The sequence below is a fragment of the Nuphar pumila genome, chromosome 10, assembly GCF_984573655.1.
Source record: "Nuphar pumila chromosome 10, dmNupPumi1.hap1.1, whole genome shotgun sequence".
Classification (NCBI taxonomy): Eukaryota; Viridiplantae; Streptophyta; class Magnoliopsida; order Nymphaeales; family Nymphaeaceae; genus Nuphar; species Nuphar pumila.
This window is the reverse complement of record NC_143258.1, coordinates 35,482,380-35,770,737: the sequence shown is the minus strand read 5'-3', so window position 1 is coordinate 35,770,737 and position 288,358 is coordinate 35,482,380. Positions and strand designations below refer to the sequence as shown.

Sequence of the window (288,358 nt, the reverse complement as noted above, 5' to 3'; positions counted from 1 at the left end):
ACGTGTTTTCTATGCTGGGAGACGACATGATAGGGGACAGGAGGGGCGCATGTGTTCCCAACATTTCCACGTTCTTTATTCTCAATATCCATATTTCAATGCATGGGATGCCAATATTTTTTGAAATAGTTGGGGTCATATTGTCGTTCTTTATAATCATACGCTATGGCACAAACACCTGCTTTGTTCCAGCTATATAATTGTTCACTGAAGTGATCGTGCCAATTTATGTTTTTGGCGCCACCACTTCTCATCTTCCTTCTCACTTCCACGGGCTGCTTTGGGGTAGATTGTCCCAACCCAGCTTGTAGGAGAACTTGACTGCCATGCTGCAACTTAGCTTCATAATTTTTTAACAGCCAAATATCGCAGGCAAACAGTCTCGCAGCCTGAGGAACAATCTTTTGGTCCTTGTCTTCCCCATCTCCATACGGTCTCCACATAACTTAAACATTGGAGATTATGGTTTAGGTATAGACATAATTATTCATGCTAATGAATGCTAAATATTTAAATAATTTATAATAACGAGTGCTAAATATATCATAATGATTGTTACTAATGAAAGTTTTGTATTAAAATGATTTACACAAATGAATGCTATATATTACAATTATTTACAATAACGAATGTTAAATGCTAAAAAGATAACGCTTTATACTAATGAAGAAATAATTCTGCAATGATCATTACTTAAGAAAGCTAACAATTACAATGATTTACACTCGATAACAATTTATACTAAGGAATACAAAATCCTGCAATAATCATTACTTAAGAATGCTAACGATTACAATGATTTACACTAATGAAAGTTAAATGCTAATGAGATAATGATTTGTACTAAATAATATAAAATCCTGTAACGATCATTACTTAAGAATGCACACAATTACACTGATTTACACTAATAAAAGTTAAACACTAAAGCGATAACGATTTGTACTAAGAAAAACAAAATCTTGCAATGATCATTATTTAAGAATGTTAAACATTAGAACGATTTGTACTAATGAAGTAAAAATCCTGCAGCGATGATTACTTACGAATGCTAAATATTTCAACGATTTGTACTAATGAATGATAAATGTTGAAACGATTGTAAATAATTTTAAACCATTTACCTAATTTAATTGCAGACCATCTAAAATAAACTTAGTATTATCTTGTTTTACGTTTATTCTAACCTACCGGCCGATCTTTAGAAAACCACAAATCGTAGGGCCACACTGAGGATGCAAGGAGACAATATGCTCCCACGACTAGGCCTACAAAATCATATATATTAGTAAGACTATAACCTTCAGCTATCTTAGTCTATAAGTATAAAATATGTAATAAATAATTACCTAGACAAATTTCCAAAACCCTGCAACAATTTTTGTACCATTACTCGCATGGTAAAGTTGATTGTATAAGTGTGCAAGCATAGCAGCACCCATGCATAGTTGTCAACTTTATCTAAGTCTTTCAAGAAATGCAGCCACAGGTAACTTATTCTTGAACCAGACAAATCAGAAAATAAAGTAAGTCCAAAAAAATAAAGAAGAAAGTTGTGCAACTCTTGGTCAGCTCTTTAAGATGTACATTTAGCGGACCGACCTTCCCATTTATTACAGAAAGAATAAACTTTCATCAATGTGGAATTGCTTTCACCAGAAATACATTGCTTTCATTCCTCCAACGACATTCCTAGAATGGCTATGCACTTGTCCGTTGCGGTATAGTTTGAATCTCGTAATAGGATAGCACTTCATTGGCACTTAAGGCCTATAATCCGCGTCACATATTCTAGTGTCAAGGTAATCTCAAAAGAATCAAACTGAAATGTGTTTGTCCTATTATTTCACTTATTTACCAGGTGGGTCATGGTGTTTCAGCTCGTTTCAAAAGAATGTTGGTCTAGAAGGCTACCAAAATGCATATTTCGAAATCGATCCATCTGATATTCACTCAGTTGTTTATTCCACGATAAAACTATAGGCCATTGACACCATCCTCTAAGCTTTTCACTTGGTTTTCTACTTCTCTTGTGACCTCCCTATAACATAAAATAAGATATTATTTGTATCAAATCAAAATTAGTCTCACTTGTACTTTTACATGTCGTTGTACACAGTAATCGCTATAAGTAATAATTGTTGCACACTTGTTATATATAGTAATCATTATCACAGTAATCGCTATACATTATCATACCTATAACAGTAAATTTTTCACAGTAATCGCTATCACAGTAAATCGTTCATAGTAATCCTTATACATAATCATACCTATAATAGTAAATCGTTCACAATAATTGTTATCACAGTAATCACTATACATAGTAATCGATATCACAGTAAATTGTTCATAGTAATTGTTATCACAGTAATCGTTATACATAGTAATCGCTATCACATTAATCGCTATACATAGTAATAACTCTCACAGTAAATCGTGACACACAAGATCGATTTACGTACCTTGGTCCCACTTTCTCCTCTTTATCCCCTCCCTCCATCCTCTGACTTTCTTCTTCCTTCCTTTGCTCATTCGGCTCCCTACTCTGCTTTTCAATTACTTTCTTCATTTCCCTTTTCTTCTCTTCATCCTCCTACTTTTTCCTTTCCCTTTCCTTCTCTTTATCCTTCTGCTTCTTCCTTTCTCTTTACTTTTCTTCCTGCTTTTTCCTTTCCCTTTCTTTCTCTTCCTTCTCCTGTTTTTTCCTTTTCTTTTCCTTCTTTTCCTCCTCCTGCTTCTTCCTTTCTTTTCCCTTATCTTCCTTGTCCTCTTTATATTGCCTTTGCCTTTTCTTCTCTTTCTCATCCTCCTTCTCTTTCTCCTTCCTTCGCCTTTCCTTCTCTTCCTCAGCCGGATGCTTCTTCATTTGCCTTTCCTCTTCCATCTTTATCATTTGCTTTTCCTTCTCTTCCCCCTCCTTCTTCTTCAATTGTCTTTCCTTCTCTTCCTCCTCTTTATTCTTTCTTTGTCTTACCCTCTCCTCCTCCTCCTTCTTACTTTGTCTTTCCCTCTCCTCCTCCTTCTTCCTTTGCCTTTCTCTCCCCCTCTCTTCCTCCTTCTTTATTTGCCTTTGCTTTTCATTCTCCTTTTCCTTCTTCCTTTGCTTTTCCTTCTCTTCATCATCTTCTTCTTCTTCTTCTTCTTCTTCTTCTTCTTCTTCTTCTTCTTCTTCTTCTTCTTCTTCTTCTTCTTCTTCTTCTTCTTCTTCTTCTTCTTCTTCTTCTTCTTCTTCTTCTTCTTCTTCTTCTTCTTCTTCTTCTTCTTCTTGTTTCCTTTGATCTTCAGCCTCAATATCTGATGGATATTGCTCCGCATAATACAATTCCAACGCTTTGTCTCCTTCTTTATCATTCTCAGTCTTTATTATATTTTGGGACCTTTCATAACGCTCATATAGATGGGACTGGAAGATCATTTCAGTAAGTCTCATGAAATTGAATGGTAGAGGATTTCTTGTCTGACGAGCTTTAGACATTGTTAACCTGCACAACACATAAATTTAACCACATGATTATATGTTACAACCCCCTCCCCAAGTATATAATACTACAAATTATCTCATTCGTTAAACAATCACCAAAATTATAAATCATCGCAATATTTGGCTTCATAAGTAAACATCGTTGTAAGATTTAGCAAACTTAAGTATAAATCGAGGTAACTTCAAAAATACACATTGCAACCGCTTTAAATGTATAAATCATTGTTGCTTCAAACTTATAAATTGTTGTAGAAATTGCAACCTTCATAAGTACATATCATTGTAACGTTTGGGCTTCATACGTAGACATTGTTATATGATTTATCAAACTTACAAATCATGGTAATTTCATTAAATCATTACTGCTTCAAACGTATAAATCGTTGTTGCTTTATAAGAACAAATCATGCTAACTATTTTTTTGATGCCCAGAAGGTAGATAGATACAAATTGATTTGTTTCAGTATAAAAATAGATGTTATTTAGCATAAATAGTAAAACCAGTTGTAAGATTTAGCATTTAGATTTACAAATTGATTTGTTTGCATAACAAAACCTTACACGAAACTCACCGAAATGATATGGGTTTTGGTAATCCAACAGTGGAGGACAAACACCCAGAAGGTAGATGCAGCCAATGGCAAAGCATGTTCTGACGGCAGTAGACGATGGCAAAGGGTGCTCCGGTGGCAGCAGACAAAGGCAAAGGTTACTCTGGCGACAGTAGACGACAACAAAGGGTGCTCCAGCGGCAGTAGACGATGGCAAAGGGTACTCCGATGACAGCAAACATAGGCAAAGGTTGCTCTGGCGACAACAGACGATGGCAAAGGGTGCTCCAGCGACAGTAGACGATGGCAAAGGGTGCTTCGGTGGAAGCAGATGACATCAAAATTGGGTTCGGGGGCAGCAGATGATGACAAAGGGTGCATTGTCAAAGGGAGCTCTTGTTATAGTACATGGTGCAAAAATTTACTGCTTAGGGCGAAAACAGAACGTTTTGACTTTAAAGAGTTAACATCATTCTCGAACCGGCGTTTCAATTTTCTAGATGGAGGATCTTGAACCGTCATTTCACTTTTCTAGATGGAGGACATTTTTGTTCTTTTTTTGAACCATCGTTTCTTGGTGGGAATGGCAGAAAAGGGTAGTTAAGTCTTTGCAACCGCACTAGACTTTGATGCTAAGTGATGCTGACATACATGGGGATACGAGCCTCACGAGCTTATATATGTGGCGCTCATTCGAAGAACCAAACACGCACTGTAGCAAAAACTGCATCTTCGAGGGGAACATATAACCTGCTTCGATCAGATACCTGACCTGAGCCTAAATTCCTAGATATGGGCTAGAAAGTGCAGGCCTGAATAATATTCGGGTCGACCTTAACCCAACCCAAGAATTATGTTAGCCGGGGTTGGGGCATAGTTTTGGTCAGGTACCCAACTTGACCCATCTATTTTGTCGGGTATCCGACCCGACCTAAGTATTTTATATATATTTTAATAAAAATAAATTTCTAAAATTACATGGGTCGGTGTTTGGGATTCGATTTTTGTGACCCAACCAAACCCAACCCAGTTATTAGTTATATGGGCAGGTCTTGGTGTGATCGTTGCAAAATTTAATTTGGGGTGTTTACACTTGGTCAACCCTAACCAAGCCTTGACCTAACCAGTTGACAGTCCTAGGTGGAGGGCCTTATGGTATGTTAGGCTGTGAGTTTGTTTGGGCCATATATAGGATCTGAGACCACACTTAATGAATTTGCAGATCACAATCTGTGTAGTGAAGGCTCGAAGAAACAGCAGAGACCTAGGTGGAAGAAAATTGTGACCCTGAGACTTTGATTGGGAACCTTGCATTGACATTGAAAAACCATTTTAATGTGTTGCCAAAATATGGTTTGGTCAAAAAAATGGGGTTTAAGATTGAGTTGCCAAAAACATCCTCTTGTAAATGGTGATGGAATTGCCAACTCCATTCCCAATGTTGTGTTTTGGCAACACACTGCTCCCAAAGAGCAGAGAAAGTTAGCACAGGCAGACATCTCTAACTCAAAGCTCCCAAACATAGTATAAATGAAAACTCTAAGTCAATTGTTCTTTCTTCATTTCTACAACCGTCATGTGAAGTCTACTAAAAGAGACTCTAGGTTGACCCTAACTGTTACTCATGTGAATATAAGAATTCTATTTTCTGCTAAAGATATGTCCTAAAATTCCAAAAAGCATTCACATAGTTGTGTGGTTTACGTTAAATTGGGATTTTTTACCTCCTCTGCATTCTCTCCCCTCGAAGGCTTGCTCTCTAAGACCATCACATCCTCACATTACCCCACAGCGAGCCAACATGCCATGATCAATAAGTGTTGCTTGGCTAACTTATGAATAGAAGTTGTTTCTTGAACATTGTGCTTTCATTCCTTTTGATTGCATTGCTTGTTGGTGTCATAGTACACCTCGTGTTTGCTTGCAGGTTGTTTGTGCCTCGTTGGTGATTGCCTGCCATACTGATCACCTTTGTAGCATCGAGTGTGAATGTCCCTTCCAAGTTATTGCTTGCCCATGAGACTTTCGCCTCGTTTGACCTCCCAAGTGCTATGAGCACTAATTGGGCTCTCCACTCCCACGCGAGGGCATGCAATAGTTGCTTCTGCTCAACGGAACCTGTTCATCGTGCCTCATCTCGCATTGCCACAAGAATGCCCCAACGTGCAACTGCTCCTGAAGGCTTGTCTAGCCTCAATGTGATGCCATTAGTTAAAGTTAGATGGCAGCATCACGACTTTGAAGAGAGCACATGGGAACCCAAGGCCGATATGCGAGAAAGATACCTCTATATTTTTGTTGACCATGTATGACCAAATTTCCAACACCATTTTTTAGTGGGGTAGAATGTAACATCCTGCTTTTCTATATTCATATTTCTATATTTTAATATAATAATAAGAGTTTTTACGTGCAATCCATGATTTAATATTATTGAATTTTAGATTTGGAGATGGATAAACCCTAAAATCATCAAAATTGGGTTTGAATCGGATCCAATTTGATCCAGTGGCAGAATCACAATTTTTTAGCAAGGGACATACCCAAAAATTTTAGAAAAGTGGAGGACTAAATTGTAAAGGGATAGGTTAGATATTTTTTTAAAAGATATAGGTTTTAATGGGTAATGGTTGTTTGGTAAATAAGTTTATAATTAACGGTAATTTTGGTATAGAGAGGATAGGCTGAAAATTAAACCAGCTATAAGGACATTTTAGTAACTTTTGTATGGACAGTTCGACCCCCACCATCTTGGTTGTGTTGGCATATATTAAGAGAGAAATGATTAGGGTTAAAAGGGTTTTATTAAACCTAATCTAATCTCTCTCTTTATTGATCACGCACACCATCTCACTCTCCTTCTCTCTCTCTTCTCACTCTCTCTCATCTCCTCTCATTTTCTTATCTCCCTCACCAAACCACTCTCAGGTTTCCACCTGATTCCCTCACACCCATCACATTTTAGTTGAGGTGTTGTATTTGCACCCCCATAGAATTGGTTTTGAGGACTCTCATGTGGCGAATTTGTCTCATGGGTGTTTGATTCCTCATAGGTGAGGAGTTGTTTTTGGTGGACGTTTCTGTAAAACTTCAATAGATTTGTTGTTCGAACTTGTGTGTCAATAACTCATAGCTTTGTTGATTTTTCTAGTTTTCTTGCAATTATCAAGGTGTGATCCTCTTACTCCATGAAACTCTAGGAGCTTGTAAGCATGTAGATGAAATTTTGTGGGAAAACATGGTAGTCTATTTGAACTTTTGACATGTTTGAGAAATGTTTTAATGTAGGCATCTTGAATGATTTTTGTTGAGAAATTCATGGTATGCTTTCTGATTTTTATAAAGTTGACAAACCATGTCAGATTTAAGTTTTCTCAAAAAATTCACATGCCCACGATTGTTGCATGTTAGAAATTTGTGTTTTTAAAAGTATACTTGCATGTTTTAGTGAGTATGGGGTTAAATGTAATTTTGAATGTGTTTTTTCGTAGAAAGATATGTTATAATTGTGTATCGCATGTTTTATAATGAGAATCCATGAATTTCTGTTGAAAATTGTCGTTTGAAAACTGGTATTTTTGGTTTGGACCTATAAGCAAAGAATCAACTTCTGAAAGCTACGAGTGGACTCCTAAACATAAAGAGTTGACTCCTAAATATAAAGAGTCCACTTCTGAACATAAAAGTCGACCCCTAAGTATCGAGAGTTGACTCTTGAATAGATGAGTCGACCCCTAGGCTTAGGAGAGTTGACTCTTTAGACACCTAAATGTGGTTTTTATGGTGATGACTCTAAAGTTATCTTGTTGCAAGAACATGTTTGGGGTGTTGACTCTAAGTGTGACTTGTGTGGACATTGGCCTATGGTACCAAGAGGGCACTATATAATGTAGAATGAATTAATACTTTAATAACAAGCTACACTGGATGATTGTTTATGTTTGGCAGTTTTCTTGTAGCTTGAGCCAGTTTGTCAGATGTGAACAAGCATGTATCAACCTCGTGAAAAAAAAAATGTGACAGTTGAGTGAGTTCGTCTTTTGTATTTAAGGGATCTATCCCCCACCACGGGCTTAGTGGACATTGGACTCCAATACTCGAAGCGTAGGTAGAGATGTTGCAGTATGCCTAGTAGTGCACTATGTCGACTATAGGGAGAGGAATAAGGTCACAGACTCTAGGTCTCAGGGAGATTGATGCCTTGACGAAGGGTCCCAGATTCTGGTGCAAGCATCATAGTGACTATCTATAAATAAAATGGATGAATGATCAGCCCTTTGAATGGCCTGTGGATGCCCATAGTACTGAAAGAGATGTGACATCTTGGTTGTAAACAGGATTGTAACAATAAATGTATGTGGTAATGCAATAATAATTAAATGAAAAGATTTAATAAAATATCCATGCATGTAAGCATACATCACATGAGTTTATATACTCGGTGCATGGTGCATCTTAGGGTCAACTCCTAAGTTGGGAGAGTCAACTCCTCTTGGGTTTTGGTATTATGCTCTACTATGAGAGTCGACCCTAAGTTGGGTGGGTCAAATCCTCTTGGTTTATGTTTGTTGTTACATTTTGCGTTGAGGGTCGACCCTAGGTTTAGCAAGGTCGACTCCTCCTAAGAGTATTTTCCTATGTGAATTCTCCTGAAGGTCGACACATGATGAGTTAAGGGTCAACTCTTCTTATTTAAGAAATAGATTTTAGAAAAGTCACTTTTCAAACTAAGTTGTTTATGTGCTACTACCTTGTGATGCTCGTATTGAGTAGTTGGATCACACTGAGACATATGTTGTCGTACTCCTTCAATTGTTACTATTTTTAGGTGCCTAGCGGTAGGCGAATATGGTAACGAAGGACACATGGACAACTCATGGACATTCATGGATGTGGGCCTAGGACTAATTTTGTAATTTTGAGAACCTTTTTCAAAGATGTATATAATGATAAACATTTTGTATAAGATATAATTTATGAAATGAAAGTTACTTATGTTTTGCATAAGTATGCAAATTCTCTTATGAATTTGGATCCTGGTTTGAAAACCCACATTTCAAAAGTAGTTTTAAAATAAGTGTTAAGTCCTGATATAGCGAAACACCCAAGAGGGGGCATGAATTAGGTATAAATGCTTTTCTCTTTTCACAGAAAAATATCAAAAAAGCTAAAGGAACATAAAAACCAAGATACACAATTTATAGAGGTTCAGCCAACCCTGGCCTATATCATCCTAGCAGTGATCTCAATCCACTAAACCACTATTTTAACAGTGTTAGATACCAATACAATTGTTTCACACCACTTGTCAAGCATCAACATGAGCTTTTCTGGCTCAACGTAGCTCAGCCCTAGAGCTACCAATACAAATAATGGTTGAAATACATTACACTTTACATAATATAAAATCTAAACATAATGAAAAAGAAGGTTGAGTGAAACCCTATAACGCCCTAAAATCCCAACTTGAAAAATCCTTAGATTCTAGAGAAAAAATAATTCAAAAACTTTATACAAACGGGAAAAGCATAGGGAAAATCAGTTGGAAAATTTTGTGTGAGTTACAAAATGAGCAACAAACAGAAGCATTTCATTTCTCATTTGATTTACAAAATGAGACCGAGGATATACATCAACTCATTACAAAAGGGTCTCTCAAAAACTAAAAAGAAGGATTTCCCAAAATAACTGCCAAGACCGCGTAAGTCCAAAGTGTGGGTCCCAATCCTCTGTCGCGATAGCATGCTATCAGTCATCACCTGTATCCCCATAAAATGGGGCTAGTACTCTTGCGAGTTGGTGAGATAACCATTTAAGATATACCATTTACAGAGAAACATAAGGCATGATAGCAGGTATGGCATGAATCAAAAGTAAACAACAGGACTACGGCTAACATGATAGAACAGTTAACGATATGTAACCAAAGTAAATGTGTGTGCAAGCATATATATGTGCAGCGTGCAACGTGCAACAAGTACGAAGCTAGCAAAAGTAGCAATACAAAGCTAGGTGCATCAAGATGAGACATTAGAAACATACAACTAAAGTAAAGCAACTATAGTACGTACAACGAAGCAAGCAAAGGAAATGAAACACATTACACAGTTCTAAAATAACCAAATAACTAATCAAAGTAAGTCAGCATATGATTGGTTAGTAGTTGTGTTCTTCTTGCTTACTCTTTCGGGTACGCGAAGGAACCTCACATTATTTCATACGTGCACCCGGCGTTTGTTATTCAATTTCTAATGTGATAACCAGGGATGCTACAGACCGAGTAACCTCATGCAGGTAGCCCAAGGCTGAGAGAACCCTCAGATAGGTAATGGATTGCAATCCTCACTACTGCAGTAGTGGAGGTACCTCAACAGGTAACCTCAACCTCCCTAACTCTGAGTGATTGAAGGCCAAAAGGACGCATTTGCTCCTATTAACGTGTCGTAGTAACGACCTATCACTCGAGTTTGTACTATTCACCCTCTCCAAGGTGAACCATTTTGTGAATGGGTAACCGGGCGGTTTATCTTTCTTAAGCTTGGTTTGACGAACACACCTCTTTTCGAGGTGATTTTGCATACATGTCTCGTGGTCCCCACAGGGTCACACAAACGAGGTCATTACCCACCCATTTATGTGCTCGAGCCTTACACGGCCAAAGAAAGAGCACATTGCCGGTGAAGGTGATATAACACCATTTTATTCTTTAGGGTATCACAACACGTGAGCTCTCTCACGAACATGGGACCATTGCCCAACATGACTCTGGTGGAGTCGCCTAACCTCAATTGGCAATTTGTGTCAATACCATATGTGGTGCTAACTTTCCAACCTTTTGTCGGGATACATCAAGTGCGTAGTGTACGATAATGCATCAGTGTACTGCCAAGTGTAAATTGATCTATCATAGCGCATAATACCAAACGTGACACTTGATGTAAACAATAAACAGAGCTAGTTTAGTGTCAAGATGTGCCAAGTGAGAGTGCGAAGCATGCACATATTCAATCTTATAATTTTTTTGCACAAGTCTCGTATGTGAAACAGTAATTATTTTGCATATCACATCAAACCATATTGCAATGTGCCGATATGTGCAAGTGAGAGTTGCCAAACATGAGATACATGACTTAAACATGAAATTTTACCAACTTTCTTGCAATTTTGACACTAACCACATTATAATGAATAATATCCATGCATGTGCTCAATGTGTGAGTGGTGTGCGATAATTAAGCATTCGAATCGCAGAATTTCACATTATGTGACATTCAAAAACTCTTTGCCTTTGCCATACTCTTAATTATCGAAATAACGTGCCACAACGTGCGTACAATATGGATTCATTTCAATTACACATGCCATGGAAAACCCCAAAATATCACTTTTTTTTGCGGCATAAAAGCTGAATTTAAAGAGTTACACTATGCAGCCACGCTTGCAACGCGGATGCACTCAAAAAACAGGGCATCAAAGCTACCCGCTATCGTTGCCCTGAGCCAATATCGCATCAATCCACAGGATTGCGAAGCACAGTAGCACCTATGTTGCTATCATAGCAGGGCTGCTGCCCTGCACACATGCTGGAAATGGCTAGCAGCAAGGCATGGCGTGCTGCCGACACCGAACACAACAAAAAGGGGTCGTGGTTTGCAAGGCAGGCCTGTGGCTGCCTTGCAGGCCACAACAAGCTGCCCGAACTGTGACAGTATGGACGCCCAGGTGCTAAAGTTACCGAAAGTGGGTCTGGTCCATGCGGGACCAGACCCGCACTGATGCACTCACGTCCTAGTCTGAATTAGGGCAGTTTAGACCAGAGGGTGTGCGGTGATTCAACTGCAGGGAGCCCCGGACTAGGACAGTACAGGCACTCTAAGGTTGTCGAACAACGCTCAACATGGTATGGTCCTTGAGGGACAAGACCCTACTGGAACTGAGACATCTCTGGTCTGAACCGGGGCGGTTCGGACCAGGGCTCAATGATGCAGGCTATAGGCCTGCACTAAAAAAAATGCAGCTACCAAAAAAAAGGGAAACCCGGGTGCCACAGGCACCCGGTTCCAGCCTGCTGCCAGGCGACAGCACATGGGCTCTGGTTCGAACCCTGTTCAAACCAGAGCTCATGGCAAGGTCTAAACCAGAGGTTCAGATCAGCCCAGACTGAAGCCAAAAAGGCTCCAGCAATGTCTGTTGCAGCAGTTGCAAGGACGAGAATGGTGCAGTCTGACTGGCCTGCACTGCACCACCAGCAACTCAAGGGAAAACTGAGTGCCAATGGCACTCGGTTGTATGCCTTATGGCAAGGCAGCAGAGCCAAAAAGGCTCTTGTCCGATGTTCACTCAGACGAGACCACACCCTTAACAGGTCTGGACCATCTCGGTCCAGACTGTGTCAAGGTTGCAACTAGAGGAAGAAAAGAAAGGACAACAGAAAATAAAAAAAAAAGAAGAAGAGGCGTCAGGGGTACCAGAACCGCGACCCTTATGAGGGAGGTTCCAGCCACACCACCAGACTCACTCCTTCGGATGGAGCCCCCACATAGCTATGATAGCAGTTGTGGGAACACCGAGCACACAAGGAGAAGACAGAAAAGGCAGCATGCATCCAGAGAAGACTCATGTGTGTGTGTGCTTAAAACGTGAAACAAAACCACATGCATTCCAGAGAAATTCATGTTCTAATCCACCAAATGTCCATGCATGCAACGGATGCACAGGGATCTCTTGGTTTCATGCATAATACCACATGCCATTCCAAGAAAATGGAGAAATGAAAAGATTGCTCACCTTGATCAGTTGGAAGGAAGAAGGAGAATATGCTATGCTTCTTCTTGCTTAGAATGAAGCTCCACCACACACACACACACAAAATTTGGTAGAGGGAGAGGGAGAGAGAAGAGAAGAGAGAGGCCAATCGGATGGGGTTTCTCTCTCTTCTTCCCCTTTCCTGGGCCTTATAAGGCATAAAGGTGAAATGGAGGGCTGGGATAAGAGGGTGAGATGGATGGTTCACCATGCTCCCCCCTCCCCTCCCTCCTCTTGACCTTTGAAAGACCCCTCATAAATGCTACCCACTCTCTTCTTTTTTCTCCTTAAATCCGGGCAGATTTTTGGGCTTTAGACTTTTCATTCTTTTTTTTTGAAACTTTTAAAATTGGCATGGGTTTCACCCTAGAGTGTGCCCATTGTAACGCCCGTGTAAAAAAAATGCATCCAACTTGTGTCAGACACGTGCCCTGCACGTGTCGGGTCTGGACCACTATGTTGGACCTGGCTCCGAGTTGGACCCAGACCCGAGTCCGAACTCGGACCCGGCTTCTCGAACGATCGAGAAGCCTGTGACTTTAAAAAGTCACAGGCGTCTTAGGCGAGGGTTCAAAACCTTCACCCCTTCTCTCTCATCTGCTTCATCTCTCTCGCACGACAGTCGACGACTGGAGACGCCGGCGAGCAGCTCAGTCCGACAGGCCTCCCGGCGATGCAATCACCCTTCTCTCTGTTGTATCTCCCTGCAACTGCCACTGTGAGGCACTTTCCCTTTTTGTCACCGCCGACGGCCCCCGAACGTCGGCGACCACTGCTTTCGTCTTGAGTGCTGCAGTCGCCCCGATCGTGCCTCTGACCACCACTTCTCTGCCTCCCGTCTCTGGCAGCCTTCGATTTCGGCGACCTTGCATTTTTGTCGATCGGCGACTGTCATCGCCGATGACCTCGCCGCCGACCTTCGAGCAGCGCCAACAACTCTCTTGTCTCTAGCCCTTCCCTGCGGTCGTCGGTGATCAGAGTTGCCACCGACATTCGACTGTCAATGACCACCTCCGAGCCTCTTCGCTTCCTCCACTTCCCCTGAGGCCATCAGCGACCAGCGATCCTCCATGCGGTCATCGAGCACCGGCAACTCGTCGTCGGTCACCTACTCGCCTCCTCTCACCTTTCGAGCTGGCGTCGGCGACTCGTCGACAGCCACCTTCTTCTCCCTCTTTTTGCTGTGAGCGGTGACCTCTGATGGCCCCTCCTCTTCCGAGTTGTCGTGGTCTCTAAGGTAAAACCCTCCTCTCTCCTTCTCCTTTGTGTGGGGTAGGTCGACAGGGGGGGTGAGCCTTCTGTCGCCTCTTGTTGGCAGGGGGTTACCCCCCCCTGCCTTTTTGCAGTTGGCCGACAGGGGGGCTGAGCCCCCTGTCGCCTCTTGTCGGCAGGGGGTTACCCCCTGCCTTTTTGCAGTGGGTCGACAGGGGGACTGAGCCCCCTGTTGTTTTCCGTTCACCCCTGCCTTTTTCTTTTGCTTCCCGGCAGGGGGCGAGGCCCCCCTGTCGTTGCTCTTGTTTTTCAGCAGGGGCTTTGCCCCCTGCCTTATGTTGTTGTCCCGGCAAAGGGTGGAGCCCCCCCTGCTCTCTTGTTGTTTCTCGGTAGGGGGCGAGGTCCCCCTGCCCTTGTGTTACTTCTCGGCAGGGGACTTCGCCCCTCTGCCCTCTTTTGTTTGCCGACAGGGGGCAAGGCCCCCCCTGCCTTCAATTGTTTTCCCTACAGGGGGCAGAGCCCCTCTGCACCCTCTGTTGCTCCTCGGCAGTGGGTTATGTCCCCCTGCCTCCTGTGTTTTGTCGGCAGGGCGCGAAGCCCCCCTGCTTTCCTATTTTTTAGCAGGGGCTTGCCCCCTGCATTTCATCGTTCTCCGGCAAGGGGCTTTGCCCCTTGCCTTGTTCTTGTTGCTGCCTGTTTCGTTCCCAACAGGCGGCTGCACCCCTGTCTTGTGTTCTGACAAGGGGTGTCCCCCCCCTGCCTTGTTGCGGCAGTTGTGGCGGGGAGCCTATGCTCCCTCCCCTGCCTTTCTTTGTGCTGACAGACAGGGAGCTCCTGCTCTCTGCATCTGCTGATGTTGACATGCAGGGTTGAGGCCCCCTGCCTCTGGCACCCTTGTCTGCAGGATGCGGAAGTTCTTGCCTCTGGCACCCTTGTCTGCAGGATGCGGAAGTTTCTGCCTCTGCCTCTGCCTCCTGCAGGCAGGAGACCTTGCTACGTTTGTTGCTTCGTATCTATCTTACGACATATACTAACGTTCCAAGCTCTCCAGGTTGAACGGTGGATCTAACTCGCCCTCTGTGGCTCAAGCTCTTGTTTGCCTACGCTGCATGCGTACGAGGACTCGCAACCCCTTAAGGTAGGGGATTCTTGCGTGAAAGGACAATGAACAAATAAATGCTAAAATAAGGAAGATAACTAAAAGAGGATGATATATATATACGTATAATATATATACATATGTCTTTACCTTCAAGGACACGGTTTCGCGATCCTTGTCCTCTTTACTTTCTTGCACTTTTCTTTTTGTCGCCGTCGCGCTATATGTGCCTAGGCTTTTCATTCTTGTCTTTACATTTCATGTCTTTTAACTCAAGGACGCAGTTTCGCGATCCTTGTCCTCTCTACTTTCTCGCACTTTACTTTCCTGATGCCCTGCGCTTTGTGCCTTGGCATTTACTTGCTTATGTCTGCCTTGTTCTCCAGAATGCAATCCTAGTCCTCCTTTACGTTCTTGCACTTTACTTTCTTGCATTTACTTGTTGCCCCGCGCTTTATGCTCCTTGGCCTTGCTACTTGCTTTACTCTTCGTACCTTACTTTCCTATTGTTGTAATGTTGGTTGTCGCACTTACTTTTGTCTGTGTGCGTCTTTATTTTGTCGTCCCTTTTTGTGTATATGTTTTGCTTATGCATGTATTCTTATCTCTGTCGTATGTTTCTTTACTTGCTTACGCTTATCGATCTATCGAGGTGCAACCCCATGCCTCGTGAGTCATCCTTTACACTTGCGTAGTCAGTATAGGATTTCATACCTCACAAGTTGCTTACGTAGATGCCTGCTTGTGTGTTTCGATGATCGAGGTATGATCTCATATCTTGTGTGTAGCTCTAGCATTCTCCTCTCGCGATGCAGCTTTGCCCATCGAGTCTTACCCCTCGATTTGCCATTGTATTAGTATGTGCAGGGGTTTGACCCTTGTCAGCTTGCACTTTCTGAGTGCAGCTTCGAGTGTATAGTGTATATTGTTTCACTTGTCTTAAATGTCACGACACACACTTATGCACTTCGGTTCTCCAAAGGTGATGGTCTTAGGTGCGAGCCTATTTTCAAGGATGTATAGCTTTGTAAAGCAGAGATAGCAGCTGGATCTCTCAAATCGATGTATTTAGGAAAGGTGTGTTACAACCTCAGTTCGCCTATCCAACACAACTCAGATAACCCTGTTTAGGAGATTGTGCATGAGTAGGGCGTGAATCTTAGCGAGGTACTTGCGCCATCGCTAGATTGGCGTTACATCACTTCTAATGCGAGACCTAGTTTCTAGGCTTTTTGGTTCAACCAAGATAGTAGCGCCTTCCTTCCTTCGTGAAGGTATTGTTGGATTTCTTACGAGGGATCCATGTACCTCCTCTTGTAGTTGCACTCTTAGTCATGTGCGATATGTTTGGGCTACGAAGAGCAGGACGAGAGGTCTATAGTAACCTCTAAACGTGTATTGACACATTAAGCTAAATCATGTTATGTTGATTTCGCCTAATAGGCAGAATGCTTGCGATTGTCTAAAGGACCCAAGCACGATAAGTTGGAACTTGAATGAGTTCATTGTAGACTTCTGTAAAGCAGAAGTATTGGGTTTTTCTGCGAGAGATCCATGCCCTTTTCATCGTGGTTGTACTTTTGAACAGGTACATTGCGTACTACGATGAGTAGGATGAGAGGTCTATGTCTGCCTCGAACATGTAATGACATGTGTTTGAGATCACAAGAGTGATGTTTCTACCCTCACTACGGATTGGCCCTTTTCATCGTGGTTGTACATTTGAATAGGTACGTTGTGTACTACGGTGAGTAGGATGAGAAGTGTATGGTTGCCTCGAATGCGCAATGGCGTGTATAATTCACCTAAATAATGGTCATGCGCCTTCACAGGCAAGATGCTCGATTGGGTTGAAAGACCAGAGCATATAGAATGGGACGGCGGTTAAGAAAACCCTCTGTCATGCTCATTCGGGACGGTTCATCAAGAGAGAGGATGGATGGTACAAAACTCCAATGGACAGTCATTAATGGCAATCTTGGGCAAAGATCTGACTTCCCCAGTCATCGGAGGTTAGGGGAAATCCTTCAGGCCACTTCTGCGGAAGTTCGAATGCACATCCATTTGGGCCTTTGTTTGCCTTTAGGGATTTACTCTCTTGGTCACTGGCCGTCTCGTTAGGAAGCGGACTCAGTCAGTCATTCGGAGTATAATAAAATAAATAGCGTAATGGACCCCTGAATTGATCTCGGTTGTTTCTACGTTTTTCCTTGTGCATACCCACAACAGCATGCTCATAATGAGACAAGATATAACTTATACACATTATCATGAGATATGTGTGTTGTGACGTAAACTGATTGCTTGCTTGTTAGCTCGGTAGTTCGGTACGCTACTCGTTGAGCTATGTACGCCTGCCAAGGCGTTACTCTAGTTGGTTAAACTGCTTATGCAGTTCCTTGCTTAGTATTAACTAGCTTCTCATACTAGTTAAATGTTTATCCTGTGTAGCTTATGTATTGCTTGTGATGCAATAGCGTGGGCCTTACGATTAATGTAGCTACTTGCCGATGGATTGAGTCATCCAATGATACTTGTATATGTATTACGAGCGTTGTTATGAATGCTTGCCTTATGCAATTGCTTTGTTTGATTGTTGGATAGAGTTAGTTACTCTTCACCTATAGTATTTGTGGGATTTCTATAGTTGCTTGTTTAGCACTATGATCCTTATTGCTCTTGTACGTAGTTGTTTGCCTTAATAGAGCTTTGCTTACTCCACAACACGTTTTGTCAGATCTGCTAGTCTTGCTTGTTTTTGCTTGAGCTAGCGTTTATCTTGCTTATTGCAACCTTTGTTCTTTCTTGTCCTTTGCACCCCTACTAGTCTGTTGTGAGACTGACCCATTTCATGGGCAGGTGGTGAACAGGTTGAGACAGCTTACGATGGCACGATGACGCAATGCGTTCAAGGTAAGGCCCTTTTCTGACGTTGCGCTCCTGGGGATACTTTTGATAGATGTGGTATAAAGTTTCTTGAAAGCATCTCTTCTGATTAGAACTCTGGATTTCTAAAACTATATTACCAAAATGTTGTTCTTCTTTTCATTTCAATAAAATATATACTTGAGTTGCAAATCGGTTTATAAGGGGTGTTTGCTTTTGTGTTGTAATGCGCCCAAGGTCTAGGGACTTGCTGTTTTGAACCTGATCTTCCGCTGAACTTCTGTTTTAAACTCTGATAAATGATTGATTTCAAAGCTTTCAACCTTTTTCATAAAAGGTTTCAAGTCCACGATTTTGGGTCATTACAGCTTTTGGTATCAGAGCAACAGGGAAAGTGGTAAACCTTGATCATCCGGCATCTGCTTCGCACTGTGAGTACTATTTCTCTTAAATTATTCTGCATTTATTTTTATTAAAGAATGTGTTTTTGCTTAGATGTCGTTAAATGAATTGATCAAATCTATAGACGCATTAACCGGAGCAGTTGAGCATCTCCAAGCGAGGGTCCAGAACTTGGATCATAAGGTTGATGGGTTGGGTTGCGAGATCATCAACCTAGGGCGGAGTGTCAGCCCTCATGTTTTGTCCGGTCCGATATGCCTTCGGGACCCTGATGGTTGTAACTTTTGTGGAAAGGTGGGTCATTCTGCTGAAGTATGCCACTTTAAACAATGTCGCGATAAAAAGTATGCCGAAGATAGTGCTGACAACAAGCGTCGACATGCTAAACGACAGAAACTAAGTGAAGAAAATAAGCCACTTTATCGGTGATTGTCGCATAAAGAAGGTGGATGACCTCCAGCGAGTGGGCAGTACACCTTAACCTCCTCAGCAACTGTAACAAGAACACATAGAAAACATCGAATAGACACTTTTGATAGTCTTAGTTTAAGACTTTTTGTGTGTTTTGTTACGTATTTTTGTTAAGTAAAAGCCTATCAATGGAATTACGTATGACTTTGGTGTCCCTGTGATCTTAATGATTATGATGCTTATATAGGTAAATGACATGTCACGCCTACAACTGATTAGTTTTTGGGCAGTTGACTCGTTACGCCTACAAATGATTAACTTTTAGGTGGTTGACTTATACGCCTACAACTCATTAGTTTAGATCATTTAGATGAATGACACCTCACGACTACAAATGATTAGTTTTTTATGATACATCACGCCTACATAATTGTGTTGCAGGGATCCACATTATGATTGGTTGTGTGATTATATCATCTTTGTATAGCATGATTGACTAATATCATGAATTTTGGACTAAAATTGTCTTGTAGATATGTGTGTGTGTTTCACGCTGAAGTGGTCGAATGCGATGTGCTTCGAGGTAAGAATTGTGAATGCATATGATGGTGCAATGATTTGAATTGTCTTGTTTGCACATATAACTTGAATCCTGCAAATTTATTGAACTACGTATGAGTTACGTAAGTTGAAGTTAAGTTGATTCATAATAAGTTATTTGCATGTGTCTGTGTATAGAATTCATGCTTTGATTGTGCATGCTTTGAGGTCCTATTTGAGGATGTAATGTTCCTTGTGTCAATGTTAGCTTCTTTGTGATGTGGTTGTCATGCCACCTGAATAGAATTGTTGAAAGCATGCGATAAATGTTTATTTTTTATATGTGATTATGGTTCGTGGAACCTTGTTTAAAGAATGTGTGATTATGTGTTTTGTTTTGCCATGTGAAGTGATACGATGCATTTTGCTAGTATATATGCTTGTGCCCATATTGGTGGCTTCTGACTCTGAGTGCAGTCAATTGTCTGAGCAGTCGATTGTATTGATGCATGTATCACTGTGTATGGTACCTGTTGAGGATTTGATCTCCAATGGATTATCTGCGAGGGGGGTGTATGACCAAGATCAGGTGACCCGACTAGAGTGGTAGATTTCTGTGAGGATGTGCATTGTCCAAAATCGGGTAGCCACAAAGACAGTGAACTGTGAGGAAGTGTATAGTCCAAGACCAAGTATACCATCTAGGGCGGTAATTCCTTGTGAGGTCGTACATTTTCCCAGACCAGGTGATCCGGCGTGGATCTTGTTGATTATTAGTGGCTATCGACCCGGTGAGCGGTCATTTGTGTTGATGCGTGTATCGCAATGATTTTCATTGGATATGGTCTTTGTTGAGGTTTGGGTTCCCAAAGGATTCTCTGTGACGGTAAGTATGACCAAGATCTGGTAATCCGGTTAGAGTGGCAGAATCTCTGTGAGGATATACAATGTTCAAGAGCGGGTAGCCGCGGAGATGGTGAACTGTGAGGAAGTGTATTGTCCAAGACCAAGTATACCATCTAGGGCGGTAATTCCTTGTGAGGTCGTACATTTTCCCAGACCATGTGATCCGGCGTGGATCTTCTTGATTATTAGTGGCTATCGTCCCGGTGAGCGGTCATTTGTGTTGATGCGTGTATCGCAATGATTTTCATTGATTATGGCCTTTGTTGAGGATTGGGTTCCCAAAGGTTTTCTGTGAGGGTACGTATGACCAAGATCTGGTAACCTGGCTAGAGTGCTAGAATCTTTGTGAGGATATACATTGTCCAAGAGTGGGTAGCCGCGGAGACGGTGAACCGTGAGGAAGTGTATTGTCCAAGACCAGGTATACCATCTAGGGCGGTGATTCTTTGTGAGGCCGTACACTTCCCAAATCAGGAGGTCCGGCGAGGAACTTGTGGATTTTGATTTCCATGAAAGGTTGTGGTGAGCAGAATTGATCTTCTGATATTGATTGATATAGCCAGTTTTTAATCTACAGATTTGACCTTCTGTTTTAGCGTGATTATATGCCCAACTCAGATGTGCGAATCAGATCTTTATTGATTTTTAGATCTTGATCATGTTTTTGACCTTTTATGAAAGGGTGGGCTTTTATGAGAAAGTATGACGCCTTAAGTGAGTCATGATAGGTGGCAGTTGGCCGCATAAGGCCTTGAGAGATAATAGATTAAGGTTATTCATGATGCAGAGTTTGTTAGAAATTGCGAGTGTGACACACGACATCTTGATAATGATTTAGAGACCTCGTTCAAGGAACGTAAGCAAGCTAGAGCAATGTCTCGTTTTGTCTCTTCATCCTTATCGAGTCAAGTCGAAGATACTGAATAAACCTTTCCTATGGTCTTCTACTAGATCCCTTTTCTTAGATGACTCGTTGTGTCTCTTCATCCTTGGAGAAAACAAATAAACATTCTTATAGCCTTCTGCTAGACTCCCTTTCCTTTTATGGCTCTCCATATGAACTCTTGTGAACTCTTGTGAAGGCAAGTTTATAATGAATTCACACATACATTTTGTTTGACCGAGTTGTCGGTTCTGAACCTTTCTTTGGGACTCATTATGTGTTGTCATGATCCCTTCAGAAGCTTATGTGTCTGGGGGTTCGTGTGCGCACGTGCATCCTGATCTATACCTAGTTCCCTTAGGCTGCGGTCTAGGCAGATCACCTTCCTATGAAATTTCAAGGACGAAATTCTTTTAAGGGAGGTAGGATGTAACACCCGTGTAAAAAAAAAACCACGTCCGACTCGTGTCAGACACGTGCCCTGCACATGTCGGGGTCTGGACCACTGTGTCGGACCCGGCTCCGAGCTGGACCCGAGTCCAAACTCGGACCCGGCTTCTCGAACGATCGAGAAGCTTGTGACTTTAAAAAGTCACAGGCATCTCGGGCGAGGGTTCAAAACCCTCGCCCCTTCTCTCTCATCTACGTTGTCTCTCTCGCATGGCCATCGACGACTAGAGACGCCAGCGAGCAGCTCAGACCGGCAGGCCTTTCGGCGACGCGAGCACCCTCCTCTATGTTGTATCTCCCTGCAACTGCCACTGTGAGGCACTTTCCCCTTCTGCCACCGCTGACGGCCCTCGAGCACCGGAGACTCACCGTCGACCACTGCTTTTGTCTTGGGTGCTGCAGCCGCCTCCGACCACCACTTCTCTGCCTCCCGTCTCCGGCAGCCTTCGAGTTTGGCGACTGTCGTCGTCGCCGACCTTCGAGCAGTGCCAACAACTCTCTTGTCTCTAGCCCTTCCCTATGGTCGTCGGTGATCGGAGCTGCCACCGGCATTCGACTGTCAACGACCACCTCCGAGCCTCTTCGCTTCCTCCACTTCCCCTGGGGCCACCAGCGACCAGCGATCCTCCAAGCGGTCACCGAGCGCCGGTGACTCACCGTCGGTCACCTGCTCGCCTCATCTCACCTTCCGAGCTGGTGTCGGTGACTCATCGACGGCCACCTTCTTCTCCCTCTTTTTGCTGTGAGCGGTGACCTCCGATGACCCATGCAGCATGCATCCGGAGAAGACTCATGTGCGTGTGTGCTCAAAATGTGAAACAAAACCACATGCATTCCATAGAAATTTATGTTCTAATCCACCAAAGATTCGTGCATGCAACGGATGCACAGGGATCTCTTGGTTTCTTGCATAATACCACATTCCATTCCAAGAAAATGGAGAAATGAAAAGATTGCTCACCTTGATCGGTTGGAAGGAAGAAGGAGAAGATGCTATGCTTCTTCTTGCTTAGAATGAAGCTCCACCACACACACACACACACACACACACACACACACAGAAATTTCGGTAGAGGGAGAGGGAGAGAGGCCAATCGGATGGGGTTTCTTTCTCTTCTTTCCCTTTCCTATGCCTTATAAGGCATAAAGGTGAAATGGAGGTCTGGGATAAGAGGGTGAGATGGACGGTTCACCATGCTCCCCCCGCCCCTTCCTCTTGACCTTTGAAAGACTCCTCATAAATGCTACCCACTCTCCTCTTTTTCCTCCTTAAATCCCTGCAGATTTTTGGGCTTTAGACTTTTCATTCCTTTTTTTCTTCTGAAACTTTTTAAATTGGCATGGGTGCACTCTAGAGTGCGCCATGCCTTAGGAAAATGTTGGTTGTGTGCCAACCTTTCCAAGAATTTCAAAATTCACTTTTTAGCTTATTTAAATTTCGTTTTGACTCTTTTCAAAAAATCTCTTATTTTCTCTTTTTTTTTTGAAGTTATGCTTTGATCTTTGAAAGTATCTTTCCTAATTTTTGATAAAACCTAAAAAATTTCATAAACCACATTTGAAGTATAATTTTATAATGAAATGGGTTTTAAGCTCCTTTTCAAAAATCTTGATGGTTCGATTTCAGTGAATATATATATATATATATATATATATATATATATATATATATATATATATATATATATATATATATATATATATATATATATATATATATATACTTTGAAATTTTATCATACATTGAATAATTTTCTCAGAGAAACCGCGGGTCTTACAAACCCAATACAAAAATCCCTAACATGTTCTAACACAATAGAGAAAAATCAAAGAGATTGTTATTGGAGAGCTTTGAAATGCTTGATAGCTTGAATCTTGATGAGCTTGAGGATAGATGTTATTTCAATAGTTCTAATGTTATCCTTCATCGTCATTTCATAGTTGGGGATGAAATAGACTCGTTGGAGAGACGTTGAGGATGAATAACAACTTTTACAACATCTATATGACCATTAAAATCCACCTGTTATACCCTGGAATCAGGGTCTGAACTTTTTAGGGGTCCACACTTTTTTTTACTGAGGGTCGTCTCTTTACTTTGAGGGTTGACTTTTTAATTTAAAGTTAAACTCTTTACATGACTTCAGCTTCCATGAGATTCTACTCTTCAATCTTGAGGGCTGACTCTTTTTTTGAGGGTTGACTGTTCATTTTTTAGGGTTGACTCTTCACTACATAGTCAATATATATGCATTTGGTTTCTTGAGGGCCGACTTTTTTTTTTTAGGCTCGACTCTTCATTTTTGAGGATCGACTCTTTGATGCACAGTAAAAGGGTGTGGATTCGTTTGCCAAAGGGTCAACACTTCCTTTCTGAAGGTCGACTCTTTTTCCTTTGAGATTTGATATTCGTGCTCCTCTAAGGAGTCTACTCTTTGGCTTAAGGGTCGACTCTTCTGTGCTTTTTTTTTTTAGACTTTGAAAGTACACTATGAAGTTCTTCACAGGTCGAATCAACTCTTCTTCATTATAAATGTAAACATGTATATATTTTCAAAAGTCTTTATTGAAATTGAGTGATCTCTTAGCACTTTTAGAGAGAGTTTTATAACTAAATTGTTATTCAGCAGGATCTGGAGGTTAGTGCGGACTCTGACGTCGATTATCGAAGCAACAGAATTCTCTCTCTCTCTCTCTCTCTCTCTCTCTCTCTCTCTCTCTCTCTCTCGTGGTGAATTATTTTTGTAGAAACTAGAAACCACTCTTATTTTTAGATATTCTAGTTTTCCTATAGGGTAACTGAAATACGTAGACCAGCACAATAAGTAAACTTGTATGCACCGAGATTTTCATAGATTTTTTTTATTTTTTTCTAAAATTTCACAGTATGGATTAGATGTTTGGTTTTATAGAAATGTACTCTTAGATCATCCGATTATAATGTATAAGAAGGATTTTTTAAAGCTTCAAAATCAACATAAATCACATTTCTTGATATGATAATGCGATAGTCTATTCCAAGCAAATCAACCACGTCGAATGCATCTAAAGGGTTATATTTGCAAAAAACGCTTTGAAAATCTCAGTTCATACTAGTTTACATATTTTATTGGTTTATATATTAAGTTTTCATATATATATATATATATATATATATATATATATATATATATATATATATATATATATTTTTTTGTGTGTGTGTTTTTTTTTTTTTGGGGGGGGGGGGGGGATATAAGGTGGTTCACTACCATGATATCGTATGGAGGTTCATTTAGCTCTAACCTTACATATGTGTTTAGCATGATTTATTTACTATGTTAGTAGGTTTTATCATATTTAAGACATCATAAGATCTTATTTTCAAGATAGGGAGAATCAATGGTTCACATTTTATGAAAATAAGGGCAGTTTAAAAAATGACAGACAATATCATATTTCAGTCAACTTTAACACATAAAAATAGTAATTAGAACATGTTAGATATGATCCAAATGGCAGATTTTGCATTTGGAGCATACATATATCTAAATCAAGTATGTATGGTACCACCATCTCAGCATTATATATATATATATATATATAAAGAGAGAGAGAGAGAGAGAGAGAAATGGGTAGGTGCTAAATTGATATGTGCTAAATGTGTTTTTCTGCCCTTCCTGTGTTTTTTTCACAGTTCCGAGCATGATTTGCAAGGAATCCACACCTGGATCATGTGTTTTCGATGAAAAAAATGATATTTGGAGCCTCGGAAATTTACAAAGATTTGTTGACCGTTGATTTTTCGAACCTTATAAAAACCCACCCTCTGTCGGAATCAAACACTTCAAGAGCTGATCCCTATACAATCAAGTACACAGATCATATCTATCCGGTCAGAATTTAAAAATAAAATGAAAAAATCCTGAAAAAATCATTTAACACTTATCATTTTGCACCTATATATATATATATATATATATATATATATATATATATATATATATATATATATATATATATATATATATATATATATAGAGAGAGAGAGAGAGAGAGAGAGAGAGATTATATTACCAGTATTTTTTGGATGTACAATAGATTATATGTAGATTCGGTAGAGCATGCTGCTTCACAAGGTTGAAGGTTCAACCCCTCTAATCTGGTGACCTTCACCAAATCTAAGTTGGGGACCTACTGTTTTCAACACTGAGAGGTTTCATGTCTATCATGGCTTTGTACGGTGTTCACAACTTAAAACTCTGTGAGTATTCTCTCCTGCCCACAACCTTGTGGGAAAGGATGGGTCCCCTAGGTATCAAACTCGTGATGGCCTTCAACTGAAGGCCTTAAACCAACTCACCTATCCAGGTGTGTGGAGTCTTATGGGTGATGCTTTTTTTTTCTTACCAGGAGCATATTTCAGCTTTGACAATAAGAGGACAATACAGAGTTCTAAAATTACTCTCTTGATATTAATGGAGCTATTAGCATTTTGCACAGTACCAATGAGAATTAGACCGCCAGCCGTACACGTGTAAGCTGTTCAGCAGCAAACATTGACCACTAGTTGTTTGATGACTACAAGCAGGGCAGGTAAACGAGACAAATGAACCAAACAGGGTATGTTCCGGGTTGACTCATTTACCAGTGGATTGAGCTCGTGTCTCGGCTCGTGTAAAAACATTACATGTTATTTATACATGGAATATATATTACACTTCATATATATAATTAAGATTTGCTACTGTCATTTTGTATGTGCAAACGGCCTAGCAAATGGGGTGAAACCCTCTTTTTGGGTTTTTTTCTCACATCTAACACCATTTTGTTTAGTGAAAACCAGCTTTTGGATTGCTGGAATCCAACCTGTATACTGGTTTTTTCGACCATCCAAAAATCAATAGCTATGAAGGCATCAATTTTTCCTAATATAACCCCCCCCCACACACACACACACACACACAGATATATATATATATATATATATATATATATATATATATATATATATATATATATATATATATATATATATATATATATATATATATATATATATATATATATATATATATATATATATATTACACTTAATACTTCATATTTTATGTATGTATTTTTCATTTACCCTTCTCTTTTTATCTATATGTTATGCCTTCTTTTTTATATATTACACTTAAAATATACATTATACATAAAATATATTGGAGCTCTCACAAGCCGAGCCAAGCTGAATACCCTGTGTTTGGGCTCGATTTGTGTCTCGACTCGCCAGCTATATAAACTGATCATAAATGAGTTTGTGACGAGACAAACCAAGCCGGGTCACGAGCTGCTTTACCAGCCCTAACTGCAGGCCAACAAGCAATGTTACATCCATCTCTGTTCAGCAGTAGAGTATACCAACCACTTATTCTCTATAGTAGGGTGCCCCATATAACTAAACGGTTTTTGTTTCTTTTTTACAATATTAAATATAGCATTTATAGACAGAGAGGTAAGGTTGCTGACTTTGTCGGTCTGATCTGGATATAGCAATGTAAACGTGCTCAGTTGACAGGTTACGGTATTTTGTAGACAAATCAAGAATTAGCTTAAGGTCTGAAATTCCCACATCATAAAGCTAATATTGACCATATTCAAAAATCTCAAAGTCGGGAAAATATTGGCAAGGGAAAATCTCGTGTATTTTATGAGAATCATGGGAAAAACTGTCTAAATATAGAAAATACATAAAGTATATATAAATAAAATAAAATATATAATACAAAAAATCTAGGCAAAAAGCACTAATATCATTGGGTTAAAAACATGATATCTTGAAAATATCGTGTCTTTCTTGGTCTAAAATATTACCCTTTGAAAACGTCGCAATTTTATCACATTGTCAATAAAAAATATTTTCAAAAAGTTGGCAATATTTGTGACTATGATATTAACCATTGGATACATAGGCACCTAGAATCCCAAAATAATAGGAACAATAATAACAAGACAAAACAATTACTCAGTATGCATCGTTTTACATCAAATTTCTGGGAAATACTCTAGGCTCTAGCAGTCTTGATTTTTCAGCGCATAAAATCCACACCATTTTCTTTTTCCTAGTCCCAACCCAAAATTCTGAATTGGTTTTTCAATTTCCTACCACAGAGAAAACAGTGAAAAGATCCATAAAATTGAGGATTTTAGTGGCATGAAAAATTACCCTTGTTTACCGTTGTAAATCCTGAGGTCCCTGAATTTTTGTTGCTCCCACTGGGGTTGTATTTGGTACTATCAGCAGCCCCATTATTTTGTTCTTTTTAAAATCACATTGCATGCTTCATTGATCAGACTTTCTAGATGTGGTCTCTATGGTTTATGCTATTGAAATTTTGATGTTCAGACAAAAATATTTGTAAAATTTGGCTCATATTAACTAACTCTTCACAGAAAAAGGTTTTACATAGCACAAATATGATCCAGAGCATGTAAGTAAACAAGTCATGACAAACGCATTACACCATCTGATTAAGTAAATAACTAATGTAACTATGACTACTAAACAGTACGGTGCTAGCAATAGTACCAATCATATAGCCACTCCCATTAGTACTAGAAATCTCACAAATTCTGGAAGTTACTGATTTCTAGTGGAAACTAGACTTGTGCAAGCCAGCTAACATGCCAAACTAGAGCTGGTGCGGCCAGATCAAGTATGGTCAGGTATTTGATCACGAAACCTGTTGGACTCCTGATGAGACAGATCAACTTGACACTTTTTTTTTGGCTAACCGGATGAGTGGAACCCCCTGGGGTCATATCAGAGCAGAGCTAAACAGCTAATAACATGGTGAATCCCCCAAGCCATTTTACACATTCTTTTAACAGATCAAGGCACCCAAGTGCTTCATAGAAGCTTGTTTCTTAACTGCATCATAACAAGAGCTCTGAAATAATAGCACGAACATCATTTCAACCATGACCACTTCTACAATAATGCCATGAACAGAAATTCGTCCCTTCTTAGGATGGCAGAACCTTGAAGGACTGGCACTGGATAGGTCAAGAAAATTGATGCTTTTGTTGCACTCCAGCCATAATCAGAAATAATTAAGTACATGAGATTAAAGGAAAAGGCATGGCATGTTCATTTACCAATTAAATTTGCTATTAAGAGAGCATTCAATAGGATTGCAACCGTTAGCCACCATATCTGTTAATTTGCTAGAGATGTAAGGCCGAGCCCACCGGCCAGTAACCAGTAAATCAGTGTTCAGCCGTGCATGAATCGGTTGCATTTCTTTTAGCAGAGGGTGTCAACTAACAACTCTGTTAATACAACTATCAATCACATAGAATCCAAAGTTGCACTTTTTCTCCTGTCTCCTGGGTAGCAAGCTACCCTACTAATTTGCTAGACATGTAATGGAACCAATCTAGCTTCTGGTCCCTATCCATTTTATGTGTAATCCCATTGAGAGATTCCAGCCCCAGGCCCCATCACTTGTGCTTAAAAGATCGTTCCAACCCAATAGGAAAGGAGCGGGAGAGAGAGAGGCTTTGCTGAAAATGAATAGAAAATAAATATAGAACATATCAAAATATATAATATATGTACAGTGTGTACTGTATGCATATATGAAACACCCAGAACCAGCATCTTGAAGTACGAGCGTAGACATGGGTACGAAGTATCAATGTTAGACACAGTAACACTGATATACCAATCAAGAAAACATTTTTTTATGGAGGACAAAAGCAGGTAGGCGTTTCAAAATAAACATCAAACACTTCATTAAAGAAGCAAGAGGGTGATGTCTTATATTATTACCGATGATCAGCGAAGAACAAACATTTCCTGGCAATAACAGCACTAGCTTTCACAACAATGGGAATTGTAGGCTCAATTAATGACCTCTCAGCTTGTTTGGCAACAACAAAACTAGGAATATCTAGCTTTTCCACAGAAATCAAGAGTTATGCAGCACTCAATACATCAAAGGTGAATAGACACAACCAACCAATTATAATTCGACCAAAAATGTAGAAACTTATGCAGTTGACATAATGCAGTCAATTGCCTGCTTACAGATCCCAGTCATTGTGGCTTCTGGCCCATAGACCTGTAAAAAATATGGCACCATAATACTGCAATCAGAGGAATAGGATATAGATATTTTTTATGTCTAAACAATTTTACAAAGCTGAAGATCTCAAATATCTGCAAGGATTTTAGCACAAGAAGCCTTACAAAATCTTCACAAATGGATAAAAGAAGGAAAGACAAGGAAATAAAAGGAAGCAGCAGCAGATGAGTTCTGTATGTGTTACCTCAAGAGGAACCCCAAGTTCATCCCCCAAAGACCGCATTTTAGCCAATCCAGTCTGATAATTTGGGCCACCTCTGCGAACGTAAATATGCATTCTTGAAGCTTTTAGTTTGTATTCCTGAACAACCAGAGTATGCACACCATTAGAAAAATGCATCAGCAAAATCCACATTAATCTACTTCAGGATGGAGCCTAACCTTCTCCCTTAGAGCACGAATGATGCCATTAAATGTAGTAGCAACATCGGTAAAGTTAGCAATGCCTCCTCCAATTAGAAGAGCTCTCTTACGCCCATCAGGATCCATAGTAGCACACTGCAATTAGATATAGCTTCTCAGAAAATTGTACCAAGATTGAAATTGCCAAGCCCACAGGGAAGAAATAAGAGTATTTAAATGTAGTAACAACAAGTTTGTAGACTCTCACATCAAGAACAACTCTTGCATATTGCAGCACCTCATCTTCATTAGGAGCACCGCTGTATTCAGCATAGTTGCCAAGTTCAGATGCATAGCCCAAGTCTCCAACCTAAATGCATGGAAAAATCAAAGCCTTAGTGCAGGCATCAGAAAATGAAAATAACAGCCTTCTGCAGAGAAAAGGGAGGATGAATAGAACATAAAACACACTTACAGTGTCAGCATATATAACACTAGCACCACCTCCAGCCACCATAGTCCATATTCGTCCTTTTGGGTTCAGAACTGTGAATTTCAGAGAGGCGCTTGTCTGCCATTATATTGCAATGATAAGCCTTGGATTGAGAGGGAGGGGCTTGAAGCAGTTCTAAACAAGATGTTCTCTATATCTAGCCCCTATCACATATATTCACTGGACGGTTGAAGATTTAAAATTGAAAGTTTCATTACTCATCTAAATGATTCTTCATGAAGAAGTTTAAGATGGATTCAGATATTAGTCCAGTAACTCGTGCTTAACTAGCTAACCCATCACACCAATGATGAGACATAAGTTCCTAAACCAATTAGAGTGGACTATCAAATGCCGATACAATTTTCTGGGAAGCCTTCCAGGACAGAAATGAGAATGATTCCAGTGAAGTGCTGCTGTTAAGAAACCTTTTAGAAGGAGAAGGATGAATCACCACTTTTCCGTATTCAGAATTTAAGCTCCTACAATCATGCATCAATATGTGTAAAGGTGAAAATTATTTTTCCATAGATCTCCTTTACCTTAATTTCAAAAGCACAACTGGCTTTACACACAAAATGTCGAGTTGATTCAAGTCTACCTAAGAATGATATCCTTCTCTATAAGTAGAATGAAAGGAATTACCTTCCAAATGCAGGTCACAGTGCATGACACCAGACCGTACAAATGACCATGGTTATCAGGCTTCATCAAGATAATGTAAAATAGAGGATAGCAATGTTGAAGATGAGTGGGGTTTACCCACTGAATAATGCAACAGCATTTCCATCCCAGTTGACCATTTCAATAGACAGAAGTACATGACTACAGCTAACTTATTTAAAAGTACATTCAAGATCATATATAAGAGAAACTTGTAGCAAACTCCATAAACATTAAGTATGACTCAGATTTGACAGTTTACCTTCTCATCCAAGCCATGGACAAAGCTTTCGGTTGGACTCAAGACTCTACCAAAAGGCAATGGGAACTCTATGTTTCCCCACCTGCACAGATGAATCATGAAATTTTTCATATTGCCAAATGGTTATGGACAGTTTACCTGCAATGGATTCATCATCATCATCATATATATATATATATATAGAGAGAGAGAGAGAGAGAGAGAGAGAGTAAAGCATTCTTTAGGCCCTCTTTTTCGTTAGATCTCGTTAGGCCCCTTCAAAAATCATAATTTTAAGTATTTTTTTCTCACGTCTAACACCATAGATGTGATCTATAGGTTTCATTTAGTGGAAACCGGCTTTTGGATCGCCGGAATCTGACCTGTATACAGGTTTTTTCGGTGATCCAAAATCAATGGCTATAAAGGTACCAGTTTTTCCCGGCTCATAAAAACCTGTTTTTTCAACTAAAAAAGATGATCCAAAAGTCGATTCCCACTAAATCGAGCATGCTAAACACATCTAACAGCTCAGAACTATCATAAAACACTTAAAACCTATGGGGCAGAATGATATGTTCAGTTCTCATATATATATATATATATATATATATATATATATAGATATATATATATATATATATATATATATATAGAGAGAGAGAGAGAGAGAGATAAACTGATAAGCATATGGAGAAATATTATTTACTTATTGAAGTTCTTGAATGCAGCAGTGTCATCCAACTCTCCACGCATATCCAGTGGGTAAGGCTCTCCGTTGACTAAAGTGAAGGGGTTCATCTCTAGGAAAGTGAAGTCAAGATCTGCCATGCAGTCATGGAATGTAATGAAGCATGCAGAAATAGGAGTGGTAAATGATAAACTAAAAAAAATTGACATAGGATATCAGTCATACCCTGAAATACCACAAAAACAGCCCTTATAAAATCTCCAATTTTTCCTCGAATCTGCATAAATAAGAAGATGATAAGAACTTGCACAAGATGTGTTCTAATTGGAAAAAGAAAAACAGAGTATGAGCAATGTATAAGCGTGTATGATCTAATCCGCTAATAGCACAATAATGCATACATTAGGAATTAGGATTTAATAAAATGCAATATATGAACCAATGTTGTCTGTATCGTACGATATGTATCGTTACTATAAAGAAAATCAATACGATATGCACTTGTATCGTGATGCGAGTGCATATCGTATGTATCGTAGGATATAGGTGCGGCGCACGTAAAAAGGGGCCAAAACGTAATTTTTTCATCATTTTTGGGTTTTAAAGACCTCTTGAGGGCCAACTCCCTCATTTGTGTAGATGTCATTAGAGAGGTATCCACGCATCCTAAAACTCGTAAGAGCGATTCGGCGGCCTATTCGTGCGCAAGGGAGAGGGTTTTTGTGATTTCATCAAGAGTGCATTTCCATCATTTTCCACTCAAGGAAGTGAGTTAAAGGTAAAAAAAAATTTATTCTTTGCTTCTTATTGAGTTTTTTTGGGGAAGATGGCATCAAATGATCCAACATGGCAATGGGACACTCGAATGATGAGTGAAAACCGGTTGAAAATCGAGTACAACTATTGTTATATTGTTATTTTGGGTGGTATCCCTCGATTGAAGCATTATTTAGCTGGAACATATCTAAATGTTGAAGCTTGCATGTCAAGGATTTTGTTGAATGCTATGAAATGACAATGCTAACAATTACTTACTGGTCTGAGAGAAAAAAAAATAAGAAAAAGAGATAACTGAGGCATAAATGGGGTATGCGTAGCCTTGGGAGAACGAAAATGATCTCCCTATTTCTAATCCTATAGCCCCTAGCGTAGCATCAAAAGTAAGAAGTTCTATAGCGAAGAAAAAAGGTATGGTTGGTGTTGGTGTTATTAGTAGTGATGCGGGCACAAAAAAAATAGGTAGAGCTGGAGGCTTTATTATGAGTTTTTTCCCTCCTAGGACTGCCCTTAGGATGCAACCCAACATTTGTAGTGCTATGACTCCTCAGCATTTAGTCAAGTAGGTGAATGTTGTAATTATGAGATGGTTTTATGATATCTGCATTCCTTTCAATGCGAGAAATCCATTTCATTTTCAAGGTATGACATATGTCATAACCAATATTGGGCCTAGATACAAGATATCTTCATATCATGCTTTGAGAAGAAAGATTTTAGATGTTAATGCGAACGAAGTGAAGGCTTATTGTGATGAGATGATGCAGTCATGGGGAGAGGTTGGTGTATCATCATGGCAGATGGGTGGACAAATAGAAAGTCGAGAACTTTGATAAATTTTCTTAGCTATTGTCCCAAAGGAACCATGTTTTTTAAATCAATTGATTTATCATATATGCCCAAGAGAGCAGATGTATTGTTGAAGGTTTTTAACCAGGTTGCGAAAGATGTTCAGTCTCAAAACATTATACAGTTCATTACTGATAATGCAACGAATTATAAGGTAGAAGGTAAATAACTCAGAAAATTATGGGTCATTATTTTGGACCCCGTGTGCTACCCATTGCATAGACATCATGTTTGAGGGCATTGGTACCATGGATGAAATACGACATATAGTTGAATGCTGCCAAAAAATTACAAATTTTATTTATAATCATGCATGGTTTCTAAGCTTAAAGAGAAAGTATACTAGTGATGTTGAGTTGATTTGTAGCGCAATTACTAGATTTGCTACAAACTTTTTGGCAGTAAAAAGTCTTATAAAGAACAGAAGTGCACTTAAAAAGATGTTTTGTTCAGATAAGTGGAATGCATATCCCCATTCCCAAAAAAGAAAGCCAAGAGAAATCGTAAATATTGTATTTAGAAGTGAATTTTGGGATTCATGTGTTAAGTTGTTGAGAATAAATATACCTTTGGTGAAGGTGCTTAATTGATTGACAACGAAGACAAACCAGCTATGAGTTATCTTTATGTGGCTATGGATAAGGAAAAAAAAGGTCATTAGAGATAATTTAAATGGAAAGAAAAAATTGTATTTGTATGGAACATCATTGACCATAAGTGAACTAGGCAGCTTCATCAACCTCTTCATGCTACAACGTATTCTTTTAATCTTGCATTTAGATATTCCTCTATATTTAAGATGGACAGGGAAGTCAACAAGGGTCTATTGGATTGCATTAAAAGGTTGAACCCTAATTATGGCATTCAAAATTGGAGTCATAAGAAAATAAAAATTTACGACAATGCATTATACGAAATGCCACCTGCAGCAGTGTGAAACCGTACCACGATGCACTTAGGTAATTTATTTGTCTATTTCAATTTTAATTTCATATTGTTATTTAGTTATGATGTCTTGTATGATTGTATGATTTGTATCAGATATTGTCGTACTTATTTCTTATTTTTTTCAGACATGTGGTGGACTAAGTTTGGAAGTGATGTTCCAAACCTAAGAGCCTTTGCTATTCACATCATAAGTCAAACATGTTATGCAAGTCGATGCGAAAGAAAATGATGCATCTTTGAGCAGATTCATACAAAGCAAAGAAACTAATTAAAGCACAAAAGGCTCAATGACCTCGTCTACATTTTCTACAACCTACAACTGAGGTAAAGGTAATTTTAAAATTATATAGTTTATTTGTCACATTCATGTGTTATTTAATGTTTTTTATGCATACAAAACTCAACTAAATTTAAATTTTCATGTTATCTTTTTAGGAAAATACAAAAGTTGTCATCAAGGAGGCACAAAGAACAGTTTGATCCCATAAGTTTAGAGAACTTCGGTGTATTGGATGAATGGGTTCAAGATGAAGCAAATCTCCTGAATAAAGAGGACATTCCATGAATAAATGTAGAGAGAGCTCAAGACGTAGATGACAAAGACCCGGCATATATTGGAGATGATTTGAATGTCGAAGAAGGAGAAGAAAAAGAAGATAATGATGATAATGATTGATGATATACTTCTTAAAAACTTGGTTATGTATTGTAATTTGTAACTGTTAAGTATTCATAAACTTGATTTTTTTTTTCTTTTTGATGAATCTTGTGGCATGTTCTTACTTAATTGAAGATATTACTATTGTTCTTGTGAGATTTGATGATTGATGATGTTTTATGTAGCTCGTAGAGACATAAATGATTCACATGTGATTTTATAGTTACATTTTGTGCATTTCATCATTGCTTTGTGTGTTGTGATTTTTTAGAATTTTTGCTGTGTTTTTTATTTTTTATGATTGTTTTAGAATTTTTTAAATTTTTTTTTTCAAATTTTATGATTTTTTACAATAAGATACGATACGTATCTTATTTTGGGCCCGAACGATACGGGTTACGATACGATACATACAACCTTGATATGAACAATGTAGAAGTTATAGAAATTGAAGCAAAACTGAAAAAGTTCCTTTAGCCCATAGACAAAAAATGAAACAGATGCAACAAGGATAATGGATTTTCATTCCATAAAGTGGCTAGATGTTCAAGGTCCTCCCCAGATCTTAAATTCTTAATTATGTTTCCAGTTGTTAAAATTTTAGAATGACAGATTGAAAACCAAAAGAATACACCAACCATACCTCCAAAGGAAGGGTGGCAATTAGTGGTGCATATGCCTCGGGGGTGAAAAATTTTTCAGTTGGGAGAAATACGGTCTTTACCTGCATGAACCAAAATACAGAAAACAAAATAAGTCCAATAGACATCAAAATGCTCATAATGTATAACAAAATACCCTTAACCAGAATATAAAAGAAACAAAAATCAGCCCAATTGGCAAGCAAAGAAATAAGAAGCCTTAAACTGATTTATTAAAAGAACATTCAAGTTATGGAACTGTAAACATGTGAAAATTAGAGTTTTCAAGTAGAAGCTCACGTCACAGGCATCACGAAGCAGAAACAAAAAATGGATAACTAGAACAATGCAGGGATAATTCCAATCAATGTTTCCTCTTCTAGGCCGCATATTTCTTCAACTTCACATGTTGACACAATTCAACAAGTAGTCATAACATATATTTCATGCAACCCACACTTCAGGTTAACCCTATATGCATTTAGCCTTGATGCTCTTATGATTCTGGCATGGATACAAGATCCTGGATTCAGATTTTTCACAATCAAATGTTTGAGCTTGCACAGTAGTTATTCATTACAAAAGCGATGGATAATAAATTCAACTTTCTTTGTACCTTGTCCCAGTTCTCTTCAATTTCAATCCCACCACATTCAGAGAAACTAATGGTGCATCCCAATCTCTCTGAGACAATCGACAGATAGAACTCTTGGCTGTGAGGAACAAACGGTTCCACTATGAAGGTAGTAATGGGTGCTTTGCATCCGCCCATCTCAACCTGCAAAATGGTCATGCTCGTTAAATGACACACACACACACACACACACACACACACACACACACACACACACACACACACACACACACACACACACACACACACACACACTGCCAAGAATACAGATATATGGGTATACGCGTAAGTTGAACCAAGAGATCAGCAAAAAAAACACAACACCAATCATGTATCTGTACGAGCATGTAGAAACAGTTGAGTGGTGGTTTCAATGATCTTGGTAAAAAAAAAATACATCTTAATGAAAACAGCCAGTTCATCAATTTATTCAATTGAATATAAACGTCTATTAAAATTTTTGGCTTCTTAAGCTAATGAGACCATGGAATCATTTGTTCCAAACACAAAATTGATCCAGAAGATTAATCACGCCAAACCGAAACAAGATTTACCTCTTTACCAATACGTTCTTTCACAAATGCGGCAACCTGCGCCAGATCAAGGTTCAGAGCTACCAGTCCGCTCTTGCCACGCTTTCCGAACAGCATGTCCGGCTTCACCACCAGCCTGGTCGACGAAAGCCACGGCTCTATGTCTGTTAACTCAGAGAAATCTGTCGACTCCGTTACCTATCAGATTTCAGTATCATCAAAGCAATAAGAACAACCCATCTCATAAATATAAAAGAAATTTCACGATCTCCGCAACAAACCAACAATTTCACTATTTCATGAAAATACCAACAACACATTTCTTCTAATATAGTCATTCCATTGATACATATATGAATTTCCTTCTTCAGTACTAATCAACCCATACAGAAAACGAAAAAAAGTTGGCACCCAACAAGATAAAAGAACCAAGAAATCGATACCCATATCGAATTATTTCACTATTACTGAATTGAGAGCCTAATCTTCCATTAACAACAGTTCTAAACTTCTAAACATTTAGAGAGAGAGAGAGAGAGAGCAAAGAAAACACGATGGGAATAGAGAAAACCTGTGCAGAGCGTATCTCCAAGTCGATTCCAGAGAGCCGTTTCAAGTGTTGCTTCAGCAACCTCTTCGAATCGTACTCTCTGATCTTCTTCCTAGCCATTCTTGCAAATTGAAAAAAATCGAAAAAACAAAATTCGAACTCTCAACGATCCGATCTACTTGATCTAGAACACCAGAAACCCACCAAAAAACCCCAATAAATCAAGAGAGGGAGGGAGAGGGTAGGCCACCAAACCCACTCCCCAATTGATTACTCCACAAGCGATTCAGAAGCATGAGCAAGAAGAGACGAGTAGACTCTAGCTGGTTTTGGTTCTTTTATTGACTAAAGTACCCCTGTACGGTGCAGTAGGTACATGTAAAATTCTGGCCAATTTGGTAAATAATCAAGGGTAGTACTGTAAAAACAAAAATGGCCAACTGCCCAAGTTGGGTGAAGCGTTAGATTGGGGCCATATGGGTTTGGCAGGATCACATGCCTTCATGCGTGCGTCCTCCCCCGAGCAACCAACCAAGCACCAAACTAATAGTATTGACGCTTGGACTCTTTGAGCAGAGGTGACAGCGATCTGGTTTACAATGGGTGGCACCCAACAGTCAAGTTCCTGCAATGTGATTATGCAAAATTAGGGTTGTACTTGTATCTAAATATAACAGAAGAGTTCAAGGAGATGGACTGAAAGCCTGGATGGCTTCAACAGGGAAGCAACTCATGAGGGCTCTCTTTTTTTCTTTTTTCTTTTTTCTTTTTTCTTTTTTCTTTTTTCTTTTTTCTTTTTTTTTTTTTTTTTTAAAGGCAATCTGGGGTTAGGGAGACCCCTACCAGTTAAACGGGCCCCCGTTGGTAACTCATGAAGGTTATATTTTTCATCGAGAACAGGGGCTGTCACTGGTCCAAGGTTGCAACTTTCATCTGCGTTGAGTGTGCTAAGTGTCCCCAACCGATCTTCACGTTGATGTTATGACTCGAACTTGGGTCTAAGTTGATGTTATCCAGAAAATTGGTGATATTATCAAACATCACCTATTTTGAAAATATCACAATTTTGTTGTGATATTAATGCAAAAAAGAAAACTTTTAATGCTTTATATTTTTAAAATCCCTTTATAGCTATATACAATTTTATACAGGTTATATGACCCCCCCCCCCTCAACACACGCAGGTGCAGTGTTCTCGGGTCTGAATGAGTGCCAAGTATGTAAGCATTGTGGGGCTTGTTTTCCCATATGTGTCGGCATCACTTGGCATCGGAGTCCAGTTTGTTTACAAAGACTTAAGTACCCTTTCCCGCCCTTAGCGCCATGAAACGACATTTTGAGTAAAAGACAAAAATGTCCTCTCGTCAGAAGAGAGAAAGGGTTAAAATCATTATTGTTTTCGTCCTAAGGAGTAAACGATTATGCTTTAAAAGGAGTTCCTCGCAATATGTCATCCTAAACGTTCTGGCTCACCTTTTGACGATGCACCATCTGCTGTAACAGGAGCTCCCTTTGACGACGCAGCCTTTGACGTCGTCTATTATCATGGGATCACCCTTTGTCGTCGTTTGCTGCCATCGAAGCACTCCTTTTCGACGTCTACTGCCATCAGAGCGTAGTCGAAGCATCGTTGCCACCATCGCCTGCATCTACCATCTAGATGTTTCTCCTCCATTGTCGGATTAGCAAAACTTGTGTCCTTTCGGTGAGTTTTGTGTAAGGTTTCGTTATGTAAACAAATCAATTTTCGTTATGTAAATCTGAATGTTAAATCTTACAATTGGTTATACTATTCATACTAAATAATACCTATTTTCATAATGAAACAAATTGATTTGTGCCTATCCACCTTCTGGGCGTCGAAAAACAGTTAGCACGATTTATTCTTATGAAGGCCAAACATTACAACGATATGTACTTATGAGGGCTAAATTTCTACAACGATTTGTAAGTTTAAATTTAACAATGATTTATACATTTAATGCAGTAGCAATTTATTCGATACAACAATGATTTATACGTTTCAAGCAATAGCGATTTAGCCGATTTATGATTCGTGATTTATACATTTAAAGCAGTCATGATTTATACATTTAATGCAGTAGCGATTTATGATTTACAACGATATGTACTTATGAAGGGTTTGATTTCTATAACGGTTTGCGGTTAAATTTATGTGTTGTGCAGGTTAGTAATGACTACAATTCATAAGACAAGAAAGCCTTCACCGTTGTAGGGGATGGCTTTTGGAGAAATCATCTGCCAATCCAATATATATGAGGGTTATGTAAAGTACCAAAATATAATGAATATTGAGAATGAAAAAAACATGAACAAATTGTTGGATATTTATTATGCGGAGCCTAATCTATCAGATATTGAAGATGAAAAGCAAACGAAGAAGGATAAGGAAGAACCAAAGATGAAGAAGAAGGATGACGAAGAGAAGGAAAAGCAAAGGAAGAATGAGGAGGAGAATGAAAACTACGTGCACTTATGAGGCAAAAGGATTTCTTCCTGCCGACCATGCAAAATTAAATCTACATGAACATCATTCTTCATGTTATCTTTCATGATCGTCAGTTGCATCGCACTATACTATGCATCGAGTTGCTATTTATCGTGCCAATAAAAGAAACAACTTATCGTATATGTGTGTTGAAGATAGTGATTCACGTGACAACGATTTAATGACAGCTACAACGTTGTGAAGTGATTTTAATTTTAATCGCTAAATGAACAGTGATTCGAATATGCAAATCATCACCGCAATCGCGTAACAATGTAAATGCCATACACACACATTTCAATATCATAATACAAATATCTTACAAATCAACACTATCAAACACATAATATGTTACAAATCGTTACACATATTGCATAATATATTACAAATCGATACAAAAATTCAGCATAATAGCTTACAAATCGATATTAACAAACAAAACAATATCTCGCAAATCGATAGTATGTTACTACAACCACGATTTGCGTTATACTATTCTAATAATTTCTATACAAAGGCAAATCGTTGTGGCCGACATATACGTCATTGCGTAAATCACATAAATCATCAACTGGAATCCAAGTCTCACAAGGCATATCGATTTTTGACAACAAGCGGGATGTGGAACGACGTTTATTGTTGAAGCCCAAACGTTACAATGATATGTACTTATGAAGGGTATGATTTCTACAGCGATTTGTATGTTTAAAGCAGAAACGATTTATATGTTTGATGAAATAGCGATGTATACTTGTTGACGATAGCAATTCACGTGACAACTATTTAATTACAGGTACGAAGCTTTGAAGCGATTTTCATAAAAATCGCTAAATAAGCAACGATTTGAACACGCAAATGGCCACCTCATGTTGCTACAATGTAAATTCCTCACGCACAGTTTTTAATTACATACTACAATATCTAACAAATCAATACTAGAAAGCACTTAATATTTTACAAATCGATACATATATCCCATAATATATCATTATACCTAACCCTATAACCTAAACCCTAAACCCTTAATACCTTACTAAACCCTAACCTTAACCCTAAACCCTAAACCCTAAACCTAAACCCTAAACCTAAACCTAAACCCTAAACCCTTAATATCTTACTAAACCCAAACGCTAAACCCTTAATATATTAATAAACCCTAAACCTTAAGCCCTAAACCATAAACCCTAACCCTAAAACCTAACCCTAAAACCTAAACCTAAACCCTATCCCTAAACCCTTTAATAGTAAACCCTTTAACCCTAAACCCTAAACCCTAAACTATAAACCATAAACCTAAACCCTAAACCGTAAACCCTAATGCCTAAACCCTAACCTTAAACCCTAAACCCTAAACCCTAAACCCTAAAGCCTTAAGATATTGATTTAATTATTAATATCGATTTAAGATATTGTTTTGATTCTAAATATTGAGTTTTAAGATATCAATACGAATTTCCAAATCGATTTAAGATATTGTTCTAAATCTTAATATTGATTTCTATGTTGATTCTTAATATTGATTTAAGATATTGTTTTGATTCTTCATATTGATTTAAGATGTGATTTTGATTCTAAATATCGATTTTTAAGATATCAATAGGAATTTCCATATCGATTTAAGATGTTGTTTTGATTCTTAATACTGATTTAAGATATTGTTTTAATTTTAAATATCAATTTTTAAGATATCAATACAAATTTTCAAATCGATTTAAGATATTGTTCTGAATCTTAATATCGATTTTTATGTTGATTCTTAATATCGATTTAAGGTATTGTTTTGATTCATAATATCGATTTAAGATATTGTTTTGATTCTAAATATCGATTTTTAAGATATCATAGGAATTTTCATATTGATTTAAGATGTTGTTTTGATTCTTATTATCGAGTTATGATATTGTTTTGATTCTAAATATTGATTTTTAAGATATCAATAGGAATTTTCATATCGATTTAAGATGTTTTGATTCTTAATATCGATTTAAGATATTGTTTTGATTCTAAATATCGATTTTTAAGATATCAATACGAATTTCCAAACCGATTTAAGATATTGTTTTGAATCTTAATATCGATTTTTATGTTGATTCTTAATATCGATAAGATATTATTTTGATTCATATTATCGATTTAAGATATTGGTTTGATTCTAAGTATCGATTTTTAAGATATCAATAGGAATTTCCATATCGATTTAAGATGTTTTGATTCTTAATATTGATTTAAGATATTGTTTTGATTCTAAATATCAAATTTTAAGATATCAATACGAATTTCTAATTCGATTTAAGATATTGTTCTGAATCTTAATATCGATTTCTATGTTGATTCTTGATATTGATTTAAGATATTGTTTTTATTCTTAATAACGATTTCTATCCTGGTTCTGTATATCGATTTATAAGCTATCAACAGGAATTTCTATATCGATTTTTATGATATTTGATCATCGATTTGTGTTATACTATGACAATATTTTCATAACAAAGGCAAATCATTTTTGTCGACAAAGACGTCATTGCGTGAACCGCCTAAAACGTGAACCGCTTAAAGGTATATATTATTTTATTATAAAATCTTTGGCGGGTCCCATAAGCATTAAACTCTTTTGCTATAAAATGAGCTCTTCGCAATATTTACCCCTAAATGTTTCATAAAAAATCTAGCGCTTTGTCTTCTTTCGCCGAAAAACCCTTTGTCGTCTTGATGAGTTTTTATGTTGTGCAAGTTACCAATGGATTACATTCATAAGAGAAGAAATACTTCATCGTTAGAGGGGAAATATTTTGACGAAATTGTCGAACAGTATGCTCTGTATGAGAAATTAGAAGCATACTACAGAATAATGACAATTGAGAATGATAAAGAAAGGGAGCAATTACTGGTAAAGTATAGAGCGGAGCCTAATCCGTCAAATATTGAAGATGATAATCCAACGAAGAATGATGAGAAAGAAGTACAAATGAAAAAGAAGAAGAAAGATGATGAAGACAAGCAAAATAAAAGGAAGGAGGAGGATAATGAAAAAAAGCAAAGAAAATCAAGGCAAAAGAAGGAGGAGGTGGAGGACAGGGAAAAGCAAAGAAATAATAAGATGAAGGAGGAAGAGAAGTGAAGGCAAAAGGAGGAGGAGCATTGTGAAAAGCAAAGGAAGAATAAGGAGAAGGAGGAAGAGAAGCAAAGGCAAAAAGAGGAGGAGGAGAAGAGGAAAAAGCAATGGAAGAACAAGGAGGAGGAAGAGAAGCGAAGGCAAAAGAAGGAGGAGGAGGAGGAGAAGAGGTAAAAGCAAATGAAGAATAAGGAGAAGGAAGAAGAAAAGCAAAGGCAATTGAAGAAGAAGAATGAGGAGGAAGAGAAGCAAAGACAATTGAAGAAGAAAGAAGAGAAAAGGCAAAGGAAGCAGATTCAGGATAAGGAAGAGAAGAAAAGGCAAAGGAAGGAGGACGAGGAAGAGAAGAAAAGACAAAAGAAGAAGAAGGAGGACGAGGAAGAGAAGGAAAGGCAAAGGAATAAGGAGGACAAGGAAGAGAAGGAAAGACAAAGGAAGGAGAAGGAGGACAGGGAAGAGAAGAAAAGAGAAAAGAAGAAGCAGGAGTAGGAAGAGAAGAAAAGGGAAAGGAAAAAGCATGAGGAAGAGAAAGAAAGGGAAAGAAAAAAGCAGAGGATGGGTGTGAAAGAGCAAAGGAAGGAAGAAGTACAAAAGCAGAAGAAGGGAGGGGATGAAGAAGAGAAAAGTGTGACCAAGGTACGTTAATCGCTACTGGATGTCGCAATGTACTGTGGTAGATATTATTATGTATAGCGATTACTATGTATAGTGATTACTATGTCGTAAAGTTATGTGTGGCCCAAGAGTCTATCATTGCTGAAGTAGACTTTTCATTTGTAATGACTTGGAGATACATCAGTTCTTTGCTAACCTGCATGTTCTTAACTGTACAACTTCTAGCTGTGTTGATCGATCGCATGGCTTTCATCCTTGGTTGCATGGTCTTAGTATTATTGCATTATGCCTGCACAGCGTTAGCATACCCATCATGCTTTACGAGGCGCTTTGGGCACTGTCTGGCGATATGCCTATCGCCACATAACCAACATGTCACAACAGTACTCTTGTTGTTGTTATACTTTGTATGGTTATGTTTCTTGTCGGATTGGTGTGTCAACACCTCACCTTTGTTGTAGTGTCACTCATCCTTCTTGCCTCTGTAGTCAATTTTCTTACCGACTTTGGTTGATGGGGTGAAGGGTTTACGTTGAGTGTCAACTAAGCGCTCGACCTCCACATATGCATATTCCAAAATATGAGGGTTGCTCCTTTCCACTGCAGACTGTGCTCATGGCTGAAGTCCCATAATGAACCAGTTGAGCTTGTCCTCTTCTGACATGTTAGGCTCCTTCAGCATAAGCTTTTGGAACATTCTGACATAGTCTTGTAACGAACCAGTATGTTTAAGCTCGCCCACCATTCGGTACGCCTATCTTTGTGCATTCCTCGACATAAAGTAGTTGTGCAGTTCCATTTTGAAGTTGTCAAAGGTGTTTATCACACATTGACCCCTCTCTATGTCACTGTGTTTCCGCCTCCACCAAGCGATAGCATATCCATCGAGTAGAGTTGTTGCAGTCTTGATCCTAAGATCTTCAATAATCACATTCTGAATATTCAAGTAGTCTTTTACTTAGAACAAGAAATTCTCAATGACCTTGTTGTCGCGAGAACCATTGAACTTTTCCAGTCTTGGCACATCAATCCTTGATGGCCTCTCACCATTTCCCCCATTTAGGGTCACAGTCCACTGCAATGTGTGGTTCTTCAACTGAAGATCCCCTACTTCAGTCTTTAAGTCAGTTACTGTTGTTGTCAATGAAGTGACCTGGTCCATCAACAAGATCACCTGCACTTGCAGGCTTGCCACCACATCATTCAGTCCACCGAATGATTCAATTGCGTATGAAATTGCTTCTTCATGCGAATTCATATCTTCCACCAGCTTGTTGACAGTTGTAGCCATCTGCTCTTGGCCCCGAGGTGAACTCATCTCCTCAGCTTCGGCCACGGCCTTGCCTTTGGTGTTACGTAAGTTTTAATAGGATGCCACGATGTCTTGCTCACAAATCGTAGTCTTCCGGCGCGTTTGTCGACATCGACTCTAGAATCTCTTCCCCAGCACGAGAATGAGCTCTGGTACCACTTATCATGGGCCTATTTCCTTTAATAGGCTAGCACAGCATGACGATCCTTCCTCACTGTCGCAAGCTTACTTGTCGCTCGCTTGCCAGTCGCGAAATCTTGTAATCAGGTCGCAAGAGAGCAAGAGAGAATAGAGGGAGAAGAATTGCAATCACAACGAGGGTGAACAAAAGAAAGCTCAATGCATTTGATTCATAATTTTGCCCACGGGCTATTACAGTTCAAGTATACGAGCTGCCCCTTCGGAGTATTGATTCACCTGAAGTGGGCAGCTTACATCAGACTCAACAAAAACAAAATAGACTCTAGACGCAACTTTACAATATAAGTCATAAGGAAATAGCTTGATTCTATCTTCAATGTCTTGCTAAGGGCATGTTTAGAAGCAAATAAAAATTCTTAAAAAAAAAATTTGTCTATTAAGTGAAAAATATAAGAAAAAGGCCAAAAAGAAAGAGAGAGTCGACCAACTCTCTCTCAAAAGAAGAGAGGTGAACCCCTATTTATAGTTTTTCTGACGGATACAATTCTCGCATATTTGAGATCTATAGATTCAGATCCGTACAAGGATGAGTTAGTGAGATTCTATTGGCGAAAGTTTAAAAATGCTCTTCTGAATGGCTAAGAGTTTTTGTAGCCTAATATCTAAAAATTAGGTGGGTAGATAGAATTTAGGAATTTATGATTGGGATATATCTTATCTCACAATTTCGTGAGATATGGACAAGGAAATGACATGTTTATCTCCAAAATGATGCATGTTTTTTAATCAAATGAACTACTAACAATACATACTTTTAACGATATATACTACTAATGATACATTATACTAACAAAACTTCAAAATGCTAATGGCACATTAGAATTTACTAATGATAATTCAATATTTTTGGACCTTCCTAATGAGACATGAAAAAAATGCTAATGACACTACAAAATTGCTAATGATAATTCGTGTCATTAGGAATCTAACGACACGTGGATTGTTGTTAACAAAATTGGTCATAACTTCCTACCTGAATGTCATTTTTAGGTAATTTTTTGTGTTTGAAAACTAACATCCTCTACTTTAATTTATATTTTAAATGAAAAACCAAATTCGGTCATTTTGGTGATAAAAAATGCACTCAAAATAGGACTTACCTAAAAAAATAAGATTTTTATTGAATAAGTCACCTTCTTTTAGTCATAACTTTGGACTCCAATGTCAGATTTACCTGATTTTTGGCATATTTGAAAGCTAAAATCCTCTAGTATAATTAATTTAAAAATCTTGAGGTTATCATTTTATAGGCTAAAAATAAAGTTAACATTAGCATGGCTTTAAAATTGATTAAATACACTAAATCTTGGCATATGACTCATGACATAAAATGACTCAATTAAAATTGAGGTACCTACAAATTCCCCTTTGTTGTTGAGTGTGTTAAGCTTGGTCAATAATAAAGAAGTAGACACACTGATTTTTTAAAGAAAAAAGATTGACTCTGACACAGCTTTTCAAAAAAATCTCATGAAAAGACAAATTTATTGACGGTTGACAATAAAAGTGATTGTTAAATGCATGCACATAGCTTAACTCAAAGGTCTCTTTGTGATGATTGTCTATATAGACAAAGAGGCCTTGCCAAACGAGGTTTGACTAAAGACTAAGGTAGTAGTTTGTTTCACACGAGAGATTTTTTTTAAACTCAGTAACTCTCAGTGAAAAGTCTTTGTTGAGCGAGGTTAGACAAAAGACAAAACAAGTGCCTTATAGCTTGAAATCACGCAGAATGTGGTTGACAAGTTTGCAAATGACAAAAACTTCTTTAAAAGAAAAAGGCAGAGACAAGTTTTTTGGGAAAAAACATTGAGATGAGATAAAGACATTTGAAATGACATTATTTGGTCTAAATATGATTATGAAGATAAGATATGGTGAAATGGTTTACCTGCTCATCAAATGGGTTTCAGATTATTCTATCAATTCGTGGGATAACTTATGTAACTAAAGTTCATCTATATATAAGATGATTCTAAGATATGACTGGAAAGTTTTTTCTTAATGGGACAATTGGGTTCTTATGAACTATATCAACTGCAGGAAAAGTGGTTAGTGACATGCAGAAAAATGCATGTCATGACATGATGATGTTTGATGAAATGCCTTGATTTAACATATTTTGATCAAGGTGATTACAAAGCAAATTCTTAAGACAATTTTTTTTACTCATGAAAGATCAAAATTTTGAGAGAACAATGCAAAAGATACTTGACCTTAGCTTAATTTCTTAAAGTTGATATTGTCATCTTTAATGAAAATTGATCTTGTTGACAAAATGCATTTTCAGATGTTCCTCACTCCTCGGCTTAATGATCAGTCATCAAAGGTGAAAGGGTCTTATCAACAATCAATCATCGGTCTCAAGACAAAGTAAGAACCTTGTTTCACATGGGGGTCACTCCAACGTAATGTGTAGTCATTAAAGGTGGGTGGTCTTGCCAACAATCAATCATCGATTTAAAGACGAAACAAGTGAGATGAAATGCAGTAAGACAAAGATATATTTTTAAAAGATTGACTCAAAATGATACTTCTTGCAAAAGCTATGGTAATGATATGTGTATTTTGAAAACTATAATTTGGATAAAATCAACAAAAAATTATAAAAAAAAAATATTCAAAAAAATCCTGATGTAGGATCAACTTGTAGACCTTTGTGGGTCAAATGAGACATCTTGAATGGTTGATTGCAATATAAATGATATTGATGAGACAATTAAACCATGATGCTAAAGAACTTCATGACAAACAAATGACAAGACAAACATGACATTTATGACTAACAAGGGTGCATGACATAATGCTGAGTATCATGATAAAACTTATGAAATGCACTGTAAATGATGACTTAAGTCTAAAAATGATGCTTCATATTTTTTTCAAAAGAAAAAGTAAATGCCTATTGTTAAATTTTTTTAAAGTGAATGCTAAGAATAAAATTTTTTATCACATAACTGGATGCTTGCCTTGGAAAGTGTTGCAGACATAAGAAGAGTGAGTTCAAAAGTGAGTGTGAGCAACTTGCATTACTCAATAACAATCTGATTCTTTGTCAATGTCGATTTGACTTCACTTTTTTGTTTTTGCCCATAATTGAAGTCATCATAAAATAAACAAGCTCACTCTTCTTCACTAGAGTAAATTTGTTGTTTAACCTTTAAACTTCAAGGAAACTAGTCATAAAAGTGCATGCATAAGTTCTTGCTTCAATAGCTACCAATCTAATTTTATAAAGATTGAGACTCTAAAAACTTTCAAATAAGGAAGACTCATTGGCCATCGAGGCCCGAAAATGAGAACTCTATGCACATAAAAGCCTGAGACTTTTCATTCCAATGCACTTTAACCTCCTCACTCCAAGGTTTTTATCAAACATATTCATATTAAATATTTTCAAGCAGCCAACCATTATCTAAAGACTTTGAAAGAAACAAAAAGGACATAGGTTATTGAACTTGGAATAATGAAGATAAATGGTAATAACAATGGTAAGGGATGGAATGATAATGACTTTTTTCCTTCTAAGGTAAATGAACTTTTTTTCTTTAAACTTTGGGTATCACAAGGCCCAAAAAGGATTACAAAGAAGGTTGTACATGACATTCTTGAATGTGAAGCTCAAAGAAAAGCAAATGGGTAAGGGATTATGGGCATTTCTTGCATGAGATATTCAATTGCAGAGAGAGCATTGCAACTTTTGGAACTTTTTTACTTTTTTTTTTCCAGTAATGCCTCTCTTTTTTCAATCTTTTGTCACCACCACCAAGACCAACGTTGGGTGATAGACTTTAAGGGAAACCACTAAGCCTAGGGGATGACATAAGTGATTCTTTTTTGGCATTTTATTTTTTTTGGCATTTTTCACCTTTTTTATGAAAACTTTTTTTCTTTGATGCTCATCTTTATAAAATAATAAAAAAAGTCTTAGGATAAGGCTTGAATGGGTAGGTTTTGCTTTGTACAATGATATAACCAACTTAGTCTTTTTTAGGATTGTTAAAAATAACACTTAAGAGCAAAAGATATAAGTGCCTAAGATGGATAAATCCACATTACTAACCAAATAAGGGGATGAGAAGCAAAGGCAAAGTAGAAAGTAGCCTTGACATCCTTCAACTTTAAGAGTTTTTCTGTTAAGTGGATCATCGTGGTCATAAACCATAGAACATGATACTTAACATGCCCCTTTATGATTCATTCTTTGCTATTTTAAGGCTTCATAAAGAGATTTATCCTTCTATTTAACTACAAGTTCATTTATTTTATATTATTTTCTCATAAAGGGCTTTACTTTCAAGTTTCTTCTTCACAACTATAGAAAGAAACCAACCACTTCTAATTAGGGGTGTAAATGGGTCGGGTTTGGTTTGGACTCAGGTGAAACCAGACTTGGACCAAAATTTTGAGTATGGTATAGGGTCCACTATAAGAAAAACCATATTTAAACCCAATAAGAACTACATGAGCCAAACCCAGACCATACCCAGTAAAACCATATTTTTTATCATTTTTATATTGAAAAATTATGAGTCTTGATCGAAACACAGGTCGGGTCCATGTCTGATATAAAATTTCACAAACTATACCCGAGTCCAAATATTAATTGAAACTTTGGGTCTAGACCCAGGTCTTAATTAGGTCTTATTTGTCACCATACTTGGACCCTATAGGGTTTGGTTCGGGTCGGGTTTGGGTAAACTAGGCTTGTTGATACCCATATTGCTAATAATGTTAATGATGCTGAGAGTGAGATAAAGTGCATGTGAACTAATAAATGCAATGGCTTTTTAACAAAATTCATTCAAATGACAAATTTTTTAGAGGAAATGGCAATCTTTTTCTGAAATTTTTTATTTTTTTATTTTAAAATTTTATATTTTTTGTATTTTTTATATTTTCTATTTTCACCTTTTTTTTAGATTTTTTAAATAGCTATTTAGAAAAGATAATCAGAACAAATCACTCATATTCTCAAAAGATGTGAGAATGATGAATGCATGACTTTGGACTATAAGAGATTGAAAGCAAACCTGATCAAAATGATGCAGTATTACCTCTTGTGACTCTTTGACCCAATGTGGAGAACAATGTATGCTTTGAATCTGCTGAAGCAATAGACTTCAGAAGTTATGAGGATAGGTCTATGACATTTTCATCTTGAAGTATAAGGTGACCTATATTCTTATTGTGTCCTCCTCCTTTCTCATATTGATCTTTTAAAAGATTAAAATTTAAACGGTTGCTCCATTGTTGTCGCATATGTGGCTCTATAAAATGGCATTTGATGTTGATCTTTCATTTACACCTGCGAATTTTGTTTTAACTTTTAAATTCAAGTGAAATTTAAGTTAAATTTGGCTTAAAATTAAGTTAAATTTAGGCAAAATTTAAGAGTTTAAATTGAACTAGGACTCTAGTTAGGTCTGTTATAAGCCGTAGATCTCATAGAATATCAGATTTGGTGATTTCGCTTATGAGTTGATTCAAAAAATATGATTTTTTAAATTGATTGGCCTCTATTTTAGGTTTTCCAACTTGGACAAGGTTTTCTCATAAAGGGCTTTACTTTCAAGTTTCTTCTTCACAACTATAGAAAGAAACCAACCACTTCTAATTATATTTTGGACCCAACCCAATTAGGTTTGATATAATCCATGACATTTGAATCTAATTAGGGATAGATTGGGTTGGATATAACTAAGGATATTTGGATTAGATCCATAGCATCGAATACTTTAAATAATATCATTATTATTTTGATAGAAATTTTGGTTGATTTGTGGCTCACCTATTAAATCGAAGTTAACCTTGACATTCCTTATTTCAAGGGCATCAAAATTGACTATCTATACACCCAAATTAGTGTTGATTTGAGTGTTTTATCATCAATCGAAGTTCATGCCTAATTGTAAGTCAAAAATTAACATCTTTTGGCATCGACTAATTTTCTTATCGATCTGTGTGTGTATGATTAAATCTAATACCACCACAATAATTTATGTTTCGAGGGGTATTAAATCAACTATTTAAATATCAAATTTTGTTGATCCTTTGGGTCTTTAGGCCTCCCAAAAAGTTACCATATCATTGGATACCAAGCCAGGGTAAGAAGTCCCCACGTTTCTTCACTAGCTTAATCAATTTGGAAATTTACTAAGTTAGGACTCATAATTTATTTACTTATTTTATTAATAAAAGAAATTAATAGATATTAACCTCTTATATTAGAGATGAGACTTTTGCCTATGCCTATCTATAAATAGAGGTCCTCATGAGGAGGATTATTAGTTTTCTCTTCCTCTCCCTATTAAAGTGCATATCTTCCTTCTTCTTTCTTATATCTCCCTATTTGTTCAAACCAATAGGAAAGTCTAGACCTCCATTAGAGACTTGCAACTACCTTGGTGAAGGTCTAATCCAACCCCGAATGAGGTGCGAGTAGAGGAAAAAGTGACGGTATCGTTATGGAAAGCGCATTTTTGGTATAAAATCTCTACTTTTATGATGTTAGATTTTGAGATGCATTAGCATACCCACTTTTTAATTCAGGACTTAAATCTACATGTAATCCAGGCCTAGAACATCTATGGCTATTAGATCTATATGAAGAAGATTTTTGAAAACCCAAAACACCAGATCGGTTTTGAAAAAATGATTTAGAAAAGACTAGATTCAAAACTCTAAAAAGCAAAAATTGTGTGAGTCGATAGATTTGTATTTTATTTTATTATTCAACATGAATAATGAATGTAGAATCATATTTTTAAGTGTTTTTCCATAGATCTTAATGTTACAAATATGTCTCTTGCCTAGATCTTGGTTAAAAATATGTGAAATCATTTTGAAGAAGGTTTTTACCAAAAATATTTTAGAGTTTTAATGTTTTATGATAAAGAAAGTTAATCTGATCATATATGATAGATTAGGACATGTATATCATGATTAAACAGCATGTTATTTCATATATAATCCATATTTTTATGTTGTTTTTATGTCTCTTATGATTCTTGCATAGATGAAATCGTATTTGAGATACTCCTTAAAGGTTTTATGCTTTTTGGATTATGTTTGTTAATGTTTTAGCAAGATTAACATAAATATGATTAAAGATGTGTTGTATGATGTTGTAAATGTATTTAGAGCGTCCAAAAATCGTGATTGTATGAGTTTCACCATGATTCTTGTTCTTGCTTAATAGATCTTGCATGAATTTGGATATTGGTTATTTTGTCTTCTTCTTTTTTTACCTATTTCATAAAAAAATCAATATCTTCATAAAAATGATGTTAATAAATAAAAATAAAAATATTGAAGTCTTTTTCCCATCTAGGGCTTGAATTTAAAATCTTTTTTCATTCTGTTTGGTTCATTTTTTAAGCCAAAACGTCCATTCAATAGAATACAAATTGTATGCCCTGTCAGCAGGACTATTTCAACTAAAGATTTTGAAATCTCTAAAACCCTAATCAAAACTGATCAAAATAAATTATGAAAAAATGGAGTGAAAGGTAACATGTATAACACGATTATGTAAAATGGAATTTGTCAAAAGTTTTTTTTGTAAATCTTGAGAAATTCCTCAAGCTCGAATAAATTTTTGCAGTTGACAAGATTTGTCTGATATTTTTTCTGAATAAGGTTCAGTCACAAATTTTTTTGATTTTATTACAATAAATTTTGAAATTATGTTTTTTGCACTGTGTTCCTAAGAGAATGTGGCAATCCTAGTAAAATTTTGAGAGTTAAATTTGGTTCCTGTGATTTTTGTTGGGTTTTTTAAAATCGGGTTAACAGGGATCTTAACTGCACCGTATGGTATGTGTTGATATCGGATTGTATTTTATTTTATGTAGCATATTTATTAATGTTTAAATGGGATATTAGACTGATATACATGTTAACTGAATGCATTTTATTATTGATTATATTGAGCATGCCTAAATATCAATGATTAGCCTACCTTGACTGTGTACATGCATATTGATTGCATCATTGTATTGATTTTATGGCAGAGACTAATTAAATGCATGCATTGAGTGCCATGAATATTGTTACATATGAACTTTGAAGGTGGTTTCATATTTGCATTGACACTATTAATAAAGAAATTAATTAAGAAATAAAAAATAAAATTAATTCTTTTATGGCTTATTGAGAGAATAAGCTTGGTACTCATGGTTTTGTAGAATATTGTCTTAGCACGAAATATTGCTTTTCACCCCAATCCACATGACCCATAATCGAGAGAACTACCATAATTTGTCTGTGGTATGGTAGGTAAGACTCATGAAAAAAAATCTAATATATCGGGTTGTAGGAGTTGGGAACTCTCTCTATAAAATTATATTCTCTCTCTAGAATAGTCACGGTTGGAGCGTCACACAGACTAATTAGACACAATTGCTTGAAAACACAAACCTGTGTCGTACCTCCATCTAGGAGAGTCTGTATTGTACCCACAGACAGATATTGGCAAGTGAAACAAGATTGTGAATTGCATATAGATAGAACATGGCATGCATCATTTAAGCAAGAAAATAATAAGTGAAGATAAAAGTTATTCATGTATGAAGGACTCACAATACTAGAATAGTAAGTTCATGCATATTGTATATGTTTATGCATTTTGTAAATATTCATGCATATGCATAATTTATTGTGTTGATGCAAAACTTAGAATGAATGGATGTGCGTATAACTGATCTGTTATTTTAATTGTTAGCATGAATTTTTATGTTATAGACTACAAAGATGTGTGTTACATGATTGATATATGAGGATGTGTTTGAATATGTTCTGATATCGTACATTATGCAAGTATGTTATATCCTACCAGGCTTTCACGAATCTGACCCATTTTATAGGGTTTCAGGTAAATTACGAGGTTCAATTGTAGAGCAGATGCGAAATGCTTAGTTGGCATCAAGAACTAGTCTTTTTCTTTCCTAGGGATAGTTTTGAAAAAATAATTATTGGTATCAAAATACTCTGATATGTATTTTAAAATATTGAAACTAAGTTAAATATTAATGTTATTCACCTTTTACTTCAGTTATGATGATTGATTGTACTGTAACCCACCCAAAATGTTTAATTCAAATAAAATTGTTGTTTTACTATTTTAAAAAGAAAAAAAATTGAAATTTTAGGTTTAAAATTTTGGGGCATTACATTTCATATTATTGGAAATTTCTACTTACCTTTTGGCTCTCTTGACAGAACATAGATTTCCTTTGTATTGTGTAAATTATAGAAGACTCATTCACCATTTTCAACATCGGAGACAGGTTTAAACTGAATATATGATTACCTTGGTTATTTCATAGTCATTGCTCATGGTACAGGTTGAAATCACAAGATTGAGGAATAACATGTGCATGTGTATGAGGAGGTTTCATCTTCTTTTGGCAAATTTTGAGTTGTCATTTGGAATCTCATCAGTATAACTTTCTTCTTCTTCAAAGGAGATATGAAGAATTTTAACATTTGAATTCTCTGTAACATAATCTAGACAGTTCATCTGAGTATGATCATTTGCATTTGTCGAATTAGATGAGTCAATGTCTTTCACTACATCAACAAATTCAGGATCTTCCTCTTCAATGGGATTCTCAGACACCTTTTCTCCCTTCAGAATGGGAGCACTAGGGTTTGACTCAAATACTATTGAACCTTTTTTTTAAGTCTTCATAGGATTATAATCTTTTAAAGCTTTCACAAGGCCTTCTTTTTTCTCCTTTATAACGACAACCTTGGTGAATGACTTAGGCACAATCTCTTTTTTTGAGACTTGGCCAAAAACATTTTTAGCTTTCCCCTTGACTTGAGTCTTATATCGGTGGACCTGGGTGCAAGCAGACTGTGGTAATTCAGAAAACTGTGAAGCTCATTTCTAATCAACAAAGTCAATATAAACTCTGAGAATTATGACAAGATTCCTCAATATTGGTTCAGTTTTGCTAATCATGTGGACTTTCTCATTTTGAATGCAACTTGGTTCAGCCTGAGCTTCTTTATTTTACAAGATCAGTTTACTTTTATCGATGTGGTCATGAATTATGTACCTAACAGGAATGCACTCTTTAATGTCATGACCAAGAGCCTGATGATATATGCAAAATTTTGTTGGATCATTTTCTTTGATCTGAGGAGGATTTGACACTTTTGGGCAATTTAAAATCTGCATTTTGCAACAAAATATCCAAGACTTGAGATTGAGTCTGTTGGATCTATGTGAACTCTCTATCTTTCAACCATCTATGATTTTGGTTATGCTTGGGAGACAAAATTTTTCTTTTTGAGAAGTAGCTATATTAACTTGGCTCTTCCATGATTCTCCTTTCTTGGATCCATTCTTTTTAGACCCAGTATTAATCAGAAATCTATCATACATGTCTCTTTTAAGGTTTTCTTTCATCCAAGTGGCAACATCAATATGATCCACGAATGTCTCACACATCTGAGTAACCAAGAGACCCTCAAGAGGTTAATTGAAGTTGTTAATAATGAGGGTAATGTCATGAGACTCGGATTGGGTCCTTCATGCAATGATACACTCCAGTTAATAAAATTTTTAGTGTTATCATCCTTCTTTTGCTTAAGATCATAGAGTTGGTTGATCATTGACGAAGTGTCTATCTTAAACCAAAATCGCTCAATGAACAAGTTCATGAGGGTCTAGAATTGTCTTATCTGATGAACGTCTAGGGTAGAGAATCAAGACAAAACATCTCCCTCAAGACTCCTCAAGAACCACTGAATCAGGGCATTGTTATTCTTCAAGCAATCTGAGCATACATCCAAGAATGGAGTTACACAGGTCTTGAGATTTCCTGTCCCGTTAAACTTGACAAACTTTCTAGAGGTATGACTCAAAGGTTTATTGTCTTGACTCAGGACAAAATCCTAGATCTCTATAGAAACTTGTCATATCCTTTATCCTATCTCCCAAAAACCGAATTATCCTAATCTCAATTCCTAAATCCTTTCCTAGCCTATCTTATCCTTATATTTAAGCTAGTAACTCCCTTGACCAATAGGAAAAACCCTTTCAAACTTGGGTCAATAGGATCCTACCATGTCATCTTTGGCTGGATCTGGTTCTAAAAATCCTGGATTTGCGAGAATTGTTCCCTTATCCTAGCATCTGGAGTTCAAGATCTAGTTTTACCTATACTCTGTCAAAATCTCCATGCACCTAGACCTAGTCTCCCTAGACTAGTTAAGCCTACTTAGCCTAGCCTAGAATCCAGATCTCAGATCTCACCTACCTTCGAAGCTCCTGCCTAGTTGGAGTGTTGTCTAAGTTCGATTATGCTCGTCATGATGCAGAAAAGGGCTACCTAAGCTCGATGTGAGATTTAGTTTTATTCATTATTTTTTATTTATTTTATTTATTTAGTAAGTATGGAATTCCCTATCCTTTACATATTATTCATGTTTTTACCTTTTTTTCGAGCCTTGGTGGCTTACACAATCAAACTTGCTTTTCTTCTTAGGACCTTCATATGAGGTACGTGAACCCGCAAGCTAAAGCCCATGTTGATGATTTTGAGCTTCGAGTGTGGTTGATTAACAGAGGAGGAAAGGCACACAATTTAAAGAGTGGACACCCACAAACTCTCAAGTTTAAATATGATTTTATATCCAAACAAAATTTCCTTTTGAAAAACCCTCTTTTAAAAGAAAAGATTGGGGATCCACAAGTTTCTAGGTGGATCTTGGGCTATGGACTTAGGTTGCATATTTGGGTTAGGGTTCTTAGAACCCTTTTCTTGATTAGATAAACTTGGGTTCTTAAGAGGATCCATATGGGTAAACTTCCTTTGAACCATTGGATTGGGATCTATTCACAAATAAGAGTCCACAAAATTCAAACAATACACAAATTAAATTTTTTAAAACCAGGTTTCCTAGGTCTCCTCAAATGTTCCAAAAATCTGTGAGGTCACTTCAATGGGTTCTAATGGGTTGAGGTTTTTTTCTTACTGAACCTTTTGCTATATATCTGAGTTATGACTCCTAGTGCGTATGAGCTGGTTCTTGACCTCTTTGGTCCACCATTGAAATATCTAAGTTGATGGATTTTGGTCCTAGTTAGGAGATTCGAAGATCTAAAACATGATGGGGCTTTTTAAAATCCAAGCAAGAAAACAATGGCACTACAATTAAAATCATAAGAAAAGAGGATAAATAAATAGAGAACAAAGATGATGCTAACAACATCCCCCATAAAATATAAATCTCATTGATAATGCATAATTTTTGCATTTTATTCATATTATTCTATATATGATCCATCTAAAATTGCATTAAAAACTCATTCTTATTAGTGTTTTTGAGAAACTACTTTAAATTCAAAAATAAAGGTAAAATTGCATATTTCAAGCTCTTCCCTACGTTTTTCAGTGTTTTGATTAGTTTAGGACTTTTTAATTGGTATTTTAATTAGTTTAAAATTTGTTATTTAATATTCTAGTTGGTTTAGAAGTTGTTTTTATGAAACACGTTTTAGAGGAGTGTGGTTTTTAGAATTTTTAAAACTTAGTTGGACTTTTTAGAAATTTTAGTTTTGACCTAATATAAATAGTATTTTCCAGCCATAGGTGGCATTTTCTTCTTGGATTTATGCAACTTTATCTCCCTCTCTCTCTCTTCTCTTCTTCTACTATTTTACTCTTGGTCGGTTCCTTCCTTTGTTCTTCTCTCTCCTTGTATCATCTTGCTTTTAATCCTTGCTTTCGCCAGCTTCTTCTTGTCCCCATCGTCGAAGCTACGTGCAGCCCAGAGGAAGACCACATTGTTCTTCTCAACCCCTCCATCGGAGGTGAATCATGAGGCTTCTTCTCCTCCGTCTCTCCATAGTTTATTATTTAGATTAGTTTTTTTTTATTCCGTAGAATACATGCATCATATTATATCATGGCATATAGCATAGTTCAATCTTTGTTCACGGGTTGCATTTAGTTTGATTACTTATTTTTATTCATTGCAAAAGAAAAAAATAAAAAATAAAATAGATTAATTTAGTTTAGTTGATTTTCTTGATTTTTGCATAGATTAATATTATTTTATTCAAATTGATAGATTTAGCATATAGTAATTTTTTGTTTTAGTGATTTTTAATTCAATTCATGTTAGATCTAGGTTAGGTTAGGTTAGATTAAATTTTTGATATTAATTAGATTTAATTTATTTATATTTTTAAAATAGCCGATTTAGGGTTTATGTAGTTTTCGTAATTCTTTTTAATTTTTGGTAATAGTTCCACATATTTCTTGTTAATAGATTAGTTCTTATTTGGTTGAATCATGTTTTGTAATTTTTCAGCATGTTAGAATAGTTTTAATCAATTTTTAATTGTCGATAACATTTTATTTTAATAGAATAGCTTAATCGTAGGTAGATTAATTGATTATTTTAATTCTTTTTATTTCAGCGATTTAGAATAAGTTAATTTCCTGTTTTTAACTAGTTAAATCTCTGTGTTTTCATTTGAGAATTTTGATTTCAGTTCATAGTTAGAAATTAATCATTTTTTTTAGAAATCTTGCATAGTTAGTGTTTCTCATTCAGTTGATTTACTATATTAGTCTACTATCATTTTCTTGAATAATTAATCTTTATTTTGTTGTTTCTAGATTAATCATAATTTTTGTAGTTAATTCAAGTTTAATGCATTAATTAGATTAGTTTTAGTTGATGCACGTTAGTTAATCTGAGTTAGTTCTTGATTCCATTTTGTATAGTGGTTTTGATATTTCTTAAATAGCCGAGTCAAGTTCCTAGTTTAATTTGAATAATTCATTAAATAGTTGTAGGTTAAAATTAATTTTAATTTAAGAGTTAGTTAGTTCATTAGATTCATGTTAAATTGTTAGTTTAGCTTTTAATTTTTTTGACTTGAAAATCGTTAGAATAGAAATAAAATTTATTAGTCGATCCTTGTTTTGTCAGTTAATTCATTCATTTACTTAGATGGATTAGATATAGTTAATTATTATTATCATTGTTCAGATCTTGTTAAGTTAGCTATTCCGTACAGCATAATTGCTTTTGTTAGTTAATTAATTAGTCAAATCTTGAAATTCGGTTAGTGTTCTTTCTTGTTTTTTGTTATTACTTTCTAAGTTAGTTTTTGTTTTATTGTTTCTTGATTTATTTATTAGTTAGTTTGTCATTGCCATACATCTTAGTTGTTAGTTTGTTATTCACTTTTGTCATTTAGTTAGTTGTCCTTTAGCTAATTAGTTAGTTTGTTTCATAATTTGTTAGTAGTTTGTTACATTAGTTAGTTTCTTGATTGTTATTTAGTTAGTTTGTTATTTTGTCATTTAGTGATTTAGTTTATTACATGTTAGTTTATTCTTTACATGATAGTTAGTTTGTTAGATTAGTTCTTGATTTTTCGTGTTTGAAATATTAGATTATGGTATTATTTCTTTGTGTTGTTATGCTCGGTTTGTGTTTTTGTTTTGCAGAAAAATGGTTGAACGTGTGGTAGGCCCTCAAAAATATCTCAAAACAGCCCTTTGAGGTTCCTTAAAGGTCTTCTCAAAAATCCCTTTTGAGCCCTCAAGAGAACCCTTCAGAAGGCCATCAACCAATAAAGTTTAAGAACAATAAGCAAAAGAGGAAAGCAATGAAGATCAAAAGGACTAAAACTCAAGCAACTGAGGACCCTTTTTCTCTTTTCTTTTAGATTAGGGTTATTTAATTCATTAATTTGGGTCTATAATAAAACCATTTATTATTCTTTTTGAGCCCTCTACAAGAGGGTAAAACATTGTAATAGTTAGTTATTTTCATTTATTTTTATTTCAAAGGCAATAAAGTTTGTTCATGTGTGGAATACAAAAAAATTTCCCGTTCATTGAGTTCGACCCGGATCTCACTCTAGTGTGAGCCGGTTTTTATTATTTTGTGTATGGCTTTCACAAAACCATTTTTATTAAAAATATCTTTTAAAAATCTATTAATAAAACTTACACCACTCACTTGTTGAAGGTTATCAAATTCATCCCTATGAAAACTGTATCAAGATATTCTCCAACAAGTGTTTTCTAGTTATATTCCTAAAACTAAAGCAAGTAGGTAAAACATGAAACTCTACCAAGGGTTTCTACCTATAAATCAAGAAATAAACACCCTAAAATAATATATTTTTAAAAAAATTTAGAAACTAAAAAAAAATCAATTTTCATAAGATGCTACTTTCCTAATGGGGTCAGATATCATATCCAAAGAAAACCTGCACCAAAAGATTTTTTTAAGTCAAAAATGCAGCACATCAACTACCAAATGACATAATAGAAGTATAGGGCAATGGAATCGCGAGATTCTGATGCCCAAAAACCAAATCTAATTCAAAGTTGGGAAAGGTATTTCCGAAATCCAAGATATGTATCATATTTTTTACATTGATTTTAGACTCAAAAGATGGCATATTTTGGAACAACTCTCGAAAGAACAAGGAAAGTAGACTCAAATATTTTTTCAACGACACCTTATTCATCAGAAAGAGATCAACGGGTGCTGAGATACAATCTTGATAACGTACATAAAATAGGAGAAAAACAAGTGTTGGAGTACCTTTTCTGGCTGCTCTAATTTACTTCCTGGCCACTAGCAACGAAAATCAAGAAAAATTGTAAAAATAATAGAAATAGATAAGGATGTTAGCTTTCCAACTCTATAAAGATCACCTTGATTGGATGAGAGGTTAGAGAGATTCATCTTTGAAAAGACAGATTGTCTGGCGACTATTATTTGCAGACCAAATTTTTGCCTTAGTTTTGGAACCTAGAAACGAGGACCTTAGAGGGGTTTTAGGTTTTGACTCAAAATAGAAAACTTTTATATTCATGTTTTAGATTTCCAACGGATATTAAACCACTAATTTTTTATGTTAGAGTGTTAAGATATAGTCTAAGAAACATGGATAGGTCTACAAAAACATTCAAAAATATTATTGTTTTCTTGGTTTTCATGCAGTTTTTAAGGCCTTAGAAGCATAATCTGAATCCATGAAAAAAGGAAAATTGAAGATCCATTTTTTTATTTTACAATGAATCCTAGAACACAAAAATATCACTTACAGATAGGGAAATATGGTCCTGCCAACAAAGCAGAGTCAGATAAAAAAAACTTAGATTTTGGATTCAGGGTGGATCCAATATCTGACAATAATATAAAATAAAACATACTAACCTCGCAGCGCTAAAATCCCAGAGATGTTGACTTTGAAGCCTAGACAAGCAGTCCCATCATGTTTGTCATTCTATGGATCCCCAAATTTTAAAAAACTAAAGAGCGAGTTTTTCTAAAAAGAAATTTTTATTTTGGATATAAAACGAGATCCAAACTTGAGATTTTAGTGAGAGTTTTGAGGTCCACTCTTCAAGTTGTGGCTTTCCTCCTCTGTTGAGCATGGATTAATTGCACCATGAGCTCAAAATCTTTAGCATGAGCTTCAACTTGCATGTTCTCGTACCTTGTATACATGTCCTAGGAAAAAGGTGAGTTTGATGGTGCGGGACACCACCAAGGGTCATAAAAAGGCAAGAAATGTGAACAATATATGAAGGTTAGAAAGATCCACACTTATTAAACAAATAAAACAAACATAAAAGAAAAACCAAATCTCACATTGAGCTTAGGTAGCCCTTTTCTATAAGTGACGAGCATGGTGAAACTCATGCAACACTTCGGCTAGGCGCGGGCTCTAAAAGTGGGTGGTGGGTGAGATTGGGGATCTGGGTCCTAGACTAGGCTAGGTGGGCTTAGCTAGGCTACAACATTAAATCTAGTTATATAAGGATTTTGGCATAATATATGCCTCGCTAGATCTCAAACTCCCTTATCTAGAATAGGGGGTGAAGGTGAACTCTTATTTATGATTTTCTTGGTGGATTGGTGTAATTCTCGAATATTCTGGATTCGTAGATCCAGATTTGTCCAAAGATGAGTTGGTAGAGGTTCCTATTGACTAAAGTTTGAAAAGGCTCTTCAGATTGGCCAAAGGTTTTCTAGCCTAATGTCTAGAGATTAGGTAGGCTATATAGGATTTAGGGATTTAGGATAGCTAGATCATATGTCACAGTTTTGTGAGATAGGGATAAGAAAACGAATGATTTATCTAAACAATGGTGTGCATTTTTTAATCAAATGAACCGCTAATGACACATACTGCTAATGAAGCTTGATGGTGCAGAACACCACCAAGGCTCAAAAAAAGGCAAGAAACATGAACAATATACGAAGGTTAGGAAGATCCACACTTATAAAATGAATGAAATAAATAAAATAAACATAAAAAGAAAACCAAATCTCACCTCAAGCTTATGTAGACCTTTCCTACGATGTGATGTGCGTGGTGAAACTTGGGCAACACTTTGTCAAGGCGCGGGCTCCAAATGTGGGTGAGATAGGGGATATGGGTCCTAGGCTAGCCCCATCTAGAATAGAGGGTGAACCTCTATTTATAGTTTTATCTGGTAAATTTTGGTGCAGTTTCCTTATATCCAGGATCTGTAGATTTGGATCCATCCAAAGATTAGTTGGCAGAATCCTTTTGGCCAAAATTTAAAAAGGCTCTTCAAATGTGGTCAAGGTGTTTTCTAGCCTAATATGTAGGGATTATATAGGGTATATAGGATTTAGGGATTTAGGATTGAGATAGATTCTATCTCACAGTTTTGTGATATAGGGATAAGGAAATGGATGGTTTATCTCCAAAATAACATGCATTTTTTATCAAATGAACAACTAATGACACGTGCTGCTAATGACATGATATTAATGATACATGGTGCTAATAATACTCCAAAATGCTAACAATACATTAGAATTTGCTAATGACAATTCATCATTTTGTACCCTCCTAATGTCACAAGAAAAAACTACTAATGACACTACAAAACTGCTAATAACAGTCCATGTGTCATTAGCAATTTCTTAACGATACATGGATTGTCATTAGCAAAACTGACTAAAATAGGTCGTAGAGGTTAACATGTTTTGGCTATAACTTCCTACATGGTTGTCCTTTTGAGGTGATTTTTTATAAGTTGAAAAGATAACATCCTCTACTTTAATTCATCTTTTAGGCAAAAAACAAATTTAATTTTTTTTAATGGTACAAAAATTCACTCAAATGGGTCCTACATGAAAAACAAGATTTTTATTGAATAAGTCACATTGTTTTGGTCATAACTTTTGATTTTGATATCAGATTGACCTAATCTTTGGCTTGATTGAAAGATAAACTTCTTCAATTTAACTTATCATTTGGACAAAAAATCTTGAGGATGCCCTTTTGAAGGAAAAAAATAAAGTTAAAGTTAACATAGCTTTGAACCAAAAATATTGGATTTTGGCATATTACTCTTAATGTGGGACGATTCCATTAAAATTGGGTTGTCTACATACTTTTGTGTTATCTATTGCTTAGTACAAGCTTTGTTGAAATATTCTCAAGTTGAAGCTTCAGATAGCCAAAGTTGTCCACATTTAGTAGTGGTGGTGTTGTAAGTGCAACAACATCGAGTTATTCTAGTGCTAAAGATAAAAGCCTAGTTGAAGGAAATGTTTTATACTATATTCTTAATAGATTTATTGAGATTACATATTATGAAAAACTGAAGTTTGTGTTGTTTAAGTACAAATGGTTTGATGTACTTAGACCATGATCTAGGAGCATACAAAAAGATGGATTTTGTTTTGCATTGGTGAATCTATGGTTACATGCAAGGAAGATAAACCTTTTATGTTGGCTACTCAGGCATAGCGGATATTTTATGTACAAGATCTCATTGATCAAAATTGACAAGTTGTTATAAATACAATGCCTAGAAATTTGTATGATATAATGCAACACTTGGCAATTAAAGTTGATCATTTGAGCAATAGTGGTAGAATTTATGAAAGAAACATAAGTGATTTCATATTTGATGATAATTCAGTTAGGACAGATTTGCTTGACATTGAAACTAACATACCTGCCAAAGAAGCTGAAGAAGATTGCCAACTTGAAGATGGTATGTTATTACATATATTTGTATTTTTTTAATGTTGTGTTCAATATGCTAAGTGCTCTAAATTTATTTTGTAAGGCAATATATTTGTTGAAACACATTATATAATGATTTGTTTTTATTACCTATTGACTGAAATCCATGTTAATATAATGTTTTGTTTATGATATATCAACTAGATAAATTATTTTTCACTTTTAAAAGTTGTAACTTGTAACATATAACTTATGTTTGGAATGGTTTATCACAAGAATGGATGGTGGTCTATTCATCATCAGCTTCTCAAACTCAAGATGGTATGAATACTTTAATTATTTTTTTAATATAAATTAATGCAAGTTTTGTATAATTTTTGTTTTTTATATTATGGTAGATAGATTTCTTTAAAAAATGTAAAGGACGAGGCTCGAACAAATGCTGGAAAGTCACAAATTTGAAAGATAGCAAGAAGATCAAATTAGAGTGCAATGAATTTGGCTAACCAATAGGAATGATGTATTGATTTTAACCAATTTTATAAATACCTTAGCACGTAATGGAGAGATTACACTTAAAGATTATCCAGAATAGATGCAAATGTCACAATCACGTAAAGATGATGCATAGAATATCATTCAAATATTATAAAATAAATTAAGTGGTTTAATTGATTATGGTTAGATATATCTAATAATGCATCATATGGTTTTGTGTTATATAGAAAAAAATTAAAATTGCGGACTCTGTAAAGAAATGGTGCATGTTAACATTGAATACCATGTGAAAGAACTGGAGGTGGATGCTAAAAGAAGAATATTTCTACCCATATCAAGATCAAAAAGATATTCTAGTTCCTAACAGAGTTGTAGGTGTATAGTGGGAAGCTAATGTTGAGAATTGAAGATCAAAAGAGGAACAAATGTGTAATTTAACTTGATTGATAAAATTTATTATTAACAAATATTTTTAAGATATTATATGTCTTAAAAGTGATTCTTTTAATGTAGGAATTGAGCCAACAAAATAAAACTATCCATGCAAAACAAATGGTTCCTCACACCATCGCAGACGTCATGATTGGGTAAATGATTATTAGTATTTATAATTATATTTATTTACTATTTGTATAGATTAATCTATCTATATCTTTGTAATTGATTATGAAAAAAAAACACGGAGTGGAATCCACACGAGCATATATATAGGATGAATCACGATCAATGCAGCATAAACAACTAATAAATGTTCAGTTAACAACAAATTTCATATGTTTCCTAATTTTTAATCATTATTTTTTTTCCTTCTCTTTAAAATGCATACATAATAGTATATATATTTTAAATGCATAGCAAGCTCAAGGAATTAGCATATCCAATGCCTGAAAGTGCACAACAAGAAGTAAGTCGAAATGATACAATAGCTCAAGTGATAGGACATGATCGACATGGTCATGTATAGAGACCCCAATTTCGACCAATCATATCCTTAGAAATTTTGTCTAAATGTCTATTTTTTTTTAAACATTGTTGTCTCTTGTCCAAAACTGCATCTACTTCAAATACATTTTTGGCCTAGAAAACTATGTTTTCAAGGTTTTCTTTCGAAAGAGAAGTTAAATAGGACATCATAAGCTTTGCAACTCACTAAAAATCACCCCAAAAGAACATCAAGATCAAAAGTTATGGTCAAAACAAGGTTTTTACCGTATTTGGGTCCAAAGTTGCATTTAGATCCAGTCCAGGTTGTTGCCCAATCCTCGCTTGTCATCCTTAGTTAATTTGGACCTAGACCTAAGTTGTTTTAAAAAACTATTTGGATTTGGACCCTAGTTGCCACCATTAGTTTGGATATGGATCCAAGTTGTTTCCCATGCAAAATGGATCTGAATTAGATCCAAGTCACTTTTTGCCCTTGATATTTGGATCTCGATCAAATCCAGGCCAAGTTATCATTCTAACCCACTTGTCGTTCTTACATAGTGAACCCAGACCCAATCTAGTCCAGGTTGTCATTCTTGTTGTTTGGGTCTGGATCAAAACCAAACTGAGTTGTCACCCATATTGTTCTAATTATTGTTCTTGGGAATAGATCCAGATCGGATCCAGACACACTTCACTGAAATGACAACCTAGGTCATCGCCAAGAAGTTGAGGTGTCGTCTAAGCTTGGGACCTCCCATTTTGGTCTTGGCTCACATTTGGAAGGAGTTTTGGACCCAATAACTTGCCAAAACGCTCAAAAGCCACCCCTTCAACTTTTTTAAACTGGTTCCTTAGCCCCCTCAACTTGCCAAACCTGGTTTCTTAGAAAATAACCTAAAAACCCTAGCCAATAGGATTGTGCCACCTTAAATCTCTGGCCAATCAGATTCAGACACTTGGATTTGGTTTCTTTGATCCAGAATCTGCTAGATCTAGGTTCAAGATTCGTCTCTACACCCATAAATACAAGTCCAGCCCCCTAGTCCAACATCAATGATCTACCTATACTTAATCTATGTTCTATGTCTCTTAGTAACCAGACTATGCTAGATTCGCCTCAGCCTAGTGCACCCCATATCCATAGCTTGTTAGAGTTTGCACCGATAACCCCTTAGATCTCGATCCTTATCTCACCAGTTATAGAGTCTCTCCCTAGCCAAAGCTTTGTCCATCTGTCATCGCAGTCGTGATCATCATATAAAAGGCTACCTAAGCGTGGGTGAGACTCATATCCATGTGTTTTCCTTATTTTATTTACTATTTTATTGTAAACAAGTATGGATCTATCTAACAAATATCATATTGTTTATTTTAGATCTTTTTCGAGTCTAGGTGGTGTCTTTACATCATCAAGCTCACCTTTTTCACAAGATTGCATACGAGGTACATGGTGTTGCACATTAAAGCTCAAATCAAAGAGGAGCCAAAGTTCCTGGAAAGGTTGATCCCTTCTAACTGGAGAAAGAAAGATGCTCGAATTGTTGGTTGGGATACCATATCTCCCACAACAAAGTCCAAATCCATTCAAAAGTTCATCTTTGTTAAAACTCCATCAGATCCATATAGTCATAAATTGGCATGCCTGATGGGACCTCGCTTCGTTAACTGAGGTACCTCAAGATTCTAGAATTGTATATAAGAAAAGTGGTAGCTACCTACCACTTTTTGGGCCTACTGCCAGTCTACCACAAATGAACAAGTGCTTTTCACCATTATTCAATTTTGAAACACAATTGGGAGGGAGTTTTTGATGACTCGGTGCACAATGGCTTCCTCCACTAGAAATGCATAAAACTCAACCTCTCAGACAATTGAAAATGAAGAAATCCTGGCCAATCTGACGTACTATACAAGACCTCTTTTCCCACTTTTGAATCTTTCAATTTTGGTAGAAATAATTGATTTTAATTGGTTCTTTAGGATCAAAACTCAAAGACAGTGGGAGATGCAAGTTTTCCCACATTCAATCAGTCAAAAACATTTCAAAAATCAAATTTTCAAATTTGGGTTATTGAAAATTTCCCCAAATTGTTTTTTTTTTTGCAAAATCGACTAAAAATCTTGTTTTTGTGGGTTACAATAGGTCAGAAAACCTTGTGCAAATGTTTTATAATGATTTCCCATTGAAAATCCTAGCAAAATCTACCAAAAATTTGACTTAGTAGTAGTTAACTGCTAACGACAATTCATGTTGTTAGGATGACAACCCGATTGTCGTCAAAATCGCACTGTCACTTCATGCCAACACTCTTGATGACAGCCAACTTGTTGTTATCATGCACCAACGACAACAATACACTTATTGTTAGCATGTCCTGACAAAAAATAAGTTAAGTAAACAAATTCTATTTTAGTTGTCTTATGTTAGGGAGTGATTCCTACAAAGTAAGCACACTACATACTAAGTATTTGATGAAATGCCTACATGAAAAATAAATTTTCAGATTTTGTGAGGCTTTTGTAGTATGTTTTAAGTTATGTTTACATGCTTGTAAAACTGTTTTAGTATAGTTTCCATGTAATATGTATGTGTCTACTCATATGCATATGTTTATGTTAGAAAAATCTACGTTCTAATGCATGGTTAGGTATTGTTTCAGATGCATATAATTATGTTCGCATCTAAGTTCTTAATGCATTAGATGGTATGGATTTTCATGCTTGTGCACATATTTGAATCTTCATTCTAAATGCATGGGTGGATGTGATTCACATGCATGCAAACATTTACGTTATGGTTTTGATTTTGCCATTATATACATTTTTAATACTTAGGTGCATGTGCAGTTGTGCATAGTTAGTGAGTTAACATGCACAACGCATTTTCTGTTATGTATATATGCTCGTGCATGGTAAATCTTATATTTTTTAATATGATTATGTGCACACACCCACTTGTTAATATCTAGGGTTGTTATGTATGCCTAACTACTTATATTGTGTTTCAACATCATTATGTGCACACACCCACTTAGTTATTGATATCTAGGGATGTTATAGTTGCCTTATATGCCTGACTGATTGGAGCGCAGGATATGCATGTGAGTGGCACTCACTATGTTGAAATAAAGGGGCAAATGGTCTTGGGTAAGTGTGTATGATGATATACATCGTACAAAGCTTGAAAGAAGTTTGGAAATCATGTTGATTGTAATTTGAATGTATGGGAATATAAGTAATTTTCTTGTTATGGTTTAGGAGATCATGCTTGTCATGATTTTAGATAGTGGAATATGGAGTGGTGTAAGTTTTATGAAATAGATTTTTAAAAGATATTTTTGATAAAAATAGTTTTGTGAAAGCCAGACACCAAATAATAAAAACCGACTCACACTAGGGTGAGATTTGGGTCTAACTCAGGGAACAAGAGAAAACTTTGTATTCCACACAATAACAATCTTTATTGCCTTTAAAATAAAAATAAATGAAAATAACTAACTATTAAATGTGTTACCCTCTTGCAGAGGGCTCAAAAATAATAATAAATGGTTTTATTACAAACCCAAATTAATGAAATAAATAAAACTAAGTTAAAAGAAAAGAGAAAAGGGCTCTTCAGTTGCTTGAACTCTAGTCCATTTTATCTTCACTGCTTCCATCTTTTGCTTATTGTTCTCATACTCTATTTATTGATTGAGGGGCCTTCTGAGGGCTTTTTTGAGGGCTCGAAGGGTCTTTTGAGGGGACCTCATAGGGGTCTTTGAGGGCTTGTTTGAGAGCTCACTGCACGTATAACCAATTTCCTACAAAACAAAAGTACAAAATGAAAACAAAACCAAGAAAAACTAGACAAAAATTTAATGTTAGTTTGATCAAAAATCACAAAACAAGAATCTAACCAACCTATAACAAACTAACTCACATGTAACTAATTTGAAACTAACATGTAACAACTAATTCACTAAAAGACAAAATAACAAACTAATTAACAGACTAACAAGAAAGGAACTAACTTATAACAAACTAATAATAAATTAACTAAGAACACAAGAAAACTATACTAGCCAAAAATCAAGACTTGACTAAAACTAAAAGACAAAAAACTAGTGCAAACTAAGCTAATCTAACAAAACCCATATATTGTACGGATTTTCAGAATTAATTAATAAAGCTGACAAATAAAAATTAACCTAAGCAATCTATCTAACTCAATCAATAATCAAATAGAATAATAAAAGCAAAAACCAACTATCTATTACTTTGACTAAATATGCACGAAAAACAAATCTAAAGCAAGTGACATGAATTGAATTCAATCTAAATTAACTAAATTCATTACCAACTACTCTAAACTACAGCAAAACGTGAATAAATAAAAAATAATAATTTAACTTGAATGATTCTACAAAGAAAGACCGACTATCACTAAAAGGGGAATTTTGCTAAATACAACTAATTAAAATTCCAAACTATACTAACTTAATCTAATAAAAATAGCAAAAATGTGATTTAATCTAAACCTAAACTAACCCTTTAACAATAAATTTATCAAGAAAAAAATGACATTAACTACCGAAAATTAAAAATGATTTAACAAGATTACAAAACTCTCACCAGCTAATAAGAAAAATAATTAAATAAAATAAAAAAGAAAATACCAAAATCAAAAGAATATGATATGAACTAACTTAACCTAAATTTAACATGAACTGAATTAAAAATCACTAGAATATAAAAAATACTCTATCCTACATCTATCAATTTGAATAAATAATATTAATCTTCATGAAAATCAAGAAAATCATCTAAACTAAATTAAGCTATTTTATTTTATTTTTTTGTTATTAATATTATTTTTTCTTTTGTAATGAATAAAAACAAGTAATCAAAACTAAATGCAACATGTGAACGAAGAGTAACCTATGCTATATGCCATGATGCATGTATTCTATGAAATAAAAAATAAAACTAATCTAAATAATAAACTATGAAGAGACGAGGGAGAAGAAACGTACCTCACGATCCATTTCCAATGGAGGGGTTGAGAAGAAGAACGTGGTCTTCCTCCGAGCAGCACGTAGCTCCGATGATGGGGACAAAAAGACTGATCATGCATATATTTTTTAATGTATTTCATACTAAAATATGCATGATTTCATGAGAAAATGTTTTAAAAACCCAAATTTATGCTAGTTTTGAGTAAATGAGCTAAAATGATTTTAAAATAGAAAATGCATGAAAAATAGCTTTATTTTACATTTTAATGCATATTTTAGTTTTTAACATAATTGTAGTAGTTTAGTTTTTAAAAAAAACAAAAAAAAAAAACTAGAGTTGAAATAGAGTTAGTTTAGTTTTTTTTAAACATAAGTCAAAATGAGGCATTTTGTAAATAATTTCTAGAAGGTAGTTTTTTTCAGAATTTCCAAAAGTTCAAAACAAACCCTGGTGGGTTTAAAACTCAATGAAAGAAAAAAATTGATCGCCTTCTCCCTTTGCATGTTGCCCTCTTTTCTTCCCCTTCCTCTCGACCCCTTCTTCCGCTTCTTCTCCTTCTCCCTCTTTCTCTCATCTTTTCCCTTCCTTCTTTCCGGTGGAGATATTCAATCCGGCGGCAGCAAGCATGGAAGTCCACCTCTCTTCTAACCCCGCCTCTTTACGGTAAGTTCTTCTCATTCTCTTCTTCATCTTCTTCTTTCCCATTCTCTAATTCATCCTCTTCTTCTCTATATTCTGTAGCATAGGAATAGTTGATTTAATCCAAAAAAAAAAGAAAAAGAAAAATGAAAAAATTATGCATCAGATTATGATTCCTGCACTTCTATTAGTTAATTCTGATCTTGTCTTTTGCGTTTTGTGTTTTTGCAATTTTATTTTTCTGTTGATCTTGCATTTCTCTCATTGTTCTACTTTGCATCGTAGATACACATCGTTTTAATTCAACATTCATTTTCATCTTGCATCATTCTCATCTGTTCATCGTCATCCACAATCTTTAATGCATTCATCGTGTTTGATTTCACTATCTACAACTGCGTGCATCGATTTCATCATCTGTATCAATCTTCAATGTTGCACATAATCACTTCATCCGATAGAGTAGTTCATTAAATTCCTATTTTGCATTTTTAATTTCCTATTTTTTTTATCATTCTGATTTCCTTATTGTTTAGAATTCCTGTTTTGCTTGTTCTGATTTTTATTTATTTTTTTAGCTTGTTTTCTTGTTTTTTTTTAATTTCCTGTTTGATTAATTCTTTAATTTCCTGTAATTTTTTTCTCTGTAATTTCCTAATTTTACATATTGCAGTTTTTAATTTCTTGTTTGTTCATCTCAATTTTTCCAGCTTTTAACATTCATTTTCTGTTTTCATTTCCTATTTTTCTGTTATTTCATTTTTCCAAATTTTAAAATCGATTTCTTGTTTTCCAGTTTTCCATTTCGTGTTTTGTATTTCCTAGTTTTTTTTAAGTCATTCCCAGTTTGTTTTTTCTGTATTTTCTTGTTATTCAGTCTTTGCAATTACTTATAATTTTCCAATTTTTACATATTTCTCTTCCTGTTTTCAAAATTTGAATTTCTGTTTTTCATTGGCTAAATTTCTGGTTTTCATTTCATGTATTTTCAGTTTTTTGTTTTTCATGCATCACATGTTCTTGTTTTCTGAAATTTGTAATTTTTTGTTTCTTTATTGAGTAATTTTTCTATTTTCAGTTCTTACAAATTTCCTGTTTTTGTCTTTATATTCTGATTTCCAATTGTTTTAATATTCCTTCATCTGGTTTATAAATCATTTCTTTTTTTTCTTTAAAGTTCATTTCCAGTTTGTCCTTTATTTTATTTTCCAGTTTTTTTTTAAATCCTTCATTTCATGTTTTACAAAGATATTTCCGATTTTGTTCATTCCTGCATATTTCCTGTTTCGATTTTTAGTGTAGATCTACTGATGTTTCTTTTAGTATAGTCTGTATTAACATTGTTAATTAGTTTGTTAATTAGTAATTAGTTAGTCAGATTTAATTATAATTAATTTCCATTTGAAATTGTCATTTAGAATTCTTGCGTAATTTCCTTCATATTTTTAGCATTTAATTAGTTCAATATAATTTCTACTTCTATTTCGTGTACTACTCGTGTTCATTTGATTCGTGCAGGATATTACAAGAGTGGAGCTCAAGTGCATACGTGACACGAAGTACATGAAGATAGAAACTTTTTACTTTTATTTTAGAATTTAGGAATTTAATTCCGGGTTTGTAAATAATGTCTTTTAAGCCCTCTGTGTAGGGTATTCATTCAATGTAATAGCCAAGTAGTTTACTTTTCTTCGTATTTTTTCTATTTCAACAATAAAGAATAGTTTAGTTGTTTGTTTGAATACGAAATATTCTCGTTCCCTGAGTTCGACCCGGTCTCTACTACAAGTGAGAACCTGTTTTTATTATTTGATGTATGGTTTTCACATGTTCTTCATTTAAAAATCTTTCAAAACTATAACATCTTAAAAAAAAAGACATTAATTTTTTGGCGCCGTTGCCGGGGAAGGGCGAAATATGAGTATTCACTTTATTACCTAGTGTTTGTTTTGCATTTAGGTTTAGAACCACGTGTGTGCATATTGTAGATACGAGCTTACTTTTCTGCACAGCCCGCCCACTAGGATTCCCTTAGAGGTGACTATGTACAATTGGTACCATACACATAGATTTCATTTTCTTTGCATAATCCCTGCTGTATGCAACTGCGTGATGTGTGTATTTCTTGTTTTTAGTTTACTCGCTTTGTGGTTTGCGTGGTTTGGCCACTAGCACGTTAGTTAGGTAGAAAACCTGACGTGAGCTACACTGGTCTACTTTAAGGTGTATGCAAGGGCGACGCTCGCTTGACCCCGAGCTGGTAGAACCGATTGAGGACCCCGAGTCCCTTATTAGGAGAGCCCAGAGAGCTGCAACCATGACTGAGAATCAGCAAATTATTCATCCTCTTAGAGAGTATTTCATGCCAAACACGTACACTTCCGCCTCCTGCATCACGAGACCTGATGTAGGAGCGAACCATTTTGAGATAAAGGCCAGTGTGATCCAGATGCTACCTTCGCTTTATAGCATTAACAATGAAGACCCATATCGTCTTCTCGAAGAATTTCTTAAGATTTGCTCGACAGTGCGAATTAACAACTTTGGAGACGATGCTATGAGGTTAACCCTTTTTCCCGAATAAAGCCAAGCATTGGCTGAAGGCGTTAGATACAGTTCAAATTACCACTTGGGAACATATGCAAAGGGATTTTTTTAAAAAATATTTTCCAATTGGTAAGACAAACCAGTATTGAATGGCCATCACCAGCTTTTCGCAAATAGAGGGGGAAATGTTCCACGAGGCTTGGGAGAGGATGAAGGATTTTATCTGCAAGTGTCCCCACCACCAGGTGCCGCGCTGGTAACTGGTGCAATATTTCTATGACGGTCTTACTGAGAGAAACCGTCAAATGGTTGATTCATTGTGTGGGGGCACTTTCATGCTCAAGAGTGAGGATGAGGCTTGGTCTTTATTTGAGACCTTGAGTAAAAACATGATGCATCATGCTTTGTCTTCACGACTTGATAGGACTACACATTTGTCTATTGGTTCTAGGAAAGTTGGGATTCTCGTAGTTGGGTCTGAGTTAGATTTGCGTACCAAGGTTGACCAATTGAATAGGAAGTTAGATCAATTCCTAGCAAACTCTTCGAGAAGTTAGTAGGAAGAGTGTGCGAGCTTTGTGCTAGCCTTGCACACTGTGTTTCTGATTGTCCGACAACACCGCCATATCCTGAATTCGTTCAGGAGTAGGTGAATGTTGCCCAAGGTTTCGCTAGACTCATGCCTAATTCATTTACACCATCATATAACTCAGGTTGGCTAAACCATTCCATTTTTTCATCCCATCAGCCCTCCCAGACACGATATATACACAATAACCCTTCACAAGATTACTCACATCCCATTTTTCTACAGATTCATCCACAGTCCAGTCTACCTTCTCCTCAAGAGCCCACTTCGAGTTCATCATTTTAGAAGAAGATGTTAGAGGTTTTTTCTGATATCAAGGTCACTTTTTGCTCCCATACGCAGTCAATAGCCAAGCTAGAGACTCAAATGGGACAGTTAGCTCAAACACTGAGTAGACAAAGCAAGGGGAACCTTTATAGTCAGTTTGTTGTCTCATCCAAGGGAGATGATTCTATTTCATTTGACTTGAATTTCACTGATTCACATCATGCGCAAGTCAAAGTTGTTACATCCCTTCAGTATGGGAAGGCATGTCACCCCACTCGGGAATCAACTCATGAGCCCCATATCATTTCCACTGATGAGTCAATCTCCATTATACCTCAGCAGAAGGGACAAGGCCCTCAGTTGTTACATTCTTCACATATTCATAAAGCCCTATTTTCTCAGTTTTTAGGATCATCGATTGCTTTCAGTAAGCAAGAGGTACAGATGCAGAAGGTGCTTGACCAAGTCAAGCCAAATCATATTCACCACTTGGCTGAAGTTGCATTGATTGATAGTTGGTCGGTCCTAGACTCTCATTTTCTGACTAGTCTCTCAGATGAGACTATTCTTCATCCTTCTTGTCCACAGAGTCATGATATTACATTTAGAGATAGAAGGGATGAGAACACAATGCGTAGTGTCACTAATGACACTCTTTTTCACAGAGAGCCTGATTGAGACATGACTTCATGTCCATTGATCTCATGGACGATGAAGGAGTTTTCTAGGGATCCGTCTGGCTGGGGACGTGAAACTTAGCGCTTTATGGGAGGCAACCCATATCTTGTATAGTATTATATTTGCTTTTAGGATTTGTAGATTTTATTATTTTTTTTTTTATTAATGAGTTTTCATGTCATGTCATGTATATATTGCATTCATTGCATTCATAGAACACGCATTTATAATTCATGTTAAGTTGTTTCTACGCTTTTTCCTCATTTATTGCATCTCATGTGCATTCACGTAATTTCATATAAGCATGGGGGGAGTGCCACTGGAACATTGTCATTCAAGCATGGAGGATGGTGTAGTTTGCATACCTTGATATTTCTGTTGACGTTCTTGCACATGTTTACATATCTCTCATGAAAAGTAGGTTTTTAAAGAAAGAGTTTGAGCTTATATGAATGTCATTTCAAATCTAATGTTTTTAGAGGATATTATTGGGGTAGACCTGCTTCAACACCTTTAAGATGTAGATCTTGTAGGTCTCTCCGCTCTTCTTCTTCTTCTTGTCACTGGCGGTGCCACCTTCCTTCGAGAGGAGCTTCTCCGCCTTCGGCTTCTTCTCCACTGGCTTCTTCTCGGCCTTAGGTGCCATTGCTACGGTTGAGGAGAACAAGGAGAAAAGAGGAAGCAAGAAACACAAACGGAAGTAGACAAAGAGGAGGAGGAAGAAGAAGTTGATGGTGCAGAGAAGGGGAGGTTGGAATTGTTTATATAGGGGACAGAGAAGCGATATTATTGGAGAATGGCAGACAACACGGATCGTGCGCGTGGCTTCGTCTTGGCCGTCGATGTTGACAGATATCCCACAGATGAGAGTTACAGATATTTGTGCACGGAAATCAAGGAAAATACAGAAATTTAAAGAAAAAAATGGTGCGGTTGGGAAATTGTGAAAATGAAATGTGGGTCCAAATGGATCGGATTCTGTCGAAACTTTTGATCGAATCCGATACTTAATTATCAGGTACGTTCCATTTGGGTCTTATGATAATATCTCAATGTGAGTTTACATGGGATTCATACTCTTATGTTAGTGGACTTTTCTGGATTCAAATTTGTTTTTTATGGATGATCCAAATATCAGAATCCACATGGTTTTATTTCAATTCCTGGCTCCGCCGCTGGCTGAACATGAGCATTTTTGCTTATGCCGACATCGTGGCCATCCGATTTGTTTTTTAAAAAGCTAAAAAGTCAACAAAACCATGTGGCATTCATCCAAAATGCAAACAGACGGCCACGATGTCGACATGAGCAAAATTTCTCATGTTCCTTCCCTCATTCTTCCATGTCAACAAATGACATCGAATTACCTTGGGTGGATAGCTTATGTCCCAGATTGATGCTTGTAATGAGCGGCATCAACAGTTCATTGAATACATGGCTGAAATAAAAGCAAACACCATGATCGTTTGACGTCATTCATCATCATGGATGAACGACATCAAAACGACCCCTGACTAGGGTTGTCAAAGGGTCATATCCAAACCTGGCTTTGTCTTTGAGTAGTTGATAAGGTCGAGAGCCAGGTCCTATTGGGTTTGTTAAAAGAAACGCATACACAGGTCCTGTAAAGATTATATGAATCAAACCCAGTCCGTACTCGGTAAAATAATATTTTTACCTTTTTATATTAGAAATTCACGAGCCTTAACTGAAACTCGGGTCAGGTCTGGTATGAAATTTCACAAACCATACTTGGATTTGGTCTGGTTCAGGTTTGGGGTCAAACCAGCGGCGGAGCCAGGAATCTAAACTAGGGTGGGCACAATTATATATTAAAAAAGAAAAATAATAATTATTAATAAACTATACCAATAATATGTTTAAAAAAATAAAATAGTTATCTAAAGTGTAACATTTACAATTGACAACATTGATTTTCCATATTTAGAAAACAATTCATAATTGATTCATTGTTAATTTTTTTTCTCATCTATGCCAATTGATAAAAAAATAAAATCCTTAATATTCCAACCAAAATCAATAATTTATTATTCCTGTATTCATGTTTAATGCTAATTGAAAAATAAAATGCATAAAAACCTTAAAACCATAATTAAATATTTATAATAATTTATAAAAATCAAATCAAAACCCTAATTCCTACAAAAGTCAAATTTTATATTTATGCTAGTTGATAAAAAAACAAAGCCCTATTATTTTACTAAAAATCAAGCATTCATTATTCATGAATTCATACCTAATAGTAGTTAAGAAAAATGCAAAATAAAAATAAAAAATAAAAAATAAAAAATAAATATTTATGTCATTATAAAAAAACTAAATCAAAACCGTAAATCATAAAAAACATTATCAACACATAAGCTAATTGAGACAAGCTTCCCCAATTTGAATTCTAGAAAACCAAATTAAATGCATCTCACTTTTCCAAATATAATGAAGATGCCACGGTAGAAGGCCATGCTACCTACCTCCCACTTAGGGATAGACAAAATTGCCATTATTGGTAACATATTCAGATCGGGTTAAGGTTGCTTCGGGACTTAGTGAATAGATCTTAACCAGATCCAACAGGTTAGACTCAGATCAAGCATATGCTAGTGGAGTTATGGTTCAAACCCTTGATCCAACCCATTAATGTATGCTTTCAATTGGATCTGAACCATTTTGGATTTAGTTTGCTATGATCAAGTCAAGTATATTTTGGTTACATCTTGACAGTGTTAAGTGGGTTGAACCTATGAAATGAACAAGTATGACCTCTTTACAACCTGCCCCAACCAATTGACAGTCTCGGTTCAGTTTTTGGACCAGAACTTGACCTTAGATCTAAAAGTTCATACAAATCATGTTAAGAATGAAGTTCTTTTAACAAGATGACCATGTCATGCCCTGATACAGATCTGAACATTGTGCAACAAATCAATGTCGACCCGAATCTGAACTAGATCTGAGATGACCAAGTGGACTCTAGATCTGGATTTAACATGGTTGTTCTGTCATGAAAAAGAAATCAGGTCAGGTGGTTCCCACCCTGACCGGGGAGGGATTTTGTGGTCAGGGTGGACACATGCCCACCCTGTCCACAATGTGGCTCCGCCATTGGGTCAAACCTGACCTATTGATAACTCTACCCCTGACGTTTTCTTTTAGGGTACCCGTGACCTGATTCGCACTTGTGTACCAAACGAACGGCTGGGAATATCTGCAAATTGATGGTTGTTGGACACCGTTCATTTTGTAGATGAACGGCATCTGAAGGACCCTGGTGGGCTCCCTAGACGAACTGTCTGCCTTTTGGTTATCGAGGTTGGCAGGGCAGGGCAGGGCAGGGGCCGATGGGATGACGGGGCTCATCCAACGTACATGAGCAGTGGGCTCACGTGATCATTCCTCATTTCTGATGAAGGCCCCATTCTACGTACGATCTTGTCTGCCCGTAGATTAGTTTTAAATGCAAAAAGCCTGCATTGATTCGTATCCGGTGGACTTGGAGTAGTTTTTTTAGAGGGTTGATCATTTTCCCATTCGGATATTTAGCGGCGATCAAGACTGCCACTAAATATTCTGGAGAAGGCAAAAAATAAAAATAAATACCAACCATCACCATTTGATATGTGCTATCAACAGCGACAGTTCATCCAACCCCAAAGAGTGCTCCCAGTACCAAACCGCGTCTTCACCATTGACCGACTATACGACTTCATAATCTTTTAAACTTCAAAATCTTATTGCTGCCAAAATCATGATCTAAAACATCAAGCTCTGAAACATATAATAAGATTTGTTACATGGATCTAAAGAATAAACATATAGACACGCCAGGACGCGTTATGGCATTGCCTAAATTATTTTAATATTTTTAGCAATATTTTAAAGAATAAACATATTTTTATATATTAAAATACCAAACTTTATCAATTAAAGTAGAAAATTATAGCCACGTGTCCTAGTTTTGAACATTTTGACGCGTTTAAGTTCAGTGTCCATGTGACATGGCTTAGGAGAATATAAGGGGCCAGCTTTTTCTTGGGGATACAAAAAAAAAAAAAAAAGCTTGCATACTTTTTAGCATAAAAAACAAAATATCTTTAACTAAGATCTACCCTTCTCCTTATAAAAAAACAAAACAAAACAAACATCCACCTTAAAAAAAAAATAGAATCAAAGCTGGCTTGTTAAAAGAGTCAAAACATTTAATTAGGATCAACTGTGCCATTGACTGCGCTAACGAAAGCAACAATTTTGCAAAAGCATTGATTGGTTGGTAATTTTGTAAGATCGAGGTTGAATGTCATGGCTACTTGCACTGAAAAATGGGCCTTGAACAAGCGAGTGGATGCTTTTGAAATTTGATCCTTATCAAGCATGCATGACAAATGGGTCCCACATGTGAGCCCATAGTTTACCATGCAAGAAGGCAGACCAATTAAGTGATGTGGTTCTCAATGATAGTTCCTCATCATAAAATAAATAAAAATAATAAAAATAAATAAATGCAAGCTCAATTAGTCTTGAATGCTTTAGCTACTTTTCCGACTGGGCCTAAAAGCTATCACTTGTCATGGGACAGCCAAGGATCGAAACCCACTAGCGGAGGACATCCTTTACCTCAGTCGAATCAAGTGGATTTATTAAGGGGAGGGGGGGGGGAGTGAGGAAGTGTTCAAAACATTACTCAATTTTTTAAAATACCTTAATACCAACACAATGAAAACCCTCTTTAAAATTGTTTTATCTGTTATTCTTTCTTTTATACATTATATAGTGGTTTACACATGCTATTAATACTACAATTTTCACATTTTTTGAGTTTTTTTTTGTGTGAATTTGACGAACATATATGATCTAGATGGTTATTTTATTGCAAAACAAGTTTTGGATCATATACACATGCTTTTCAAGATCTGCAAAGAACCAATTACTTACATGTGCCAAAAATTTATGATATTAAAAGAATAGGTTAAATATTTGGTGTTATTGAAGGTGGAGATCTATTGAGCTGGAAATCACAGGTTCAAGCTTGGTTGACTCGATCTGACCATATAAATGTGTTCAATATGGTTCTTTTTCTAAATCATATTATTTCAATTTAAAAATATGTTTTTTCTTAATTGTAAAATATTAGTACATTGTGGGTTGTTGATTTTTGAAGCATTTAAGAACATGCTTACATGTCACAATCACATGATTCCAAACTCATTTTTTATTGAACGAACAGTGCAGATCACATCCATGACATCCGAGACAAAAATATAAAATATATGAAAAGAAGATGACTTATACTCAATAGTTTTGTGCCTTTAATATCACCAAATATTAAACTTAAAAGAGGATGCTTTTGAAATTTGATCCTTATCAAGCATGCATGACAAATGGGTCCCACAAATGACAGGACCTGTCCCAATGATGGAGGGTGATCAGGTGATTAGTGCACAAATATTTGTGCAATCATATTGCACCTGATCTTTTCACGCAGAGAGGGAAGCGGTTCTAATTCAGGTTGCTCATTTGACTGAATCCAAATTTATCTAGTTGCATTTGTTAGACAAAGTAGAACCCATATAATAATCAGATCCGAATTCAGTATCAAGTTTTGAGTATGAATTCGTAAAAAACAGAATCTAACTAAAATCCGAATCTAAATACTTGTAAACGTCAAATTTTAAGCAAGTCGGATCTGGATTCAATTTTGATTCATCCCCATTCGACTCTGAATCCAAATCTTCATCTGATTATGCTGAATCTGATTAAGTCGGATTTAGTAATCATGCCTAGATCAGATGCGAATCCGATCCGTTTACATCCCTTGGGTGGAGAGGGGCCGAATTGAATTGAGCCAATGTGGATGAAACGAGTGCCCCCCCGTGTGAAAGGCGGGCCCTTGAACTTGACTTTTTTTTGCTTCATATGGGGACGTTGTTATTTGGGGGCCACATGGACGCACCGTAGCAGGCAGAGAATCCTCTCTCTCTCCTTTCCTTTCCCTGTTAATTTCCCCCTGCCTCCCTCCCTCTGTCTGGCCTTCTTTTTCGGCACTCCTTTTCCTTCGTCATCTCTCTCTTTGGAGCGGAAACAGAACGAAGGAAGACGACGAAAAATGGAGCCCGGAGGACTATTCTAGGGTTTTCTGGAATTGCGGTTTTTTCCCTGCTTCGCCTTTGATTCGTTTGGGCAAGCTTTGAGATTTTCTGGCATCCGGGGAGGCTCTTCGATCATTCTGGTTGTTTTTTTTTCAGCGTTGCGTCATCCCCGTGGATGATCGAGACCTTTCCTTCGAGGGTTCCGCTCTTGGATGGCTGATAGCAGAAGATATGCCGTGAATTCTCAATTGGGTAGGTCTCGATTCCGGGGTTTCCTCTTTTTTCCTTCCCCCCCTGTTCTGTTATGCATTTGAGTTTTTCTGTGGAATCTGCTTTGAGTCTTTTTTATTTTTTTTGATTATTCGTGGTTATTAATCCGACAAGCAAACTGATGTGTGCTGAAAGTTCTTGATTCTCAATGATTTCATCCTCGAATATAGAAAAAAGCGCTTGGTTTGCAGATGTTGAAATGCATAAGTTGTCTCTTTTGCTCCACAAGTGAAAGCGACAATTCTCAACAGAGATTAAGATTCGAATTTAAAGAAGAGACTCTTGATAATGAGTACGGATTCTTGGAAAATGATTGTGTGTAAGGATCTTGTTGGTTTAATGGTACAAGAATTTTCTTCCCACATGATCTCCTTTATATTTACGTTGTTTCTTAAAACACCACCTACTTTGTAGACATGGCAGCATTATAATGCTGTAAATTCTGTTGGCGACCATCCCGCCATTAAAGTTTTTTCAGGACTTCTGTAATTTCCTTCTGTCTAGAAAAGCCAAGTTCAGTGGTGATTTCAGTATTTTCTTGCCTACATAAAATACCAGGATACAATTGGAACTTACATGGTTTTGATATATGCTAGGCAATTGATGATAGGGAATGATAAGCTATGTATTAGATTCTTATAGGCGAAACACCCTCTTATCTGCTGACTGCCAATGTTTGAATTAATTCACAACGCACAACTAGGCAAATAGCTTATATGAAGTCTGTGCAGTCATGTGCATATCTTCATTCTGAATCGAGAGATACTATGAATGTAAATGAGTAAAAAGGTTTGACTGCATCTCTTCTAATCAATGTCAGTATTTCTTGTTCTTTTCTACTAGTAGACGAGGGGATCAATACATCGACTGACTTGTATTCAAACAGACATTGGGCAGATACTATTGGAGGCTCAAAACCGTTGGCTTCGTCCAAATGAAGTTTGTGAAATACTTCGCAACTACCAGAAGTTTTGCTTGACTCCCGATCCACCTTATAAGCCTCCAGGTGCGTCCTTGAACTACACTTGTTTCACAATTGTGTATTTTTTTTTTAATTTGTTTGTCACATACAAGAAGCAGAAATCTTTAATGCTTCCTCTTATCTACCTTGAAAAAAGATCAAAATCAGCAACTTGATTCCATGCTATTGGCTGTTAAAGATACCTTGGTAGCATCAATCAGAAAATCTTTGATGTTTTTTCCTACACTTCTTGCAACTACTTTTTCCTGAAAGGATAAAAAATTTATTGGAACGGAATGAGGCCATATATATTCCGGTCTGGATACTATGGTGCTTGTTTCTCAACATTGCTGCATATTTATGTGGAAATCTTCAGTTTCTTTCTAGATAGGTGAAACATGTTACATGGAATTGCCACCAGTGCCATAGCAAGTTCCATTTTCTTCCTTGGTTCCTGGCACAAGGGGCCAGGATAAGATTCCTGATTGTAATGTTTGGGGAGAGGCATACCAGATTTCCAACCATGCTAAGAGGAAAGTGATTTGAATATGGGGCCTTTTTCAGAGCAAATGAAATCCACTCTCTTCTACTCTGCACATTACTTGATGAAGTGATGTGTGCCTGGGCCTAGGTTCAAATTTTGGGTCAGGGGGTAGGCTCATTTAGGTCAAGGTCTAGGTCAAAAGGTCAACTTGGGTAGACATAGTTTGGTTTTCTGACAAACTTTCAGAGAAAAATTAGAATTCCCAAACAGCGCCACAGAAAAATCCCAAATTTGGAGGGATTAATCTAGATACCTGTTTTGACCAAATTTGAAGGTCAGAGGACTAATATCAAGGGAGATATGATTTAGGGAAGTGGTCGGGTTTTTTAGGGTTTTAGCAGGGAAAACTGGGTTTTGGATCTGGTAAACCCGAATTAAAAATAGAGTTCTCAGGATTGGAAACTCTATAAATTCTGAAATTCGAGGGGCTGAAAATAGATACCCTAAAGAGTATTGGGTCCAAATTTCAGACTCAGACATCTTACAGTTTGGGTTGGGCGATATCACGAAGCTTGACGAAATCCTGGGGTCGTCAAAATTCAAGTTTGGGTAGACTCTAACTTGGGATTGGGTCAGTGAAAGAGCTTGCACGACTTACTGGGCTTAGACCGACTTGGTTGTAGATTGCTACAATGACTGGCTCATCTGGGTGAGGTTAGAGGCTTCACGGTTTGGCATGGGGAAGTTGGGACCGACAATGACTTGAGATTGGCCATGCTGAATTGAGGTAGGCCTTGGCTGCAACCTTGGTTCACTTTAGTGTGTTAGATCCACTAAGGATCAACACACCTAAACGAGAGAGAGACTAGCCCTTGAAGAGAGAAGAGAGAAGAGAGAAGAGAGAAGAGAGAAGAGAGAAAAGAGAAATGAGTCTAGAGAGAGAGAAACTCGTGAGAAGAGAGAGAGGGGGTTGTGAGCTAGAGAGGCGAGAGAGACGAGTTTAGAGAGATTCAAATTCCAAGTTTCATTTCTTTTCAAGCTAAAACAAGGGCCTGTATATAGGCCAAAGATTTGCTTATAAAGCCTTCACAAGTTACAAAATGAGAATTGAATAGAATCCCTTGGACAAGCTAAAAGTAGGGTCTTTTTCTCCAAAATTGGTCCACTCATTGGAATCCCATAATTTCTTCTTTAGTGAGCTCTTAAATCCCTTCACACAACTTCCTTGGGCTTCTAAATTTAGGTAGGGCTCCAATGAGTTGGGGCCCACTGAATCTTCATGCTCTGATTCTGGAGGGGGTGTCCCATGGGTGGGCCTCACTTGGTCTTTAATGCTACAATTAGGAGGGGGCGTCCCATGAGAGGGCCCCACAAGTTTTATCACTTGGAGAATTGGATTTGGATCTAAGCCTTCAAAATTGGATCTGGATCATGGAACGAACACTCCTGCAAAATCATGTTTTGAGATTCCATGTCCTTGTTTCACCTAAGGGCTTCACCTTCGAGGTGAGTTACATCGCATCCTAATCTATTATCGCAGGGTATTGCTTGGTTTACATAATATTGTTTCACTTTGTACATCCAATCATGAGAATCTTCTTAAGAAAGTAGGAAAGAGAATCTTGATGGGTCACAAAAGAGAGATGCCGGATTGATGCGTCCTCGAACTGGCTTCACGGTCTTTCAAGTGCCATCCAAAAATAGACTCGCGCACGTCTTCCAAGGTCCCAGGACCACCATATCACCCTTATTCTGGGTGCAGTGTCAGGTCGTATCGGTATGCACATTCCCAAAAGGACTAAATTAAAGGACTTATCTAGGAGATGCTCGATAGTGGGGTGGTCCAACCAAGTTCGATCCCCTACTCTTCGTCGGTGTTGTTGTCTCGAAAGAAGGATAACACATTATGCTTTTGTCTCTAAATGCTGTGACCTTAAAAGACAAACACCTAATTTTGGTCATAGACGAGTTACACAGGGCTCGAGTTTTCACCAAGATCGACCTTTGAGCCGACCAAATTCGGATGACAGATGAAGACATCCCAAAGACGACCTTTAGGACCCTTGACAGTTAGTTTGAGTTTCTAGTGATGCCCTTTGGATTGACGAATGCCTCGGCCATCTTTCAAAGAATTATGAATGATGTGTTTCAGCTTATGCTTCGTAAGTTTTTTTCATATTTTTGATGACATCCTAATCCATAGTTGAACGTGGGAGGAGCATATGGAGCATGTAAGGGTAATCCTAATAAATACACTATGGGATCTTCAGTTTGTGGCCAAAGGATCCAGGTGTAGCTTTGGACATCCCTAAGTATCCTATCTTGGCCATATCGTGGACGGATAAGGCGTTAGCGCAGATCCCGAGAAAATCAAGTCCATGCTCTCTTGGCATAAGCCCGCCTCCATCAAGGCCTTGAGAGGGTTTCTCGGACTCATCCGGTACTACAGAAGATTCGTGCAGAATTATGGAGTCATTGTTGTGAAATGCTCAAGCGAGCTATGTGCGAGGCTCCCATATTTGTCATGCCCAAGTTTTTCACAGTGTTCGTCATGGAAACCGATGTGTGTGACAACGAGATTGAGGCCATACTAATGTAAGAAGGCCATCAATTGACTTTCATAAGCAAGGGCCTCTCCAATCGTGCCAAGGCCTTATCAACATACGAGAAGGAGATGCTTGCCATCATAATGACACTCGAAAAATGGAGGCCCTACCTACTCGAAAGGCACTTATGGTCCACACATACTATAAAAGCCTTAAGTACCTCATGAAGCAACGCATATCGACCTCGTTGCAACAAAAGTGGGTCGCCAAAATGATGGGGTATGACTTCAAACTCCAGTACAAGAAAGGCCCAACGAACCGTGTCGTTGAAGCCGTATCTGGGCGAATGGAAGAAGCAAAAATCAATGTCATTACTGTCAAAACTTGGAATGACTTGGAAGCGCCAACTATAATGATAGACCTTTGCCTAGTGGACTAGGCAATTTTGAAAGGGGAGGGGATGATGCAGATCCAATTTTTGAATACCCAAATCCAATTCTCCAAGTGCTATAATTTGTGTGGTCCACTTATGGGATGCCCCTTCCTAATTGTATCACTAAAGACCAAGTGGGGCCCACCCATGGGATGTCCCCTCCAAAATTAGAGCATGAAGACTCAGTTTAGAGGCCCATGGAAGTCATGTGAAGGGCTTTAAGAGCTCACTAAAGAAGAAATTGTGTGAGTCTGAGGAGTGAACCAATTTTGGAAAAGAAGATCCTACTTTTAGCTTGGTCCAAGTAGGGCTTAACCAAGAATAGCCAAAGCACTTCAAGGTTTATCTAGAAATAGAGAATCTATTTAATTCTCATTTTGTAACTTGTGAAGGCTTTGCGAGTCCCTCTTTGGCCTATATATAGGCCTTGTTTTAACTTGAAAAAACTAAAATTTGAAATTTTAATCTCTCTCTTTAGCTCACGTCCCCCCCCTCTCTCTCTCTTCTCACGTGTCTCTCTCTTGACTCATTTTTTTCTTCTCTTTAAGGGCTAGTCCCTTTCTCGTTTAGGTGTGTTGATCCTTATTGGATCAGACTCACTAAAGTGGATCAAGTCTGCACCCAAGGCTGCCTCAATTCGGCGTGGTCAATCTCAAGTCATCGGCGGTCCCAACTTCTCCAAGACAAATTGTGAAGCTTCTGACATGCCGACCCAGTCACTGTAGCAGTCCCCAATCAATTTAGCCCAAGCCCAATAAGTCTTGCAAGCCCTTTCATTGACCTAATCCCAAATTAGTCACCCAAACCTGAATTCTGATGACCCTAAGATTTTGTCAGACTTTGTGATCTCACCCAGCTCAAACCGTAAGGTGTTTGGTTTGAAATTTGAACCCAGTACATATTATGGTGTCTAGTTTGAACCCTTCAAATTTCAGTATTTATAGAGTTCTCAATTTTGAGAACTCTATTTTTAATCTGGGTCTACTGGATCTAAAACCCAGTTTGCCTTGCTAAAACTCTAAAAGTCTCGACCACTTCCTTAAATCATATCTCCTTGGATATTAGTCCTCTGACCCTCAAATTTGGTCAGAAGCTAGTCCCAAGTGTCTAGATTAATCCCTTAAAATTTTGGATTTTTTTGTGGTGTCGTTTGTGAGTTTCGAATTTTCTCCCAAAGTCTGGTAAAAAACCAGACCCTGTCTACCCGATTTGACCTTTTAACTTAGACCTAACCGAGCCTACCCCCCTTGCCCAAAAATTTGAACCTAGGCCTGGGCACACATCAAAGTTCTTTCTAGTTAGGTGAACCATGATACATGGAATTGCCACCCGCACCATAACAAGTTTCATTTTCTTCCTTGGTTCCTGGCCCAAGGGGCTAGGATAAGATTCCTGATTGTAATGTTTGGGGAGAGGCATACTGAAATTCCAACCATGCTAAGAGGAAAGTGATTAAAAAAAGGGGCCTTTTTCAGAGCAAATGAAATTCACTCTCTTCTACTCCTGCACATTACTTGCTGAAGCAAGGACTTTTTCTGTTTTCAGGTTGGAATGTGTCAATTGTCTAACAAACCCAAGCATCCAAAACATAAAGGCTCTATGGAGGGTCCTTCAATCCATACGGAGTCATCCTGAAAAGGAATTTTATTAGGATGCAGTAAAGCCTCATGGGACAAAGCAATTGTGAATTTTCCTGATTTTGAGCTGCACCGAACGAGATAACCACAACACTCATGGTTGCCACCATCAATTTCTACCATTCGAACGAGATAACCACAACACTCATGGTTGCCGCCATCAATTTCTACCATTCATGTGCTTCTTCCTCTGAGGGATTTTTGCATAGGGTTTCATCCTTGTCAGCTTCACTGTTCCAAGAGTGGGAGAAAACAAATCTTGCTACAGAGAAAAGCTTTGGAAATTCATCATAGAGGGCAATCTAGTGCCATGGTCACCCCAAAATCATGACGTCCTCATATTCCTCCCATTGGCATCACCCTTTTTCAAAGTTTTCAAGGGACCAATCTTTCTAGATACCTAAGCCTTTCCTTTTATTGTTATATTCCTTTCTGTTTTGGGGCCATCATTTCATATCATATTTGATATTTTAGCAACTTAGCCCATCCATCATTTTCATTGTACATAAGCCAACCCACTTAGTTACTAGTGTCTCATTCATCAACCTTAAGTCTATGATCCCAAACTCCCGTTGAAACAAGATTAAGGCTAGCTGTCCTGCTAGCGCCCTTTCAAAGGGAGTTCCTCAGCAATCTTCTAAAAGGCAAAAGATATACATTAGGTAAGATGGGATAGTAGATGGAACATGCTGCACGAGGGCATTCACAATTGAGCTTGTTTTAGATCCTATCCTCAACTAAGGACCAAAGGAAGTCCCTGGAATGCCTTTAATGAGTGATATTCCCAGTATCCCATTGGCAGGTTGCATGAAGAGTCACCCAAAGAGATACAAGCTGCTGCCTCTTTATACATGATTTATGAAGTTGAACATCATCAATGTGCATTTGGCCCCACTTATTCTCAAGCTTGATGCAAACTTAAACAACTTTAAAAGCAGCCATATTCTCAAGAGTTCTCGAACTGAGGCTTTCACAAGAATTAGTGGATGATCTCCAAACATGTTTGAGACTTTAATTAAGCCTCCAAGGTCTAATCCCTCTACAAAAACCAGGTTAATTTGTTTATGAAGTAAGAAGCTCACGCCTTCTACCATGTGAAATAGCAATTATATAGGTGTTCACTTTGCCTCAAACGCCTCAATGCTTAAAATATATATTTGTTTTACAATTATCACGCTGCAATGGGAGTTAGAGAGGAGCTTCTCAATCCAACTTATCCATTTACGCTTGAAACCCTTCTCCTCCATTCAAGAAAATTGGAAGTCCCATCTGTAGAATCAAAGGCCACCTCTAAATTGGAGTTCAAGAGAAATGCTGGTGAAATTTTCCAGTTGTTATTGAATGGATTCATTTGCAATGTCTAAATTCGTGCATTGGCATGAAAGCGTGCTGATTCTTGGAGATGATATCGCCAATTTGTTCTTTCAGTCATAATTTTGGGGAGAATTTTGCATATGCTGCACATAAATGGTAAGTCTATCACATTTATTGTATTCAACTCCATTTTCTTTGGAAATAAGGACCAACAAAGATATTCCTATCATTTTTAGCAGTTTTCCATTGATGAAACAATTTGGAATGATGTAGTAGGTTATCTTCCTGGTCCTATCAACAATATTGAAATAAGTTAATTGGAAAATCATCAAGTTCAGAGATTTTTCATAGCGTTCTTACGTATGATCTTCTCTACACTACAAGGAGCCTCTAAAAATGACTTTTGCACCCCATTCGACAACTTAGATGTTAATTTAGCACAAATTTAGCTTCCATTGACCAGCTTGTTTAAATGGTTTTAGACAAGGTTGTAAGTGTCATATCGTTGCCTGTATCGGTCGGGCCCATAGTAACATTGTATCGTATCGTAAATTTTTAATTAAAAAATTTTAAAAAATCCAAAAAAATCAGAAAAATTTAGCAAAAATTCTAAAAAAATCATCACATGAAACAATGTTGAATTACACAAAATAGTAATACAACCATAAAATCACATATGAAGCATTTTTGTATCTCTATGAGCCGCATAATACATCATCAAACATCAACTAATATAGAATCATAGATAATATTGCATGCATATCTCACAAGAACAATGCAAACTATTAAATATCTTGCAATTAAGAACATGCCACAAGACTCATACTTTCATATTACATAGACAAAAACAAAATAACCAAGTTTATAAACAATTAAGTATTAGATAACTAATTTTTTAATAAAACATCAATAATCATAATCATCAATATCTTTTTCTTTTTCTTTTTCTTTTTCTTCTTCTCTTCTTTTTTCAACATCCACATCGTCTCTAAGATATGTGTGGTCTTCATCATCAACCTCTTGTGCTCTTTCCATGTTAATCCATTGAATGCCCTTTTCATTAAAAAAATTCATGTTTCTTCTTCAACATATGCATCAAATTCATCAAAATGTTTCAAACTGATGGGATCAAATTGCTCTTTGTGCTTCCTTGATGATAACTTTTCGATTTGCCCAAAAGATGACATGAAAAATTAAAATTAGTTGGGTTTTGAATGATATAAAAAAAACTTTAAATAAACATATGAAAATGACAATTAAACTTTATAATTTTATATACTTCTGCCTCAGTCGTAAGTTGTAGCGAATGTAGACAAGGTTATTGAGCCTTTTGTGCTCCAATCTATTTCTTCTTTTGGTATGAATTTGTTAAAAAACACTCCAGTTTCTCTTGTATCTACTTGCACTACATGTTTGACTAAGAATACGAATAACAAAAACTCTCAAATTTGGAACATCACTTCTAAACCTAGCCCACCACATGTCTAAAAAAAAAAGAAAATGCGAAATCAATAAGACAATAACAAATACAATCATATAAAACATCATAACTAAATAACAATATGAAATTAAAATTAAAATAGACAAAATAAATTACCTAGACACATTATGACAATGTTTCGCAGTGTGGCAGGTCTCCCCATATCATACAATGCATTATCATAAGTTTTCATTTACTTATGAATTTGATCTTGAATGCTATAATCAGGGTTCGACCTTTCGATGCAATCCGGAAGTACTTTGTTGACTTCCCTGTCCATTTTAAACATAGAAGATTATCTAAATGCAAGATTTAAATAATATGCTACAATATGAAGATGTTGATGAAGTTGCCCAATCCACCTATAATCAATGATATTCCATATAGGTATCTATAATTTTTTCTTCCCCTTCAAATTATCTCTAATGACCTCTTTTGCCTTGTCCATGACCTCATAGAGATAACTCATAGAACCAATTGAAATACCTTCACCAAATGTATAGTTATTCTTAACAACTTCACGCATGAATTCCAGAATTCACTTCTGAATACAATATCTACAATTTTTTTTTTGTGCATGGGGATATGCATTCCACTTATCTGATGAAAGCATTTTTTTAGTGCAACTCTATTCTTTACTAGACTTTGCACTATCAAAAAATTCATAGAAAATCTAGTAACTGCATTACGAATCAACTAAACATCACCAATGTACTTTCTCATTAGGCTCAAAACCCATGTATGATACTAAATGAATTTAGTAATTTCTTGGCATCATTCAACTGTCTGCTTTACCTCATCCATGCTGCCGATGGCCTCAAGCATGAAGTTTATGCAATGGGCATCATAACATACAGGGTCCAAAAGAATTACCCAAAATTTTCTGCCAATTCTTTACCTGCTGCATTATCAATAATACATTGCACAATATTTTGAAGTTCAACATCTTGCACAACTTGATAAAAAACTTTGAGCAATACATCTGCATCTTGGGCATATAAGACATATCAATTGACTTAAAAAACATAGTCTTTTTGGGGCAATAAACAAGAAAATTTATCAAGGTCCTTGACTTTCTGTCTATCCACCCATCTGCTATGATGCTATACCCAATGTCTCTATATAACTGACTCATCTCATCATAATATGCCTTCTTTCACATTAGCATCTAAAACTTTTTCTTTCAAAGCATGATGTGAAGGCATTTTATATCCAGGCTTGATATTGGTTATGGAATCTACCATGACATGAAAATGAAAGGAATTTGCCGCATTGAAATGAATGAATTCATCATAGAACCATCTCTCAACCGTGACATCTACTTGCTCGACTAAATGTTGAGAAGTCATAGCGGTACGAATGTCGGGCTGCGCCCCGGGAGCAATCCTAGGAGGGAAAAAGTTCCTAATAGAGCCTCTAGCTCTACTTCCTCTCGAAGAAATCCCTCATCCTCTTATTTTTGTGCCCTCGATAACACTACTACTGGTACAAACCACACATTTCCCCTTCGCTTCAGAACTTTCTACTTCTGATCCTATGATATGGATTGTAGGGTCATATGTAGGGAGCTCATCTTCGTAATACACATCCTCCCAAGGCTTCACTTACCCCATTTCTGCCTTATTTATCTTTCTTTCTTGTCTTTTTCTCTCAGATCATCAAGTAATTGCTGGCATTGCCATTTCACGACATCTGACAATTTTATTAACGTGCATGCTTGTACATTATGATGTGTTCTAGTTAAATGATGTTTTAACTGAGAGATACCACTCGAAAAAGAAATTTGGCAATAGTTGCACTTGATTTTTAATTGATTTTCACTCATTACTTGAGTGCTTCATTCTCATGCCGGATCCTTTGATGCCATTTTCTCCAAAAAAAAACTTAATAAGAAGCAAAAAATAGAGATTTTTTTACCTTAACCCACTTCCTTGAGTGAAAAAATATTAAAAATGCACTCTTGACAAAATTGCAAAATCCCTCTCCCTTGCCCACCAATCGGCCCCCAAATCAATCTCACGACTCCTAGGTTGCGTGAGTTCCCTTCTAACAACCTCTAGAAAAATGTAAATGTTGACCCTCAACGGACCTTTAAACCCCAAAACTTAAAAATCGAGTTTCGAGTCCTTTTTAAGTGCTCCAAACTCGTATAGTACGATACACCTTATATCATACGATACAACATGCTACAGGGGTGTATCATACGATACACCCGATACGGGTACGATACAAATACAATTATGTATCATATCGTCAAACCCAAAAAGTAACGATACGTATCATACCGTATCATATGATACAATATGATACTTACAATACCGGTTCTGGATGTAGGACATTGTGGCCTCCAAGATATCCTCTCTTGTTATTAGACTATCGTCCAGACTATTAGCATGATCAATCCTTCTCTTATTGGAAGTTAATATGTGAAAATTTTGGCATTTTGGTCTCCATTAAGTAATCAATTTTTCCCCTTTTATTCCATTTTATTCATCATGAATCCTCCATTTAATAATTTTGTCCCTCAAATTAGTAATTAAATATTTTAGCCTGATAAAAATATCCAAATCTTTATCTTATAAATGCTTTTAGGATGAGAGATGATTTGCCTCCCGCTTGTCAATTTCATTTGTCAAATCTCTTCCTTGCTCCTTTTGATTGGAGTGCATCTTTCCTCTGATTAAACACAAGACATGTGCTGCATCACATGGACTCGAATAAGGTGCCAAGACACTTGTGTCGACGCGACTTGGTATGGGTGTGGGTACAAGTGTCACACTTGGTGCGGTCAGCCAAACCCGGTTGTGGTTGACCACATCTTGGCTCTTTTCTCTACAAAACTGGATTCAGTCAACATTGATTGAGGCTAGTATTGTCCCTTAAATATTTAACATAAAATGAGGGGTTTAGGGCAACCCCTACGCTCTCTCCTGCCACCACACCTTTCCTCTTTGGTGCTTACCTTCGGCGAGGCACTCAAGCAACAACAAGCTCTTACAGTGATGATTGTTTTCGAACTGGTATCACGTCACCGTGGTTTCTGGTACCTATAGAAAAATGGAGGAAAAGAAATGCAAGATAGAAATGAAGAGGAGAAGAAGATAGAGGAAGCATGAGAGAGAGAAGATAGGGCACAATAATTCCTATTCATTTTTCTATAAGTATTTGCATCTTTAGAAAAGTAGGACTGAGATAAAAATGCCCTTGAACTCAATTATAAAGTCTGTTTATAACCTTTTACAAGAGAAAAGTCATACCCTTAATAACCCAGACTGCACCACCCACTAACACTCCCCTTCGAGTCGGGGAGAAAATATCTAGCATTCCCAACTTGCCACTAAGTTCTTAAAGCTTTGCTTTATTTTCTGCCTTGGTGAGTATATCAGTTAGCTGAAACTATGGGCGCACATAGTCAATAAGTTCTTTGCTTCAATCTTTTTTCTAATGAAATGACAATCCACCTCTATGTGTTTTAGTCCTTTCATGATGTATTGGATCAGATGCAATTTGTATGGCAGCTCTATTATCACAAAATATAGCAATAAGTTTTAAGTTTTAGCTTCAACTCCGTTGCAAAGGATTTCCACCACATTCCTTCACATATTCAGCGTCAACACTAGATCGGACCACCATTGTTTTTTACTCTTCCAAGATGCTAGGTTCTTCCAAGACGCTAGGTTCCCCCAATTAGTGCACAATATCCTGAAATCGAGAAAAAACAAGTGTCGACCCTCGGGGGTCAACATAAAAATATACATAAATTAGAGAGGCGTTGACACTGGAAAACAGGTGCCGACACTCTGGGGTCAACATAAAAACATACAGAAACCAGAGAGGCGTCGACACTGGAAAAACAAGTGTCGACACTCTGGGTCAACATAAAAATATACAGAAATCAACAAGGTGTCAACACTAGAAAAATAAGTGTCGACACTCTGAGGTCAACATAAAAAAAACAGAAATCAACGAGGTGTCGACATTGGAAAAACAGGTGTCGACATGATGGGTCAAATAGTTGTGCAGAACCGAGAAGGTGTCGACACTGGAAAAACAGGTATTGATACTCGGGTTACCCGACTGAAACGAAAATAAAAAGAGGTGTTGACACCTGTTCTGCAGGAGTCGACACCCCTGGTAACTTGACTGAAACAAAACAAATAAGGTGTCAATTCCCTGGTAAGCCGAACTTCAAGACTATTTTTTTTAGGAATCGAAATCCGATAAAAAAGCAATCGCTGCATCAAGCTTTCAAACAGTTTTTTCAAACATTGCAGACCTTTAAAAATCATTGTACACGCTTCAAACTAATCCATGTTTTGAAATAACTAAACACAGCCCGATTTGAAAGAAAAACCAAACAAAACTTAAATGCAATGCAAAGAAAAGAAAAGAACATAACATACTTAACACAATGCGGTGAATGAAAGGAACAGAATCGAGGCTTGATTTAAAAACAACAATAAGCTTGAAACTAAAGTCACAGTATAAGGTAAGATAACATGTTTTTGAAAGGAAAAGAAACAAGAACTAATCATGATTTAAGCATCACATGCTGAAAAATGAAAAGAAAACAAAGCAGGCTATAAGATGACGATATGCTTGGGAATGAAAGAAAATATAACACGTTACAAGAACCATATGCTGGAAATGAGAATGATCTAACAAAAAAAATCTATATGAAAATGGCATTGCATCTTACATTGTCAAGAATGAAATATAAACTGATTTTCCTCTTCAAAACTATGTAGATAGGAGTTCAAAGAGCACCCCTCCCTACACTAGAGTTGATGAAGGTGTAGCTTCCACACTCGGTTATTCTTTTTCCAATATAATGGTGGAGGGTTTAGAGGGGAGAGAGAAGAGAGGAGACACTTCACAAAAACCGTGAATAGTGTTTTTCCTTCCTTTCTCCGAAAACGTGATTTATAAAATGCTTTTTGGGGGGGTGGGGGGGTGGGGTGGGAGTAGATGAGGGTGGTGAGTGATGGAAGGGGGATGGAGGGTTGGCATGAGTCAACACCAGCCCGTTTCCCCTCTTCCAAGATGCCTTTTTCCTTACACTAAAATGGAAAAAGAACCAAAAAGATATTTTCAGACATGGGAATTTGTTTTGGCTTACCTTGAGAACAAATTTTGATCCACCAATAGGGCCATTGGCTTAGGAAGGAGGAGACAGGTTGCCCCCATCAAGTGGGCCCCACTCCTTTCCCTCTTAATTTAAAAAATTTCATGGTTCCCTCCTTGGATCTCATACCCGGTTTGGTCCCAATCCGGTTGGGTCCAATCCAAACCAATGTGGATCCAAACCCAAAAGAACATACATATTTTCATTTACCAGCCTCACCTTAGGTTAAATTTTAAAAATCGCAAATGTAATATTTCACCTAAATAATTAAACATAATTTATATCTAATTCTTGTTAGTTAACAACAAATTACTAATTAATTATAATTAGTGAATAAATGCTTAGTATCTAACCAATAAATGCTAATACACTACAAAATTTTGTACTATTAACTACGGCCAATGGTTGTAGCTAATGCTAAAAAACTGTAGTAAATAGGCTTTAACTACGACCAACAGCCGTAGTGGATTGTACCATACCTAATAGCATTAACTATGACAGATGGCCGTAGTTAATGCTATTTTTTTAAGTACAGCCAGGGGCCATAGTTAATGAGGATATTGACCTGGGTAATGGAAAACTATTAACTACAACCCATGACCGTAGTTAATAATGACTATTAAGGATGGCCATGGGTCGTAGTTAATGCCAGTAGTCACTGGTGACTATTAACTACGGCCCATGATCGTAGTTAATGATACTTTTTTTTTTTACATACGCAGTTGTAAGATCTAGGACTACCTAATCACCAAAATTACATTATGCAGTTATACAGAACTATGTCAAATCCAAATGCTAGAATACCTAATGACCTATGTCACAGGGACTCGGCTAGCAGGGTGCCGCACCCGCGTCGACGCGACTCGACGCGGGTGCGGGTGCAGCACCGGGTGCGGTCAACCAGACCTTGGGTGCGTTGACCGCACCCAGGGTCATTTTGGTCCATTTTTTTGTTTTTGTTTTGTTTTTTTTAAAATTTTGGCCTATGAAATGGGCTGCGGAATTAAAAAAAAAATTCGGGGGGGGGGGGCTGCCCCCCTATAACCCCCCGCCAGGGGCGGCCCCCCCTGGAGCCCCGCGTCGGGGGGAACCCCTGGACCCCCCTTATATATATATTTACATTTTTGCCCCTACCGCACCCCCGCACCCGGGTTTTTTGGAAGTGCCGAATCCCCGCACCCGCACACGCACCCATGTGACATAGCTAATGACATCAGACATATTCCATCATATTATAACACCTTGATTAAATAAAGATGAATTTACCAGGAAAAGGATATTACACTGCTCCAACATAGTCTACAGCTAGAACAACAACAGTAAGACAAAAGGTTCAAAAGAATGACTAAACACAGAGATTTAGTGGCAGTAAAAGGCTTCATATTTCCAAAACAGCCCATAAAGTAAAATAAAAGTAACAACCTGTAAGAAATGTACCCTGAGTTATGTTTTAGGTACCTTAAGATCCGACATCATATGGTCAGCAGTATGAGAATGCATAAATCTACTAAGCCCACTTACAACATAGGCTATATCAGTCTTGTGATGGTAAGATATGAGTTTCCCCACTAATCTTTGATACCTCCCGAGGTCTTCTATCTCATTTTCTTTTCTTTGTCTCAATTTATGATTAATCTCCATAGGGGTATCAACATCTTTGCATGCAAGCATTCCAACTTTCTTTAACAAATCAAGTATATATTTTCTTTGAGATAGCAGGGTGCCTTTGTTTGATCTTAGCACCTCAATGCCCAAAAAATAGTGAAGGGGAGCGAGGTCCTTGATGTCGAAAACTCTCTGCAAGTATCCTTTTAGACTTCTTATCCCTTCATCATCATCACCTGTGATCACAATATCATCCACGTGCAAGATTAGTATTGAAATCTTGTCATTACCTTTCACAAAGAGTGTATGATCACTTATGCATCTCTTGTACCCAAAGTGAATGATGGCTTCACTAAACCTCTCAAACCATGCTCTTGGAGACCGTTTTAGTCCATAAATGACTTTTTTAATCTGTACACATTGTAGTCTTCTGCTGAACCAAAACCAGGAGGAAGAGATATAAATATCATTTAAGCTTCTATGTAAGAATGCATTCTTCACATCTAATTGCCGTAAGGTCTATCCTTTATGACCAGCTAAACTTATGAGAACCCTTATTGGGTTCAACTTGGCAACTGGAGAAAAGGTCTCTTGGTAATCAATTCAATACGATTGACTGTACCTCTTAGCAACCAACTTAGCCTTGTACCTTTCAATTGTTCCATCAGCTTTAAACTTAAGAGTGTAGACCCATTTACACCTCATAAGCTTTCATCCCTTTGGCAGAGTTATTATTGTTAAAATATATCTCCTCCTAAAATCGTTGATGTAAATATAAATATATATACTTATATACTTAGAGATACATATACATATAATATTTATATGTATATGTATCTCTATATATATAAGTATATATATTTATATATTATTTTCTTTTTGTTCACCCAATAAGGGTATTATTGTAAATTTCCTTTTTGCGCATATTCCAATAGGAATATGTTGTATCGTTTCTTTTTATTTTTTATCTTTTTTGTTTTTCATTTTTTTATTTCTTTTCACCTTTTTCACAAAAGGTGCATTGGGGATCCCCCAATTGGGGGGTCCCCAACGGTCACAAAAGTGACTGTTGGGGGCTCCCCAACGACTCCTTTGGGAGCCCCTTTGCAACCTCTTCTTCTTGTATAAATAGGGGTGATCCCCTCTTGTTTTTCCTAAGCTTGAGAGTCTCAAGCATTCGGTTCCTACTATAAAATACATGCCATTGTGCATGTTTATTGTTTTTACGCTTTTGCGTATTTGTTCAAGTGTTGTGAGAGTGCTTTCGTGCACATCTTTTCCATATTTTTTGTGCTCGTATGTGTATTGTCTTTTCATAGACAATTTTACATGGTATCAAAGCAAGGTTGATTATTGAAGATCGTGGGATTCTCCTTTTTTCGAGTGCCTCGAAAAACGTGCCTTCCGATCCTTGAAGATTGAAGTGGTGGATCTTTCTTCTCAAATATTTTAGAAGAATCTTGTGCAAAATTGGTGTTGGAAATATTGTGTTGGTACGCTTTTTTCTCTATCTCTCTTCTCTCTAATGGGCGAAAAGAGTCCCATTTTGCTCTTGGTTTCAAATTAAATGAGTCCAACTATCATGTTTGGGCCGGAAATATGGAGGCTCATATAAAAGGGAAAGGCCTATGAGGATATGTTCTTGGCACAATTCCGGAACCGGAACCCAAGATTACCATAGTAAAAGAAGGCGAAATCAAGATTCTTGAGGGAGAAGAAAGAACCAAAGCTCTTGAAGAATACTCCAAGAAACACGATGAATGGGAAATGAAGAATTTCAAGATTCTCTCATGGTTTTTCTCATCCGTGGAAACCAAGATTAATGCCAACATTATTAAATTCAAAAAGGCATCGGAAGCTTGGCATTATCTTGAAAAAATGTACACCTCAAGGGATCTCTCTCATAAGTATTACCTTCAAAAGAAGGCTATCTCTCTCTCCCAAGGTGAAATGACGATTAGGGAATACTTTGCCGATCTTTTCTCTATTTGGGATGAGCTTGCAATGCTTGAACCAAAATAGAGTGGAGAGGCAATTGAGCTCCGTCATAAGCAACTTGAAGAAGATCGGTTCTTCAATTTCTTAAATGGGCTAAGGCCCGAATTTGAGCAAATAAGGTCATCTCTTCTCTCCTCTTTCACTCCTCCTTCTCTTGAAGATGTTCTCACCAAGTTAAGTGGTGAAGAGACTCGTATGAATTTATGTAAACAAGGACCAAATGTCCTTGCGGTCCCTTGTAATATTGAAGAACATAGTGAGGTCAATGCCGTATCAAGACCCGGAAACAATGTAAAAACCTATCGTCCTCCTCATTTTAAATTCCAAAATCAAGGTGAAAATGGTGGTCAAAGAGGAAGAAGGGACTATAGCAAAACTATTTGTCATTTTTGTAAAGAACCGGGACACATCAAACCCGTATGTCCTAAATGGAAGAGACTTCTAGCTATGGCTACCACTAGTGTACCACAGAAGGATGAGGCATCTTCAAGTGGGACTCTTTCTATAAATCAAATAGTGGAAGCCCTTCAACCTCTTCTCAAGGGATCTACCTCCGGTGCGGCCGTATCCACTTCTTCGCCTCCAGGTAAAATCTCTTGGCTTTTGGACTCTGGTGCATCTTTTCATATGTCCCCAAACTTTTTGTCACTTTCCGATTATTTGAAAAACCGTTCCCCATCTTATGTCTCCACTGCTGATGGAACCTCCCTTGAAATTAAAGGAATAGGTAATTTTGAAACTCAAGAGTTTTCTATTCCAAAAATCAGATTTATACCTAAACTTAACTTAAACCTCCTCTCTGTTTCTCAACTCACGGACCATGGCTGTGATATTAAATTTTCTTGTGACAAATGCTTAATACAGGATCGCCAGTCCGGGAAATTGATTGGGGAAGGCTTTAGAAGAGGAGATCTATACTATATGGAATCTCTTCAAGTTCCAAAAGTTTTGTGTAATGTTGCCCGACATAAGGATATAAATGTATGGCACAAAAGACTTGGTCATCCTAATATCACCAAGTTATCATATTTACATTTTGCAAAAGACCTATGTAAAAGCTCTTTTTCTTGTAATGACTGCATTCTCGGAAAAATGCGCAGCTTACCTTTTGAGCAAAGAACTATGTTCTCTTCCAAAACTTTCGAAATTGTTCACTCAGATGTTTGGGGACCCGCACCTGTTGTTTCAAAAGGAGGTTTTTCTTATTATGTAATATTTGTGGATGACTTTTCCCGTTACTCGTGGATATATTTTCTTAAGTTTAAACATGAAGTATTTTCATGTTTTAAAATTTTTCACTCAATGATTAAGAATCAATTCAATAGCAACATAAAGATTTTTAGAAGTGACTCTGGGGGAGAATATCTCTCCAATCAATTTAAGGTATATCTTGAGGATCACGGTATTATTCACCAAAGGTCTTGTCCTAAAACACCTCAACAGAATGGGTTGGCTGAAAGAAAACATAGGCACATTATTGAGACCACTAGGACTCTTCTTATATCTCAAAATATTCCTAAAAACTTTTGGGCCGAAGCAGCCCTTGCTTCTGTTTATTTAATAAATCGTCTACCATCTAGGTTATTAGGTAAAATATCTCCTTTTGAGATATTACATAAGCTTGAACCTGATTATAATAGGTTAAGGGTCTTCGGATGTAAGTGTTTCATACTTACGGATAAGAATGACAAGCTTTCACCCAAGGCTATCCCTTGTGCTTTTCTTGGTTATTCCGAAACTCAAAAAGGGTTTCGTTGTTACGATCTTCGAGAGGATAAGCTATATGTCTCTAGAAATGTAACCTTTTTAGAAAATGAGAGTGGTTTTGAAAAAAATGTTTCTCAACAAGAAAATTTTGATTACTCCTTATTCGACTTGTTATCTAGTAATGATGACATATCCAGTGATGATGATGTATCATTAAACCATGATGAGGAAAATGCTGAAGATATTGGTGAACATAATGATCCAGAAAGTAGAGTTCCAAGTGAGCCTATTACCTACTCTCGTAGAAACCAAGACACCTTTAGAAGTGCTATTGATCAATATAGTGAGCTTTCCACTCCTCTTGACCATAGAAGATCTGAAAGAAATAGAAGACCTCCAACTCGCTTTGTATCGTTTGATTCTTTTTCACCCCGATATAGGGCTTGTCTTAGTGCTATTCACTCTTATTTCGAACCAAGAAATTTTGCAGAAGCTAAAAAATGTATAGAATGGCAAGAAGCCATGCAAAGTGAACTTAATGATCTTAAAAGGGCAGAAACTTGGGATTTTCAAACTCTACCTATAGGAAAGAAAACTATAGGCTGTCGATGGGTCTTTAAAGTTAAAACTAAGAGTGATGGTTCTTTAGAAAGGTATAAAGCTCGCTTAGTTGCTAAAGGGTATGGGCAAGAGTATGGAATTGATTACGAAGAAACCTTTGCCCCTGTAGCTCGGATGGTTACCGTTAGGTGTCTTATTACTATTGCATCTATTAAAAATTGGAACATTTTTCAAATGGATGTTAAAAATGCTTTTTTAAATGGTGATCTTAACGAAGAAGTATATATGGATGCCCCACCAGGCATGATAATTCCTAAGGATAAAGTTCTTCGTCTTCGTAAGGCTCTCTATGGCTGATAATTCCTCTGATAAAGTTGTTGTCATTATGATTATACTCTTGATCTAATCGCTGATACACTTATTTTGAGTGCATTATATGTAGATGAGATGTTTATACACACCTTTGTGTGTCTTTGACCCTTTAGTGGCTTTATGTTTATGCTCTTGTTTTAGTCGCTGATACACTTGATTTTGAGGATTGGAGGTCTAATGAGGTGATTGCTTGTGATGGTCAAACTATTGTTGAGATTTACAAACATCATTCATTGTGTTATATGAGATTTTTTAAATCTCTACAAAATTTCTGAATTTTTACTACTCATTTATCTTTATATGAAAAATGGTTATTAAAATATTTTCATGCATTTTGCATCGAATATGCTTTAATTGCATGATTAAGGACACTTTAAATTTGTTTCATGATAAGATGCCTTGTGTATTTTATATATTACTATTTGCAAAAATATTATTTCATAAGATTTATGGAATTTTAAATCTCTTATAAGTTATTTTCTCTTAGAAAAGTTTTTATTGGTCCGTAAGTGACTCTTTCATTGGCCCTAAACTATTGCATTCATTCATATATGCATGATTAATACTGCTTCTTAAACATAATGTTTGATTGATCCATGTTTGTCATATTTGTCTTATCTTAACCTTTATTGAATGATTTGAATTATTTCTTATATCTTCCAAACAACAACAACAACAAGTAGGCCTTCATCCCAAAACAATTGGGGTCGGCGATATGAACCAAAAAAGAAAATCATTCTGGGTCTCCAATCATTTCTATCCAATGCCATGTCCTCGGTGAGGTTCAAAGCATTAATATCCTTTCCTATCATCTCCATCCAAGTCTTCCTAGGCCTACCCCGACCTCTTTTAACTAATATATTTCCCCATTTCTCCATCCTTCTAACTGGAGCATCATTAGGCCTTCACCGAATATGTCCAAACCACCGTAAACGATTCTCTCTCATCTTATTTTCAATGGGTGCAACGCCTACCTTCTTACGTATCTCCTCGTTCCGAATCTTATCTTTTATTGTATTTCCACACATGCATCTAAGCATACGCATCTCAACTACACTCATTTTTTGAATATGATGTCTCTTGGCAGCCGAACATTTCGTACCATATAGTAAAGCGGGCCTAATAGTCGTCCTATAAAACTTTCCCTTCAACCGCAATGACATTCTACTATCGCACAACACTCCAGTTGCACTTTTCCATTTCATCCATCCAACCTTTATCCTATGATTTACATCTCCATCAATTTCTTCATACTTTTGAATGATAAATCCCAAATATTTGAAACAATCATCCACCGGTATTTCTTGCTCACCAAGCTTCACTACACTGCCATCACTACTTCGTTGCTTACTAAACCGACATTCCATATATTCTGTCTTACTCTTACTCAACTTAAAACCTCTTGCTTCCAATGTTTGTCTCCATAATTCTAACTTAGCTTTAACCCCAGCTCTAGACTCATCAATCAAAACAATATCATCAGCAAACAACATACACCACGACACATTTTCTTGAATTGATCTCGTAAGCTCATCCATCACTATAGCAAATAAGGAAGGGCTTAAAGCAGATCCTTGATGTAACCCAACCGTTACAGGAAAATTGGTTGTCACCCCTCCACAAGTGCGGACATTGGTTACTACTCCTTCATACATATCTTTAATTATACTAATGTACTTGAGAGAAACACCTATTTATATCTTCCGCTACGTAAAAATGACTTGTTCTCGAAAGAAAATTTGTTTGAGTCATACTCTTCTTCGTGGGATTTTATGATTTAAACACCTTTTTGTGAGTCATTTATTCATGGTATTAATATTATTCAACAAATCCTATTTCATGTCTTCATGCATTAATGTGATTTTTTCTTGATAAATATGTGTTGTGAAGTTTTCCCAGTAGGTTTTACTTTCTCATTTTAAAGTATTGGGGTATTGTGCATATTTCCATAAATGTTTTCATGAATGTTTAAAGTGATTAATGATTTATGCCTCTTTCCATAATATCAATATATTTTGAACAAATAATATTTTAAAATGTTCTTTGTTTTTATGATATTTGTGTTCTTTTGTATAGTTGGGATATTTGAACTGCTAATCTATTTACAGGTTCCCAAGTATTGAAGTCATTTTTGAGCAAATGATTGAACAGAAATATTGAAGACTCTATACATCTTTCAATGAAAGGAACTAATGAAGAAACATGATGGAGACTATAAAGACTTTTAAAGACATGGATTTTTTTGTATTTACAAATTTACAGTTACATCACCGTAAGTTTGAGGGGGGTGTTAAGTTATATGTATAATGTTATATATATATATTCAAGATATATGTATATATAACTATAGTTAATAATGTAATTTAGGTTGCCCACTAGGGTCATTTTGTACATGTTAGAAATTAGGTTTTTCTTTATTCTTCTTTTAATTTTTTGTATTTTATCTCATTATGTAAGGGCATTCTTGTAAAATGCCTTTTTATAGTCGTTGGTAGTATTCCCAATGGTCATATTTAGCCTCCCAACGTCTATTTGGAGGCTCCCTCTTAGCCTTTTCTTGTCTATAAATATGGGCTTAAGGCCCCTTGTATTTGTAAGCTTCTTTGAAGCTCCTTGATGAATAAATTCATTATTTTTAAGTGTTGTCTCTCTTTTGATATTGTGTGCACTCTTGTACTTGTGTAAGGCTTAGTGCTTTTTGGATTGTCCCATAGTGGACTCGTGCATGTGCACTTTGTGATTGCTTCTTCATAAGCCGTTAGTGGTTTTTGTGCTTTGGACCATTAGTGGGTGTGATTTGTGCCTCTTGAGTGAGGTGTGTGAATACTCCTTGTTTCATTACACATACTCAGGTGCCACTCCTCTTAGAAGATTGAAAACTTTTCTCTTCTCATTCTTTTCACTTTTTTTTTAGCACAAGCGACACAATCAATCTGATCAAAATGGTAACACTCATCCCATAGCCCTCTTAGCTCAACATAATAGTCACTAATTGACCTATTTCCTTGTAGACACTTCATAGTCTTATTTAGGATGTCATACTACTTAGCCACATTCTCCCTCTTAGAGTAGGCTTATAAGTTCTAACACAACATCCCATACTTCCTTTGAGGTTTGGAGGTACATAAATGTTCTTGAAATGCTTGGAGTCATGGACTGAAGTAACCACGATGTAACTATTCTGAGGGCATTCCGCCAGACCAGCAACGTCTCGTCTTTGCAGGGAAGCAGTTGGAGGATGGGCGTACCCTTGCCGACTACAACGTCCAAATGGAGTCCACCCTGCACCTGGTTCTGAGTCTTCGTGGTGGCCAGTGAGGGAGCTCTCACTGAATGAAGATCCTATCCAAGGCTACAGGTGGATCAATCTAATTGTTAATAAAATGGTGGGCAAGCTTCTTTGACTCACCTGAAATGTATTCCCATTTGCCCCTTGCTAAAATAGCAAGCTCCATCGAACGGGTCCATTCAATGTATTTTTTCAAGTGGGGGAAAAGCCGAAGATAAAGGCTATATTGGTGATTTGGAATCCTTCTATATTCATGATTCCATGAGAGTTCACCATAGAACTCCTTCACTTGGGTTCTCTACAGAGCCTTTATCTTTGGCTTTGCCCCCACTTGATTCCATAATCAAGGCTTACTCACTGACCATATCTCTTATTGCTTCTACTAACATTTAAACCCCTGTTCATACACCAAAAGCCTGAAACTAGGGCTTAATCAATCAACCACCTCACTTAAAGACTTAAAATGCACTTGTCGGCCTTTGGGACTTTGTTTAAAACCTCATCCAACTTCATATCTCCCAACTTCTGTACTTTCACCTTTCTTACACATCCAACTATAATTTCCAGCCAATTAGATTCCCAAACTATAGGTTATTCCAGGATGAACATGTGATTCTCGTGGAAAAACTTGAATATGGGTGGCGGTAGGAAAATACACAAAAAATGCAAGACTTTTATGAGTCTAAAAAACCCAGAAAAATAATCATAAATCTCTTAAAATCACTTCTTATCACTGCTATAAAACCCAACTCTAAATGACTCCCTGATGATCTAGGCGTTCCACCCTTAGATGATGCTGTTTTTTTTTCCGGCTGAACCACTCTTTATACCAGGGTCTACTGCAGCTTTGATACCATGTTTTCAAACTGGTATCATGTCACCATAGTTGCTAGTACCTGTAGAAAAATGGAGGGAAAAAATGCATGATAGAAATGAAGAGGAGAAGAAGATAGAGGAAGCATAAGAGAGAGAAGCACTAGAGAGCATGGTTGGCATTCTCGGATCAGCCAGATCCAACTCGGTGACTCAGACGAGACATGTTTTTTTTTTTGTAATTTATTAGTAATTAATAAATATATGATTTATAATTTCGTTACCAACAAAATCCATCATATTCAAATAAAATAAAAGCTATAAACCATATATTATAAATATAAAAACATTTTTCAAAGAATTTTCTAAACTTAATGCCCAAGAATTACCCAATTTTCTTGAGGTCATATTGTTCATTTATATATTTACAATAAACAAAAGAATTTTTATGAGCATTTTCACAAATTTTCATGTATTTCTAGCTATGAAATTTTGTTTTTTTGAAGAATTCAATGGGTCATTGCAATTGTAAAACCCAACTCTTTTAAAAGGAAAAAAAAAAAAATAGACCCAGGATGGATCCGAATCCAGACCCCAAACTCCCCGTGCTTTTCTATTTAAACATGGGTGGGTGGGGGGTTCTCCTTTTACGCAAAGGAGCCCCCCTCGCTCTTCTCTCTCTTTTTTTCCTCTCTCCCTCTCTCTTCGACTTTTTCCCTCTCTGCGCTCCCTCCCTCCCGACGCCGACGACCTCTAGCCGAACACCCCCCCCAAGTGATCTCTCTCTGATCTCGTTTAGCAGGGGAGGGGCATCGTCCCTCCCTGCTCTCTCTCTGTTCTTGTTTAGCAGGGGAGGGGCGCCACCCCTCCTGTTTCCCCTTTTACTGCAAGGGAAGGGTGCCACCCCTCCCCTTTTCTCCTATTTTTCAGAGGAGGGGCACCACCCCTCCCTGGTTCCTCTTTCCAGCATAGGAGGGGCGCTAACCCTCCTATTCCTGTGTTCTCGGATTGGGGTCAGGCTCGGCTTGGTAGCCGAGCCCACCCTATCCCTTGCATTCCAGAATTGTGGCAGGGCTCGGCCTGGTTGCCGAGCCCACCCCATCCCACGCGTTCTCAGATTGGGGCCAGGCTCAACCTACTGGTCGAGCCCACCCCACCCCCTATTTTTTTCCTTTGGCGGTGGTAGCTTAACCGACTCACTCCCCCAAGTGAGCTCGGTCCTCTCCATTTCCCAGCTCGACGCACACCGATTCGGAGCCTGGCTCAGCCTAGCGACCCAGACCAGGGTCGAGTTTCGCCCCTTGCAACCTAAACGCAACGCCAACGCGTAATTTCCCTTTTCTTTTTCTGCAGTACGATGAATCATTGAGCGCACCCCATCAGTGCAACGGACTCCACGCGTGCACTGAGGTATGTGCCACTCATCGCCTACACCTGGAACCATCAGCAAAGCCGACATTCTTCGAGGTAGGGAAAAGTTGCACGAAGATCAAAGGACAATGCTAAAACTTGTGAATAAACATAAATAATATATATATATATATATACACACACACACACTCTTAACTCAAAGGACACAATTTTGCGATCCTTGTCCTTTTTGTTTCCTTTATGTCATTTACTTTGCCGTTGCGCTTTTACGTGCATAGGCTTCTGCTTACGCATTTATTTAGCTCAATATGTGGTTTCAAATATCGAGCATTGGTTTATGTCATTTATTTTGCCACCGCGCTTTTACGTGCACATGCTTACGCTTACACATTTATTTAGCTCGATATGTGGTTTCACATATTGAGCATTGTTTTATGTCATTTACGTTGCCGTCGTGCTTTTACGTGCACAGGCTTCTGCTTATGCATTTATTTGGTCGAGGTATGGTTTCATACCTCGTGCACTGCTTACACATTTATTTAGCCGAGGTACGATTTTGTACCCCGTGCACTGCTTACGCATTTGTTTAGTCGAGGTACGGTTTCGTACCTCGTGCACTACTTATGCATTGATTTTGCTCAAGGTGTGGTTTCACACATCGGGTTATGCATTATGCATCGCCGCCACACTATAATGTGTACAAGCTCGCGTTATGTGCTATATGTATTGTATGTATATATTTGTAAGGTACACGGTTTGCGTACTCTTACTAACCCCGTATCATGGTTGCCCTTTTCAAAAGACATATTTTGCGCATGTGTGTCGAGGCCTTAAAGAAAAAAGGATTTCTTATGAAAATTCGGTATTCAAGTATGCATTGTTTTGAAAAGGCAAAAATTGAATATGGCTAAGGTCAGAGATTTCTTATGAGAAATTTGCATCCTTTTTATCGTAAGCAAAATCACTAGACATGCTCTGCATGTTGATACTACGATAATTGGATGAGAGATTTGTGGCAAGCTCGTAACATACAAACTGCACAATGATATAAAAGTGGTAATCACAAACAAGTGATAATCGCCTTCACAGGCAAGATAGTCGAATGAGTTCAATGGACCAGAGCATGTAGAATCAGTCGTCAGTTAAAATAGAACCTGACGTACCCATTCGCCTCCTTGGTTTCATCAAGGGAGAGTATGAGATGGTACAAAAACTCCGATTGACAGGTTGTTAACAACTACGCTCCTCAAGTAACAATTGACTCGGTATACCCAATCATCGGAGTTAGGGGATGGGACTATTGAATATTATCCTAAGTGATAGATCCCCTGGACTTCTGTAGAAGTTAGATGCATCCTTTGCCACAATTGCTTTTGGGGAATCCTCTTTCCGTCACCGACCGTTCCCTTAGGAGCAGACTCAACTAATTACTCGAGGTATCAAACTACAAAGCATAATAAACCTCCTGGCAAATCTCAATTGTTTCTACTATACGTACCCTCAGGACAATTAATATCGAAACAAAAGTTATACTGTTCACTTTACTTATGTTAAAACTGCTTATCATGTATCTAATCAAACATGTATTGGTACCGCCCTTTTTCTGCTATACTTGTGCACTTACCTGTTTTTCACAAATCTGACCCATTTCATGGGCGCAGGTGATGATTAGAGTTGAGTGACAGGCGATGACGCGATTGCAAGATGGCTTCAGGATCTCACTATATCTTCTAGTTTTCACGTCCTGGACATGCCCTTTGGGCTTAATGTTTTGTACACGGGTTTCCTCGGAAAATCCTTTTTTGTATAAACTGAAGTTTCTTTCTATACACATGGTTTTAATGGTTGACTCGTTGATGTAAGTTTGTCCGCAGTAACGTGCCCAAGGTTTGCCTACTTGTTATTTTCAAAGGTCGTTTTGAGGGAGGGTGAAAAGATAACATTAGTTCTGTATTAGTGTCTTGAATCTGGATCGGATCCTTAAGATCCAGATCCAGTCACTTGTATGTCTAATTTCCATACGTCACCTATAAGGTGGATATGTTGTAATTTTTATTGTTGTTCAAGGGTAACTTTGTACCCTAATAAGTCTTGTAAGCTCTTTTTATATTCAATGAGAATGGACGCCCAGGGTGAAAGGGTTCCCCCTCTATTTCGTGCAGCCTCTTATCATCACTTTCTTTATTCCCTCTTCTACAGATAAAAGATTGGAGATCTGCAAATCTAACATGGTATCAGAGCACGTTAGATCTGGGCGTGGACATGATTTCCAGAAGGCATGATTGAAGAGTCTCCCTATTTTCCAAATCGAAGATTCTACTTTCGCAGCCTGGTATGATCTACACGAACTTCCTTTCAAATCGTGTAGCCATTCTTTCTACCTCGTTCTTCTACCCATTTCAAATCGTGTAGCCATTCTTTCTACCTCGTTCTTCTACCCCTTTCAGATCGTTACCTAAATTCACCTATTTTTTCTTTCTCCCTCGTTCTTCTACCCATTTCAGATCGTCTCCTAAATTTTTGTTTTCAGACTGTCGTAGATTTCAGGCTACCACAGATCTGAAACTGTAAATTCAGACCTGTCTATTTTTTATCTACTTTCTACCTTTGCGTCAAATCTTCAAATCTGAACCTGTCATTCCCTAAACTTGTTATTTCTGTTTTTTCCCTTTTATTTTTCTCGCTGAATATTGTCTTTATTCTCATGGACTTCCCAACTGCGCAATCCAATCTCTCTGCGAGCTTCCTTAACCAACTTGTGTCTGAAAAACTGCATACTTCGAATTTTTTGATTTGGAAAAGACAAATAATCCCTTTTATAAGGAGTCAGGGTCTCCTCAGTCATCTCGATGGATCCATGCCAGCCCCTCCAGAATTTGTATCTCGTGAAGATACAGATGACAAAGGGGCAACATCTACCATTCTTATCAAGAATCCAGAATATCTCAATTGGAAAAAACGAGACCAGCTGCTTGTGGCCTATATCACTTCGACTCTATCGCAGGAGGTTCTCCTTGCCATTCCTGATGATTGCACAGCCACACAGCTATGGGACAGATTGGTTCGCACATATTCTCAGATTTCAGAAGCTCGAGTTGTATTCCTCAAGCGTGAGTTTCAGATGATGAGGAAGGAATCTTCGACCGTCATGGAATTTTTGAATAAAATGAAAAGCATTGCTGATCAGTTAGCTGTCATTGGATGCCCCGTTAGCGATAAGGACATGGTTCAGCAGATTTTGAGTGGATTGGGGGCTGATTACCATATTCTCACGACTTCATTGTTGTGTTTACCTGAATTACCAAAGTTTGAAGATTTGCGCGCTAAGTTGTTACAGTATGAGATGTCATTAAAAGGTTTGCTAGAGGAACCTCACAAGCAAGGACACACTCATGATGTTCTTGCTACAGGAATCAGCTATGGACGAGGGAGAGGTGGATTCAGTTTTCGAGGACGCGGAGGACAGGGCAGAAATACATCAGGAGGACGTGGGCTTTTACCCACTCCTAATGTTCTTCCGAGTTCTCAAGGACAGAGAAACATGCCTACATGCTACATATGTAAAAAAAGGGGTCATGTTAGGGCTAACTGTTGGTTTAACCCACAGAATAAAGACAAAAACCAGCAAGGAGAACATAAGAAAGGAACTGAATCAAATGGAGAATTAAAAGAATTGCTTATGTCAGCCCTAGCAGCATTGAATTTGAAACAGAATGAGGAGGGGACATGGTATGTTGATTCTGGGGCAGCAACCCATGTTACTGGAGATGCAGGTAAGCTTCTAAATCCTATTTCTTATTTTGGCAAAAACTGTATAGTCACTGGAGATGGATCCCGCCATTCTATTTCTCATGTTGGAAATTCGGTTATCCCTATGTCCAAGTCCACTCTCAAACTTTCCAATGTTCTTCATGCCCCAAATATCAAAAAGAATATTATTTCTGTTTCCAAACTAGTTGATGATAATCATGTTTCTGTTGAATTCACTCCTTCTTCTGTTCATGTGAAGGATCTACACTCGAAGAAAACATTCGCTGAAGGGAAACGACAGGGCAACATGTACATCTTTCAAGAGGATCCTTCTACATGTCGTCAGCCAGTCTGTAATACCTTGAAGCCTTCGTCTGTGTCTTCCTTTGCCCCCTCTGATTTTGTCTTCAGTGTCTCAGATTGTAATAAGCCAGATCTATGGCATGGTCGGTTGGGTCACTGTGGTGATCATTTTATTAAAAAACTTGTCACTAATAATCTCATTCCTAAGGAGAGTTTGAGTCTTGAAAAGAATAAACAAAAATGTTCTAGTTGTCATCTATGTAAGAGCCATGTGCTCCCTTTTCATAGTGTTAATAAAAGAGCTTCAAAGCCTTTTGAAATTATTTGTTCGGATGTTTGGGGACCTGCTCCAGTCAATTCTTGTTCTGGTACTAGGTATTATCTTATTTTTGTTGATAGTCATTCTCGTTATACATGGATATTTTTCATGAAACATAAATCAGAAACTTTCCTTTTGTTTCAAAGATTCTACTCTTTTGTCAAGAACCACTTCTCCGAAAATATTCAATATTTACAGTCCGATGGGGGAGGTGAATTTTCTTCTAGTGACTTTATTAGTTTTCTCCAGAATAACGGAATAGGAAGGAAAGTGTCTTGCCCACACACCCCTCAGCAAAATGGAATTGCTGAGAGAAAGCACCGACACATTGTGGAAACTGCAATGAGCATGATGCACGACAGCAATCTACCCATAAATTTATGGACGGAAGCATTCCATACTGCAGTCCATGTTATAAATAAATTGTCAATGAATATTTTGGAAAACAAATCTCCATATTTTACTTTACATGGAGTTCACCCCAATTATCATGATATGCATGTGTTTGGATGCGTTTGTTATGTCCATGTTGTCAGCTCATTAAGGCACAAATTTCAAGATAATGCTGTAAAGTGCAGATTTGTCGGGTATGCAGATGACTACAAGGGCTACAGGTGTTATGATCCAAGAACAAAGCGCATCAAAGTCTCCAGACACGTCATTTTTGATGAGATGAACTTTGACTCTCATCCAGAATTCACAAATTCCTCGTCGAATGATGTTGAGTTCTATTATCCATGGCTGAGCTCAGAATTATTTACTGAAACCGATATCAGCTGTCCTGCAGAATTTAGACAGGTAACAGAGAGGTTTGAACAACATGACAATATGAGACATCAAGAAGATGCAGAAACCTCATCACAACCAGGCAGGTACAAGGACATTGTATATACTCGACGAGAGCAGCACAGACCAACGGCCAATATGCCTGGTCATGCATCCTCACAAAATCCCGATCTTAGAAGGTCGAATCGAATTCGACATCCTGTTGAAGGGTGGGTTAGTTATGAGAATTTCTCCATGGATTTTCAACTGTTTTTAACCTCTTTGAACAAAGAGGATGAACCCATTACCTTTCACCAAGCAACACATTTTAGAAGGTGGGTTGAGGCCATGAACGATGAGATGGAGGCACTGCATGAATGTGGAACCTGGGAGATTGTGCATGAATGTGGAACCTGGGAGATTGTTCCAAGACCATCAAATAGAAATGTTGTTGGATCAAAGTGGGTATATAAAATAAAATACAAGCCAGATGGCACTATTGAACGCTACAAGGCGAGGCTTGTGGCCAAAGGCTTCACCCAAGAACAGGGGCTAGATTATGATGAAACTTTTAGTCCTGTTATAAAGATGGGGACAATTCGACTTATTCTCTCCTTAGCCGTTGAACATGGATGGGTACTAAGTCAACTTGATGTTAAAAATGCCTTTCTTCACGGTGATCTTAAGGAGGAAGTTTACATGGAGCAACCCACATGATATGCTGAAGGAGACTCTCAAAGGTATGTATGTAAGTTAAGAAGGGCAATTTATGGATTGAAACAAGCATCACGTTCGTGGTTTGACAGTTTCTCTGTGGAAATACAGAGGCACGGTTTTTCACGGTCACTTTTAGATCATTCTCTGTTTATTTTTAGACAGGGAGATCTGGTCACTTTGTTGCTCATATATGTTGATGATATTGTTATTACTGGGAACTCTAGAAATCATATTGAAAAGGTCAAACAACTTCTAAGTCAAAGATTTAAGATGAAAGACTTAGGGAAGTTGCGGTATTTTCTTGGAATTGAGGTTGACAGAAAATCAGATGTCCTAATGCTCACTCAACAGAAATACACCATGGATATCTTAACTAAGGCAGGTATGAAGGAATGTAAACCTCTGAGCACTCCATGTGTGCTTCACCAGAAGTTGAGTTCAAAGGATGGTGATTTATATGAAGATCCTACACGATATCGAAGCCTGGTTGGCATGCTCCAATATCTAACTTTTACTCGACCTGACATAGTTTACTCTGTCAATCAGGTCTCACAGTTCATGCACGAACCAAGGGTAGGGCATATGGAAGATATTAAAAGGATTCTTCGATATTTAAAAGGGACGATTGGAGATGGTCTCCTGTATAAATCGAGCTTGTCATGGACAACAAAACATGAGATTATTGTCTACAGTGATGCTAATTGAGGAGGAGATCCAGATGAACGAAGGTCAGTTTCAAGTTACTGTGTTTTTATTGGGTTAAACTTAATATCCTGGAGCAGTAGAAAACAAAAGGCTGTTGCAAGATCAAGTACAGAAGCAGAATATAGATCAATGGCGGCGGCCACAACTGAGGCCACTTGGATAAGGCATATGTTGACTGAAGTGGGACAACATATCTCTCGAACACTCTTATTGTGTGACAATCAGAGTGCGATTAATATGTCTTTCAACCCCATTCATCACAGTCGAGCTAAACATATTGAGATAGACCAACATTTCGTGAGGCAAAAGGTTGAAGACAAGGAGATTGAACCTCAATTTGTGAGAACTGAAGATCAAGTAGCAGACTTATTCACCAAAGGGTTAACGAAGGACAAATTTTGGATACAAAAAGGCAAGTTGTCCATGGTACAAGGCCATGTACATCTTGAGGGAGGGTGAAAAGATAACATTAGTTCTGTATTAGTGTCTTGAATCTGGATCGGATCCTTAAGATCCGGATCTAGTCACTTGTATGTCTAATTTCCATACGTCACCTATAAGGTGGATATGTTGTAATTTTTATTGTTGTTCAAGGGTAACTTTGTACCCTAATAAGTCTTGTAAGCTCTTTTTATATTCAATGAGAATGGACGCCCAGGGTGAAAGGGTTCCCCCTCTATTTCGTGCAGCCTCTTATCATCACTTTCTTTATTCCCTCTTCTACAGATAAAAGATTGGAGATCTGCAAATCTAACAGTTTCCACTAATCCACTAAGTCAAAACTTTGAAAAATGAAGATTTTCAGTCTCTTTTAAGTTCTAAAAATTTTAAAGTTTAAAATTTTGGGGCGTTACAACAATTCAAGTAAATAAACTTTATTCAAGAGTTTAAATGACAAATCATATTTTGTTTTATGAGTGGCATTTTCGTAATTCACTAACAAGTAAAGTAACGGCTCACTTGCATGCACCCTTGACAGCTGTTTAGGAATGTCGTTTTTTCTCATTTAATGGGAGACCATAGGAGCGGTACATATTTTAGTCCCATATCGACCAAAACTACTCTTGATTCTATATATGGTTATAGTGTGTTTGAGCTATCCGACCGTGAAGGCTATAATGTGGTATAAAATACAATTTGCCCCATTATGCCACATGAAAATTCAAAATTTGAGAATCAAGACGTGCCTCACTCGTCCAAGTCAGTGTGAGACTCGGCTGACTTGCCTAAGTTTGATTTGACCAAGTTAATACTAAAACTCGATAGAAGCTGGTGTAAACTGAGTTATACCAAAATTTTGGATCGGTTAGTAGCCGATACGAGTCAACTCGGCCAAATCACTAGTTGACTCGCCGAGTTTTCCAACCACGCTAGAGAGAAGATAGGGTGCGAAAATTCCTGTTCACTTTTCTGTTGGTATTTACATCTTTGCAAAAGTAGGACTGAGACAAAAATGGCCTTGAACTCAATTATAAAGTCCGTTTGTAACCTTTACAAGAGAAAAGTCATCAATACCCTTAATAACCCAAAAAATTACTGCACCACCAACAATGGCAAGCTCCTTGAACAGGTAGTTCTGTATTTCTTCTGCCTCCACCACCTCCTCTTCTTCTTCTTCCTCTTCCTTCTCCTCTTCTTCTGCCTCCTCTCCTCCTCCTCCTCTTCTTCCTCTCCCTTCTTCTTCTCTTCTTTTGCCTAGTCTTCTCCTCCTACTCTTGCTCTAGGACCCAAACCTGAACCCACATCCAACAAGTTGTTAGTTGAGTAGGTTTGGGTACACCATGATAAATCGTCTATCCAACCTATTGACAACCCTATCCCTCCTCCTCCTCCTCTTTCTCATGTATTCCTCTTCTTCCTCCTCTTTCTCTTATTCTGCCTCCTCTTCTACTCCCACTTTCTCTTCCTCTTGTGTTTCCTTTTTTTTCTGTTTTTTGTACTCTTCTGTAACACCTGGCACAGGCCAACTGTTCTGAGCAGACCTAGGTCAGATTCAGGTCTGATCAGACCTGGGATTCTTTTCAGCCAAGTCTGAGTCAGACCTGGGTGAAAAGAGACCCAGGTCTGAATTTGACCTGGATCAAAAGTGCTTTTATGGGTGGAGGGGGCTCTTTGAGAAGGGAGTAACGGCTTGGGAACAGGTCCCCCCCCCCTCTTCCCTGATAAACCAGGTTGTAAAATACAGGGGGACTCGTTTTGCAAAACTGTGTTGAAAACCCAGTTTTCCCGTAAACCAGGTTGGCCCAAAACCTGGTTTGGTGGCATCCAAACCGCCACTAAAAAAATACAAAAATAACATCTAGAAAGATGACAACGTTTCATCCCAAAAATTCATCCTTCAAGTGAATATTGGTTGAGAACTGGGGACCCAGCCATGTGATATCAGTTTTTGGCCATTTGGCTGCACTGTGTAATGACACTTCGATCTGAACAAGTTTATGAGAAGCTAATACACTTAAAAGAATTTTCTTTGAAAATACAATTGTTTCATTTCTTTCATAGCGTCCACCAGTAGATATTAGCCAGCATCTTCTAATGAATTTCTATCACTTACATTTGGCAAATTCCTGTGGGTCAAATAAAAATTGTCTATTACATGAAGCTTCCTTTGATTTATATGTTGCTGGATATATGGGACAATGATCTGGCAACTGCTTGTTTTCTTTTAATGCTTCTGCCTTTTGTACTTGTTTAATGCGTTACCACTGAAGTTACTATATTATTTTCATTAAGCTTAAAATACCACTTGCCTTTGTAGACAACTCTTATTGTTTTTTGCTGAAATGTGCCCAAAACCTAAAGGTGACTACTACAGCGAGGGGTTAATGAGAACTCTTTGCTGATGGCTTTGATGTATCTGTTTATCTTAACATAGCAGCGTTCAACTAATTGAAATGACTAGAATACCCCAAAAGCAAGAGCATTTCTGAAAATATGTATTTTACTAGGTCTTATAATTTGGATGGGAAAGAAAAAGTCAAGCGTATTTTTCAAAACATAATGAACAATTTTATAACTTTATCCTGAAAAGGAAAAATGACCTTTTGACATGAAATGGTAACTTCATATTTTTAAAATTGTCGCTACTTTTGAGGCTGTTTTTGTCATTTCAATCTATTGAATGCTGCTAAAATTAATATAAAGGGCTTAAAGTTGGATTAATCCACCTACCATCACATGCTCACACATTATATATATATATATATTTATCACATATATCAGCGATATTTTCAAAATATTGCGATATTTTGAAAATATTGCCAAATTGATTATATCTCGATATTATCACAAGAATATTGTGATATTATCAATAATTTTTACTGTTTTTATTTAATTTCTACATCTGAAATGTGTTTTTCTTCTTTTTTTGCAAAAATTACTTATTTTTTTGCAAAATTTACTTATTTTTTATTATATATGTATTTTCTTATCTAAACATGATATTTTTTTCTTATTTTTGTTACTTTTATGTATTTTTAAATTTTTTGAAGCCCTGAGGCGAGACATAGCCAATACCTATATATATATAATATAGAAAATATATAGCCAATACCTATATTTTTATTTCCTTTATATATATATATATATATATATATATATATATATATATATATATATATATATATATATATATATATATATATATATATATATGGTGTGCACTTTTGGGGGCAAGAAAAGTTTTGTGAACAAAAATGGTTTCATTGCTTTACCTTATTTTTACAAATCCCTCATGCATTTATTGGGATACGTGTGCATCTAAACCCCTGCCTCCCAGTTGTGTGTGGATATTTTTGTTAAATATTAATGGATCTTACTGTACTTGTTAGGCGGTTCTCTTTTCCTCTTTGATCGGAAAGCACTTAGATATTTTCGTAAAGATGGTCACTGTTGGAGGAAGAAGAAAGATGGAAAAACAGTGAGGGAAGCTCATGAGAAGTTAAAGGTGTGTTTGTCTGCCATTTTATATGTTTATATAGAGTTTTTCAGGTACAATTGTGATATTTAACGTTTTTCTTCTTTTGAATGCTAGCATTCATGAATAATTAGATGGTTCCATGAGGTTGGTTTGTTAAGAAAAATTGTTATCTAGCAGCAATTTGGACTTGCAAGTTCTTGTGAAATTGAGATCAAAGTTGTGCTGTGTCCTTGTCCATGCTCACGCACATATATGTGTGTGTAAGTATATACATGTATTTGTACATGTTTTTGTGTGGGAATAATCTGTTGTGCACATTGCTCTGATATATATTTTATAGGCTACATCTAATCATCATTCCGGGAAACTTTTTTTGACATTTGGATACTCTTAAGATCTGTGTGATGGATGTTTCTAACAATTTTATAGGTTTCTTTAGTGCAATGGTTATTGATAATTGCAAATAGGTCATAGTGGAAATATCTACATGGCTAGATCTAGCTTTTGATGATTGGATCTATCCAAATATGATGCATGTGCATGGCATGGCATCACATATTGATATTATGTTCCCTCAAATAAAACATACTGGTGCTATATTACATTAACCCTATACGCCTGTAGAGAAGCACATCATACATGCACAATGCACATGCACACACAATTCTGTTGCTAAGGGGGGAAAACAAACCGAGTTTGTTAGGAAATGGTTTGGGCTTGGCTCATGTAAGAGCCCCTCAGATGTTTCAATGAGCTTGATGAGCTCAGCTGAGTCTAATCTCGAACTTTTTGCAATGGAGAAGCTGATTAAACCTACATTGACTTTAATATGCCTGGTCTGAATGGGCTAGTTCACATAAAGGATAATACATGTGCATTGTTTCTATGCAGATAACGTATGTATTGTAATGTGAAACTGCAGCTCAAGTCTCCTGTTCTATGTAACAGGGATTCGGCTAGCAGGGTGCCACACCCGCGTCGACGCGACTCGACGCGGGTGCGGGTGCAGGTGCGGCACCGGGTGTGGTCAACCCGACCTTGGGTGCGTTGACCGCACCCAGGGTCATTTTGGTCCAGTTTTCTGCAACCTCCGATCTCTGGAGGGATTCGAGCTCGAGAAGGTCTTCTCGAGTGTATCGTTGTTCCCTTTCCGGAATCTGGAGGAGAATGTCGGCGATGGGTTGGGGGTGTGGCGTGGACCACTGTGTTTTCTGCTGTTGACGCCCTGGAGGCCGATCTAAGAGACGAGACGGTGAGGAAGGTGACGGTGAAGAGGAATGTAGATGACCATTTTCCGGCCATGTTCTCGCCGGATTTTCACCATTAGTCAGGGTTTTCTGGGAAGGACGCCATGGATTTTCAGAGAGAGAGAGACTGAGAGAGAGAGAGAGAGAGAGGGTTCAGGGTTTTGCGTGAATGCCAATGTGAGTGTCTGTCTGTGTCAGTCTGCATCTTTTTGTGCCCTACTGAATCCGATCTTAGTTGGTGTTGGGTCATATTCATACGTGACCCGTTCACAAGTCGTGGGTCACTATGGTTTCAATTCGCACCTGATCCGGGAAATAACCAACTACAATATGGTGTAACTGATCTTGACTGGGATGCCAGATCCGAACAAAAAACGAACCCACACCAGTCCGATATCCAACTTAAACCTTTATGCTGACATGCAATCCATGACCTGGGCCACCAATTGAAAAACGCCTTGCAGTAGGGGGGAAAGTAGGTTGGATACAGATTGGATTACAGTTGATCCGATTTTGAATCCAGAAGGATTTGATGATGTAGATCTGGATTTGGAACTAGTATATATATATATATATATATATATATATATATATATATATATATATATATATATATATAAGAACAGCTTAACTGCTTAACTGTTAGCTTCTTAACCATACTTACACATTTTACCATTAAAACCGGAAAACTCAACTTTTCAGGGTTTGCTTTTGCCTCTTTTTGTTTTTTATACAGATTTTTTCCCCTTTCCCCGGACCCTCCTTATATATATATATTACATTTTTGCCCCTGCCGCACCCCCGCACCCGGGTTTTTTGGAAGTGCCGAATCCCCGCACCCGCACCTGCACCCGCACCCGCACCCGCACCCATGTGACATATCCTGTTCTATTTGCAACTTCTTCTTAAATAAACAACTGTAGTCACTAGCTAGCAAGTGAAGTGCATGCTTGGCTCTTCAAATTCTGCTCAGATCCTACATGAGCTGAAGAAAAGTGTGTACCACTATGTTAGCTAGAAATGGGCATGCCTGGCATATCACATTTGGTCGTGTCTGCCTCATGGTATGAGATTCTCTACTTTTGATTACAATTTGTGACCCTGTGCTTGTGTTAGGACTTAGGAAGGCGCTAGCTAGCAATGCCTGACCTGCCATGTGCTTGATAATTGTCATCTGCCCTACTGGTTTGTGGCCCAGCTAGTGTTATAGTGGTGCACATCAAGGGAAGGATGATAGACAACCGAAGGACAAATCCATCCCAACCTAGCTTTTTACCAAGGCTGGCTAGAAACTAGTGGAGAGGTGTTAACTTTATTATGTTTCATTAAATATACCTGTTTCTAACTTTGGTATGGCTTGAAATTACTGAAGGGACAATTTTACGTGCTTTCCTACACGCATGTGCATGTGTGTGTCTGTGATACATTGAGTTTCAAAATGCAGAGGGAAGGAGGGTTGCAAAATCCCTTGGATAGAAAATATCATGTATATTGAGCGATATTTAAAACATTTTTTTGACAATGTTTAAAATATTTATCACAATACTATCACAAATAAAAAACAATCAATATGAACAAATAATTTCTTATTTCCTTATTTTTCTGGCACATTTTTTACTTTCTATATTATAAAAAAGCATGTCAGAAAAATAAGGAAATAAGAAACTATTTTATTCATATTGATTAATATTTCTGTGATAGTATTGTGATAAATATTTTAAACATTGTCATAATAATGCCTTAAATATCGCTCAATATATCATGATATTTTCTATCCAAGGTGTTTTGCAACCCTCCCTCCCTCATGTCTTGGATAGAAAATATCGTTTCACGATATACCTATGCACATACACATGTATGTATGTAATAACCTCAATTTTTATAATTATTTATTTGAAAATAACAAGTGTTTTTCTAATTTTGGGCCTCGGATCCATAAAAGAATCCATAAATAACCCACAAGGGGGTGTCAAATTATACTTATAATAGTAATTTTTAATTAAATAAACAATTAATAGTATTTATAATAAGAAAAATAAATAAAGTTTAGTATGGAGGGTCGGACCCACAATTGGATCCACGAATCCAACTGAGGATCCGGCACTCATGGGCGAATCGGGTCCATTATTAAAATGGACCCAGCATCGCGGGTCACGGGCTCGGACCCGGACCCGAGTTCTTTTTAAAAGGGGCAACCTGATAAGGGTTGCCCGATAAACCCTAACAGGGAAAAAAGGAAAGGGGGGAAGGGGGGGGGGGTTACGCAGGGCGTAACCGACCTCCCCCCATCTCGGCGTGAAGGGGGGGAGGGGTCTTGCCCGATAAGAGGGAGTGGAGAGGGGACCCTCTTCACTCAGCCTCATCTCTATCCCTCGCCTCTCTCTCCACTCAGTCCCTCAATCTCCCTCTCCCTGTCTGCGTGCGCGCACCGAAGAAAGAAGAGGTCGCCGGAAAAAGCTGCGGCAACCCGCAGCCACCAAAGTCTTCCAGCAAGCTCCCTTCTTCACGGCAGCCGCGGGGAGCGACACCAGCCGTCTGTGCCTGCACGTCTCGAGCCTCCGATCGCCGGAAAAGTCTTCTCGAGGTACGGTTCTTCTTCGAACCTGGGTGAGGAATCGAACAGGGGTTCGATTCCATACGTTGATTTGGGGGTTTTCTTGATAAACCCTAAATACCCAAATCAAATTGATTTGGGGGTTTTCTTAATATGCCCTAAATATTGAAATCGGAAAACAGTAATCATATATGCTTATGAAAACAGTAATCGTATATGCTTATAAAAAAAATAAAAATAAAAATGTGTTGTTTCATGTTGCAGGCCACTAGTGCATTGGTAGGAGGCGACAGGCCCAGCCGACCTAGTCGGTTGGGTGCTGTGTTAGCAGGGCCCCAGCCGACCCAGTCGGCTGGATGCTCTACATCTGGTGGGCCGGGCCATAGCAGGCCCAGCCGACCCAGTCGGTTGGGTGCTGGCCTGTGACTCGTATGAAAAAAAAAACTGATTGTTTGCTAATTGGGACTTTAAATGAAAACTCTATGGCCCGATCCATTCCTTTAGAAAGAAAGAAATTTTCTGTGCAAGTTAATGAGCCACCCTAGTTTTTGCTCATGTTTGAAGTCTGTACATTTGTTTGGCTTCTGCTCTTGCTGTTTCCATTTGGGGCATCAAGCCTCAGGAATCTATTTCAATTTTTGTCTTGCCATATCATACTGTGATGCGCCAAATAGAAGAACAGAATTAGTAGATACACATAGCCGACCTCCACTCTTTTGTACAGTCCCCCATCCATACTCAGCATATCATGTAAACAGTACATATTTGTATCATTAGTTCACTGAATTGTTGTTTGTTGCAAGTTCTTATTGAAAGTTCGACGGTTTCAGTAATGTGTTCTAAGTTATCCATTTACAGAAGTATTGGTTATTCACATTGATATTTCAGGTTATTCATTAACGAAATCGTGAATGGGTTCATTAGTATTTTTCTGTTAGGCAATCTATTGGCATAAAATGAATAAAATGAAGCATGACTAACTAGTTATACTTGTTAGTAATCATTAATGGGTCAGTTGAATATCCTGGCTTATGTTAAATTTTGGTTTAGTCATGTTATGTTCTATGAACATGATTGAGTTTCATCAGTCTGTGTTCTGAAAGTTTATGTTGAATTGAGTTTTGGTTTGAGAATGTGCAATTTGATGAATTGAAGTAAATTGAGTTGTTCTAAAGTAGCTCATGCTGGTTCTTGAGTGGGGTTAAGCTCAAAGTTGGTAAGATGTAGCGTGGTATCATTGCAACATAACCTGAAAAATTTCAGTTGTGTATAATAGTGCTCAGGTTACACTGTTTAGGGAGGATGGATACGTGAAACTGAAATTATACATATGGAATGTATCTTGCTTGTAGGTCTCTAGCTGGACATTATATTTTTGTCTAGAGTCCATGTGTTATTTCAAAGCTTGGGTATTGGATTGCATGGAAACACTTGTCGTGGAGGTTTATGTTTTCATTTGACTGTTATGATTATGGTACTCATGGGTGTGAGCATGATTCAATTATTAATAATTCTTCTTGAACCTGTACGCTTGATTATTGTGTGAATTGGTACATGTACACTCACACACTTAAAGAAACCATGAATTTGGTTAAATATGTGATGTAGGTAACACACACATATTGAAAATGCATATGAATGAATTATGACATGCATATGTTTGGGTTTATATTTGCACGAATATATATGCTTTTGGCATTTTTGCTTAGTGTTATAAAGGAAACACTGTTTTGGTTTTGTGATGTGATGCGTCGATGGCCTATTGGCCCATCATCGGCCTGGAGAGCCGTGGGTTTGGTTTCTTTCACATATGTTTCTAAATGCATCACTTGGCACATTACTACACTGTTCTAGTGGTGGATACGGGCTGGAGTCCCGAATGGGTCCCCGCAAGGGAGGATGCAGATTTTTCACTTTACTTTTGCATATTGTGTTGCAAACTTAAAGAATGGAATTAAATAAAAATATAATGAATAAGAACAGTGTAATTTACATTCTGGGATATCTCATCTGGAGTATGAGAATCTTGGATATCCGGTCTTGGGGAGACTGTGAGGATACAAAAACTCCGTGTGCGTTGTTGCCCCTGAACCCGATATTGAGGTTCTTCTCCTGGCCACAGTTTTAGGGAGAGCCCGCCACTTTACCCGGGAGTGGTGTGTTAGTCACAACTGTGAGTTTATGGTACCAATGAAGTGACACTTGTGGGCGTGGGGTGTCCCTTGTGTCCCCGACATTAGATGTGGAGGTCTAATGTTCCGATGGATGATGTTGATTCCTGATATCGGTCGAGGGCTAAGTTGGAACCCAGTGATAAAATACAAACTATGTGTTAAGCTACCCTGAGAACCTACTTGACCTCGGGGATTGTACCCGTTTGGTGTATCTGCGGGCCACGGTAATTAAAAAGAGGAACTTAAAGATGTGTGCATTTAATAGGGCATGCATATGAAAAGATGAAACTTAAATGAAAGATAACAGAAGAAATCATGCATTGCACATAATCATGTATTTTTCTATTATGCATTAGATCATGCATGTTTGAATCATTCTTGATATCATGACATTATTTGGTGGTAGTATATGACTTACTTTGTGAAATCATGCTGAAAGGGTTTGATCATTTAGTTATTGATATTGGACACTGCTTTACTATTCCTGACTGGTGAGCACATGCAATTGTTGGTAGTTATAGATAATTGAATGTTGCAAAATTTTATATCTGCACTCGCTCAAATCACTGCATGAAATCTTATCCATGTTCTTTCTCTTACCTGGTTTCTTTAGAAGTAGCTGTGCTCAGAATTTCGGTTCTGACACCCTACTTTGTTGGTTTTTCACAGGAAATGGTGAACAGTGAAGTTGGACATTGCATCTGGGGATGAATGAGTTATACTTGGGCTTGTCAGCTTCAGTAGAGGACATAATGGCTCTTTCTTTTGTCTTTCAGTTCTTTTAATTTCTGTCGTTGTTACCTTACTTTCAGTTGAAGAAAACCTTGTCTTTGAAATTTTCTTACTCATTAATAAAAGAGTTTTAGTTGGTTGATATGGATGATAATTGCAACTTCGTTTGTGGTGTGTGGTTATCCAACTGAAATTGGAACTGTAGGGACCCCAGGTCTCTGGGAAGTTTTCCGCAACTCTTAAAAAAAAAAAAAATTCCGCATTTTGAAAGGGGATGAGTTGGGGTCGTTACAATGTACATACTTAATACATATATACATACATATCTATATATTAATGATACTTGAAAATATCATGATACATTGATCAAATGATTTCAAAGTGATATTTGTGGCATTTTAAAATATTATGTTATTTCTTATTTTTCTGTAATGGAAATGTGTTTTTTTGCATATCTGGAGAACTTCTGTACCTATGCTTTTGATATTGCTAAAAATATTATAAAAGCCATGCTGTCATATATTGTATTTTTATTTTCATGTTTTAGACTTATAAAAAAATCTATATTATGTTGAGAAATTGCCTCATCAAGATCTATGTCACATGGGTGCGGGTGCAGGTGTGGGGATGCAGCACTTTAAAAAAACATGGGTGCGGGGTTGCGGCAAAAAAAAAAAAAAATCGGACCCGGATCGGATTCGGATCCGACACAGATCCAAACCCATGCTTATTTAAAGCACGCAGGGAGAAACCCTCCCCCACGGGGAAGCAGATCAGGTCATGCTGAACATGAGCATTTTTGCTCATGCACACATCGTGACTGTCTGTTTGCATTTTGGATGAATGCCACGTGGTTTGTTGACTTTTTAGTTTTTTAAAATGCAAATTGGATGGCCAAGAGCAAAAACGCTCATGTTCAGCATGACCTGATCTGCTTCCCCCTTCCCACGCTGCTCACTCTCTCTCCTCGCTCGCCTTCTCCCCCCGCCACAGGCTCCTTCTCTCCCATTTGTTTTCCGGCCACCTGACGCCGACAAACCCCACGTCCGGCGAGCCACCCGACGCCGGTCCTTCTTGTGCCAGCAATGCGCCCTCCGGCCCAAGTGAGCTCCCTCTCGCCTCTCTTCTTCTTCTTCAGTCGAGCCTCCCTCGACATCATTTTTTTTTTACATAAATGACCCTAGGTGTATTGACCGCACCCAAGGTCGGGTTGACCGCACCAGGTGCCGCACCTGCACGTGCACCCGCATCGCGTCGACGAGGGTGAGGCACCTGGTTAGCCGAATCCTTGTGACATAGATCAAGATGGTATTGTGACTGATGTTGTGAGTGAGTTGAAGTTCTTTTATTCTTTTGACCTTTTTCCAGAATATAAATAGAACTATATGTTAGTGGTGCCAGTTTTAGTACATATATTATGTATATACATAGTGTTTGTTTGTATCAGTGCAAATTTTAGCTTCTAATATGTTTTGTAGGATTTGCAATTCCAAGAACGAGTACACAACATTCACAATATTCACATAGGTGTCAAGGCTAAAGAGTAGAAAAGCATTTTCTGTTGGACTTCAACAACAGGTCCACTGTGCCTGTAGAATAAGGGAAGAGAGCACATGTTTAACAATAGTTTGTAACCTTGAGGATTGGGCCAAGTGTGAATTAAGAATGGTTTTCTAAGGTTACCTCCTAAATTACTTCTTTCCTAATTGATTTTTGGTCCCCAAATTTGTTATTTAAATGCCAAACTAGAAAACAATGTAGTTGTCCACTAGTCATGGGCGAGAGAATCTATATGAATGAAAGAACAGTATCCTCATGATTGCAAACACATAGAGAAGTTAGAGAGAGAGAGAGAGCGAGATGGCAGTGTTCAAATTCTCTATAGTCGAGCGGTCATTGACATTTGTTACCTGCATGTTGAAGGTAAAGTTGTTGGCAGGGTTGGTCAGCCGAATTGGTTCATCAGATCAAGAACCCTCATTCCACCAAGAAAGACAGAAGGATTCAGGCATGAGTTGTCTTGAGCAAAGAAACTGCCAACAACCACCCAAGAGTAGCTGATCATCTGAGTGTATGAGTCAAGAAAAATTAGGCCTATTGGATCATTAGAAATCAATGCACTGTGTGTTTTTGTTTAGTCAATAATTTGACTTAATTAAGTCGGCTTATTCCATGCATTTATTTTACTTTTGACTTGCAAAAGAAATCTTGCTAAGATGTGAAGGTTCTCTATGCTTCCCACCCATCTTTTATCATCGTTCCCTAAATATGAGCCACTACCATCTTGATTTTTAGCTATGGCTTTTGTTTCTATGTAATCTGTTAATCAAGTCAGTTGAGCTTATTATTGGAGGAAAGTTAAGAAATTTTTAGTAGCTTCTGTTGCAAAAGCAGCAGGCCTTGTTCATGATCCATTTTAAGTTGCTTGACATTCTCATTTGAGCTTCTGGCTTTGTCTTCATCTGAGTGAGGAGTTGTGGTTTAGGGTTTTTCTCTGATATGATTCTTTGTTTTAAATGGAGTTGCAAAACAATTTGGCAGTTAAGTGCCTTGCCTGTTGTTAAATCTTCTGCTGGAGCTCAGCTTGTTAGAGGCACACAAGAGGGAGAGAGAGCAACACTGCTTGTTGTGGTTTATTATCTCCAAAACGATATTACAAAAACAATATAGTTGACCCCTTTTCTAAGAGAACACAACAGGGAAACAAGAAAGAAAAGAAGTGACTAAACTACCCCTTACAATTATACAATGTACATAAGACCTCATAATAAAGGGGGTAGCATACATAGAGTGCATACGTCTTAACACTCCCCTTCAAACTTGGGATGATGAAACAGAATCATTCTGAGTTTGGGAAGAAACGAATTGAAATAAGAGGGAGTAAGACTTTTCGTAAACACACCTGCTAACTGATTCTTTGAGTTCACATGTTCTAAAGCAATAATTCCATCTTCATAGGCCCTCCTTGTATAGTGATAATCTATTTTGATGTATTTAGTTCTCTCATGAAATTATGGATTCCTTGCAATATGGATATCCCTCATATTGTCATAATATAGATGTGTCTTGTCCTCACTGGAGATCCCCAGTTCTTTTGGCAACCATCATATCCAAATGATTTCAGCAGTGACTTGAGCCATACCTCTGTACTCAGCTTCCGCTGTGGAAGGGGCAACTCTCTGTTGCTTTTTGCTTTTCCATGAAATCAAAGAGCTTCCAAGAAAAATGCAAAATCTAATAGTAAAAAGCCTATCTCGAGTAGAGCCTCCAAAATTAGCATCACAAAAGGCTCTTAACACAGTGTCTGATGAAGATGAAAAGAACATACCATATTGTATTGTGTTTTTTACATACCCGATGATCCTGAGAACTGCAGCTAAATAAACTGTCCTGGGAGCACTCATAAACTGACTAACTACATAAATTGCATAGGTGATATCTGGCCTGGATATAGTCAAGTAAATGAGGCGGCTCCCAACTAATTTTCTGTACACAACAGGATCTTCTAACATAATTTGCTTCCATAGGAGAGTTAACTCTTTTGACTTCATCTACCAGCCTTGCCTTCACCACTAAGTTTGTAGCATATTTATGTTGAGACAAGTACAATCTTAAGCCCAAGAAAATATTTCAAATGCCCAAAATCTTTCATCTTTAACATTGTCGCCAACTTTTCCTTGGTCTCCTTAACTTTTTCAATGTCATCACATGTGAGTATCATATCGTCTACATAAAGAAGTAATATGCATTTTTCATGTATAGAGGAAGATACAAACTTCTCAAACTAAGCTCGAGCTCGAGGTGCCTGTTTGAGTTCATATAATACTCTGTGAAGTCTGCAAACTCTTTCTTCAAGATCTAAGTAACCCTGTGAAAGTTTCATATATACTTCCTCTTCCAGATCTCCATTCAAGAAGGCATTCTTAACATCTAACTACTACAAATTTCATTGTCTGACTGCAGCCACTACAAGCAATGTTCGAATAGTTGTCATATGTGCTACAGGAACAAACGTCTTAGCAAAACCAATTCCAAATCGCTGACTGTAACCCTTAGCAAAACCATCTGTTTTTATTTTTGTTTTATAAACCCATTTGCTCCCTACAATATTCTTTCCTAGTGGAGGTTTTACCAGTTCCCATGCATCATTTCAAGTGCATTGATTTTCTCAACCATAGCTCTTTGCCACTCCTCTTTTCTTGCTGCCTCTATATAAGACTGAGACTCAACATAAGAATGAATTAATGCTAAGAATGCACGATGTTGAAGAGAGAATGACTCATAGGATACAAAACAAGGCCGGATCAAGGTTCTAGAGCTTATACGTACTTGATAGAAAGGAGGTAGGGAAGATGAAGACTCTAACATCTGGTGACCGGATTCAACTAACACAAGAATAGGATCAGAATTGGCCTCTTCTCTTCTTTCTGGATATTCCTCCACTTGATCCATAAAAGGAATTTCAATCATATTTTTTTGTCTTCTTGAGTAAATTTGTCTGTACCGACCCTCTCTAGATTGAACTTGCTCACCTTGAATCTCCACCCTTTCATTTACACTATCTTTTTCACCAAATAGAACCAAGAATGACATGTCTGATTCATTTCTTGTCTTTCTTTCATGCTGACTAAAATATAACACGTCCTCATGAAAAATAACATGTCAAGATACCCACACCTTCTTCCCAACAGGATCATAGCACTTGTATCTTTTTTTACCAGTGGCAAAACCAAAAAAGAATCACTTGATTGTTCTAAGAGACAATTTATCTCTATATCTATCAGGCAACAAAACATATACACCCAAACACTTTCATCACACCATAATTCAGAATTTGTCCATGCAACTTTTAAAAGTGAGATATACCCTTAAGCACACTTGAGGGCATATGATCTATCTGATAAATACTTAGCTGAATTGCATCTGCCCAAAATACTTTGGGTACTTCACCTCCAAAAAGAAGTGCTCTTGCTGTTTCAAGGATATGCCTATTCTTTCTTTTAACCACTCCATTTTGCTCGGTGTAAGGACAAGATCTTTGATGCAAAACACCTTTCTCCTGCAAGAACTCTTCGAATGCATAACTTACATATTCACCACCATATTTCGTTTTCAATGTCTTAATATTAGTGGCAAACTGATTTTCAATCATAGTACACAAGTTCTTAAAGATACTAAAAAGTTCACTTATATTTTTCATAGAGTATAACCAGGTATATCTCGTACAATCATCTATGAAAGTAACAAAATACGATGATCCTCCTTTTGGTAGAATAGGTGAAGCCATACATCATCAAAAGGACTTTTTGTTTCTCTAACACTGGACCCAAATGAGAAAGCATGACTCTTTGTCAACCTACAACTTGTTAAAATATGTTATACATATATATCTATATATATATATATAGATTATGACACATACACATATATATGTCTATGTGTCTATCTACATATATAAATATATATTTCTTTTGTAAATACTCGCTAGGGGTAAAATAGTTCTTTTACATTTTCACGCAACTTGTATTTTTGCTTTTCTCTTTCTACTTTTTCTCTTTTTCTTTTTTCCCTTTCTCTTTTTCTTTTTTCACCTTGGAAAGGCCCCCCTAGAAGGACGTTGGAAGGGCTCCAACGTCCCTCTAGGAGCCCTTTCAAGGCCTCCTCTTTTGTCTATAAATAAAGGGGTTTTCCCCCATTGTAACGTATGCTTCTTTGAAGTCTTCTTGAGTGAAATATATTTTTTCTTCTTCTTTTGGGTGTTTTGCCACTTTTGTGGTTTTGTTGTAATCTTGCCCATTAGTGGCTATTTGCGTATGTGTGTGCCCTCTTGTTTGCTCTTGGAGATATCGCTCCTCTTATTCAGCACTTCATTACATGGTATAAGAGCCTTGGTTGTGAAAGCTTCATCGGATCCTCTCTTGTCAAGTAATATCTCTCCTCTTTTGCTTTCAAACTCTTTTTCTCTAAATGGCTAACAAGGACACCAAAATCGACCTCTCATTTAAGTTAGATGGGACCAATTATCATATGTGGGCGGCCACTGTGGAAAATAACCTCAAAGGTAAAAAACTTTGGGGTTACGTGTGTGGAACCGTTCCAGAACCACAATTAAAGTTGACCAAGTTTGAAGGCAATGAGGAAAAAACATTGAATGAAGAAGAAAAAGCAAAAGTTATTCTTGACTTTTCCTCGAGAATGAAAGATTGGGAAAGTGAGCATGCTAAAATTTTAGCATGGTTCATGAATAATGTTGAGTTAAAAATTTGTGCAAATCTTGCAAAGTTCAAGACGACCAATGAAGCTTGGTTCTTTACGAAAGGCATACACTAAAAAAGATCTTGCTAGACATTTCTTCCTACAAGAAAATGTAAGAGAAACCAAGCAAGGTGATATGAGTATTAGGGACTATTATAATACTCTATCTTCTATATGGGATGAACTTGTCCTTCTCGAACCACAATGGGAAGGCAGTGCTATTGTCATGAGGCAAGATCAAATTGAGATAGAAAGATTTTTTCAATTTATTCATGGGCTTCGTCCTGAATTTGAACAATTAAGAGGATCCCTCCTTCATAGGACTTCTATTCCTCTAAGTGACATTTTGGCCGATTTATGTCAAGAAGAGACTCGTTTGGCCTTAAAAAAGGATGTTGATGAAGTTCATGCCGTGTCTAGACTCGGCAACGATGTAAGGCCATACAAACCACCCCATTTTTGGAAAAATAATGGTGGTGGAGGAAGAAAAATTATTTGCCATAATTGTAATGAACCGGGCCATATTCGTCCAGATTGTCCAAAGTTTAAAAAGAAGGTAGCTTCTGTTGGGGAAATTCCTCCGAATGAAGATTCAAAGAAAGATGGAGACATAAATGAGTCCATTGCTCATCTCACCGAAACTCTTCAACAATTCATGAAGATGAACTCCACTCCATCATCCTCTACACCATCCACTTCCTATGTCGCCATCTCATCCTTTCCAGGTATGACCTCTTGGATTCTTTATTCGGGTGCCTCCTTTCATATGACTTCGAATGCATCACTTTTGTCGAAACCAAGTCTCAATAAATTCAAATTTTATGTTTCCACTGCTGATGGAACATCCTTGGATGTTGAAGGCATTTGAAACCTTGAGAAAACTTATAACCAAAACAAAGATTTTTTTGTTCCAAAAATTCGAATTATTCCAAAACTTAATTTAAATCTTTTTTTCATTTATCAAATTATCGATTTTGAATGTGATGTCACTTTTTCACCTACCCATTGCTATGTGCAGGATCTTTAGTTTGGGAAGCAGATTGGGCAAGGCCATAGAAGAGGGGATCGGGGATCTTTATTATATGGATTTTTTGTCGTTGCCATCCAAGTCATTTTGTAATCATGTTCAATCCAAAGATATCGAGACTTGGCATAAGTGACTTGAACATCCTAGTATTTCCAAGTTGTATCTCTTTCCTTTTTTGGAAAAATTTAGTAATACAAATACATTTACATGCAATGATTGTATTCTTGGAAAGATTCATTTGCTTCCGTATTCGCATAGTAACTTTGCGTCAACAAGACCTTTTGAACTTGTGCATTCCAATATATGGGGGACGACACCCGTTATGTCCAAAGGGAGATATTCCTACTATGTTACTTTTATTGATGACTTTACTAGATATACATGGGTATACATTATTAAAAACAAATCCGATGTCTTCACTAATTTTAAAGAATTTCATGTTCTTATTCAAAAACAATTTCAAAACAATATAGCTATATTTAGATCTGATTCTGGAGGTGAATACTTGTCTAAAGATTTTCAAAATTATTTCAAAACAAATGAAATTTTGCACCAACGATCTTGTCCTAAAACTTCGCAACAAAATGGTCTTGCGGAAAGGAAACATAGACATTTAATTGAAACTACAAGAATACTTCTTGTCTCTAAAAATGTTCCTAAAAACTTTTGGGCCGAAGCTCTTCTTACCGCAACATATCTTATCAATCGTATGCCCTCTTCTTCTTTAAAAAATGTATCACCTTTTGAAAAATTATTTAAAATTACTTCAAATTTTAATAGTCTAAGGATATTTGGATGTAATGCTTTGTGCTTGTTAAAGAACAAGATAAATTATCACCCACAGCTCTTGAATGTGTGCTCATTGGCTATGGTGAAAATAAAAAAGGCTATAGATGCTATGATATTCGAAATAATAAACTCTATGTATCAAGAAATGTAAACTTTTTTGAAGAACAAAATGGTTTTGATATCCACACATCTAGAGAAGACATTGATTATTCCTTCCTATTTGACTTAGCTCCTAGAATTGAGCCCCCTGATGCAATTATTTGCAATGATACTTGTTATGACAATTTACATCATAATGGTATACCACAATATGGTAATGTTTCTCAAAATGAGAACCTTAATGATATAAATGTATATACCCGACGGTTAGGAAACGAACATCAACCTGCTCTTGAGAGATATTCTCAAGACTTCTCTTTAGAAGAACCTATTGATCCACTTAGGAGATCTTCTCGTAATAGTAGGCCTCCACAAAAATTTGTGTTATGAATCTTTTTCACCTAATTATAGGACTTGCCTCATGTTGATACATTCGTATCATGAGCCGACTTCATTTAAAAACGCCAAAGATCATCCTCATTGGATTGAAGCCATGAAAATTGAATTAGAAGCTCTTAACAAAGCCCAAACTTGGATCATTATTCATCAACCTTTAGGGAAAAAGGCAATTGGGTGTAGATGGGTGTATAAAGTTAAAACCAAATGTGGTGGATCTCTAGAAAGATACACAGCTCGTTTGGTTGCAAAAGGCTACGTTCAAGAATATGAGATTGATTATGAAGAAACTTTTGCTCCAGTAGCTAGAATGACTAGTGTGCAAACTTTAATTGCCTTAGCCTTTATTAAGCAATGGCCGATATATTAACTTGATGTTAAAAATGTTTTTTTAAATGGAACTCTATGTTATGAAGTTCTTATAGATCCTTCGCCAGGTCTTGAAATTGGTAAAGGAAATATTTTAAAGTTAAATAAAGCTCTCTATAGTCTTAAACAAGCACCAAAAGCTTGGTATAATCTTTTTAGCATAGTAGTTCTCGATAATGGTTCTTTCTCATGTTATACTGATACTGCTTTGTTTGTTAAAACTTCTAATGAGTACATAACAATTTTGTTGCTATATGTTGATGACATGATTATCACAGATAGTGACAAAAAGGGTATTGACCTTATTAAAAATATTCTCAAAGAAAATTTTGATATGTCTGACCTTAGTTTTTTAAGGTACTTTTTAGGAATTGAAGTTGCATACTCCCCCAAGGGGTATGTTCTCTCTCATATGAAGCTTGCCTCCGACATTATTGCCCGGTCTGGGCTGACCGATGACAAAAAGGTGGAGACTTCAGAAGTGATCAATGCCAAGATGAGAGCCAATGATGACACTCCTTTAGTAGATCCCACACCTTATCGTTAGTTGATTGGGTCACTAACATATTTATCTATCACCAGACCTGATATTTCTCATGCGGTTCATAGTGCAAGCCAATTTCAGACTGCTTCTTCTACCATTCACATGGCCGCAGTCATGAGGATTATCAGATACTTGAAAAAGACCATAACTAAAGGATTATTCTTACCTTCTTCTTCACCTCTCACTTAACTTGTCTATACTGATTCTGATTGGGGGGTATCCTCGATTATCGTATTTCCACTACAGGTTATTGTGTGTTTCTTGGAAAATTACTTATTTCATGGAGGTGTAAGATGCAACATAAAGTTTCTCTTTCTTCTATAGAAGTAGAGTATCGTGCGATGGCCACTACCACCACTGAGATTGTATGGTTAAGAAGTTTGCTTAAAGATATGGGCATCTCATTCTCAACTCCTTCGAAGTTGTGTTGCGACAACAAGAGTTCTATCTACATTGCCAGCAATCACACCTTTCATGAACGAACAAAGCACATCGAGATGGATTGTCATTACGTTTGGGATGAGTTTTTACGAGGCACCATTCAACTGCTATATGTTCCTACCGAGTACCAATTGATAGACTTCTTCACCAAAGCTTTGCCATCGCCTCGTTTCTACTTTCTCCTTAGCAAACTCTCGGTGATCTCACTGTGTGTTTGAGGGGGGGTGTTAAAATATGTTATACATATATATCTCTCTCTCTCTATATATATAGATTATGACACATACACATATATGTTACATATGTCTATGTGTCTATCTACATATATAAATATATATTTCTTTTGTAAATACTCACTAGGGATAAAATAATCCTTTTACATTTTCACGCAACTTGTATTTTTCCTTTTCTTTTTCTACTTTTTCTCTTTTTCTTTTTTCTTTTTCACCTTGGAAAGGCCCCCCTAGAAGGATGTTGGAGCATCCAACAATCATATTTATGACCGTTGGAAGGGCTCCAACGTCCCTCTAGGAGCCCTTCCAAGGCCTCCTCTTTTGTCTATAAATAAAGGGGTTTCCCCCCATTGTAACATATGCTTTTTTGAAGCCTTCTTGAGTGAAATATATTTTTTCCTCTACTTTTGGGTGTTTTGCCACTTTTGTGGATTTGTTGTAATCTTGTCCATTAGTAGCTATTTGCATATGTGCGTGCTCTCTTGTTTGCTCTTGGAGATATCGCTCCTCTTATTCGGCACTTCTATTACACAACTTTCATAGTCTTTGACATGACTTGATACAACTAATTCTGACTTACAGAAATTTCTTGAAGCCACCAACTTTTGCAACTCAGAGCTGAAAATATGACCCAATCTCTAGTGCCACAAAACTGATTGACCTGTAACAACTCCCACTCTGATACCTGGATTACTCTGATCACTCATATTGATTCAGTCCGGGTAGTATAAGTCTCCCCTTCTATGGTCAATCCTAATCTTCTTCCTTGACAACTGATCATGTACCACACAACCATGAGAAGAAAAAGTAACATTACATTTAAGTTTAATAATTTGTCCAGCAGATATAAGATTCATGGCAAGTGATGAAACATGGTAAACTTGAGAAAGATTTATCTTGCTACCAAGACAAGAATCAAAAGTAATATAACCTATTTTTGAGACTGACATAGAAAAACCATCAGCAGTATGAAAAATATTATTGTAGGGCTTACAGTTGGTTAGAATAGTTTCATGGGATGTCATATGACATAACGCCTCTGAGTCTATTAACCAACAGAAGCATAGCCAGAGATACCTGAAAAAGCAGTATAAGAAGAAAAAAAAAAGAAGTGGAAGGAGCTATGGTTGACTGCGTAAGCAATTGCAATTGCTGGATTTGATGTTGCATTTGTTGTTGCACCTTCTCCAACAACCTAAGCTTACCACTACCTAAGGACTCTGGAGATCTTGTAGTGGAAATACCACTAGACAGAGTACTATTGTCGATATGCTCATCCTTAGGCTTAAAACCCTTACCATCAGAAGGTGCTGCATAGACTCCTCCTTTCTTTTTTCTTGAGAACTAGACTAATTTTTCATATAGCCAATTTTTTTACAATAGTGACACTGAATAGCACTAAGGTCACCTCTCCCTCCAACATTCAAATAACCTTTTCCTCCAACTCTACCAACACCTTTGCCACAAAATATGCTACCTGACTGCCGAGTCTCTTCTGCTATCAATTCGGTTATGACCCTGGTAAGTGAGGCCCAATGCGAGCGATGCAAGATAGCACTCTTGGTTCCATCAAAATTTGGCCTGAGCACCATAAGAAACTCAATGACCCTATCAGTTTCCTTATGCTGGTCAAGAAGGGCCAAACAAGTTTGACATGAAGCACATGACTCACATTTCACACACTTTTCACATTTTGTTTGACCCTCTGGGGCATCCCAAGTTCTTTGCATATCATAATAGAATTCTTCAATTAACTTTCTTGTCGCATACTCCTCAATTCTTGAGTAAGCTGATTATGCCTTGCTCAATTTTTCATGTTTGTATACTTGTTTGAGGTATGCCCAAACTTCTTTGGCCTATTGAAATTTAGAAAGATTCATAGTTATTCTTTGTTCCACTGAACCTATAATCCATACTTTGACCCTTGCATTATTTATGACACATTGCTATGTAGCTTTATTGAAATCAGCACTAGTGGGCTTGAGTTTCACATTTGAGCCATCCTAATATCCTCCAAGACCTTTCCCTACTATTACTGCTGTCATAGAATAAGCCCAATATGCATAATTTGTTCCATCCAGTTTTACTTTTACTGGAACAATCTGGATTCCTTCATTTTTCATATCGCACACAACCCAAACTATACATGAGCTGCTAGATATGAAGACCAAACACCACCAGTACTGACAGCTGCAACAATAACACACTTACAGCAGTCCAAGATTCAAAACAAACTGTAACAGCAGAAAAAACTCTTACCGCCATACCTAGGAATGCCAAAACTTGACAAAACTCCTCCAAATCACCACATTAACTCTCTAAAACTCTTTTAACAATCTTCTACGGTGAAAACGACGTGATTATACACCCCTTTTCAGCAAAGCAAAGTGATCAGACTGATCACCACAAAGCAACAACTGCATAGAAATCCACTAAACCACAATGAAACTCCTCCAAATCACCACAACAGCCCACCAAACCTCTTCTAAAAGTTTTCTAGGGCAAAAATGACCTGAACATAACCAATCTTAGAGCTTCAATCCTGCCGATTTGGTCACAATCTACGAAATCCCCAAATCTGCACACTATGAGGGGCGATTTTCAGAAAATATCGAAAAAATCATAACAAATCCAATATTCCACCAAATCGCATGATTTTTGTTTGGGTCAGCTTCTAAAATCAACATCTATCTGAATCTCACCTCAGCCAAGGTCGACTCTGACTTGTACTGCAAGGGCTGATGGGCATCATGTTCTCCAAGACAAAATGCTCCTTACCTCTGTCCTTCACACACCCAATCCTCTAACAGCTTGAACGTGGCTCTGATACCATGTTAAATCTTCTACTGGAGCTCAACTTGTTAGAGGCACACAAGAGGGAGAGAGAGAGCAACACGGCATGTTGTGGTTTATTATCTCCAAAATGATATTACAAAAACAATACAGTCGACCCCCTTTCTAAGAGAACAAAATAGGGCAACGAGAAAGAAAATAAGTGATTAAACTATCCCTTATAATACAATTATACAATGTACATAAGACTTCATAATAAAAGGGGTAGCATACAGAGTAATTACATATAGTACATAAGTCTTAACTGTCAAATTGATAAATATGGTTTGTTAAGCAACACTTGCATAAACCATTAGATCCACTGTGTACTTTTTTCCATCTAGGGATTCTGTTTTAAGAATTTCTCTCTTGTACTCCCTTCATGTTTTCTTTTTCCTTTTTCTGTAGGCTGGGAGTGTTGATGTGCTTCACTGTTACTATGCACATGGTGAAGAAAACAAGAACTTTCAGAGAAGAAGTTACTGGATGCTTGAGGGGTCAGTTAGCTTATATTTTTTCCTTCTTTTGTAAGCATGTTTTCCAGATGTTGCGTTCTAGATATGACAGAATTTTGGAAGGCAGTTGCCTTTTGCATTTTTTAGCTAGTTTGGAAAAGGAAGAAGCAGCACTATGTCTATAGAGTGATGTTATTGTTTCCATATGGTGTTATTAATATCTAATGTCTTTCCATAAGTTATAAATCTGAACTCTGCTTATTATCTGATAAAATGTAGCAAAGACGTCCAGTTTGTTCTATTCAAATGTTTGCAATAGAGGCTAAAAATGTGACCAACACATTGTCCTATTATGGTACTTGCAATTTGCTTACCTTTAATTCTGTTGTCTTGATGTGATAATTTTTTCAGAATATCATGTTACCTTTAATTCTGTTGTCTTAATGTATCACAATTTTTTGAGAATATCATCTACAATTGTGACTATGGTTTCCATCTATGTTATGCTTGCTGCTAGTAGTAAAGATGTTTGTTTAGTGCATGGTAAGTCATCTTTGGCAACATTTACAGGTGAAGGAGGTGGACATTGTAATGACCCTAACTCATACCTATGAAAAAGTGGTAATTTTTTTTTTTTAAAAACAAGTGCGAAAACAATCCCAGAGACCTGGGGCCTTTACAGTTAAACACAACCACCACCGCAAGGGATTTTATACTCATCTTTCATACCAAACCAAACCTTATTTATTCAAATGTAAAGAGTGAGATATAAGTAAATGAAAATAAAAAAAGCAAAGGAAAAAACCACGCCGTCCCAATATTCTGCCCTGCAGTCGTGTAGTCCCCTCATGACTCTTTTCAGAAGCAAGTCCTCCTTATTAGGCATCTGAAGCTGCGAAAAACACAAAAAGTAGGGTGTTAGAATCTAACAAATCCTGCGTATATGTCTTTCTAATGAAACAAATAAGAACAAAGAACATAAATAAGATTCACGTACTATTTTAGAGGGATGCATTCATGACAAATTCATAATTCAATTAACTATTCATGCAATAGAGAACAATTATTAAGCATGCGAGAACATTTAATAATAATAGGGATTACAATTTAAGCATTAGAGACATTTAATATGCATTAAGAAAACAACATTTTGCATTCATCAATATATCACAGTTAAGGGATAAGTATGCATGATCCAATGCATAGCAAGAATATGCATGATTTCAATGCAATGCATGAATAAATTATTATCTTTTACTGGAGTTTTCTTTTCATATGCATGTCCCTTTTAAATGCACACAGTTTAGGCTCCTCTTTTTAATTATCATTGTTTGCGGATACTCAAAACGAATAAGAATTTTCGAGGTCAAGTAGGGTTTTTAGGGTAACTTAGCACAAAAGTATTTTATTACTTAGCCTTCGACCCATATCAGAAAACAACACCATCCATCGGAATATTAGAAATCAGTATCTAATGTCGGGACACCAGAGACATCAACATTCACAATTGCCATTTTTCTTGTTATACCAAAACAACTATGTCTACACACCACCAGGTAAAGTGGCAGACTCTCCCTAAAATTGTGATCAGGAAAAAAACCTTAATATCGGGTTTAGGGACAACAACGCACACAAAGTTTTAGTATCCTTACGGTTTTCCCAAAACCGCAATATCCAAGATTCTCACACTAAAGAAGGGACATCAATAAAACATAAATTACACTATTATTTACTTTTTTTTATCTTGTTATTAATTCATCTCTTTTACATTTGCAAATCAACATGCAAAATTAATAATATAAGCTTGCAAATCAATATGCCAAGCTCTTCACGGGACCACAACCCGTGACAACATGGAACAGTGTAACAAGAACTATAATATCACATTTGATTTTTTTGCAATGCATAGAACAACTAAAACAAAAAGCAACACATGCTCGAGGCTTACACAACCCAGGATGATCCCTTTGATCATTAATGCAAAAAATCATCAATCTCATGCCACTATGCATTCTTTCTCCATGCCTCTCAATGCACATTCATTTGTGACAACTTAAAGATATGCGTGAAACAATAATATGCATGTGCATGAGTTCACAACTTCAATTTAAATTTCATGCTTTCATTCCATACACAAGTTCATATCCCATGCATACTTTCATTTAGTCCATGCATTCATATAATTGCATGCTTTATTTTACATGTTCACATGACATGCATGATTTTATGAAATCACACATCTTAATCGGCATGAGAACATTCAAGTGAAGGTACACATGCCAGTACATCAATTTAGTGTACGCATATGCATAAGATGCAGCCTTGCTACATTGTTTTGATTAAACAGGATATAACAAACACAAGAAAGTGAAACCCATAGTTCTTTTACATGCACAGAGCTGACTATCAAATCTGGAAATTTATAAGGATAAATGAAATTTACACATGTTAATCTAACCCTTATTTATAAGCACATTGCACATAAGGTCACGTAAAAAAACAACTACTACTGTATGTGTTTCCAGCACTTGCTTGGAAAACACATACTTGCCACACCAAAATACTTAAAATACACCACACATAAATAGAACCCTTTTTTGTGTTATAAATAACACCTGCAGTGGGGCTGCCAGGCCTGCACCAGTCCAGCTGAGTGTGGTTGGACTGGGCCTGACAGGGCCCAGCCGACACAAGGCCAAGTCTGGCCTGGCCGGACCAGACCCCAACCGAGCCACTGATAGGGCCTGGCAAGTCAGGCCAACCGAACAAGGTTCGACTGGTCTGATAGCCAGCCCATCAGGAAAACTTTATTGGATATTTCTTTTCTGCAAAACAACCAGCACATGCGTGCTGGGCTGCCAGGCCTGTACTGTACCTGCCAAAACTACATATTTACCTGTTAAATATGTATACATATGAAAGTCTAAAATCAGGTATGCATGCATTTACAACTTTATATCTCAAACATGCACGTATAGGCAACCTGTATTCAGGTATGCACAGGTTAATGATCAGGTAAGGGTGCTTACACATGTTTTTACATTCAGATTTTTACATGGATATTAAAAGAGAATAAACATGCAACCTAAAACACTATTTTAACATGACCCAAAACCAAGGACACAATTTCTGTTTTAACATAGAAGTAGGCATACATGGAAATTGTTCTAACATGCGGATCACAATATGTGATTTTCGAAAACTCTTTTTTTTCCGTTATGACAGCATGCCAGCCCCAACCGACCAGTGGGCTGGGACTGCAGATTCAGTCCAGCCGACTGAATCGGTTGGAACCAATATACATATATATATATGTGCGTGTGTGTGTTATAATATTTTCCACATCAACAGTGGTCCAACACCAATCTGGACAGTTGTCCGGGACTGGGCAGCAGACTCTCCTATCCCAGCCAACTGTCCATGTAATAACCTTAATTTTTAGGTTTTTATTTAAATATATTATGATAACAATGTGATTTGGGCCCGAGATCCAAGTCGCGGATCCGGGACCCATAAAGGAGTATTTATGCCTAAATATTTGCGTTATACTAAAATAATATTAATATTAGTAATAAAAGAGAAATATACATAAATACATATATATATATATATATATATATATATATATATATATATATATATATATATATATATATATATATATATATATATATATAGCAAACTCGAGGATCCACAGTTGGACCCACATGGATCCGACTTGCGGATCCATATTGATGGGGGTTACATGGTATGAATAGGGTTAATTTTTTTTTATAAAACTCATAATAATAAGAATAATAATAAGAAATAAATAAAATTTTAAAATTTTTCTTATTTATCCGAGGGTCCACAGTTGGATCCATTTAGCTTGGGGTCGGGTTACGGGTCCAGACCCGAGCCACGCCCCTGTAAGCTCTTTTTAAAAGACAAAGGGCAACCCGATAAGGGTTGCCCGATAAAACTCTAAAATCAGGAAAGAGGGGGGGTTACACAGGCGTAACCGAAACCCCACCCATCTCGGCAAGAAGGGGGGGGGGGGGGGTTCGGCGATAAATGGGAGGTGGAAGAGGGGGTCTCACCCTCTTCCCTCGTCTCCCTCGTTTCTCCTTTCCCTCATCTCGCCCCTCATCTCTCTCTCCCTCTATCCCTCTCTCTGTCGAGTTCGGTGTGCCGGAAGAAGAAGAGGTCGCCGGCGAGCTGCGGCAACTAGCAGCCATCACCGACCTCCAACGAGCTCCCCGTCACAGCAGCAACAAGGAGCAACCCCAGCCGACCGTGCCTCCAGCCTCCGATCGCCGAAAAACCAGCGAAAAAGGTACGGGTTTTTCCTCTTGATTTCGAGTGGGAAAGAGGGTGCAAATTTGTTTTCCATGGAATATTTTAGGAAAATCGTTAGAGGGGCAGATTTGGGGGTTTGAGGCGCCGGAACCCCAAATCGTCAGATTTGTGAAATTTGATGCTATGGGTTTTATTGGTACCTTATTGGGTGGGTTGAGGATGCTATTGAAATCAGTTTTGTGGCTGATAGGCTTGTCTAGCAAAGGTTTTCTCCAGGACCGATAGTCTAGTAATCTGATTTTCAGTTTTTTTGTGGTATCGAGTTGCATATGTTGAGATTGTGTGGCTGGTTTTGGCATTGTTTAGCATAAGTGGTGCTATTACTGTGTTTTGTATCTATGTGCAACACTTGGTTGAGGCATCTTTCGTTTCATGTATGCTTCTTGATATCAACTGTTTATACCTGTACTACAAAAAGGTTCTCTGTTGTGTGCATAATTTGTTATATGTTTTCTATTATGTTGGGAGGCCTTTCATGATGTGTGATGGAGAAACCTTCCCAGATTTTGGTTTTGCTGGGGCAGAGGAGTTGAGGTCTCTATCGTTTGCTTATGAGAATTTGTAACTTGCCCTCAGCATCGTAGGTTGCTATCTGGAGTGCTTTAGTCCATTGTACACAATAATACCTTGATAAGTACAGAGAACATATACCTCAGTCGAATAGTAACTAAAAGTTCATGACTCCACTATGCATTTGAGATGTCAAAAAAAAAATATAAATATATATCTATGATAACACTCAAAAAGATAATGTGCATTGACCCAATAATCAGTTTATGTTTGTGCATATTGCGTGCCATCATCTGGCCACATATCAGCATGATTGAATTAGTCTTGGTGTTTCCAGACATAAGATGATGCAGCATGATCTGTAATATTCACTAGGTGTTGGAGAACAAAGCAGTCCGTGACACTTTTTCTTCATGAGTCAGTGGAAAATCCCCTTAACTATCCATTTGAGATGCACAACAAATACATCATGTAACACCTCTTCTAGTAAGACCAGACCAGAAGACCTTAAAAGAAGTGTCTTGTAAATTTTTGTTTTTCATGGGCTTGTTTGCCCTATTAACAGATTTTCTTTTCATAAACTGTTGAAGTCTGTCTCTAATGGCTAACAGCAGCTGCCTCTGACACATTCAATTTTCCAAATGCCTAATGAATGCTTTGATTAAAGTGGTTTTCATGAGGAGTTTCAGTGCTTCACTCATTACAGGGAATATTACTAGAAAAATAAAGGTGTTCATGTATATTTACCAATGATTTTCTATGCCCATACGTCATATTTACAAAGGAAAACCTCACTTATAGGTATTATCCACTACAAGCCAAGCACAAATTCTTCTGCAGGTATTTGAGATTCTTTGCATGACATGTCATTAAGGGATTGGTATGGGTGCATGAGTAAAATGTTACACAATATATATATATATATATATATTAAGTGTATACTTTAACACTTAGTGTTATTTTGATTCTAGAGCTAGATCTTTAAATTTGCAAGTTAAATTTCCAGATTTAGTTATGCATGTATGGTAATTTTAATACATGTTATGAATGAGATTGTTCATTTGCTTTGATTTGATCTGACATGCCTAAGTATTATGCTATCGAAAAATTTGTTTAAGTGCATATACATACATGAAATCGATGTGTGTGTAACATGTACAATACTGCTTGATTGTCCACATGTACTTATGAATCATAAATGAATGCATGTGTATGAAATGATTTCATAAAAGCACATGCACATGAATAGTGAACTCATGCACATGCATAAATATATTATTGTTTCATGCACATCTTTAAAATTTGTCATAAATATGCATCGAAAACATGTGAAAAATTATGCAGAGAGGCATGTAATTGATGATTTTTGCTTATGAATGCATTGATGGTCAATTGGATCATCAGGGGCTGGGTGAGCCTCGAGAACTAGTTGTTCTCTGATTTAGTTATTTTGATGCATTGCAACAAATCAAATGTGAGATTTGTTGTTTTACCACACTGTTCTATGTTGTCATGGGCGGTGGTCCCGTGAAAAGCTTAGCATGCTGATGTGCAAGCTTATGTTATTAATTCTGCATGTAAATTTGCAAATGTAAAAGAAATGAATTAATAACCAGATAAAAGAAAGTAAAGAACAGTGTAATTCACTTTCTCCTTGATGTCCCTGCTTTAGCGTGGGAATCTTGGATATTGCGGTTTAGGGGAAACCGTGATGATACAAAAACTCCGTGTGCGTTTTGTTGCCCCTGAACCCGATATTGAGGTTCTTCTCCTGGCCACGGTTTTAGGGAGAATCCGTCACTTTACCCGGGAGTGGTGTGTTAGTCACAGCTGTGAGTTTGTTTTGGTATACCAAGAAAGTGGCGCCAGTGGATGCTGTTTTCCCTGGTGTCCCCGACTTTGGATGCTGTTTTCCAAGGTTTTGATGGATAGTGCTGTTTCCTGATATCGGTCGAGGGCTAAGTTTGGAACCCGGTAATAAAATACAAATTGTGTGTGAAGTTACCCCGGGAACCCTACTTGACCTCGGGGATTGTACCCGTTTGGTGTATCCGCGGGCAATGATAAATTAAAAAGAGGAACTTAAAGATTGCGTGCATTTAATAGGACATGCATATGGAAAGATGAGAGTTTAAATGAAAGATAATATGGGTTCAGGCATTATACATAAATCATGCATATTCTTGCTCTGCATTAGTTCATGCATGTTTACTTGTGCACTTGGTTGTTATATATTGATCATTGCTTGATGTTGATCTCTTTTGCCTTCAAATGTCTTTATGGATTAAAGTATAATCACTGTTCTTACTTAGTGTTCCCTCATGCTTAATGTTTATTTTATTGTTGCATAACTGATAAATTGCCTTATAATTTGGTTACAATTGTGTCTTTCTAAAATATTACATGGATCTTATTTATGCTCTTTTTCTTATTTGATTCATTAGGGAAACCTGTACGGAGAATTCTTCGGATTTCTGACCCTCTCATTTTATTGGTTTTTCCCAGACACAGGAGATCAGTGAAGACGACTCGCTCCTGGGGGGATACGAGGGTCATATTTGTTTCAGACGGCTTCGCTTGTGGACAGAGTGGCTCTACTGTTATTTACTTTTAGTTTTTCTTATTTCCTGCAAAATTGCTATTTCACTTTTGACATTAAATATGACTCTTATTGATTCATTAATAAAAGAGTCAAGTGGCTTGGTTATGAGTGATAAATGTAAGTTGGTTTGTGGTGTGTGGTTATCCAATTGAAATTGGAACTGTAGGGACCCCAGGTCTCTGGGAAGTTTTCCGCAACTCTTAAAAAAAATATTCCGCATTTTTCACAGGTAGGAGTTGGGGTCGTTACAGTCCAGGCTGGGATTGGACATCTGTTCGTCCTGTTCTCGGATCAAAAACCTCCATAAATTCAAAATTTTCATATTAACTTAATATACACATATTTTTATTTCCATAGATCTGGTACCGTTTTAAGAACCACATCCCCATGTCCACCTGTCCAAAAATATACACATGTCCAGGGGACAGATCTGTCCAGAACGGACAACATGGACAGAGGTTCAAATCTGGCCAGATCTGCCCATCTTCACGATGGCCAGATCTGTCCAGATCAACCCACTAAACACATGGGACAAATCTGTCTATACCTTACCAAAGTGTCCATACAAGGCAAAAACATCTCTCTCTCTCTCTCTCTCTCTCTATATATATATATATATATATTGGGGAAAACATAAAAACATCCAGAAAAAAATAGTCGGAATATAAATCTCACATAATCTAACCTTCCTACATCAATTCCTATGGATTAAACCATGAAAGATCAAGATAGAATCCATGGTTCCTCATAAAAAAAAGCTTATTTAGGCTTTTTTTCTCATCCGAGACAAGAGAAAGACCCGTACCATGAATCCGAGATGAAGAAAACAATGGTAGATATTGAAAAACGTGGGTAAATGATTGGAGATGACCGAAACTCCTCCTTTTCCTCACTTTATCTTTCCTCCTTTTTTTCCTTTTCTTTATATTTTCTCTCTTTTTTTTGTGGTCTTTTTATAGGCCCATAGGGGAGGTCGCCCCTCCTCCAGTTCCTAAAATGGGCTGGAGAGAGAGCCTTTCTTTATTAAGACTCTCTCACTTTTATTTCCAATTTTTTTAAAACTTTCCAAGTTTGACTTTTCAAAACTTGGTTTAAAAAGGGACTCTAAGTCTCTCAACCTTCCTAGATGTTTCTAGAGATGGTTAAGGGCTCTCGCAAGAGTCCTAAACAAACATAAAAATACAATTTTGGAATTATATTAAATTATTTATTTAATATTATATTACAAATAAATTTCTAGAAGTTTCCAAAAATTATCAAAAAAATGTGGGAGGCTTCTTAACATAATTAAAATCCAATTTAAAGGTTTTTAGATAAATTTAAAGTTGGAAAATTATTGGGCATGGATTTGGATCTAGATCCGGATCTAAGATCCAAATCCATCTTTGAAATCCAAATGGGTTTTGAACTGGATCAAACCCAGATTAATATGGTTCTTGGATAGAGTCCAAATCCATATTAATTTGGATTAAATTCATCAGATCCAATCCAATCCAATCCAAGTACGGATCCAAACCGACAAACTGCTCAATTTTTGAAAAAATGCGATTTTTGGTTCAACCGTAGCCCGAATTTAGAAAAGTAAAATATCGTTGCGCTCAGAATTCCGAGACGCATCCAACAATATATTACACGAATATCAAATTCCGAATTTCGCCTGAAAATAACCCAAATTTTGCTTGAATTTAAAGGTCGAAAATAAAACTTTTTCTCACGTTTCGATTGGCTCGTTTAGACCTAGTTGATGAGACCTGGGTCAAACCCAAACTCAAAAACATCAATCTAAAATCGAGGTTCAAATGATTTTTCTCCCAAACTTGGCCAAATTTTTGAAAAAATCTCAAAATGGCTAAGTGTGAAAATACGCGATATTAGAGACATGCTCGTCATGTTGGTGATGGTGAACATGAAATGGTAAGTGTTCTGGCCTATGTCACATGAATACAGTTGCGGACACGGTGATACAACCAATTTTCAATATGACTAGTATATTAAGGGGCCACACTACAGGTGCTAAAATGGAGTATATGTGTGGCATAGTTGTGGTGATGGTGAAGGCAAAGTTTGAGAAGTTGGGTATAGTGCTGGATGGGATAGCGATAATGGTTATTAGCCATATTGCTGCTATGTCACCCAAATCACAAACATAACAGTTTTGAGGTTGTGTAACAAGCATCGTTTTTAGGATTTTCTTGGCAAGTGAACTAGGATATTTAAGATAATTTTTTCTAAAAAAGAAAAGAAACTTTGGGAAACCTTGGCGGGGAAAAAATTAAGAAATGCAAAATATCTTGTAAAAATTATGAAAAAAGATCAACATTTTGATATTAGGAAATCCAAGAAATGGGAAACCTTGGCCTAATTTTTCATATTAGGAAATGAACCAGTGTAGCATAATATGCTCCTTAAGGTTTATTCTGGTCTAGTGATAGATAAGTAAGTGAGCGACCCAGTTAACTGTCTATAAGGTGTGAGATCTTCGATAAGAGTCTCATCTTCAAGTTTTAGCTTAACATTTACTACATCAAGAGTTTTCACTTTCTTATCATCTGCAATTTCAAATTTAGCACAAATATCAACAACAAGCTTCATATGGGAAATGATATCCCTCTGGGAGAATAAGCAACTTCAATGCCTAAAAAATATCTTAAGAAACCCAAATCAAACATATCAAAATTTTCTTTTAAAACATTTTTAATATTACTAACTCCCTATTTGCTATGTCACACAGACTCGGCTAGGGAGGCGCCGCTCCCAAGTCGACACGCCCCGACACGGGTGTGGCTTCGGACACGGTCTGGACTCGGTCAACGCCAAGTCGGACTCGGTCAACGAGTTGAGGCCAAGTCTGTCCTTGTTATGGACTCGGTCAACTTTGACTGAGTCCAAAAATGTCCATTTTAGGGCAAAAAACAAAAAAATAATCTTTTTATATATTTTAAAATATATATATATATATATATATATATATATATATATATATATATATATATATATATATATATATATATATATATATATATATATATAACATGAGTCTCAAACATAAGCCCCAGAAAAAAAAAGATCATTTTTTTTTTCTGAGGGGAGCCCCCGGACCCCCCTTTCTGCAAGGGCAAAAGTACAATTTGCAAAGTTTGTAAAAACACTCATGCCGATGCCAAACTTTAGAGGACAATATCCACATATATGCACACACTGGGTATATATATATATATATATATATATATATATATATTAAAAAATATCTATCTATATATATATATATATATAGTCGAGTCCCCGTGTCCAAATTTTTTAAAATTGCGTCGCATCCGCACCCATGTGACATAGCCTATTTGTCATTTACATATAGTAGAAGAATAACGATATTGGTACTTGTACTTTTGGCAAAAAGAGCGATGTCGTTTTAATAAAAATGAAATCCCAAATAAGACATAACATTACTAAATCTATCATGCCATACTTTTGGAGCCTGTTTAAGGCCATACAAGGCCTTTCTAAGCCTAAGAATCTTTCATTTTTCGATATTAAATCCAGGCGGACGATCATGTAAACCTCTTCATTTAATTCTCCATTGAGAAGTGCATTTTTGATATCCAGTTGATATATAGGCAATTTTTTAATAGATGCAACTGCTATGAGAGTCCTAACACTAGTCATCCTAGTTACGGGTGCAAATGTTTCTTCATAATCAATTTTGTATTCTCTAAAGTACTCTTTGGCTACTAACCTAGCTTTATATATTTCTAGGGTGCTATCACTTTTGGCTTCGACTTTAAATACCCATCTACATCCAATGGTTTTCTTTCTTAATGATAATGTAACTATTTTCTAAGTCTTGGTTTTCATAAGGGCATCTAACTCTACATTCATTGCTTCAATCCAATGTGAATTTTTTTAGCTTCATTGTAATGTGATGATTCATGATAGGAATATAGTGCTATCAAGCAAACTCTGTAATTTGGTGGCAAGGAATCATAGGACACAAACCTATTGGGTGGAATAGAGGCACAACTAGATCTTCTAAGAGAGGATTCTTCTATAGGATAATTATGATCAAGCTTTTGATTACCAAATAAGGGTTCTTCTAGAGAGGAATATTTGTCTAATGCATTTTGGGGATTTCTTTGCTTACGCCGGGTATAAACACGTATATCTTGAGTTGGCCTTTCATCTACTTTATTACTAACTTTAATATAACCATCACTAAGTTCTTTAGGATGACCATTACTAACAATAACATCATCATTTACGAACTTCTCACAGCTAGAATAATCATTTTTAGATAGCCTAATTCCTCTTTTCTATTATCTTTATAAAAATCATTTTCATTTTCTAAGATGGTCACATCTTTGAAAACATAAAGTTTGTTATTTTTAAAATCAAAGCATCTATAGCCTTTTTGGCTTTCCCTATAACCAATGAAAACACATTCAATGACTTTTGGAGAAAACTTATCTCTTTTGTGTAAAAGAACAAAACATTTACAACCAAAAACTCGCAAATGCTTAAAATCAGGTGTCCTTTCAAATAGTTTTTCATAGGGAGAAATATTTTGCAAAGATGATGAGGGCATTCTATTTATCAAATAGGTTGATGTTAAAACGATCTCGGCCCAAAAACTCTTTGGAGTATCTTTAGAAATGAGAAGGGTTCTAGTGGCTTCCGTAATATGCCTATGTTTTCTTTCGGCTAGCCCATTTTGTTGAGGAGTTCTAGGATAAGATTTTTTATGATAAATTTTGTTATGTTTTAAATAATTTTGAAATTTATTGGATAAATATTTTTTATCTTAGTCGGATCTAAGTATGAAAATATTGCTTTGAAATTGATTTTTGATAATCATCTGAAGTTTTTTAAAAAAGGTAAAAAACATCAGATTTGAAATTGAGGAAGTAGACCCACACATATCTAGTATAATCATCAATATATGCAACATAATATGAGTAGCCCCCTTTGGATATGACCGAAGAAGGTCCCCATACGTTCGAATGCACCAACTCAAAAGTTTTTTTTAGACACAGAGGTTCTAATAGGAAATGAAATCGATTTCATCTTTCCAAGAACACAATCTTTGCAAATAAAGTCTTTTTCATTACAAAAATTTTTCCCAAAAGGGAAAAGATACATCTTTGAATAGCTTGGATGTCCAAATCTTTTACGCCAAGTTTCAATATTTTTATCTTGGATGTAATTATAAAAAGATTTTAAAAGAATATTCAAAGAGTCTATGAAGTAGAGATCTTCCCTCCTATGGCCTTATCCAATTTGCTTCATGGACCAGAGATCCTGCACAAAGCAACCCTTAGATGAGAATGAGATTTCACATCCATGGTTAAAATTTTGAGAAACCAAAAATAGGTTTAAGTTCAATTTTAGAACCACCCTAATTTTTGAGAATTTTTAGAATCTATGGTTCCAATGTTTTTAATTTGCAAAGATGTTTGTGATAGAAGCATAAGATAATTTTGAATTAGTGTATATATTGGATCTATATATCGGATATGTCATTCTCGTGCGGTGTCATATGAGAGGAAGCCTTTGAATCAAGAATCCAAGAGCACATACCTTGAGGAGAGGATTAAGCTATGACGACACCCAAAGTTGATGTAGATTTAAATAATTGTTGAAGTGCCTCCGATAGTTGAGACAGAAAAATTGTCTTTAGAATCTTCTCCTCTTTTGTTTGACTCTTCCCTTTTTGGTGTGGATTCTTCAACGGAAGCCAACTTGTTCTTGAGCTTAGGACAAACAGGTTTGACGTAACCCGACTCATTACAATAGTGGCAAATAACTCTTCTGCCACCTCCATAGTTATTATGATCACTATAGTTATTTTGCCTCGCAAAGTGTGGAGGCTTGTAGTTCTTCACGTTGTTGTCAGGTCTAGATACCGCCAACACTTCATCTCCTCTTGACAACATCTTCAAGAGGCAAGGGAGAAGATCTATGGGGAAGAGAAGAACGTACTTGTTCAAATTTGGGTCGTAGACCACGAAGAAAATGAAAGAAATGTTCTTTCTCCATTTGCTCTCGTCTCAATTCAACGTCTTCAATGGCAAACCATTTAGGTTCAAGAAGTGTTAACTCATCCCATAAAGGGGATAGGGTACTAAAGTAATCCTTGGCACTTATGTCCCCTTGCTTGGTAGTTCGTACTTTCTCTTGCAAGAAATATTGTTTTGCAAGATCTTTTTGCATATACATGTCTTTCATGAATGACCAAGCTTCATTGGCCTTTCTAAATTTTGCAATGTTGGCAAATATTTTGATATCGACATTGTTGATAAACCATGTGAATACTCTCTCAATCCACTATTTTGGATTGATAATCATATATGGCTTTGGTACGATCATCTCCATCAAGAGCTTTAACTTCATTTTCTTTCTTCTTAGTGAGCACAAGTTGAGGTTCGGGAATAGTGCCCATCACGTATCCACAATGCTTATTTCCTTTGAGGTTGTTCTCTATAACAGAAACCTTCCATTGAGTTTGAAGGATAGGTCAATCTTGTAATCATGCTCCATGTTGAAAGAGAGAGAGAGAGAAAGAGGTAGATTTGGAGAGCATGTCACAAACACACAAACACTTGATGGTCACCTCCACAAGTCCAAGAGCACTAAGGCTCTGATACCATGTAATGAAGTATGCGAAAAATAAATACAAAGTACACAAGCACTAACACAAGTCTAATAAAGGACAATACAAGCGCACTAAGTCACTACACAAACACAAAGTGAAAATAGAAGACTTCAAGAGTAAAAAAAAAGAACACAAGATAAAAAATCTAATCTTTATTGAACACAAAATGCTTAAGAGAAACATTGAATACAAGAGAGGGGATCAGCCCCTATTTGTACACATTAGGGGGCATTGAGCTCTAATGGGGAGCTCCCAATAGAGTTGTTGGGAGCTCCCAACGACTCTATGGTCTTTTGACCATAGAGCCCAATGCTCAGTATAATAACAACAAAAAATAAAAAAACTGTTCCTAAGGAACAGTACCTATTACATGTAGTAAAAAGACCAAAATGCTCATGAGGGACAATAGAAATTTTAGGACTATATATATATATATATGTAATCTATTTTAATAAGGACACCACAACTGTTGGATGTCATCAGATTCCAAAGATGAAATGTTCGATAAAGATGACCCATCATCGCTGCCTACTTTAGAAATCGGGAAAAGTTCTCAATCTTATGAAAAAGTAATCAAGAGAGCTAAAAATAAAATGTTGAAGATTTACATTCCAAAATTTTGTAGGTAGTTTTGTTTTATGGTGCTCAGAGTTAGAAGAAAACTATAATATTCCGATATTGGATGAAATGCTTTGTATTTTTTGTATGATGAGTTATGATTTTCACATTGGTTTCAGATTGGCTTGAATGTGAAGACTGTGTTTTAGTTATTTATAATTGCATTTGTTGACTTAACTTTGTTGCATATTTATGGCATTGTTTAGCTTGAATGTCAAGACTGTGTTTTAGTTATCTATATATTTATGCAAATTTACACTTTATTTGCTTGCAATTACAACACAAGTTTATGATACACATTTTACAAAATTGAATTTTGTTGCTTGCAGGGAATTAGAGCACATTGTTCTTGTGCATTACAGAGAAGTGAAAGAGGTGAGTTGTTGATCTCTTCTGTCATCATGTAATTTTTTTTGCTTTTAGTTTTCATGTTTCTAGGGAAGATGGTTTCTTTGAGATAGGTTAGATAAACCATAATTTATTGTGCTTCATAATAAAATTACTTGTATTCAAGTCACTTACCGCTGGTCCATCATGAAGGGATACATTATGTCATTAGCATCTTCATGGAACAAAACATGATCAGTACTGCCATTTGGAAGTAAATCTTTTGTGGTGCCTTGGCTTTACAAAATGCAGAATTAAGGAAAAAGACATCAGTATAACCAGAGACCATTAATTTATGAATATATTGGATTATGTGGATTTTTTTTACTTGGTTGTGATTTATACAGAAATTGCTGAACAACTTCATTTCCTCATTTTCATATTTTTCAGTGGAAAGAGATATCCAATCGATTATTGCAACCAAAAAGCATTTGCTTATGGTCTTTGGTTGCCTTTTTAATGTTTGATACTGTTTTCCATGGTTTTGTGATTAGCTTAACTCTCCTTTCTTAAGCAATTTAGCTTAATGCATATAAAAATGTTGTTGGATGTACAGACTAAGCAATTTTATGATATTGTTTTCCCTCCTGGAAAATGGAAAACCTGCCTGAGGGGTGTCAGGTTGCAATAATGGTGACTGGTACTGGGCTCCATGGCTGCCCCATCACCACCTGCCAATAGGTCTGGCAGGTTCCCTGCATTTGGTGGAGCGTATGTCAACAGTTTTGGATCATGCATGTGTCACTAGTATATATTTTGTAGCAAAATCTCATAAGATGGTTTATATTCAGGGGAATAGATCTGGCATTTCTCGTTCAATAAATACTGAAGCAGGAGCTCAAAATTCGTTGCTCAGCAATGTGAATGTGTCACCTGCTTCCTCTGCTCAGGCAAATTCTGCTGGTCTGACAGCTCATGCTTCTTTTGCATCAAGTCCAAGTACAGCCAATTGGAATGGACAGACACATTCTCCAGAATATGAAGATGCTCAATCTGGGGATGATGGTGGTGCCTCTGCTCTTTCTGAACATATCTCTTGTTCTGGGATTCAGATTTCTTCTTTACAATCAAATAATGGAACTAACAAAGATATTTCAGGGTGTAGAGGTACGATTCCTCTGCCTTTTTCTAGGGGTTTGACAAACATAACAGGGACAAACAATGGGCTTCCTGATCTTTTTAGTGTCAATCAACTTTTTGCTGGGAAGTGTGTGCCCAATGAGCTCGATGATGCAAACCATGTATCTTCACAGCAAGCTGGTAATGTTCAGTTTTTCATACTTATAGCCTTCAGAATTTTAAATATTTGAATTTATTAATGTTACTATCTAATTAAGAATCTGTGGAAAACATTGTTAACCTACTGTTTAGCAATAGGCTTCCTTGTCCATATTCTCCTGTAACAGATTTCATTGATCTGTAATATGTGGTTATCATTTTGCTTTGCCAGGTCTAACAGAATTTTCAACAAAACAAATTTCTGGGCAGCCTTTTTGTGGGAAAAGCTTCCGCCATAACATCAGCTCCTTTACATGGCCTGAAATTCAGAGTACAAGCAGAAGCCAGGGTAGTGTACATAGCGACAGGATTTTGTTCAACCATACTAATGGTATTGGGAATATGGCCAGATCTGCTTTTAATATTCATCATGGCCTAATAAAAAATAACCAAGATGTTGTAGTCACGGCTTTTCCTCAACCTCATCTTCAAGTGATTGTCAAGGACTCTCAAAGATTGTCTCAGGTAATTTGACTCTGAGGTATCATAAGATCAGCAGCACAACTTTAATTGCTAAATAGTTTCAACTTTTCTTTTTTTATTTGAAAGTGGCTCTTCTGATATAATTACTGGTCATGCATGCGTCTACTTACCATTTCACCTTCTTTGTCTATGACTTCTCTTTATTTTGTACGTTATATTAGTTTTATGTGTTTAAATGTTTCACCGGCTTGCATGTTTTAGTCTATAGTAGTTTTTCTGCTTTTTCCCCTCATCACATGATTTTTCTTTGGGAAACAGGGATTGTGTTCATTTTTATTTCATGGAAAATTGCAGGAGCAAGCAGGTCGAGGGGATGCAGAGGCATTGAGTAGCATTGCTATGGACAGTAAAACATTTGCAGACATTGGTCATATACGCCAGGAACCTTTTGGGTGCCACGAGCATCCTGTATCTGAATATCAAATTAAGGATGAGTCACATGTCAAACCCTGTTCATATCTCCGGTCTGTAGGAATAAAAGAAGAGCCTGCTGAGTCTTCTAAGGATGCTTTGGATGACAACCTGTATAATGATGAAAACTTGGGCTTCAAGAAACTAGACAGCTTTGGGAGATGGATGAGCAAAGAAATTGGTGTGGACTGTGAGGACTCACTGATGGCTTCGAATTCTGGCAACTACTGGAATACACTTAATGCTCAGAATGGTGACAAGGAAGTTTCTAGCTTGTCAGGCCATATGCAGTTGGATGTTGATCCACTGGGCCCTTCTCTTTCCCAAGAGCAGTTGTTTAGCATAGTTGATTTTTCACCAGATTGGGCTTATTCAGGTGTTGAGACCAAGGTAGTTTTTTCATAAAAGTTCATTTTAATGTGTGGATGGTATTAGGATAAAGTCATTTGGGTCTCTGCCAAAGTACAATGTTTAGCCTTTTATATACTATTGGTAGTAAGCTTGGTGGAAATCTTTATAAGTTTTTATTGTATTTGTCTCTGTATTGACCTTACTCTATGTGGCCAGGTTCTGATTTCAGGTGTGTTTTTGGCGGGCACAGAATATCCTAGAGATGTTAAGTGGTGCTGTATGTTTGGTGAACTGGAAGTTTCTGCTGAAATCTTGATGAACAATGTCCTTCATTGTCAAGCCCCTGTTCATTCTCCTGGAAGAGTTCCATTTTATATCACCTGCAGTAATAGGTTAGCCTGCAGTGAGGTTCGGGAGTTTGAATATCGGGAAAGACCTTCTTCTCTGCCACTTCCTGGTCCAGTGAAAAGTGATCCTGACGACGAAATCGTTCTTCAGGTTCGACTAGCAAAGATGTTATTCTTAGGCTCTGAAAGGAAGTCACTTGAATGTTCTGTTGAAAACTGTGGAGAATGCAGCCTAAAGAAAAGTATTATTTCCCTCAAGGATGATGATACTACTGAGTGGAACGAGATTGAGAAGTCTGTAAATGGTACTAATGGAAATAAGAGAAGTGCTAGGGAGTTGTTGATGCAGAAGATGCTCAAAGACAGATTATATCAATGGCTTCTTTGCAAATCCCATGAAGAGGGAAAGGGACCAAATTTGTTGGATGATGAAGGGCAAGGAGTTATACATTTGGCAGCTGCACTTGGCTACGAGTGGGCAATGGGTCCAATTGTTGCTGCTGGTGTCAGTCCCAATTTTAGGGATGTACGTGGTAGAACAGCGCTTCATTGGGCTGCGTATTTTGGCAGGTTAGTGATGTTCTATTTGTGTCATTTGATTCATTAGTTCTGAGAAAGCTCAGAAATATTACTGCAAGCTGCAGTTCCTGTTGCTCTCAAGAGAGAAAAGGACTCGATTTTTTGTTTTTGTTATTAACATCGCTTTTTTGCTGGTTACTGATGCCATTTTGTCATTAGTTTTCATTGTTATGCATTCCTTGTCCAGACAAGTTAACAATTTCCTGTCTCTTTGTTGGCTTCAAATTGATTTTCATTGTGATGGTATCTCTAGCTCTGCAATGTGGTGCGAAGTTTGACTGCTTTCTACTGACGCATACTGTTTTGCTCTTGCATTGGATTGTCACCTTTTTTTATGATTCTATTGTTTTATCTTATATAGCTTTGTAATGAAGTATGCAGAATTACAAATAACAAAGTGCAAAGCAAATACAAGTGCATAAACAAAAGTCCACTAAAAGACAATGTCAATAGCTAATAAAAAGTGAATATTATTGAAGAGAGAAGGGAAAAGTAATAAACAACATATGGGGATTACTCCCTTATTTATATACAAAAGGTGAGAGGGAGACCATTGGGAGCTTCCCTTTCATAGAGTCATTGGGGAGCTCCCAATGGTCATATTTATGACCGTTTGGGCCCCAACGACTCTATGAAGTGGGGGCCCCAATGCAAATAAAGGTGAAAATAAAAAAAGAAAATGAAAAAGAAAAATAAGACAAAAACAAAATATTTGTTTCTAAGAAACAACTATTATTACATATAAAAAGACAAAAATGCCCCTATTGGGCAATTTATTATAATACATGTTTATATATATATATAGGAAAATGGGTTCGTGCTAAACCAATTTGATGCTAAACCGCTTGCTAAATGAGTTTTTCGGGCTTCTCCCGTGCTTTTTATGCAGTTCCGGACCCATAAATGTATTGGGCATGGTCGATTTACTAAAAATCCACACCTAGATCATGTGTTTTCGATGAAAAAAATGATGTTTGGAGCCTCAAAAATTTACAAAGATTTTGGACCGTTGATTTTTCGAACTTTATAAAAAACCCAACAATGTGTTGGAATCAGACGCTTCAAGAGTTGATCTCTCTAAAATCAAGTACATAGATCACATCTGTATGGTCAGAATTTAAAAATAAAATGAAATAGCCCAAAAGCCCCATTTAGCACGTGGTTTAGCACCAAATTGGTTTAGCACGGACCCATTACTCTCTCTCTCTCTCTCTCTCTCTATATATATATATATATATAACACGACCCCTCAAACTTTACAGAGAAAGAACCAAAAGTTTGCTAAGGAGAAAGAGAAAACAAGGAGCAGAAAGTGCTTTGGTGAAAAAATAGGCTAAATGGTAGCTATTCATCACGAACATAATGACAATCCATTTCAATATGTTTGGTGCGCTCATGGAAGGTGTGATTGCTTGCAATATAAATTACACTCTTATTGTCACAACACATTTTCGATGGTGTTGAGATGATGATACCCATATCATTGCGAAGACTTTTAAGTCACACAATCTCTATTATCGTTGTTCGACTTTCGTTGAGAATAAAAATATTTTTTGTTGTTTTTTACACCTCCAAGAAATCAACGAATCTCCTAAAAAATACAAAAACCAGTAGTAGAGATTTTATCATTTGGGTTACCACCCCAACCAGCATCAGTATAAGCAGTTAAATCAAAAGATGATGAAGAGGATAAGAAAAACCCTTTCAAAATGGTGATTTTAATGTATCACGCAATTCTCGTCACTGTTGCCATGTGCACTGTGGTAGGGTCATGCTGAAACTGACTTGGCTGCATCAACATCATGAGAAATATTAAGTCGAGTGATGGAGAGGTAAGTGAGAGATCCAATTAATTGACGATATAGAGTAGGATCTTCAAGCAATACACCATCTTCGAGTCTTAATTTAACATTTATGATTTTTGGGGTCTCCACCTTTTTTACATCTGAAACTCCTGACTTAGCATATATGTCAACAACTAATTTCATTTGAGAGAGAATATATCCTCTAGGGAATAGGCAATCTCAATTCCTAAGAAGTATCTCAAGAAACCCAAGTCAGACGTAATGAGGGTATTGTTTGGCATTATTATAATGAGATGATTCATAATAAGAGTGAAGAGTTATTAAACATGCTCTAAAGTTTGGGGAAAATGAGTCATATAAAACAAATCTACTTAGAGCACTAGAGATACGATTTTATTTCCTACGTTGGGATTCTTCTAAATGTATGTTTTGAGAGAACTTGTCCAGGGCATATGGATGATTACCTTCACCCCGTCTAGTATACACACATGTATCATTTGATACATTTTCATTCAAATTTTCATGTTGATCACTAACTTTATCAACAATCAGATGCTCAATACTAGAGTCATTGTCAAAAGATTCAAATACCTCAATAGAATTAGACTCATCATGTCTTGGTAATAGATCAAATAAAAATGAGTAATCAATTTCTTCTTTAGGTTCTTTGCTATCAAACCTATTTTCATTTTCAAGAAAAATGACATCTTTTGAAACATAGAGTTTCTTATTTATTGGATCAAAACATCCATATCTTTTTTTATTTTCTCCGTAGCCTACGAAAACACATTCAATGGCTTTTGGGGATAGTTTATCATTTTTACGAGTAAAAACATATCACTTACAACTACAGATTCTTAGTCTTTTAAAATCGGGAGTCATTTTAAAAAGTTTTTCAAATGGAGAAACATTTTTTAATGAAGACGAAGGAGTTCTATTAATTATGTATGTTGAGGTTAGAACGACTTGTGAAAATCTCTATAAAAAGAGTATTTGTGCACAAACACAATGTTAGAAACAAGAAGCGTGCACAAAGGCACAATAAGAACTCTCACAAGTGCACAAAGGCACAGATGTGTACACATGCACAAAGGCATGGAAAAATATGAACTTCAATATATTGAATCCCAAAGGGGCTTTACAAAAAAACTAAAAACACTTGAGGGGGATCACCCCTATATATAAGGGTTGGAGTAGTGGGGGTGGGGGGCTCCAACTGAAAGATTTGCAATGCTCGAATTCTTCCACGCGTGAAAGCTGAGAAACAACGAGAGAGAGAGACTGCAGAGAAAACCAATGCCCAAAATTGTATGGGTCGACTGCTATTCTAATCCCTTTATAATAACATACTAATACAAAGATTAAGGTACTAAAATACCCTTATTACAAGAGAATAAATTACACAGTGCCATTAATGAAATGGCAATGATCACGGGTCTGGATCTCCTGACCTGTAACCCGTAACAAGAGATTCACTTCTTTTCACCCTCCCTCAAGTTGTGCATGGTCTTGAACCATGAACAACTTGCCTTTTAACATCCAAAATCTGTCTTTTGTCAGTCCTTTTGTAAATATATCTGCCACTTGATCTGTAGTTCGTACAAATTCGGGCTCAATCTCTTTCTTTTCTACTTTTTGTCTCACAAAATGCTGATCTATTTCAATATGTTTGGCACAACTGTGATGGATTGGATTAAATGACATACTAATGGCACTCTGGTTGTCACATAAAAGAAGTGATCGAGAGATCAATTCTCCTACTTCTGTCAGTAAATGTCTAATCCAAGTAGCTTAAGCAGTGGCGGCTGCCATTGACCTGTATTCAGCCTCTGTACTGGATCTGGCAACAACCTTTTGTTTCTTACTATTCCAAGAAACCAAATTCATCCCAACAAACACACAATAGCCGGATACTGATCTGCGTTCATCTGGATCTCCCGCCCAATCCACATCAGAATAAACAGTGATCTCATGTGCATTTTGCCCATTGGTCTTTCTATTATATAAAAGGCCATCCCCAACCATTCCCTTCAGATATCGAAGTATCCGTTTAACCGCTTCCATATGCCCTTCACATGGTGCATGCATAAACTGAGATACTTGATTCACAGAGTAAACTATATCAGGGCGAGTAAAAGTGAGGTATTGTAACATACCCACTATGCTACAATACTGTGTGGGATTTTCATATGGATCTCCATCTTGAGAGCTAAGCCTTTGGTGAAGAACGCTAGGAGTTCCCAAGGGCTTACAGTCTTTCATACCTGCTTTATTGAGAACATCAATGGTATACTTATGTTGAGTGAGAGTCATCTCTTCAGGGGTATTATCGACTTCAACTCCAAGAAAGTATCGTAGTTTGCCAAGGTCCTTCATTTTGAACCTCTGATTCAAGAGATGTTTGACTTCTTTAATGTGCTCATTGGAATTACCAGTGATGATAATATCATCTACATATATCAACAACAGAGTAACTGTGTCTTGGTTCTTAAATATAAATAAGGAGTGGTCAAGAAGAGATTTCTTAAAACCATATTTTTGTATTTCAAGAGAAAAACTATCGAACCAAGATCGAGATGCATGCTTCAATCCATATATCGCCCTTTTTAGTCTGCATACATATTTTATAGGATTGCCTTCTGCGTAACCAGTAGGTTGTTCCATGTATACTTCTTCTCAAATTTCCATGAAGAAAGGCATTCTTCACATCAAGTTGGCTAATAGTCCATTGATGTTCAATAGCTAAAGAAAGTATGACTCTGATTGTCCTCATTTTCACCACTGGACTAAAGGTTTCATCATAGTCCTGTCCTTGCTCCTGCGTAAAATCTTTGGCTACAAGTCTCGCCTTGTATCACTCTATAGTCCCATCTAGTTTATACTTTATTTTGTACACCCATTTTGAACCAACAACATTTCTGTCAGGTGGTCTTGGTACAACATCCCACGTACCACATTCCTGTAGAGCTTCCATTTCCTCATTCATTGCTTCAATCCATCTTCTGGAATTTGATGCTTGGGAGAATGTTGTGGGTTCATCTTTTTTGCTCAAGGCTGTTAGAAAGAGTTGAAAATCTAATGAGAAATTTTCATAACTGACCCATCTTTCAATTGGATGACGAGAACGAGTGGATCTTCTAGCATCAACGATGTTGTATGTAGAGGATGTGTCCATTTCTGGATTAACTATGGTGGGCGACTCTCTTTCTCGTCGAGTGTAAACAAGACCTTTATACCTTTCTGGATCCAAAGTTGGGTCTGTATTTTCATGGGCAATCATCTCATCAGCAGACACATATTCCTTATCCTTTTGAGTACAATTTGAGGGGCAGACATCACTAGCTTCGGAGAAAAGTTCATAATTCAGCCAAGGATAATAAGTCTCGATTTTAAAATTTGATTCTGAAGAGCTAGTACATCGATAATCAAAATTCAATTCATTGAAGATGACATTTCTTGATACTTTGATGCGCTTGCTCACCGGATCATCACCTGTACCCTTTATAGTCATCAGCATAACCCACAAACCTGCACTTCAGGGCCTTGTCCTGAAACTTATGTCTCATTAAACTATCAACATGAACATAGCATAAACAACCAAACACACGCAAATCATGATAGCTGGGATGTGCACCAAATAGAGAAAAGTAAGGAGACATGTTTTCCAAAATAGTCATGGGCAATCAATTTATCACATGAACTGCAGAATCAAAGGCCTTTGTCCATAAAGTAATCGAAAGATTACTATCATGCTAATCGCACTCTCAACAATATGACGATGCTTCCTTTCAGCAATCCCATTCTGCTGAGGTGTGTGTGGGCAAGACACCCTTCTCCTTATCCCATTACTTTGAAGAAAGTTAGTAAAGTCAATGGAAGAAAATTCACCTCCTCCGTCACATTAGAAATTAAAGATGTTTTCAGAAAATTGATTTTCGACAAAGGAATAGAAGTTTCGGAACAACTTGAAAGTCTCAGATTTGTGTTTCATGAAAAATATCCAAGAATAACGAGAATAATTGTCAACAAATATAAGATAATATCTAGTTCCAGATATGGAAGCAACTGGGGCAGGCCCCCAAACATCAGAACAAATAATCTCAAAAGGTCTCGAAGCTCTTTTATTTATAGAATGAAAAGGTAAGACATGACTCTTACATAAGAGACAACTAGAACATTTGTTGTCATTGACATTTATTCCTAAACTTGACTTGGGAATGAGGTTATTTGAAACAAACTTTTCAATGAAACTACTACTGCAATGACCTAGACGACCATGCCAAAGATTTGATTTATTGATTTCAGAGACACTAAAAACACATGTAGAATTCTTAGAAGGCAACGATGAGTGGAGCTTCAAGTTTGGGTCTGCAAGGCGAATATGTGCTGAAGGATCTTCTTGAAAAACATACATATTGCCTTGCCGTTTTCTTCTAGCGAACATCTCCTTCGTGCAGAGGTCCTTGAAAAGAACAGAAGGAGTAAATTCAATTGAGGCTTTGATATCATCAACAAGTTTAGAAACTGAAACAATGTTTTTCTTGATGTTAGGAGCATAGAGAACTTTTGAAAGGTTGATAAAAGATTCTGACAAGGGTATAATGGAGTTTCCAATATGAGAGATAGAGTGGTGGGATCCATTCCCAGTAACTATACTACTTCTACCAATGTAAGGAACAAGGTTTAGGAGCTTACCGGCATCACCAGTAACGTGAGTCGCTGCGCCAGAGTCCACGTACCAAGTACCTTGTTCATTCTGTTTCAGATTTTATCCTGCTAAAGCTGACAACAATAACTTCTTTACTTCTCCGCTGGTCCTTGTACTGTTTGTGCCTCTCTTTGCTTTGGTTTGTGTCGATTTTTCTTTATTTCGGGGATTGAACCAAAAGTTAGCTTTGATATGCCCATTTTTATTACATAGAAAGCAAGTAGGAATTGGCCTCTGTCTTTGTGGATTGATATATGTGTTGGGTGTAGGCAATAATCCACGGCCTCCTTGACCACTTCTCCCTTGTCCTCATTTTCCCTTGATATCATAGCTTCCTCGTCCTCGTGCATAAGTAATCCCTGTAGCAAGAACTTCTTGTGCCCCAGTATGCATAGATAATTCTTCAGAAAATCCCTTTAGGTTCATCTCATATTGTAATAATTTTGCACACAGATCTTCAAAGTTGGGCAACTCAGGTAAACATAACAAGGAAGTAACAATCATATGATAGTTGGGTCCCAATCCACTGAGAGTTTGTTGTACCAAATCTTTATCAGTTACTGCATATCCAACGACTGCTAGTTGATCTGTGATAACCTTCATTTTGTTCAAGTATTCCATGATGGTCATGGAATTCTTTCTTAACATTTGAAATTCTCTTTTAAGAAACATAATCCTGGCCTGAGAAACCTGTGAGTATGTCTGAACAAGTCTGTCCCAGAGTTGCATGGCAGTGCAGTCATCTAGAATTGCTACAAGCACCTCTTGTGACAGTATAGATGTAATATAAGCAACTAGCGCTTGGTCTCTTTTCATCCAAGCTACAAATTCAGGATTTCTAACATATATCCAAATTCAAGATTTCTAATATATATCGTAGTAGATGCTCCTTTGCTGTCGCTTTCTTCTCGTGATATGAACTCGGGAGGAACTGGAACAGATTCATCCAGATGTCCGGAAAGATCCTGACTCCTAATGAAAGGTATGATTTGCCTCTTCCAAGTCAAGAAGTTAGAATTGTTTAATTTTTCAGACACGAGTTGACTGAGGAAGCTTGAAGAAAGGACTGATTGAGTAGGAAGTGAATCCATGTTTCACAATATTAAGAGTGTGTCTAGCACAATCTGTCTACAGTTTCTGTAACCTTTTTTTTTTGCAGAAACTAATTCAGATCAATGTCTGATTTAAAACAGATATTGAATATCTATCAGATTTATGATTTTCAGAAGAGAATGAATACTGATTATGAAAACCACAAAAAATATGTGAATAGGAATTCACACTCGGTGTTGACGCAATGCTTTCAAGCTAAAAAAGATAAAATGGTAGAAATGAGGGTAACGTCAGGTCTGAGCCTGGTCAAATCTGATCAGGGATGTGGCTGGATCAAATAAGAACCCGATTACGTGATTAGATCATACTCTGATCGAAAACAATAAACAATATATGTTGATGACAGATTGAAGAATGAGAGAAGGGATTGAGATCGATTACCTGGACTGAGTTAACTCAGGTTTATCAGAGAAGAAAGTTTGATCAGATCTAATTAACGTCAAGAGGCAAAGAAAACTAAGGTGAGACAGATCTGATTACCGTCAGATCTGATCGAGAAGAAAATTGAGGAATGAATATTCAGACGAGATTGAGGAAAGACAGAAGAAAAAATTTTCTTGACCTAGAAGAGAAAATCGATAGGGTTCAGATCTTTCAGACGTACCTTTGAGATCAATTCCAGGTCCAGTTGTAGCGTGGCTCTGATACCATGAAAGATTTGCAATGCTCGAATTCTTCCACGCGTGAAAGCTGAGAGAGAGAGAGAGAAAGAGAGAGAGAGAGAGAGAGAGAGAGAGAGAGACTGCAGAGAAAACCGATGCCCAAAATTGTATGGGTCGGCTGCTATTTTAATCCCTTTATAATAACATACTAATACAAAGATTAGGGTACTAAAATACCCTTATTACAAGAGAATAAATTACACAGTGCCATTAATGAAATGACAATGATCACGGGTCTGGATCTCCTGACCCGTGACCCGTAACAAGAGATTCACTTCTTTTCACCAACATATACGCTGGAGCCCCTCCAACGTATATGTTGAGGCCCCCCCATGTTACAACATTGACTAAAAATAAATAAATAAAAGGAACGACTAAAAAGAAATAAAAAAGAAAATACAATCATATTCTCAAATGAGAATATGCGTAAAATGTGGGAAATGATCGAAATACACTTATCGGGTTTTGAATATATATATATATATATATATATATATATATATATATATATATACTTAGATAGATACATATACATATATATACTATATATATATGTTTATATGTCTCTCTCTCTCTTTATATATATATATAAAGAATATTACATTTTAACACCCCCCTCAAACTTAGGGTGACATAACCGAAAGTTTGCCAAGAAGGAAGTTAAATCTTGGAGAGCACTACGCTTTGGTGAAGAAGTCTGCTAGTTGATATTTTGATGTAACATATGGGAGGTCTATGGTTCTTGTTAAGTATTTTTCATGAACATAGTAGCAATCAATCTCAATATGCTTTGTGCGCTCATGAAATATGTGATTTTTGGCAATGTAAATTGCACTTTTATTATCAAAACATAGTTTTGTGGGTCCTTGAACTTGAATATTCATATCTTCTAGCAAGCTGCGAATCCAAACAATCTCTATGGTAGTAGATGCCATGACTCTATATTCGGCTTCTGTGGATGAGAGTGAGACTTTTTGTAGTTTCTTGCATCTCCAAGAAATTAAAGGTTCCCCTAAAAAGATGCAAAAAACCAGTGGTGAAGTGACGGTTATTCGGGTCATCTCCCCAATCAGAGTCGGTATAAGCAATTAAATTTAATTCAGAAGAAGATAGAAATACCCCCTTGTTTAATGTACCCTTTATGTATCTGATAATGCGGAGAATGACGCTCATATGAAGTGTAGTAGGCGCATGTTGAAATTGACTAGCAACATATACTGCATGAGAGATATCAGGCCTAGTAATGCTGAGATACGTTAGAGATCCAACCAGTTGCCTGTAAGGTGTGGGATCTTTTAGGAGAATGCCATCATCAATCTTCATCTTCGAACCCACTATTTTAAGAGTTTTATAGACCTTATCATTTGTGATTCCTGATCTGTCAAGAATCTCACAAGCAAGTTTAGTTTGAGACAAAAAATAGCCTATGTGAAAATAAGCACCCCAAAAATATGTCAGAAATCCTAAGTCTGACATTTCAAATTTTGAAGTCAAGATAGATTTGATGCTCTTAATTCCTTTGGTATCATCACCTGTTATTAACATATCATCAACATATAATAGTAATATAACAATTCTTGCATCAAATTTCTTAACAAACAATACAGTATCAGTATAGGATGAAGTGAAACCATTTTCTAGCATTACATTGTTAAACCTATTGTGCCAAGCTTGGGAGCTTGTTTCAAGCCATAAAGAGTTTTACGAAGACGAAAAACTTCATTTTTAGGGATTTCCATACCAGGTGGAGCATTCATATAGACTTATTCATTAAGATCTCCATTTTAAAAAGCATTTTTGACATCCATTTGAAAAATATTTTATTTTCTAATTGAAGCAATGGTGATGAGACATCTGACAGTGACCATACGTACTACTGGAGTAAATGTCTCTTCATAGTCAATCTTATATTCTTGACTATACCCTTTAGTTACTAAGCGAGCTTTATATCTCTCAAGAGATCCATCACTCTTGGTTTTGACTTTGAACACCCATTGACATCCTATAGTTTTCTTTTCATTGAGAAGCGTTTGAAATTTTCAAGTATTAGCTTTTCTAAGCACTTTGAGTTCACTCTCCATAGCTTCTCTCCATTCGACACATCTTTTGGCCTCTTAAAAAAATTTTGGTTCAAAATATGAGTGAATGACACTTAAACAAGCCCGATATTTGGGAGAGAAAGAATCAAAAGATACGAATCTAGGAGTTTTTCTAGTTCTTTCGGTTCTTCTAAGATTTGTATCATGTGTGGAGATAGATTCACTAGGTTCACTGTATTGTTCAATAGCACTTCTAAAGGTACTTCTATCTCTATGAGTATAGGTGATAGGGTCTCTAGTTATATTTTCTTCTTGAGAGTTAGGAGAATTAGAATCATTATTGTTCTCAACCAATTCTGTCACTATCATATGTTAATTCATCATCACTAGAGATATAATCATCTTTAGATAATAAATCAAATAGAAAAGAATAGTCGGCATTTTCTAAGTGTGATTCATTCTTTTCAAAACCACTATCATTTTCCAAAAACGTCATATTCCTTGAGACATATAACTTATAATTCTTAGTATCATAACATCGAAATCCTTTTTGGGTTTCGGAATAGCCAAGAAAAACACAAGGAATGACTTTTGGTGAGAGTTTATTATTTTTATCGGTAAGAACAAAACACTTACAACCAAAAACTCTTAATCTATTATAATTGATTTCTTTTCCATATAGATTCTCAAAAGGAGAAATTTTATCTAAATTTTTGGATGAAAGACAATTAATAAGATAAATGGATGCAAGAGCCACCTCGACTCAAATTTTTTTTGGAATGCTTTGGGATATAAGTAGAGCTCTAGTGGTTTTAATTATATGTCTATGCTTCCTTTCGGCCAACCCATTTTGTTGTGTGGTCTTAGAACATGATCTTTGATAGACAATACCATAGTCTTCAAGATATTTCTTAAATTTCATTGGAGAAATATTCACCTCTGGAATTTGTCCTAAATATCTTTAAATTATTATTAAATTGATTCTTAATTATCATATGATATGATTTAAAACATGAAAAGACTTCATGCTTTTGTTTAAGAAAATATATCCAACAATATCCAGAAAAATCATCCACAAAAATCATATAATAGGCAAAGCCTTCCTTGGATATGACGGGTGTCGGTCGCCAAACATCCGAATGAATAATTTCAAAAGGTTTTGTGGTAAATATAGATCTTTGTTCAAAAGGCATGCTCCTCATTTTTTCAAGAATGCAATCATTACAAGAGAAAGTACTTTTACAAAGATTTTTAACAAAATGCAAATAAGATAACATGGTGATGTTGGGATGACCAAGTCTTTTGTGCCAAACATTTATGTCTTTATGTTGGGCCACATTACAAAAAGAAGTTTTAGGAATTTGAAGAGAGTCCAGATAGTACAAGTCTCTCTTCCTAGATCCTTCTCCAATCAACCTCCTGGACCGGTGATCCTGTATTAAACACTTATTAGATGAGAATTGAATGTCACATCCAAGGTCCGAGAGTTTAAAAACAGAAAGTAAGTTCAAATTTAATTTTGGTATAAATCTAATTTTGGGAATAAAGAAATTTTTGGGTTTCAAAGTTTCCAATCTCCTTAATTTCAAGAGAAGTGCCATCCGCTGTTGAAACAAATGATGGTGACGAATTTTTAGAATATTCGGAGAGAGAAGAAATATTTGTAGATATATGAAATGAAGCACCAGAGTCTAAAAGCCAAGAAGTTTACTTGGAGGAGGAGTAGATACGGCGGTACCAGAAATGACTCCCTTAAGAAAAGGTTGAAGAGCTTCCATAATTTGATTTAGAGAGAGAGCTTCATTTGTGGAAGTATATGCACTTTCTTCTTTTTTTGGTTGGGATGTAGTTGCCATAGTCAATAATTTCTTCCATTTGGGACAAACCGGTTTGATGTGTCCTGGTTCCTTGCAAAAGTGACACAATTTTGCTATAGTCCCTTCTTCCGCCTTGTCCACCATTGGATCCTTGATTTTGATTTTTAAAATGAGGAGGTTTATATGTCCTCGAGTTGTTCCCAGGCCTAGAAACGACATTCGCTCCATCACACTCTTCTTGATTTGTAGGCATTGCAAGAACACTTAGATTTTGCTTGCTAATGCCCATACGACTTTTCTCTTCACTTAATTTTGTAATGACGTCTTCAAGAGAGGGAGAGGTGAAGGATAGAAGAGAAGATCTAATTTGTTCAAACTCGGGTCTTAGCCCATTCAAAAAATTAAAAAATCGATCTTCTTCTAATTGTTTATGACGAAACTCTATAGCTTCTCCACTCCACTTTGGTTCGAGATTAGCAAGCTCATCCTAAATGGAAGAGTTAGTCATTTTCCCTTGAAGAAGAGTTCACACCCTCTTTTGGAGGTAATACTTATGAGACAAGTCCCTAGAAGTGTACATCTTCTCAAGGTACTCCCATGCTTGAGATGCCTTTTTGAACTTTATAATATTGGCGTTGATTCTTGTCTCAACGGAGGAGAAAATTCATGACAAGATCTTGAAGTTCTTCATTTCCCACTCATATTTTTTGCTATATTCCTCAAGAGCCTTAGTTATTTCATCTCCCTCAAGAATTTTGATTTCCCCTCTTTTAACTAAAGTGATTTTAGGCTTCGGTTCCGAAATCGAGCCTTGAACGTAACCCTAAAGCCCTTTTTCTTTAATATGGGCTTTCATATTTTTGGCCCACACGTGATAATTGGAGTCATTAAGCTTAAAGCTAAGAGAGAAATGGGAGTCTTTTTTACCCATTAGCGAGGTATGATGAGAAAAAAGGATACGTACCACAATAAGATTTTAAATCTTACTTGTAATAATCTTCTAAAATTTTGGATGAAGAGGAGTCTTCACGCCAATCACCAAAAAGTGAAGGCATGCTTTTCGAGGCACTCAATATTGTGAAGAACCACAAGATTTTCTTTCTCCATGCAACCTTGCTCTGATACCATGTGAAAATCTCTATAAAAAAAGTATTTGTGCAAAAATACAGTGTTAGAAACAAGAAGTGTGCACAAAGGCACAAAGAGAACTCTCACAAGTGCACAAAGGCACGGATACACATGCTCAAAGGCATGAAAAAAATGTGAACTTCAATATATTGAATCCCAAAGGGGCTTTACAAAAAACTAAAAACACTTTAGGGGGATCACCCCTATATATATAAGGGTTGGAGTAGTGTGTGTGTGTGGGAGGGGGGGCTCCAACGTATATGTTGAGCCCCCCCATGTTACAACATTGACTAAAAAATAAAAATAAAAGGAAAGACTACAAAGAAATAAAAAAGAAAATACAATCATATTTTCAAATGAGAATATGCATAAAACATGGAAAATAACCGAAATACCCTTATCAGGTTTTGAATATATATATATATATATATACTTAGATAGATACACATACATATATATACTATATATGTATATGTATCTCTCTCTCTCTATATATATGAATATATATATATATATATATATATATATATATATATATATAAAGAATATTACATTTGAACGCAACTTTGGCCCAATTTTTTTTTGGGAATGTCCTTTGAAATTAAAAGTCTTAGTGGTTTCTATTGATGCAACTTTTCTTGAAAGTATTATAAAAGGGATTTTTCATTAAAAAATGCTAGTGCAAACCGTGCATCAAATCTTAAATTAACTGGTTCACACTAGTGTTGCAGTCTGGGTCGAACTCAAGGAACGTGTTTATAACTTTTGTACTCCACACAAAACACTCTTTATTGTCGTGAATCAAATGTAAATAAAACGGACTACTCTATTGCAGAGGTTCGAGCAGAAATAAAAATTATTACAACCCAATAAATTGAATGGTCAGAGGCCCAAAAAAAATAAATAAAGAAAAGCAAAAATCTACAGGGTTCTTTTTGCTTGCGATCTAACTTCCCTTGTTCGCACGGGCACGAGCCTCGCTATCAAGTCCTAGTCAACAAGCATGAACCCACTTGCAAAACGCAAATCCACAAAACAAACGAAATACAAGATTCCCTAATCTAGCTAATGTTAGTTGTAGGGAATAAAGAAAATCTAAGAATCAAAATTTTAAATGTATCTAAATATACAAAAAAGATCAGAAATCTGAAAATAAATGCACTACCCTAAGATCTATCACTAAATCAATCAACTAAGGAGAAACACACAGACTTGGTGGAGCCGCACCCTGCTAGGATCCGATTAACCTATCGATTTGGCAGATCAAAAATCAGATCAACTAAACGCTGATTGGATTGTCTGCTGGCCGTTCGGCAGAACAGATCAAATCTGGTCTACTGGCAGGTCGGGTCTGATATGGCAGCCTTGATCAGAGTGGGCTGGGTCTGATTTGTCCAGATCACGGTCTGAGCAATAGTGGTGGATCAGATCTGCCGCTGATGGCAGATCTGGTAAGAATAAACCAGACTTAACCGGCCTGATCTGGCCTGGCAGAATTGCCGGTCAGATCAGGGCGAGTTTGATCCCAAGGTAAGCCCACTGCAGCTTGGCTACCAGATCGGATGAGGATAGAAAATTTTTCGCAGATCAACTCTTCGCTGGCCGGCAGATTTGACAAGCCTGCTGGCTAAATGAGATGAAATGACCAGGGTCGGCCTGATCAATCAGCTGATTAGGCTGACCAACTACATGCAGGTTGGTCTGCGTGATTACTGAATCACGCTGGCAGTCGACTGTGAGAAAATGACCTTGAATGCAATATGTTAAAAAATGAACCGATAAACACGCACATAAAGTGTGAATACACAAACCCACTAAGGGGTAACCAAATGCACATAAAGTGCAAACTCATAAACCCACAAAGGGGTGAAGCCAAAAGGGCTAAAAAGAATGAATCTTCCTTAAGGGAGAGGGTAAAAACCCTTATTCATTTACAATGGGGTAAGACCCCTATCTATAAGCCATTAGGAGACCTTGGAAGGGGCTCCACTAGTCGTTGGAGGGGGTCCAACGACTAGATGTTGGACCCCATTCCAAGGTTGACTAAAGTCAGCCAAAAGAAAAATAAAAGAAGAAAAGAAAAGAAAAGAAAAGAAAAGAAAAAAAGATAAAAAATAATTACAGTCGTATTCATAATTATTAATATGCTCAAAAAATAGAAAATGACCAAAATGCCCCAGAGGGCTTACAATTATATATATATATATATATATATATATATATATATATATATAAGAGATACAATTTAACACTGACTGGCCTGGTCTGCTGCAGACTTGGTGAAAAAAATATATATAGAACCAGGCTGGGCTGCTTGATCGGCTACCAGATAATAAATACAAAAAATATATTCAGATTGACTAGCCGATCCAATGGGCCTGATCAGCGCCTGATCAAGGATAATTGACCAGATCTGCCGATGATGGCAGATCTGATAAAAAATTTCAGACCTAGCAGATCTGCATGTATTCTGCGGTTTTCCTTTTCAGCAAAAATAACAATAATGAAAAAAACTAACTATTACTCAGAAAAATAATTAAATCGAAAGGGACTAATCTATGCAACAACGATGCTAAATAAAAAGTAAAAGAGGCGGAGAAGAAGTGTACCTGGGGTTTGCCTCCGACGGAGTGGGGAGAGAAGAGCGGTCTTCCACGATGATCGCACGTCACATAGCACCTCCGAGGAAAAGAAGAAGTCGGCGAGGAAAAAGGAAGAGAGAGAGAGAGAGGTGTGTTTCTCAAAGAGGAAAATACACCCCTCCTTCTCTAATCTCTATTATTTATAAGGTTAGGTTAAATGGGTGTTTAAGAAATTTTTCTGAACAAGTTCCATGATTTTTAAAAATTTCTTAAAACCCCCTTTTTCAAAAACTATTTTCTAAAAACTTGTTAGTAAAAAGTAAATTTTTCTAAAACACTCAAGTGGTATCAAACTCCTCTGTAGGACCGTGCACAAATATCAATTAAACATGGGTTGTTAATTCTCATTTCACCTGTCACATGGGTGCGGGTGTGGGTGCGGGTGCGGGTGCGACACGGGTGCAGCGCAATTTCAAAAATTTTGGACACGGGGACTCGGCTATATATATATTAAAAAAATAAAAAAATAAAATAATATATATATATATATATATAAGACTCGGTCAAAGTTGTGCCCATTAGGGGACAGGTGATGAGTTGTGAAGGCATTTTTTACACTTTCTTTATACAGGCATAATTCACTTTTGGGCACTTTCTTCATACACTGTAATAATTCACTTTCTTCATACAGGAAAAAACCACAAAAACTTGAGTTGTGCCCATTCTGTACTTAAAACTTGAAAGTGTACAGGTTTTTTAGTTGTGATGGGTTTTTTTCCTTACAGTTGTAGCCCAGAAATTCAAAAAAAAAAATTCAAAAAATTTTTTTTTTCCAAAAAATGGAACAAAATGACCCTGGGTGCGTTGACCACACCCAGGGTCGGGTTGACCGAGTCCGAGCCGCACCCGTGTCCGCACCCGTGTCGGTGCGTGTCGACGCGGGTGCGGCGACCTTGGAGCCGAGTCCGTGTGACATAGCATTTCACACAAAATCATGCATACAAACCATGGTTGTCAGTCGAGGAAGCGGGAAGCGAGGGGCTCTCAAAAATTTAGGAAGCGGGAAGCGTGGGATGACTTAAATGCGAATCACGAATCGTCTCGAAAGCGACCTAGGAAGCAAACTGAAAGCGACCTAGGTGTTAAAATGTAAAACTGTACATATATGTATATATAATAATATTATATATATATATATATATATAAATACATTTTTCATTTCTTTCTTTTCTGTAATTTTTTTCCTTTATTTTTATTTTTTGTCTTTATGTCATCTAGTTCAGTTTGAACTAGAATGACTGTTGCTAGTCAAGTCCTGTCCAGACTTGACTAGCAATAGAGCTGTTGGACTGACACATTCCAACAGCTCTATTGAGTCCTCTTTCAGCTGTATATATAAAGGGGTGCAGCCCCTCTTGTATTTTATTCCAATGCTTCTTAAGCAATTGGTTTTTCATATCAATAAAGAATACATTTTTATTTTTATTTTTATTTTCTTTCCAGTTATACCCTTTTTAAGGGTTATGCTTTAGTGTCATTCTTGACACTTGCCCTTGTTAATCTAAGCTCGTGTTTCGAAGATCCCCATTTCATTTCATGGTATCAGAGTCGCGGAAGTACTAAATCTTGAGGAAAATCTGCCTCGGTTTCCGTGCCCGTTTGCAAAAGTGTTCGCCACTTGAAGAGAAGTGTTTTATCACTTCATTGGAGAAGATTTCACATCTTGTTGTATTGTTTTGTTTTTTTCCTTTTTTTTTCATTTTTCTTCTTGTTTCTCTTCTATCCCTATTCTTTCTCTCCTTGTAATCGATGAATGACAATGATAAAGTCACCATCATGCCTATGAAACTAAGCGATACGAACTATGTAACATGGGCTTCAATCATGAAGCACCATATATGGGGAAAAGGCTTATGGGGGATTGTGGATGGTTCCGATTCGGAACCTAAGCTATCTCTTACTAAAAAGGAGGGAGATAAAGAGGTCCCTCTATCGGAAGAAGAGAAAATCAAGGCTATTGCCTCATACGAGAAGAAATGAAAAGAATGGAGAATATCTCATGCGAAGATAATGTCATGGCTTATCAATAGCGTTGACATTAAAAAATGCTCAAGTGTTGCCAAATTTGATCATGCCAATAAGGCATGGGAATACCTTAAGAATATGTATTCCCTTAAAGATATTGCACACGTGTGCAACCTCCAAGAAAAAGTTCGAATGATGACACAAGGAGACAAAACTATTCGTGAATATTACAATGGGTTGTCCGAACTTTGGGAAGAACTTTCCCTTTTAGAACCAAAGTGGCATTGTGCCGAAGACATCGAGCTTCGTCAGAAACAACTCGATGCTGAACATTTTTACCAGTTTATCACTGGATTAAGGCCGGAGTTTGAAACCACTAAATCGGCCCTACTTCACCGAGGAAAAATTCCTTCTATTGTTGAAACTATTGAAGAGTTAACAATGGAAGAAAATCGTCTCCGGAAAGGTTCTTTAAAAATTGAAGATGATTCCGTTTTAGCCGTGTCTAGACCAGGGAATCATATTCGATCATATAGGCCTCCTCACTTTAACCGACAAAATGGTGACTATGATAAGAAGAAAGTTATTTGTCATCACTGTCATGAACCGGGACACTACAGGCCACAATGTCCCAAACTTAAGGAGCTGAGAAAAAAAAGAGCTGCAATTGCTGGATCGGAGCCTAAAGATCAGGATGCACCAGTTTCCCTGGCCCAACTAATGGAGATTCTTCAGCCCCTCATCAAAGGTGCCTCTTTCTCATCTGAAGCTTCAACCGGCGCAGCAGCCTCATCTTTTTCTGATCTAGGTAAAATTTCTTTGCTTCTTGACTCTGGTGCATCTTTTCATATGACCCCAAATAATCAAAGTCTATCCAAATGTGTTAAAAATAAAACAAGTGTGTTAAAGGTCTTTATTGCTGATGGGACTTCTCTTGAAATAGAAGGAATAGGAAATTTTGAAAAAATTTATAAAACAAATTTTTTTTTTATTCTAGAAATTAGACATGTTCCCAAATTAAATTTAAATCTTTTATCTGTATCTCAAATTTCTGATTATGGGTGTAATATTTCTTTTTCTTCTCATGGTTGTTGGGTACAGGATCGTCAGTCAGGCAAGCTGATTGGGGAAGGCCATAGAGAAGGAGGACTCTATTACATGGATTTTTTGGAAATGCCGAAAAAAGCTTTTTGTTATAATATTCAAAAAATAGAGTTGGAACTGTGGCATAAGAGACTTGGTCACCCACATATAGCCAAAATCCAACATTTTTCAAATCTAGGGAAATTTTGTAACTCTGAATTATTTGATTGTAAAGATTGTATTCTCGGCAAAATGAAAAGATTACCATTTCAGAACAGAACATTTTTCTCTTCAAGACCACTTGAATTAATACACTCGGATGTTTGGGGTCCTGCACCAGTAATTTCTAAAGGAGGATTTGTTTACTATGTTATTTTTGTCGATGATTTCTCCCGACATACGTGGATGTACTTTCTCAAACATAAGTCTGAAGTATTTTCATACTTTCAAACTTTTCATAATATGGTTAAAAACAAGTTTCAAAATGATATTACTATTTTTCGCACAGATTCAGGGGGGGAGTTTTTATCCACAGATTTTCAAAATTATCTTAAATTGCATGGCATCACACATCAAAGATCTTGTCCTTATACACCTCAACAAAATGGACTGGCAGAACGAAAACATCGCCATATTATAGAAACCACTAGGACTTTATTAATAGCAAATCAAGTCCCGAAAGACTTTTGGGCAGAAGCTGCCTTAACTGCCACCTATCTCATTAATAGGATGCCATCTTCTTCGTTACAAAATATCACTCCCATTGAAAAACTTATGAACATTTCTCCAAACTACTCTAGACTAAGAATATTTGGGTGCAAATGTTTCATATTTACTGACAAAAATGATAAACTTTCCCCTCGTGCGATTCCCTGTGCCTTTTTAGGATATGCTGAAAACCAGAAAGATTATACATGTTTTGACTTCAAAAATAATAAACTATATGTGTCTAGAAATGTTTCATTTCTTGAAAAGGAGAGCTTCTTTGATTTTAGAAAATTAAAAGACGTCACTGAGTACTCCTTTTTGCTAGGTCTAACATCAACATCTGATGAATATGACCTTGACTGTAACTTTGATGATGATCAAAGAATTATTGATCTTAATGTTGAAAATGAAGAAGTTCATAGAGATACTAGTATTCAATATTCCAGGCGACAAGAGTCTAATCCTCCATGTGCACTTGAGAAATATTCTAACATTCCAACTAGACAATCATCCTGAATCTCGAGGCCTCCAGGAAAGTTTGTATCATACGAGTCTTTCTCACCCACATATAGGGCAGTTATTGCATTAATTCACTCATATGAAGAACTATCCACATATTTTCAAGCAAAAAATGATATCAAATGGATAGAAGCCATGAAAGCTGAATTAGATGCACTTGAAAAGGCTTCTACATGGAATATTCAAGATCTTCTTCCAGGGAAGAAAACTATAGGATGTCGATGGGTTTATAAAATTAAAACCAAGAGTGATGGTACTCTTGAAAGATATAAAGCCCGTTTAGTAGCCAAAGGTTATGCCCAAGAATATGGGATTGATTATGAAGAAACCTTTGCTCCGGTGGCTCGTATGACTACTGTCTGAACCTTAATTGCCTTAGCTTCTATAAAAAAATGGTCTATTTTTCAAATGGATGTCAAAAATGCTTTTTTAAATGGAAAGCTAGTTGAAGAAGTATATATGGAACCCCCTCCTGGTCTAAGTATTCCTAAGGGTAAAGTCCTTCGCTTAGAAAAAGCTCTTTATGGACTTAAACAAGCACCAAAAGCTTGGTATGATAGGTTTAGTCGTGTTATGATTGATATTGGTTTTCAATTCTGTTTAACTGACACTGCTTTGTTTATTAAGAATTCTGATGCAGGGATCATGGTGCTTCTTCTCTATGTGGATGATATGATCATCACCGGAAGCGATAAACAGGGAGTTGAAACAATCAAAACACTTCTTAAATCTCATTTTGAAATGACTGATTTGGGTTTGTTGAGATATTTTTTAGGCATTGAAGTTGCTTATTCTCCTAGAGGATATTTATTATCTCAGACTAAATTTGCTTTTGATATTGTTTTCAGGTCTGATATTACTGATGATAAGAAAGTTGACACTCCAGAAGTTGTTAATGTTAAAATGAAGATTGATGATGGAGAACTTCTTGCAGACCCTACTCCTTACAGACAGCTTGTCGGGGCACTTTCCTATCTATCCATTACCCGACCAGATATAGCACATGCTGTTCATACAGCAAGTCAATTTCAACATGCTCCTACTTCTGTTCATATGGGAGCAGTCATGCGTATTATCAGATACATCAAGTCCTCTCTTTCACGAGGACTTTTCTTATCTTCCTCCTCTTCTCTTGATTTAATTGCATATACTGATGCTGATTGGGGAGGTGATCCAAATAACAGACACTCAACCACTGGCTTTTGTGTCTTTTTAGGGGAATCATTGATCTCGTGGAGGTGTAAAAAGCAACAGAAGGTATCTCTCTCATCCACCGAAGCTGAATACAGAGCCATGGCAACCACGACCATGAAAGTAGTTTGGCTCCGACGACTGCTTGCTGACATGGGAGCTGAAGCAACAAAGGCTTCACAAATGTGTTGTGACAACAAAAGTGCGATCTACATTGCTAGTAACAGAACATTCCACGAACGCACCAAACACATCGAAATGGATTGTCACTACGTCAGAGAGGAATATCTACACGGGATAATTGATCTGCCATATGTCACTTCAGAATATCAGTTAGCAGACTTCTTTACAAAGCCTCTCGCTGCTCCCCGATTTCACTTTCTCTTAGACAAACTTTCGCTCATTGTACCGTAAGTTTGAGGAGGAGTGTTAAAATGTAAAACTGTACATATATGTATATATAATAATATTATATTATTATATATATATATATAAATACATTTTTCATTTCTTCCTTTTCTGTAATTTTTTTCCTTTATTTTTATTTTTTGTCTTTATGTCATCTAGTTCAGTTTGAACTAGAATGACTGTTGCTAGTCAAGTCCTGTCCAGACTTGACTAGCAATAGAGCTGTTGGACTGACACAGTCCAACAACTCTTAATAGAGTTGTTGGACTGACACATTCCAACAGCTCTATTGAGTCCTCTTTCAGCTGTATATATAAAGGGGTGCAGCCCCTCTTGTATTTTATTCCAATGCTTCTTAAGCAATTGGTTTTTCATATCAATAAAAAATACATTTTTATTTTTATTTTCTTTCCAGTTATACCCTTTTTAAGGGTTATGCTTTAGTATCATTCTTGACACTTGCCCTTGTTAATCTAAGCTCGTGTTTCGAAGATCCCCATTTCATTTCACTAGGAAGCGAGGGAGAAGCGAAAAAAGAGAAAAAATAAATAAAAATACAAAAAAATGGAAAAAGGAGGGAAGGGCGGGGGAAGCGTGCTTCCCAAAAAAACTTGGCGCTTCCCAACGCATTTCAAAAGCACGACGTTTCGCGCTTTCGAAATGCGCTTCGGGAAAGCACGCTTCCCCAATAGGCCAGGCGCTTCCGATAACTCTGATACAAATTGTGTAGAATAATGAATAAATTATACATGATCATCTATTATATGTCTATGCTTTCTTTTCGCTAAACCCTTTTGTTGCGGAGTTCTAGAACAAAACCTTTGATGACAAATTCTATTTTGTTTTAAGTAACTTTGAAAATGGTTAGACATGTACTCTCCTTTCGAATCCGATCTAAGAATAGAAAGGTTGCATAAAAATTGGTTTTTAATCATGATATGAAATTCCTTAAAAAAAGAACACATCGGATTTATGATTTAGAAAATAAATCCATGTATATCTAGTAAAATCATAAGCAAAAATAACATAATAAGAGTAACCTTATTTTTATATGATAGGTGCGGAACCCCATATATCCAAATGTACTAATTTAAAAGGCCGTGTAGAAACAAAAGTTCTTTAAAGAAAGGAAATTGCTTTTATTTTTCAAAAAATGTAATCTTTACAAGATATATCTTTTTCATTATATGTATTTTTCAAAAAAGGAAAAAGAGACATCTTCGAAAAGCTAGGATGCCCAAGTCTCTTATGCCAAGTATCAACACTTTTGTCATGTACAAAATTACAAAATGACTTGGGTGGAAGGGACGAAAAATTCATAAAGTAAAGATCGCCTTTCCTATAGCCTTGCTCAATTAGCTTCCTTGACGGGAGATCCTGCACGATGCAATATTTAAGTGAGAAATAAATTTTGCAACCATGATCGAAAATTTGAGAGATGGAAAAAAGATTTAAATATAATTTTGAAACCACCCTTATTTTTAGAACAAGAAATTTTTTAGAACTTTTTGAGTCAAGTGTTTCAATACTTTCTATTTTCAAAGAAGTTTCATCGGTCGTTGAAACATAAGATGAAGTAGGATTAGTGTAAACTTTGGAAAGAACATTCTTATAAGGTCTTATATGAAAAGAAGCACCCGAATCAAGAATCCACATACCTAGAGGAGATGAGAAAGATGCAATGGCAACACCCAAAGTGGAGGATGATTTGAGAAGTTGTTGATGTGCCTCCGAAATTTGGTTAAGTGCGTCTTTAATATATCCTACATTTTTGCTTGCTTCTTCTTTCTTAGGTGTGATTTCTCCAACGAAAGCAATTTTACCTTTAGGCTTTGAACATACCGGTCTAATATGTCCTAGTTTATTACAATGGTGACAACTAACACCCTTCCTATATCCACTATTATAGTTTGACCCATTACCCATAGTTATTTTGATTTACAAAGTGGGGTAGATTATAGGTTTCTACATTAGAAGCCGGCTTAGTAATGGCCAAAACATCATCATTCTTATTAGTCATGCCAAGATGAGTTTCCTCTTGACATACCTCAACAAGAACATCTTCAAGAGGCATAACTTTGGTTCTATGAAGAAGAGAAGACCTCACTTGTTCAAATTCCGGTCTTAGACCACGAAGGAATTGAAAAAAGTATTCATTCTCAATTTGCTCTTTTGTAATTTCAACATTTTAAGGAGCCACCCATTTAGGCTCAATAAATGTTAATTCATCCCAAAGAGGGGACAAAATGCTAAAATAATCCTGGACACGTCACTTTGCTTAGTGGATCTAATTTTGTCTTGACAAAAATATTGTCTAGCAAGATCCTTTTGGATATACATAACCTTAAGAAAGAACCAAACTTCATTGGCTTTCTAAATTTAGCTATGTTGGCACATATTTTTATGTCAACATTATTCATAAACCATGCCAAAATCTTGGCATTGGTTATTTTGTCAATCCTCTACCTTTATTTGATGTTCATTGATGGTTTTAAGACGATCATCTCCAACGAGAGCTTTCTCAACACCTCTTTCAACCTTGGTGAACTTTAACGATGGTTCAAGAAAAGTTTTCATGACAAAGCCCCAAAGTTTCTTCTCACTAAGATGATTTTCCATGGCCGATACCCACATCAAGTAGTTGGATCTGTAGAAACTGAACCGAGTCCTAGAGAGAGAGAGAGAGAGAGAGAGAGAGAGAGAGAGAGAGAGAGAGAGAGAGAGAGAGACGGCTGCACAGAAAACCTCAGAACTTGATTCGATATTAGGGCCTCTCTATGTTAAATAGAGAGAGGCTTAAAGACATAATTACAATAAAGCCCCATTATAAAACTAAATTACAAATAGCATCTTAATGTAAACTAACTTTACTTAAAACCACCTATTCTCAACACTCCCCCTCAAGCTGGAGCATAGATATCAATCATGCTCAGCTTGTCACAACATTTTGAAAAATTTGGTCTGGCAAGAGGTTTTGTGAACATATCTGCAACTTGGTCTTCCGACTTTAGATATTGGGTAGTGATATGACCCGCTTGAACCATATCCCTTACATAGTGGCAATCAACCTCAATGTGCTTTGTTCTCTCATGAAATACAGGATTGTTCGCTATATATGTTGCAGCTTTGTTATCGCACATCATGGTCATGGGAGAGGAAACCTTCACCTGGAGATCAAGAAGAACAGTACAAAACCACATCAATTCAGCAGCTGTTTGGGCCATAGCCCGATATTCTGATTCTGCACTCGACCTAGAAACCACATTTTGCTTCTTACTTCTCTAAGAGATCAAGTTGTCTCCCAGGAACACACAAAATCCTGTGGTAGATTTTCTATCTACTACAGATCCTGCATAGTCAGCATCAGAATAGGCCACTATATCCAGAGTTCCACCTTTCTTGAACAATAACCCCTTTCCAAGAGAAGATTTTAGATATCTGAGAATCATAATAGCTGCATTCCAGTGTACCTCAGTTGGTTTGTCCATAAACTGACTGACTTTACTTACTGCTAAAGCAATATCCGGCCTGGTCACAGTTACATACAGTAGTTTCCCAACTAGGGAGCGATAGCTTTTGCTATCAACCAGTTTTGACCCTTCTTCAAACAACTGAACTTTATGGTCCATGGGAATATTTGCTGGTTTAGCTCCCAACATTCCTGTTTCCTTTAATAAGTCAAGAACATACTTCCGTTGAGACAAAACCATCCCTTCACTGCTCCTGGCAACTTCTATACCCAGAAAATACCTGAGTGAACCAAGGTCTTTTGTAACAAAGTGTTTTTGAAGATGAGCCTTTGTGGCTTCAATAGCTTTCACATCATCACCTGTAAGAATGATGTCATCCACATATACCACCATAACAACTATGCCAGAGCTAGTTTTCTTTATGAATAGTGTATGATCTGCTGCTGACCTATTAAAGCCAAAGCCTGACATCACTTCAAACAACTTCTGAAACCATGCACGAGGACTTTGTTTCAAGCCATAAATTGCCTTTTTCAATCTACACACCTTCTGACACTCCCCCTCAACCTCGAATCATGGAGGTTGTTGCATGTAAACAGTTTCAGATAGGTCCCCATATAGAAATGCATTTTTCACATCTAATTGGTACAGGTTCCAACCATGTTGCACAACTACTGAGAGAACAAGACGAATGGTACCCATCCGTGCCACAGGAGAAAAAGTTTCGAAGAAATCAATATCATATGTCTGAGTATACCCTTTGGTTTCTTCTTGCATAGCCATCTTCCAGCGAGTATCAAGCTCTGCCTGCTGATAGTTTAGAGGAATAACTTCAGCAGATAAAGCTGAAATAAAAGATTTTATCTGATTTCCAATTCTGACTTCGGAGACAAAATGAGACATGGGATATAAAGTACATTGTCGTGTCCCCTTTCGTAGAGCAATCGGCCTGTTATCATCATCATGAAGATCATTATTGTCAGTAGAACTTACCTCAGGGGAAGAAGAAGATGGAGGCACTTGCGGAGGTGGATCTCTACGCACATATACCAATGGAGGATTATGAAATCTGGAAGAGGATGAAGTGTGGTTCGAGAATGAGGGCACGGATTCCAAGGGAAAAGGAGGTATAGGTAATGGACATGACTCAGCTGGATCAACCTGCAGCGGGGAACCGGTATTAGAGTAATATGGAGTGGATTCCAAGAATGATACATCCGCACTGACATACTCTCGGCGAGAAGTAGGATCATAACATCGATATCCCTTTTGATTTTTGGGGTAACCTATAAATATGCATTTTGTAGCTTGAGCAGCTAATTTATCACGGTCAGGGCCAAGTTTGTGTACAAAACAAACACATCCAAACACTTTGGGCGAGAGGGAGAAGAGAGGGGTATTTGGTTTTAGGATATGAATTGGAATTTGATCACCCACAGAAGAGGAAGGCATGCGGTTGATCAGATAGCAAGCAGTTGTAATTGCATCTCCCCAGTATAACGCAGGAACATTTGATTGGATCATAATGGTCCTGTCAACATCAAGTAGGTGACGATGTTTTCGCTCAGCCACCCCATTTTGTTGAGATGAATAGGCACAGGAAGTTTGGGGTTGGATGCCACTGTCTTGGTAAAATTGTAACAGACTTTTTGATTTAAACTCGAGAGTATTATCAGTGCGAACAATCTTGACACTAGATTCAAACTGAGTTTTTATTTCAAGAATTAAAGATTTGATAATATTTGGAACATCAGATCGTTCCTTTATTAAAAACACCCATGATAACTTAGAGAAATCATCAACAATAACTAAATAGTATCGACACTGAGTCCTAGTAGGAATCTTACTAGGACCCCATACATCTGCATGAAGAAGTTCAAAGACTTTATTACTAGATTGACTCTGACTCGAAGGAAACGAACTTCGATGATGCTTGTCCAGCTGACATGCTTCACACTGAAATGATGTGGTGGAGGGAATCTGAGGAAAGACCGAACGAAGCTTTGACAATGAAGGATGACCAAGACGACGATGCCACTGAACAAGACTAAATGAATGTTCCACTGCAGCATGAACAATACCCATTGGATGATGTAAGTAGTAGATTCTTTTTTCTTCATAGCCTCCACCAATCTTCTTCCCTGTCAGCAAATCCTGAAAATGACAACCCATTGGATCAAATATTACTCTACAGTTTTATTCTTTTACAAGACAACTAACAGAAAGTAAACTTTGAGAAAATTTTGGAGCATAAAGAGCATTTTTCAACTGTAATGAGGAGAATATAGAAATATTTTCCTGACCAACAACCGGGGAGGTACTACCATCGGCTAATGAGACTCCAAGCTGAGCCTTAATATCCTTTAGATCTGAAAAAGCAAGTGAATTTCCACACAAATGTTTGGATGCACCAGAATCAATAATCCACTTACTGTCAGTCGGATGAAGAAGATTTCTGGTTGAATAGGCAACACCAGCAACAGGAGATGTAGAACTCAAAGGACGAAGAGCTATCAGCTCATCATATTCAGCACGACTGAGGGTTATACTACTGTCACTTGCAGAGATACTTTCTTGTGCCTTTGTTGCCTCGAGAGAAGTAGTATTAGCTCTAGGAGCATATGACTTTGATGAAGAGGAGGTTGGTCGGCCATGCTTATCCCAGCAACGATCTTCTAAATGTCCAGATTTTCCACATAATGTACATTGAAGCTTTCCTCTGCCTCCCACACCTCGTCCGCGACTTCGTCCTCTGATGTTCTGAAGATTTCCACGTCCATAACCAGATGAGACAACTAAGGCAGATGACTGAGTCACAGGCTGAGAATGTGGAAGAGATATCGCAAGTCTGCTTAGACGGTTATATGCCTCAACAAGAGTAGGTACATCCGAACCAGTCAATATTTGGACTTTTACAACAGAAAATTCTGAAGATAAACCTGTAAGAAACCTAGCAACCATAGTTTGTTCTTGATGATCTTTTTGTTTCGAACAACAGAGAGGTCTGTGAGCATTAAGTCTTTCAAACGCAGCTTTTACGGAGGCATAGTACTGGGCCAAGGTTTGATCTCCCTGCTGTAAATTGTATATTTCCTGTTCGACTTGTAGGATACGACTCACATTAGTCTCTTGTGAGTATGTATCTCGAAGATTGTCCCACATCTGTTTGGCTGTATTATAATAAATTAAACCATCTGCAATATGGGGTTCAACACTATTCATAATCCATGACATAACTATGTCATTATCTTCATCCCAGGTAACATATTTTCCCACCTTTTCAGTGGGTTCATCTTCCAACAAGATATGTTTTCTACGATGTCCAGATACCGACATCATAAATGTTCTCGACCACCTGGCATAGTTAGTTTCATTTAACCTTACAGACGAACCGTACGAAAATGGATTGGCAAATGCCTTATATTCTCCAATATGTTCCAATTTTGAATCACATTTCGAAGTTTCAGCCATACTTCTGGTTAAAAAAAACTGGACAATCTCCAAACTAAACAGAAAAAAAACCCGTGTTACACTCACACGCCAACTGAAATTCCAATCAGCAGTTGTTCACTCACGAACAACAAAAAACACCCCACGACAGTAGTGAGCAGCAGCCCACAAACAGAAAAATGATTCAGCACGTCAGTGACTCACGACTAACATGACTTCTGCATATGCCGCAGTAAATTTTTTTTCTCATAACAGGGGCAGCTCCCCAGACATATACAGTTTGACACTAAGTCATTCATTTTTTTTCTTCACGAGCAACACCACTACGTGTTGGATTGCTACCCAAAATAAGCAGGAAGTCACGACCTTTTCAGTGGAAACTGTACCAACATCAATCAATCTCCCCACAGCAACAATATCAAGATAAACAAAACAGGGCCTCAACCATATGTAGAATCACCAACAACAATCACATTCTCAACAGATAGTCACGAGACTGACGGCAGGAACTACCACCAAGGCAGTAGGTAGTCACGAGACAATAAAACACGAAACTACGAACCCACAACAAGTATCCACGAACCCACAACACGACCAGATCTGTCATCAGATCAAAAAAAAATTTTACATCGCTGACCTGATCTCTCTATTGATTTCTTTTACTCATTGGATCGGAGTTTGATCACGATCAAGATGGCCTCCACAATCTATTGATTTCTTTTACTCATTGGATCGGAGTTTGATCACGATCAAGATGGCCTCCACGATCGATCGAGCCTTGATCAGACTTGATCACACTCCCACGATCACGCTCCCACGCCGAGCTTTGATCTCACTCGATCACGCTCCCACGTCACAGTCGATCACGCTCCCACGATCGGCGAAGCTTTGATACCATGTAGAAACTGAACCGAGTCCTAGAGAGAGAAGAGAGAGAGAGAGAGAGAGAGAGAGAGAGAGAGAGAGAGAGAGAGAGAGAGAGAGAGGCGGCTGCACAGAAAACCTCAGAACTTGATTCGATATTAGGGCCTCTCTCTATGTTAAATAGAGAGAGGCTTAAAGACATAATTACAATAAAGCCCCATTATAAAACTAAATTACAAATAGCATCTTAATGTAAACTAACTTTACTTAAAACCACCTATTCTCAACAGGATCCATTAAGTTTGAAGGAGAGCTTCACTATTGATTCATGCTCCATGACGAAAAGATAAAGATAAAGATAAAGATAAAGAAAGAGATAACACCTTTGTCACAATTTTCAATCACCACAAGAAATACTTACAAGATCAAGAGAACACACTGATACCGTGTAATGAAGTACATAGAATTACAAATAACAAAGTACAAATTACAAAGCACATACCAGTCCGATAATGGATAATTACAAAGAAGATAGATAAGCACTCAAGTGCATAAACAAAAGTCCACCAAGGGACAATGCCAATAGCTAATAAAAAGTGAATATTATTGAAGAGAGAAGGGAAAAGTAATAAACAACATATGGGGATTACTCCCCTATTTATATACAAAAGGAGAGAGGGAGACCATTGGGAGCTCCCCTTTCATAAAGTCGTTGGGGAGCTCCCAATGACTCTATGAAGTGGGGGCCCCAATGCAAATAAAGGTAAAAAAAGAAAAATAAGAAAAAAAAACAAAATAATTGTTTCTAATAAACAACTATTATTACATGTAAAAAGACAAAAATGCCCTATTGGGCAATTTATTATAATATATATATATATATATATTAACAAGCTTATTTGAAGTAACTTGAGAAAAGGAAATGTTATTGCTCCTTGCTTGATTTGGATGTTCCTAAATTTTGACATGGCCCATTGTAGTGGATGACACTTTTAGTTTATATGCTTCCTACTAGAATTGGGAGCCCCAATGATTATGGTCCATCCATGCATCTGTTCCTACATTTTGTAGTTGGCATGTCACCATGGGAGGGGCTAGGTAATAAAAACCTTACCAGGAAGTTTGTGGGGGAGAAAAGTGTGATACTCATGTCGCTTCAACTCACCATAACCAACAGGAGTGGAAACAAAGGTGGTTTATGCTGTATATTAAGGACAGTACAGGCTCTTCTCAGCCAGATGGCTAAACAAGTATTCATTACTTGGAAAATAATGATGGCATTGTATGCGTCACTGCATAATTACTGTTCTGCAAGCTTTCAAGCATTAATTTAAAGGAAACAAAAGACAATTGTACAAAAATTAGGTGGAAGGGAAACTGGAATTGAAGGAGAAAGGAGGGGAATAAGTAGAAGAAAAAGATTAGTGGGAGAGAAATAAATGTCTAAACCAATCAAAGTTAGTTTCTGTGATTGAAAGCATAATCTATGGAACTGAGTAGAAAATTTTCAGGAAAAAGAGAAAGAAAATGCTTTCGCCTATGAAAGGGCCAATCGAGACATTCAAGAATCAAGAATATACGGCCGCTATCTTAGAATCTTATACTTTGATATCATGATTTGATTATAAATGTGAGATTTTCATGATAAAAGATGTGGCCAAGTGTTGTAAGAAGTGTATATTTTGGTATTATACTATTTTGTGCATTATATTTATATCAAGGGTATTTCTGTCTTTTCTCTTGTTGGGGGGTGGGGTACTGTAGTGTACCCTCATCATCTAGGACTGCAAAATGTCATTTATGTCATTTTCCCTTTTTAGTTTGCTTATGTATCTTATGTACATTATGTGAATGTAAATATGCAGTTTTATAATGTAATGAAGAATCCATTGTTGCACTCACCTTCTTGGAGCCATGAACTGCGATACTGGGAACATGGCAAAGATTAAAAATTCAGATGTTGAATGTACACACTGATGGAACGTACGTCCACCTACTCAAGCAATTCTTACCTTAATTCTGGCATGCATGAGTTTACCAAATAATGTTCAAGATTATCTTTTTGTTAGAATTGACACGAACAACCTGCCAGACTGGATACTGTCCTTTGTTTTCTTATTTGATTTCAAAATGGAAGCAGACAAAACATTTTTGAAGAGGATATGTTATGTTGTCATGATGTTCAACTTCACTTGCCAAAGATGTTTAAATCTGAAAGATACTTGTGGAAGTGTATTCAGCAGCTGCGGGTGGATCTGGTTGGAATTTTAGCATATTTCCAAAGCTATGAAAAACTGGTGATGACTTAAAGCTGGAAGAATCTTGATATTGATTTTTCGGCAATCATTGTACATTGATATATCCCTTCAGCGGGTCCTCCCCCTCTGCTGCTTGTTTGCCTTTCTTGAGTCATGGTTAACGAAACATGAGTAATTTTTGTTCATTTATGAAAATCAAGTCTTGGTGTAAAATTTTATTTCATAACAAAATTAGATGTAGGAAAGGACATAGAGAAAAAATTTGAGAAAAATTAAGAACACTATACAATGGATACTTAACACACAAGGCATGAAAGGCCTAAGTGGGGTTTATCTTTCTGATATTAACTCCTAAAAATTTGTGAAAAAAAGTGTGAACATATTATAGGACTTATCCTTGCTTCTGAATTCTTATATGTAAAACAGGTTGTTAGGTTAAAAAAGATGTCTTAGATAAGCATTACTGCATGTCAGAGGTGTAGTTCATAATTGTGCAGTGGTACTGACCCTATTGCCTAAAAAATTGTTTGCATGGTAGGGATGTAGTTCATGATTCTGCATCAGTAACTTAGAAAATTTCATATTGTCCAGAACTTTGAAAATTGCACTTTTGACAATGTGGATTGAATTAGAAAACCAAACAATTTGTCAGATAATCCCAGAATATGTTATTTATAGTGAAAAATGAAAGAACAGCAACTCTTCTTTCCTCAGGTTTTACATAAAATTCCTATTTGTACATATTTTTATGTAGAAAGTTCAATGAAATTTTAAATTAGAAAAAAAGTAGCAACGCTATAACAAAAAAATGTAAGTGAGTGCATCCTTTCTTTTTTAGCAGTTGTTATTAGTCAGAAGAGTCTCTCTATAAGTTGGGGTCTGTCATGAGTCATGACATAGGTCACATGGGTGCGGGTACGGGTACAGGTGCGACATGGGTGCAGAGCAATTTAAAAAAATTTGGACACGGGGACACAACTATATATATATATATAAAAGACTCGGTCAAGTTGTGCCCATTAGGAGACACGGCTATATATATATATATAACAATAATAAGACTCTGCTATATATATAATATATAAAAAGATCGATTTTTTTAGTTTTTATATGTCTTTTGCTCTAAAAAATGGGCAAAAATAGACTCGGTCAAAGTTGACCAAGTCCAAAATGTGGACAGACTCAGCCCCAGTGCGTTGACCGAGTCCAACACTTGGTTGACCGTGTCCGTGTCCGCACCCGTGTCGGGGCGTGTCGACGCGGGTGCATCGACCTTATAGCCAAGTTCGTGTGACTTAGGTCATAACATAAACCCACAAACCATTCATCAGAATGACTACCTGCATCCTTTCTGTATTGGTTGATTTATCGAAGTCAACCATGTTCTTATCTGATTCAGATTGGATATATTGTATAAGCCAGTTTCAGTCGGCAGTAATCCCAACCTTTTTTCTTGATGGTTGTTTAGCATGGATCCTAATCCCTTTATAGTTGTATCATTGTGCTTCTTTTTCTAATTTTAATATTGTCAATCTAAACAGTGCACAACAAGCAAGGAAGCCTGTTGCAGTTTGAGAAAACTACTGTTGAATCCTTCCTAACATGAATATTTCTTTTTGCCATTATCAGTGATTGGTTCCCCCCACCCCCACTTTTTCCCCTTTTCATGTTTGATTCTTTCTCACACTATAAATGTGATGAAGCAAAACACACACACACACACACACACACACACACACACACATATATATATATATATAATGTAACAATCCTGATAGACCATGATTCTAAAAAAAGGGTGAATGAGACAGAATTGTCCCTGGTATCCCTAATGGGATTGCAGACATAGTATGAACATGATCTAAAGGCCTGTGGCTAGCAGTTTCCTTAACATTCTCCACTGACATGCTTCATCATATGTAGCCTTTTTCTCTCTGTGGGCACTCCCTACAGATTTCTTGGAAGCTTTGAAAGATAGATCTTAACATCTTCACACCTCAAACATGAGCAGAACCATCTTTTGCTTTCTTGCCGAAAATTCCCTATTATCACGTGTTAAATTATCCATTGTTCTAGTTATTGAAGCCCTTTACCTGAATGTTGATTTAATCACATCCATCAGTGATCAAATTTGCTTATTTGTTTTTCCAATTTTGTACAGAGAAGAAGCAGTTGTTACACTAATACACCTGGGTGCTGCGCCAGGTGCATTGGAGGATCCAACAGCAAAATTTCCGGAAGGTCGAACTGCTGCTGATTTAGCTTCTACTAGGGGACATAAAGGCATAGCTGGTTATTTGGCAGAAGCAGATTTGACTAGTCACCTTTCATCAATTTCACTGAGCGGAAGTATAATGGATAATGTTTCTGCAACACTTGCAGTAGAAAAGGCTATTGAAAATGTTGAAAATCAGGGACTTCTCCATTCTCTTGATGGAGACAGTGAGGATGAATTATCTCTGAAGGAATCTCTTGCTGCTGTTAGAAATTCCGCTCAAGCAGCTGCTAGGATCCAGGCTGTGTTTAGGGTTCACTCTTTCCGTCAGAGACAATTAACAGAGAGCAGTAGTGAATCTTTTGATAATCCACGCGACATACATAATTTGGTTAGTGCAAAAATGGCACTTAAAAGGGGCCAGTCAAACAACGCTCTTGAAATTGCAGCAGTCAAGATCCAGCAAAAGTATCGTGGTTGGAAGGCGCGCAAAGATTTTGTGAAGATCCGTGAGCGCATTGTGAAAATCCAGGTTCTCCATTGCAGTCTTTTCAATAAATTTTCAGTAGCTAGCTATATTATGTGAAAGAGGACATGCATGACCTTGACTCTTGAGAAATACCCTTTTCTTTTTTGGATGGTAGCGAGGAATAGTTGCTGAATTTTAATGATCTACTTTCTAGACTGATTGTATTTAAAGTTGTGTTATTAAAATAACAAAAGCAAATGCCCCAATAATAAGAACACTCAAAAAGTTCTATTTTGCCTATACATTGAAAGTGTTATTTGCTTGATATTTATTGATCTCGTTTTTGTCCAGAACGACATCTTATTTGTGTTATCATGAAAAAGCTTCAGCTTGAAATGTGTAATTCTTATTTAATAATTGCTATAGAGCTGCACTTTCCCTTTGTAAAGTGAGAGGATGAAAGCAATGATCTCGTTCCAGAAAAGAGGACAAAAGTATCCTATTACAAAATTTATCATTGTTCTGCTCTTTAAAGGTTCTCTTCAAGTAAGGAAAAAAAGGGACAAGAATCTAGGAAATGGCATCTTTGTGGGTACATGGCATATGCTCTTATGCTTTTAATTGAGGATCCATGAAACCACAGATTTGCTTTCTTTGTATATGTTTAGATGCTTGTGTGCAAGACTGCTTGATATATGTTTAGATCATAGTCACAAATATCGGTATCGGCTATTTCTCGCGATATGATAGGTTTGGTGATAAATCTCGGAAAAATCTTGGGAAAATCTCAGGGCATAAAAAAATAAAGAAATAAATGTAATAACAAAAACAAGAAAATATCATGTTTAGTTAATAAAATACATATATACTAAAAGAAATAAGTAAAAAAGAAAAGCACCTTTAAGATGTAGAAAATAAGTAAAAACAATAACAATAATTGATAATATTGTGATATTATCATGAGAATATCGTGATATTATTTTCGTGATAATATCGCGATATTGTCAATTTGGCGAGATTTTCAAAATATCATGATATTTTACCTATAATATCGTTTGATGAACATAACGCGATAATATCGTGCCATTTTTAAAATATCGCCGATATCTGTCTATGGTTTAGATCATAGTCACCTATTTCGTTCAAGGTATTATCTCGGCGAGGATATTTCTCAGAGAGATTTTCAAAAGTTGAAAAATCTCAGGAAATTCTCGGGAGTTTAAAAAATTGAAAAAAATATATAAATAACAACAAAAAAGCTAAGAAAATAATAAGTTTTGCATTATTTTTCTTCCATAAATATAAAGAAACATGTTTTGAAGGTTTTAAAATATAAAAGAAACAAAAAATAGGAAATGCAAACTTAAAATACAATAAAATAAAAAGTTTTTCCCAAAAATATCATGATAATATTACGATATTTTGTCTTCTGGCTGTATTTTGAAAATATCACGAGATATTCCCTTTAATATCAGCTACCTGAAAATATCAGTATTTCTCGTGATATTTTCAGAATATCGCCGATATTGGTGACAATGGTTTGGATGTTTAGATGGCATTCAAGGTGCTTAGTGTAAACTGAAATTTCTAATCAAATGACATGGTACATTGGTACATGTATTATTGATGCTTAATATCTGAACTATTTTGACTTTAGAGGATGAACTTATATTAAATTTTCATACATGTCATTGCGGCTCGCTTTCAGTACAAAAATATTTCATATATAAAAATCCTTCCCAGTGACAGCTTAGTGATTGGAATGTTAGGAATAGGATACTTTGTTGATGAAAGCTTTATATAAAAAGGTCACTGACATTGTCTAGTAGAACCTTTCTGAAAAGGTTTTTGTCTTGTTTTCTTTTTAAGATACTTCCAATCAAACCGTCTTTCTTTCTTATGCATTTTGGTTCCTTCCCAATCTAGTCTCCTTTTTCTGTCTATTATACCCGCATTTGGGATTCAATTGTGTAGGAGTCCGGTCCAACCTGATCGGTTTTCAACCCATATGGGGAGATTTTGGTTGACATATTCATTGGGACAGGACATGCTTGTTTTTATAGGAATCACTTCTTGGAGCATTTGATTGTGATGCATAGATAGGTTTTTATAAGGTTTCAAAAATCAATGGCCTACCATTTTCAGAAATTTCTGAGGCTTCAAATACCATTTTTTTTTCATCCAAAATGCATGATCCAAGTGTCTATTTCTAGTAAATCAATCATGTTGAACACATCCATGGTGTCAGAATTTAAAAAAAAAACACCATAAATTCAATATCATGTTTCATTTAGCACCATGACTATTTTGTAGGTTTTCATTTCCCTATATAGATATATATTAGTGTCTATGTGTGTTTGTCTCAAGCTATGTCACATGGGTGCGGGTACAGGTGCGGAGCAATTTCAAAAATTTTGGACACGGGGACATGGCTATATATATATATTAATATATATATATATAACAATAATAAGATTGTAAATTTTAAAGCAAAAATAAAAAAATAATTATATTTACATTATATTTCAATTTCAACCAAGGTTATAAAAAATGTGTCATAACCCATATCGGTTGGGCCCAAAATAAGATAGTATTGTATCATAAAAATTTGTATGTTTAAATGAAAATTTAAAAAAAATCCAAGAAAACTCATGAAAAATCTAAAAAAATCATAACACAAGTAACAATGATGGATTGCATAAGATAAAACTATAATATCACATATCAAAACAATTATGTGCTATGAATGGCATGCATAAGACATTGAACATTCAATAATCAAGATAATATGCTATAAATGTCATGCATATCTTTGAAGAAAAATGCAAACTATGAAATAATATGCATGTTAAATAGCGAATCTAAGCTAATAAGTCACAAGATTCATAATAATGTGTGTTTACATAAACAAAAAAATATCATAAAGTATTTTTTCAATACTTTAAAATTTTATATCACCATTTTTTTTCAAAATTTAAACAAAAATGAATTAGATAACATCAATCATGAGTATCATCATCATCTTCCTTTTTCGCAAAAAAACTCCCTAAATCACTCTTAAGCTCTTTAGGAATGAATATGAACTATCTCCAAGGGACCTTGTGTGAGTTTTTTTTTTCTCTAGAACCTGTTTTATGAGAAAGTGAAAAGAAGGGGAGAAGGGAGGTTGCGGCTGTCACGATTTCAATAATGAAATCGTGACCTAAAAACATGCATTTATAATGTTTTGACATACAATGTGGGTCCGGGTCTGGTATAATATCCAGACCCAGAATACAATGTACATTAGGACAAATCTAATATACAAAACACTACTTTTTCACCTCCCCTCAAGTTGATCATGGTCTTGAACCATGAACAACTTGCCTTTAAGCATCCAAAAACGATCTTTTGTCAAGCCTTTTGTAAATATGTCTGCAACTTGTCTTTCAGTATTAACAAATTCAGGCTCGATCTCTTTTTCTTCAACTTTTTGTCTTACAAAATGTTGGTCGATCTCAACATGCTTAGCGCGACTGTGATGTACTGGATTGAATGACATGTTGAGAGCGCTTTGATTCTCACACAGCAAGGTAGATCGAGAGATTGTTTCTCCCACTTCAGTTAGTAAATGTCTGACGCATGTGACTTCGGCAGTAGCGGCAGCCATGGATCTATACTCGGCTTCAGTGCTTGATCTAGCGACAACCTTTTGTTTTCTACTACTCGAAGAGACTAAGTTTCTTCCAATGAAGACACAATATCCTGATGTTGACCTTCGTTTATCGAGATCCCCTGCCCAGTCTGCATCACAATATACAGTAAGTTCACACACATCCTTGCCAGACGACTATAGATAATATATCAACCCATCTCCAATTGTCCCTTTTAGATATTTGAGTATCCTCTTAACCGCCTCCATATGTCCAGTACGTGGTTCATGCATAAACTGAGACACTTGATTGACTGAATAAACAATATGAGGTCGAGTGAATGTGAGATATTGTAACATCCCTGTAACGCTCCAAAAACTTAACTCAGAAACACCGGGATTTCTTTTTTCTTTTTTTTTACATACAGCGGAATCATTTTATAACTCATGGTTAAGTGAATGGATCGGTACAGGTAAAAGATCTTCAAACAATCCACACATCCTTTATTCCACTTTAGTTTAGGAAACTTTACAAAAGTACATTTACAAAGAACGAATCTATGATGAGATATCAGTTACAAGTTGGCCAGGGAACCAGTAGATCAAACAGATATCGAAACCTCTCCTGTAATCGCTTGTGGTGACTACTCATGACCTGAGAATGTTAAAAAAAATAGGAATTAGACTACCACGTCTAAGCAGGAATTTTGTACTGATAGTGCAAGTATATCGTGAATCGAGTGTGTGGTATGAGTGTCATGGTTGAGCTTTAGTGTATATCAAGACATGTAAGCACTATGTAACACAGATCTAAATTCATGTACATGAGTAGGTGAGCAGTTATATACCAATAACAATTATGCCACATCAATAAGCAGATGAGCAATTATATAACAATAACAATTATGCAACATTAATAAGCCCACAATCAATGTAATAACATGTACACTTTCATATAACAATTTAATTACCTCGTATCCACAAAGTAAGAATTTTACTAGTTTACAAGTTGATAATATAAAGCATCTGAAATACAACTTACATATATCTCTTTAGTGTTTCCGCTGGTTGTGACACCTAACTCTTCTAAATGATGTTTAATTATCTTATCCCGTGGGTACACATGGGCACAGGTGACCATCTCAGAAGAGAATGTTCGGGGGTATATTATTTCAGGTATTTTATTAACCCGAACATTCTAACGAAGACTGAATCTCCAAGGAAGCGACCAATAGCCGAGAGAATCTCCCTAAGGGCTCAACTCAAAACAGGATGCATCCCTAACTTCTGCAGAAGACGTGAGACTACTACCTAGGACACATAGGTAGTCCTGGTCCCTAACTCCGAGGATGGGGACCCACGAGCCGCTTCAGGCTCGACACCAAACACAAGTCCTCGAAGTCTTGTACCACCCACCCTCTCCAAGGTAGGTCTCAATTGAGTATTTGGGTTTAATTAATTTAGTTATTTTCCCGAAGTTTAGAACATTTCCACAACTTCTAATCACTTAATCACTGCCATGGCATTAAACCCCATTCTTAGTAATACACACACACTCAAACATTGAGTCCCAAACTTTCATTTGTCACATGTTATGTTCATTATTCACAATATACTAAACATGAATACCCATCATAGGTATGTATCTGTTAAATATAACTCAGCTGCTCTGTTAATAAAAGTATCACATACTCCCACATATTGTTCTAACCAAATTGTCCCAACTAGATATCTTTTCAGGAAAAAAATAACAAATCAACTATCCTAAAATTTGTGTTAAACCATTATTAACAGACAATCGTCCAATATAGATTGCAGTTAGTCAAAAAAAATGTATCGATATGGTTTAAAAGAAACATGACAATTCATGCACAAAGAGGCAATATACTATTGACAACGCTAGTGGAAATCAAACATGAACAGAAACCACTACTCCTAAATATAACCTTGCATGTAGTGTGAAATGATATACAGTTTTAACGTGTTCTTTATAACAGATTTGATCACAGGAGATAAGAAGAGAGAGAGAGAGTGTGAGAAAAAGAGAGAGAGAGAAAAAAAAAATTCATAAATGGCTGGGGCGGCACTGCAATGCTCGACCTCCAAAACCCTAAACATTATAAAGTAAAAACATATACATTTTACAAGAATGCCATTAATGAGATCCTATTTAACATGTGTTGCATATAATATGCGTATGGATCTGGATCCAGATCCATACACATATGCAGACTGTATTCTAACACCCTCCCTCAAGTTGTACGTGATTTTGGAGCATGTACAACTTGCTCTTCAATAGCCAAAATTGACGTCTTGTTAATCCCTTGGTAAACAGGTCTGCCACTTGATCTTTTGTTCGAACATGACGTAGTTCTATCTCCTTCATCTCGACTTTCTGCCGTATGAAATGTTGATCAATCTCAATGTGCTTCGTTCTGCTATGCTGGATAGGATTGTAAAAGTATCTCCACCAAGATACTAATATCAAGACCTTAATATTCTTGGTAATAAACCCACCACGAATGCACAATAAGAACACTTAAGAACACTTGTGCACAAAGGCACAACTCACAAATAACCCACAAATGCACAAAGGCATAAAAACAATGGAATCAATTTATTAAACACTTGGGCTTTGACTCAAAACCATGAGAAAATACAAAGGGGAGAGCCCCTATTTATAACCACAAAAAGGAGCCTTGGAGGGGCTCCACTCATAGACGTTGGAGCCCCTCCAACGGTCACAAATGTGACCGTTGGAGGGGCCCAACGTCTATTTGAGTGGGCCCCCCAAGGTACCTTTTGGTACTAGAATTAAAAGAAAATAAAAAATAAAAATAAAAAGAAAAATAAACTAAATTACAATCACATTCATAAAGTGAATGTGCGTAAAAATAGGGAAAAGACTAAACTACCCCTACGGCTTAAACAAAGAAGAAATATATATTATATATATATATATAAGTAGATACATATATATTAATATATGTATATGTATTACCTTATATATATAAAATATATATATTACATAAAATGATTAGGTACATATTTTAACACCCCCCCTCAAACTTAGGGCAGGATGACCGAGAGTTTGCTAAGAAGAAAGTTGAAGCGCGGTGCACACAAGGCTTTAGTGAAGAAGTCCGCCAATTGATATTCGAACGTGACATGTGGAAGGTCAATGGTTCCTTTGAGATACGCCTCCCGAACATAGTGACAATTCATCTCTATGTGTTTGGTCCGCTCATGAAAAGTGTGGTTTTTAGCAATATAAATCGCACTTTTGTTGTCACAGCAAAGCTTGGTAGGCCCTTCAATATTGATCCCCATGTCTTCCAGCAACTGACGAATCCAAACAATTTTCATGGTAGTAGTTGTCATGGCACGATATTCGGCTTCAGTTGATGATAGAGACACCTTTTGCTGCTTCTTGCATTTCCACGAGATCAACGAGTCTCCTAAGAAAACACAAAAACCAGTGGTGGAGTGATGGTTATTTGGGTCACCTTCCCAATCAGAGTCAGTATAAGCGATTAATTTTAACTCAGAAGAAGAAGACAGAAAAACTTCCTTATTAATAGTGTTCTTTAGGTATCTCACGACACGTAAGATAGCACCCATGTGAACAGAAGTTGGTGCATGCTGAAACTGACTTGCCGTATGCACCGCATGTGAGATATCTGGTCTGGTGATACTTAGGTACATCAACGATCCTACTAGTTGCCTGTAGGGAGTATGATCAGAGAGAGGAACACCATCATCAATCTTCATTTTAGCTCCTACTATATCAGGAGTTTCACAAATTTTATCATCTGTAATACCTGACCTGTCAATAATCTCAGATGAATGCTTAGTTTGAGACAAAAAATATCCTCTATGAGAGTATGCAACCTCAATACCCAAAAAATAAGTTAAGAAACCCAAGTCCGACATTTCAAACTTATCCTTTAAAATGGATTTTATGCTTTTAATCCCTTTAGAGTCGCTCCCAGTTATAAGCATGTCATCCACATAAAGTAGTAGAATAACAATCCCTGCATTAGATTTTCTAACAAACAAAGCAGTATCAATAAAGCAGGATGAAAAACCATTTTCTAACATTACGGAGTTAAACCTATCATACCAAACCTTGGGAGCTTGTTTTAAACCATAAAGTGCTTTCCGAAGACGAAACACTTTCCCTTTAGGAGACTCCATTCCAGGAGGAGCATCCATATATACTTCTTCGTTTAGATCTCCGTTTAAAAACGCATTCTTAACATCCATCTGATAGATGTTCCATTTATTGATTGAGGCAACGGTTATAAGACATCGGACGGTGACCATCCGAGCAACCAGGGCAAAGGTCTCCTCATAATCAATCCCATATTTTTGACCATATCCTTTTGCAACTAAGCGGGCCTTATATCTCTCAAGGGACCCATCACTCTTAGTTTTAACTTTAAACACCCATCTACACCCTATTGCTTTCTTGTCTTTAGGGAGATCTTGAAACTCCCATGTCTTAGCTTTCTTTAGGGCTTCAAGTTCATTATTCATAGCGACTATCCATTCTGGACATTTTCGTGCTTCTTCAAAATCCCTAGGTTCTATGTAAGAGTGAATAGCGCTTAGACAGGCTCTATATTTCGGTGAAAAAGACTCATATGAGATGAACCTAGAAGGCGGTCTTCTTGATCTTTCGGTCCTACGAAGATTTCCTTCACTCGAAGGGGTAGGCTCACTATCATATCTTTCGAGGGCACTTCTAAAAGTATTCCTATCTCTATGAGAGTAGGTTATAGGATCTCTATGCGATTCTTCGTTGATGTGTTGATGAAGTGTTGAGGAATCAGAATGAGTTTCATTATTATTCAAGTCATTTTGATTTGTTTCATCATCACTAGTATCATCATCTTCAGTTAATAAATCAAACAGAAAAGAATAGTCTATATTCTCGTCATTAGTTTCAAGTTTCTCGAAACCACTAACATTTTCCAAGAAGCTTACATTTCTGGAAACATATAGTTTATCACTTTTAATATCATAACAGCGAAAACCTTTATGAGTTTCAGAATAACCAAGAAAGGCACAAGGAATGGCCTTAGGGGAGAGTTTGTCATTTTTATCAGTAAGGACAAAACATTTACATCCAAAAACCCTTAACCTGCTATAATCAGGTTCTTTTTCGTATAATTTTTCAAATGGGGAAATTTTGTTCAAGTTTTTAGATGGAAGTTTGTTTATGAGATAGACAGAAATAAGGGCGGCCTCCGCCCAAAGTTTTTTGGAATATTTTGTGAAATGAGCAAGGTTCGTGTTGTTTCAATAATATGCCTATGTTTTCATTCTGCCAACCCATTTTGTTGGGGAGTTTTAGGACAAGATTTTTGATGGAGAATTCCATAATTTTCAAGATAACTTTTGAATTCATTGGAAAGATATTCGCCACCCGAATCGGATCTAAGAATTTTTAATTTTCCATTGAATTGATTTAAAACCATCATATGAAATGCTTTAAAAGTTGAGAAAACTTCATGTTTATGTTTAAGAAAATATATCCAACTAAACCTGGTGAAATCATCCACATATATAACATAGTATGAGAAACCTCCCTTGGATATCACCGGAGCGGGACCCCATACATCGGAGTGAACAATTTCAAAAGGTCTTGTTGTAAACATAGATCTTTGAGAAAAAGGGAGACTTTTCATTTTTCCAAGGATACATTCATTACAAACAAAATTTTCATTACAAAGATGCTTAATAAAGGGCAAATAAGAGATTTTAACAATGTTGGGATGACCCAATCTCTTATGCCATACATGAATATCTTTGTTTTGAACAACATTACAAAATTGATCCTTGAGAATTTTAAGAAAATCAACATAGTAGAGGTCGCCTCTCCTAGAGCCTTCCCCAATCAACTTCCCGGACTGGCGATCATGTATCCAACATTTATTAGAAGAAAACCTTATATCGCAACCATGGTCCAAGAGTTGAGAAACGGAAAGTAAATTTAAGTTTAATTTTGGTATAAGACGAATTTTTGGGATAAAGAAGTCTTGTTTTTCAAAATTGCCCATTCCTTTAATTTCAAGAGGTGTTCCATCCGCCGTTGAGACAAAAGATGGAAGAAAATTTTTAGAATAATTAGAGAGAAAACAAGGACTTGGAGTCATATGAAATGAGGCACCGGAATCAAGGAGCCAAGATGACTTACCGAGAGAGGATGAGGATGACATAGCGGCTCCAGAAATGCCTCTTTTAAGAATAGGTTGAAGAGCATCCACAATTTGTTGAAGCGAAAGAGACTCATTTGATGACGAAGGTCGTTCTTCTGATTGGGATGCTAAAGCCGCGGCAGGGAATTTCTTCCATTTAGGACAAAGGGGTTTGATATGCCCCGGTTCTTTACAAAAATGGCAAGTCAATTTGCTATAGTCTCTCTTGCCATATCGATCATTTCCTCCTTGCCCTTGATTCTTGAAATGTGGAGGTTTGTAGGTTTTCAAGTTATTTCCGGGTCTTGACACGACATTAACCACTTCATAATCACTTTGAGAAGGGGTAGCAAGAATACTCGGGTTATTTTTACTAATCCCTATACGTGTTTTCTCACCACTTAGCTTGGTGATGTCATCTTCAATAGAAGGGGATGTGAAAGCGGATAGGAGAGGACCGAATTTGCTCAAATTCGGGTCTAAGACCATTTAAAAAATTAAAAAATCGATCTTCCTCTAGTTGCTTGTGTCTTAATTCAATAGCTTCTCCGCTCCACTTTGGTTCGAGCATAGCAAGCTCGTCCCAAATAGATGATAATTCGGCAAAATATTCCCGAATAGACAAATCATTTTGTTGAAGAGTCAAAGCTTTCTTTTGGAGATAATATTTGTGTGATAAGTCCCTTGAAGTATACATTTTTTCAAGGTACAACCAAGCTTCGGAGGCCCTTTTAAACTTAATGATGTTGGCATTGATCTTGGTTTCAACGGACGAAAAAATCCAAGATAAAATTTTGAAGTTCTTCATTTCCCATTCATCATGCTTTTTTGAATATTCTTCAAGGGCCTTTTGTCTATCTTCACCTTCAAGAATCTTAATATTCCCTTTCTCTATGATAGAAAGTTTGGGTTCGGGTTCCGATATGGAACCTTGAACGTATCCCCAAAGGCCTTTCCCTTTGATATGGGCTTCCATATTGCCGGCCCAAACATGATAGTTCGAACCACTAAGTTTAAACCCAAGGGAGAAGTGGGAGTCTTTTTCACCCATTAGAGAGGTAAGATGATAGAAAATAATGTGTACCTTAAGAGTCTTCCCAACTTTTCTTGACAAAAGTTGCTTCTAAAATATCGCCCGAAGTAGATGATATACTTCAAAACTTTACTTACTTGAGGGCACGATTACCGAGGTACTTCACAAGTGGCGGGATGCACTATCCTCCTTCTTCAACGAAGCTCTGATACCATGTAAAAGTATCTCCGCCAAGATACTAATATCAAGACCTTAATATTCTTGATAATAAACCCACCACGAATGCACAATAAGAACACTTAAGAACACTTGTGCACAAAGGCACAACTCACAAATAACCCACAAATGCACAAAGGCATAAAAACAATGGAATCAATTTATTAAACACTTGGGCTTTGACTCAAAGCCATGAGAAAATACAAAGGGGAGAGCCCCTATTTATAACCACAAAAAGGAGCCTTGGAGGGGCTCCACTCATAGACGTTGGAGCCCCTCCAACGGTCACAAATGTGACCGTTGGAGGGGCCCAACGTCTATTTGAGTGGGCCCCCAAGGTACCTTTTGGTACTAGAATTAAAAGAAAATCAAAAAGAAAAAGAAAAAGAAAAATAAACTAAATTACAATCACATTCATAAAGTGAATGTGCGTAAAAACAGGGAAAAGACTAAACTACCCCTACGGCTTAAACAAAGAAGAAATATATTATATATATATATATAAGTAGATACATATACATATATATTAATATATGTATTACCTTATATATATAAAATATATATATTACATAAAATGATTAGGTACATATTTTAACAAGGATTACATGAAATGTTTATTGCACTTTGATTGTCACAGAAAAGAAATGATCGAATAATTGTCTCCCCAAGATCACTTAATAAGTGTCTAATCCATGTGGCTTTTGTCGTGCCTGCAGCCATCGATCTGTATTCAGCCTTTGTACTCGATCGTGCCACTGCCTTTTGTTTTCTGCTGCTCCAGGACACTAAATTGTGCCCAATATAAACACAATATCCTGAGACAGATCGTCTCTCATCTGGATCCCCTGCCCAATCTGCGTCTGTATAAGTGATGAGTGCATGTCCTCTATGCAGATTATCGTTCTTGCGATAAACAAGTCCGTCTCCTATAGTTCCTTTTAAATAGCGTAGAATGCGCTTCACAGCTTCCATATGACCCTCCGTTGGAGCATGCATAAACTGGGATACCTGATTGACAGCATAAACTATATCAGGTCTGGTAAAGGTCAAGTACTGTAACATCCCCACGAGACTTCTATACGTTGTAGGATTGATACAAAGATGACCATCTTCAGAGCTCAGCCTTTGATGTAATACACTAGCAGTGCTGACTAGTTTGCAATTCGTCATCTCTGCTCTTTCCAGAAGGTCAAGAGTGTATTTTTGTTGCATGAGTGTCAATGTGTCTTGTTGTCTATCAACTTCCACACCAAGAAAGTACCGCAACTCCCCTAAATCTTTCATCTTGAAAGTTTTCATTAAAAACTGTTTCACGTCTTGCACATGACCATCTGAGCTCCCAGTGATCACAATGTCATCAACATATATAAGAAGAAGTATAACAATGTCCGCCTTTTGGTAAATAAAGAGTGAGTGATCCAGAGAGCATCTTCTAAAACCATAACTCTGGATCTGCATAGAGAAACTTTCAAACCAGGAACGGGACGCCTGTTTCAACCCATACAGAGATTTCCTTAGTTTGCACACCCAGGCAATAGGATCCTTCTCGGCGTAACCAGGTGGTTGCTCCATATACACTTCTTCCTTTAAGGTTCCATGCAAAAATGCATTTTTAACATCCATCTGGCTAAGGCTCCAACCTTGATCGACTGCTAGGGATATGATAATACAAATAGTACCCATTTTGACTACGGGACTAAAAGTTTCGTCGTAGTCTTCACCATATTGTTGTGTGAATCCTCGAGCAACAAGTCACGCCTTATATTTGTCAATACTTCCTTTAGGCTTATATTTTATTTTATAAACCCATTTTGAGCCAACTGCATTCTTTCCTTCTGGCCGAGGGACTATTTCTCAAGTCTGGCATTCATAAAGAGCTTCCATTTCTTCATTCATAGCTTCAGTCCAATGACGGGATTGAAGAGCTTGATTAAAACAAGTGGGTTCATCCTGTTTTGTGAGCTGAGACATAAACAACTGGAAATCAAGGGAGAAGGTCTCATAACTCACCCATCGTTGAATAGGATGCTTAATGCATGACGGCCTTTGAGCCGAATCATTGGCGATGCTTTCCTCCACATTCCTCGGATCTGTATTTTTGCTCCGTCTAGTGTATATCTGTCCAGAGAAACGTTCTACTGGGGTTGGCTCAACTGGAGATAATTCAACATGCATTTGTGAGTCATTCAACTCCCTACTCAAGCCGAAGGAAGAACAATTTGTTTGACATGTTTCTCATGTATTAGCAAAAAGATCTCCGCTCATCCATGGATCATATACTTCTAATTCTCGAGGTGGCAACACTGCAGAGTCATTGACCTGAACATTTTGTTCGTCAAAAACAACATTTCTAGAGGTCCTAATACGTTTTGTAGTAGGGTCATAGCATCGATAACCTTTGTATTCATCTGTATACCCAACAAATCTGCACTTGACAGCCTTGTCCTGAAACTTATTTCGCAGAGATGAATCAATATGTACATAACATACACAACCAAAAACACTCTGTTCATCGTAAGAGGGATGTTGCCCAAATAAAGTATAATAGGGAGATTTTCGATCCAAAAGTGCCATAGGAAGACGATTTATGATATGAACAGATGTGTGAAAAACTTCTGTCCAGAGACTAACGGGCACATTGCTATCATATAACATGCTCATCGCGCTCTCGACAATATGCCTGTGTTTCCTCTCCGCAACCTCATTTTGTTGAGGAGTATGAGGGCAAGAAACCTGTCGGCTTATTCTGTAACGCCCCAAAATTTCGACTTGTGATTTCGAAAACCTTATCGAAAAAAAAAACCTTTCAAAGATTTAAAGCTTTAACTTTTAAAAACGACAGCGGAAGATATTTAGAAAGGAGCACAAGTCAACAATCTTGGGTACGTTAGCTGAAAATCATCATTCACATGTACAACAACTTAAAGGAATTGAAGAAATAAGGCAATAGATTAAAAATCTGCAGTTTATTACAAAATGAGCATTTTGTTTCAAAGTTCAATAAATCTAAAGAAACTCTAAAAAAGACCCAGAGCCAAGCTGCCAGCAGAAAGAAGATAAATCTTGATCCATGTTGCACCACGCCATCGGCCGCCAGTGAAGTCCTACTCCTCACCTGCCCATGAAATGGGTCAGTTTCATAACAAACCAGTAGGTGCACGAACAAATAAGTAGAATGAAAAATAAAACAGGACATTCATGAGATAAGCAGTTATGATATTTAAGCAATCAATAAAATTGTAATCTATTCTAACAAGTGTAATATGTGCAAAGAGTTGTTAGTTGAAACATTTTTAGCAGTGTAAGTTTCAATCATCTACAACTATCCATGAAGATATTCTTTAAGTTCTGATATTAACTGGCCTGTGGGTACGCACAGACGCGAAACGTAGAAACAGCCGAGACCGATCCGGGGGCTTATTATGTCAGGTGTTTTCATTAACCCGGATGGCTGACTGAGTCCGCTCCTAAGGGGACGGTCAGTGACCAAGAGAGTAAATCCTCAAAGGCATTCGTGGCCTATGGATGCATTCAACTTCTGCAGAAGTGCCTGGGAGTTACCACCTAGGATAATTTATGGTAATCCCAATTCCCCTAACTCCGATGACTGGGGAAGCCGAGTCTTTTGCCCGTGGGGTGGTTGTTAACAACCTGTCCATCGGAGTTTTGTACCACCCATCCTCTCCCTTGATGAACCATGAAGATCGAATGGGTACGACGGGGGTTTCTTAACCGTCGTCCCATACTACATGCTCTGGTCTATTAGACCCACTCGAGTATCTTGCCTGTGAAGGCGAAATGTCACCATTTATGTGATCTCAGCATTGTGCTAGTTACATGCATCGAGGTTGCTACAACCTCGTCCTCAAACCATCGTAACCCACATGGGACGTACTTGTTCAAAAGTACGATCGTATCGTCCTATTGGTACAACTACGATGAGAGGGCAACATAATGTTTTATGATTGTTTTGGTTCATAAATGACATGTATTGCTCTTTTGAGAAATTTGGCCTGTAGAGGCCAACGTTAACTCATCTATATAAAGTGTTGAGTTCCTACTTCAAGGTTCTCCACGACCTCTCGTCAAATTTATATCATGCCTGCCTTAAGGTTTGGTTATAATAGTAATTGCAGTGGTTTTCTCTCCAGAAATGAGTCTATTCACAAAGACTACCTTAAGTATGCAGTTTCAAAAGACTAAGCATGCCGAACAGACAATCACGAGTTAAGTAATTCTACAGGTAAATAGGTATGCCACTTAAACTACTTGACTCTTTCTAGAATGAGTCTACCCAAAGAATTTACATTAAGCATGCAATTTCAAAAGAATCAAAATGAGTAAAACTCTGACCAACCAATACTTCTTCAGATCTTAAGATAAGCAGGTATGTAAAATAACTATTTTATCTCAGAAGTCTTATTTTATTTTGTTCATACAAACTCTTTGTGCAACTTTCCCCTACCTCGGGATATCGTGCAGCTATGTGCGTCTACGCGTGTAGATGATACGAGGCTCAGGCCGCGGAGCCAGAGGGGGGTTCGATGCGAAGTCTGCAAAAGTGTAAGTATTCAGCGCTATGTTAATTATCATGCAAAGAATAAAAGGTCAGGTCCGTCTCTCGAAAAAAAGAAAGGCAGCAGGGGTGTGCCCCTGCTGGCCGAAATCAGAAAAGCGACAAGGGGTGAGCCCTTGCCTGCAGACAACTGCGGGGTGACAGGGGATAAGCCCTCTGTCGAAAACACCGAGGCGGCAGGGGGGTCAGCCCCTGCCGATCACAACGAAGCGGCAGGGCTGAGCCCCTGCCGACAACAACAAATTGGCTGGGGCTGAGCCCCTGCCAGCAACAATAAAGTGGCAGGGAAAGGCAGGGCCTCGGCCCCTGCCTGGTACAGAAAGGCCCTTGCCTGACGAAAATGGGGAATGGCAGGGGCCCCAGCCCCTATCTGACGAATATGGGGAATGGCAGGGGCCCCAGCCCGTGCCTGACGAATTAAGGGACGGCTCGGCCCCTGCCAGCAACACCTACAAATGGCAGGGGCCTCGAACCCTGCCTGGCAAAATCACTGAGCCGCAAGGGGGGGGGGGGTATTCCCTGCCCTCCCAGAAGCCAAGAGGCAGCAGGGGGGCGAGCCCCTGCCAGCCCAGCAAAACAAAAAGGGTGACAGGGGCATTGCCCCTGCCAGTCGAGACAGGGGCATTGCCCCTGCCAGTCGAGACAGGCAGGCGGCAGGGGCACTAACCCTGCGCGCCAAAACCCCAGAGGCAGCGGGCCGAGCCCCCCGCTTGCCGGGAAACATGCAGCGGCAGGGGCATTGCCCCTGCCTACCAGTGATCGAGAGATGGCAAGGGGGACCAACCCCTGCCAGAGAGAGAGAGAGGGCTCGGGACGGGGGTGACAGGGAGAGCAACCGACCTCCCGTCGGTTTCCCCATCACCCACAGGGATGAGGGGGGGTGTCGCAGGGGCTTCGGTCTCCTGCCGACACTCCGGCGAATCCCCAGAGGGAGAAGGGAACGACAGGGGCCGCGTAGGCCACCTGTCAGGGCCCCGATGGCATAGGGGGTTTGTGGGAGGCCGCGGCGGGGGCTGTGAGTCGCCTGCCGACCTCCCGGCGAGGTGACAGAGAGGGGGTGAGGAAGAGGAGAGGGAGGAGAAGAGGGAAGACGGCGTACCTGGGAGACGGTGGCCGGCGGCGTGCGCAGCGAAGGAGGAGACCGACGCGGTGGGGGGGGGGGCGAAGGCTGCGAGAGGGAGGCGTGACTCCCCTCGCCCTCCAACGTCTCTCTTAAAGGCGCAGGGGGGCAACGAATGGGGAAACCCTTGGTGGATTTCCCTAATCTGCCCGCAAGCGAAGGGGAGGAGGTGCGGCGCTCGGGAATGCTCGGGTTACTTAGAACCCTAATGAAGAAGGGGCCCGGGTCGGGTCCGGACCTGACCCGGCCCAGGTCCAAAACAAATTTTTTTTTTAAATGGGGTTTTACATCCCACCCCTCTTAAAAGAATTTCGTCCGCGAAATAATTATTGCCTTCAAGAATCATGTTACAGGTCAGGATATTTTTCCCTGATATCGTTCTCAGGTTCCCAAGTACATTCATCAATTCCATGATGTTGCCACCGAACCTTTACAAAGGAAATGGTCTTTGATCTTAGCACTTGGTCACGACGGTCGACGATCTCCACTGGTCTTTCTTCGAATGTCAAGTCCCCTCTAATGTCCACATCATCATAATGAATGATATGCGATAGATCGTGAAAATACTTCCTCAACATGGATACGTGAAAAACATTATGGATCTGGGCGTGCTGAGGAGGTAACGCCACGCGATAAGTTGCTTCTCCAATCCGCTCCAGGATTTCGAACGGTCCAACGTATCTAGGACTTAGCTTCCCTTCTTCCCGAATCGAAATACGCTCTTCGTCGGCGATATCTTAACAAAAACCATCTCGCCAATATCTAAGGTAAGCTCTCGTCGGTGTTTATCTGCATAGCTTTTCTGCCGACTCTGAGCGGTACAGAGTCGTTCTCGAATCATCTGCACTTGTTGAGTATAGTGTTGCAAAACTATAGGTGCCTCCAATCTTCGTTCGCCATCCTTGTCCCAGTAAACAGGTGATCGACATGGCCTCCCATACAAAGCTTCGTATGGGGCCATCTCGATGCTCGCATGATAGCTGTTGTTATATGCGAATTCCGCCAGACTGATGTGGGAATCCCACTCTCTCTTCCAGTCCATCATACAGGCTCGAAGCATGTCTTCCAAGGTCTGAATCGTACGTTTCGACTGCCCGTCAGTCTGAGGGTGAAACGCAGTGCTGAACTTCAACTTTGTGCCCAAAGCCAGCTGAAGTTGCCCCCAAAACCTTGAAGTGAATCTAGGATCACGATCGGAGATAATCGAGACTGGAACACCGTGCAATCTCACAATCTCTCTAACATAGAGATCAGCAAGACTATCCAACGATTGGTTGAGACGGATAGGTAGGAAGTGAGCCGACTTGGTGAGTCTATCGACGATCACCCAAATCTCGTCATGCTTCCTCCGCGTCCTTGGAAGACCGACTATGAAGTCCATGGTAACATCCTCCCACTTCCATAGAGGGATCTCTATCTGTTGCATGACCCCACCGGGTCTCTGGTGCTCGATCTTGATTTACTGACACGTTAAACACTTCGAGACATACTCAACCACGTCTCGCTTCATACCCTTCCACCAATAACTGCGTTGTAGGTCCTTGAACATCTTCGTGCCGCCAGGGTGAATGGTGTATCTAGACTTGTGGGCTTCCGCAAGAATTTCATCTCGGAGGACCGGGTCGTCAGGAACCCAAAGGCGCTCCTTCAACCATATACTTCCATCCTCCTTCAGACGAAAAGGTGTATCTGCCAATATCGCTTGAGCCTTCAACTTCTCGTAGCGTGCATCAGTTTTCTGCCCATTGATGATCCTTGCTAGTAGCTCAGGTTGAGCAACAAGGTAGGATAAGCCGATTGAACCTTGAGTGATCGCGAAAGGTTCCCATGAGGCTAGGTCTTCGACCAACCTCCATCCAGCAAATAAAGCATTAATCGAAACTTCCGGTGCTTTGCGGCTGAGAGCGTCAGCCACGACGTTCGCCTTTCCTGGGTGGTAGGAGAGGGTGAAGTCGTAATCCTTGAGGAATTCAAGCCAACGCCGTTGTCTCATGTTCAATTCTTTCTACGAAAATAGATACTTAAGACTCTTATGATCGGTGAATGCTTCAAACTGCTCCCCATATAAGTAATGTCGTCAAATCTTCAGTGCGAACACCACCGCAGCTAACTCTAAATCGTGAGTTGGGTAGTTCTTCTCGTGAATTTTAAGTTGTCGAGAGGCGTATGCGATCACTTTCCCATTCTGCATCAGCACGGCCCTTAGGCCTGACCCAGAGGCATCAGTATAAATCACGAATCCGCCTTTACCAGAAGGTAAGGTCAAAATAGGAGCACTGGTAAGTCGCTCCTTCAATAACTGAAAACTCGCCTCGCACTTCTCGTCCCATAAGAGTTTAGCCTCTTTCTTCAACAATTTCGTCAAGGGTAACGCAATTTTTGAAAAATCCTGAATGAATCTTCTGTAGTAACCTGCTAGTCCAAGAAAACTCCTGATATCACGTGCGTTCTTTGGTTGCTGTCAACTAAGTACAGCCTCAACCTTTGCAGGGTCCACGGACACTCCTTCCTTAGAAATAACGTGTCCCAAAAACATAACTTCTTCAAGCCAGAATTCGCATTTAGAGAACTTGGCATACAAACGTTCATTTCGCAAGGTCTCCAACACAATGGTTAGATGCTCCCGATGTTGCTCTCGACTTTCTGAGTACACCAAGATGTCGTCGATGAACACGATCACGAAGGTGTCTAAGAATGGCTTGAACACCCTATTCATTAAGTCCATGAAGGCTGCTGGGGCATTGGTCAATCCGAACGGCATGACTGTGAACTCATAATGACTGTATCTCGTCCGAAAAGCTGTCTTAGGAATATCATCATTCCTAATTCTGAGCTGATGGTATCCCGACCTAAGATTGATTTTCGAGAAAACCTTAGCCTTCTGCAACTGATCGAACAAGTCTTCGATACGCGACAATGAGTACTTGTTTTTTATCGTGGCCTGGTTGAGCATTCGATAGTCGATGCACAAACGCAAAGTCCCGTCCTTCTTCACGAAGAGCACAGGAGCTCTCAAAGGAGAAACGCTGGGGCGAATGAATCCTTGATTCAACAACTCCTGCAACTGCTTCTTCAGCTCCTCAAGTTCAGCTGGCGCCATTCTGTAGGGTGCTTTGGAGATTGGCGTCGTACCTGGTAGCAATTCAATATTGAATTCTACCTCACGAGACGGGGGAAGTCCCGGCAGCTCTTTAGGAAAAACGTTGGGATAATCACGAACAACATCCAGCTCACAGATGAGAATAGGCACTGGATCTGACTGGATAACACTAACCAAAAAGGCAGTGCATCCCTTTCGCAAAAAGTTCTGCGCCTTAAGCGCCGAGATCGTCCGGATTGCTCGAACAGGTCTGGGAATTTTGAATTCTACTCTCGGAGAGCCTGGAGGTGATAAAACAATCTTGCCATCTCGGCAAAATATCTTGGCATGATACTTGTGCAACCAATCCATGCCTAGGATGACGTCAAATTCTGTCATCTCAAGCAGGATAGCACAAGCAGGCAAGTGCCTCTCTGCCACAACTACGTCCAATTCAGGTATATAAGTGGTGCAAACTGTGTTCTTCCCAACGGGGTTATACACGTCTAAAGCATTATCAAGTGGGTTTACAGTTATGTGCAATTGCTTTACGATTTTTTCTAAAACAAACGAGTGTGTGGCACCACAATCAAAGAGTGCAAAAGCTGCTTGACCAGCAAAAAAAATGGTACCTTGAACGAGATCCCCTTTCGTCAATTGCTCGACCGTGGCTGCATAAACTCGACCTGGCTCCCTGACACTACTTGGTTGTGCTCGTTGTTGCTGCTGATGAGGTGGTCGAGGGGGCTGAGATACATTGCCGGTTCGCTTGAGGTCGTCTGCTGCTTTCTTCCGACAGTCGCGTATGAAATGGCCCATCTTGCCACAGTACAGACATCCGCCAGTGTCCCGCGAACAAGATTGTCCTACGTGAGGCCTCTTGCACCTGGGGCAGTTATCTCCAGACAGTTGCCTGGGCGGTGGATGGCCCTGCTGTCGTTGGCGCTTCGCCGGAGGGAACTGCTTCTTCCCTCCCTCAGTCTTCACTAGAAATGGTGGTCGTTGCCCTGGGCCGCCGGGATAGGTCTTCTTCTGATCACCACCTGACGCGGGTGACTTTTTGGCTTGCACACTTTTTGAACGCTCCCAATCCTCGTTCAGTAGGGTGGCTACTGCTACCGCCGCAGAAAAAGTCGCGGGCATGCTGGTGAGAACCCTATGCCTGAGTCCTTCCTTCAGTCCGCGAATGAACTTTCCAGCCCGCTCATGATCATCCTCGAATAGGTGAGGACAGTAGCGCTCCAACCGTTGAAATTTGGCGATATATTCATTCAAACTTAAGCTGCCTTGGCACAGCTCCAGAAATTTCACCTTCTTCTTTTCCCTCGCATGAGGAGGGAAATAGTTTCCGAGAAAAGCCCTCCGGAAGGCCTCCTATGGAATTACCTCAGCACCTGGAAACTGCACCTCCCGGGTAGTGTCCCACCATTCGCGAGCGTCGTCCTTCAATCGAAAGGACCCGAACATCGTCTTCTTATCGTCAGGGACAGACAACACTTGGAACACCCGTTCCACCTCCTTAACCCAACTCTCCGCCAAGTCAGGATCAACCTTGCCAGAGAAGGTAGGAGGGTCAAGCTTCAGAAATTTTTCATAGGTGGCAGTTGGTGCATTCCCAACAAAGTAACCTGGATCCAGCGATGGGCGACCCTGGCTACGAATCGCCTCAGCTAAGGAGTTGAGGGTATCCATCATGAATCCCCTCTGCTCACGCAACTCATCGGCCATGCTGTGGCTTGAGTTTCCCACCATCCTTAAAAAGCAACCAAGATTAATAGTAAAAAATACTGAAGACGCACAAGCAGACGTAAGTATAGGAGCAAAGGCAAAAACATAGATCTTTATTACGAAAGTCAATTATTTAGAATCCAGCTGTGCTGGTACATAAGCAAAAGTTTTATTCCGTAATCATAAATGAGTTCACAGACTCCAACAAAACTGGGTAAGTGCTACCTCCCCTTAGGGACGGCTAGAGTACTTCCTAAAATATTCCCTTCTATTGCCTGTGTGCCTGAATCTGCGCTTAGGGGTGAAGGGAAGTGGCTCCTCGTAGGAGGTCTTCTGTCCGTAGAGAGGCGTCACCGGAGTATATTCCGGTGAGCCAGGACTATAATATGAAGAATCCGTCGCAGGTGTGTATGTGGGTGATAAACCGCCCACTGGGTATGCTGGAGGTGGTGGTTGCTCGCCTGCAGTCGAAATTGCGATCTTGCTGTCATGCTCGGCCTTGTGGAGGCAAGCATCCATGGTGTGCCTTGTTTCTCCGCAGAAACCACACTCCTCTACTAACTCAGGGGGAACAAAATCTCCTGATGACTCTTGTGGTGTCTGATGGTGCACCCGAACATGTGAAGGCGCGAAACCAACTTCTCGAGCATGCACCTCAGCCCACGTTGCTGTCAAGGGTATCTGGTAGGCGATCGGTAGTGGGAAGCCTTGCTCATTCGTAAAAATGGTTAGAGGAGGGCGGTTAGCCCAGTAACCAGCCCCGAACATCTCGTGTCTGCCCCTCTCCCTTACGGAACGGTCACGTACTCTACGCGTACCCCTACCGCGACTACCACTAGAACCAGTAAACGGATCCATCTATCCGACGGTACTACGAATAAAACAAACATATAATTTAGTTTAAACATGCTATAAAATATCAAAGACTTACTTACAGTGCGATGGGATGCTCAATAGTCAAGATTCACCACTTTCTGATCTGGCTCTGATACCAAGTTGTAACGCCCCAAAATTTCGACTTATGATTTCGAAAACCTTATCGAAAAAAAACCTTTCAAAGATTTAAAGCTTTAACTTTTAAAAACGACAGCGGAAGATATTTAGAAACGAGCACAAGTCAACAATCTTGGGTACGTTAGCTGAAAATCATCATTCACATGTACAACAACTTAAAGGAATTGAAGAAATAAGGCAATAGATTAAAAATCTGCAGTTTATTACAAAATGAACATTTTGTTTCAAAGTTCAATAAATCTAAAGAAACTCCAAAAAAGACCCAGAGCCAAGCCGCCAGCAGAAAGAAGATAAATCTTGATCCATATTGCACCACGCCATCGGCTGCCAGTGAAGTCCTACTCCTCACCTGCCCATGAAATGGGTCAGTTTCATAACAAACCAGTAGGTGCACGAACAGATAAGTAGAATGAAAATAAAACATGACATTCATGAGATAAGCAGTTATGATATTTAAGCAATCAATAGAATTGTAATCTATTCTAACAAGTGTAATATGTGCAAAGAGTTGTTAGTTGAAACATTTTCAGCAGTGTAGTTTCAATCATCTACAACTATCTATGAAGATATTCTTTAAGTTCTGATATTAACTGGCTTGTGGGTACGCACAGACGCGAAATGTAGAAACAGCCGAGACCGATCTGGGGGTTTATTATGTCAGGTGTTTTCATTAACCCGGATGGCTGACTGAGTCCGCTCCTAAGGGGACGGTCAGTGACCAAGAGAGTAAATCCCCAAAGGCATTCGTGGCCCATGGATGCATCCAACTTCTGCAGAAGTGTCTGGGAGTTACCACCTAGGATAATTTATGGTAATCTCAATTTCGCTAACTCCGATGACTGGGGAAGCCGAGTCTTTTGCCCGTGGGGTGGTTGTTAACAACCTGTCCATCAGAGTTTTGTATCATCTATCCTCTACCTTGATGAACCGTGAAGATCGAATGGGTACGACGGGGGTTTCTTAACCGCCGTCCCATACTACATGCTCTGGTCTATTAGACCCACTCGAGAATCTTGCCTGTGAAGGCGAAATGTCACCATTTATGTGATCTCAGCATTGTGCTAATTACACGCATCGAGGTTGCTACAACCTCGTCCTCCAACCTTCGTAACCCACATGGGACGTACTTGTCCAAAAGTACGATCGTACCGTCCTAGAGGTACAACTACGATGAGAGAGCAACATAATGTTTTATGATTGTTTTGGTTCATAAATGACATGTATTGCTCTTTTGAGAAATTTGGCCTGTAGAGGCCAACATTAACTCATCTATATAAAGTGTTGAGTTCCTACTTCAAGGTTCTCCACGACCTCTCGTCAAATTTATATCATACCTGCCTTAAGGTTTGGTTATAATAGTAATTGCAGTGGTTTTCTCTCCAGAAATGAGTCTATTCACAAAGTCTACCTTAAGTATGCAGTTTCAAAAGACTAAGCATGCCGAACAGACAATCACGAGTTAAGTAATTCTATAGGTAAATAGGTATGCCACTTAAACTACTTGATTCTTTCTAGAATGAGTCTACCCAAAGAATTTACATTAAGCATGCAATTTCAAAAGAATCAAAATGAGTAAAACTCTGACCAGCCAATACTTCTTCAGATCTTAAGATAAGCAGGTATGCAAAATAATTATTCTATCTCAGAAGTTTTATTTTATTTTGTTCATACAAACTCTTCGTGCGACTTTCCCCTACCTCGGGATGTCGTGCAGCTGCGTGCGTCTACGCATGTAGATGATACGAGGCTCAGGCCGCGGAGCCAGAGGGGGGTTCGATGCGAAGACTGCAAAAGTGTAAGTATTCAGCGCTACGTTAATTATCATGCGAAGAATAGAAGGTCAGGCCCGTCGATCGAAAAAGAGAGAGGCAGCAGGGGTGTGCCCCTGCTGGCCGAAATCAGAAAAGTGACAAGGGGTGAGCCCTTGCCTGCAGACAACTGCGGGGTGACAGGGGCTGAGCCCTCTGTCGAAAACATCGAGGCGGCAGGGGGGGGTCAGCCCCTGCCGATCACAACGAAGCGGCAGGGCTGAGCCCCTGCCGACAACAACAAAGTGGCAGGGGCTGAGCCCCTGCCGGCAACAACAAAGTGGCAGGGGTTGAGCCCCTGCCAGCAACAATAAACTGGCAGGGAAAGGCACGACCTTGGCCCTTGCCTGACGAAAATGGGGAAATGGCAGGGGCCCCAGCCCGTGCCTGACGAAAATGGGGAATGGCAGGGGCCCCAACCCCTGTTTGACGAATATGGGGAATGGCAGGGGCCCCAGCCCGTGCCTGACGAATTAAGGGACGGCAGGGGCCTCGGCCCCTGCCAGAAACACCTACAAATGGCAGGGGCCTCGACCCCTGCCTGGCAAAATCACTGAGCCGCAGGGGGGGGGGGGGCTCTGCGTGCCGAGGATCAAGAGCAGCAGGGGGGGGGTATTCCCTGCCCTCCCAGAAGCCAAGAGGCAGCAGGGGGGCGAGCCCCTGCCAGCCCAGCAAAACAAAAAGGGTGACAGGGGCACTAACCCTGCGCGCCAAAACCCCAGAGGCAGCGGGGCGAGCCCCCCGCTTGCCGGGAAACATGCAGCGGCAGGGGCATTGCCCCTGCCTACCAGTGATCGAGAGATGGCAAGGGGGACCAACCCCTGCCAGAGAGAGAGAGAGGGCTCGGGACGGGGGTGACAGGGAGAGCAACCGACCTCCCGTCGGTTTCCCCATCACCCACAGGGATGAGGGGGGGTGTCGCTGGGGCCTCGGTCTCCTCTCGACACTCCGGCGAATCCCCAGAGGGAGAAGGGAACGACAGGGGCCGCGTAGGCCACCTGTCGGGGCCCCGATGGCACAGGGGGTTGGTGGGAGGCCGCGGCGGGGGCTGTGAGCCGCCTGCCGACCTCCCGGCGAGGTGACAGAGAGGGGGGGGTGAGGAAGAGGAGAGGGAGGAGAAGAGGGAAGACGGCGTACCTGGGAGACGGTGGCCGGCGGCGTGCGCAGCGAAGGAGGAGACCGGCGCGGTGGGGGGGGGGGGGGGGCGAAGGCTGTGAGAGGGAGGCGTGACTCCCCTCGCCCTCCAACGTCTCTCTTAAAGGCGCAGGGGGGCAACGAATGGGGAAACCCTTGGTGGGTTTCCCTAATCTGCCTGCAAGCGAAGGGGAGGAGGTGCGGCGCTCGGGAGAGCTCGGGTTACTTAAAACCCTAATGAAGAAGGGGCCCGGGTCGGGTCCGGACCCGACCCGGCCCGGGTCCAAAACAAATTTTTTTTTTAAATGGGGTTTTACATATTCCTTTATCCCGAAGAAAGGCAATAAACTTGTTCGACGAATACTCTCCTCCACCATCACATTGTAAATGCACAATATCACAAGCAAACTTTGTTTTGACCATCGAATGAAATTCCCGAAATATTTGAAAAACTTCATGCTTGTGTTTTAAGAAATATATCCAAGTATAACGAGAATAGGAATCAATAAAGACAACATAGTAACGACTGCCAGAAAGAGAAGGTATAGGTGCGGGTCCCCAAACATCGGAACAAATAATATCAAATGGCTTTGAAGCTCTTTTATTTATAATATGAAAAGGAAGAACATGGCTTTTGCAGAGTTCGCATGAAGAACATTTATTATTATTATCAAAAAATGAACTTAAACTAGACTCTGGAAGGAGACCATCAGATACAAGATTTTGAACGAAACCTCGACTACAATGTCCCAAACGACTATGCCAAATATCTGGCTTATTACAATGAGATGAATTAAAAACTTCCAATGAAGGAAAAAACAAAGACTCTGAAGGTGAAGACACTGAAGAATGCTTGGACGACTTCAACTGGAGGACTGGGACTAAGGGCGAAGACACTGAAGGAATCTCCTTGAAGACGTACATGTTTCCTTGTCGTTCTCCCTTAGCGAACGTCTCCTTCGTTCGTAGATCCTTAACATAAACAGAAGAGGGAGTAAATTCGACGGAAGAATTCATATTGTCAACAAGTTTAGCTACAGAAACAATGTTCTTTTTAATATTAGGAGCAAGGACATTTGACAAATGAAGTGAGGATTTTGACATAGGGATATGTGCATTGCCAGTATGACTAATGGAGTGATAAGTTCCATCTCCCGTAACTATACTACCTTTTTAAAAATAAGGCAATAAGTGAGATAACTTACCTGCATTACCCGTAACATGTGTGGCGGCACCTGAATCAACATACCATTCACCTTGTTCATTCTGCTTGATCGTCATCTGTGACAATGCTGATAACAAAAGTTGTTGCACATCTGTGGATGGCACTTTTGTGTCCAGAGCAGTAGCTGATTTATTCTCAATTTTGTTTATTTTTCCTCTATTCTGTGGATTAAACCAACAATCAGCTTTCACATGTCCTCTTTTGTTACATAAGAAACAAGTGGGCACTCTCCTCTGATTCCCTGTATTAAAATCCCCTGAAATATTAGGTGTAGGCAAGATACCACGTCCTCCCTGCCTGAAACGTCTGTGGCCTCTGCCTCCTTGATGCCCTTCATTCCCTCGTCCAAAACCTATAGAAGTGTCCATGGCCAAAACTGAATGAGGACGAGCTGATTCATTTCCTTCTGCCCTTTGTTTCATAATCATCTCATGCTGAAGAAGTTTCGCTTGGAGGTCGTCAAAAGTAGGCAAGTGAGGGAGGCATGATAAAGCTGTGGTAAACATGTCAAAATCAGGACCCAATCCTTTGAGAAGTTGTTGAACTTTATCTTTATCTGCAATAGCACTTCCAACAACAACCAATTGATCAGTAATACTCTTCAAGCGGCCTATGTATTCCATGACTGTCATGGAGCCTTTCTTCAAACTTTGAAATTCATGTTTTAAGTACATAACTCGGGCTTCTAATATCTGAGAGTATGTCTGAGACAGCTTACTCCACAGATCTGCCGCAGTGCAATCATCTGAAAGAGTAACCAACACTTCTTGAGAGAGTGTTGACGTAATATAAGCAACCAAAGACTGATCCCGCTTCCTCCAAGCTGTATACTATGGATTCTTAATAGAAATGGTAATTGTGTCACCCTTCTCATCCTTGGTTTCCTGCAAAATAAGTCGTGGTGGTATAGGAACTAAACCACCCAAATGTTCATCGAGATCCTGACTCCGTATAAAAGGAAGGATTTGCCTCTTCTAGGTCAAAAAATTAGAATGAGTAAGTTTTTCAGTAACGAGCTGACTCAAGAAATTGGTAGAGGGGCCAGATGACGAAGAGAAGTCCATAGCAGTGAAATGATGAATAAGCAAACAAGATGAATGGAAAGAAAATAAAACAGATTTTGAGATCACTTAATCAATCAGTAAACCTTGAATAAGGCATATATCTGTACTACCAAAAGTGTTGCACAAAGAACACTAAAACAACAATAAAACAGTCATTGGTGTTTAGGAAAAGATGGAACCAACACAGGTCTGAAAACCAGTTGTTGATGTTGAGGAAAAGATGGAATGAAGAAGATAAAGGTACCAACTTTCAGAATATGAAATTTCAGATTCAGAAGATAAGATTTCAGATAAGATAAAGAGAAGATGTCACGCTGGGTTTGATGTTCACGCTGGGGTTGATGTGAAAGCTGAAGAACCACGATCTCACGCTGGCTTGCTGTTCACGCTCCTCACGCTGGAACTGTTCACGCTGGGCTTTGAAGAACCACGATCTCACGCTGTGTTGCTGTTCACACCTGTTCACGCTGGGCTTTGAAGAACCACGATCTCACACTGGGTTGTTGTTCACAAGAACCACGATCTCACGCTGGCTTGCTGTTCACGCTTCTCACGCTGGAACTGTTCACGTTGAGCTTTGAAGAACCACGATCTCACGCTGGAACTTATTCACGCACAGGATTAACCTGAGCTCTGATACCATAACATATTTGATCACAGGAGATAAGAAGAGAGAGAGAGTGAGAAAGAGAGAGAGAGAGAGAGAAATTCACAAATGGCTGGGGCGGCACTGCAATGCTCGACCTCCAAAACCCTAAACATTATAAAATAAAAACATATATATTTTACAAGAATGCCATTAATGAGATCCTATTTAACATGTGTTGCATATAATATGTGTATGGATCTGGATCTAGATCCATACGCATATGCAGACTGTATTCTAACACTTTATAATGTGAGATATGTTGTATGGATCACCCAATATAAGATACGTAAGACTGTTCAAGCAAGACATAGTCCCTCAATGAAGGTATGTTTGCTACTGTTTTCCTTTCATAATACATTATTTCACAAAAGAAATCACAATCTACAGCAACCCACGAAATTTTGGGCTTATAAAACAAAATGGAATCTGATACAGCATATACAGATTTTAGTTAATCTGGAATCCGACGCAGGCATCAATAACCCGTGTTATTTCAAGAAATTAAAGGAATCTATGTTAGGCTGTCTTGATTGAATGAAAATCATCAGCTGACAGATTCAAGACACCCTGCTTCATATATTATTTAGAATCCAACGCAATAGGTTAAAAGAAATCAATCTAACCAAGAATAATCAATTTGACCAACATCATATATGATCAAGAAACCATTAAGCTTAAGAGAAGGAAACAAATCCGAAAACCCACTGATTAAAAGCATATACGATCAAGAAAATCAATGTTTTCCAGAGAATGAATCGAATCAGTAAAAGAAATGACCCCCACTGTTCAGACTTGAAGATTTAGGGCTTGGCCAGCCATATCCCTTTTTCCTCATGACCATCGCAACCCTTGCCGGAAATCTCCAGCCCTTGGGATGGTTTTTCTGGCAAGCAGGGTAAAAATAAACCTTGAAATATGGACAACCATCAGGTGTCCCTTTGCCGACCCGACCTCACCTCGAATCAATCGATACCCTACAATATCAGAGCAGAATCCTACCTTTTCTTTTCCGGCGACGGACGAAGAAGAATGAGGCTGACGACCGAGCTCAGGTACCCCCCCCCCCCCCAAACACTGTGCTTCTTGCTGTCGACTCTGAAATCGTCAAGAGAAGAGGGATGAGAGGCGAGAGACGAGAGGAGGAATTTGAGAGGAGAGAAACGCGAGGGCACAACCTCCTCTACGTTCCCCCCTTTTATCGTGGCGATCCCCCATCTCCGATGGACCGGGAGAGTCAGTTACCTCCTGTAACCCCTCCCCTCCCCCGATTTTCCATTTCCACTTCTTGAGTAAGAATTGTGCCCTCAACACGATTCTGAAACTCGAGTTTTAATAAAACTCAAAACAGGTCTGGGTCCGAACCCGATAACCTACATTGTCGGACCCATTTTACCATGGATCCGTATCCATAACAAATTATTAACCCACTCCACCCCTTGGATCCTCCATGATGTGGGTTCGAAAAGACACCACTTGGGCAAATCCTTAAATGGATCCATATGGGTCCACGGGGATTCGACCCAACCGATGTAGTTTGTACCCTATTGCCTACTCCATTTGGATCCAGTGAAGGGATTCAAGACCCAAATCTCCCTATTTTTTTGTAGTTATTACAATCCCTATTAGACTGCGATACCTGGTGGGATCCTCACACAGGTCTCCATCATGAGTACTTAGTTTTTGGTGGAGCACACTTGGAGTTCCTAGAGGTTTGCAGTCTTTCATACCTGCCTTGCTGAGAACATCTATCGTATACTTGTGCTGAGTGAGAGTCAAGCCATGAGCCCGACTATCGACTTCTACTCCAAGAAAATAACGCAAGGCACCAAGATCTTTTATTTTGAACCTCTAACCTAATAGGTTTTTCACTTCTTTGATGTGATCTTCTGAGTTTCCTATGATGACAATATCATTCACATAAATTAGTAATAGGGTGATCACATTCTGACTTCTAAAAATGAATAATGAGTGATCCAGTGGAGAGCGTGAAAATTTATGCTTTTGAATCTCAAGTGAGAAGCTGTCAAACCAAGAACGAGATGCTTGTTTTAGACCATGGATAGCTCTTTTTAACCTGCATACATGAGTTTTACAATTTTGCTCATGATATCCAGGTGGTTGTTCCATGTAAACCTCCTCCTTCAAATCTCCATGCAAGAATGCATTTTTTACATCAAGCTGACTCAGCTTTCATTTATGTTCAACAGTCAAGGAAAGAATAATTCGAATCGTTCCCATTCTCACCACTGGGCTAAAGGTCTCATCATAGTCTTACCCTGCTTCTTGAGTGAACCCTTTTGCCACCAGTCTGGCCTTTTATCGTTCAATGGTTCCATCTGGTTTATACTTTATTTTGTAGACCCATTTGCACCCGACAACATTTTTATCAAGTGGTCTGGGAACAATTTCCCAGGTTCACATTCATGCAAGGCTTGCATTTCATCATTCATAGCTTCTACCCATTTGGTAGAAGTGGTTACCTGATAGTACATAATAGGTTCATCTTCCTTATTGAGGGCAGTTAAAAAGAGCTGAAAATCCAAGGAGTTGTTATAGCTGACCCACCTATCAATAGGATGTCGCATGTGATTGGATCTCCTGACCTCAAGAATATGAGAAGAAGTAGGTGTAGCTGCTGGGGCACGATTAAAAGAACCTGACGTTGTTGTTCTCTGTCTAGTATAGGAAATGCCCTTGTATCTGCCCGGTACCGATGATGGTACTTCTTCCCTATTTTGTGATCCCGATGCTCCAATAGTCTCGAACATTTCTTCTTCCTGCTGCACACAATCTGGAGAACAAATTTCATTGGAACTAGCAAAAAGTTCTGAGTTCAGCCAAGGATAATAGACTTCAGTTGTGGTAGAGGACATATTCGTTGTGCCAGCTTTGTGATCAAAATTTTGTTCATCAAAGACAACATTTCTTGAGATTTTGATACATATATTGGCGGGATCATAACACCTATATCCTTTGTAGTCGTCTGCATATTCCATAAATCTACACTTCTGAGCCTTGTCTTGAAACTTGTTTCTCAAGGACCGATCAACGTGCACATAACAAACACATCCGAAGGTACGTAAATCATGATAACTAGGATGAACCCCAAAAAGGTAGTAATAAGGAGACTTATTTTCCAAAACAACCATAGGCAATCTATTTATCACATGTACGGCATAATGAAAAGCTTTTGTCCACAGATTAATGGGAAGATTACTGTCATGGAGCATACTCATAGCACTTTCAACGATATGCCAATGTTTTCGCTCAGTAATCCTATTTTGTTGAGGTGTGTGTGGACATGACACCCTTCTTCCTGTCTCATTATTTTGAAGAAAAGAAATAAAGTCACTGGATGAGACTCCCCTCCTCCATCACATTGGAAGAATTAGATGGACTCAGAGAATTGATCTTTTACTAAGGAAAGAGAGCTTTGAAACAAAAGAAAAACTTTCGACTTATTTTTTATGAAATATATCCAGGTGTATCGAGAGTAACTGTCAACAAAAATTAAGTAGTATCTACTTCTAGATCGAGAGGCAACTGCGGCAGGCCCCCATACATCAGAACATATTATCTCAAAAGGCTTTGAAGCTCTCTTATTAACAGAGCGAAAAGGCAATACATAACTTTTGCACAAAAGACAACTGAAACACTTTTGACTTCTCTCATCCACATTAAGACTTTCTTTTGGAATGAGATTATTAGAAACAAGTTTCTCAATAAAATGACTATTACAATGTCCTAACCGACTGTGCCACAGGAAAGGCTTATTATATTCAGAAATACTAAAAACATTTGATGAAGGGAAAGAACACACTCTAATGAAGACTTCAAATCCAGATAAGGAGAGCGGGTGGAATGACATGGAGCTTCTTGAAAGACATACATATTGCCTTGTCTCTTTCCTTCAGCGAACATTTTCCTCGTGCGAAGGTCCTTGACCTGCACAGAGAAGGGAGTGAATTCGACTGAAGCATGATTATCATCAACAAGTTTAGAAACAGAGACAATATTTTTCTTGATATTGGGAGCATGAAGGACATCAGAAAGTTCAAGAGTACAATGTGACATAGCAATAACAAATTTTTCAAGGTGAGAGACGGGATGGTAAGAGCCTTCACCAGTGACAATCTTACTTTTACCAAAATAAGGAATAGGTTTAAAAAGTTTACCTGCATCACCAGTTACGTGAGTTGCTGCCCCTGAGTCAACAAACCAAGTTCCTTGGTCATTCTGCTTTAAATTCAATTTTGACAAGATGGATATCAACAAATCTCTAATCTCTCTACTGTCTCTGATATTGCTGGACTTCCTTTTTATTTCTGTCTGTGGAGACTTTCCTTTATTTTCAGGATTGTGCCAACAATTCGCCTTGATATGCCCCCTTTTGTTACAAAAGAAGCAAGTGGGGATAGATCTTTGTCCCTGAGCATGAGTCAACATATTTGGAGTGGGAAGCAATCCACGTCCTCCGTGTCCATTTCGCCCTTGTCCCCCTCGTCCTCGTCCTTGTCCTTGACCATAAGTCACCCCTGTGGCAAAAACTTCCTGAGAATTTGTATGAGCTCGATTATCTTCAGAAAAACCTTTCAGAGTCATTTCATACTGAATTAATTTAGCCCGCAACTCATCAAAGGTAGGAAGAGAAGGCAAGCACAGTAGAAAAGTGACGATCATGTTATAATCAGATTCCAGTCCACTCAGGGTTTGTTATACTATATCATTGTCGCTCACAGCACACCCTATAACTGCAAGTTGGTCTGTGATAGTCTTCATCTTGTTTAGATATTCCATGATGGTCGTGGAGTCTTTTCTCAACAGTTGGAATTCCCTCTTGAGAAAAACCATCCTCGCCTATGAAACTTGTGAATACGTCTGAACCAATTGTAAAAGTATCTCTAACAAGATACTAAAATCAAGACCTTGATATTCTTGATAACAAACTCGGCACATATGCCCGATAAGAGCACTTTAGAACACTTGTACATAAAAGCACAACTCACAAAATCTCACAAATGCACAACGGCATAAAAAATATTGGAATCACTTTATTGAGCACTTGGGCTTTGACTCAAAGCCATAAAAAATACAAAGGGGTGAAACCCCTATTTATAATCACACAAAGGAGCCACAAAAGGGGGCTCCCAAGAGAGTCGTTGGGAGCCCCCAACGGTCACATATGTGACCGTTGGAGGCTCCCCAACGATTCTTTGGGGAGCCTCCTTATGTGGCGCAAAAACCAAAAATGAAAAAGAAAAAAGAAAAGAAAGAGAGAAAAGAAAAAGTAAAAAAGAATTACAATCATATTCCAAGGGGAATATGCGTAAAATAGGATTTTACATAAATACCCTTTTCGGGTAATAAGAAACAAAAAAAGGAAATAAGTAAATATATTCATATATATATATATACGAGATTACAATTGATACATAATTTAACACCAATCTCTCCCAAAGGTGCATGGTTGTACAATTGTCAGGGATTGCAACAAGAACCTCTTGAGACAACGTAGAGGTAATGTATGCAACTACTGATTGGTCTTTCCTTTCCCAGTTGAGATATTCTGCATTTTTGACATACACAATTGAAGTTGTCCCTTTATTATCTTTCTCTTCTCGCGTAACAAATTCTAGCGGGGCTGGAGTGGTTCCATCCAGATGACCTAAGAGACCTTGGCTCCTTATAAAAGGAATGAATTGTCTCTTCTAAATCAAAAAGTTTGAGGTGGTTAACTTTTCAGAAACAAGCTGATTGAGGAAACTCGAAGGAAGACTCGATTGAGAAGGATGGGAATCCATAACTGAAAAAGATTTTTTTTATTAACAAAGGTATTGACGAAGTGCCCAGCCTTTTTTTTTTGAAGCTGGGCAACTTTCAAGAAACTAGTGATCAGAAACTTTTAGATTCAAAAGGAGAACCAAATCTAAAATTTTCTTTTCTCTTGTTATATTTATAGGGTTTATGATTGACGCAATAAGAAGTTCTGAACAACTCATGTTGAACTGAATTTAAAACTGACTGTTTTGTGATGGAAGAAATAAGAACCTGGAGATAGAAGAAATAGACAGGTCACACCTTTTGGAAGCCACTTCAAACCCTAGGTGGATCTTGGCTCTGATACCATGTGAGTTTTTTTTTCTCTAGAACCTGTTTTGTGAGAAAGAGAAAAGAAGGGGAGAAGGGAGGTTGTGGCTGTCACGATTTCAATAATGAAATCGTGACCTAAAAACATGCATTTATAATGTTTTGACATACAATATGGGTCTGGGGTCTGGGTCCGGTATAATATCCAGACCCAGAATACAATGTACATTCAGACAAGTGTAATATACAAAACACTACTTTTTCACCATGTATGTTTTTGATTTTTTATTTTAAATGAGTGCAGTTAAACTGGATTTATAGCATATCTTAAGATACTCCCCGTATCGGGGTGTATCGTAAGATACAGTGGTGTATCGTAAGATTCACACCTGTATCGAGATATGACCCGTATATCATATCAAAACACCCCATAGATACGATATGTGTCGTATGATACGCTACGATACTTACAACACTGATTTCAACTAAGTTTTATTTTTTGATGTTCTAATTATTGTGTTTCGGAATTTTGTTCAAGAGTTCGTGCTTCAGATGATATTTATGTTTTATTGCTTTATATACATGTGTGTGTGTGTGTGTGTGTGTGTGTGCACATGTGTGTATACAGCCATGTCCCTATGACATAACTTTTCAGAACTATCATGTCCTTCCTATCAAGCTTATCCACATCATGCCCCATTCTGCATCCATATCCCTGTAACATAGGAAACAGTGCTGATGTTCTTTAGTTTTCAGTCTTTTTAGTAGAAATTAGATAATGCATTGTGCTCCACGTTTGAAAGATGGGTGCATTCAAAGACACCCTGAAGGATCATATATTAAATATTTATAAGGGCATGATCCTGTATGAGTGTATGGCTATACACTCATAGATAACAACAGAAATCTCCAGGTTTTTACTATCTTAAAAGGGTGACTTTCTTTCTCTCTGTCATATCTGATTTCCATGGCCATGTTTCGATCTTGCCATAATTGTTTTAATTGATCATGTATGTTTTTTTACATTCTTTATCATTGTTTTGTAATTTGGATGTGACACCTCCTTTCAATTGCTTCATTTATCTTTTTCTGAAATATGGTGTTGATTTTTTTTTTGTTGGATAGTGCAATTTTATCTCTCAATTCCATGTTAAGCTTGTTAGCTGTTGGAAATAATAAGCTGTAAAGTGAATTCTTAAAACAATAGCATCTGTTTTATGAAACATGTAATACTGCTTTCAATGTCCAAATAAAGATGTTTCCCCTCTTTCAGGCTCATGTTAGAGGGCATCAAGTTCGTAAACAATACAAGAAGGTGGTTTGGTCTGTGGGCATTGTGGAAAAAGCTATTTTGCGTTGGAGGAGAAAGAGGGTTGGTTTACGAGGATTTCGTGCAGATAAATCCATCGAAAATGTGAAATCTGCTGTTGAAAAAAAAGATGAATATGAATTTTTACATCTTGGTCGAAAGCAGAAAGTTGCTGGTCTAGAAAAAGCTCTTGCCAGAGTCCAATCTATGGTTCGTTACCCCGAAGCTCGTGAGCAGTACAGGCGACTTGTGACAAATTTCCAGAAAACAAAGGTGTGCTCCAGCTATGATTATTATGTTCTTGCTCTGCTGTTTATTTTTGCCTTACAATTGCTCTTTCCATTGTTGCCTTGATTTCCTTATGCATGATTTGATGCCTTATGCGTGAACATGCATGTTAACTTCTAACAGTTGTCCAATGTGGCTAATGCACTTGGATGCAAATGTGGAACACTTCTTGTTTGTTACACCTTTCAATAAAATATGTGGTTTATGACAGTTGCATTTGTAACGCCCCCAAAATCTTGGACTTGTAACTTTTTAGAAAAAATTTGAAAGCCTTTTAATCATTCCTTTATCAGAATTTTAAATAGTAATTCAACAGAAAATAGTGTTTTTGAAATAATAAGTTAACAGACCTTGGGCGCATTACTTGCGAAACCTTTCTTTTACCCAATGGATTTGTAACTTCATACATACATTGAAACCTAATAGATTCAAAACGAGGTTTTAAAGTTCATACGAAAAGTAAAATTTCAATAACCCTTATACCAAGTTACAAAAATGTCCTCAGGAGAGAAACGTTACGGAAAGAGTATCATCTTGATACCATCACGTCATTGTGCCATCGCTTGCCGTACCGACCTAATCATCACTTGTACCCATAAAACGGGTCTGTTTTATGAAAAACTGGTAGGTGCACAAGTATAACAATGTAGAACAAAACTAACACATGTTTTATTTCATACATGATATGCAATTTAATATAAGTAAAGTGAACAAGATAACTTTGTTTCGATATTAGTTGTCCTGAGGGTACGTATAAGAGAAACGTAGAAACAACCGAGACTGTCCGGGGGTATGTTATGCTATATATTTTTTATACCCCAAATAGTTAGCTGAGTTCGTTCCTAAGAGGACGGTCAGTGATCGAGAGAGAATTCCCTAGAGGCATTCGTGACAAGAGATGCGTTCAACTTCTGCAGAAATTCATGCGATCTACCACCTAAGATAATGTTTGGTAGCTTCGTCCCCTAAATCCGATGACTGGGGACACAAAGTCATTTGCTCGAAGGGTGGTTGTTAACAACCTGTCTATCAAAGTTTTTGTACCATCTCATCCTCTCCTTTGACGGAACCAAAGAGGCGAATGAGTACGTCAGGTTCTATTTTAATTGATGACTCATTCTACATGCTCTGGTCTTTCAAACCAGCTCGAGCATCTTGCCTGTAAAGGCGATCATCACCATTTATGTGATTTCAACAATATGCATTTTGCACGCTTCGAGGTTACCATAAACCTCTCATCCAATCATCATAGTATTAACATGCCGTACATGTCTGATAGTACCGCTACAATGAGAGGGGTATCAGTTTCTCAAAAAGAAACCCCAACTTAATTATGTGGTGAAATAAATGATGTAACCATTTTAGTTTAATTTGACATGCTTTGGTATTTCAAACCACTTTTATATCGTTGTGTAATTTGCACGTTACGAGATCGCTATGAATCTCTCATCCAATTACCGTAGTATCAACATGCTGCCCATGTCTGGCGATACTGCTCAGAAGAAACCCCGTTCAATCGCATTCCCATGCTCCCAACCGGGGCTATCCGGGTCATATTGGATATTAAACCGAAGTTTGTAAACACTTCTTTCTATTGTGCTGGTTTGAAAAAACTTGGTTTCAATTAGGCAACCCTCAAGTGTTCGAATTTGCTTTTCAAAACTACTCATTTGAATGTTGAATTCTCACAAGAAATACCTTTTTTTTAAGTTATAGCACACATGCGCAAATATGTGTCTTTTATAAAAGATCAAGCAAGACATTGGGTAGGAAAGAGTATGCGACTGCATACCTTACGAGGTTGTATATATATACGTATAATACATATATTACATAACGCAGGCCTATTCACATTACAGTGCGACGACAATGTACAAAGCAAGACTCGATGTGCGAAATCGCACATCGAGCTAAATAAATGCATAAGAAGTGTATGAGGTACGAAACAATACTCTGACTAAATAAATGCATAAGCAGTGCATGAGGTACGAAACCGTACCTTGGCTAAATAAATGTGTAAGCAGTGCACGAGGTACAAAACTGTACCTCAACTAAATAAATACATAAGTAGTAGCCTATGCACGTGATAGCGCAACGACAAAGTAAACATCGTAGATGTGATCTATAGGTTTTGTTTAGTGAGAACGGGCTTTTGGATCGCCGGAATCTGATCTGTATACAGGTTTTTCCAGTGATCCAAAATCAATGGCTATGAAGGTACCAGTTTTCCCAGCTCAGAAAAATATGTTTTTTCATCAAAAACATGTTCCAAAAGTATGTTTCCACTAAATAGAGCATGCTAAATACATCTAACGATTCAGATCTATCATAAAACACCTAAAACCTATGGGGCAGAACAAGAAATGGGGCCTAATATGTTCAGTTCTCATATATATATATATATATATATATATATATATATATATATATATATATATATATATATATATATATATATATATATATATATATATTCACTAGAATATAAGAACTAATGTGTGAACCATGATTTTCATGGATTTTTTGTTCTTTTCTCGGGAATCTAACCATACGAATGTGATCTACATGCTTGGTTTTATAAGAACCTGCTCTTGAATCATCCGATTTTGATGCATAAACGAGATTTTTATAAGTCATTAAATTCCTTGGCTCATAATGTTCATAAATATTAAAGCATTCGAAAATTGCATTTTTTCATCGAAAATACACGATCCAATGGTTTATTCCTAGCAAATTCACCATGCCAAGCACATCCACATGGTTGGATTTGCAGAAAAAGTATTGGAAATGCCTATATTTCTAGTTCTCATATTCTAGTGACTCTCTCTCTCTCTCTCTCTCTCTCTCTCTCTCTCTCTCTCTCTCTCTCTCTCTCTCTCTATATATATATATATATATATATATATATATATATATATATATATATATCCCACCTTCTCATTTTGTCCCCTAAAAAATCATCTTTTTTGATATTTTTTCTCACATCTAACACCATAGATGTGATCTATAGGTTTTGTTTAGTGGGAACCGGCTTTTGGATCACCGGAATCTTATCTGTATACAATTTTTTCCGGTGATCTAAAATCAATGGCTACGAAGGTACCAGTTTTTCCCGGCTCATAAAAACATGTTATTTCGTCGAAAAAACATGATCCAAGAGTCGATTCTCACTAAATCGAGCATGCTAAACACATCTAACGGTTCAGATCTATCATAAAACACTTCAAAACTATAGGGCAGAATGAGAAATGGGACCTAATATGTTCAGCTCTCTCTCTCTCTCTCTCTCTCTCTCTCTCTCTCTCTCTCTCTCTCTCTCTATATATATATATATATATATATATATAACCCACATTTTTTTAATTTGCTGTGTCATACCCTCGAACTTGCACCCGTACCCATGTGACATAGGTTACTATAGATGGCTTCCTCAGTAACCTGGCACAGTTATTGTGTGCCCCTAAAGATAGGTCTCCTACCTTTGAGGAGGGCGGATCAGATGCAATCACATTGCAGACTTTGAGTGTACCGCTGCACCTGGTGTCCTTCCATCTTTGGCCAACAGCTTGTCAGTTGTGGGGCCCAACCACATATGGAAGGCAGCCAGGTGCAACGGTGCACTCAAAGTGTGCAATGTGATTACACCTGATCTGCCGTCACCTTTGGGGGTGTTATAAGATCAGGGGTCTTGCAAAATGAAGAGGATTTATAGTAACATCAAAGGTGGAACCTTTCTTTTTTATTAATTAAATTCTATAAATCATTCATATATGTGCTTTCTGCTGCCTTCTGAATGGTCACACGAATGGTTACACCCTCTATTTCTCCTTTCTTTCTGCCCCAAGATGCCTGTCTCCTTTCTAGCTGTTATTTTAAATATATTGGTTATGCATTCAACTGGATTGATGCCAATGCTAGCAAGCCAAATGTCAAGCTGAGCTGCAAAACCATCATCTGCTTCCACGAGTGGTTATAAATTTATATTTGCCTATTTCAAGTTTGATTCTCGTAAAGCACAAAACTTCACTTTACTATCGCAGGTCAAGCAGTAGTTTTTCATCTGCAAACTATTATTCAATTAACACAAAATATACAGCATCATGTCAGCAATGTGCTTTCCGTGTCATATGCTACAGTTTCCAGCTTTGACACGGATGCAATAAGAAGTGATTTGTTGAATGTCTTCGAGATGCAGTAACAGTTTATATGCGATCCGTTAATGTTGGTTGTGATAGCATATATCTTGTCAATCTTGTTTCTCCCTGTTCTTGGGCTGTCTTAATGATGTGCATTTGTTTCAGATAGCGGATGATGGAGCTGCTGCAGGTGAGTTCCAAAGAAAGTAAAGATATACAGGCCGTAATTGTACCTATGACAGAGTAAACTCTAACAAGGGATGAGTTTCCACAGCTTCACGACCTCTGGGTTGTTTTTGTAAGTATGTCAATCTGACCAGTGAAAGTTTAGTCAACAAGTTTTTTGTGTTGTCTGGTAGTGAGGAGCCGGCTTCCTTTGCTGTAATTTGGGCCATAGTAATTGGTTCACTACTTTGGCGCTTTCGTTTTCAGTGGATGATGGTGTTCCTTCTTTGTGTTGCATAGCGCCAGGTATCTGTAATTAACCTAGGCTCATCCCGACATTGTTTCACATTCTTAACAAGCGGAAGTGATATATAATTAATGATGATGGCAGAACAAAGGCTCTCTCTCTGATCAACTGTTCACTGGGGGCGAGATGGTAAAATCAGAGCATGCAAGCCGAGCATATACAACAGCCTTTGTGTCATAGTCACAGATTTGGTTGTCGGGGTTTTCTCAGCAAAATAAAATCTCACAATAAATTAAATTAATTTATTTATCGGGAAAATGTCATTATATTTAAAATTTCAAAGCATATAAAAGCATTAAAAATATATAAAACTATGAATATTGCATTAATAATGGGATAATATCATGATAAAAACTTGATTTAAGAGATCGCCTCTAAGACGGCCTTCCAGGGTTCTATTGACTAAGCCTACCCTGTCCAATATGGATAATTCTAACAAGATCTGAGTCGAGTGAGGGATTGGTTGCTGTACTGCTCACCAAGCTTCCAGTTCATCTTAAGAGTTTGACCTTCGATAAATCCAAACCAGCGAGTAAATATTGTCCATCCATTGTGGTCCTGGACAGCAAACCCTACTTGCCATTGATGCTGACAAATACTATATAGAGAGGCCAACGACAAAATTGGACATTGAGTAGTTGAAGAACTTATCAAAAGAGAGTTTTGTTCCAGTAATCTCAGAAACCTCATAGCCAGCATTGAAAGGTGCATTTATCATCAAACCTGTGTTGGCTGCAATGCCCGAAATGATTCAGTTGGTCCTGAGTAGTATGCCATTGTCTGCCAAAGTGTCTGATTTTTTTCCAGACTGTAGCCACCATATCACAAGCTATGAATAGGTGGCTATGTGTTTCTTCCTCTCAATGGGGTAGAGAGCATGGATTTGCTAAAGCTTGACTGAAATGTTGGAGATGATCTTGATCTAGGAGTCCGTTGCTTAAGGCCAGTCTTTGTTCCAGTGGAGCACGGCCTGCCAAATAAATGATCTGAATTTGCAGCGGTCACCCTTTGAGCGCACTTCATCTCAAGTTTATTTAGATAAAAGTTGTGTTCATCCTTTCCAAGTGAGTATGTCTGGGCGACTCAGAAACACAATGGTGGAAGGAGTACAATCCATGATTTGTTTCTTAACCTGCAGAGGGATGTAATGGTAAGAAAGAACACTATCAGGTTATATTGATTCTACTCCAAGTGTTGGTCCAAAACACCAGCCAGAGGGTGCAAGCTAAGCCATGGGTCAAACCATAATTGAACAGTGTAGCCATGTCCAATTTGCCATTGAGCATGCGACTCTGATATTGATACCAACTTTAATGCTGCACTATCCGTGTGACCGTTGTAAGTTCCTGATAGGAAGTCAAAAGACAGACACGAGATGGATATTTTTCTTTCATGAGACAACAATAGCGATTATGTGCCCTAGTAGCAAGATTCCACGCAAACCTAGCAAGTAATCAGCTGTCAACATCTTGCATACCATGTCCCATGACATTTGGTGGATTTTATGTGCCTCTAAGTCATGAATGGAAGACTTTTGTTGGCAGGTTGAAACACATCATCCAATGATTAGAAAAGGATTTACTGAAAATGGTACCGCCAGCAAGAGAGAGATATCCACTCCATGATGCTACTGTAGCTCTGGAAGTGAGGTAAGTTATACTTGGGAAAATAGGGACACCGAGGTACCAGATCAGGAAAGTAACAATCCTCCAATTGTAAGTCCTTTTTTATTACGACAAGGAACCCTCGCCGAAGCACCCACAAGATCAAGACGCTTGGTTACCGATGCAACAGAACCTAGATCAACTGAATGCAATAGGAATAGATAATGCATGAGAATTGTATCGTATTCATGTGGAGCAGGTAACTGCAATGGTTTCTTTTTTTACTCTTGGCCAAGGGAAAACCCTAAAAGCTGGTAAATGTGCTGAGCTTGAAGCGTTCAATCATGGCTCATTCTTGTGGCAAGCTAAGTTGAGTTCAAGCTCATAATGAGCCTGAGTTAAACGAGTCAAATTCAAGCTAGCTTGTTTACAAAAAAAACAAAACAAAACACACTTTAGAGCTGGAAGAAATAGGATTACAAACAAATGTACTGTTTTAGAGCCACAGTAATAAGACTTTAACACTGAACTTATTGTTTGCAAACCAAATAGTTCAATCATACATTTTACATATACTATCTTAGGTAAAATATATGAAAAATGACCGTATTGTATGGATAATTTGACCTGATTCCCTAAAAACTCAACAATTTTTTATATTCTCTTGATGTCCAAACACTACAACAAACCAGCGGATTAGCGACGACCTAAATCCGTCGCTAAACAACTTAGCGTCGGATTAGCGACAGATAGCTTTCATCACAAATTTTTTGACGCTAATAAGCGACGGCATATATTTGTCGCCCATTCCGTCGCTAAGTAGCGACAGACTGTATCTGTCGCCAATTCTGTCGCTAAATTACGACGGAATAACGAATGACAAAATCCGTCGCAAGGCTGTCGTCACTAAACAGCGACTTCGGTTTGGCGATGAATTTATACCCGTCGTTAATCCGTCGCTACATACAACGGTAATATTAAATAGTGACGGACATATCCGTCGCTAACCCATCGCAAAAAAGAAAAAAAAATATTTGAAAATTAAATATTGAGAAAAATTTCTCGTGATACAATTTATATTTCCTATGAATAAAAAACAAAGTACACATCAAAAAACATATAAAAGGAAACTCAAACAATTAATCGATCTACCATAGAATTCGCAAGTTCTAATTATTTACAATTTCACATTTATATTTTTTAAACAAAAAAAAGGTAGAACAAATTCAACACATAAATCTAATCATCGCCAAGATTTTGTGTGTCCTCTTGTTCAGTGTCTCGATATGTCACTTCAGCTCCACTATGTTGATTATCGCCAGCAACCTACACAAGAAAAGAAATGTCAGTATTGATAAACAAAATATACTGAAATATAGTCTACTCTATATGTGATTCTATCATGCGCATATGTGTTCGAAGGCAGTAAAAAAACTTTATACATGATTCTATCATGCTCATATGTGTTATAAAGTAGTAAAAAAACTTCATATGTGATTCTATCATGCTCATATGTGTTCTAAGGCAGTAAAAAAACTGTATATGTGATTCTACCATGCTCATATGTGCTCTAAGGCAGTCAAAAAATTGTATATGTGATTCTACCATGCTCATAAGTGTTCTAAGGCAGGCAAAAAACTGTATATGTGATTTTATCATGCTCATATATATGTACTCTAAGGCAGTAAAAAAACTGTATATGTGATTCTACTATGCTCATATGTACTCTAAGGCAGTAAAAAAACTGTATATGTGATTCTACCATGCTCATATGTATTCTAAGGTAGGCAAAAAACTGTATATGTGATTTTATTATGCTCATATGTACTCTAAGGCAGTGAAAAAACTGTATATGTGATTCTACTATGCTCATATGTGCTCTAAGGCAGTAAAAAAACTTTATATGTGATTCTATCATGCTTATATGTGTTATAAGGCAGTAAAAAAACTTTATATGTGATTCTATCATGCTCATATGTGCTCTAAGGCAGTCAAAAAGTTGTATATGTGATTCTACCATGCTCATATGTGTTCTAAGGCAGGCAAAAAACTGTACATGTGATTTTATCATGCTCATATGTACTCTAAGGCAGTAGAAAAACTGTATATGTGATTCTACTATGCTCATATGTGCTTTAAGGCAGTAAAAAAATTATATATGTGATTTTATCATGCTTATATGTGTTATAAGGTAGTAAAAAAACTTTATATATGATTCTATTATGCTCATATGTGTTATAAGGCAGTAAAAAAACTTTATATGTGATTCTATCATGCTCATATGTGTTCTAAGGCAGTAAAAAAAATTTATACGTGATTCTATCATGCTCATATGTGTTATAAAGCAATAAAAACTTCATATGTGATTCTATCATGCTCATATGTGTTATAAAGCAATAAAAAAACTTTATATGTGATTCTATCATGCTCATATGTGTTTTAAGGCAGTAAAAAACTTCATACGTGATTCTATCATGCTCATATGTGTTCTAAGGCAGTAAAAAAACTTTATATGTGATTCTATCATCCTAATATGTGTTCTAAGGCGGTAAAATAACTTTATACATGATTCTATCATGCTCATATGTGTTATAAAGCAGTAAAAAAACTTCATATGTGATTCTATTATGCTCATATGTGTTCTAAGGCAGTAAAAAAACTGTATACCTGACAAGCACCAGAGCTCATGTTGAATGCAGACGAAGTTCCTTTGTCTTGAAAAAAGTTGCACAACTCATTACGGACAATGTTGGGAATGACTTCATTTAAAAAGTATTGCATTTTGTCTTCAAGACGCTGACAGACATCATCCCAAGACATAGCAGGGTCATTAGGACGTTGAAAGTTGATGCTGGCGGGAGAACTCTGTGGGCCCGGGCTGCAGGAGGCAACAACTGGTGTGGTGTTCATGTTACTCCCAAACCCGAACATACGACCCTTTTTGGGTTCATCGGTTGTAGTCACCCATGCTGTAGGATCAAAAGGCGGATGCTGAGTGGATTCATCGCCATATCGCTGTACCATTTGTTGTTCGTATGACTCCTACAATGTAATGATTAGAATATGAATTAATAATTAAGAATTACAATATCTGTGATAAAGTAATTCATAGTAACTTGTCTATTATAATGTTTATTAATAAAATAAATGCATATCGTTGTCGCTCTCGCCTTCTCTGATACAAACTCTTTTTTGGTCTTACGTTTATGTGTTTCAACAAACACATCCTTGTATGGCACAATGTCTCCTTTTTCTGCTTCCTGCGAAGTGAAATGATAAAAGATTTAGTTAACAAGTTTGCAACAATACTTATAAAATTGACAATATATATATATATATATATATATATATATATATATATATATATATATATATTATTGATGAGTTACCATTTTCTTCTGGTGGCTTCCAAAAGTCCTAGATCCACCTGTGTGTAGAGGGCTTCGGACATTTTCGCTCGATTTTGTGCAGCCTTCGCTGAGTAGTTTCGAAATGCATCCCCAACCCACTTGTCGCACATTCTCTTCCCAATAATCTCTCCTGATAGTAATAGGGTCATGGCCCTTCCACTGTAGTGGATCATCTATTTCGCCTGATGCTTTTTTTGTTGCAGTCTTCATATTGTGCAGCATGTCTGTAAATCGATTGGCAGCCACCTTCTGCCACACCTTTCTTGCATCATGTTCTTCCATCGTAGTCGCGAAGCGATTCGAAGCCTATATATATTTTTAGAAAGTTAGTAGACATGACTATAACAAAAAATTAAATATGAAACACATTAACTATGATAAACAACTATATACCGTGAATGAGGACCACAATTTGTCTATCACCTCTTTTGGATAATCTTTCCATTGAGCGGTCGGTCTTGGTAGATGTTGAAGTAGTGAATTCTTAATATCGCGTACTACTTCTTGTGGCTCAAACCTCGTGTTGCACATGAATTGGTACACAATAAATATCAATATACAATATTTATAAGATATGCAATAAGTGAAAATGAAATACTTACGGTCGATTGTCGATATACACTATTCGAATGAGTCTTCTTGTGCCAGACTGAGAAGACCCTGCATTCTGTGTTGGCTTCTGACTTGTATGATCAACTGGTGTAGGTGGGTCATGTACAGGCGAAACATCATCTGTAAAAAAATACGTTAGAAATTCTCAGAATGCACATTTCAACTAATCAAGTATCCACTTAGTTAAATGATATACCTATCAAAGGAGCCTGTGAAGATGAAGGCTGAGACTGGCTACCACTAGATGAACGACCATTGTAACCTCCACGAACCATATTCTAACAAATAAAAAATGTCATGCAATACATTCAAATTGTTTCAAATCATTCACATCAAGTATTTCAATATATTTAAATAATTCAAATCAAGTATTGCAATACATTCAAATTATTCACATCAAGTATTGCAATAATACATTCAAATCATTCACATCATGTATTGCAATAATACATTCAAATCATGTAAATCAAGTATTATAATAATACATTCAAAATGTTTAAATCATTGCAATACATTTCTATATATTCAAAACATTCAAATCATTCACATCAAGTATTGCAATAATACACTCAAATCATTCACATCAAGTATTGAAATAATACATTCAAAATATTCAAATCATTGCAATACATTTCTATACATTCAAATCATTCACATCAAGTATTGCAATAATATATTCAAAACATTCAAATCATTGCAATACATTTCTATACATTCAAATCATTCACATAAAGTATTGCAGTAATACATTCAAAACATTCAAATTATTCACATCAAGTATTGCAATAATATATTCAAAACATTCAAATCATTCATGTCAAGTATTGCAATAATACATTCAAATCATTGCAATACATTTCTATACATTCAAATCATTCACATCAAGTATTGTAATACATTAAAAACATTATAATACATTCAAATTGAGGTTTGTATTGCAAGATTTTGCTCACTAGCTCGAGAATTCTTCTTCATCACTTGTTTGACTTTCATATTTTTCTTCTTCTTCTTCATGATCTTCTTCTTCTTCATCTTCTTCTTCATTGTTTGCTCATCCACTTGGTATATCATTTGGATCACATTCTTCTATAAATGTTTCATCGACCAATGACGATATGACATGCATATCATGCGCAACATCGTGACCATAAGAGAAGTCATAGATATCATCTGATTGATAGTAATTACTCTCTTCAGTTAACTTGTCTTCTTGTAACTGATCATACTCAGGGTATAGTTTGGACTTCATCTTAAAAATTGTCCACCATTCATTTCTATCTGACTTTTTTGTACTCAGATATGAAGTATAATAAACTTGTTGAGCTTGTGAGGCTAATATGAATGGTTCATATGTTCCAAACCTTGATTTATGATTCACTTCCACAATGCTTGAGGCTTTGTCGGCTCTTGTTGCAGTTGGATCAAACCAATGACACTTGAATAAACTTACCCTATTATTTATGCCTAAGTAAGTCAACTTCATTATTTCCTCTATAACATTGTAGTAATCATGTTCATTTTCACTGTAGCTGCTATCCTTGACACACATGCCACTATTCATCATTGATTTGTTTATACTGTAGTCTTTTGTATGGAATCGATAACCATTTACGATGTACCCATTGTAACATTGCACAACTTTGGTTGGACCATTTTGTAAATCACATATTCCTTGATCTTTAACAACAGCATGGCGGACCTACACACAAACATAAACAATGATTGTGATCACGACCAATTAAGTAACTTAGTGTTGTTTACAAGTACACAATTTATGTGAGCGTCCTCACCAACTCTTTCAACCACTCCACAAACGTAGTTTCACATTTTTTTTGTACTTCTGCATCAGTGAGATGTGAAACTTCTCTTCGCAACTCCATATCAAATCGTTTGCAAACCACAAATACTTATATTACCGAACCATGTATGCACGTATAGCACATAAAAGGATTTAGAATTGTATTGCGTCTACATATACTTACTCGATGTATGGGTCGGTCGCTGAGCAATTAAAAAGAATATAGATCTGTGTTGCGTCTTGCTCTCGATCTGTCAAGAGTCTTGATCGGCAACTACCAAACGCATGCCCAAGTGGTTGAAATATCGACAGTTTGTCAGCTACAATTACTTATTCTCTATCATCGTTACGAGGTGGGCATGTGTAACATGTTGGAATGTGAGGTTCAAAGTACATAGATGAGAAATTTGAAATCTCTTCTAAAGTGTACGCCTCACAAATAGAGCATTCTACTCTTGCTTTATTACGAACTTTTTTTTTAAGGTCAAACATGCATCTGTCAAAAATATATATTTCAAATTTGAAATATCTGTCATTGAAGAGACAAATATAAGAAAACATATACCTTTCAATTGGGTACATCCACTGATATTACACAAGACCACCAACCCTTAGTTCATATGGCAAATGTATGATCAAATGTTCCATAACATCGGAAAATGCTGGCGGAAAAATCTTTTCTAGTAGACAAACAATAGTGATGATAGAGTCCTCGAGATTCTTTACATTAGATACTACGACTTTTGATGCGTACAATGTTCTAAAAAATCCACTCAACTTAGACAATACCCCCCATATAGGTTTGTTTAACATATCATGGAATGCTAGGAGTATCAATCATTGCATAAAGATATGATAATCATGGCTCTTCAACCCATATAATTGTTCATCGTCAATCTTCACAGCCCGAGCAATGTTAGAGACATATCCATCTAGAAATCTCAACTGCCTCAACCATTGACATACCTGCCTTATTTGATCAGGTCCAAGCACGTACCTTGCCTTTGGTTTCAGTACTTTGCCATTATATTCTTTGAGTTTCAATTCTGCTCTTTTATATATTACTTTTAAATCCACACAGGACTTCGGATTATCCTTTGTTTTTCCTTTAACATTCATTATTGTATTGAATACATTATCAAACACATTTTTCTCCACATACATCGTATCCAACTTATGTCGTATCAATAGGGTCGGCCAATATGGTAGTTCTCAAAAAATAGATTTGTTTGTCCAATTGTGATCCTTCCCAAATCCAAGGAAGGGCGTCGGACTACGGGCATCTGTTAATACATCTGGAAAGTATCGTAATCTTCTTAAAATCTCTATGTCAGACAATCTTGTGAATGGACCTTCCATTTCAGTTGTGCCTGCTTGAAACGCATTCCTTTATCGTCGTAACGGATAGTCGCTGGGTAGAAATCAACGATGACACTCAAACCAGCAAGGCTTCCTTCCATGTGTCAATCTAAAAGTTTTTGTATCCTCCATGCAGTACGGACATGCCAACCTCCCATGTGTGCTCCAACCATATAACATACATATGCAGGGAAGTCACTGATTGTCCATAGAACAACAACATTCATATTGAAATTTTGTTTGTTGTAGGCATCATACGTGGTAACACCGTCATCCCACAGTACTTTTAGTTCATCAATCAATGGCCTTAAATATACATCAAGATTTTGGCCAGGTGAGGTCGAACCAGGGATCAATAAAGATAAGAAAAGATTTGGATGCTTCATACACAAGCTTGATGGAAGGTTGTATGGAGTTATAAATACTGGTCAGCATGAGTATGGAGTTGATCTACCCTCAAATGGATTAAATCCATCTATACATAGACCGAGTCTAACATTTCTCACTTCCATTGCGAAGTTCTGATGAGTACAATCAAAGTGCTTCCAAGCTTCGGCGTCAACAGGATATGTGATCTTGTCTTCATCATGTCGAACTTTATTTGCATGCCATATCATTGTTTAGTTGTCCTTAAAGACATATACAATCGTTGCAATCTAGGAGTGATAGGAAAGTAGCAGAGTGACTTGTATGAAACTTCTTTTGATCTCATGCTACCATTGCCTCTTGTCTTTGGCTTGAACTGAGGATGCTCACATGACGGGCATGATATGTTATTTTTCTGATCCTTGAAATACAACATGCAGTGATTTGGACAAGCATCTATCTTTTTATACCCCATACCTAGAGCATTGACCATAACTTTCGCACGATAGAAATTTTGTGGCAATTTTTCATCTTTCGGCAACATACTCATCACAATCATGCACAAATGATCAAAACATGATTTAGTCAAATTATACTCGGACTTCAAATTCATTAGTTGAAGAACTGCAGACAAGATAGCGTGACTCTTGCAACCGTTTCAAAGTGGCTCATCAGCATCTCTAAGTAAATCATAAAATCTACTAGCTGCATCGTTTGGTGATTCTTCATCTACGTCAGTTCTTACATCACTAGGACCCATAGCAGAACCGAGTTCTGTTCCTGCGGCATCAAATATCAAATCCATATTTGGATTATCGTGCACCACATTCACCCGTGCATCAAAACTGTTTCTAAATTCTTCTTCATAAAACGTTCAATTCTGATAATCACTCACAAAACCCTTCCTGTATAGGTGATGTCTAACGCCATGAAGTTCTACAAATCGATTATTCATACAAATCTTACAGGGACACCTAATCTGACCTATGGGGTCTATTGTACTGACACTTGCAATTGCAAATTCAATAAAACTTTCAACATCATCCATATATTCATGTGATAACTCATTGTCAACTATCCTACAGTACATCCATTCACGGTTTGCAGTCATTTTGTCGTATGATGTTACGAAATGTATCCTAACCAGTTAAAAGAGAACCATCAGAATGCTATGATGAAGAAAATATCAAATTTATCATGCAATATATAATGTCATACAATCGCAAGAATTATGATGCATGCATTGATAACTTAATAATTTCATGTGCAAACTATTCATAACACGATACATTAATTTGAAGCATACTTTCATTATACAACTTCACATGGAAGTCATAATTAAATTGAAAGTAACTACATGCAAGCATGGATACAATCACATCAAACATTGCAATACATGAAACTCATTCATATAAAAAACATGTCAAACATGTACCTGCAGCAAACACACTTCAATATCTCGCTAACTACTACCATGCCTAGCATGAAATCCATACTCTAAAAATAAGAACACTTATATTCTCGTACATTAAAATCATGTTCAGCATGATCTCCAAACTCCAACAAAGCAGTCCTAGATATCAACAACTAAGTGAGTATGTGAACAGTAAAGTGTTGCATCCAATAAACTAAATAACATGTGATACGCTTACATCACTTACTCACCACGGGTATTTACCCGATTTGCATTGTTTTTGTCACTTACTTAGTACGGGTGGTGGGGCACAAGCGGGTTCCATTGAGAAATCTGCAAGAGACACTGTATTAAAATGAAGTCACTCACTGCCGAAAAAAAATGAGGCAAGGTCGCCCCCTTGCCGGAAAAGCAGGGGGCGACCCCCTGCCTAAATAAAAAATGACAGGGTGGTGACCCCCTGCCCAAATAAAAAAATGACAATGGGCGACCCCCTACCTAATTAAAAAAATGAGGCATGGGGGTGATCCCTGCCCGAAAAAACAAACGAGGCAGGGGCTGCCCCTCTGCCAGAAAAAAAAGAGGCAGGGGGCGACCCCCTGCTTCAATAAAAAATGAGGCACGGGGGCGACCCTCTGCCGGAAAAAAAAAACCATGCAGGGGTCGCCTCCCCTGCTGGAAAAAAAAAATGGCAACGAGGCAGGGGGGTTGACCCCCTACCTGGAAAAAAAATGAGTGGCAGGAGGGTGACCCTCTGCCAGAAAAGCAAGAGGGCGACCCCCTGCCCGAATAATTAAACAACGAGGCAGGGGGGTCGACCCCCTGCCAGAAAAAACAAAATGCGGTAGGGGGTCGACCCCTTGCCAGAAAAAACAAAACGTGGTAGGGGGTCGCCCCCCCTACCGAAAAAAACAAACGAGGCAGGGGGCAACCCCCTGCCCGAAAAAAAAATGAAACACGGGGGCGATCCCCTTCCGAAAAAAAAAAAACCATGCAGGGGTCGCCCCCCTGCCGAAAAAAAAGTGGCAACGAGGCAGGGGGGTCGACCCCCTGCCGAAAAAGGGGGGGGACCCCTTTCCCGAATAAAACAATGAGGCAGAGGGGTCGACCCCCTGCCGGAAAAAACAAAACGCGGCAGGGGGTCAACCCCTTGCATAAAAAAACAAAAAGTAGCAAGGGGTCCCCCCCCCCCACACCCACCCACCCAAAGCCGAAATAAACAAACTAGGCAGGGGGGTCGACCCCCTGCCAGAAAAAACAAAATGCAATGCAGCCCCCCTCCACCCCTTGCCGCAGGTAAAAAAAAATTGGGATTTACTTGCGACGGGCGGCGGAACGGGGGGCAACAGGTCGGGCGACGGAACGAGGAGCGACGGGCGATGACCGGGGAGTGCGTCGGGTGGCGAAACGATGGTAGATGGGCCGGGCGGAACGGGGGGCGACGGGCTGGGCGGCGGATCGAGGAGCGACGAGCGGCGGCTGGCAGGCCGGGGAGTGAGGCGGGCGACGGAGGATGGCATCGGGCGACGGAGGATGGCATCGGGCGACGGAGGGTTGCATCGGCTGGGTGGGAGAGACGAAATAGGAAAGAGGAAAAGGGGCTCTGATTAGGGATTTATGCGAAAAGTAACGACGGATTTAGCGATGGCTTAATTCTATCACAACTCCATCGTAAATTTATATAGCCCATTAGCGACAGAATATTTCTGTCGCTAATTTCGTCGCTAAGTAGCGACAAAAAACTATCTGTCGCTAATCCTTGCGTGTGTTGTGACAAAAATGGGTTGTCGCTAATCCGGTGTTACATAGCGATGGATACAGCGTCAGACGTTTTTCCGTCGCTACATTCGTCAATATTACAAATCTTAGCGACGAATACGTTTTCGTCGCTACATCCGTCGCAAAGTGGCGACGGAAAAAAACTGTCGCTAATATCCGTCGCTAATTAGCATTTTTCTAGTGGTGAAAATTCTAAATATTTGACATCGTTAGGACCCTTTTGAAAGTGTTGTAGGATCGCGACAACGAGCACTAGAGGGGGTGAATAGTGCTTTTAAATAACGTCTTTAGAATTTTGAAGAATTTTGAGATTCGCAAAGCAATCATACAAAAAACACAAGAATTTATCCTGGTTCGGTCTTCCAGACCTACATCCAGTCTCCAAGCAAAACCCGCTTGAGATTTCCACTATCAACCTTATGTAAACATAAAAACATACAGACCAAATCTGGCCTCACTTTCAGTAACAATCCTACTGAAAGCAAACAACTCTTTTAAACCAAGGAGTCATTTCCTTTTACAGAAAAATAAAATAATCAACGTACAATCAACCTACGAGCCCTTCTTATGAATGCAAATGGAATGCAATTAGCTTTTGAGGTTGTTGAAATACTCAACTCACAAATTCACTAGCTCTCAAAAGAATTTGAGTGAAAAAATAGAGTGAAAATATCAAGTGAGTGAGAAAACAAATACTTGAATGAGTAGGAGTAAAAAGCAAAGAATTCGATCTTTGTAATTCAATATAATTCAATTGGATTTGATGTTTTTGAGTGTGAAATGCACTCATATTTATAGTTGAAAGATTGCATACATTAAGGGTATGAAAGGGTGTCAAAACAGTTCATTTTGAATGATCAAAACATTTAAAAAATGAAAAGACACACCTTTTAAAAGTTTCAGAAAAAATAGCAAAATTAGTCGACTGGAACAGTAGTTAGTCGACTGAAATCAAATATTAGCAGACTGACAGTTATCGTCGGTTGACTAATGTGTTTATCATAGCCGTTTGAAAATCTGAAGTTTTGAAACTTAGTCGACTAAAGAAAAAGTTAGTTGACTGATAATATCATCAGTAGACTGAAAAACCTTTCAGTCGACTGCTGCCAATTTTTTCTGAAAACACACGTTCTGTCCGGTCCATTGATAAAACCTTCAGTCGACTGATGCTAAATTTTCTGAAAACACACATTCTGACTGGTCGACTAAGAGTCAATTAGTCGACTAATTCAGAAAGTTGACGTTTTAGCTTAGAAAAAATTGGTGGGAAAAAGTTGATTGGCTGGTGAGTCTATTGGTCGACTAATAAACATGAAAAATTAAGTAAAGAGTTTTCTAAAATGATTTTCATGAAGAGTTATTTTAGAAAAGTTTTTCTAAAAAAAAATTAGGTGAAATGCAATCGAAATATGCACTCTAAGTAAGGCTCTTACAAGAATCTAAGATTCTTCATCAAATTTTACATTTGCATACTAGTCTTCATAGATTCTTCATCAAATTCTTCAATTCTTGTCATCTTTCTTCATTGCCTTAGCTGAAATGCAGTTGATTCACTTGTTCATCATTAAAACCTTGTACTTCAAGTTATCGTGTATGGCTTCATTGTTGTAACACATTTTACTTTTTTCAATTGCCAATTCAAGCCTTGTTGTGATAAAATTGTACCGCTCATTGGCTCGGTCCAACTTTCACTTAAATCCATAATCACAAATTTTTTTATGCGGACCTCACGAACTCACATAAATTATTTGCAAAATTTTAGTAAAACTGAAACCATCAAAATTGTAAATATCCTACTCTTTCGCATATACATCAATATTTTACATAAATATATTTGTGAAACACCTCTTGCAATTATTCTATGTTTTCACATATACTTCTTGAAATCGCATAAATTTATGTGTGAAAACACTTACCACTAAATTTGCAAGCATATTACTTATTTGCATATACTGTACGATCTCACATAAAGTTATTTATAAATCTCCTTATATCATAAATATTATACTTAAATATTTATAAAATTATGACAAATATATGATATTTCTTATTTTTTGCAGATTTCTTAAATCATATATAAACCCATTGTGGTCCTCAACCTGCTTATTTTTTGCAAAATGTAGGTTTTTTTTTTCTTTTGTTCCCAACGGTCCCCAACCTGCTTCCTTTTCAACTACTATTTTTAACTCATTTGCATATATCATACTTTGCATATACGTTTTAAAATCTCGTGAAGTATATTTGCTAAAATCCTACTGATCAGCAAAACACCTGACAATTTTACAAAATTGTTTCTCCATGCATAAACAAGTCAATATGATTAACTAGAACTAAATAAGGTTGGTTTGCAAAAAATTAGATAACTTGAAGTTTAACAATTACAAAGTTATATTCAATACATGGGCTTCATTACAAAGTTACAATCAAAGTTTAACTTGATTCATTTATTTACAAAGTTTAACTTGATCTACCATAAAGGTGCATAATTGTTCATAGCTCAGCTAGCTAGAGAGACTCTTTCAACACCTCTCTAACTAATGTCTATGTTTTTTCATTGTCCCTTGGAATCCTTTTCCTTCATGTGCTTGTAGAACTTGATTGTATGATTCCTTACAGCTGCGATAACTTGCTGAAAATAACCATTTAGTAGCATTAACTAACTAAGTGAATATCTCAAACTAGTGAACAACTGACATATAAACACATGCTTACGTGAAGTTCAATCTCTAGCTTATGCCCAAGTACTACATATATTGTATGATAAATATACCTGTCATACCTGTAAAACAAGAAAATACAAAGTGAAAAATATGTATATGTACGAAATAAGTTAACGAACAAATGCAAAGTAATTATGTGTTCTCTTGTTGAGGAATATCCTTCATGGTCTGTGTCATCCAATCTTTGTAACAATCAAACACAAATTGTGCTAAAAGAATAAACCTGCAACACATGCATGAAAAGGAAATAACAAACATACACAAAAAGCGAGTACATTATTGAGTAAGTTATGTTATCATACTATTTTTTGAGGTTTTTATCTACTAAATATGTGTTCGCATGGAATTGTACAGTCTGAAGTCATTTTTCTTCATGTTCATTTATCAAAGAACCCAATGCTCATTGCCCCAATTGAAAGGAACTAAGAACTACAACATAAATCTAGCGTAACATCATCATGCACGTAAAAATTTATTTATAAGTATACAATGTTGTGTAAAAACATATCATGTCAGCATCAAGAAAATGCTATGGTAAGTTGTTGCTCTCTAAGCAGTCGGCTTCCCTATCTCACTACCCTTTAGTTGCGACCATTTGTTGTGAACAGACAAGGTTTACTAGTTAGTTTATATTAATCTGTGTTAAAACAATATAAACATTGTTTTTCAAAATCACAGAGAAGTACAGGGTAAGGTAAATGGTTAACAAGTTTTCTCTTTCTTTATCCTCGTAAGCCAGTTGGAGTCTTTCTACAAATCTTGCTAGATGATACATAGTAAATTCAATGTGTTAACAAAAAATAAAATAAAATAACGTGCAAACATAACAAAAAAATAAACAAAAGAACATGCAAAGCTAACACTTACATCACTTGCCAAGAAAGTTTTTTTGCCAAACTCATACTCTATCGTCTATGGGGTGTTCTTTTTTATATTTTTTTTAATTAACTTATTCTTAACAATAAAATAAATTATATACAATTAATATCAAATATACATACATGATTCGAGATATTTCTTATACCTAATATATGATCGATTGTTCATTGTTGTTTGAATCTCAAGGCTCTTTGAATTCCTTTGCAATGTGAGAACATATACGACTATACATCTCGAACTACCAAGATATACACACAAAGAAGTAATTAATTAAAAAATATTAGATATACACACAAAAAAAATTAATTAAACAACACTCGATATACACACAACAAAGCAATTAATTAAACAACACTATATACATATACATATTGTTAGTCGTACTTAGCCTGTTGCAGCCAACCTCACCATATACATTGCACTTGTATGGCACAACATCTTTATGTTTTATTCTCTATCTATTAACCATAGGACGCCTTGCTTTGCGAACCACTTTTGGTGGATAGATAGTTATATGAGTAGATATAGTGATATGTGAGATATTATCCACCATCAGAAAAAATGAATATTGATTATGTGCAGCTTGATATTCAATGGTGAAGAACTTGTCGCAATATTCCTCTCGTAGGTTGCCCTCGTACAAAATGTATGTGATCACATGTTCGCAAGGAATCCTGCTAACCTGTCACTCTTCACAAGAGCACAAGCATTTCTAAAGATCAACATTGTAACTGTGAGATCAGTCGCGAGCTTCATTCCATTGTCGAAGGCAATGCACTAATTGCACACGTCTTTGTTGTGCCTTTTCTTTAGTTACTCTAGATTTTCTTTTACCTTTAGCACCACAATGCTTGTCATATGTTGCTCTGTAATCTTTAGTTTTTCAAAAAAAATCATCAGCATGAGACAAAGCCTTTTATTAAGTGAAATTAGGGGCTTGTCATGTATTACGAGAATGAATGAATTGAAGTTCTCTGCTATATTAGATGTTAAGCAACATATATTTTAATTGAAAAGTGACAATTAGCCTAATATTTTGGAATGTACGTCAGTGAAAATAGAACTATATGTGTCTATGCTTTGTTCCTTAATTTTGTTAAAAAACAAATGCATTGTTCTTTTGTGGTTGCTTCAGCTGCACTCTACTAAAGTGCACTAAGTGGTGAACCAATTTTTTTTGAAAAGTTCTTCATCAAATACTTCATGCAAAATCCAATATAACATGTAGGTCATGTGTGGACGATAACATATTTTAAACCTGAATGCCTATTTGAGATAATTGTCAATACTCCTTTATCTCTAAACTCGTTAAAGTGCATGATTTTTTGTTTTAGACTATTTAAAAATTATGTTCATGAATTATTGAACTTTTTATCAATAACTGCAAATGCTACTGGAAACATCTCATCACAAGGATCAATAGTATGAGCCGATAACAATATACACGAAACGTGTCATCTATCATAAGAACTGGAGGGCATCATTTTAAAAACTCATTGATTTTTTGCCGGAAGGGTAAGAATAGTTGTTGAAATCATTCTTTTTGATCAATCATAATATACCCTAACAATCCTTAGTTAGCATTCATCAGAATATCTAAATAGGCGAGAAGCATCTTGAAGGACTCTTTAAATAAACCATATAATGCAATCTTAGTGTGTTTCTTTTCATGCCATGCTTGTTTGTAACCTCCACACCTTCTTCGTGATTGATGTCATTGATGATTTCTCTCGAAGTTATCTTCGGGTTATCATGCATGCATTTGTGAATAATACTTGAAATCTACTTAAAAAATATTTTGTCCACTACAAGGTTACCTAGTGATCCACAACATGTATACTCCCTATCATGCATCTTCACTTGAAAGAAACTTGCCCCACCTACCTTTATGCAATAAATTTTCATATGAGCATTATTCCTCATGCATACGAGAGTGACTTTATTATTGCAGCTCTTTAAGAATTTTGTTTTATAGTTATTTCTGATCACATGGTCTTTCAAAAACTCATGACAATGCTAGAGATCATTAAACCTTTTGCCCAAAGAAATTTCTTAATTGTTTGAATGTGTTGATAGCCATTAAAATTGTTCATAATCATTAAGTATTTCATTATGCAATTAATCATACAAATCAGATGTCTTTATTTTAATGGTTTTCAATTGCTCTTCATTGTATAAGAATTCATTGAATGAGAACCAAAGGTTCGCATTCTCAAATGCCATTGGTGTATCACTTTTATCCGCCCTTATTTGTCTCATATCATCATTGTCTTCATCTTCTCTTATTTACATAGTATACTCATCATCAACGATATCATATGATTGTTCACTGGCAACATGATTGCTGCTACCACTAATTGATTGTTCGGTTGCACCAACTAAATCAAAATTCATTGTATTCATCGATTCATTTGCTTTCATACATGCATCATTCTTGCATTTCTAACATTCAAGATTAGCTATCAAAATATCATATTTATCTTTGCATCTATATCTCAACCATAAATTACATCAAAATTATAACTTGTACCTAGTATTATCATATGCCCGAAAAGGTTGCATGTCATTCAAATTATTGCAATGAAGATCACTGGCACTTTTTTGCTCATATAATTTCATATCTTTTGCAGTGATCCGTTGATCATGTACAGCATAAATACTGTCCACCATTTATGACAGTCGAATATTCGACAAAGTACTCAGCTCGATAGATGGTGTCTGAGATATATGCACATTTTTCACAGGATTCTCATCATTCTATTGATCAACTAGTCTTTATTTAGTTGCTTTTAAGTAAACATAATCACTAAATAACATCGATTTTATGTCATCATCGTCATCAACATCTATCCATATTTCATAGTTGTTTAAGTTTGGAGAATAACTATATTGAAGGCTCAATAAGTTTGACGCATATCTGATTTTATGAGACATCAAAATTGCAAATTCCTTAAAGGTAATATTTTTTTAGACTAATATAAATTTCTAATTACCATAATCAGATCTACAGTAGTGTACTTTATCCCTTTCAGATGCCATCATTGTCTACCTATAACAATCACGATAATATACTTTAACCCTTTCAATACTTGTCTGCAGTAAACCTTAGCCTCATTACACAAATATGCATTTATATATTGTATATCACTCACATTTCAGACCTGTAGATAGGAAAGTCGATCATAATGATGATACTGCAACCTCTTCATAATGCAAAAATCACTGTAAGGGTTTTACAGAAAAGTTCTTTACAGACACAAACGAAAATAAAAAACCCTTAAATAAAAAATGAGTATATATATATAATTTGACAAAATTGCAAATATTAAGAAAAAATATATATGATAAAAATTTTGCAAATATTTAAGAGATTTATGATGTTTCCCTTTAAGTGGAGTTTCACACATAAATCTATGCAATTTTGAAAAATATATAAAAAAATAAAAGATATTTGAGCAAAGTGTTTCGCAAATATATTTATGCAAAATATTGTCCTACATAAGAAAGAGTAGAATATTTGTAATTTTGGTGGTTTAAGTTTTTATCAAAAAATCGTAAATAAACTTATGTAGTTTTGTGAAGTCTTTGTAAAAAAATCTGATTTTAGATTCAAGTGAGAATTGAACTTAACAGACAAGCAATACAATTTTATCGCAATAAAGCTTAAATTTGCAATTGTGAAGGGTAAAAAGGTCCTAACAATGTCAAATATTTATGATTTTAGACATTGAGAGAATATCAAAAATTGTAAAGTTTTTAGAAATTCAAGTCAAATTATCAATACAATACGATCATTTTTCATAAAATATATTTGTTACTACTTAACAAGCTCGCTCATATAGGTCTGAGTTGTGCCAAATATATAATTATTAATGTCGGTAAAACCCTTAGGTATTACTGCCCACCAAAGAGTACACCCAACTTCAAACTCATGATGACCTGTCAACTTGATGACGTTCCCAAGTGGCCCCTACGCCCTACCAGTTGAGTGGTGGGCAGATCCGTTCACAATTATAAGAATATGTATTGGAATTATTCGGCCAGAGCTCGTCATATGAGAGAGAGAGAGAGAGAGAGAGAGAGAGAGAGAGAGAGAGAGAGAGAGAGAGAGATTTCATTAAAACCGATCATGCCTATTACGATAAAGAAGTCCTTTGTTTTTTTGACGAGGAATCACCAGGATCAAGCCTTTTCTGGCTACACCTTATAGTGGCAAACCCCAGGAGAATGGACCGGCCCCATGGTGCTGCTCCATACAGTGGCGAACTATGAAGCTATTGAAGTTGAAAGACCACAAGAAAAGCATCACCAGTAGAGGCCTATGTATTTTGGGAAAAGATATTATCAACAAACACCAACTATGTATATTGCAATTAACCCAGATCATTACGGAGAGAGCTGATTGCCTCCTTGCTTTAGCCAAAACTAAAGTGCCCATCATTCGTCTGCATAAAGATGGACGTCAATACTGCTGTCCTAACGTGAAACATCCAGATATACCCACCAGTATGAAGCACATCATCTGGCAAAGCAGAAAGGGTTCATGAACATATATTTTTTTATTTTTTTCTCAAAAGAAATAACATCCATAACAAAACGGAAGGAATGTAATTACATAGCTTATGAAAAAGCCAGTGATCAGGCTCATGAGTGGAACAAAACATGGGGAAAAAGTAACATCACTTTTTGAAGCAAGTGGTTCATATTCAAAAACATTAGCTTTCCTTGAAACAGTAGCTTCTGTCATCAACTAGCGGGCCTTGCATGTTTTGGAAAGCGAGAGAGTTCTTGGGTTACTCACATTTTTCTTTCTCCACTCTACTGCATTTAGTAAATCATCAAACATTAACATGGAAACAAGCAGCATTTACATCGGCAAGGATTCCAAATTCCAAAAGGGAAAAAGGACCCACGCAGCCTAAACAAACGCAGTAGGTAGCTAATATCTAGGATGAAGCCCAAAATTCTATATCAGCCCGCACGTTTCAAATTTTTGCTGTGTAGTGAAAAAAGAAATGTCTACCTTCAGTTCTTTACGGCCTTCTCTGCTGATCATAAGTAAATGCAGTAGCTTTTCCATTTCCGCTAACGCGGTATTGAGCAAGTTCATCTTTCACATGAGAAAGTAGCTTTTCTGAGTTTTTCAGCCTCTGATCAAGTTCATCATTACACGCTCTCACTGGACGGTTCTCCTGCATATCAGTCAAATAAACTGTGTAAATGGAAATGCAAACGAGTTCAATGAACAAAATGACAAATCATGAGTATTCATGCCTTGATCTTTGAATGACGATGAATCGGTTGTTGGAAATCCTGGCAGACAGACAAGTTCTTTACTACTTCATCCAACTCCTCAACCTTCCTCTTCAAATTTTGCTTGTCCATCTGGCGAAAGGAAACAAGTGAAGAACCATTAGGAAAAAAAACGCCTGGCATCCACAGAGAGAAAAGTTTCACCTGCAACAACTCATTCTGTGCTGTCAGAAGTTGCTGCCTTCGTTTAAGCTGTTCAACTTTTACTTCTGAATCCAAAACTTCAAATTTCTTCTGATTATTCTCTTCAATCAATCTGCATGAACATATGAGTTACAGTTATTGCCTATGTGCATGGGGAAGTTCTACAACTGAAGGTTCAGTTCAGGAACTCTCTCTCTCTCTCTCTCTCTCTCTCTCTCTCTCTCTCTCTCTCTCTCTCTCTCTCTCTCTCTCTCTCTCTCTCTCTCTCTCTCTCCATTGACACGTACATACATGCATATATATAAGGGTAGGTGCAACCGTGGTGCAACCACTTTAAAAAAGCATACTTAATAGTGATTTTTGGTAAATCTAACTGTATGGATGTGATCTCCGTGATCAAAAACCCAAGAACTAGCTCTTATAGCAAATTTCTTCGATGAGTATATAGGTTTCTAGAATGTGCTAAAATCAATGGTTTGAAAATTTTAAAGTTTTCTAAATTATAAAATCCTTTAAACACATCGAAAAAATTTGTTATAAGAGCTGGTACTTAGGTTTTTTTATCATGGAGATCACATCCATACAGTCAAATTTGCCAAAAAAACTTTTAAATATGATTTTTAAATGTGGTTGTGCACCTACCCACTTCTCATATATATATATATATATATATATATATATATATATATATATATATATATATATATATATATATATATATATATATATATATATATATAGGAAAAGTGGTAGGTGCTTGAACATTAGGTACTTGACACGTACTTGAACATCATGGTCGTCCATCGCACGCTTGAAGAACAGCCGGCGTAAAAAAAATTAACATAAAAAACGATTTTTCTGCCCAAACGAGCAATAAAGGAGACAAAAAACGCCGCTATTGACCTTTAGTGGCGATTTGTATCGCCGCTATTGACCTTTAGCAGCGGCTTTTGTCGCCGCTATTACTCGTTTGGTGGAAAAACTTATTTTTGACGCTGGTCGTCCATCAAGCGCACGAAGGACGGCCAGCATGTTCAAGTACATGTAAAGTACCTAATGTTCAAGCACCTATGCACTATATATATATATATATATATATATATATATATATATATATATATATATATATATATATATAATGTGTGAACAATTTGGCATGAATATACAACTTCTCATATCTATCCGAATCCAAACATCGGAACTGAATGAATGAGTCTACAAATAACATCTTAATGAATCAAGCAGATTACCCCGCCCTTTCATCGATCAGATCATCTAACTGCTTCTTCAGAATTAAAATTTCCTGCTCCTGTCATATAATGTATGATATAGCTAAGATAAACTTCTATATTTTTTTACTGATGAAAAAATAAATATCACTGCTTGAACCTTAGATCTAGTTTCATCTCTTTGTTGTTGAGCTGTCTCTGCTAGCTTTTGCACCACTTGCTCATCAAGCAGGTTCTAGAGAATGCAAACAGTAATAAGTAAACTTGTTGAAATATTTTTAGGACAATCAAAGAAAAAAACTCCATGAGTCTTATGGTTTTTGTAACATACAGCATAATTAGTCAAGTCCAGTTTGACACCAAGTAAATCCTTGATAACATCATGTGTCATGCTTTCTGCAGCGGCTAGCCTGGCATTCAGCATGCAAACCTGAAAAGACAATGAAAAGCTCAATAAATAAAAAGTCAGCAGCTAAAGCAAACTGTAATGGATGAGAACAAAGCAGAAAATTCGTACATGAACACAATATAATTTAAAGAGGCAAAAGGAAGGAGATGCACATGCTCTGCAAAAACTCAAAAGATTATCAAACCAGAATTCCGTGAAATAAAAGATTCATGAGGTTTATGTAAAATGAAAGGACCAGAAAATACTCAGAATTGCAGTGATTTATCAATTCGATTTTATAATTCTATAAACAGAAAACTCTTGATAAATTATATTCATTTTCACAAGCCTCTGAACCCCAAGACTATAAAGAGCTCATACCTCCTTTTGCCGACTACCAGCCAATTCTTCTAGTTCTTCCATACGAAGTCTAGCCACATATAGCTCCTGATCCCTCTCAGAGTTGACCTGATTAACAAGGCTTGCGATGCACTTGAATGGAGACCCTGAACCTCTTGTCCTAACTGAAGGTTTTTCTGCTTTAATTGTGGTTGAAGCTGCCACAGGAATGCAATGTTGGGCTTCACAAGCCATGGCCTCTAAAGCTTTGTACTGTGCCAAGGAATCCAGATAGAAATGCCATGCCAAACCATCTATTAGCTTATCTTTTTCAGTTTCCTTGCTCCTAAAGAAGTTTGATTGCTTAAAACTAAAACACCAATACCTTCTCTTGGTACTGCGATGCCTGGGCTTCTGAATGCAGAACTAGCTCAGATATGTAAGCCTTGTACCGCATGATCTAAAACGCGAAAATTTATATGGTTAAAGAAAAAAAGTTTGAATGCAGTTTCTATGCACCTGAGCAAGCACAAATGCATCGCGATAAAAAAGAACTGGAAGAAAATTCTCAATATGCAGTGATGCACCTGTTCTGTTTGATCCTCTCTTTCCTTTTCAAGCATACGTATATATCCCTTTGCCTCTAAGAGTTCATTTCTTCTTTCCTCCACATACCTGTAAATTAAACATTACTCATCCAACAATAATCTCAGCAATGGAAACAGGTTGAACTAGGAAGATATCAAACCTTGAGATAACATTATCTTTTCCTTCCTCTTGATATATTGAACTCTTATTATCCAAGCCTCCTGGAACACTCTGTGTTTTCACTAGCCTCAACGTGAGATCCTGCATCTCAAGCTCAAGCTCTTCTCGCATTAACTTTTGTCTTTCTACCTCTTTGTTCATTTCATATACCTGAGGAACGGACACAATATCAAGTAGAAGACGCTTAGCTTTTAAGAAGCTTTCAAGAGGCAATAATAGATCAAGTCCAATAAATTAGATGCCTAAAGATCCTACCATGACAAAAAATGCAAGAATAAATAGACAGGTAAAAAATATTTCAGATGCTTGATTGAATAACTTTTTTTAAAGTGCCGCAATTTCTTGATTCTGGGTTTATGGTAAATTTATTGCATATAACTTGTTTCCTGACTAATTTCCTTTTGCACTACAAACCACAAAAGACCCAACAATCTTCAAAAACATGAAATTTTCATATTCAGTATTCACTTTCTGATAGTAGGAAAAGGCTGCATGGACACAACACAAAATTGCAGGATGAAGGAAGGACCTGCTTCTCCAACATGTTTATAGTATGTTCAAGCTCTTCAACAGACTGCTCCAAAACTCTTGCCTCCTCTTCCTTCTGCTCAGCATGGATTTTACTAGCTTCTGATACCTGAAATGATTATGAACGCTCAAGAAATAAGTAATAATGAAATTCTATCACAAAATGACAAAAAAGAGGACCAGTTACCTGCTGCGCTTCAATAGCCATAGCTTCATTTTCGTCAACCAAAGCAAGAGCTGCTTCCAGCTGACCACTAATGGCAGCAACTTCTGAACGGAGTATATCCCTTTCAGTAATGGCCCTTTGCACTTGATCCTCTGAATTCTTAACAGTAGAAGATATGTGAAGAATTTCCTTCTTCAGGCTTTCAATAAGCTTCTGCTCTTCTACCAATTGCTCCTCAAAATCATGTTTTTTCAGACACAGATCATCCAAGAGAATTTTTAGCTCGACATTTTCATTTGACAGAAGCTCCAAAGCTTCTTGTTTTTGGGCAAATTCGCATTGCAAGGAAGCCAGTGCAGTTTCTTTATCCATGAGATATTCTTCAAGCCTCTCTTGACGTGCAAGAATACCATCAATGTCAGCAGTTTTCATTGCAAGCTCATTTCGAGTTTTTCTCAGAGTAGTTGACATTTCTTCAGCTTCATCTTTTCTATCTTTTGCATTAGATTTTGACTCCTGTAATAATCTGAGATCAAAAAGCAGCCCTTTCATAACCACATCTTTCCGACTCGATCCCCTTGACAACAACAAGTTCTCTGCAACTAGGTTACTCTTTTGTTTGTTCAGCTCAGATAGTTTTGATTGCTGCATGTATGTTTTCTTCTCAATGCTGCATATATCTTCAAATAACTTTTCAAGCTTATAACTAGTTCCATCTAGACTAGGTTTTGTAGAAAGTATTTTATCTGCTAAAAGTTGTAGCTTAGCCCCAAGCTTAATCAGTCCATGTACTACAGGACCACATAATTCTGAGCTTATTCTGCAATTTGAGAACCCAGATAATCTTCTCAAGGATAAGTTATCACTATCTTGGCCTTGCTTTGCACTTGAACTCTTCTGTTGTGAACAACTAAGTTGTCTATCTTCTCTCCTTTCACAAAGCACTTCCAACAATTCAGCACATTGATTCTTAATGCTTTGGAAGTCAGTGAAAAAGGATATTTGGTCTAGCATTACCTGATCTCCCTGGTATTCTGATGATCTATTCTTCGTCCTCATGTAATCTTCACAGTTCTGCTCCACTAGACAGCAGTGTTTAGCATCATTGGTGATATCATAACAAAAGAGATCTGCTGATACTGCACTCTTAGTGTTGAGCATTTTTCCCATGACACAACCATCTGATAGCTTTTCACTATCTGAAATATTTTCTAGTGAGATTAAGCTTCGACCAATATTGTCCAGATATATATGCTGATGGTTGATGATTTCTTGTATCAATTGAACATCTCTAACTAGGGCTGCCTTCTCATTTTCAAGTTCTATCATCTTTCTGAAAACTTGCCTTGGGTCTGAAGAAAGATTTTGGTCTGCACAATGCATCACATCCATATCAACATTCTCGCCATTGAACGAACTTTGAACTTCTTCGATCATGTTCAACTCATCCTCAGCATCTACTACACAAAGTTTACGCTCTGAACATCCTTTTCTGGCTTGCTTTTCCATGTCATTTGTGCCCTCAATTCTCCTACTATCCTTTGCTACAAATCTGCTTGTCTCCAAAAAATCATCCAATACCCCATTGGGCTCAAAATGATTATGATAGAAGCAGCCTGAATCTGTAGTAGACAACACAGTATTTCGAAAGGAGAAATCTAAGAGACAATGACTAAGCACAAATAATGCAAATCGATTTTCCAATAGTACCGAGAAAATGCTTTCTGGACACAATTTCAACATGTCAATGGAAACAAGCAACTCGCGTACGAATGCAAGAAAATCAGAATGAATGAGATTAAACTCATCAGCAGTTTTCTTTATCTGAATGAAAGAATTTTCAAACAAATAAAGCAAATCTACAACTTCCGCCATAAACATTTGAAAATGGTCCTGTAAGTGCCCATACTCTTGCTCTTTCAGATATATGGAGTCTTTTAGTTCTTGAACTTCCTCAATCATGGCAGCTTTCTCCACCATCAGATCTTCTCCCTTCTTCTTCCACTTGCCTATCTCATGCTTTGCAGTTTCATAGGCTTCTAACAATGCATTCAGCATGACATCTGCCTCTTTCATGGTTTCTTGTGCCTCCCCAAATTTCAGAAGTAATGGTAGAGTTTTTTCAATATCATCATAGCAAAAAGAAATTAGCTCCTTAGGATTAGAGCACTTCTGGCATCCCAGTTCAACATGAAATGTGTTCTCTTCTAGCTTCCCAGCATATGCTTCAGCTTTCTGCTCCTTTTCCCTTCTCATATTCTGCTCAAATGAAAGAGCTAGTTTTAACTCATGGACTTCCATCTCCATATTCTCAATATATGTGTGCATGCTTTGAATATAAACAACTGCTTCAGAAAATTCACTTTTCTGGCCCCACTTTGAAATAATTTCTGATGGATTATCCATTATATGCTTGTTTCCTGATGAATATTCCCTCTCTTCATTCTTATATTGTGAGGGATGTATATTAAGCAGCCAACTGAGAGCAATAAATGAAGCATTGGCACGTTTATTTGCTTCTACTAGCTTATCTTCTTGATGCTTGACTTTGTCCTCTAAGTCACGTATGGTACGCATTTTCTCATGCAACAAAGTTCTCAATTTCGCAGTCTCCTTGGATTTTTCAGCATTTTCCAGCAGCTGGGCATCAGTTACAGCCATTATTGCTCCCCTCAACGAACTTAGTTCTACGCTTGTTCTGTGGCCCATCTTCTTTGCACTATCTAATCTCCTTTGCAGATCTAAAATTACTCTTTCTCTTTCATCCAGTACTGTTGGTGCTACCTCATTTCTTTCATCAATCTGAGGTTGAACCCTTCTTTCTGGAAACAAGTCAAGGATACCACCAACCTGGTCAGAAGCATCTTCTAGAGCTTGATAGCCATCCATCAGAGAATTCGTTAGATTGTTAGTTTCCTTCTCCAACTCAACCAATGCTGCTGAATCCTTCCCTGTATCTGCTAGAACTCCTGTCAATCTTTCATTTTCTTGGGTAATGTGGCTTAATATGTTCCGAAGTTCTTCATTTTCAGTTCTCAAAAGCATCAAGCTCTTTGTTGTTGCTGATTCAATATTCTGCAGTGTAGCAAGCTGTCCTTGTAAATTCAGGACCATCTTGGATGCCTCCTCAAGCTTCTTGCAAACATGTTCCACATAGTCCAGGTTTGATAGTTGTGAAGCTTGATAGGATCGATACCTGTTTGGCTCCCCAACATCTTGAAAAGCCTCATGCATGCTTTCAATGTTTACATCATACAATGGCCTCTTCTTGCTTCCGCACTCCACAGTTTGGTCACTCTCTTGGTGAATTGGCACCAATATTTCACTGCATATTTCTGCATGTTCACAGCAACTCTGAGTTAGGGATGCAGACAAGACATCTTTGCATTCTGTTGTCCTTGAAAGTCCAAAGTGCTCACTGTTTTTCTGCCTGAGATGATTCAGATCATTGGTTAAAAGAGCTTGTTGTGCTTCCAGCGTTTCAAGTAAGGACCATGCTTCTTCTTTAGCATTTAATAGTTCTTCAAGCTCTGATGACAATGAGAAACCCTTGTAATCCTTCTGATCATGCAGAACCCTGTCATCACCATCCTCGCGCAACATAATTTCTTGATGAAAGTTAGTTCTTTGTGATTTTGGATCTGTCTGCAAAACCAACACTGCCTTAGAACAGCGTAAGTCTCCTAGAACAACCAAACATATAAGCATTTAATGGTTGAGTATGTGCTATCATCATGGTCAACTTTATCCACATCATGCAACACATCAATTCGTTATTGGAATTGAGGTAGTCATGCAAATAAAATGAAGTTTCCAAATTTCTGATGGTGAATTCTGGATCCAAAAAAAAAGGATAGGGTTATCAAAGCAAAATAGCAGAGAGTTTGGATACATAACCTTGATGCATTCCTCCATAACTTGATTTTGATCATTGCAAACTTCATCCCTCTTGCCTTTATCTTCATCTTTGGAATAACCAACCTAGAAGTTTCGAGTATTAATTGTAAGCTTCCCAAAATTAATTTGTATCATTAGTCATGGTTCAAGCAATCATGCTTACAACTTGGATTGCAGGCCTCCTGCCATTAAGATTTTCCTTCATTAGAATGAGCACATCATCGACTTCCCTGTAGGCAAACCAAACAGAGCACTCATTAAAAAGAAAAAAGCAAGATTACGTGCAAAAAAAATCCATAAAATCAAGAGATCACAGGACATTTTGACCAAAATTGGACAGAACCATGAGCTATTGATTCTTTTGTCAGTTAATCAACAGCAGCCACTGCTCAATTTCTGCATGTTGAACTTCATACTAAGGAAAGGTACCTTGTTAGTCTTTTGTTGGCTTCAAAGCCAGCTGCAATATTCTTCTTGATATCCTCAAGCTCTTGCAGTGTGGCACAAACCTGAAGACTTAACGGCCATTTCCAGAGGGATATGAGATGTGACATGGACAAAGTGAGTGATATCAAAACCTCTACCAATATTAATGAAGTAAAATAAATACAAAGTGCACAGTTCACCTTGAGCTTCAAAGACCCATTTTCTTCAGCAACACTGGAGACATCTATATCCATCCTGTTCTGTAGAGGAAGATTTGACTTTTTGAATCAATTATTGAATGCAGAGGCAAAAAACATGCAGAATGCCACAACTTTTGCACTGTAGCATGTCTAACCTGCCCATGTTTCCTCCCAACGGTTTCAAGAAGCTGCAATCATCAAAAGAGACCGTTTAGTCATTCAAATAGCCAAGAGCTCGTTAAGTTTGAGTAGCGGTTATAGCACTTTCCTGATCGCGCAATTCAGAGACTTCAGCTAATAGCATTTCTTTTTCCCCTTTTTCATAGAAATCTTGAAACCTAAAATACACATTCAAGAGAAATTGCTAGACATCAAAAATCACCAAGACGAACTGTTCCCTGTGTATCCATAACAGCAAAACTCAAGTTAATGGCACACTCATATTACATTCGTAGCTGCTCAAGAAGCCTTATGTTTTCCAGTGCAAATCGAGTCAGTTCAGGGTTCCTATCCATCCTGGCTTGCAACAACTGAATCTCCCCTCTTAGTGAATTGTTTTCTTCCACGAGGAACTCATCTGCTGGCTGCAAGTCACCTCCAAGCAATTCCAGCCTCCGTATTTTTTCATCTCTCAGCCTAAGGATGGTTTTAGTGTGCTGACTGTCCTCCTCCCTTTGGTTACACTGTTGGTATGTAACAAATATAAATGATCACAGTAGAAATAAAGATCACAACATAAACTGTACGATGGAGAATGTGACACAATGCAACTGTTAAGATTAAATGTATCATTTTGTATATATACGTACATACAAACATATATACGTATATTGTTATTTGTATATATACATACTTATGTGTATAGTATAGCATAAATGTATACGTTCACATGTGTGTGTGTATATATATATATACAATGGCTAGAAATTCTAGCCGTTTCTCCTTGTTGGCTATTAAGAGGACTTCTTCCTCTCTTTTGTTAAAATTGTAATCTCATAATTAATCTCATATGTGAGATAACTATATCATATGTAATTTTATTCTTTAGTTTAGCTTCTTGGTTTAGTTAGAATTAGGCTAGTTAGAATAACTTTTATTTTCTGTTTTAGGACATTCAAATAGGCTTATGCCTTTATTGACTTTTCAGTCAATAAAGCATAAAGCACCTTTATATTCTGTTTTTAGGACATTCAAATAGGCCTATGCCTTTATTGACTTTTCAGTCAATAAAGCATAAAGCATTTATTGGGAGACATTGGACTCCCAACAGCTCCAATTAGAGCCGTTGGGAGCCCAACGACTCCCCCTCTCTTAGCTCTTTTCAACACTATAAATATGGGCTTTTACTTTTTGTATTTTAGGACTTTTGTGTGCGGATTTATCCCACTTTAATGAGATATATTTTTTCTCTCTTCGTGTGTGCACTCTTTTGAATATTTCGGTTCTTGTGAGTGTGTTGAATGAACCTTTGTGTTCATTGAGAAAGATCTTTTGTGAGCTTCTTTTGAAGTTTCGTTTGGGGTTCTATTTCCTTTCATGGTATCAAAGCTACCGTCGTGATCAAGCTACTTATCTTAGTGCATTGGGAAGTGTGTCACTCAAGTTTTGGAGAAGAAGATGTGCTCTTCTTCAAGTATATATAATAGAGTGATCAACAAGCTTGGAGGTGTGTTCGTATCTACCATTCGTGATAGGGTACATCTCTCTTCTCTACTCTCATTAAGTCTTTCTTTTTCTTCTTCTTATTAAGCCTTATAAAATGGATGACAATGATAACGTCACCATTAAACCCATTAAGCTTAATGATTCTAACTATGTCACATGGACTTCAATTATGAAGCACCTTATATGGAGAAAGGGGTTATGGGGATTAGTAGACGGGACCGATATGGAACCTACACTAATCCTCACCAAGAATGAAGGCGAGAAAGAAATACCTCTCACAAAAGTATAAAAAATCAAGGCAATTTTCACTTATGAAAAAAATGGAAGGAATGGAGAATGGGTCATGCCAAAATTATGTCTTGGCTTATTACAAGTGTTGACATAAAGAAATGCTCGAGTCTTGCTAAATTCGAGCATATTAATGATGTGTGGGATTACCTTAAGAGAATATATTCTCTTAAGGATATTGCACATGTGTGCAATCCACAAACTAAAGTTCGGAATATGGTTCAAGGAGACAAAAGCATTACAGAATACTACAATGGCTTGTCGAAACTGTGGAAAGAATTAGCTCTTCTTGAACCAAAGTGGCATTGTCCACAAGATATTGAACTCCGCCAAAACCAAATCAATGCGGAGCATTTTTTTCATTTTATTAATGCATTACAATCGAAATTTGAATCCACTAAGTCTATTCTTCTCCATAGTAGAAAAGTGTCGTCAATAGAAGATACAATAGAGGAGTTGAGTATGGAAGAAAATAGACTAAAAAGTAGAAATTTTAAGAGCGATGACTCAGTTCTAGCCGTCTTGAAACCTGAAAACTTTGTCAAAACTTACAAACCTCCCAACTATGGAAGAGGAAATGATGATTTTCAGAAAAAGAAAATTATTTGCTACTATTGTCGTGAACCTAGACATGTGAAAACTCATTGTCCAAAATTAAAGAGACCTTACAAAAAAAAGGTTGCCTCCGTCAGACGACCACAAAAATCAAGCGAAACTTCCATTGGAAGTATGTCGTTTGCACAATTGGTGGAAGCACTCGGACCACTACTCAAGGGAGCATCTTCATCTACGGGAGCGGTTGTCGCTTCTGTGAGCACCTCCAATCCAGGTAAAATTCTATGGCTTCTTGACTCAGGCGCTTTTTTTTATATGACTCTGAATGTTGCAATATTATCCAAATGTCATAACTCAAATGGATCTAATGTTTTTAGTGTCGATGGAACATCACTAGAAATCAAAGCAATATAAAATTTTGAAAAAAAAATCTCAAAACTTAAAAGGATTTCATATTCCACAAATTAGATATATTTCCAAATTAAATCTAATCTCTTGTTTGTTTCTCAACTATCTGACCATGGATATAACATTTTCTTCTCCTCTCGTGGTTGTCGAGTGCAGGATCATGTTAAAATGTATCATTCAACCTTTGTAATCTTATATATATTTTATATATATAAAAGATAATACATATTCATATATGGTATATATGCATATGTATTATCCTAATTATATATATATAATATATATTTCTCTATTTATAGGCATAGGGGTAGTTTAGTAATTTCACAGTTTTACGCATATTCCATTTGGAATATGTTTGTACTTTTACTTTTATTTTTATTTTTTATTTTTTCTCTTTTTTGTGGTTTACGCCACCTAGGGAGGCTCCCCAAAGAGTCGTTGGGGGCTCCCAACGACTCCTTTGGGAGCCCCCTATGTGGCTCCTCTCTTGTATTATAAATAGGGGTTTTCCCCTTGTAATTCCTTCAAGATTTGGAAGAGCTCTTGCTCCATTGTAAGGGGTTTTTACCCTCTTCTTCCTCTTCTTCAATAATATTCAACTTATGACTTTATGTCATATTTTTGCCCCTTGTGTGGGTTTATGTGTTAGCACATTATGTGCTTGGGTTGTTCCCTTTAATGGGTTTATTCGCACTTCATGTGCATGTGTATTGGTTCATTATTGAACCTAATGTATTCAAAACCACTTTTTAACATGGTATCAGAGCCCGGTTACGATGGGGTTGTCTCTTGGCGCAACGGAAAGTGTGGTGCTCAAGAAATGGTGAAGTATTTGTTGTTCCTCTCTTTTTTTAGAAGTTTTCGGTATGTATCTCTTTTCTTAACATATTATGCATTATGAAACTATTTTTCTTGCACATTTAGTGTTTTTTGATAGTTGAATCATTTCCTTTCACATTTCACATGTTCGTATATTTTAAAATATCTACTTTTAAATTTGGTAAATTTGTTTATTGTTCAAATATATAATTATTGGTTATATAGTTATCGATTTCTCATCACATATAATAGTAATTTATGTTTTGCAAAATTGTTTTTCAACTATGTGAGATTTATGATTTTTCATAAGAATTTCGTGATTAACCTATAAGTTAACTTTTTAAATACGATTTCTTGCTAGATTAATGATCTTTGTTTAAAAACTCTTTAATCTCATATAAAGTCTAATTTGTTTTGAGTTCCTCTCTTGTTTGTGGATTTTAGTGCATTTTTTAGAAAATCTTGATATAATTCTTGTATAAGAATCTCTCACATCTAAATCCTTGTTATGAATCCTAAGTAGTTCTCGTTAATGATAACTATTTATGAGAACTCCTAAAGATGTCTCAATGATTTTGGTTTATTTAAAGGTTTTTTGAAAAATTGTTTGTGATAAATAGGTTGTTCGAACCGTTGTAAAAGATCTTTTAAAAGAATTTCTCACACTATATAGAATGCATAGTGTATCTATTACATCTTTTTGGTATAAAAGATTTCATTAAATTTATTGATGCATCTTTAGAAACTTGTTGGTTTGTATTTTTCACATAAGATTTCAAAACCTCTTGATTGTATCTCTAAGGATGCCTACATTGGCCATAATATGGTTTTCTTTTAAATTGCATTTATTAAGCATAAAATTGCATAATTGAAGCTTGAGAGACTCAAGCATTTGCATCTTTTATGAAATGCATGCATTATTGCATGTTTGATATTATTACGCTTTTTGCGTATTCTTTGTTCAAGTGTTGTGAGAGTGCCTTCGTGCACATCTTTTCTAAAGTATTTGTACTCATATACGTATTGTCTCTTCGTAGACATTTTTACATTGTGGAGCTTTTGTGCACATTTCTTTTGGTAAAAGTGTAATGAATTTAGATATTGATTCTTTTGTTAAATCATTATAAAACATTGTAAGTGTTTATAGCACTTTGTACGTTTCCGCATATCTCAATCAAAGAATATTAAAACTTGTTGTATGGGATTTAATCCCAATTCTATAAATTTTCAAGTATTTTTGAATATCTTTTCTTGGGTATTGTGTTAAAGCTCTCCTTGCGAACCGTTACGGTTCTCGTGATTTCTTTGTTAAAAGCTTGATTTTCTTCTCTTGATTATCCCAAGATGATTTCTTTATGTCATTATGTTCTTTGAAAAAGTTTTTTTTATGGTACTTATCTTATCCATCACAAGTTATATGATGCATCAATTCTTTTATGGCCCTATTGTTATATTAGAGATTTTTGAGGTGAGTTATGGGCACCTTGTGTTATGTCATTTTAGATTGTCCACTTGCCATATTATAGATGGTGGTTGAGGTGAGTTATGGGCACCTTGGGACTCTAGAATGATTTGGTATATGATCTCTAATTATGAGTGTGTCACTCGTTGTTATGTCATTTTAGATTGTCCACTTACCATATTATAGATGGTGGTTGAGGTGAGTTATGGGCACCTTGAGATTCTAGAATGATTTGGTATATGAGTGTGTCACTAGTTTGATGTTGGCCATTGATCTTATGGATGCTCTTATTTATATATAAATGTGATAGATATATGATGTTTGAAACCTTAAAATGTTTTAAGGTATATTAAAATCAAGGGTTTTGGGATTATAGCCCAACCTCTTTAGTTGTTTATGAATCTTATGAGTGCATTTGCACATTTGTGATTTTGTGCTTTTGTGCACAAGTGTTCCATATGTTCTTGGTGTGCGTATGTTCACACATTTATTTTCAAGAATATTGTTCTATCGGTTGTTGTATCTTGTTGAAGATACTTTTACATAGTTTATTCCAAAATGTTATTTTTATCGGTATTCTTTTTGAAGAATATTGTTCTATTGATTCAAGGTTTGATTTATATATATGTTTGTCATTACAAGTTTTATTACCTCAAAAGTCTTCTCCTTTTATAACTCTTATCTAAGTGTCATCATATGTAGACAAGAATTTTATTACACCTTTGTGTGTTGATAGCCCTTTGTTGGCTTTGTTTCTCTTGTTCTAGTAGCTAAACACATTTGTCTTGAGTGTTATCATATGTAGACAAGGCACGTTGATTTACACCATGGTGTGTGATCTTTAGTCCATGTTGGCATTTGTGTCCTTGTTCTAGTCGTTGAGTTATATGCCCATGGTTGGCTTCTTTCACTCAATTCAAGTGTCATTTTATGTAGACAAGAGATGTATTGTGTTTTTAGCCCATGGTTGGCTTAATACTCTTGTTCTAGTAGCTGAACATACTTGATCTTGAGTGTATTTTTACGTAGACAAGAGATATTTTTTGTCCATGTTGGCGTGTATTCTCTTGTTCTTGTCGTTGATTCTCTCATTTCAAGTATTATTACATGTAGACAAGAGGTATTTTTACACACCTTAGTGTGTGTCATTTGGCCTTTAATGGCATTATATTTATATTCTTGATCTAGTAGCTTATACACTTGATTTACGGGTTTTGGAGGACTAATGAGGTAGTTGCTTGTAGTGGATAAACTATTTTTTGAAAATTACAAAATTTATTGTGTTTTTTGATACAAGTGAATCATATCTATGATATGTTTTTAAATCAAATTGATTTTTTAGCACTTAATCTATATATTAAGTGCTTACATTTCTTCGACGACTTTTGTATTTGATATGCAAAATAAGTCTTTTGTCTCAAATGATATTCTTTTTTGAATCTTGGGTGGATGCTTTAACATATTTAGTCAAATCATGCTTCATATTTATGACATTTGTTTGATATAGATCTTCTTCCTAAAGATGTGAAAAACTCTATTGTTGATCTATGCATGTTAAATATACCCTTATAAAGCCTCTCTTATTGAAGAAAATATTCGACATGCCTTTGGACATTAGTATCCATGTTCATTTTGACTAAAGTATGTTTGGAGCGTGTTCATTAATGATTTTCTTTAAGTGTTAATTAATTTCATGATAGTATATGCATATGCTCATTATGGCCTTTTAGGCCCTCATTCAATAAAGCATATGTAGCTTATACCTCTTCATAGGCTTATTGTGGTGTCCCTTAGTGGACCATTTTGTTATTCCTCATTATGGGGTTGTGTTTGTCCAATATTGGACCTTATGAATGCATTATGCATTCTTGTAATTTGTTTTAGCTCCCTCTTTAACATGATATATGATTTTGAAACTTTGGTTCTCTAAAATTTCTTTTCATGCTAAAGTGATTATTCTATAATGTGCTTCAAAGTTATAATTTTGCACCATTGTTTTGCGGATGAGACATCTGATATGGTTTTGATTAATCTTGTTAGGAATGTTCCATTAAAGTAAAGTGCAAAGATAGTTTTTACTTGTTCTTTGTTGTTGTTCCACAGGATTTTGAAGATAAGAGGAAAAGAAGTACCTTGGATAGATCATGGAAGGTGTTCATCGTTAATGACGTTGGAGGAAGACATTTGCAATGGCATTCGTACTGAAGGCTATTGAAGCCTTGAGATTCTTCCTCTTGCTTTCTTCAATCTTTTCGTTCCCCCACGCAAAGTTTTAGGGGGGTGTTAAAATGTATCATTCAACCTTTGTAATCTTATATATAGTTTAGTCATTTCACAGTTTTACGCATATTCCATTTGGAATATGTTTATACTTTTACTTTTATTTTTATTTTTTATTTTTTCTCTTTTTTGTGGTTTGCGCCACCTAGGGAGGCTCCCCAAAGAGTCGTTGGGGAGCCCCCAACGGTCACAAATGTGACTGTTGGGGGCTCCCAACGACTCCTTTGGGAGCCCCCTATGTGGCTCCTCTCTTGTATTATAAATAGGGGTTTTCCCCTTGTAATTCCTTCAAGATTTGGAGGAGCTCTTGCTCCATTGTAAGGGGTTTTTACCCTCTTCTTCCTCTTCTTCAATAATATTCAACTTATGACTTTATGTCATATTTTTGCCCCTTGTGTGGGTTTATGTGTTAGCACATTATGTGCTTGGGTTGTTCCCTTTAATGGGTTTATTCGCACTTCATGTGCATGTGTATGGGTTCATTATTGAACCTAATGTATTCAAAGTCACTTTTTAACAGATCACCAGTCAGGAAAGCTGATTGGGGAAAGCCATAGAAAAAGAGGCTTATACTACATGGAATTTTTGAAAATTATTAAGAATACACTTGGTTGTAATGTTCATAAAATGAACTTGAATCTATGGCACAGGAGACTTGGTCATCCTAGCATATCCAAGATTCAGTTTTTTTCCAAATATGGAAAACTTTTGTGATTTTGAAACATTTAAATGTGAAAAATGTATTCTGGGAAAAATGAAGAGATTACACATTCAAGAAAGAAATTTTGTCTCCTCTCGACCTTTTGAATTAGTGCATTCGGATGTATGGGATCCTACACCTGTTATGTCCGAAGGGGGTTTTTCATATTATGTCATTTTTGTAGATGATTTTATAAGACATACTTAGATTTATTTTCTCAAACATAAATCTCAAGTATTTTTTTATTTTTCAAATATTTCATAAACTGGTTAAGAATCAATTTAAGAATGATATCTTCATTTTTCGTATTGATTCAGGGAGAGAGTTTTTGTAAAAAGAATTTAAAGATTACTTAAATTTACATGGTATTTCACATCAAAGATCATGTCTGTATACTCCACAGCAAAATGGCCTAGCAGAAAGAAAATATAGGCATGTTATAGAAACAACAAAAACCCTATTCGTGACTCATCTAGTACTAAAAAAAAATTGGGCCGAAGTCACTCTAACCACAGTATATCTCATTAATAAAATGGCATCCTCTGTGTTAAGCAATATTTCACCTGTTAAAAAACTCTTCAAACAAATCTCAGATTATTCAAGGTTAAGGGTATTTGGGTGTAAATGTTTTGTTTTCTTCAACAAAAATGACAAACTCTCACCTCGTGCTATTTCATGTGTGTTTCTTGGTTATGCAAGCAATCAAAAAGGTTATAGATGCCTTGATCTTGAAACTAGAAAGCTATAAGTGTCACGAAATGTATCATTCTTAGAAAATAAAAGTTTCTTTGAAATTAAAAACTCTACAAAAATCGATGAATATTCCTTTCTACTGGACTTAGTTCCAGAGATTGATAAGGAAGATGTTGATCAAGAAGATCAAAATGTGATAAGTATTGAATCATCTCATCCGAAATGCATTCAATACTTCAGACGGAGTAACTTGTTATGAAATGGAGGTCGTCCACGATCACCCTTAAAACACTCAAAAGAAGTGTCTAAAAGACACTTTAAGCAAAGCCCTTAAAAGGGTAAAATAGAAACAACACGCAAATAAATAAATTTTATTTACGTAAAAAGATGCTTGAAAAGCATTATAAAAAGATACTAAACAAGAGGGGTTGCACCCCTATTTGTACAAGAGCAAGAGGGAGAGCTCATAAGGAGCTCTCCCTTTCTAGTCGTTGGACTAGTCCAACGACTAGAAATCTAACCGTTGTACTAGTTCCAACGACTAGATTATTTGGTCAAGTTCCAACCGGAACTTGACCAAATTACATTATCTAGTTCTATGTGAAGTAGATAATGATAATTACATAAAAAATAAAAAGAAAATCAAAAATAAAATAAAATATATATAATATATAATATATAATATATAATATATATTATATAATATATAATATATAATAATAATATATCATATTATTATTATATTGTATATTATGTTACATATTTTAACACATACAGTGGTCATTCTAGCAACCGGTGCAAAAGTTTCCTCATAGTCTATTCCATATTCCTTAGAATAGCCTTTAGCAACTAGTCGAGCCTTAAAACGTTCAAGAGTGTCATCACTCTTGGTTTTGACTTTGTATACCCAACGACATCCTATAGGTTTTTTTCCTGATAGAATGTCTTGAATAGTCCATGTATTCGCCTTTTCTAAGGCACATAACTTTGCTGACATGGCTTCAATCCATTCGGGATGTTCTTTTGCAATATCATAATTAGAAGGTTCTACGTAGGAATGTAACGGGGCAATATACCCTTGGTACTTTGGCGAAAAAGACTCATAAGATACAAATTTTTCAGGTACTTTTGACACCCTAGATGATCTTCTTGTTTCTATACGATCATGTGCTTTAGTATATTTTTCTAGAGCACAAGGTTGCTCTAGGTTATGTTATGAAATGGAGGTTGTCCACGATCGTCCTTAAAACACTCAAAAGAAGTGTCTAAAAGACACTTTAAGCAAAGCCCTTAAAAGGGTAAAATAGGAACAACACACACATAAATAAATAAATTTTATTTATGTAAAAAGATGCTTGAAAAGCATTACAAAAAGATACTAAACAAGAGGGGCCGCACCCCTATTTATACAAGAGCAAGAGGGAGAGCTCATAAGGAGCTCTCCCTTTCTAGTCGTTGGACTAGTTCCAACGACTAGATTATTTGGTCAAGTTCCAACCGGAACTTGACCAAATTACATTATCTAGTTCTATGTGAACTAGATAATGTTAATTACATAAAAAATAAAAAGAAGATAAAAAATATATATAATATAATAATAATAATATATCATATTATTATTATATTATATATTATGTTACATATTTTAACACTCCCCCTCAAACTTATGGTACAATGAGCGAAAGTTTGTCTAAGAGAAAATGAAATCTGGGAGCTACAAGAGGTTTGGTGAAGAAATCTGTTGATTGCTATGTCACACGGACTCGGCTCCAAGGTCGCCGCACCCGCGTCGACACGCACCGAAACGGGTGCGGACACGGGTGCGGCTCGGACTCGGTCAACGCGACCCTGGGTGTGGTCAACGCACCCAGGGTCATTTTGGTCCATTTTTTGGAATTTTTTTTTTTGAATTTTTTTTTAAAAATTTTCTGGGCTACAGCTGTAAGGAAAAAAACCCATCACAACTAAAAAACCTGTACACTTTCAAGTTTTAAGTACAGAATGGGCACAACTCAAGTTTTTGTGGTTTTTTCCTGTATGAAGAAAGTGAATTATTACAGTGTATGAAGAAAGTGCCCAAAAGTGAATTATTCCTGTATGAAGAAAGTGTACAGAATGCCTTCACAACTCATCACCTGTCCCCTAATGGGCACAACTTTGACCGAGTCTTATTTATATATATATATATATATATATTTTAATATATATATATAGCCGAGTCCCCGTGTCCAAAATTTTTGAAATTGCGCCGCACCCGTGTCGCACCCGCACCCGCACCCATGTGACATAGGCTGATTGGTATTCTGATGTAACATATGGCCTATGTCACAGGGACTCGGCAAAACAGATGCCGCACCCGCGTCGACGCGACGCGACGCGGGATCGCGTGCGGGTGCGGCACCGGGTGCGGTCAACACGACCCTGGGTGCGGTCAACGCACCCAGGGTCATTTTTGTCCACAATTTTGGGCGAAAAAAAATTTCCCCCGATGAAAAGGAGGAGGATTAGGGCAAAAAAACAAATTGCCCTAATCTCTCCTCTCTCTCCCCCTGAGCTCGAGCTCTCCCATCGCCACCCCAGCTCCGCCTCCCAGGCTCCTCCTCTCGGCTCATCCTCTCGGCTCCTCCTCTCCTTTCGAAGGTATGTCTCTCACTCTCTTCTTGGGTCGGCTGGGGAGGGGTCGAGCACCCCCCCCCCCTCTCTCGGTCTCTTGTTGGGTCGGCAGGGGAGGGGCTGAGCCTAAAATCTGGACCAAGCCCATTGCCGGTGGAAATGCCTGACCCAGGAAATGGGTGGGCATCTGGAATGGCACGGCTCCACCTTTGACTAGGACCTGACAGGCCAGTTGAAGAGAGTTATGGACTGGTCAAGGCCAAACTGGACTTCCAACCACCGACGAGCCGACGCGTAGGCCTGTAAGCATGTTGCTGGTTCGGGATCCAAATTGTGATCCCAAATCCAGCCCTTATGTGTTGGGCACAGGCAACCAGGACCAATCGTCAGTTGTAAATGAAGGCCTCCAAGAATGAATGCAGCACACATAAATAATGCAACATTGCACTATAAATTCACCAAAACATAAATAATTTTAATTGAGCCTCCTCTGTAAACAGCTCGGGTTGGAGCAGACTGTGGTACCCAGTTGTATCCAGCAGCTATTATTTGAAACACATCAATCACTAAACTGGATAGTGAATGCTTTCAATCACACAATTGTGATGTTACGATAGCTCATTTAAACCCACGAGGGCTCCACCTTCTTGGCTAGAGGCGATCACGAGGACCACAATGGCTTGAAACCCACAAAAGGTGTTTATTACCCAGAAAATTATTAGCATCCATTACTTCATCAGGATATACTTTGGTATGTAATTTAGTTCTTTTATGCAATACTTATTTGATTGATATTTAGGTGGATTTATGTAATTGTTTTACTTATTTGATTGATAATTTGATATTTAGGTTGATATACTGCATGCATGATGAATCATATTATAAGTTTATGACAATGTTTATTGTTAAATGTTAAACTGTTAAAACTTCAAAATTATATATATATATATATAATTTCTTTTACATTTTTGCCCCTACCGCAACCCCGCACCCAGGGTTTTTGGAAGTGCCGAATCCCCGCACTCGCACCCGCACCCGCACCCGCTCCCGCACCTGCACCCATGTGACATAGCATATGGCAGATCAATGGTGTCGTGCAGGAACTCCTCTCGAGCATAGTGACAACCCATCTCTATGTGTTTGGTGCGTTCACGAAAGGTCTGGTTGCTTGCGATGTAGATTGCACTCTTATTGTCACAGCACATCCGCGATGCCTGTGTTGCTTCAGCTCTCATGTCAGCTAAGAGTCTTCGGAGCCAAACAACCTCCATTGTGGTAGTTGTCATAGCTCTATATTCGGCTTCAGTGGAGGAAAGAGAAACCTTCTGCTGGTTCTTGCACCTCCACGATATGAGAGATTCATTTAAAAACACACAAAACCAGTGGTTAAGTGCCTATTGTTAGGATCACCTCCCCAATCAGCATCAGTATAAGCAATTAAATTTAAAGATGATGCGGACAAGAAGAGTCATTGTGAAAGAGAACTCTTTAAATATCTAATAATGCATAAGACTGCTCCCATGTGAACAGAGGTAGGGGCATGTTGAAATTGACTAGCCATGTGGACGGCATGCGCAATGTCTGGCCGAGTGATAGAAAGGTAGGAAAGAGCAGGGGCTAGAAACCCCTGCCAGTCGATCAACAACAGACGGCAGGGAAGCATCACCCCCTGCCAACCAGTCGGACACAGGCGACAGGGAGCATCGCCCCTGCCAGTCTGCCGACTGAAAAGGAGGTGCAGGGAGGGGGCTCAACCCTCCCCTGCCATCAAAAGTAGCAGGGAGGGCTCGACCCTCCCCTACCGTAATGAGACGCAAGGAGCAGGGAGGGGAGCTCGACCCCCCCCCCCTCCCCTGTCGTAACCGCACATAGGGAGGGGCTCGACCCCTCCCCTGCTAACAGAGACACCGGGAGGGGTTGGGCCCCTCCCTCGCAAAACTCATCGCAGGGAGGGGACTCTGCCCCGCCCCTACGATTTTAAGGCAGCAAGGAGGGGGCTTTGCCCCTCCCTTGCGATTGAGGGAGGCAGAGAGGTGGCTCAGCCCCTCCCTGCACAACAGAGAAGTGAGGGAGAGAGAGACGGACGAAGGAGGAGGAGCGTACCTGGGGGGTCGCCGAAGCGGAAGGCGATGGCGGTGCCGCTGATGCCTTCGCATAAGAGGGAAGAAGGTGGTGGCCGGCAGCTTCGGTCGTCTGTGACTGTGGTCGTCGACCGCTGCGGAGGACGAGAGGAGAGCGAGAGGGTGACAGAGGGGGAGAGCCAACGAGGTTGTCGCCGATGGCAGTCGTCGATGGTCGCAGGTGGTTGCCGGGGAAACGAGGTTGTCGTCGGCGACAGTGAATCGCCGGGTTGTCAGCTGAGGCCATCGGATTGAAGGTGGTTGCTGGCGATCGTTGAGCACAGTGAGAGAAGAGGTGAAGAGGTGGTCGGCGATACTATTGTTGGCGGCTGAGGTTGCCGGCTTCCTGCAGCACACGGGACGAAGGCGATGGCCGGCGGCGAGTCATCAGCGTCGGTGGCCGCAGGGAGGGATGAGAGAAGGGGTGTACCTGGGGAGGCTGTCGGAAGGTGCTCGTCGGAAGGGAGGTCGCCGGAAGGAGGGGGGCGTCGGTGGCAATGCTCGGCAACGAAGAGAGGGAGTCGATCGGGGGAGAGAGACCGAGAGACGGGAGGGGGAAGGAGGTTTTGAGAGCCTCCCCCCTTCGTCGTTGCGTCTTTTAAAAGCACGAAGCTGACTTATCACTCGGGTCGGATCCGGGTGCGGATCCCGCCCGGATCCAAACAAAAAAAAAATCTCGGGTTATTACACTCTGAATTCATATATATGCTTTTGTTAATTCAGATATGTTGTTGGGGTGAGTTATGTGCACCTTGTGTTCAATCTCTAGATTTGAGTGTGGTGTTTCACTCATTTGTTGCATGGCCATTATTTTTATTTATACTTATAACTTTGTTTATCTGTGATGGCTATCTATTTTTGAAACCATGGTATTTCGAAAAATGGTTAAAATTGATATTCTCATTGATAACATCAGCATGTTTCCATTACACGCACTCTTAGCTTTTGTGTTTACTCCTTTGTATGCCTCTTATCTGAGTGTCATTATAGATAGACAAGAGATATTTATTCACACCTTCGTGTGTTATTTTAGCCCATTATTGGCATTATACTCTTGATCTAGTAGTTGAGACACTTGATTTTTTAGTGTCATTATATATAGACAATAGATGGTTATTCACACCTTCGTATATGATTTTAGCCCGTTGTTGGCATTATACTCTTGATCTGTCATCGATACACTTTTTTTTTAGTATCATTATATGTAAACAAGATATGTTTATTAACACCTTCGTGTGTGATTTTAGCCCTTCGTTGGCATTATGCTCTTGTTCTAGTCGTTGATATGCTTGTTTTTAAGTGTCATTATTGTTAGAACATCAATTTTCACCAAATCTGATCTGCAAAAGGAGAAAAAGTGAGAAGAAAAAGATAGAAGAAAGAGGAGACGCTGAGTCGGTTTCTAAGCATTTTATTAGTGAAATCTCTTATATGTATGCCCATAGTGACTATTGTGTGTATTTGACACTTGGTATTATTTTTTGACAAATTAAAGTTTTTTTAACACTCTTGTCTTTTATACCTTCCACTGTGTAAAATTGTCTTGTGATTTTAACTCTTTTGTGAGTTCTTTCTTTAATAATCATGTCTTTTATATGTGCATTCTCTTTAAATAATGCATGTTTTCATCTATGATTAAAATGCTAAAAGTTTATATTATTTGAAATTAATGTTTTGTTTTCTTTAAATGATGTTAAATTAAATAGTTTTTGTATTGTGTGCTTGGCCATCCTCTCTCCATAAATATATAGCTAACATAATTATCATTTGAAATCTTCTTAAGATATGTTTTTGTATAGTTGGATGTTTTGTTAGCTCTATTTACAGATTTTCAAGGAGTGATGACAATTAAAGATCCCTTGTGTAATGGAGCATATGATAGAGCACCTCCTGAAGGAAGCAATGAATGAAGAAAATCGATAAAGAAAAATGATATTTTATGAAATGGGTGGCTTATTTGTATTTGCAAACTTACAGTGAGTCACTGTAAGTTTGAGGGGGGTGTCAAGATTAAATGTATCATTTCATAAATATATGTATATATGTATATTGTTATTTGTATATATACATACTTATGTATATATATATATTTTTTATTTATTTATTTATTTATTATAATATATATACATATATTTACTATATATATACAGCTAGAATTCTAGTCGTTGGGAGGCTTTTCCTTGTTGGATTAAGAGGACTTCTTCCTCTCTTTCTCTTCTATAAATAAAGGGTGAGTGTGTATGTGGAAGGTTAAGAGAGTGATGGGTAGTATTAGGTTTGTGCAATATTTTTTTTTAGTGAATTGTAGTGAGGCTTGAATGTAATTTTGTATTTCTTTTAATGTTCATTATGAATAAAATTATTTATTTACATTTTGATGTGTCTTTTAATTCTTAAGTTTGTTGTTTAAATGTATATTGTTTTGAGTCTTGGAGATCATCATGGAATACATTGGAATCCGTACCATTTCATGACAGCAACAACTATATGAAATTACAAGCCAAAAAACTTAGAACATTAACAAATTGACAAGCAAATAATCAATACACTTAATAGTCTTTCACAGTGAATAAGATACTATAAATTCTGAACAAGCTCAATCCCATCCAACCTCCAGGCAAAATAGCATGCAACACAGAAAAGGGCTAATCTCCAAAGATCACATGAAATAGAATACAGTAAAATGAGCCCAGCAACTACATCAAGCAAGTGTAGTCTTTTAAGTACAATGATGTAGGAGAAAAAGCACACCAGCCGATTCATTTGTTCAATTTCTGCCTTTAACTGCAAGACAGTTGCTTCAGCCATCTTCTCTCTCCTTAAGGAACCAACTAGTATAGCTTCTAACTGTTTCAACTAAATTAAAAATTAAAAAACAATCAACTATCACATTATCAATTCATGACACTCAAACTCTCTTTTTCTTGAACATAGAAATTGGTACCTTTTTTATCGAGATGCTGGATATGCTTGAAGAATTGCAGCTATTTATAGGTGTGGCCTCATATATAGGGCCAGAAACATTTGCTCCAACAGGAGAACCACCATACTTTTCGTGGAAGCCATTGCCCTTATCGTACCAGAAGCTTGAAGAGGGGAACGAAAGAGGCCTTGTAACATTCTGATGTTCAAGGAAAGTTAGCTGGTCCTGTAGCATCAGCAGATATTTAGACAATTCACTATGATGGATAGGAGGATAACCTTTTGCAAGAACAGAATACCTTCAGTTGTTGTATTTGACGTTGCAATGCCATCACATCACCTGATGCATCCTCATTCACTTTGGCCTATGACATAACAGTAATTCAGAAGTTCCATTAACTGAAGCAAACAAGATATATAATTTGTTTAAAAAAGGCTATTAACCAAATTATTACATTGTTTTGAATAAGTTTGGCTCGCTGTGCAAATTTGAGAGTGCTTAGCGTTTCATTTGCAGAACTGCACCAGGAAAACTAGGAAATCAGAATATAGGAAAAATCAACTCCAAAAGGAAAAGGAAAAAAATAAAGACCGAAAGAAAATATTTGTACGATAATATTGCAAACAAGGAATTTTAAGTACCAAATAGATGGGCTGATGTTTGCAATAATTGTGGTCTTGGAGTTCCCACCAAGAGAATCCTGCAATCATTGGCAATGAAGTCATCACTCGGACTAAACTCAGTATGCTCTCAAAAGTAAGCATCCATAAATAACGCAACAAATATTTTGACTTGCAAACCTGCAGAAGAAATGTGAGCCTAGAGTCTCTGTATGGAACATGGCGGTGTTTTCCATGTGCTACATCTACTAGAGTCATTATTACCAAGCTTACATGCATATCAATAACAATAAAAACATGTTATTGCAGTTTCAGATAAAAAAGCAAAGGGAAAACAGAGAAACTCAATACAAAGATTTAGCTAAGAGGTTAGTCTGAGATTTTAAAAAGAAAATTTCACAATCTAAATCTTCCTCCCACAGTTTTTCTATCCAAAATAGTTCAAAAGCTCTCCAAATTTCCATTAACCTAAGTAATACTACTAACCAATTATAGCCATATTATTTTAGTTGGTTGGCAAACGTAATGTAAGTTTGCACTCCTACAACTGGGAGCTAATAGATGAGAGCACGCATCACATTATCTACCGTTCTTCTATCAACTGTTTAACAAGCACTTGTTTTTGTAACCAATAAAACTAATAATTGAATCACCACTTTCTTGTTTTTGTAACCGATGAAAATTAATAATCTATGAGAAAGAGTTTCAAGGTAATACATAACAAATAGACTTTACAAGCATGAGAATAAGCAAAGGATCTTCCTGGTCCTACATATGTATCTGGATGGCCAAAGGAAAACATCATCTATGTCAAAAAAATATCAAAGAAAATATTTATTGTAAACACCCAAATTTGACCATTATAATCAATAAAGTTGGCAATAGAACCTGACCCTATCCCCTCAAAGATTAATCCAAATAGGAGATGAAGATAGAGGACTCAGAATCTTAAGCCTTGAGGGACTTTTTGAGGAACTTTATAAATAGGAGACAGCCCACCAATGCCCTGGGCCTAAAACCCACATAGGATCTATGTCACATGGGTGCGGGTGCGGGCGCGGGTGCGGGTGCGGGTGCGGGGATTCGGCGCTTTCAAAAAACCCGGGTGTGGGGGTGCGGCAGGGGCAAAAATGTCAATATATATAGGGGGTCGGGGTTCCCCTCCCTTACGAAAAAAAGATCAGCTGTCAGCTGCTCGATTTTTTTTTAAAAAAAGCAACTGTCTGTCAGCAGCTGACAGACAGCTGCTTTTAAAAAAAATTGAGCAGCTGACAGCTGCTGCTGTCAGCCAGCTGACAGAGCTGCTTTTTAAAAAAAAAATCGAGCAGCTGACAGCTGCTGCTGACAGAGCTGCTTTTTAAAAAAAAAATCGAGCAGCTGACAGACAACTGCTGTCAACAGATTTTTTTTTTTAAAAAAAATTTGCAGCATAGGGCAAATTTAAAAAAAAAAAATGAACCTAAATGATCCTGGGTGCGGTCAACGCACCCAGGATCGGGTTGACCGCACCCGGTGCCGCACCTGCACCCGCGTCGAGTCGCGTCGACGCGGGTGCGGCACCCTGCTAGCCGAATCCCTGTGACATAGCATAGGATCCATCTAGGAATTATCTAAGAACCATTTAGGACCCACCAAAATTAGGATCCACTAACAATTGTGCTTGAGGTCATCCTAGATCTCCCTCAATTGAAGGGCAAGTCAAAGGACACAAAAGAAAGTGGACTCTGAAGCCCCAAAAGAGATATTCTCGTATTCATTTTAATTCTTAAAAGTTATTTGTCTATTCCATTAGTTATTTTGGGTTATTTAGTATATTCATGATTTATCTTTATTGCATATGAAACTCTATCCTTCTAGGAGTCTTGCTTCACAAATCTGAATCTAACTCTTGTGGATCCTACTTAAGAAGAGACCAAAACTTGTTCGCATTTCACCTTTCATTGGAGAAAGATGGTTTGAGCTCGTATATAGCAGTTCCCACATCTTTTTTTCTCAAGTGGGAACTGGGAACCTGTGTATAAAGGTTAGAGTCTTATGCAACATTTTACTTACATAAATACTTATAAACATATATATATACATATATGTGCATGCACACAAACTTATGTCACATGGGTGCGGGTGCGGGTGCGGGTGCGGGGGTGCGGCACTTTCAAAAAACCCGGGTGCGGGGGTGCGGCAAAAATATAAAAAAGTATATATATATATATATATAAAGTCCAAAAGTTGGACATAAATGACCCTGGGTGCGTTGACTGCACCCAGGGTCAGGTTGACCGCATCGAGTGCGGGTGCAAAACGGGTGCGGCACCTAGTTGGAGAATCCCTGTGACATATAGGGCAAAAAAAAAACTCTTGGCAAAATTTTTTTTAGGTTCAAAAATTGGACCAAAATGACCCTGGGTGTGTTGACCACACCCAGGGTCAGGTTGACCGCACCCATGGTCGGGTTGACCGCACCCGGGTCACGTCGCATCGACGCGGGTGCGGCACCCTGCTAGCCGAATCCCTGTGACATAGACACAAACACATATCATCGAAAGATTTTAATGAGCATTGCTTTTATCAACAAACCAAACAAAGAATGCAAAAGAAAAAATATATATATAATAAAGAACTGAAATAAGATGTGCCAATGAAACATGTAAATGTAACCAAAATACCCCAGAGTTGACAAGGACTTGTTGATGTTTGCAGCCTCCTTCAAACGCTCCCCTTCAGCACCTGAACTCTTCTGCCTATAAGATATTTTATAAAGCTCATTAATTGGATAAGAAATGACAATCCAATCTAACAATGGGGAAAAAACAAAAATGATTAGGGAATCACCTTTCTGAACCAGCCAAATCTACAAGATTCAACCTTGCAAAGCGAAAGTGTGTCATTGCATCTTTTTCCCATTGGCTTTCAATGACACAAGTAAAGACACTGTGAGAACGACTGCTCTCGCTATTCATACTTGTTGCTGCCACTTTTCTATTAGCAGTACCCTGGAAAACCAAATTGGAACATACGGCACTGTTGACTTGCCACAAACGAAAACACAAATTTTAAACAAACTTGAAGCAATATAACACAGTATCCCACCTGGAAAAGGAGCTCAAGAACATCCCTCACAGTTTCCACTTCAAACTCCCTTAGGTTTTCAACATAGACACCCTTCTTCAAGTCCTCTCTCAGCTGGAACCAATACAATAAAATTCTGTACACACTGGAAGCAAGTAGAACAAGCAAGATACACATTGAAATGCAACAGAAAAAGAAAAACTACTTGCAAATTAGTTGACGACGGCTCCAAGAGGTCAGTTATCTGTTCATTATATATTTCAAGAAAGGAACATTTGCAGCTGTACTTCAATTTTTCATCTTTCCTGCTAGATTCTTCCTGCATCAAAACAGTATGGGAGAGAATGATAGACATGTCCACATTATTCATTTCTGCCAAATTTTGTGTGATGATAAACAGTACCGATTTTATCCTTGCAAATAAATATTCAAAAATCCGTGGTGTCATTCCGCGGTCTTCGCTAAGCTCATCATCAGCATCATATAATTCACCAGTCATGGTATATGTCTTCCCACTGCCCGTCTGCATAAAGGAGTAAATGATGATGATGATGATGATGATGATGCAAGATACAGTCCGAAAAAATAAAAGAAGAAATTATCACCTGCCCATAAGCAAACATGCAACTATTGTAGCCAGACATGCAATTCTCAACCATTGACAATCCTGCCACTTTAAAAGGCATATCCTACAGGAAATTTGTATATGCCGTTCAAATATGCAGTCAACTAGAGAAAGATAAAAGAAAACAACTGGCTCAGTCCACAGCACATCAACCAGTTTTTTCACCGAACCTGCATTATGGTCTCGCCAACAATATGGTCAAATGTAAATCTGGTGTCAGGATTCCCAAGCCAAGTTACAGTGTGGGCAGTCTCCTGTCTTAAGCATCTACTATATCCATGCAATTCCTTCTCCATTTTACTGATGGGACGAATGCGTATTAGAACCTGCTTGCATCAATGATAGAACTTACAAGTCACCAAATTTTGTTTGGGGATATCCATTAAAGATGATGGTTGGCTGAACAGAGAAATGCATCCCCTTGAATTTTAGGAATTTGTTTCCATTGTTACGACTTGAAATCCAGTTCTGTTGAATGCATCATGTCAATTTTCAATGGATTATAAGGTTTTCATGTAAGGGATAAAATGCCAGCAATATCGGTTGCAAGTCCGGAGGAAATTCCCACCAAATAGTTGAATCAGAAACCAATTCCTACGTTTCTTATAGGATCTTTACTTTTGAGTGACATTAAAGAAGCAAATGGTATTTAAATGGTCAATTATTGGAAAATACATCATTTATGGCCCCTTTTAAATGCCTTACAAACATGTTATAATGAAATTAGAACGAGCAGTTTCAACTCCCACTTTTTTCTAGTTCTTTTCAATTTTACCATTTGTTCTAATAGAATTTAGTAGTCATTAATGCATCAAGGATAGAGTTTCATTTAATTCTATATTTTGTCATGCTGGCATCTCGGTTAAATATGGATGCAATTAATGCCATCAAGAGATCAGCTTCGCAATAGCAACTAAGCATTTTTAAAACAGATTTAAAGGATATAAGTACCATACCTGCACATTATGATCCATCCAGAATGACCCATCTTCTTCTGGGGCAAAATGTGGCACCTTCGTTCCCGGCGAAGCCTCTGCACAGCTTGAAATTCCCCTCGGAATCTTTAACAAGTTGCTGCCTTTAGACCCTGATTGCAGGTTGTTCCTGCCACCACCAGCAAAACTCCCTGAACTAAGCCTGCCAACGCTCCGATTCGGCGTGTTCTGCCCTGAATTCAGCTCGGACGGAGGTTTCCCACGAGCCGACCTCGGCGTGAAACTCAAACCAGATCCCCTGTTCGCCAGCGGCAAACCTTCCACCAAATGAGTTCCAATCTCTGAAGCTCCAATATTTCCAACCTTAGGGTCCTGATAATGTTCCGAGACGGACCTGGGGTTTTGATTGCAATCCGAAAACGGTGTTCTGGAAGGGGGGAAAGGGGGCAAATACACCATATTTTCCGACTCATTCTCGGTCCTCTCGGTCCTCCGGGAGATTCGGAACTCGGACATCTCACCGAAAAATGGAATCAGAAGGCGGAAGCAGATTTAGATCTTCGGATCTAGGGTTTCTGAGTCAGAAAACCCTAACAAACACTGGGGCTATGAGATATAGCTCTATCTCTCTTGGGAGACCGCATGAGAGAGCAAAGGCGAAGGGAGAAGGAGACTTAGAAGAGATGAAGAGTGAGCACAGTGGTGAGAAGGAGAAAGGGGCAAGGGCACAATGGAAAAAGGAAATTGGTGGCGTCGTTCTTCATCGCCATCGGAGCATCTTCTTGAGCTTCAAATCTTGAATGAAAAATGGCGCCTGTTTTCAAAAAATGGGGTATTTTTATTATTTTAAGATGCCATTTGTCAGAAAGTGGGGCTCCGGAAAAAAGGTCGCTTTTCTTCAGTAAATATCGAAAATGTCCAATCCTTTTTTCCTAAATATCTATTTTTCAAATTTCTTCAAGTTTGAAAAATCAACTTTTTTTTCAAATGCTATTGACAGTTTTTTATTGGCTCTCACTCGTTTGTTTTAAAAGTTTTATTTTTGAATATTTAAAGTTTGTTTTTTAAATAATTGTTTCAGAAAGGTTGGATCTCGAATGGGGCCCACGCCGGATTCGAGCCTCCTCCGACTAGAGGATCCCCCAAAGTAAAAGCGATCTGTGGATTTTTAATCCGAAAGGAATCCAAGGATCTAATGCCCTTCGGGGTATGTGCTCCAACCATGAATGGGCCAATTTTTGAATTGAGTGTAGCTTGAAGAACTTTATGCCCTTCTTATTTGGCGTTAATCTATCCAAAAAACTTTATGCCCTTCGCAATGTATTGAATTGTCATTTAGGGCATGTTTCAATGCCATGTGATTCTTGGATTTTCTTAATATCTTGTGAATGTAAATCATAATCACAACACTTTCTCAAGGTTAATGAAACATGAGAAAAGTATAAGGTATGATTGTTTTTGCTAGTTATCTTAAAGTTTTAGTCATAACCTTGTGACCAACAATCACTACTATTTTCTCAAGTGTGATGGTTTATCCTTACCAGTGGCCAAAACAAACATCAAAAAATGATTGTATTGTCCTAGTAAAGTAGTGTGATTTTCAAAATGCCTCAAAATTTAACAAAATTTTCTACATGCCCAAAATTCTGATTCTCAACCTTTTCGTGCGATAGAGACTTACATTGTCTTAAGGTCTCAACATCTCAAAAAAAAGGAGATTTGCATGAATATTTTGTAGACCTAATAAAATTCGCATAAATTATTGGTGAACATAGCTGACTTGAATTCCAATACTGGAGAATTGCAACTAAAATGTGTGAATCTTCTTAAATTCACAAGTTTGATGTGAATCTTCTAGAATCTAAAAATTTTTGTTTGGCAGGTTCGCTATTGTTACAGTCCAATTTTCAAAAGACATCCCAAGATCTGGGCTCTAAATCTCAAACCCTACCTCATACCCATAGGGAGCGGTTTTAGCTTGTATGTGGGTTCATTATGTTGACATGGAAGCTTATGTAGCATAATATAGTGTGAAAAAGTCAATAAACACATGTTCATACCAGAATGAATGAGAGCCTCACACATGTCCACGTTAAAACCAAGGAGAGCCATCCAGTGGGGCCCATATGGGGGTATTTAATTGGAGGAATAGGGTGAGACATTCTCCCTCATCTCTAAATGTTTCTCAAGTAAATTAGATAGAGTTTAATTAGTTTTTTTCTTAATTAATTAAGACTTTTAATTAGAGTAGGAGTCATGACAAAGGTAGGATTCTACAATCCTCTCTTTAATCTAGTTTTTGTTTCACAGTAGGATGCTTTCGTAGCTTATGGATTACTTTAATTTTATTGTTGGGTTAGGACTCTACTCCAAGCCCTCATGCTATATATAGAAGTCTGGAGTACCCTTTTTTAATTATTGAATGAGATTGAAACGATTTCCTAAACCTTCCTCTCTCTTTAGACGTTTCTTTGTCCCCTTCTTATCTCTCTTCACACTCTCCTTTCTCATTTTTTTTCTCTTCTCCCTATGATCCACATGAAGCCAGGCCTCGCTAAGATAGTCCTCCATTTATCCCAAGGGCCCAAGCGCATCTTATACATGTATCTTCATTGTGAAGTGGTCTTTACGTTAGAAATTGATATAGGTGCCCTGTCAGTCATGGTTCTTAACATTGCTTACGAATATATCTCAGGTATTCACACCACTCTCTGTGCCTCTATCATACCTTAGGATCAGTCTTTAACCTTTTTTTAAGTCACCTAAGTCATCTAGACCTGTTTTGTGGGTTGATTCACCTTCTTTGGCCCTATGCATCTTACTTCACCCTACCTAAATGTGCATAGGCCTTTTAGACCTTCTTAGAACTGTCACCTAACCCATGGAATGGGTCACATCCTTATCCAAGGCTCTACTTCGAGACCCAAAAACCTGAAATTGCACCCTACTGATTCAAGAGAACATCTAGTTTTGCTCGTTTGACATCATCAGTATCTCTAATGACCTAACCTAACCTCTCTCACCCCTAGCACCTATATCAGACCCCAACATATGAACTTAGATCCCTCTAGAAGCCCTGGACCAGGTCTTTTTATATCTGAACCAAAATTTCTTCTTGATTTTCGTACTGAACTTAGTTTTGACCTACCTGATTTAGTTGTTTGAACCCTGTAGCTCCTCTTACTTTCTAATATGTCATAATTAGAGACCTCAAAACCTTACCAAACCATGTCAACCAGGGTACATCACCTCAGACATGTCAACCACAGGCACTAAGGCCCATGAACTGCAGGTGCGATCCACTCACTTTTGTTGGGCCCCAATTACAATATATGTCTATTGTAGGCTCGGGACTCCCTACCAGTCCAAATTATGAACCTTCTATATCGGACGATCTGAATGGTGTAGTAAATTGGTATCAGAGTGAACAACATACCATGGAAGGATCTCAACCCCCTTATGATGATAAACTCAAAAGATTCACCGGCATGCCAAAAATACTCGGGTGATTGCTGAGTGAACTCATGCCAAGATGTATCGATGAAGGCAAGAGAGCATCAATAAAACCAGCCGCTAAGTGTTATAAAATTTCTAAGAGATCGATTGGATGCTCTTCAAAAGCGAAGACATGCCGCTGACTAGGTGGTGACTTCAATGGTGGCCAAAGGGGACACACGATTGAACTGATTCCTGGGGGGGCATCGCATAAGTTCGCTAGAGGCATGGGCAAAACGGATCACCTTAAAGTCTCTACTTTTGCTGGTGAGAACGTGCATAACTGGATCTTTAAACTCAAGCACTTCTTTACCTATCATAACGTGCTCCTGGAGGTACGTGTTGCCAAAGTGATAATCTGTATTAAAGGGGACATCCTTTGATGGTACGAGTAGCTTGACCTCGTACATAAGATGGCCACATATGCTAATTTTGAAGACCCAATCACAAAGAGATTTGACATCTATGATAGTGGCTTTTAGAATTCCCAATTTCTGCATGACAGTTCTATAAAGTTGAATACATCATAGGCATATTTGCCACCATCAATGATTCTTCCCCTATCAAGGTCATCATTGATGACACAACAATGCACCATGGGCCAGGAGCACATCCACAAAGGCTAGCAGCTCAACCAACCCACATCACATGGTTGCAGTAGTGATAACTGCAACCAAAATTTCTGCAACACCGTGCTTGCAGAGGAGGATGCTCCTGTGCCTAGCAGAGAAGGACCTTTGTGTGTAATAATGATCTAGAGAACCCAACCCAAAAGGTTTGATATGCTTTTGGGTGTATAGGGCACTTAAACTAAGCTACCCTTGGCTACCAAATGCAACCTCACACCCTCTTCTATTGACAATTGAAGTACATGCAAGCACTCACAAGCCCCTCATTGGCATAATTTCATGAGCAATGTGTTATGTCCTTGGACAAGGGATGAGCATGCTCAGACCACCTTGGATCTGATTGAGCCATTGAGTTGCACTTACCTCGACTTCATTACAACAAGTACCGCATATCAGAATGTGGTATTTGATCCTGGAGGAGATCAACATCATGTGTGTTAGTTGCTTGAGAGAGTTCTACTATCATCATGGAACTTTGCCCGAGTAGATCGCGATCTAGCAAACAAGCCAAGTTCATTACAAGTGGTGCCATGCACTATTGTCGGAATATGCAAATGAAAATCTTTAACTCTGGTGGAGTGGCAAAGTGTTGCGCTTGATTGGTGTTTACTTTTTATGACCAATCCAGCGTAGCCTATGTCATAGCTTTGCACTTTTTTATATGGAGCAGCTACAAGCTACAGTGTGTGAATAAGTGTGATGCTTGTTTATTAACAAACATAATGCTTGATGAAGAGCTAAAGTGTGTGAATATGTGTCAATGCCACTATCAATGATGCTCAATGCTTTGTTAACCTTGTCAGGAATAAGTCGGATGAAGAGCTCAGGTTGTCCATCAAGATTGCTCTTATCAGTAAAGCTCTCAAACCTGATCTTGTCTAATGCCTACACAAAAAACATATAACTAACTCAGAGATTCGACTCCAGA

At 37.6% G+C, this 288,358-nt stretch overlaps 3 protein-coding genes and 1 non-coding gene across 5 annotated transcripts; 1 reads left to right on the top strand and 3 right to left on the bottom strand.

Annotated features, from left to right (window-relative positions):
* Window positions 1-29,474: 29,474 nt before the first annotated feature.
* LOC149826648 (ATP-citrate synthase alpha chain protein 3-like) lies at window positions 29,475-38,052 on the bottom strand. Its single transcript, XM_090018920.1, has 12 exons — window positions 37,785-38,052; window positions 37,235-37,411; window positions 36,663-36,824; window positions 36,049-36,129; window positions 32,399-32,450; window positions 32,192-32,306; window positions 31,504-31,585; window positions 30,561-30,656; window positions 30,354-30,455; window positions 30,125-30,241; window positions 29,928-30,044; window positions 29,475-29,719 (listed from the first exon to the last, which is right to left on the bottom strand). Exons 1-12 carry the CDS (start codon window positions 37,881-37,883, stop codon window positions 29,648-29,650), a joined length of 1,272 nt encoding a protein of 423 aa, XP_089875046.1. The 5' UTR covers window positions 37,884-38,052; the 3' UTR covers window positions 29,475-29,647.
* A 43,604-nt stretch (window positions 38,053-81,656) lies between these two features.
* LOC149826646 (calmodulin-binding transcription activator 3-like) lies at window positions 81,657-232,285 on the top strand. Of its 2 annotated transcripts, none has more exons than XM_090018918.1 (13): window positions 81,657-81,826; window positions 81,925-82,020; window positions 82,925-83,044; window positions 118,124-118,239; window positions 138,313-138,401; window positions 153,403-153,448; window positions 154,252-154,720; window positions 154,911-155,203; window positions 155,516-156,022; window positions 156,200-156,900; window positions 190,901-191,486; window positions 227,264-227,572; window positions 231,889-232,285. In XM_090018918.1, the coding sequence occupies exons 2-13, from the start codon at window positions 81,981-81,983 to the stop codon at window positions 231,931-231,933; spliced, it is 3,321 nt and encodes a 1,106-aa protein (XP_089875044.1). In that variant the 5' UTR covers window positions 81,657-81,826; window positions 81,925-81,980; the 3' UTR covers window positions 231,934-232,285. The 2 variants fall into 2 exon arrangements, with proteins under 2 accessions (XP_089875044.1, XP_089875045.1); XM_090018919.1 differs by having other exon boundaries at window positions 81,658-81,810.
* Window positions 116,282-116,373, bottom strand: LOC149826647 (small nucleolar RNA SNORA5). The gene has a single exon (XR_016438308.1). It is a non-coding gene; the product is annotated as a small nucleolar RNA SNORA5 (small nucleolar RNA).
* A 20,884-nt stretch (window positions 232,286-253,169) lies between the features above and the next one.
* On the bottom strand, window positions 253,170-283,822 carry POK1 (phragmoplast orienting kinesin 1). Its single transcript, XM_090018354.1, has 33 exons — window positions 283,328-283,822; window positions 282,542-282,697; window positions 282,352-282,435; window positions 282,150-282,269; window positions 281,952-282,065; window positions 281,768-281,860; window positions 281,510-281,670; window positions 281,344-281,418; window positions 278,861-278,948; window positions 278,702-278,760; window positions 278,515-278,578; window positions 278,359-278,424; window positions 278,082-278,285; window positions 277,889-277,993; window positions 261,982-262,217; window positions 261,788-261,872; window positions 261,690-261,722; window positions 261,338-261,594; window positions 261,072-261,138; window positions 260,909-260,992; window positions 257,033-260,710; window positions 256,847-256,954; window positions 256,368-256,467; window positions 256,298-256,319; window positions 256,137-256,224; window positions 255,935-256,009; window positions 255,592-255,822; window positions 255,154-255,252; window positions 254,983-255,057; window positions 254,844-254,902; window positions 253,594-253,705; window positions 253,411-253,521; window positions 253,170-253,328 (listed from the first exon to the last, which is right to left on the bottom strand). The coding sequence occupies exons 1-33, from the start codon at window positions 283,820-283,822 to the stop codon at window positions 253,170-253,172; spliced, it is 7,563 nt and encodes a 2,520-aa protein (XP_089874480.1).
* Between the last annotated feature and the right edge of the window lie 4,536 nt (window positions 283,823-288,358).

Bases quoted from the DNA above. Each gene is read 5' to 3' on its own strand.
- LOC149826648 (XM_090018920.1), bottom strand. From the start codon at position 37,883: ATGGCTAGGAAGAAGATCAGAGAGTACGATTCGAAGAGGTTGCTGAAG. The intron at 31,586-32,191 runs GTAAATAATATT...TCATCTGTGCAG, and splicing joins GCATTCAAGAACTTCAATAA to GTGGGGAAACATAGAGTTCC. The intron at 30,045-30,124 runs GTTAGGCTCCAT...CTGGTTGTTCAG, and splicing joins TTCGTGCTCTAAGGGAGAAG to GAATACAAACTAAAAGCTTC.
- LOC149826646 (XM_090018918.1), top strand. From the start codon at position 81,981: ATGGCTGATAGCAGAAGATATGCCGTGAATTCTCAATTGG. The intron at 83,045-118,123 runs GTGCGTCCTTGA...TGTACTTGTTAG, and splicing joins TCCACCTTATAAGCCTCCAG to GCGGTTCTCTTTTCCTCTTT. The intron at 138,402-153,402 runs GTCAGTTAGCTT...TGTTGCTTGCAG, and splicing joins AGTTACTGGATGCTTGAGGG to GGAATTAGAGCACATTGTTC.
- POK1 (XM_090018354.1), bottom strand. From the start codon at position 283,822: ATGTCCGAGTTCCGAATCTCCCGGAGGACCGAGAGGACCGAGAATGAG. The intron at 278,949-281,343 runs GTATTTTGGTTA...TATGCATGTAAG, and splicing joins AAGTCCTTGTCAACTCTGGG to CTTGGTAATAATGACTCTAG. The intron at 253,329-253,410 runs GCATGAATACTC...ACTGATATGCAG, and splicing joins ATCGTCATTCAAAGATCAAG to GAGAACCGTCCAGTGAGAGC.